The sequence below is a fragment of the Aquila chrysaetos genome, chromosome 12 (assembly GCF_900496995.4).
Source record: "Aquila chrysaetos chrysaetos chromosome 12, bAquChr1.4, whole genome shotgun sequence".
Lineage (NCBI taxonomy): Eukaryota > Metazoa > Chordata > Aves > Accipitriformes > Accipitridae > Aquila > Aquila chrysaetos.
In genome coordinates this window covers 5,172,998-5,451,963 of record NC_044015.1, presented here as the reverse complement: position 1 = coordinate 5,451,963, position 278,966 = coordinate 5,172,998, and the positions used below count along the sequence as shown (strand labels likewise).

The 278,966-nt window shown below is 54.1% G+C and overlaps 6 protein-coding genes across 39 annotated transcripts; all 6 read right to left on the bottom strand.

Annotated features, from left to right (window-relative positions):
* Positions 1 to 11,216: 11,216 nt before the first annotated feature.
* Positions 11,217 to 14,222, bottom strand: LOC121233700. Its single transcript, XM_041127823.1, has 4 exons — positions 14,153 to 14,222; positions 13,977 to 14,054; positions 12,044 to 12,568; positions 11,217 to 11,600 (listed from the first exon to the last, which is right to left on the bottom strand). Exons 1-4 carry the CDS (start codon positions 14,198 to 14,200, stop codon positions 11,217 to 11,219), a joined length of 1,035 nt encoding a protein of 344 aa, XP_040983757.1. The 5' UTR covers positions 14,201 to 14,222.
* Positions 14,223 to 50,967: 36,745 nt separating this feature from the next.
* LOC115349107 (unconventional myosin-Vb-like) lies at positions 50,968 to 67,368 on the bottom strand. The gene is made up of 36 exons (XM_041127822.1): positions 67,342 to 67,368; positions 64,591 to 64,701; positions 63,978 to 64,140; positions 63,721 to 63,865; positions 63,452 to 63,608; positions 63,110 to 63,250; positions 62,796 to 62,877; positions 62,485 to 62,592; positions 62,134 to 62,246; positions 61,755 to 62,020; positions 61,467 to 61,548; positions 61,026 to 61,166; positions 60,822 to 60,944; positions 60,328 to 60,411; positions 59,595 to 59,744; positions 59,346 to 59,443; positions 59,101 to 59,187; positions 58,907 to 59,018; positions 58,488 to 58,699; positions 58,155 to 58,311; positions 57,830 to 58,069; positions 56,762 to 57,043; positions 56,563 to 56,656; positions 56,276 to 56,421; positions 55,883 to 56,032; positions 55,494 to 55,727; positions 55,314 to 55,411; positions 54,489 to 54,675; positions 53,854 to 54,193; positions 53,531 to 53,682; positions 53,120 to 53,209; positions 52,759 to 52,909; positions 52,056 to 52,326; positions 51,800 to 51,974; positions 51,550 to 51,630; positions 50,968 to 51,449 (listed from the first exon to the last, which is right to left on the bottom strand). The coding sequence occupies exons 1-36, from the start codon at positions 67,366 to 67,368 to the stop codon at positions 51,291 to 51,293; spliced, it is 5,409 nt and encodes a 1,802-aa protein (XP_040983756.1). The 3' UTR covers positions 50,968 to 51,290.
* Positions 67,369 to 70,188: 2,820 nt separating this feature from the next.
* Positions 70,189 to 81,720, bottom strand: MEX3D (mex-3 RNA binding family member D). The gene is made up of 2 exons (XM_030033933.1): positions 81,063 to 81,720; positions 70,189 to 71,618 (listed from the first exon to the last, which is right to left on the bottom strand). The coding sequence occupies exons 1-2, from the start codon at positions 81,622 to 81,624 to the stop codon at positions 70,354 to 70,356; spliced, it is 1,827 nt and encodes a 608-aa protein (XP_029889793.1). The 5' UTR covers positions 81,625 to 81,720; the 3' UTR covers positions 70,189 to 70,353.
* An 8,637-nt stretch (positions 81,721 to 90,357) lies between these two features.
* Positions 90,358 to 108,455, bottom strand: MBD3 (methyl-CpG binding domain protein 3). 4 transcript variants are annotated; one of them, XM_041127859.1, is made up of 8 exons: positions 108,400 to 108,455; positions 103,454 to 103,510; positions 100,618 to 100,777; positions 98,725 to 98,862; positions 95,931 to 96,021; positions 95,262 to 95,439; positions 93,923 to 94,120; positions 90,358 to 92,269 (listed from the first exon to the last, which is right to left on the bottom strand). In XM_041127859.1, exons 1-7 carry the CDS (start codon positions 108,453 to 108,455, stop codon positions 93,928 to 93,930), a joined length of 873 nt encoding a protein of 290 aa, XP_040983793.1. In that variant the 3' UTR covers positions 90,358 to 92,269; positions 93,923 to 93,927. The 4 variants fall into 4 exon arrangements, with proteins under 4 accessions (XP_040983793.1, XP_029888760.1, XP_040983794.1 ...); XM_030032900.2 differs by lacking the exon at positions 108,400 to 108,455 and adding an exon at positions 107,840 to 107,886; XM_041127860.1 differs by lacking the exon at positions 108,400 to 108,455 and adding an exon at positions 103,184 to 103,248 and having other exon boundaries at positions 103,454 to 103,504.
* A 5,528-nt stretch (positions 108,456 to 113,983) lies between these two features.
* LOC115349652 (cytochrome b-c1 complex subunit 10) lies at positions 113,984 to 116,351 on the bottom strand. The gene is made up of 3 exons (XM_030034197.1): positions 116,232 to 116,351; positions 115,313 to 115,447; positions 113,984 to 114,252 (listed from the first exon to the last, which is right to left on the bottom strand). The coding sequence occupies exons 1-2, from the start codon at positions 116,321 to 116,323 to the stop codon at positions 115,327 to 115,329; spliced, it is 213 nt and encodes a 70-aa protein (XP_029890057.1). The 5' UTR covers positions 116,324 to 116,351; the 3' UTR covers positions 113,984 to 114,252; positions 115,313 to 115,326.
* A 3,704-nt stretch (positions 116,352 to 120,055) lies between these two features.
* TCF3 (transcription factor 3) lies at positions 120,056 to 202,223 on the bottom strand. Of its 31 annotated transcripts, none has more exons than XM_030032015.2 (20): positions 202,116 to 202,223; positions 199,109 to 199,210; positions 191,792 to 191,864; positions 160,063 to 160,136; positions 158,854 to 158,950; positions 150,223 to 150,290; positions 146,929 to 147,058; positions 145,238 to 145,287; positions 140,479 to 140,581; positions 140,110 to 140,249; positions 139,790 to 139,916; positions 138,824 to 138,885; positions 137,940 to 138,018; positions 136,946 to 137,019; positions 136,244 to 136,447; positions 134,768 to 134,891; positions 134,116 to 134,281; positions 132,826 to 133,064; positions 128,796 to 128,940; positions 120,056 to 127,904 (listed from the first exon to the last, which is right to left on the bottom strand). In XM_030032015.2, exons 2-19 carry the CDS (start codon positions 199,181 to 199,183, stop codon positions 128,798 to 128,800), a joined length of 2,028 nt encoding a protein of 675 aa, XP_029887875.1. In that variant the 5' UTR covers positions 199,184 to 199,210; positions 202,116 to 202,223; the 3' UTR covers positions 120,056 to 127,904; positions 128,796 to 128,797. The 31 variants fall into 31 exon arrangements, with proteins under 31 accessions (XP_029887875.1, XP_029887883.1, XP_029887880.1 ...); XM_030032023.2 differs by lacking the exon at positions 202,116 to 202,223 and adding an exon at positions 201,800 to 201,937 and having other exon boundaries at positions 134,116 to 134,278; positions 138,824 to 138,882; positions 158,854 to 158,947; XM_030032020.2 differs by lacking the exon at positions 202,116 to 202,223 and adding an exon at positions 201,800 to 201,936 and having other exon boundaries at positions 138,824 to 138,882.
* Between the last annotated feature and the right edge of the window lie 76,743 nt (positions 202,224 to 278,966).

The window sequence follows — 278,966 nt, the reverse complement described above, 5'->3', positions numbered from 1 at the left end:
AAACTCATGGGTTGAGATAAGAAGGGTTTAATAGAACAGAAAAGAAGAAACTAATGATGATAATGATAACACTAATAAAATGACACCAGTAATGATAAAATAAATGGAATGTCCAAATGATGTGCGGTGCAATTGCTCACTACCCGCCGATCGACACCCAGTTAGTCCCCGAGCGGCGATCCCCCCGCCCCCACTCCCCCCAGTTCCTATACTAGATGGGACGTCACACGGTATGGAATACCCCGCTGGCCAGTTTGGGTCAGCTGCCCTGGCTGTGTCCTGTGCCAACTTCTTGTGCCCCTCCAGCTTTCTCGCTGGCTGAGCTTGAGAAGCTGAAAAATCCTTGACTTTAGATGAAACACTACTTAGCAACAACTGAAAACATCAGTGTTGTCAACATTCTTTGCATACTGAACCCAAAACATAGCACTGTACCAGCTACTAGGAAGACAGTTAACTCTATCCCAGCTGAAACCAGGACAGTATCCACCCCTTATTCTATACCATTGATGTCATGCTTAGTTCCCGTACCTTCAGTTACATCCTGGTCAATCATCATCACCTTTTCCGTCCCTTTGAGACATATAAACAATGATGTGTGTATATATATATATATACGTATATATGTATGCACACACAGAGATATCATTCCTTTAGTTTATGGGTCGTGTTCATGAAATGTTCGTTGAGTTCACTTATTTCCTGACTCTGGGCTCCATTTGTCATACCAGTCTTTCTGGGTAGGAGGGATGGGGCAAAGTCCTCTCAGTCGGTAGAGCAGGATTGGGCTTCAGTGCGGTGTGACGAGCAGGTGACGTTGGACGCAGCAGGAGGATGGTGTGCGCCGTTGGATTGTTGCATGCTGGAGTCAGTTCTGGTTCCATCCCTACTGCGCTTCGCTCAGTTTTATCACAGTTCATTCTTGCTCGATCTAAGTGATTCTTGCTATAGTACTATGGATATAGCATATAACAATTATAGTGATGATAACTTACAGTAGCAGGGTTATATAGCAACTAATATCATACAGTTTAATTCTGGCTATTCTCACCTAAAATCAAATCCCCTTGAGGCACACATCGGACTTCCCCATCTTTTCGCATCCGCCGCCGAGTGCACCCAGGCCGTTGAGCAAAAGCAATCCCACGAATGGGTTTACCTTTGCCTGAGGCAGGAGTAACCCAGACTGTCTTCCCTAACATCTTTTTTGTGTGCACTGCAGGGACTTTATCCCCTTCTACAGCACATAAAAATTCTGACTGGGCAGGGCCACCCCGATCGGCAGATCCTCTGGTGTTGACTAACCAGGCGGCTTTTGCTAAATGTGTATCCCAAAGTTTGGAAGTTCCACCCCCCATCGCTCTCAATGTAGTCTTCAACAGTCCATTGTATCGCTCAATTTTCCCAGAGGCTGGTGCATGATAGGGGATGTGATACACCCACTCAATGCCATGCTCTTTGGCCCAGGTGTCTCTGAGGTTGTTTCGGAAGTGAGTCCCGTTGTCTGACTCAATTCTTTCTGCGGTGCCATGTCGCCACAAGACCTGCTTTTCAAGGCCCAGGATAGTGTTCCAGGCAGGGGCATGGGGTACGGAATATGTTTCCAGCCATCCGGTGGTTGCTTCCACCACTGTAAGCACATAGCGCTTGCCTTGGCAAGTTTGTGGGAGTGTGACATAGTCAATCTGCCAGGCTTCCCCATATTTATATTTCAGCCATCGCCCTCCCTACCACAGGGGCCTTAACCGCTTGGCTTGCTTAATTGCAGCACATGTTTCACATTCATGGATAACCTGTGTGATAGTGTCCATGGTCAAGTCCACCCCTCGGTCACAAGCCCGTCTATATGTTGCATCTCTTCCCTGATGGCCTGAAGTATCATGGGCCCACCGAGCCATAAATAGCTCACCCTTACATTGCCAGTCCAGGTCCACCTGAGCCACTTCAATCTTGGCAGCCTGATCCACCTGTTGGTTGTTTTGATGTTCTTCAGTGGCCCGACTCTTGGGTACGTGAGCATCTACATGACGTACTTTTACAACCAGATTCTCTAGCTGGGACGCAATATCTTGCCACAGTGCGGCAGCCCAAATGGGTTTACCTCTGCGCTGCCAGTTGCTCTGCTTCCATTGCTGTCACCACCCCCACAGGGCATTTGCCACCATCCACGAGTCAGTATAGAGATAGAGCGCTGGCCACTTTTCTCTTTCAGCAATGTCTAACGCTAGCTGAATGGCTTTCACCTCTGCAAACTGACTCGATTCACCTTCTCCTTCAGCAGTTTCTGCGACTTGTCGTGTAGGACTCCACACGGCAGTCTTCCACCTCCGATGCTTTCCCACAATGCAACAGGATCCGTCAGTGAACAGGGCATATTGCCTCTCATTTTCTGGCAGTTTATTATGCAGCGGGGCCTCTTCAGCACGTGTCACCTCCTCCTCGGGCGACATTCCAAAATCCTTGCCTTCTGGCCAGTCCGTGATCGATTCTAAAATTCCTGGGCGACTGGGGTTTCCTACGCGAGCCCGTTGTGTGATCGGTGCAATCCACTTACTCCACGTGGCATCAGTCGCGTGATGTGTAGAGACCCTCCCTTTGAACATCCAGCCCAGCACTGGCAGTCGGGGTGCTAAGAGGAGCTGTGCTTCAGTACCAACCACTTCTGAGGCAGCTCGAACTCCTTCATATGCTGCCAATATCTCTTTTTCAGTTGGAGTATAGCGAGCCTCGGATCCTCGATATCCTCGACTCCAAAACCCCAGGGGTCGGCCTCGGGTCTCCCCAGCTGCTTTCTGCCCGAGGCTCCGGGTAGGGCCATTCTCTCCGGCTGCAGTATAGAGCACATTTTTAACATCTTGTCCTGCCCGGACTGGTCCAAGGGCTACTGCATGAACAATCTCCCGTTTAATTTGTTCAAAGGCTTGTTGTTGCTCAGGGCCCCATTTAAAATCATTCTTCTTCCGGGTCACTTGATAGAGAGGGCTTACAATCAGACTGTAATTTGGAATATGCATTCTCCAAAAACGCACGACACCTAAGAAAGCCTGTGTTTCCTTTTTATTAGTCGGTGGAGACATAGCTGCTCTTTTGTTGATCACGTCCATTGGGATCTGATGACGTCCATCTTGCCATTTTATTCTCAAAAGCTGGATCTCCTGTGCAGGTCCCTTGACTTTACTTTCTTTTATGGCAAAACCGGCTTTCAGAAGGATTTGGATTATTTTCTTCCCTTTCTCAAAGACTTCTTCTGCCGTGTTGCCCCATACGATGATGTCATCAATGTACTGCAGGTGTTCCGGAGCTTCACCTTTTTCCAGTGCAGTCTGGATTAGTCCATGGCAAATGGTGGGCTGTGTTTCCACCCCTGGTGCAATCGATTCCAAGTGTACTGGACGCCCCTCCAAGTAAAGGCAAATTGTGGACGACACTCTGCTGCCAGAAGGATTGAGAAAAACGCATTAACAATGTCAATTGTGGCATACCACTTGGCTGCCTTTGACTCTAGTTCGTATTGAAGTTCTAGCATATCTGGAACGGCAGCGCTCAGCGGTGGCGTGACTTTATTCAGGCCACGATAGTCAACTGTTAGTCTCCACTCCCCATTAGACTTTTGCACTGGCCATACGGGACTATTAAAGGGTGAGCGAGTTTTGCTGATCGCTCCTTGGCTCTCCAGTTGGCAAATCAACTTGTGGATGGGAATCAGAGAGTCTCGGTTGGTGCGATACTGCCGCCGGTGCACCGTCGTGGTAGCAATTGGCACTTGTCGTTCTTCAACGTTCAGCAACCCCACAATCGAAGGGTCTTGAGAGAGACCAGGCAGGGTAGGCAGCTGTTCGGTGCCCTCTGTCTCCAAGGCAGCTATACCAAAAGCCCATCGATACCCCTTTGGCTCCTTAAAATACCCTCTCCTGAGATAGTCTATGCCAAGGATACACGGAGCCTCTGGACCAGTCACAATGGGGTGTTTCTGCCATTCATTCCCAGTTAGGCTTACTTCAGCTTCCAATACAGTTAACTCTTGGGATCCCCCTGTCACACCAGAAATACAAATGGGTTCTGCCCCTTTATAACTTGGTGGCATTCGAATGCACTGGGTGCCGGTGTCTACTAGAGCCTTGTACTCCTGTGGGTCTAACGTGCCCGGCCATCGAATCCACACAGTCCAATAGACCCGGTTATCCCTTTCCTCCACCTGGCTGGAGGCAGGGCCCCTCTAATTCTGGTCAGAGTAGCCAGTACTCACTTCTCGTAAAATTGGCTCAGAATTCCCTTCAAGAGGATCAGAAATAAGATCAGCCCTTCTGCTCTGTTTGGAAACCGGAGCGGCATTTTTCCTGGTAGAATCCCCTTTCGTGGTGGTTTTTCCTCGCAGCTCACGTAGCCGTGCATTTAGGACCGAGGTAGGTTTTCCATCCCACTTCCTCATGTCCTCTCCATGATCACATAGGTAAAACCACAGGGCACCTCACGGTGTGTACCTTCTATATTCTCTCTCTTGGGGAGAGGAGCGCTCACTCCTAATAGCTGAGACAGTGGTCCTTACAGGTGGGGAATAGGACATATCCTCTTTGAATTGCTGGAAATCCTCGGACAGCTTCTCCACAGCCGAAATGCAGGCTTGTAGGGAGGAGGAGAGATTTTCTTCGTATTGACGGAGTTGGCGAGCCACTTCATGCACTGTCGGTGCCTCTTCGTCTTTCCAGGTCATTATCGCCGGTGAGTTGGCATAGGACGATGGTGCGCTCTGTACAAACTCCCGCCACATGGGTCGTGTGTATTGGACTTCGTCTGGATCTTTGGGTAATTGTGGGTTGTCCGGGTCATAATGAATCATCTCTAGCACGTCTAATTCCCTCAGATATTGGAAACCTCTTTCCATGGTGGTCCACTTGCTTGATTGACATATTACATCTTCCTTAAAGGGGTACCTTTCCTTCACACTTGACAGGAGTCGCTTCCAGAGACTGATGGCTTGTGTCCCTTTTCCAATTGCCTTGTCAATGCCACCCTCCCTGGCAAGCGATCCCAGCTGCTTGGCTTCCTTACCTTCTAATTCCAAGCTATTAGCCCCATTGTCCCAGCATTGGAGGAGCCAGGTGATAATATGCTCACCTATATGGCGGCCGAAATCTTTTCGCATAACCTGCAGCTCACTCAAGGGTAGGGATTGGGTTATTACCTCTGGTTCTGCCTCTTCCTCCTGTTCCCGTGATGACCCTGGCTCATCTCCCTCCTTCGCTAAGCGAACTGATTTTTTTGTATATTTCTTCTTCTGTACGGGGGCAACTGATACTGGCGCAGGTTGGTCCGCTGGTTCCGTTGCAGTACCGCTCGCCGGGTTTTGGATAAGCGCAGTGTCTGTCGCCAAGGTCTGGGTGGCCGCAATGCTCGTCGCCGGGGCTGGAGGGGCCGTGGCACCCCTTGCCGAGGTTTGGGTGGCCGCAGTGCTCATCGTGTTGTTGTTAGGTCCAGAGACCTTCTCTTCCCCTTGAGGGTACTGCGTGGTGTTGAACAGGGCTCGATAGGCATGGGCCAGGCCCCAGCACGTTGCAGTGATTTGTATCTCTCTGGAGCTGCCGGGGTGACAGCATACCTTTTCCAAATATTTTACTAGTTCTTCCGGGTTCTGCACTTGTTCAGGGGTGAATTTCCAAAACATTGGAGGTGCCCACTTTTCTAGGTACTTGCCCATACTACCCCACACACCCTGCCACTCATAATTATCCAGCCTCGGGGCAGATCTCTGGGTGATCTTCTTAAATATAGTTGTTTAACCTTAAACAAGAGCCGAACCACATTCAGAAGCATGCTAATTCCTAGCAGTAGGTCTGGTCTACTGGTCTCAACATCCCAAGAGTATTCAAATTTTTCAAAATTCTCAAACACCATTGTAACTGGACTGAAGGAGAAAGGAGAGGGGAAGAAAGGTACCCCACCCATAGACTGGCTTTCCAAGGAGGAAAGGTAAATGGTGTAATTATTAATAGTTTCCCACAGATGGCTCCCGAAGTATGAAGGTGACAACGCTGAGTGTAAATACCAGATTAAGCCCACAGCTGATGACTTTATCATACCATAAACCAGTGTTATGCAATGCATCAAAGCGAAAACCTTAATCCAATTCCCACGGATGATAAGTAGCAGAAAAGGGACTCCATACAGCAAGCGAGGTGATACATAACACAACTTTCAAAACCAGAGCAACAACTCTAAGAAGACGTAAATCAACATAGTGACCAGTGACTGTTAGAGCAACATAATGAATGCTTATAACAGATTTGTTTTAACAAGCTCTGGTCAGGTTTGTCGTTATCTCAACCCTTTGTGCCCCACGTTGGGTGCCAAAACGGACTGTCGTGGTTTAAGCCCCAGCCAGCAACTAAGCACCACGCAGCCACTCACTCACTCCCCCCCGGCAGTGGGATGGGGGAGAAAATCGGGAAAAGAAGTAAAACTCATGGGTTAAGATAAGAAGGGTTTAATAGAACAGAAAAGAAGAAACTAATGATGATAATGATAACACTAATAAAATGACACCAGTAATGATAAAAGGACTGGAATGTCCAAATGATGCGCAGCGCAATTGCTCACCACCCGCCGATCGACACCCAGTTAGTCCCCGAGCGGCGATCCCCCCGCCCCCACTCCCCCCAGTTCCTATACTAGATGGGACGTCACACGGTATGGAATACCCCGCTGGCCAGTTTGGGTCAGCTGCCCTGGCTGTGTCCTGTGCCAACTTCTTGTGCCCCTCCAGCTTTCTCGCTGGCTGAGCTTGAGAAGCTGAAAAATCCTTGACTTTAGATGAAACACTACTTAGCAACAACTGAAAACATCAGTGTTATCAACATTCTTTGCATACTGAACTCAAAACATAGTACCAGCTTCTAGGAAGACAATTAACTCTATCCCAACTTAAAACTAAGACACAGTGTTTTGGACCAGCCGTGGAAACTGGTTTGCTTCTAGGGGACTGTAAAAGTGAGATTGGGTAAATAGTTGTTAGAAATCTTATCCTAAGGCTAGGATTTGAAACAATAGACAGAAGTATAGCCAAGCCATTAACTAGTCGAGGTAGTTACTCAGAAGTTTTGCAGTTCTTTGCTCTTATGACTAGATGTTCCCGTACGCTAGACGAGAACAATGTCGAAACCGACCACGTGTGATTGAAGCTGCGTTAAGCTTCAAGAGCAAAGAACAAGAACCAGAATCAAGACTTCAAGGACAGCCAACGAGAACTTCAAACGGGTCGGTGGTTGCCAAAGCAGCCCTTCGACTCAAATGGATCCTTCATTGCGCATGATCGGATGGGCGTAGGCAGTACGAAGATAATCAGTTGCAATCATTTTGATGTACATGCATACTAATCTGGTTCATATGCAATTCGTTATTCTAAATAGCCTGTTGGTGCTAAAGCTGTGGCATGCACGCTAGGTGGAACTATCCCCCGTGCATCCAGCGCTGCAGTAAAGAATGCCTGCTTTCTAAAACTCCAAAACGAGTCTTAGAGAGTTTCTTCGACCGGCTTTTCGGTATCACAAGGAGATCCCTCCCATTGAGTCACGAGGTTCCGAGCAGACGCCCTGGCTTTCTAGACTCCTCCTCAGAGAAGGGCTCAGGGGCGGCTGGATCCACTCTTAGTCTCAGACTTGGTCAAACGTTTATATCTTGAAAAGGATGAGGTGTCGGGATTGTGGAAAAGGAAAGAGAGAAGAAGACAGAGAGCGAGAAAGGAAGAGAGAAAGACTTCACCGGTCCTGGTCCAGCGTTGGTTCAGTCAGCGGAGGTGACCGGTCAGCTGCGGGTCGGGGACGCAGTAGTCGCAGGCCAAGAGATCGGCCCCCAAAACAGGGCTCGCAGCGCAGAAGCTCCTGGCAAAGCAGCAGGGACGCAGGTGTGAGCTGGTGGCCTTTGGGATGTGCAGCACTGCCCGGTCCCAGCCGCAACGGTCGGTGCAGATGGCGCAGTGTTGAGGAGCGGGGTTGCTCAGCTGCGCTCTGAAATGAAATCAAGTTTTATGTTTTCACGAGCGCGGTTGCCTTCACGCCCCCGGCATCGGTCCCTGCCACGAGTTACGCGGCAGACGGCCTTGCACAATCTGGCGGCCAGAGGTGCCTCGCGAACAGAGGGCAATCTCTTTCATTAACAGGATACAGGCCGGGAGAGAGCTTTGGCCTGGGGGTTCACGGCACTTGTCCCGACTCCCCCGGGCCACACACCGCTCCCACAGCGGGAGCGAGAGGCCTGCGTTCCTACCAAGGGTGTCCTTGGGAGCGCCAAATCCTCCGAGTACGAGGAGGGGATGCGCTAAGCCCATCCCTGCGGAGCACAAACAGCCCCAGCATCTCATCATCGGACGTTGTGCAGAATCCAGGCCTTTTCTGGGAGCACGCGGCGGCGGGTACCGTCTCCTCCCGGGTGTCACGCACCCAGGGCAAGCGCGGCCCCCTCCGAGGGGGATCCAGAGCTGCTGCTTTTCCGACCGGGCGACTAAAAGCCCTGACAGCACGACTTGAGCGAGGGCTGGGGGAAAGCACGCCACCGAGTGACACCGCGTGGCCTTCCTCGCGCCCTCAGAGTCCTTTCTCCTATTTCTGCGTCACTCCAGCCAACGCCGCGAACAGAAGCACGGCCAATAGTCACAAATGCGTTTGCCATCTGCCACACGGAGGCCGCGGCTTGGTCCCCTCTCGGCTCGGCCGAATCAACCTGTTCTTTTTCCCCCGCCGGAAAAATACTGTTGAAAGCCAAGAGTATTTGCACCCACAGCCCCCCTGTAGGCCCCGGGGCGCCCCAGCCTCCCTTAACCCTTTCCCTCCCCAGGAGGAGCTGGGGAGGCTCCTGGGGGTGGGGCGGAACACGGGGAGCCCCCGCATTCCTTCCTGGGAGACGCCAAAGAGTCCTTAGCAGCCAACAGCCAGAAGGGACCATGGCGCGGCCACCACGGCAGCTCCCACCGCGTGGGCCCTGGGGCCCCCCGGCGCCCCAGCGTTTTCAGGCTTTTGTGCTCCCCGAAACCTTCTACCCTCGAGGTAGGGACCGGCCCCAAGCCCCGCAGCCCAGGGACGCTCTCGGGGGCAAGAGCGGAGCTCACCGCCGGCCATCGCTCCTCTCTCTCTCTCTTAGGCTCAGCCAACCTGGGCCATCTGCCCGGGCAGGAGCAGCCCTTCCCCGCAGCCTGGGCACCCCTGCCAGGGGGGGCACCCCAAGCCCCCCAGGCACCACCAGCAGGTATGGCACCCCAGGCCGCTCTGGCACCTTCGGCATCCCCGTCACACCCGTCCCCCCGGCCCTTTTCGCCTGGGTGACGCGTGCCCACTCAAGGCGATCTGCAGAGCGCTTCCCCAAGAGCTGGGGCCACCTCTCCCGTTTCACCTCCCAGAAGGGAGGCTCCTCCCCGACGTGCAACCCCGTCCCACCGGCACAGCAGCTCCCCCCGTGAGGATCCCCCCGCACGCCAGCTCCCCACGCGCCTGGCGCACAGCTGGGGGATGTCGGCCGTGGGGGACGGCTCGGCGGGTGCCCCTGGAGAGCCCCCCCGGCCCAGCACGGCTCCCTCTCACCCACGCAGGTCTGCAGAGGGCTCCGTGCGGCTGCCTCTTCGACCCCCGGGTCTACCACATCCAGTGGACGGTCACCAACCTGCCTCCACCGGCCAGCGCCACGCTCGGCCAAGGCGCCGCTTCTCTGCCGGGGGCTGCCCTGTGGGGGCCCTGGGGCTGCGGGGCCCCCCTGGCCTGGGCAGCCCCGGGGACCCCCCAGGGCCAGCCGCAATACCTTGCCCCCTACGAATATCAGGCAAGAGCGGTGGCCCCAGCCCCTACGGGGCTGCCGATGTCCATCCCCGCCTACCAGCACATCGAGGGGCAGTTGCTGAAGATCGACACCCCCGGCACGGCCACCCCTGCGGGGGCACCCCCGGGCAGCGACGTCCTCCCCGGCCCCTCCGCTGCCCCCCCCCAGCCAAGCCCTGGGGGACACTGCAGGCGACCTCGAAGTGTCTGAGGAGATGCTTCTGCAGGAGGCCCTCAGACTCTTCGGGTGCTCCCTGGACGCGCTGGGGGACAGCCAGGGTGGCCCCAGCAGCAGCCCCGTGCCCGGCCACCCCGGTGGCACCAGCGGAGAGGGGACAGGGGTGGCCCCAGCCTGCCCAGTGCTGCCGACATCCATCCCCGGCTACCAGCACGTCGAGGGGCAGTGGGAGATCAACACCTCCGGCACGGCCACCCCCGGGGGCACCCCCGGGCAGCGACGTCCCCCCGGGCAGTGACGTCCCCCCCAGCCCCTCCGCTGCCCCCCACAACCAAGCCCTGGGGGACACTGCAGGTGACCTTGCCGTGTCCCAGGAGATGCTACTTGAGGAGGCCCTCAGACTCTTTGGGTGCTCCCTGGACACGGTGGGGGCCAGCCAGGGTGGTCCCAGCAGCAGCCCCGTGCCTGGCGACCCTGGGGACACCAGTGGAGGGGTGGCCCCAGCCCCCTACAGCGCTGCCGACATCCATCCCCGGCTACGAGGACATCGAGGGGCAGTCGGAGAAGATCAACACCTCCGGCACGGCCACCCCTGCAGGGGCACCCCTGGGCAGCGACATCCCACCGGGCAGCGATGTCCCCTCGGGCAGCGACGTCCCCCCCAGCCCCTGCGCTGCCCCTCACACCCAAGCCCTGGGGGACATTGCAGGTGACCTTGCAGTGCCTGACGCGGTGCTTCTTGAGGAGGCCCTCAGGCTCCTTGGGTGCTCCCTGGACACGGGGGGGGCCAGCCAGGATGGTCCCAGCAGCAGCCCCGTGGTGCCTGGGGACACCGGTGGCACCGGCGCAGCCACCCCCGACTGGGACTTCAGCCCCTCGTCGCTGCCGGAGGAGCTGCTCACCCTTGACTCCTGCATCCCCGAGCTCAGCGACACCACGCTGAGCCTGGAAATATTCCAGAGCGTCGGGATGGAGCCCCAGGAGCCACGGCAGGATGCGGGGATGGACCTGCCACCATCCCCGTCTGCCGTGGCAGACGCGCCGAGGAAGAGGCAGGCGCAGAGCCCCTTGCCAATGCCACCCAGCAAGCGCAGGGCTCTCGCAGACAACAAGGGGGTGTGAGGGGGGGTCCGACAGGGGTGAGATGGAGATGGGGGGAGTGGGGGGTGGGAGGGGAGGGGGAGTATTGTTTGGGGGGGAGGCGGGGGCAGGAGGGGGGCCGGGTGGGGGGTCGGGAGGGTTTAGAGCAGCTTTGGTGGGACCTTTTCTTTTGTCTTTTCGATTAAAAGCTCTTTCCCCAGAACCGCTCCGTGCCTGTGTGGGACGGGGAGGGAGCGCGGGGGGCACCGGGAAACAGCACCCAAGAGGTGCAAAAGCCCCGCTGAGCCCCACATCCGAGCCGGCGAGCCCCGAGGGGAACCCAGCCACCCCCAGGCCCGAGTCACCACCAGCGGGGCAGGCGATGGTGGGGGGGGACGGGAACGGGAACGGGAGCGACTGCCCTGTCCCCTTCCCCAGGGGAAGCAGCCCTTTGGTGGGGAAGCCAGGACAGACAGGTCCCTGCAGGACTCACGGACACGGCCCCACGCAGAAAGCAGCACGCAGCCCCTGGGACAAGGACAGACCTTGGGGGCCGCGGGGGACACGGACACACACGACAACAAGGGCCGCGAGGCCTTCGCCTTGAACCCGACCAGCGTCCCCTCCGGCGGGGACAGGGCTCGCTGCAAAGCCCTTCAAAGCCTCAAGACAATCACACCCTTCCTCGGCTCCCACCGCGCTCAGCCCCGCAGCCCAGCTTTGCCTCACCGACACAGCAAAATAACCCCAAATCGCCCCAAGAACGGCGAGGAGGGAGCTGCGGGCCAGGCAGGGGCCCCCTCCCCTTCTCTGGCTGCACCCGGGCAGCCGCAAGACCGGGAAGGGGGGGGAAAAAAATGACTATCTAAAATCTCAGCCCCGGCCAGAAAGTGCCTGGAAGCTCATCTCTCTTTATTGCCCATTTCCCACCCCAGCTCCACAGCCCGGGAGCAAGGCAGCCCACGGCACCTTCGAGAAGCAGCCTCACCTTTCCGGGTCTGCCTTGCAGAAGGTGCAGGGTGAGGTCCCCGTCGGGGGGTCCCCAGCACGGGGGGTCGGGGGGGGCTGAGCCCCTCCTTCGGGCAGTCCCAGGGGTGCCGCTGGGGCGGCGGGAGCCGCTCCGGACCCCGGGCGGGCGCAGTCCCGTCGGCGTCGGCACGGCGCAGCTCCCGGTGCCGCCGCCGCTCAGCATCTCGCCCCGCACGCTGACTCGCCCCAAGCACTGGCCTTGCCCCAAAACTGGCTCCCGGAGCCGCTGCACCGCCACCGCCCGCGGCTCTCGGGGGCCACCGAGAGTCCTTCTGCTCAAGAGGAGGAGGAAAAAGGAAAGGAAAGGAAAGGAAAAGCCCCAAACCCAAACGGAAAGGAGCCTCAGCGCCGGAGGACGAGCTCTCCTCTCCCAAAGCAGCCTGGGGGAACCACGGGCCGAAGAGCTGAACCCAGCCCTGGGCTTGCTTCGAGGCAACCGGCTGTTCACCGCTTCCCCAGCCACCCTCCCTGGCTGGAGAACTGCTGCAGCCCGTGGAAGGCAGAGAGCAGGGCCCAGCCCTGCACCACCAGCGCTTCGCTTTGCAGGGACACAGACAGCCTGAGCAGAGCCTGGACCTCCCCGTCCACCTCACCGCAGGCAGCCAGAGCACACCCAGACACCTGCCACGACCCAGACCGGACAGGCCAGGGAGTCGCGTTTAACGCGAAATTCCCTCGGGCTAAATTCGGGTGAAACGACACCAAACGACCAGTTGAAGATTGTAGTTATGACAGAAGCAAGCTGAACTGGGCAGGCGTGGTAGGAGGCGGCAGGCTTTCTCACAACAGGAATTGGCATAAGACTACTTCTGTAAACCCTGTAACCATAGACAGCAATGCAGGGCATAAGTGATAGCATATGTCCATACATTCTGTATGGTATGGCTAAATATTTTGATGGTTTTAGTGTTTTGGACCAGCCGCGGAAACTGGTTTGCTGCTAGGTGACTGTAAAAGTGAGATTGGGTAAATACGGTTAGAAATCTTATCCTAAGGCTAGGATCGAAACAATAGACAAAAGTATAGCCAAGCCATTAACTAGTCGAGGTAGTTACCCAGAAGTTTTGCAGTTCTTTGCTCTTATGACTAGATGTTCCCGTACGCTAGACGAGAACAATGTCGAAACCGACCACGTGTGATTGAAGCTGCGTTAAGCTTCAAGAGCAAAGAACAAGGACCAGAATCAAGACTTCAAGGACAGCCAACGAGAACTTCAAACGGGTCGGTGGTCGCCAAAGCAGCCCTTCGACTCAAATGGATCCTTCATTGCGCATGATCGGATGGGCGTAGGCAGTATGAAGATAATCAGTTGCAATCATTTTGATGTACATGCATACTAATCTGGTTCATATGCAATTCGTTATTCTAAATAGCCTGTTGGTGCTAAAGCTGTGGCGTGCACGCTAGGTGGAACTATCCCCCGTGCATCCAGCGCTGCAGTAAAGAATGCCTGCTTTCTAAAACTCCAAAACGAGTCTTAGAGAGTTTCTTCGACCGGCTTTTCGGTATCACAAGGAGATCCCTCCCGTTGAGTCACGAGGTTCCGAGCAGACGCCCTGGCTTTCTAGACTCCTCCTCAGAGAAGGGCTCAGGGGCGGCTGGATCCACTCTTAGTCTCAGACTTGGTCAAACGTTTATATCTTGAAAAGGATGAGGTGTCGGGATTGTGGAAAAGGAAAGAGAGAAGAAGACAGAGAGCGAGAAAGGAAGAGAGAAAGACTTCACCGGTCCTGGTCCAGCGTTGGTTCGGTCAGCGGAGGTGACCGGTCAGCTGCGGGTCGGGGACGCAGTAGTCGCAGGCCAAGAGATCGGCCCCCAAAACATGGCTCGCAGCGCAGAAGCTCCTGGCAAAGCAGCAGGGACGCAGGTGTGAGCTGGTGGCCTTTGGGATGTGCAGCACTGCCCGGTCCCAGCCGCAACGGTCGGTGCAGATGGCGCAGTGTTGAGGAGCGGGGTTGCTCAGCTGCGCTCTGAAATGAAATCAAGTTTTATGTTTTCACGAGCGCGGTTGCCTTCACGCCCCCGGCATCGGTCCCTGCCACGAGTTACGCGGCAGACGGCCTTGCACAATCTGGCGGCCAGAGGTGCCTCGCGAACAGAGGGCAATCTCTTTCATTAACAGGATACAGGCCGGGAGAGAGCTTTGGCCTGGGGGTTCACGGCACTTGTCCCGACTCCCCCGGGCCACACACCGCTCCCACAGCGGGAGCGAGAGGCCTGCGTTCCTACCAAGGGTGTCCTTGGGAGCGCCAAATCCTCCGAGTACGAGGAGGGGATGCGCTAAGCCCATCCCTGCGGAGCACAAACAGCCCCAGCATCTCATCATCGGACGTTGTGCAGAATCCAGGCCTTTTCTGGGAGCACGCGGCGGCGGGTACCGTCTCCTCCCGGGTGTCACGCACCCAGGGCAAGCGCGGCCCCCTCCGAGGGGGATCCAGAGCTGCTGCTTTTCCGACCGGGCGACTAAAAGCCCTGACAGCACTACTTGAGCGAGGGCTGGGGGAAAGCACGCCACCGAGTGACACCGCGTGGCCTTCCTTCGCGCCCTCAGAGTCCTTTCTCCTATTTCTGCGTCACTCCAGCCAACGCCGCGAACAGAAGCACGGCCAATAGTCACAAATGCGTTTGCCATCTGCCACACGGAGGCCGCGGCTTGGTCCCCTCTCGGCTCGGCCGAATCAACCTGTTCTTTTTCCCCCGCCGGAAAAATACTGTTGAAAGCCAAGAGTATTTGCACCCACAGCCCCCCTGTAGGCCCCGGGGGCGCCCCAGCCTCCCTTAACCCTTTCCCTCCCCAGGAGGAGCTGGGGAGGCTCCTGGGGGTGGGGCGGAACACGGGGAGCCCCCGCATTCCTTCCTGGGAGACGCCAAAGAGTCCTTAGCAGCCAACAGCCAGAAGGGACCATGGCGCGGCCACCACGGCAGCTCCCACCGCGTGGGCCCTGGGGCCCCCCGGCGCCCCAGCGTTTTCAGGCTTTTGTGCTCCCCGAAACCTTCTACCCTCGAGGTAGGGACCGGCCCCAAGCCCCGCAGCCCAGGGACGCTCTCGGGGGCAAGAGCGGAGCTCACCGCCGGCCATCGCTCTCTCTCTCTCTTAGGCTCAGCCAACCTGGGCCATCTGCCCGGGCAGGAGCAGCCCTTCCCCGCAGCCTGGGCACCCCTGCCAGGGGGGGCACCCCAAGCCCCCCAGGCACCACCAGCAGGTATGGCACCCCAGGCCGCTCTGGCACCTTCGGCATCCCCGTCACACCCGTCCCCCCGGCCCTTTTCGCCTGGGTGACGCGTGCCCACTCAAGGCGATCTGCAGAGCGCTTCCCCAAGAGCTGGGGCCACCTCTCCCGTTTCACCTCCCAGAAGGGAGGCTCCTCCCCGACGTGCAACCCCGTCCCACCGGCACAGCAGCTCCCCCCGTGAGGATCCCCCCGCACGCCAGCTCCCCACGCGCCTGGCGCACAGCTGGGGGATGTCGGCCGTGGGGGACGGCTCGGCGGGTGCCCCTGGAGACCCCCCCGGCCCAGCACGGCTCCCTCTCACCCACGCAGGTCTGCAGAGGGCTCCGTGCGGCTGCCTCTTCGACCCCCGGGTCTACCACATCCAGTGGACGGTCACCAACCTGCCTCCACCGGCCAGCGCCACGCTCGGCCAAGGCGCCGCTTCTCTGCCGGGGGCTGCCCTGTGGGGGCCCTGGGGCTGCGGGGCCCCCCTGGCCTGGGCAGCCCCGGGGACCCCCCAGGGCCAGCCGCAATACCTTGCCCCCTACGAATATCAGGCAAGAGCGGTGGCCCCAGCCCCTACGGGGCTGCCGATGTCCATCCCCGCCTACCAGCACATCGAGGGGCAGTTGCTGAAGATCGACACCCCCGGCACGGCCACCCCTGCGGGGGCACCCCCGGGCAGCGACGTCCTCCCCGGCCCCTCCGCTGCCCCCCCCAGCCAAGCCCTGGGGGACACTGCAGGCGACCTCGAAGTGTCTGAGGAGATGCTTCTGCAGGAGGCCCTCAGACTCTTCGGGTGCTCCCTGGACGCGCTGGGGGACAGCCAGGGTGGCCCCAGCAGCAGCCCGTGCCCGGCCACCCCGGTGGCACCAGCGGAGAGGGGACAGGGGTGGCCCCAGCCTGCCCAGTGCTGCCGACATCCATCCCCGGCTACCAGCACGTCGAGGGGCAGTGGGAGATCAACACCTCCGGCACGGCCACCCCTGCGGGGGCACCCCCGGGCAGCGACGTCCCCCCGGGCAGTGACGTCCCCCCCAGCCCCTCCGCTGCCCCCCACAACCAAGCCCTGGGGGACACTGCAGGTGACCTTGCCGTGTCCCAGGAGATGCTACTTGAGGAGGCCCTCAGACTCTTTGGGTGCTCCCTGGACACGGTGGGGGCCAGCCAGGGTGGTCCCAGCAGCAGCCCCGTGCCTGGCGACCCTGGGGACACCAGTGGAGAGGGGTGGCCCCAGCCCCCTACAGCGCTGCCGACATCCATCCCCGGCTACGAGGACATCGAGGGGCAGTCGGAGAAGATCAACACCTCCGGCACGGCCACCCCTGCAGGGGCACCCCTGGGCAGCGACATCCCAGGGCAGCGATGTCCCCTCGGGCAGCGACGTCCCCCCCAGCCCCTGCGCTGCCCCTCACACCCAAGCCCTGGGGGACATTGCAGGTGACCTTGCAGTGCCTGACGCGGTGCTTCTTGAGGAGGCCCTCAGGCTCCTTGGGTGCTCCCTGGACACGGGGGGGGCCAGCCAGGATGGTCCCAGCAGCAGCCCCGTGGTGCCTGGGGACACCGGTGGCACCGGCGCAGCCACCCCCGACTGGGACTTCAGCCCCTCGTCGCTGCCGGAGGAGCTGCTCACCCTTGACTCCTGCATCCCCGAGCTCAGCGACACCACGCTGAGCCTGGAAATATTCCAGAGCGTCGGGATGGAGCCCCAGGAGCCACGGCAGGATGCGGGGATGGACCTGCCACCATCCCCGTCTGCCGTGGCGGACGCGCCGAGGAAGAGGCAGGCGCAGAGCCCCTTGCCAATGCCACCCAGCAAGCGCAGGGCTCTCGCAGACAACAAGGGGGTGTGAGGGGGGGTCCGACAGGGGTGAGATGGAGATGGGGGGAGTGGGGGGGTGGGAGGGGAGGGGGAGTATTGTTTGGGGGGGAGGAGGGGGCAGGAGGGGGGCCGGGTGGGGGGTCGGGAGGGTTTAGAGCAGCTTTGGTGGGACCTTTTCTTTTGTCTTTTCGATTAAAAGCTCTTTCCCCAGAACCGCTCCGTGCCTGTGTGGGATGGGGAGGGAGCGCGGGGGGCACCGGGAAACAGCACCCAAGAGGTGCAAAAGCCCCGCTGAGCCCCACATCCGAGCCGGCGAGCCCCGAGGGGAACCCAGCCACCCCCAGGCCCGAGTCACCACCAGAGGGGCAGGCGATGGTGGGGGGGACGGGAACGGGAACGGGAAGGAGAACGACTCCCCTGTCCCCTTCCCCAGGGGAAGCAGCCCTTTGGTGGGGAAGCCAGGACAGACAGGTCCCTGCAGGACTCACGGACACGGCCCCACGCAGAAAGCAGCACGCAGCCCCTGGGACAAGGACAGACCTTGGGGGCCGCGGGGGACACGGACACACACGACAACAAGGGCCGCGAGGCCTTCGCCTTGAACCCGACCAGCGTCCCCTCCGGCGGGGACAGGGCTCGCTGCAAAGCCCTTCAAAGCCTCAAGACAATCACACCCTTCCTCGGCTCCCACCGCGCTCAGCCCCGCAGCCCAGCTTTGCCTCACCGACACAGCAAAATAACCCCAAATCGCCCCAAGAACGGCGAGGGAGGGAGCTGCGGGCCAGGCAGGGGCCCTCCTCCCCTTCTCTGGCTGCACCCCGGGCAGCCGCAAGACCGGGAAGGGGGGGGAAAAATGACTATCTAAAATCTCAGCCCCGGCCAGAAAGTGCCTGGAAAGCTCATCTCTCTTTATTGCCCATTTCCCACCCCAGCTCCACAGCCCGGGAGCAAGGCAGCCCACGGCACCTTCGAGAAGCAGCCTCACCTTTCCGGGTCTGCCTTGCAGAAGGTGCAGGGTGAGGTCCCCGTCGGGGCGGTCCCCCAGCACCGGGGGGTCGGGGGGGGCTGAGCCCCTTCCTTCGGGCAGTCCCAGGGGTGCCGCTGGGGCGGCGGGAGCCGCTCCGGACCCCGGGCGGGCGCAGTCCCGTCGGCGTCGGCACGGCGCAGCTCCCGGTGCCGCCGCCGCTCAGCATCTCGCCCCGCACGCTGACTCGCCCCAAGCACTGGCCTTGCCCCAAAACTGGCTCCCGGAGCCGCTGCACCGCCACCGCCCGCGGCTCTCGGGGGCCACCGAGAGTCCTTCTGCTCAAGAGGAGGAGGAAAAAGGAAAGGAAAGGAAAGGAAAAGCCCCAAACCCAAACGGAAAGGAGCCTCAGCGCCGGAGGACGAGCTCTCCTCTCCCAAAGCAGCCTGGGGGAACCACGGGCCGAAGAGCTGAACCCAGCCCTGGGCTTGCTTCGAGGCAACCGGCTGTTCACCGCTTCCCCAGCCACCCTCCCTGGCTGGAGAACTGCTGCAGCCCGTGGAAGGCAGAGAGCAGGGCCCAGCCCTGCACCACCAGCGCTTCGCTTTGCAGGGACACAGACAGCCTGAGCAGAGCCTGGACCTCCCCGTCCACCTCACCGCAGGCAGCCAGAGCACACCCAGACACCTGCCACGACCCAGACCGGACAGGCCAGGGAGTCGCCTTTAACGCGAAATTCCCTCGGGCTAAATTCGGGTGAAACGACACCAAACGACCAGTTGAAGATTGTAGTTATGACAGAAGCAAGCTGAACTGGGCAGGCGTGGTAGGAGGCGGCAGGCTTTCTCACAACAGGAATTGGCATAAGACTACTTCTGTAAACCCTGTAACCATAGACAGCAATGCAGGGCATAAGTGATAGCATATGTCCATACATTCTGTATGGTATGGCTAAATATTTTGATGGTTTTAGTGTTTTGGACCAGCCGTGGAAACTGGTTTGCTGCTAGGGGACTGTAAAAGTGAGATTGGGTAAATAACGGTTAGAAATCTTATCCTAAGGCTAGGATCGAAACAATAGACAAAAGTATAGCCAAGCCATTAACTAGTCGAGGTAGTTACCCAGAAGTTTTGCAGTTCTTTGCTCTTATGACTAGATGTTCCCGTACGCTAGACGAGAACAATGTCGAAACCGACCACGTGTGATTGAAGCTGCGTTAAGCTTCAAGAGCAAAGAACAAGGACCAGAATCAAGACTTCAAGGACAGCCAACGAGAACTTCAAACGGGTCGGTGGTCGCCAAAGCAGCCCTTCGACTCAAATGGATCCTTCATTGCGCATGATCGGATGGGCGTAGGCAGTAGGAAGATAATCAGTTGCAATCATTTTGATGTACATGCATACTAATCTGGTTCATATGCAATTCGTTATTCTAAATAGCCTGTTGGTGCTAAAGCTGTGGCGTGCACGCTAGGTGGAACTATCCCCCGTGCATCCAGCGCTGCAGTAAAGAATGCCTGCTTTCTAAAACTCCAAAACGAGTCTTAGAGAGTTTCTTCGACCGGCTTTTCGGTATCACAAGGAGATCCCTCCCGTTGAGTCACGAGGTTCCGAGCAGACGCCCTGGCTTTCTAGACTCCTCCTCAGAGAAGGGCTCAGGGGCGGCTGGATCCACTCTTAGTCTCAGACTTGGTCAAACGTTTATATCTTGAAAAGGATGAGGTGTCGGGATTGTGGAAAAGGAAAGAGAGAAGAAGACAGAGAGCGAGAAAGGAAGAGAGAAAGATTTCACCGGTCCTGGTCCAGCGTTGGTTCGGTCAGCCGAGGTGTCCGGTCAGCTGCGGGTCGGGGACGCAGTAGTCGCAGGCCAAGAGATCGGCCCCCAAAACATGGCTCGCAGCGCAGAAGCTCCTGGCAAAGCAGCAGGGACGCAGGTGTGAGCTGGTGGCCTTTGGGATGTGCAGCACTGCCCGGTCCCAGCCGCAACGGTCGGTGCAGATGGCGCAGTGTTGAGGAGCGGGGTTGCTCAGCTGCGCTCTGAAATGAAATCAAGTTTTATGTTTTCACGAGCGCGGTTGCCTTCACGCCCCCGGCATCGGTCCCTGCCACGAGTTACGCGGCAGACGGCCTTGCACAATCTGGCGGCCAGAGGTGCCTCGCGAACAGAGGGCAATCTCTTTCATTAACAGGATACAGGCCGGGAGAGAGCTTTGGCCTGGGGGTTCACGGCACTTGTCCCGACTCCCCCGGGCCACACACCGCTCCCACAGCGGGAGCGAGAGGCCTGCGTTCCTACCAAGGGTGTCCTTGGGAGCGCCAAATCCTCCGAGTACGAGGAGGGGATGCGCTAAGCCCATCCCTGCGGAGCACAAACAGCCCCAGCATCTCATCATCGGACGTTGTGCAGAATCCAGGCCTTTTCTGGGAGCACGCGGCGGCAGGTACCGTCTCCTCCCGGGTGTCACGCACCCAGGGCAAGCGCGGCCCCCTCCGAGGGGGATCCAGAGCTGCTGCTTTTCCGACCGGGCGACTAAAAGCCCTGACAGCACGACTTGAGCGAGGGCTGGGGGAAAGCACGCCACCGAGTGACACCGCGTGGCCTTCCTTCGCGCCCTCAGAGTCCTTTCTCCTATTTCTGCGTCACTCCAGCCAACGCCGCGAACAGAAGCACGGCCAATAGTCACAAATGCGTTTGCCATCTGCCACACGGAGGCCGCGGCTTGGTCCGCTCTCGGCTCGGCCGAATCAACCTGTTCTTTTTCCCCCGCCGGAAAAATACTGTTGAAAGCCAAGAGTATTTGCACCCACAGCCCCCCTGTAGGCCCCGGGGGCACCCCAGCCTCCCTTAACCCTTTCCCTCCCCAGGAGGAGCTGGGGAGGCTCCTGGGGGTGGGGCGGAACACGGGGAGCCCCCGCATTCCTTCCTGGGAGACGCCAAAGAGTCCTTAGCAGCCAACAGCCAGAAGGGACCATGGCGCGGCCACCACGGCAGCTCCCACCGCGTGGGCCCTGGGGCCCCCCGGCGCCCCAGCGTTTTCAGGCTTTTGTGCTCCCCGAAACCTTCTACCCTCGAGGTAGGGACCGGCCCCAAGCCCCGCAGCCCAGGGACGCTCTCGGGGGCAAGAGCGGAGCTCACCGCCGGCCATCGCTCCTCTCTCTCTCTCTTAGGCTCAGCCAACCTGGGCCATCTGCCCGGGCAGGAGCAGCCCTTCCCCGCAGCCTGGGCACCCCCGCCAGGGGGGCACCCCAAGCCCCCCAGGCACCACCAGCAGGTATGGCACCCCAGGCCGCTCTGGCACCTTCGGCATCCCCGTCACACCCGTCCCCCCGGCCCTTTTCGCCTGGGTGACGCGTGCCCACTCAAGGCGATCTGCAGAGCGCTTCCCCAAGAGCTGGGGCCACCTCTCCCGTTTCACCTCCCAGAAGGGAGGCTCCTCCCCGACGTGCAACCCCGTCCCACCGGCACAGCAGCTCCCCCCGTGAGGATCCCCCCGCACGCCAGCTCCCCACGCGCCTGGCGCACAGCTGGGGGATGTCGGCCGTGGGGGACGGCTCGGCGGGTGCCCCTGGAGAGCCCCCCCGGCCCAGCACGGCTCCCTCTCACCCACGCAGGTCTGCAGAGGGCTCCGTGCGGCTGCCTCTTCGACCCCCGGGTCTACCACATCCAGTGGACGGTCACCAACCTGCCTCCACCGGCCAGCGCCACGCTCGGCCAAGGCGCCGCTTCTCTGCCGGGGGCTGCCCTGTGGGGGCCCTGGGGCTGCGGGGCCCCCCTGGCCTGGGCAGCCCCGGGGACCCCCCAGGGCCAGCCCAATACCTTGCCCCCTACGAATATCAGGCAAGAGCGGTGGCCCCAGCCCCTACGGGGCTGCCGATGTCCATCCCCGCCTACCAGCACATCGAGGGGCAGTTGCTGAAGATCGACACCTCCGGCACGGCCACCGCTGCGGGGGCACCCCCGGGCAGCGACGTCCCCCCCAGCCCCTCCGCCCTCGCCCCCCCAGCCAAGCCCTGGGGGACACTGCAGGCGACCTCGAAGTGTCTGAGGAGATGCTTCTGCAGGAGGCCCTCAGACTCTTCGGGTGCTCCCTGGACGCGCTGGGGGACAGCCAGGGTGGCCCCAGCAGCAGCCCCGTGCCCGGCCACCCCGGTGGCACCAGCGGAGAGGGGACAGGGGTGGCCCCAGCCTGCCCAGTGCTGCCGACATCCATCCCCGGCTACCAGCACGTCGAGGGGCAGTGGGAGATCAACACCTCCGGCACGGCCACCCCTGCGGGGGCACCCCCGGGCAGCGACGTCCCCCCGGGCAGTGACGTCCCCCCCAGCCCCTCCGCTGCCCCCCACAACCAAGCCCTGGGGGACACTGCAGGTGACCTTGCCGTGTCCCAGGAGATGCTACTTGAGGAGGCCCTCAGACTCTTTGGGTGCTCCCTGGACACGGTGGGGGCCAGCCAGGGTGGTCCCAGCAGCAGCCCCGTGCCTGGCGACCCTGGGGACACCAGTGGAGAGGGGTGGCCCCAGCCCCCTACAGCGCTGCCGACATCCATCCCCGGCTACGAGGACATCGAGGGGCAGTCGGAGAAGATCAACACCTCCGGCACGGCCACCCCTGCAGGGGCACCCCTGGGCAGCGACATCCCACCGGGCAGCGATGTCCCCTCGGGCAGCGACGTCCCGCCCAGCCCCTGCGCTGCCCCTCACACCCAAGCCCTGGGGGACATTGCAGGTGACCTTGCAGTGCCTGACGCGGTGCTTCTTGAGGAGGCCCTCAGGCTCCTTGGGTGCTCCCTGGACACGGGGGGGGGCCAGCCAGGATGGTCCCAGCAGCAGCCCCGTGGTGCCTGGGGACACCGGTGGCACCGGCGCAGCCACCCCCGACTGGGACTTCAGCCCCTCGTCGCTGCCGGAGGAGCTGCTCACCCTTGACTCCTGCATCCCCGAGCTCAGCGACACCACGCTGAGCCTGGAAATATTCCAGAGCGTCGGGATGGAGCCCCAGGAGCCACGGCAGGATGCGGGGATGGACCTGCCACCATCCCCGTCTGCCGTGGCGGACGCGCCGAGGAAGAGGCAGGCGCAGAGCCCCTTGCCAATGCCACCCAGCAAGCGCAGGGCTCTCGCAGACAACAAGGGGGTGTGAGGGGGGGTCCGACAGGGGTGAGATGGAGATGGGGGGAGTGGGGGGTGGGAGGGGAGGGGGAGTATTGTTTGGGGGGGAGGGGGGGCAGGAGGGGGGCCGGGTGGGGGGTCGGGAGGGTTTAGAGCAGCTTTGGTGGGACCTTTTCTTTTGTCTTTTCGATTAAAAGCTCTTTCCCCAGAACCGCTCCGTGCCTGTGTGGGACGGGGAGGGAGCGCGGGGGGCACCGGGAAACAGCACCCAAGAGGTGCAAAAGCCCCGCTGAGCCCCACATCCGAGCCGGCGAGCCCCGAGGGGAACCCAGCCACCCCCAGGCCCGAGTCACCACCAGCGGGGCAGGCGATGGTGGGGGGGGACGGGAACGGGAGCGACTGCGCTGTCCCCTTCCCCAGGGGAAGCAGCCCTTTGGTGGGGAAGCCAGGACAGACAGGTCCCTGCGGGACTCACGGACACGGCCCCACGCAGAAAGCAGCACGCAGCCCCTGGGACAAGGACAGACCGTGGGGGCCGCGGGGGACACGGACACACACGACAACAAGGGCCGCGAGGCCTTCGCCTTGAACCCGACCAGCGTCCCCTCCGGCGGGGACAGGGCTCGCTGCAAAGCCCTTCAAAGCCTCAAGACAATCACACCCTTCCTCGGCTCCCACCGCGCTCAGCCCCGCAGCCCAGCTTTGCCTCACCGACACAGCAAAATAACCCCAAATCGCCCCAAGAACGGCGAGGGAGGGAGCTGCGGGCCAGGCAGGGGCCCTCCTCCCCTTCTCTGGCTGCACCCCGGGCAGCCGCAAGACCGGGAAGGGGGGGGGAAAAAAATGACTATCTAAAATCTCAGCCCCGGCCAGAAAGTGCCTGGAAAGCTCATCTCTCTTTATTGCCCATTTCCTATCCCAGCTCCACAACCTGGGAGCAATGCAGCCAACAGCACCTTCAAGAAGCAGCCTCAGCCTGCTGTAGCTGACCCTGCTTGAGTAGCTGAGGTGGGCTGCATGATCTCCAGAGGTGCCTTTCAGCATCGATTCTGTGCTGCTGTTATTCTGTCCCTTTACCCCCCTTCCTCCTGCCTCACAGCTCCCAGTCCATCGAAATATCTTTCCTATCTGCATTAAATTGCTGATGGCCAGTTAAGAAGAGGAAGAGAAATAAAAGAAGAGGACCAGGAACTTGAGGAACCAGAGAGGAACAGGAAAAGGAGGAGGAGAAAGAACAGGAGGAACAGGAGGAATTTTAACAAGAGTAATGGGTGGAGAAGGACAAGGAAATTTAAGATGAGGAGGAACAAGAGGAAAAGGTGGAGGAAGAGCAGGCAGCATAGGAGGAACAGGAGGAATAGGCAGAACAGCAAGAAAAGGAGGAGGAGGAAGAACAAGAAAACAGGAGGATTACGAGGAGAAGGGAAGGAGGAGAAGGAAGAAGAGGAAGAAAAGGCAAAGAAGGTTGAGAAAAAAGAGGTGGAAGAAGTGGACGAGGAAGAGTAGGAAAATGAGGAGGAAAATCAATGGGATGAGGAAGAACAGCAGAAGGAGGAAGATAAACAGAAAGAACAGGAAGAGGAGGAAAAGTAACAGGAGGATAAGGAGGAAGAAGAAGAGGAACATGAACCAAAGGAGGAAGACTAACAGGATGAAGAAAAAGAGGAGGTAGAGGTGGAGGAAGAGGGGGAAGAAGGGAGGAAGAAGACACTAGAAGAGGAGGAGGAGGAAGAGGAGGAGGAGGAAGAGCAGAAGAAGGATGCAGAGGAGGAACAGCAGGAAGAGAAGGAGAAAGAACAGGAGGAAGAGGAAGAAAAGGATGAGGAAAAAAGGAAGAAGAGTAACATGAGGAGGAGGAACAGGAGGACAAGAAGAACAGAAAGAGTAGAAGTTGGAGGAAAGGAAGGAGGAGGAAAAAGAATCATAGAATCATAGAATCATTTAGGTTGGAAAAGACCTTCAGGATCATCGAGTCCTACCATCATCCATGCCCACTAAACCATGCTATGGAGTACCCTGTCTACGTGCTTTTTGAATACCTCCAGGGATGGTGACTCAACCACTTCCCTGGGCAGCCTGTTCCAATGTCTGAAGAAGAGGAGGAGAAGTAGAAGGAAAAAGAAAATCAGGAGGAGGAATAGGAGATGGAGAAGGAGGAAGAACAAGAGGAGGAAGAGAAGGAAGAGGAGAAAGAAGAACAGGAGGAACACTAGTTGGAGGAGGAAGAGGAAAAAAAGGAAGAGGAACAATGAAAAGGAAGAGGAGGAAGAGGAGAAAGAACAAGAATAGGAGGAGGAAACAAAGAAAAAAACAGGAGTAGGAGGAGGCAGAACAGGAAGAATGAGGAGGAACAGGAGGAAGAGGAGACAAGTAATAACATCAGAAAGAACAGGAGGAGGAGGATAGGAAAGAGGAGAGGGAGGAGGAGGAGCAGCAGGGGGAATATTAGGGGGAGGAAGAATAGGAAGAACAGGAGGAGGACAGGAATATATAGCACTGAGAAGAACTAGGAGGAAGAATGGGAAGAACAGGAGGAAGAAGAACAGGAGGAGAAACAGTAGGAACAGGAAGAAACAGGAGGAGGAACTAGATGAACATGAGGAGGAGGAGTTGGAGGGAAATGAACAAAAGGAAAAAGAGGAAGATGAGGAGGAAAAGAAAAAAGAAAGAAGTGGAGGAGGAGTAATAACAGGAGGAGGAAGAGGAGGAACAGAAAGAAGGAACAGAGGAGGAGGAGAGTAGTAGTAAGAGGAGAAGGAGGAGGGGAGGACAAGGTTGAGGAGGAGGAGAAATGAAGAAGAAGAGGAAAAAGATGAAGAACTTGGAACAGGAGGAATAAGAAGAGGAAGAGGAGCAGGAGTAAGAACAGGAGGAGGAGAAAGAGGAGGAGGAGAAAGAAAAGGAGCAAAAAAAAGGAGAAGGGAGAGAAGAAGGAAGAGGGTGAGGAGGAGGACAAAGATGAGGGGGAAGAACAACAGGAGGAGGAATAACAGAAGAAGGAGGAAGAACTAGAGGAGGATGATAGGAAATAGAACAAGGAGGACTAACAAGAAAAGGAAGAGGACAAACATAATGAGGAAAATAATAAAAGGAAGAAACGCAGGCAAAGGGGGAAGATGAGGAGGAAGAGTAGAAAAAGGATCAAGAGGAACAGGAGGATTAGGAAGAGGCAGAACAAGAAAAGGATGAATAAATGAAAAGCAGCAGGAACTTGAGGAACCAGAGGAGAAAGAGGAAAAAGGAGGAGAAGGAACAAGAGGAGCAAGAGGAAGGTGAACACGAGGCATGAGAGGAACAGGAGGAGGAAGAAAGCAAGGAGGAACACGAGAAACAGGAGGAGCAGGCAGAACAGGAGGAAGAGGAGGATGGCTGTCCCTTCTTTCCTCTCTCTTACTCAGTATTTTTTCTTTCTCCATCTCTCCGTCCTGCTGCCCATCACAGTTGTTTTTTTCCTCCAGTGCTGTCCTGCTCCCTGTCCCTTTTTCTCTCTCTGTCACTCTGTCCTGCTCCCTGTGTCTATTCTTTAACTCCTCCCTCTTGGTTCTCCATCTCTGTCGTGGTTTCAGCCCAGCCGGTAACAAAGCACCACGCAGCCGCTCGCTCACCTCCCCTCCACCCCCGGCCACGGTGGGATGAGGAGAAAATACAAAGGCAGGCTCGTGGGTCGAGATAACGACTGGGAGGGATCACTCCCCACTCACGGTCACGGGCACAAGACAGGTGCAACTTGGGGAAGAAACAAAACCAATTTAATTGGCTACCAATCGAATCAAAATAAGGATAATGGGAAGTAAACCCAAACCCTCGAAGACCTTCCCCCCAGCCCTCCCTCCTTCCCGCCTCAGCCCCGCTCCCGGTTCTCTCCCGCTCCTCCCGCCGGCGGCGCAGGGGAGCGGGGGCCGGGGCTGGGGTCGGTTCCTCACACCTCGTCTCTGCCGCTCCTTCCTCTCAGGGGGAGGACTCCTCACTCGTCCCCTGCTCCGCCGTGGGGTCCCTCCCACGGGGGACAGTCCTTCACGAACGTCTCCAACGCGAGTCCTTTCGGCGGGCTGCAGTCCCTCACAGACTTCCCAGGCCTGCGTCCTTCCCGCGGGCCGATCTTCAGTCACGCGCCGCTCCAGCGCGGGCTTTCCCATGGAGTCGCGGCCATCTTGGGGGGCCTCCGCTCCCCTCCGTGGGCTGGGGGGGGGGACAGCCTGCCGCCTCACCGCGGGCTGCGGGGGCACCCATCCCCTCCTCCCCGCCTTCCTCACCGACCTCGGTATCCGCAGGTGCTCCTCTCACATTCCAATCCCCCGACTCACTGGGGGTTCCCCTTCTTAGCCGGGGGAGCTTCGAGCAGCTTCTCACAGGAGCAGGCCCCCTGTCCCGCTACCAACCCCCCCACACAAACCCAAAACACCCCTGTGGCTGGCTGGTCTCAGGTGGCCGGTGCGGTAGTGGTTCCTTTTGCTTTGTTGAGCTTCCAAATATGAGTGACGTTACCAAACTCCAGGATTCCAAGTGTGATTTTATTTGGCCAAAAACACAAGGGATAAATGTAGAGGAAAGCAAAGGAAGAAAGGACTCACCTCTTCAGGGTTCCAGCGTGGGGTTGGGCTGAGCTTTTGGTCTCTGCTTCTCTCTCACACCGTTTTCTACTGAGGGGCAGGGCTATGGCTCTGCAAGAGGAAAGATCCTGGTTCAGCCAAAAATAGAACAGTGTTTTCTGATACTGCAGCACTGTTAAAACACAATGTAGCACATAATGGCTGCTCCCACATTTTGAAACTAAGCACAAGTCTCATGTCAAGCAGATAAAGAAACTGAGAAGAAAAAACCCCAAACTTACAGCAGAAACAGTAGGACTTGTATTCTACTGTCCTGAGCTCTGTGCTGTAATATCCAAAATTACATGATGTTGGGAAATGCTATATCCTGCTTTGTCAACTTCCGAATCCACTGTGCTTGGGTGTCTGGGATTATGGCACAAAGCCCAGGCTTGCAGCCAGCCATGATACCGATCATTGGTCTCTGGCTTGCTTGCAGCTTGTGCAGAGCACCACATCGATGGTAAGGCCTAAATGTTGTTCACTGCTCCTTCTAGAACACTGAACACATGCGGCATCCACTTGAACTGAGATTTGGCTCAGGATCAAGAGGGAGGCTCTATCAGATGTGTGATATTAACGCAGAAGTGTCCTGCTAAAACAGGAGGCCACTTAGCCTTTACTGGAGTAACTTACCTCCGTTTTTCCAAATGCGAGTCAAACATCGGTTGTAAAATAAGGACATATAGCAACTAGACACCTAGTCACAAGGAATGGATGCTTATACTAGCTGTGCATCTTCAGTCTTTCACAGTGAAACAATGCAAAGAAAAAAATCTGCATAAACAGAAAAAAAGTTATCAAGGGGTAACAAAACTGGGCACAGAATTGCTGTGCTCAACAATTCACCTCCTCCACTACAAACACTCTTCTCTCCCTCGGCAGTAGGAAACGGACTCAGCAATGGTGTGAAGTGAGGTCCTGCATAGACACTGCACAAACAGGAAACCTAGCAAATCAATGTTTTTAAAAAAGGCTCAAATTAACTGCGTTCTCCTTGAATTTCTGGAGATTTATTTGTTCCTTATTAATCACTACCTTTTAAACACTGCCACTGGCATGCAATTAGTCTCATTAGAAAAAAAAGCAGACTGTCTGCCTAAAAGCACTTTTCAGCACTGTTGCTGAACACTGAACATGCAAAATCTCTGGAAAACCTTATCTCTGTATTTTGGAGTAAAAGTTGTTTGCTTAAGGTGCTAACAGCTTCCCTGAACAGTTATTGGGTTACCAGCTGTAAATCGGTGTTGAGGGTGGTTACAAGCTGATGAATACCATGCAGAGGAAGCAGGCGCTGAGACCCAAGCCTGCTCTGCCTGGTCAGTCTTCATGCTGTTCAGGCAGGTCCTCTGATCAGTTATCCCTAATGATTCAGGCATGGAACAGGATTTGTTTGGTTTTTTTTTTACTTTGCAGAAAAAAAGCTGTGGAAACTACTTCACTATGTAGGTGTTAAAAGATGTTTTACTTAAAAACAGTACGGGATATATTTATGACTGTGATTATTTGGTGTCATTGCCTGTGGTCTGTTCTAACCATACAGCCTATACTCCATATGTGCATGTGCTTAGGGACTATTCTAGATCAATCATCCTTCCAGAAGGGTCTTTTGGAAGTTTTCTTTTCAAGAACCCGTTTCTTAATTTAATTAACAGGTATCAAAAGCAATTTTATAAACAGATCACCTACCTAAGGAATGTTGTAACTTCTATTACATTGAGGCATAAAACACAGAATGGTTGCACATTTTGCTCACTCGTGTAACGGCTGATTTCTACCTTTCTTTTGCACAGCCAGCACACCAGCCTGTATATCAGTTGTCCTTTTTCATCATCTCTGGGAAATTCCTTTGGCATCACTGGCTACAGGAACATTCAAAGATGTACCAAGACAAATGAAAAAGATATGTTTCCACCATAAGACAAGGGCCAGGGGTAAGTGTGCTTGCTAGCTACTTTCCAACAAGACACACAGTTACCACAAAAGCTACCTGTAAGCTTTGATTAGTTTCAGTGAAATTTAGCAGCACCATGGCAATGCTGCAACCAGCAGACTGCTGGATGGCAGAGGAATATAGCCATCACTGGGAATTTTGGGGTTTAGCTCTGATTGCTCTTAAGAAATATTTCAATTATATCTTATGATTTGTTTAATATCAAAGGGGTTAACAGTGACATTGGACCAGCAGGTCCTGTGCTAAGAACAATGACACAGTATTTCAATGATATCCTTAACTATACTGAAATTGAGAAAACATTTACCCTAAGCTCTGCACTAGGTCTTGGTTCTTATATTAAGCGGTTCCTTGAAGTGGGCCTGATCTTTCTTTTTCAAAGGTAAGTCATTCAATACAAACTCCTCTGAAGAGGAAGATGAACCTTATTGCAGCTTCTTATCAATCCACATCGGGAACTGAAAGGTCTGAAATTTTCCAGACACATTAAAAGGAAAGAGAATGTTTCCGCCAGCTGTCAGGGCAGCTTGCCAACAAGTTTTTTATTGAAAAACTATTGCAAGTATCCTGACTGATTTCTTAATTTTGTTTGATCCCTGTCTTCTCTCTCTTTCCTGCTGGTTTGTCATGATCATGGCATAAAATCTCACTATAACAGAAACAAGCCAGTTGCAGTTAATGAAGATGGTGTAATTAGCCAAAGTTACAATGACTTTGTTGTTGAGGTTTTGAGTTTAACCATGAATTATGGGACCAATCCTACTTTTATGAACATCATTGGGAAATCAAGACCTGAAATTCTTCCTAAGGGATGTTTATACATGTTGGATGTATGCTCTGACTCAGTTTTCAGTTAAATCTTGTTCCAAGCATAACCCTAAGAGGATGATGCTTGTACTGATTTCGACATCACAGATTCATCATCTCAGTTGCTGGGATGGTCTCATCACAGCAGTTTATCAACTCTCTGGAAGACAGACAGAGAAAATCTGAGGACTAAACTGTACCACTCACCACGCTAGGTAAGGCAAGATGCAGTCAGTGAGGTGATGCTCATCTCAAGCCCACTTCTTCATCAGTGAGTTCTCTCACTTCACAGTTTACATGGGAAAGTTCACACTAGGGCATTTTATTCAGTAATCACCAAAGAACTGTCTTGTGCAAAATCGGCTGAAGTCAAAACTAAATGGATTAATTGTGAAGGGGCATAAACTGATACTCCACTACCTTGCAAGAGTGGGCTAAACTCCTTCTGTAGAGGCTTTCAGAGTCAGTGTGAGATGCAAGAAATAATTTAACTTTGGGGGGTTTTGGTGTGTGTGTGTGGGGTTTCCGCGAATGTTTTTGAATTTATAAGGGTGCCACTCTGCAAATATCTTCTAGTACTAAGAAATGCAGGACCACTGACAGCAGCAACCAGAACTTCTATTCTTTGCACCACACAATCTCTTCTAGCCTCATGCTTTCCTTCACCAGAGGGTTATCCCTGTGCTCCTGGAATAGTCTCTACCTTCTCTTGCTTACAGGAGAATGCTTTACATCAGTTGTTAAACTGACTGTTCCGTTTGATACAAGATCTCAACTCACTACAGTGCTACTGTCCACACTGAGTCAAGTCAGTTCCCAGTTTTTAATTAAATACTACAACCTGCCTAGAGGACCTAACAGGAAGCTGTTTTCAGATACTTGTGATTATTGACCAACAACAAAGTCTCTGTGCAAAATGAATTTCAGAAAGATATATTTCAAAATAAAGTACTTGAAAACGGTGTCCTCTTCTGTGCTTCCTCTGGTTCTGAGTTCAAGTATTTGTTCCCTGCAGATCAAAAGTTTTCCTTTCTTTTAATGCACAATGCATGGCTCACATACTGTTGCAACTTTCTTAAGAAAAGACCTAATCTTTCTGACTAAATCAGGAGTCTATTAAAAATAGCTCTGATTTAAGACATTAGATATGTTCCTTTATCACCCATCAAAACTTCCTGTCATGACTTCTCTGCGTCTTCCGCACTGCTATCACCATGGAAATTTCTGCATTACCTTCATTTGGGGAAAAAAAAAACCCAAACCAAACCAAACAATGTGAAATAAAATTATATTATTTTTCTTGTTAATAATGCTGATTATTATCCTGTTAATAATCCTGCAGCCCAGAAAGCCAATTGTATTCTGGGCTGCATCAAAAGAAGCACGGCCAGCAGGTCGAGGGAGGCGATTCCCCCGTCTACTCTGCTCTGGTGAGAACCCACCAGGAGTACTGCATCCAGCTCTGGGGCCCCCAGTACAAGACAGACATGGACCTGGTAGAGTGGGTCCAGGGGAGGCCACGGAAACGATCCAAGGACTGGAACACCTCTCCTATGGAGAAAGACTGAGAGGGTTGGGGTTGTTCAGCGTGGAGAAGAGAAGGCTCCAGGGAGACCTTATTGCAGCCTTTCAATATATAAAGGGGGCTTACAAGAAAGACTGAGAGAAACTTTTTATCAGGGCCTGCAGTGACAGGATAAGGGGCAGTGGTTTTGAACTGAAAGAAGGTACGTTTAGACTGGACATAAGGAAGAACTTTTTTACGATAAGGGTGGTGAGACACTGGAACAGGTTGCCCAGAGAAGTTGTAGATGCCCCATCCCTGAAAGTGTTCAAGGTCAGGCTGGATGGGGCTTTGAGCAACCTGGTCTAGTGGAAGGTGTCTGTGCTCACAGCAGAGGGGTTGGAACTAGATGGTCCCTTCCAACTCAAACCATTCTGTGATTCTATGATTTTCTTGCTTGTGACATTTTTTTAATAGGTGTACACAGACACAGCCCAAAGACAGAGTAGGAGACACACAACAGAAAGCAATTCCCTGCTTTCCTGCTCTAGGGAGACAAACGATGGTATTTCTCCAGCACTGTATGAGAGCACTGGCCTTGGGTAAATCAAACTGCTACAGCTTAGTAGAAATGTTCTGCAAACAGACTTTAGGGATAATAACCCCGTCTGTCCTCCTCCTAATATAGCCCAGGATGCAGTTTGTCTTACTTGGAATGAGAGTGTCTCCTAGCTGACACTGAACCCGGTGCCCTGAAAACCTTCATCTGTATGCAGTCTTCTCACAGATCAAACCCTCTTCTAGTGCAATTTGGGAACTATTTGGATTCAAATTCACTGACATTGGTTTTCAATTCCCAAACATCCAAAAATCACAGTCAAGTCCAAAATCAGACAATTATTGTATGTAAATTCTGTTTTTCAACTTTCTGCTTTACTATCCCTCAAAGCAGTTCAAATTTCCACATTTTCCTAACCATACAGGCAAGAAACACTTTGCAATAGAAGCTGTGATTCCTTCAGAATCATAAAACTCCAAGAATTTGATTTTTATGGAAAAGAGTCTCAAACTTTATAGGACTAGAAGAGAAGCTGACATCCCTGCTTGCAGGCATATGTCCAGGGAAAAGTTCTGCTAAGGTACAGAGGTCCTTAAAATCAGGCTCCAAATTATGGGTGCAGGACATATCTCCTACTCACAAGCACAATCTGGAAACATCAAAGGAAGGGGAGAGGTTCCCAGCTTCTGGATCCTCTCTTTTGTCAGGACACCATTACCTACCTCCCCCAGCACCTGCTTCAGTATTGTGGCAAAGACTAGGAGCACTGCAGCGATAACAAGCTTCCTGCTCTCCAGCACTGAACGCCCCATTTTCCCACCTTCCCCAGAGCAAACTGGCTCACTGAAGAGTTGCTTCACCGAAGTGTGAGCTGTTTCTTCTCCCCCAGGGCTGCACCCACAACCTCCTCAGCTCTCCCAGGCCCCACCCAGCTACTGCATGTCCTCTTCCCACAGCCACCACCTAATCCACAGAGTAACTGGTTGTTAAAAGGATGTCGCTGTCTCAGTTTTGCCCAGTTCAGCCAGCAGGTTCCAAGGAGAGGAAAACCTGTGCTCGAGGAAGCGGGGTCTTTCCCAGGTTTAATCTCCAAACCAAGAAGATGGAACCATTGGCCAGTCACGGTGGCTGATGTAGTTGCTGAATGAGGGATTGCAGAAAATCCTCTGGGCTTCTCCTGCCTCTTAGTATTTCCTGGAGTTCTGACACAGACAAATGACATGAACATACTACAGCATTTCTGAAATCCCAGAGCAGGCACCACCAGGAACACAGAGTGTATCGAGAGGAAGAAAAACACTTTGCGCCTGATGCACAGTTGCAAGTAATAGGTGAGGGTAGAATAAATTGCCAGAGGCCAAGCTAAAGCCACCAAAACCAAACTTGTACACTAGCTACACTCATTTTGACCCACAGACCAGATGTACAAAGCTACAAAATCAAGATCATCTACATGGAGAATGACAAACAACACACCCATCCTTTCAGTCTGCAATTCTCAAACTTTGTGCAAATTATTTGAAACAGGGCTAGTGCCACTGTACACACAAGGTAATGGAGCAACAGAGGACTTGATTCATACCTCCCATTCACTAGGGGAAGCTTTCTTCTCCAGGATGAACTGAGTGTGAAAGAGTAATGATTGAGAATGAGAAAATGTCATGCTGAAATAAATGACTACAGAGAGTTAGGACAAACAATAACACAGCTCAGGACACTGCCTTGTAATTGGCATAGGTAAGATAGAGGTATGATTATAGGTTTCCTAGACCTGTAAAATGGGCTTGTGATATTATCTTTTTTTAAGGGTGTGATGAGAAGCTTTTATTTAATGAAGTTTGTGAATCAAAACAGCTTTAAAATTAATGAGTAGGACCAGGCCTAGGGAAACTGTCCCAGCTGAGGCAGCTTTTGGATGGGAAGGAAAAAAGTCTTTTTACCTGGCCATCCGCATCTTAAAGCAGATGGAAAAGATATTTAGATTGACTAGGAGCTGTGTGGCAGGAGGAATGGGGATAAAGGGACAGAGTCACAGCAGCACAGAATCCATGCTGAAAGGGACCTCTGGAAATCATCCAGCCCACCTCGGCTGCTCAATCAGGGTTAGCTACAGCAGGCTGTGGAAGGCTGTGTCCAGATGGGTTTCGAGTATCTCCACAGATGGAGACTCCATTCCCCCTTCGGGGAACCTGTTCCAATGTTTGACCACCCTCACAGTAAAAAAAACCATTTTCTTACATTCAGATGGAGTATCACGTGTTTCCCTTTGTGCCCGTTGCCTCTTGTCCTGTCACTGGGCACCACTGAGAAGAGTTTGGCTCCTTCTTCCTGTTCATTTCTTGTACTGGGGAGCCTAGAACTGGACAGTTCTAGTCAATGCAGGACATGGGGGCTAATCTCCACCTTCACATTGCAAATATGTCCAAGTCACTGACTGACAGTGCCTGCCCAAAGGAGTACTGTATCCAGCCATGCCTTGCAGATCAGCGAGGAAGAAATGCGAGTCACTTGTGTTTTAATGGTTACCTACAGCACACTAACTATTGACTAAACTGCATAAAGCAACAGCAACAGCTCAGGGCGTTTATGAAACTCAATGAACCCTGCAGGATTTCTAGCTATGCCTTTGTCATAACCCCCAAATTTTCTGTGCTGAAGCATAATGTGGAAAACATTCAAATGGCTCTGGTCAGAAAGATCCTAGAGCCAGAGTAACTTCTTGTGCCGACCCTGAAAGACGATATTGCAGAGTCCGCAAAAAGCAGCAACAAAAGCAGGTTTGGTAGCAGAAGGAGAAGAGGAGGAGAAATTCTGGCAGCCCAGCACTGGAAGGGTCTGTAGCAGGCTTCAACCCAGAGGAAGCAGCTGCAAATGTCTCTACATGGCACTCCCAAGGAAGTGACACTCCTGAACCCTGAGCGGTGGTCAGTGACATGCACGCATTCGTGTGGCTATGTGGTGCTGAGTCTGAGGTCAGATGACTCAGCCTTATTTAATGCATCTTATTCAGGCTTATCTGTCAGGTGCAATACCCCAGATCCCCATTACCCAAGAGAAAGGAGGCTTAACTGTATTTGGATAGTCTAAACATGATTTCTGCTGCACACAACCCAGAAACAGCAAGTAATGTGCAACAGAACACAAACCAGCATGTTTGCCTTCTAAAACACAAGCACAAACCTCATCTAAGGCCTACCTGTTTTAAGTGTAGGAAGTCACGTTGCTTACAATTAGTCCTTAAGGGTAGGGTTTATGTTCTATATTCAACACACTTCTTTAGCCAGTGCACAGGGCTGGAAAGAAAGAGCTGGAAAATGTACCTCAGCAGACTTTATGACCTGGAGTTTCTGTGGACCTCTGCAGTTATACATTGGCACAGACAATAAAGCCAGTTTTTGGACCCAAACTCCCAGCATTATCCTTCAAAAAATCCAAACACTACTAAATAACTTACCTTTCAAAGGCACATCAAATGACGACCAAGATTAAAGCAAAAGGGATACTGAGCAGGAGATCCCGAGGCTGAGGGTAATGGACGTCTTCAGACTCTTGCATGTCCTGCCAGGTGATTCCTGGGGGCAGCCAGAACTCATGCTGCCACAGCCACTCATTCAGAGAGCGCGCCATTCTGGAAGGAAGAGAGACCAGAAGAACTGAGGACAGCCTCGTACACAGCAAACCTGTCAGCACAAGCCAGTGAAGCAGAGGAAGGATTACACCCTCACTGAGGTTGCATCTGGCTGTGAAAGCAGAAGAGGTGGGGAACGCATCAGTGCCCAAGGAACTGGTAATCTGCTCGCAGATTTTTATCAGGAGCTAGGTGACTGCTGCCTCCTGGCACAGAACCAAAAAAGGGCTAAAATGGAGATAAGTGCCTCAGAATTCAACAGAACATTAGTGTCATTCTCAGCAAGATGTATCGGAAAGTTTCAAGTTTAATACTGCAGCTTCTCAAGTTCATAGGTTCCTTTCTACACGACTGACAGCTTGGTATCACAAGGATGCAGCAAGTCTGCTCCAGGGCTGGCTGCCAGCTGTTCTTTTATATGTACCTATCCTTATTTTTTAGTCTTTGATCTTTGGTATTTATTTATTTCTATTTACACATTGCAATTCCACTGTATGCGTGTGTGCGTATGCATGCATTATAATTAGCATTATTCTGAGATTTCTCCTTTAAAAAAAAAAAAAAAAGATATATCTTCTGCTTTAAATGATTAAGGAAAGTACTTTCAGGTAAGAATTTTTGTGTTAAGTGGTAAGCTGGATTCTTAATGTAATTTTTAAAGACCATGCCTGAAGGTGGGATTTACATACATGATCAGAGAATTTAGTAGCATAAAAACCAGTGGAATGGGTGTAACGAAGCATTCAACACAAAAATACTGTTGCTAGATAATTCTACTTTACACACAAATATGAGCTGCACTGCCCCCCAATATAGGCTGCTCATTCTAGCTGGTAACAACAAATATCCCAAACACAGACTCTGAACAGAAGTCAAACAGACTCTGTGCAGGCACAGAATAAGGAAAGGGGAAGCGTGGGAATGAGATGCCCATTGAGATCATCTGAATAGCACACAGGAAACGCCATTTTACAAAACCAAAGGGAAAAGCATGTAATTCAAGCGTCTGACCTGAATGTCATAAAGCATCCCACCCAGTGGAGGCCCAAACGTGGCCCATTTTCTGCAAGAACTGCATAACAAATCAAAAAATAATCATACATTCGATTTTGAAGATATTTCTAATTCAGAAGTAGTTTCTTTGTTAGTTAAACTGAAGACCTGCCTTATTGCAGAATTTTGCAGTCTGAGGGATATCGTTCGAATCGTAACCTCTTGTTGTGGTTTAAGCGCAACCAGTGACAAAGCACCACCTTCCTGGCTCAACTCCACTCCCAATTTTCTCCACCTCCTCCCAGTGGCACAGGGGGATGGGGAACGGGGGTTGGGGTCAGTTCATCACAATTTATCTCTGCCGCTCCTTCCTCATCAGGGGGAGGACTCCTCGCTTGCCCTGCTCCAGCATGGGGTCCCTCCCATGGGAGTCAGTTCTCCATGAACTACTCTAAGGTTGTTACTGTGAAAAAGCCAGTTGAAGAACCTCTCTAAGACTCAATTTTGGAGTTTTAGAAAGCAGGCATTCTTTATTACAGCACTGGATGCATGCTAGGAGGAACTATATGCTAGGTCCTTGACAGGACCACCAGCCAGCACTGAGGGATTCTCAGGGAGAACCTCTAATCCCCAGACCAAAGAGCTCAAAGTAAGACACCTGGTAAGTGTAAGGGCATTCTATCTGTTGGTTTTTTGGTTGCCTGCATATAAGACACAGCCTAAGCTACGCAGGGTTGGGCTGGAAAGGTACCTATGGGATTTGTTCTGATAAACCCGGGCTCTGGTTTGGTAAAAGGGGTTAAAAGTCCCCAACTTGGCTAACTGTCTTGATTTGGTCTCTGAATTTTGGTTTGGTTATCAGAACTTGGCTATTGGAATTACAGATTTGCTTCTGTTTACTTGGATCATATAGTCATTTTGCTACTCATATTTAATATGGGTGGGGGATTGTCTAAGGGAGGCATCCTGAAAAAGTCACCTTTGGGTTGTGTCTTGAAACATTGGAAACAGATTGCTGGACCCCGGGTGGTGTCGCAACAAAAGAAAATTTGATTAAGTATTGCAATCAATGGTGGCCACTGTATAAATTGGATAATGGGGAAAAGTGGCCTATGAATGGTACGTTAAATTATAACACCTTATTACAATTAATTTTATTCTTGAGGAGAGAAGGAAAGTGGGATGAAGTGGTGTATGCAGATATGTTCTTTACTTTGAGGAGACATCCGGAGTGGCAAACAGCATGAGGTATAAATCTTGCACCTGGTGATCACCTCATTTTAGCTTTGGAAAAGGAGAAGGGTAAAACTTTGAAAAGGTGTCATTCTGCCTGTAGTATAGGGCAACGGTGTTTAAAAATTTCCAAGCAAAAGGAGGATGATATTGATTTAATAATAGCCCCTGAACAAAGGTTGGAATCCTCAAATACTGGGTATGATGTCCCAGGGGCAGAGAACAAAGTTGTGAAAAATGTCATCCTCAAGGGGATGAGTTGGTCCTGGGGGCTGAGGGTTTTAGCCCAATAGCCAGGCGAATGAGGGGCAAGCAAGGGGAAGTTATACAGGCATCCCTGTGACAACCTGTGGGAAATGACAGACTGGTGACTGTAAAAGTTCCATTTTCAATTACCAATCTTAATAATTGGAAATTGGCTGCTGGAAGTTATAGGGATGATCTGGATAGAGTAGCTAGTGCTTTTGAAATGATGATTAAAACTCAAGATCCTGATTGGAAAGATATTGAAGCAATCATGCAAATTTTGTTTGATAGCACAGAAAAAGAAATGGTTCATAAAACAGCTAAACCACAAGTGGAAGCACAAGTTGCTTCGGGAACTTTGCCAGGGACCGTTGAGGTCCATTTTCCTTCTGTAGATCCAAACTGGGATCCAAATATACCAAGATCGAGGCAGCTTCTGAATCGATATCAAAAGTGGATTTTGCTTGTTATTCAAAACACGATACCTAAAGCTATTAATTGGTCCAAATTATATGAAATTAAACAGGATCAGAAAGAATCTCCTACCAATTTTATGAACAAATTGAAAGAAGCTGCTCGTAAATATACAACTATAGACCTTGATTCGAAGGAAGGAAGGAACCAACTAGCTCCTTTATTTATACGGCAGTCATCGGATGACATAAGGAGAAAGTTGCAGAAGCTACAAGGAAATGACACTCGAGACCTAAGCAAATTGCTAGATGTAGCTTGGATTACGTATAGAAATAGGGAAAGGCAAAAGGAAATGACAGTGGGCTGATAGCAGTATTAGAGGGCGGTCAAAGAAGAGGATTGTACCCCAGAAGAGGCTGGGCAAGGGGAGGCTTTAAGCCATCACATAATCCCAGGCCCTGTCTGGGAGAAAATCAATGCATTTACTGTAAAAAGGAAGGACACTGGAAGAGTGATTGTCCCCTCTTGAAACAAAATACCTCTCTGACTCCTTTATTTACAATGGGAGAGGATTCATGGGGACCGGAGGAATCTCTCCCAGCAGAACCTCTGGTTAAAGCAAAGCTGGGAGATGAGGAAATAGAATTTTTAGGTGACACTAGGGTCTACATATTTGGTCTTAAATACACTAGAAGGAAATTTAAGTAACAAAAGCATAAATGTCACTGGTGCGACAGGGACTCGTGAGACCCGGACATTTTTCAAACCCCTGAAATTTAAACTTGGAAAATAATGGGTTACTCACCAGTTTTTATATTTGCCAAATTCTCCAAAAACTTTACTGGGTAGAGATTTACTTGAAAAGGTAGAAGCTGAAATCAGATTCAAGGATGGGGAACTTGAAATTTTAATCCCAGGATCTAAATATGTTGAAGCCACAGCCTTGTTGTTACAGGATATAAATTTCAAATGGATGGGATGATACCTTGAGAAATAGAAGATGCAGTGATTCTCATCATTTGGGCAGAAGTTCCAGGAAGGTCTAAGAGAGCAGAACCGGTAAGAATTGATCTGAAACCAGGATCATTACTGGTAAGAATTAAACAATACCCTTTAAAATTAGAAGCAAGAACTGGCTTGATACCAATGGTTCAAAAATTTTTGAAATATAAGTTGTTGGTAGAATGTGAGTCAAAATATAATACACCTATCTTACCAGTAAAAAAAAACTAACAGAAAAGATTATCATTTGGTTCAAGATCTTAGAGTGATCAATCAGATAGTACAAGATATATATCCAGTAGTTGCAAACCCATATACATTACTAACTACCCTCACCAGTGAACAAGGCTGGTTCACGGTTTTAGATCTGAAAGATGCCTTTTTCTGCATTCCTTTGGATTCTGAAAGTCAAGAGCTTTTTCTTTTGAGTGGGAAAATCCTGAAACAGGGCGAAAGACACAATATACCTGGACTCTTCTACCACAAGGTTTCAAGAACAGCCCAACCATTTTTGGAAGTCGGCTGGCAAAAGAATTGGAAATATGGAGGAAAGAAAATGGACAGGGGACTGTATTACAATATGTAGATGACATCTTAATTGCAGCAGAAACTCGAGAACGATGTTTTTCTTTGACCATAAGCCTCTTGAATTTGGGGGGACTTAGTGGATACCGAGTATCGAAGGAAAAGGCGCAAATGGTCCAGGAAACAGTCATTTATCTGGGCTTCGAAATTCTAAAAGGGCAGAGGCGAATGGGAACTGAATGGAAAGAAGCTATTTGCTGCCTCCCAGAGCCGAGAACTGCGAGCATCTCTAGGCACGACCGGGTGGTGTCGCCTGTGGATTGTAAATTATGGACTGTTGGTAAAACCTCTATATGAATTACTAAAAGACTCCCAAAAAGGGACTCTTGAATGGACAAATGACAGCAGACCTGCGTTTAAACAACTGAAACAAACTCTGGTGAAACCCCCTGCCCTGGGATTGCCAGACCTGACAAAATTTTTTTAACTTTTCACTTGTGAGCAAGGAGGAGTGACACTAGGGCTCCTGGCACAGTTTTTAGGAGGGCAACGGAAAGGCATAGCATATTTTTCCAAACAATTGAACAATGTGAGCCAGGGATGGCCCAGCTGCCTCAAAGCAGTAGCAGCCACAGTGTTATTAATTCAAGAGGCTCGTAAACTTACTTTAGGGCAAAAGATCACTGTGTATGTACCATATATGGTAGCCACAGTTTTAGAACAAAAAGGGGGGCATTGGTTGTCCCCCAGCCATATGCTGAAATACCAAGTAGTACTACTGGAACTGATGACATAGATCTCAAGACTATTTCAATTGTCAATCTTGCAGTGTTTCTCTCTACTGATCGAGTGGAGAGTCTACCAGAACATGATTGCTTACAAACAGTGGAAGAAACATATGCTAGCCGTCCAGATCTTAAAGATGTTCTGTTGGAAAATCCAGACTGGGATTTATATACTGACGGCAGTAGTTTTGTTCGTGATGGGAAGAGATTGTCAGGATACGCTGTGACGACCTTAGATGGCATAGTAGAGGCAGGAGCCTTATCTCCCAAAACATCAGCCCAAAAGGCAGAACTAATAGTCTTAACTCAAGCATTGGAACTGAGTGAAGGGAGAAAGGTTAATATCTGGACAGACTTTAAGTACACTTTTGGAGTTGTACACGCCCATGGAGCCATCTGGAAAGAGAGAGGACTACTATCAGCACAAGGAACTGAAATCAAGCATGCTGCACAAATACAAGAACTATTAGAGAGCATCCAAAAACCAACAGCGGTTGCAATAATGCATTGCAAAGCCCATCAAACAGGAAAGACCCCACCAGAAATAGGTAATCAATTGGCAGATAAAGCTGCCAAAGAGGCTGCAGAAACAGGCATCATGGCATTAGTACCAGAAAAAGGAATAACTTTACCAGAAACACCACCTAAATAGGATAATAAAGATGCCAAATTAATAAAGGCCTTACAGGCACAAGAACAAACAGAAGGGTGGGCTGTTACGCCCACAGAGCAAGTAGTAATCCCACCCTCATTAACGAGAGAAATTGCTGAGCGAGAACATAACAAAGTACATTGGGGAACTGAAAATTTAGTAAAACATCTTTGAAAAATAGTTATAAGCTGGGCAATGACAGAAATTATCCAATCCATTATGGGAAGATGTGAAATTTGTTGTAAAAATAACCCAAATACCAGCAATAAGTTAATTTTGGGGGTTACAAAAGGAGGAAATTCCCCAGGAGACTATTGGCAAATTGATTTTACGGAACTACCTAGAAAAGAGGGGATATAGATACATCCTTGTTCTAGTTGACACTTTTACTGGATGGCCAGAGGCTTTTCCCTGTCGCACCAACAGAGCTAGGGAAGTAGCTAAAATCTCGTTAACAGAAATTATCCTGAGGTTCGGTGTTCCTTTAGGAATGTCCTCAGACAGAGGACCACATCTTGTTGCTGAAATTATAAAACAATTGAGCAAAAACTTAGCCATAGCATGGGATGTCCATACCCCTTATAGGCCACAATCAAGCGAAAAAGTAGAAAGAATGAACTATACATTTAAATTGCAAATTGGAAAAGTATGTCAGGAAACATCAGTGACTTGGATACAAGCACTACCTTTAGCGCTGTTAAGAATTAGAATACAATCTCATGGTAAAAACAGCTTGAGCCCTTATAAGTTACTTTATGGAAGATCTTACCAGGCCCCACATATACCAGGGACAATCCACTTTAAAGGGGAAATTGATTTAAATAATTACTTAATTGCAACAGGAATTGCAAAAGTAGGTGACAACAAGCAGGACCTTGGAACTGGATACACCAGCCCATTCATTTCAACCTGGAGACTGGGTCTACATCAAGTCGTGGAATTCAGAGCTGCTAACTGAAAAGTGGAAAGGATCATTCCAAGTACTCTTGACAACTTACGCGGCTGTCAAGGTTCAAGGGAAAGGGCCATGGATCCATTACGCCAGAATTAAAAAGGCTCCCCCTTCATGGACAGTTGAACAAAAGTCTCCCCTCAAGCTGAAATTGAGAAAGTCATGATTGAATTTTATGGTTTGCTTGTAGCAATTATGGTAGCAATGAGCCAAGTTTGGCAAATATCAAACTGGAACCAAAACCTGCACCTAATTCTAGCACAAAATATCTCTTGGATACTGCATAAGAATGATTGCTGGGTTTGTACTCAAATGCCAGGACATTCAGAAAGTGGCATACCTTTAGTTGGTGTTCCCCTTCCTTCCCAGATTAATTGGACCAAACCTGGTATTTGGAAGAACACAACTTTGAGTAAGTATCCAACGGGTAAATTTCCAGAGTTAAATGTAACCACGTTAATAATACCCAATATGTCCTTCCCATGAGTACAAGATGAAAATAGAGGTTCTTTCATGGGAATATACCCAAAATGTAATGAAACCACTAGTCTTAATCTTACTTCAATAGTAAAAACCTTTACAGAAATTAATTACACTGGTTTACCAGTCCTAATGGGACAGGATGGTACTGGTTGTGCAGGAACTGAGCCTGGAAAGTGTTACCGTTAGCTTGGAGAGGAGCATGTACCTTGGTAGCTCTTGTCCCTAATATGACAGTAATTGACAAACTACGTAAACAAAGCGGATGGGTGAGAACCTCTCTCAAATGAACCAGGAGGGATCCCACTGCAGATCACCCTTCAGGATTCCATAGTTTTGTCAGATGGTTTCTCCCTTGGAGTTAGCAAATTGGAGAAAACAATTGCAAATATATCAGGTGCAGTGGAAGACATTGAAAACAGAACCATTGACGCTATACAGGCACTACAAATTCAAGTCTCTAGTTTATCCCAGGTAGTGTCGCAAAATCAAATAGCTCTTGACTTACTATTGGCTTCACATCCCTGTGGTTGCACAATTATTAATACAAGCAGCTGTATGCATGTGGATCAAAGCGGCAGAACTTCTACCGATTTAGCAGAAATTTGGAAACAAACAAGAGCCCTGCATCAAGTTACAAAGGACAATATATCCCGGGGATTCGAGGAGTTATGGCATAAACTTACCTCATAGCTACCAAGTTGGACTTGGTTGAAAAATCTGTTCATTATTGTAATAATTGTAATTTGTGTTTGCATCCTAGCCTGTATAATGATTCAATGCTGTAGTTGTTGTAGTCAATTGTACATGAAAGTTAAGTTTAAACATTGAGGCTTTGGATTTGTAGGTCCAAAGTCTCAATAAAAGGGGGGAGTTGATGCCTTGAATAAAGACTAAAGATGGAAGACTCCACTATATCTCTGTGGTGCTTCATTTATGCTTGCTTGAGTAACTTCAAAACTTTGGTGTGTACAAATAAGATAAGAAAACCTTGAGCTTTGTTAATAGTGTGCACAAATAGATAAGAAGCCTTAGGCCCTGCCAAGCTTTGTGATTAAAACCAGGAAGTACCAGTTTAGGACCAGGTAACTGGGAAGAAGAGATGAACCATCTGGGATGACTGGCACTGCGTATGCCTTAAGGGAAAGTTCAATTCGCAGACACCAAGAAAATGTCTTGAAGACCTCAAAAGACCACCGACCCATTTAATAGTGCATGCCCAAAACAGCAGACACTATGTAAATAATTTCTGGGAAATAATATGAATATGTACGACAATTCCGGGAAATGTAATGAATATGTATATATTAGAACAATATAAGCTTTGCTTGCTGTAGGTAGTGGTATGCATGCTAGGAGGAACTACACCCCGTGCATCCAGTGCTGCAATAAAGTACGCCTGCTTTCTAAAACTCCAAAACTGAGTCTCAGAGAGTTTCTTTGACCAGCTTTTTCTTGGTGAATCCTTCGCACGAGTTGCAGTCCTTCACGAACTTCTCTGGCATGGGTCCTTTCTGCGGGCTGCAGTCCTTCAGTCCCAGACTGCTCCAGCACGGGCTTTCCCATGGAGTCACGGCCACCTTGGGGGGCATCCCCCTGCTCCGGCGTGGGCTTCTCCACAGCCTGCAAGCGGGCATCTACCCCCCTGCTCCCCTCCACGGACTGTGGGGGGACAGCCTGCCGTCTCACCACGAGCTGCAGGGGCATCAACCTCCTCCAGTGCACCTCCTCCCCTCCTTCTTCACTGACCTCGGTATCCACAGAGGTGTTCCTCTCGCATTCCACTCCCCTCTCCACTGCAGGTTTCCCCTCTTAAATCTGTTCTCCCAGAGTCACTACCGCCGTTGCTGATGGGCTCGGCCTTGGCCAGCGGCAGGTCCGACTTGGAGTCGGGGAAGCTTCTAGCAGCTTCTCCCAGGAGCCACCCCTGCAGTCCCTTGCCCGCTACCAGAAATCCCACCACACAAACCCAAAACAGTGCTGAACGCTGCCTCTCACTCCCACTGTAGAGAGTGCTCCCTTGAAGCCGTAAAAGGTACCAGTCTTTTGGGGATGCGTACCTCAAGACATCCAAAGCGGTCTGAAACACAAAGATGGACACACAGTCTCTAAATATCAGGCTTCTTCAAATTGTTTCATGAAATTATTAGGATCTCAGGTACTTAATCACTTATCATTTTAGAACATAGCCTGCTCAACCTCTGATGGGTTAGTATTTATATTACAATATATTTATGAATAAGAAAAAGTTTTTTTAAAATGTAATCATTTATCCACCAGCTGCCCATTGTGAGTGGGACGATACTGTGTTGACATCTGAACAAGTCCTCGAGTTATAGTCTATGAAAGAGTCACCCTCTGAAATCCTGTTCGACAAGTCCAAATAAAGCTCTGACCGGGCCTGGTGCTCAGTTTGCCTGTGATGTCTCTGGTGCAGGGCTGAGTTACGATGTGCTCTCCTGGAGAACCTGAAGTGTGGCCTTTGCCAATGTGGACAGCACCCTCGTGTGGAAAACCAGGGTCCCTGCACACCCAGCCTGACTTCGTATAACCGAACTTTAAAGAGAAAGGAGTGCTGGTAAGCGTACAGCTGCTGGCTGTGCGCCAGGGTCGGTGATAGCGAGGGGAGTGCTCCTGCGTGAAGTGGCACACGGTGTTGGGCAGAGCTGTTGGGGACTGCAGCTTCACTAGTCCATCCTCCCACCAACAAATCTCACCTCGCTTATAGCGTGGAAAATAGTTGGATTCTGACATTCAAGTTCAAGTCACTCTGAGTCATGACACCTCATCCTACCACCTTCTTCATGCACGTCTCAATCCTAAGGATCCCAAAGCCATTGTAATTCAAGATGAGGATACAGCACATCCATGGGATTAGTTCATCTACTCCTGAAATATATCCTGTTTATGAAGAAAGGAGGCTGTCTTCAGTAGATATTGCAATTCCTCAGATCTTAAGAGAGGATGCTGTGAGACAGTGTCTGACTGGAACTGCATAAATAGTTCAGGGAAGAGCGTGCCATTATTTACACCTGCAATCTGACAAGGTGCTGTTGCTAACATGACTGTCCTTTTGAATTTGCCTTTCTGATTATCACTTTGTGTCTCTTTGTCAAAGCAGAGTAAGTTGGGAATTTGGAAGGAGTCATCAGTAGCAGACAAACCCAAAAATCTACTTTCCTGTAGATTATGTTTAGGCATGTGGTTATGGTCAGGCAATGAGGGTGACAGTGGATAGATACTATGGCTAACACTTCATTTTTGCTTCTCAAGAGGAGGCCCAGCCATTATTAACTGCACCAAACCTCCCTTTCTTCTAGAAATGCTCTTGTTCTAAATTGGTGACATTACTCATGCTAACACTCCTAACCCTAGCAGGCTAAGGAGTCTTAAATTCTTTATGTCATCAGCTAAACTAGGTCATTCAAAATAAATCCTCACATGTCTTCACAGAAAGCAGATAACTCTGTTCCAAGTGTGCTGGCCACCCCTGCTTTAGAGACTATGAATTCTAGCTCCACTTGGGCACCTCCACATCTGCCTGCTCGCTCCACCTGACTTGGCACAGTTTCAGCATTGGCCAGGGTCAATAGGGTAATGGGCATTTACATGATTGAGGCGTACCAGAAGGAGTCCGGCTCCATTTGCAGTTCGACAAAATATAATGCAATAATATAATGCACTGCATATGTGAACGTCTCCTGTCCTGTTCATCTGAAGGCCATCAGAGCCTGCACATTACAACAGCAAGCGCTTTGTTTTACTTACAGCAGCTTTACAAATGACAACACACAGGTCATTCTGACAGTGCAGTTGGTTTCACCAGCTACTGGATGTTCACCATACTGTCTTACACTGGAAGCACTAGCTTATATAAAGCATGTGTTATAGTTACATTGAAAAATCTTTGATTCAGCAACTTATACCTTGACTTATTTTTATATTCTCACAAAGTATGATAAGCAACATGAACGCACCAAGAAAAACCCTTTCATATACCCTCCTAGACATAATGCGCTCAGAGTGCTTTGAGCAGGTCTCTGCCATCTTACTTAGCCTGAAATGCAGAATAGCTAGTGGGATTTAAAGAATGTCTTGATTAGGAAGAGGTTATATACATTTGCAAACCTTCTAGGTCCCTTTCTCTCTTCATCCACCAATGGCTATTCTTGTAAAAGCAGTGTCTTCTATGAATTTCCTGGAATAACAGCTCCCTTTTGAGGGTCAACACCATCCCAAGAGATTCCAATCCTGTTGATCACACTATTCCCTAGGAAGATAACGTGCAACTCCCTGTTACCACCATTGTAGGGATATTTTTGTTAACCTGCTTTCCTTTTTCCCCACTCACGCCATCCTCAACTCTTGGTGCCATTCAATTTCTTCACTTGTTTCAAGCCTGATACAGAATTTTTTATGGGGGACATTGGGTCCCTCCCCCTTATGTGTCTCTCAGCAGCTATCTGCTACCTGGACTCTGCCCTAAATCCTGCAGGTGACAGATGATGGCCCATTGACACAGCTCCGCTTCCTCTCTTTCCCAGTGCCATCCCCACTCCAATCCTCTGACATAGGTGTCTGCCCTTACGGTGCCATTTGGTTTCTAAACTCTAATGTTTAGAATGACAGAGGGGCCCCAGACACACTGTGCAGAGACAGCGTGTCCCAGTGCTTACTGCAGTCCACTTACCCACTTCTGCTGCCAGCAGCCACTGCACTGCCTCACTTGCACGTTTTTCTTGCCATGTATCAGCCTGACTTGGTTGTCCTTGGGTATCCAGAGAAGGCAGCTTATTGCCTGGTGCCAAAGTTCAGTAGCTTGAGCCAAAGTTATGGCTTTGTGAATGTGATGATAGAAAAAAGAGAGATGCAGACACCATGAGCACTCTTGGATGCCGTGCACCCTCCTCCCCCCAATCCCAGGCTCTGTGGGGAGCCACATGGGAGCAGCTTTGTTCCTATTTTAAGTACAGACCAAAGTAGCCAAGAGCCATTTTGTTTCCCCTGTGCAGCCTGGGAGGATTTGCGTTACAGACCTCAAAGGACTGCTACTGAGTGTGCTGCTCCAGGGGATTACAGACAGGAAAGATGTCCCTGGATCTCTGTCCTTCTTGAAAGGACTCTGAAGTATACGACCTGTGGCTAATATTAGACACTGCAACTTCAGCAAGCAATCCAATGCCCTTTCTGTACTTCTTGGCTCTGCCCACTCCTGCTGCGATCTCAGCCTGCTGCACCATTTCCAGGGTGAATGTCAGGACCCCAGGACTCACGTCACTGGGCACTTGGTCGCTTGTTGAGGTCCCTGCTCCTTCAGCCTCCTGCTCCGCACACCTTGAAGAGGGAATTGTCCTGAGAAAGCCCAGAAGAGTGTCAGAGCACCCCCCCATCCCCTAGCACAGCCTGTGGAGCAAACCTCAGGGTGATATACTGAATAGGTGATTTTATTTTAAACAAAACTGATTTAATTCACTGGTTCTTTGATACTCACATACAAGTACTGTGATGGATACGTGCAAGTGGTTCGGCCAGGGTCACTTACAATAACACTGAGTATAGGCAACACATCTCCCAGGTTTTTTATGGCTATGTGCTGTATTTTGCATACACCTTTCATACCCTTGACAAGGCTCTTTCTCCAGAGAGCACTAGGGCTTTCAGTGGGCTTTGCCATGGCCCAGGTGGGACCCTGCTGTCCTCCAGAGAGCCCCTGGGCTTTTGCTGGGCTTTGCCAGGGCCTGGACAGTGCCCTGCTACCTCCCAGAGACCCTCGGGACTTCCACCAGGCTTTGCCAAAGCCCTGGCAGGGCCGTGCTGCCCTCCAGAGTACCCCAGGGCCTTTGCTGGGGATTGCCAGGGCTGTCAAAGGGCCATGCTGCCCTCCAGAGTGTTCCCAGGCGACGTTATAGAAAGATATCTAATTGGTTAAACAGGACTTTCCCTTTGTGAACCCAAGTTGACTGTGCCTGATGATGGCATTGTTCTTTAAATGCCTTTCAGTAGCACCCAGTATGATCTTCTCCCAGGAACTGAGGTTAAACTAACAGGGCTCTAGTTTCCCGGGTCCTCCCTCGTGCCCTTCTTGTAAATTAGAATAACATTGGATAGCTTCTGCTGGCCTAGCCCTCCAGCCCCTTTTTTTTTTTTACCCAGAGAAGAGTATATCTGCCCAAGCCATGAGCAGCCAGTGGGAAACTGTGTCAAAGGCTTGTGAGCATTCAGCTGATACAGCTGGTCCCTGACAACTTCAGTGTCTGTAAATAGAAAGTCACTGTTCTGCACTCATGGTCCTCCCACTCAGAGGACTGGGCAGCCCAATGGTCTATCAATATTATTAAAGACCAAGGCAAAAAAGCATTAAACACCTCCACTTTTTCTCCATCCCTATCAGTCAGGTGACTGTCTTCAACAAGTATCCCTCCAGTGTTTTTCCTTAGACCTCTTGCTATGAACATATTTAGAAAAGCCCTAGTTGGAATCTGACACAACAACTGGCCCATTTCAACTCTAATTGAGCTTTGACCTTTCATATCTTCTCCCTGCACATACAAACCACGGCTCTGTTATCTAGCCTGACCTCACTTCCAGAGATCATGCTTTTTCTTCTTGAGCTCTGCAAGGAGTTCCCTGTTCAGCCAAGCTGGTCTTCTGCCCCACTTGCTTGGCTTCTGACACAGGAGAGTTGCCTGCTCCTGTGCTTTTTAAAGACTGACCAGTACTCATGGACTCTTTATCCCTCAAAAGCAGATTCCCAGGGGACTCTAAGCACCTCCCTGAATAGCATAATGTTTGTTCTCTTGAAGTCTGGGGTAGCAACTCTGCTGTTGTTTTTTCTCCTTACACTGACAATTTTAAACTCAACCATTTTGTGATCACTGTGACAAGGACAGCCACCTACCATCACACATCCCACAAGTCCTTCTCCATTCACAACTAGCAAGTCTAGGAGGGCATCTTTCCTAGTTGGCTCCCTGAGTACTTGTGACAAGAAATTATCTCCCACAAACATCAAGAATTGCCCAGACCTGCTCATAGCAGCTGACGTCTGGGAAGTTGAAGTCTCCAATAAGGACAAGAGTTACTGATCCAGAGATTTTTCCTAACTGCCTGTAGAATAACTCATCAGTGCTTTGCCAGAGCCCATGCAGGACCCTGCTACCCTCCAAAGAGCCCCAGGGCCCTCTATGAGCCCAGCTGTCCTTCTGGGACAAACAGAGAGAATAGATTTAGATTGGACTTAAGGAAGAAATGTCGTACAATGAAGGCATTGAGACTCTGGAACGGGTTGCCCAGAGAATTTGTGGAACCCCATCATTGGAAGCATTCAAAGTCAGATTGGTGAGGCTTTGAACAGTATCTAGTGAAACATGTCCCTTCCCATTGCAGGGGGTTGGAACTAGATGATCTTTAAAGGTCCTCTCCAATGCAAACCATTCCATAATTCATGAAAAGCCCCAGTGATGGTCCTCAAGCTCCCTCACACCACCTGCCAAAGAGCACACCCACCCCAGACAGCCTCAGACTCCAAAGTTAGCTGCAAAGACTTTTATTAACTTCAAAGGATTAAAAAGTGACCAAAAGCCCCAGCACAGGACTGCCATGGGCCCTGGCTGTGCCACAAACAAGGCACCCGAGTTTCAATAAATAAACAACTTCCCAGAAGAACGGTACACATAAAAAGTGCTGTCCCCCCAGCCTTCGTGGCCTTCCCACACCTCAGGGGCTTCAGACACCCCTCGACAGGGCACTGGCAGTAACCCAGGGCCAGACCTGGACTCAGAGACGGACAAGGAAGGCCAGGTTGAGGGCATCAGGGATGCGGAGCTCATCCAGATGCAGGGGGGAGGTGGTGAAGGGCAGGTGCACAGGGAAGAGGTGGCTGGTATCCACCAGGAGCTGGCTGGGTCCCCCTCCATACTGGTCCTGCAGCTTTTTCTGTGGGGACACAGTGCTCACATCCAGGGCTGCCCCAGCGAGGGGAACCATGTGGGACAGCCCACCCCCCCCCCAGCACTGGACCCCAAGTCCCACTTACCTCAACGCTGCTGATAAAGCTGGGGCTGATGCGCTCCTCCAGCCCGACAGCTGGGGTGTAAGCCCGGAGGATCTTCACAACCTAGAGACAACGGTAGAGACCATGAACAGGGAAGGGCTGGGCACATCCAGACACTCCTGGGTATGGCATGGTCCCTACCCCAGTGCCAGAGCATCCCTGGTGCACCCAGGGAGGCCAAGGAGCCCCAGGACGAGTGCCCAGCAGGCAGCGAGCCCCAACCCCCCAGTACCTGCTGGGTCGACAGCACCGTGCACAGGCTGCAGAGAGCTCCAGCATCCTCCTCTGTCACCTTCTTCACCTGCAGCAGCTGGGCAGCTTGGACCAGGGGCTCCAACACCTCACAGGCCCCACTCTGCTGCAGCCCCTCTGCCCGCAGCCACTGCTCCAACTGGCTGATGTTGTACCTGCCAGGGAGACCAAGTCAGGGTGAGGCACGGGCCATGTCCCAGCTCCCCCAGCTACACCTCTCCTGGACGGGGACTGACCTGAGCTGGATGCCACAGCTCCAGGAGCACGTGTCCTTTCTCAGCAGCAGGTAGTTGAGGGTGGTGCCGCTGATGAGGAAGAAGAGCTGGCGCAGAACCTGGTGCCCCACGCTGGGGGCCAGCCCATGGAGGTCCAGCGCTGCACGGAAGGAGCCCAGCTGCTGCAGCAGCTCAGGCAGGGTGTGGGCAGGGGCTGCCGAGGACCGGCGGTGGCCAGGAGGGCAGGAGGAGGACAAGCCCTGAATGGGCTCGCTCTCCAGCATTGCAGCAACTAAAGGGTAGAAAAGGCTCATCATAATGAGGCAGAGACCCTGCGTTGTGCTTCAAGTGGCCAGTACACTGCTCCTTGGCTCTGTGTCCCAGCTGGGGATGCAGGGGTCGATGACACCTCCAGGATAGCTGGCCTAGGCTAGCCCAGGTGCTGGTCCTGCTCCACAAGACTGCAAAGTGGGGCATGGGGAAATAGAGCTCCCCAGGGATGCAGCCCAAGGTCCCCGGGGTGCTGAACCCACTTGACCTCTCCAGCAAGCCAGCATGCTTAAGGAGCAATTGGTCCCTCATAAAAGGGGGCCCCCAATTCAGAGCCTACCTTCCCCCTCTGGGTACAACCTCTGTAACAGAGCAGGCAGTTCACACGGCTGACCACAGCACTCCCTCCCTGAACCAGTATCCCACAGGTGAGCCCCCCAAGCCCAGGCCATACCAATCATGGGTTTGAGGCGCTTCTCAGCAGTGCGGATGAGCTGCTGGTAGAGCTGGACAGCCAGGGCACCCAGGCTGCAGCAGGAGCTCTGAGGGTCCACGTTCTGCAGGCGATGCTCATTCTGCCGCACCGTATTCCCCTGCCAGTAGGTCTGCGGACACAGGCTGGGTCAGAGCCAGCAGTACCAGGGGACACAGTTACAGGGTCCCCAAGCAAGTGTGAAGCAGTGCCAGCCCAGCACATCCCTGCCTACCTGAGTTGGGGGCAAAGAGGATGCAGCCCCAGGTGGGGACAAACCCTGTCCCCCCTAAGCTCCCACCCTTCCCCAGGAGGTGGCAGACCCCCTCCAGCCCAACCCTACCTCATCCTGGCTATACTGGCGCAGGCAGTTCAGGAGCCGGCAGGTGTTGGCGAGCCAGAGTGCCACCAGGTCAAAGTCATCGCTGTGCTTCTGCAGGAGGGAAACGGAGAGCACTGGGGTCAGCAGGGCTCTAGCAGTGACAGCAGCAAGCCCTCATGCCCCACAGCACCTCCGTAAGCCACGCGGCTAGCTGCAGCCTCCCAGGGCTGTGGGGGTGCAGAGCCGTCAGACCCTCTCGCAGGAGCCGTGCAGCACCCAGGGGCACCCCTCGCCCCAAGAGATGCTCAGGCTGGACGCCGCGGTCAGGCACACACTGGACCCTGGGGGCCAGGCTGCTGCCCCAGTGCCACCCCCACCTTGGCTGCTGAAGCTCTTGCTCCTCAGCCCAACCCACACCTCCAAGTCCAGCACCTTCATGACCCTTTTGATGGCGTTGATGGCCGCATCCAGGAGCGAGCGGGCCCGTGGCTCGTCACAGCAGTGGTCCGCGTGCCGGAAACAGAGGAAGAGAATGTAGGCTGGCAGGTCTGGGAGCGCTCCGGGGCTGCTCTGCGGTTTGTAGTCTGCAGGGGAAAGCAGGACAGTTGGGATCCAGGCAGCTATGGAAAGCTGGTCCTGAGCCAGGCAGGATGCTGCCCCAGCAACAGCGAAAGGATGAGCTCACACAGAGGTTGGCAAGAAACCCTAGCAGGGACCAAGCTGGGGTAAGGAGTCCCCATCTCTCCAAACCCTACCTGTAATGATGGCCTTGATAATGCGCCCTTCGTCCTCCATCCTCCACGCTAGCATGGCCTGGGACAGCCCAGCCAGGGATGGCATCACGGGGGACTGGGACACGACCACAGCAGATGCTGCCAACTTCTGCACTGGCCCAGTAGCCTCTCTCTTCACTGGGGGAGAGGAACGCAGGTCACATCCTGCTGTGTCCTGGGCTGTGGGACCCACATCAGGTCGCCCCAGCTCAGTCCAAGCAGATGGTCCCCAGCATCTCTGTTCAGGGGGGACTCCGCTCCCCACGTTGAGGCTAGTGACCCTCCCGCTAGCCCCACGCCTCCCTCCTGTGCAGGCACTTGCCTGTGAACTCCTGGATCTGCTTCGCGTAGGCTCTCAGCTGCTTCTGGAGCTTCAGCGTAGTCCTCTCCTGCTTCTCCAGCTTCTGGGCCAGCTCCTGGGCAGGGACAGCCCCAGTAGGGCTCAGCCAGCATCTCTCAGCTGGACACCCCCACCGGCACCCAGTGAGTGGAGCAGAGCTGGGGCGATGCAGCAGGGGCCCCCGCATTGCTCCCAAAGGGGCTGCTGCAGCTCACCACAGGGCAAGGGGATGGAAGCCAGCCCCAAGCCCAGTCCTGCCCGCCCACTCCCACCTTACCCAGTTCTCCTCCTTGAGCTGCAGGACATGACGCTGCAGCCCCTCCTGCCCCTGGTGCCGCTGCAGGTCCTGGATGAGGGCTGCCTGCTGCTGGCTCAGCTGCTTGAGCGAGCAGATATCGAGGTGCAGCCCTTCTACCTCCTCCTCGTGCTGCTGCTTCTCCTCCCGCAGCTGACTCGCCAGCAGCCTGCACACATGCACTCAGGGAAACTGAGGCACCAATCTCCTTCAGCTCCCACACCCCATCCCTTGAGGAGGCTGCTGAGGAGATATTTCTCCCCTGAAGCCTAAGAGCTGGTCCAGAGCACCATGGGGGCAGCACAGACCCAGCTGTGCTAACAGAGCATCTCCCCTCCGGCTGCACCGAGCCTTGAGCACACACGGCACAGCCCAGGAACAGGCTGCACCAGCCCTGCCCTCTTAGGAGGCTCCTGTTGAGCCCAGGGCGTCCAGTCTGCTCATGCAGTGGGTTTGCTTGTGCTCAGATCAAGGTGGGGATGGTCCAGCCCCCCAGGAAAACACAGCTGGGTACGCTGGAGAGAAGGGAAGGAGACCCAGGGGTACCCCACACCCATTTGGGCAGCAAGAGGCAGGCTGCCCTTGCTTTCCCTGTCCAGCTGGAGCTACGGTGCCCATAGCATGTGAGGGGATGGCTGGTTCAAAAAAGGATTTGCAGCTGCCCAGCACCACAGAGGCCAGGCAGCTGCAACCCAAGCCACAGCTGGCTAAAATACCAGGGAAAGCCTCACCAGCAGCATGGATCCAGCAGCCCATTATGGGGAAACCAGCCTCAGCTGGGGACCATCTCCCTGGGACCACACTCACCTGTTGGCAACCTGCACCGCATCATATGCATGCTTCAAGTCATCATCCACTACCACCTTCCCTGGGCTCCTGCCCAGCCCCAGCATCTCAGCTATGTTCTGCAGGTAGAGGAGAGCGGGGTGAGGCCAGCCCTGCCAGCCTGGATCTGGCCCTGCTTACAGCAGTGGAGCAAGGGCTCACCCTGCGCTTGAAGAAGTCCAACGGTTTCCTCTCCTCCAGCTCCACGGGGGCCTTGGACCTCCGCAGCTCCTCCCGGGTCCGGGCCAGCTCCTCGTTAACAGCATTGAACTGCCCCAGGAGGAGCAGATACGCCTTCTCGAAGGGATCCTGGCCCACGCTGCTCTTCAGCGGTGCCTCACCACTGGGCTGTGGCTGCAGCCCCTCTGGCACCGGCTGCCAGCCCTCCTCCAGCCCCTGGGTGCGGAGACAGGGTTTGGCACAGAAGACAGTGCTGGGCACCAGCACCAGAACACCCGCAGACACCCCTTCCCGATGGGACCAGCTCCCAGCCAGGAGCCCCAGGGCACAGCTATCCCCATAGCCAGGGGAAGGGACAGTCCACTTGTCACCCCCACCACACTGTCCCCACCAGTGTCACCACTAGCCTCAGTCTGCTGGTCGGAGCTGTCTCGTGAGGGAGCTGTAGACATGGAGGACAAGTAGCTGCTCTCGGAGCCCAAGAAGCTCTCCGTCGAAGGGGACCGTCTCAAGGTGCTTTGCTGAGTGGCAAGAGAAGGACAAGGTTGTTCCCCCGCACTCCAAGCACCTGCTGGTTCATCAGCTGGGGCAGAGCAGCGGTAGCCTCAGGAGGATACCTTGGCTTGGAGATCCCCCAGCACATGAGCTGGGGAGCCCACTTTTCCCAGAGAGGGTGTCCTGGACCAGCCAGCACTGCCTACTCCCCATAAGGAGCCGAGGGATGGGTTGCCCTGAGCCTCCCTGTGTCCCCGCCAGCCCCTCACCCTGTGGAAGGCCACTTCATCCCGCAGGTTCTCGTAGCCCTGCTCCAGGCGGGCGTACTCCTGCACCAGGCTCTGGTAGCGCGCCCGCTCCTCCTCCAGCTCCTGCAGCAGCCCCTGGCTCTCCCGCGCCGCACGCCGGTGCTGCTCTGTGGGGATGGACACAGCAGGGAGTGGGGACAGGGAAAGTCAGGACCCCTCTGTGAGGGGACACGCAGGAACAGACCAAGCCTAGAGGACCAATCTGTCTCCAGGGGAATGGGATGAGGGGATCAGAAGACCCCTTTTACCTTCCAGATCCTGCGACTGCTCCAACATGCGCTGGATCAGGGCATCCCTCTCTTCCCCCAGCTGCAGCTTCACGGCTTCCACCTCTGCCAAGCGCTGTGGGAAAGCAGAGGGGCAGGTACAGCCAGAGCCTTGCCTGGGGCCAGTTCTGGCTGCCAGGTCTCCTCCAGGGACCACCCCACAGCAGGAAGCAAAGCACACTGCCAGGTCCCTGGAGAGACCCCTGGAGCCCCAGCAGAGCAAGAGCATCCCTGGACAGACAGACAGACCGACCTGCTTGAGCTCCTCAACCTCCTGGCCCAGGCAGCTCTTCACACTGTGCTTCTCCAGCTCGGCCAGCCGTTCCTGCAGCTGCTGGACCTGGGCATCGCGGGCTGCATCCTCTCTCAGCTGCTGCATCTCGGCCCGCAGGCGCTGCACCTCCTCGGCATGGGCAGTGTTCAGCCCCGAGAGCTGTTCCGCCAGCCGCTGCTTCTCCTGGGCCTTGGGGCGATGGGCAGAGCACGTCAGGCAGGCGGCCAGAAACAAGGGCATATCCCCGCACGTCTCCCATCAGCGAGAGCCTATGCGTACTCAGGCTGCACTTCTGCAACAAACCTCGATATCCCATTTCCCACCCATCTGCTTGGAGCCCTGAGCCTCTGGTATCACCTCAAAGAGAGCTCAGGCCTGGGAGAGCAGCTCTCCATGACATGCCATCCCACATGGAGCCACGCATAAGCTTTGCCATGGCTTTACAGCCCATTACCCACCTCCTGGCCAGCCCTGGCAGCAGGATTTCCCAGCCCTGCTTCCCCCAACCACCAAAAACAGGATCACACCCCAGGAGCCCTCTCTCCCGGTCCACAGACACCCCAGAAACAGAGTGGTGACAGCTGAAGCAGAGACATTCACCCAGATGGCAACAGCAGATGCTGCCGGCAAGAATGTGATGGGAGAACGTGGTATGCCAGAACTGTTCCCAGCACATGACACTGTGCTGCAAGGCTGCACCCAACCAAGCACCCAGGAGGGTGCGCAGCCCATCCCCAGGGCCACCAGCCCCACGTCCATCGGGGAGCATTGAAAACCCAGGAATGAAACCCAGATGCACCACTCCTGCGTGTGGATACTTGTCAGGCAGGGTCAGCTCCCACCCCAGGGTCAGGAGAGGACTGAAGACAAGGGCAGGCATGGTTTCAGCTGCACAAGGACTGATAAGAAGTGGTCAGCAAAAAGCAGTTGCCCCCACACCCTGGGACCCACAAAGGGCTGAAAACCAGCACCCACCTGCTCATCCAGCCTGCACTGCAGCTGTATCACCTTGATCTCCATGCCCTTGTGCAGCTGCTTGTAGTGCTCGACCGAGCGTGCCTCGACACGCAGCCGCCGCAGCTCCCGGCATGCCCGCACCCGGCGGTAGCAGCACTGCAGGTAGATGACAGTCCTACGCAGGCGGGTGTAGCGGGTCCGGGCCAGCCAGCCCCTGACAGCAGCCTGTATCACCACAGCTTTCTGATGCCACACCAACTGCGGAGGGAGAGATGGGGCAGTGGCACCGCCAGCAGCACAGGCCCCCCCCCCAGGTGGGATCAGGGCACCCCCAGGCTCCTACCTGTTGGTAAAGACGCCGGGCAAACATGCCCCGGGCAAAGGCTTGGATGGTGATGACAGCCCGGCGCACGCGTAGGTAGGAGCGCCGGGCCAGAACCATCCTCAGGGTCTTCTGCAGCGTCACGGCAGCCCTGGTCCTTCGCAGCATCCTGGCAAACCTGCAGGGAGGGCATAGAGCTGGGCAGGGGGTGGCAAAGCCTGCAGCCCAGTCCATACCACAGGGCCACCCAGGTCAAAGCCCAGCCCAGAGCCAGTACAACCGCCAGGTCACCCCAAGGCTGAGCTCTGTCTCAGCTCATTGCAGTTCTCCCCCCCAGCCCCAGCCCCTACTCACCTCCGGGCCAACATGCCCCGCGCATGGCGCTGCAGGCAGACTGCCGCGGTGCGTGCCCGTCGAAAGCGCCTCCGTGCCAGCCAGCCCCGCAGGTGCCTCTGCAGCAGGACGCAGGCTGACCTCAGCCGGCGGTACCGCAGCTCTTCCAGGTAAGCTACTTGGCCGGCCCGGAAAAACACCTTGCTCTTCCCACACTGGTACTTGCTGGGGTCCTGCATGCAAGAGTGGAGTCAGTCCCAGGGACAACGCATACCCCAGCCAGGCTCCCCAAGCTCCTCATGCCACTGATCTCTCCATCCTACCTCCCTGGCTCCCAGCTCACCCATTTCTGTACCCCACTGGGCACCCACCCATGGGGAGAAGCGTCTGCAAGGAATATGCTGGTACCACAGCTGCACCCCCCCAGGCAGGACCCTTACTTGAAGCAGTCTCTCAAGGGCAAGGCTGCAGATCTGCTTCTCATCAGTGCCCACCAGCTCCTCTCTGCTCACCAGAGCCCTGTACCTCTCTAAGAACTCCTGATACGTCCACCTGTGGAGGACAGAGAGGGGTCAGAGGTGCTGTGGCTGGAGAGGGGGGGAGCACCCAGGGGAGTGCTGAAGCAGGGGGGTACCTGGAGGGGTAGCCTGAGGCACTGATCCGGATGGTCTCCAGGACCCCACAGGCTCGTAGCTGCTCCACTGCTCGCCTAGAGTCAAACCTGGGGCAAAGAGGGGCTCGTCTAGGATGCGTCCCAGCCAGCTTGGCACACTCCAAGCTATGCAGGGCCAGAGCAACAGGGACACAGACTGGTGGGACAGCAGTGCCCCCCAGTGACCCCAGCCCCAGCCCCTCCAGCCTCCCTGGCCAGGCACTCACACAAAGGGCTGCTTGGCATCGTTGGGTTTGATGCAGCGGATGTAGTGCGGTGTGGTGCTGCCCAGCATCTCCATCAGCCGGTTCAGGGAGGCTTTGAACTGCAGAGGACACGGCAAGCATGGTCAGGGCAAGCAGGAACATCCTGGGGCTCGTGGGGTTCCCCAGGCCAGGACACACACAGGTCCTCCTTGGGGCTGTCCTAGCACCGGTTGTCCGGGGCCAGCACACATTTTTCTCCCCACCCCATACCTGGCTGGAGATGGACTTCTTGCTCTTTTGGCTGCTGGGCAGCGATCTGCGGCTAGGGCGACCAGCCATCCTGGGCCCACTGGACCTGCGGGACTGCAGGGACGTGGGGCCATCCCCTTCTTCCAGGAAGAGCTCAGCAAGCAGGGCAGACTGCACAGAGCAGAGCTGTGAGAGCCAGGCAGACCTTGCGGCGAGCATCACCCCATACCCAGAGAGTCATCACCACCAGGAGACAGAGCCCCAGGAGACCACAGAGGCCAGCCCAGTGCACCGTCCTCTGCCCTGCTACAGCCCAGATGTGCCAGATCCAGCTGTGCCCCTGCCCACTGCTTCCTCCAGGAAAAACTAAGTGCAAGCCACAGGCACCTTCCCAGGTGTGTTCAAGAGTCCTCCAAGGTGTCCCTTACCTTCTGCCGGGGCCAAGCAGGGTGGAAGGAGAAGGGACAGTGTTACAGACCTGGAAGCAGCAGGACCCTCCAGCCCTCTCAGCAGGGACATGGCCAAGGTGTCCCCCAAGATGGGGAGTCCCAAGGCAGGGGAACAGGGTGGGCAGCACCCACATCTCAGGGCACCCTGACCATGACCAGCATGGGGCTGTGCCAGCAGACAGACAGGAATTTGTTCTGCACAGCTTATGCCTCCCATACCATCAGTCCTTCCCAGCCCCAGGCTCCCAAGGTCACAAGCCAGCCAGGCTCTGCCCTACACAGCCCCTGCCTAGGGTGGCTCTCACCTTGCTGGCTCGCAGCAGCCCCACCAGCTCCTCGGGCACAGCATCCCTGTTCTTCTCCACAAACCCATCACACTGGTATTCCACCTGGCAGGAGACAAGGCAAGCACAAGCATTAGCCTGCAGCTTCCCACACCAGTTTGGTGCAGGGCCCTGCTTGGACACACTCCAAGGCTTTTGGAAGAAGTCCTTGCAGGAGTCAGAGCTGGTGGTGGCCACACTGCCCAGCTCCTACCCTGCTGCAAGGTTACTGATGAGAACCATCACAGCCAGAGTTTCCATATTTTTACCCTCAGTTAAAGAGTTGCAGCCCAGCGCTTAGCAGCAGCAGAGCCAGCAGGATCCATTTCCCAGCCTGGGAGGGTGCAGACAGCTGCCACAGCACTCAGGACCACTAGCCACCACCAGCTCTAGACAGGGCAGGCTGGGTGCCCGTTAGTGCAGAGCCACCACCAAGCCCTCCCCACCCAGGGCTGCACTGCCGCAGCTTTCCCTACCTTGCCAGCGAAGTGGCAGACAACGAAAGCATCCGTGGGCGTCTTGGGCTTCTGGAAGTGGGAGCTGCTGAGATGGGTCCGATAAAGCTTCTGGGCCCAGCTCCCATCACTGCCTTGAGGCATCTGAAAGGCAAAGGGGTCAGAAGGGGCAGCAGGGGGGCTCTGGGTAGCCACGGCAGCCTGCTCCTGGCACCCCTCACCCACCTTGCACTCCTCATTCAACAGGTCCAGGATGCCAAGCTGGCCTTCGATGAGCTCAATGCATGGCTGGTTGTCACAGAAGTCGACAAAGACCCAAGGGATCTCCTCAGTCACATACTCCTCCTGCTCCAGCTTGAAGACGTGCTGGAGGGCAGGGAGAACAGAGCAGGACTTAGCCAGGAGGGGACAAAGGTGACCAGCCACCAGGCAGTGGCTTGGTTTCCATAAGACAGCTGAGCAGCCCTTCTCCTGGAGCAGGAGCACTTTGGGAGAAAGGAAGGGACCATGCCCAGCTCCAGCAGCCTCCCAGAGGTCCACGTTTGCAGAGACTGAGGCACCAGCCACATTCAAGGCAGAGAGCACCAAAAGCAACAGCGCAGCAAGGCTGTGCAGGGCCCACCCTCACTAACTCCCAGCAAGGAGACACATCTGGGTGATACCCACCAGGTTGAAGAGCTGCTGCAGCTTCTCATTGGCATAGTTGATGCAGAACTGCTCAAAGCTGTTGAGCTCAAACATCTCAAACCTGCGGGAAGCGGAGACCTGCTTGAGGCAGCTGCCAGGCAGAGCCAACCCAGCCAGGCACAGGCACCCAGCTGGCCCCACTGCAGGCACAGGTACTGCCCCATGTCCCAGCTGGAGCAGCTGGTGGCTACAGACCCGCAGCCACAGCTAATACAGGAGCAGGACCATGGTCTTCCAGGCAGCCCAGGAGAGGGGACCTGCTCTTACCCATAGATGTCCAAAATGCCAATGGAGGTACGGTGGCCCTCCGGTGACCGCAGGGCACGGTTGACCCTGCTCACCATCCACCTGAAGACCTGCCCATACATATGCTTGGCCAAGGCATCCCGGGAGTCGAGCGCCTGCTGCCTGGAGAGGGGCTTCAGGTAGGTCTCACCAGCAGTGACCAGCTTGCGGTGGCAGAGCCAGCGCATCACCTGCGATGCCTCCACGCCCAGCAGCATGCAGAACAGCCCTAGGGCCTTATCAGCAGGCTGAAAAGGGACAGACCCTGTCACCGCAGCATTGCCAAGATGTGGCTCCTGCAGCCAGCACAGCTCAGGGGCCAGTTTGGGATGCAGGGTACAGGCAGCAAGCTCTCACCCACCTCCACGAAGCAGCCATCCCCACGGCGGTCCCTCCCTCTGACCACAATGTTGCCTAGGTGCAGGATGGCAGCCAGGATGCTGAATAGCTCCAGCTGGTTGGCCTCAGGGACACCTGCGGGCACGACACAGGCATGAGGGACTCCCCAGGCTCCCCCCACCCCATGCTGGTCTGACCCCCCTGCATCACACAAAAAGGAGGGATGGGAACGGCCAGTAGATAGCCGGGCTCCCCAGCACTGGGATGTCTGGCACCAGCACTCCTACACCAGCACTGGTGTGAGGGCAGTGGGACAAGTAGCCCTGGGGGACCAGCCCTGCCTGCCCCCTCCCCACTCGCGCCGGACCGGTACCCAGGAGCGAGAAGGCATGCCGCGTGCTGTCCAAGTCAGCCACGTCGTTGGTGCTCTGGGCGGCAGTGCACTGGCCCTGGCAGGTGTAGTGGAAGGACTCTGCCCCACCTGCGGACGAGATGTGTCAGGCTGTGAACCAGCACAACCTGCCCCGCAGGGCTCCCAACCACCCTTATCCCACCCCGGGGGGGCCCCCATCAGCGGGGGAGTCTTCTCCAGCATCCAGCCGGGGAGGGCAGGAAGGCCTGGCACTGCCCAGCACGGCACAGGCTGGCAACGAGCCGTGCCACGGGGCTCGTGGGGGCACTCACGGAGACCCAGGCCCTGGAGCTCAGGCAGGGCGGCCGAGGCACAGAGCTGGTAGAAGATGTGGTAGTTCCTCTCTGCTTTCGCCTGTAGATGAGCGAGAAAAATCACTGAGAAGCCAGGTCATCTTGGGCCACCCTGCTCCCCTGCAGCAGTGCTGCAGCCCCAGATTTGGGGACAAGGGACACCTTCCCCTCTCCCAGCTCGACTCAGCAGCGCTGGGGTTGCTTCCCTGGGGGATACCCAAGAGGAGCACCCTCCCGCTCTGAGGATTGGGGGTCCCACTCAGCCCTGTCTCCATGCCACCCCAGAGACCCACATGGAAGGTGACACGGGACTTCTCCAGCAGGTAGGTTTTGATGGTGGCCCCTGTGACACGTGCTTGGCTGAAGCCGATTTCGATGTACTTCCCAAAGCGACTACTGTTGTCGTTCCTGGTTGTCCTTGCATTCCCAAAGGCCTGGAGGAGAAGGAAGGCAGGAGGTTTAACTGGCCCCAGATCTCCAGGTGCTCTGGAGAAGTTCAGTCTCTGCCACCAATTTTACAGGGGTGGACAGACACGGCAACACATCAGGGATACAGGCCATGAGGAGCACAGGCAGAACCTGCAGGGACACCCCAGCTCTCCCCATGCAGAGCCTGGGGACCCAGGGGGACCCACCTCCATGAGGGGACTGGAGGCCAGCACCTTCTCCTCCATGCTGGAGTCGCACAGGCAGCCCCCAACAGTGGTGAAGTATCTCATGGCATACTTGGCCGATGCAGTCTTCCCTGCACCTGACTCACCGCTGATGATGAGGGACTGGTTCTTCCCAAACCTGCCAGACGGGGACATGAGCTGGGGACGTGCCAACATGACCGCTCTCCATAGACCGACCACAGCCCAGTCCCCACTGCAACCCCAGGGATGCTCCCATGTGACACTCTCACCTCACCATCTGCTTGTACGCCTCCTCTGCCAAAGCAAAGATGTGGGGATCCATGTCCCCAATTTCGTGGCCACTGTAGGCGTAAATCACCTCCTCCTCATAGATGGGCAACGGCTTGTAGGGGTTGATAGCGACGAGGATGACACCTGGAGGAAGAGCGCTGTGCAAAGGGCAGGAGCCGGGGGGGGGGGGACCTGTCCCAGGGAGCTGCGGGGAAGGGGCATAGGATGGGGAGCAGAGGGGGTGCGCGGGGCTCACCGCAGTAGGTGTAGATGGCATTAGCCTCCACGAAGCGCCGGCGGAGCGAGTGCAGCACAGCTGGCTCATGCAGGTAGCTCAGGGCCACCAGGTCATCGGCGCCTGAGAGGCAGTCGGGGTTGCAGAGAGGTGGCAGCTGGGACTCGATGGGGTAGGCCAGTGCCTGCAGGGATGGAGACAGAGCAGGACAAGTGCTGAGCGGGGTCAGCCAGCCCCGCAAAGCCAGGGCGGGTCTGTGGGAAGGGGCACAGCAGGAGGGATGCTGTCTGCAGGCTGTGCTTGGGCTGTTAGTCACCAGGAATCACAGCCCAGCCAGCGCCGTGAGCTGAGCTGGAGGCCTTTTGGGAAGTCAGGCAGGAGCAGGCAGTGAGAACCAGCTCACCGGGCAGTCAGGGGACACAGGGCATGGTGTGCCAGACACAGCCAAAGACATCTGGGCTCCTGCTCAGACACCAGATGGGACACATCCAGGCAATGTTAGAACCTCTCCGCACCCTGCTGAGGAGCCCAGGCTGGTTTGGGGGTGCAGAGGTGAACTATCTCCCATCTGAGGATGCCCAACTCTGTGGCAAGCACAGGAGGGACCTGCTGGGCTGCACAGCTCCAGCCTTACCGAGCCATCTTCCAGGCGGAGATGGAGAACGGCATCTCCTTCCTTGTAGCTTCTGGTTACTTCTGCCACCCTCCAGACTTCGACACAGTCAGGGATCCACACCCGGGCACCCTGCAGGGACACAGGAGGGAGGGGATCCCTGCAGAAAGCCACGGCCAAGAGACAGGGAAAGCATCTGGCCACCAGCCTCCCCATGGTTCTCACTTAGGACAGCCCAATGCTCAGCATCACCGTAGTGGGGTGAACCGTGGGACCCAGCACCCTGCTAGGTGCCCCACGGCCCCTCGGCTCCTGCAGGCAGGGGTCCTACCCAGCTGCTCTCCAGATGTGCAGGAAGGTGCCTTTGCTGGAACCCCACTTCTCTCCAGCTCTGCTGCCCACCCCGGGAAGGTCAGCACCTCTCCTGCCCTTGGTACGGGGGGCTGCCTCTGCCCCACCCCAAGGATGTAATCACTCCTGCTGCTGCAGGAAAGGTTTCTGGAAACACAGAAGATGCCCAGCATGGGCATTTCTGAACACCCAGTGTGCTGGAGATGCAGCCGCGTGGTTTGGCTGGGCAGAGATAGCAGGCTTGAAAGCAGAGATTTGCGGTACAGATCCCTTGCTAACTACTGAGTGGATCCAGACACCGTCACCAGCTCTGCAGACCCAGCTACAAGCCAGAGCATAAGGACAGCGGTAAGGAAAAAAAAAAAAAAAAAAAAAAAATAATCAATCCATACTCTTTTCACCCCCCCAAATTTGCAGCCCCCTGGGGCCAGCCGCAGTGGGCAGCCTTGTGTGAGGGACCAGCTGGCACCCATGGGACCAGTGCTCCCTGCCTCCAGCACCCTGCCCGCTACAGGCAGCAGCCTCAGTTTCCCCTCTGCAGACAGCAGGTGCTGACGAAGTGGGAGTTCTGCAGCATGGTGAGCCCCGACTTCCCTCTGCACCCAGACCCGAGCGTTAACACCTTCCTCACACCTGGAAAAAGCCTCTTTGGAGCCACCCTTCAGGGAACAGGGGATCCCACGCTCAGCATGAGCAAAGCGGCACAACGTCACTGGGGTAGAGGGGTAAAAACTAAGCCAAAAAAACCTCAAAACCCTGCTGCGGGCAACCCATCAAGTGGCAAGAAGTTGAATACCCAACCCCAAACTGGCACGGGGTGACCTGTGCTCCTGGGCCAGGGAACCACAGCTCCTGCTTTCCCCGCAGCCCTGCTCTGAGCCGTCGGGCACCTTCCCAGCACCTTCTGCTGGACTGGGAAACAGGGACTTCTTCCAGGGGGTCAGGACCTCCTGCTGCTCTGAGCAGGCAGAGATGAGGCCATGCTGCAAGCTTAAAAAGGTGGGGAAGGGGAAGCAATCTCACTGTTGCAGCTTTGCTCTCAGGCTGAGATGGGAGCACACATCTCTTTCCACAAACTGAGAGCTACTGAGCACTAGACAGGGCTCTAACATCACAATCCCACCCCAGTGAGCTGGGGCCAGCCTCTTGCTAGAAACCAGGACCTGAAAAACCATCCTCGTTTCGCTGATTTTGCAAATCCAGGGAACTTGGCTCGCAGCAAACGTTTCCAGGTCTGCAGCGTGCAAAGCACATGTGTTAATGCATCATTAAAGTTGATCAAACAAGCACTGAACAGGCTGGAAGTCTGGGAAGGGGGAAGGAAGGGGCTGAACTTTGGGTTCACATCCAAGGAGTCATCAGAAGACTGAACGTCTGAATTTGCAGCTGACAAAGAGGCTCAGCAGAGGAGCGGTAACAAGAAGCCATTATCATTTATGAGCAATAGCCACTGGGGGGAGCGAAAATCGCACTATGTACAGCTTCCCGGCAAGGCAGTAACGGATTTTAGTCTGAAATCAGAGCTGGACAAAAGAGCATCCTTTGCCAGCGTGCCCAGCTCGTCCCTCGGCCGCTCCCCAAGGGAACACCAGGGAGCTGGCACAAGGTGCGAGAGCTGGCAGTTAACCTCAGGGCTCCACAGACACTTGGCTAAGTCAGTCACGCAGCCACTTCGGTCCCAGCCTGGCCGGTGATTTGGGACAAGGCAACCCACAATGCCTTAAGCATAGAAACCCTCCTTGCTTCGCCCAGGTTGGCACCTCAATCACACCACAATGATGGATGCTGCACTCTGACCTCTGCAGAAATACCAGTACCCTCCAGCCCCCCAGGCTAACGCACGTCCAGGGAGAAAGGACCGCGTTTAGGGTCTGCCCTACAGCTGTAGTAATCATTTTTGATATGCAGCAGCAAAAGCGAGAAGCAAGAGCCCGCCCTGCTGCCTGCTCGCAGCAGAAGCATCCTCGACAGGCAGAGCTGCTCCCAGGCAGAGGGAGGAGGATGTGGGCCAGGATCCAGGGCATGAAAGCAGCCAGGCCAGTTGGGCAAGAAGCAGGACAGATGGGTGCCCAGGCAGCACCAAACCCTTCTCACCCGTGACGAGCACCACTGCGAGGTGCTGCGCTTGCCAGGCCACGGGTCCCTGCGTGTCAGGGAGCCCTACGAACAGCCTAGCTGGGGTACAGCACCCACAGCTGATGCACCCCCAAGCACCCTGCGCCCCACGAGGTGCCACCGAGCCAGGCACCAGTGGGGGGGGGGTGACTCAGGGGGACACCCAAGCCACAGCACCTGCAGCCACCCGGGGTGCTGAGCCCCCGGGAGAGGGACAAGAACCCCCCCCCCCACAGGTCTGCAACAAGCACCCCAGACCCGCAGGCAGCAGCACCCTGGGGTGGGACCCCCCCCGGACCCTCTCACCTGCACATACAAGTCCCCCGCAGCCATGGCAGCCCCCTCACCGCTGCCAGCACTCCCACCCCCCTCACCCGCAGCCTCTTTATGGCCACTAATTGCCGCTAATTGGAGCGGGGGGGGGGGGGGGGCGTTATACGTGCCCGCCCGAGTCCGCCTCCCGTTCTGCCCCACAGCCCCTCCCCGGGCCAGAGGAACTTCTGAAGGGTGCTGGGACTGGTTCCCCCCCCCCGCTGTGACACCCCAAGGTCCCTCCCAGCTCGGGCACCCCAAGTGCCCCCTGTGCAGGGCACCTCAAGACCCCTCCTATTCAGAACAACCTGAGAATCCCCATAAGGGGCACCCCAAGACCCCACTTGGGACATCCTGAGAAGCCTTATGTGGGACCCCCCTGCCCACCCAGGACACCCCAAACTCCCCCCCTACCTGGGACACCCCAAGAGCCCATCAAGGGCACCCAAAGACCCCTCCTATCTAGGACACCCCAAAACTGCCTTCATCCAGGGCACCCTGGGCTCTGATCTTGTGCACCCCAAGTCGCCCATCCAGGGCACTCCAAGCACCCACAGACCACCACAGCCCCACGGCACGGGCCCCTGCCGCCCTCGTTACAGGGGAACTCCGCTAACGATGAAAACCTGCGGCCACAGCACTGGCCGCGTACTGACAGCTGTCTGTGGGTGCTGCTGCCTGTGGGTCCCCATAGCCCACGGGTGCCACTGTCTGTGGGTGCCACCGCTCCTGGGTGCCACTGTCTGTGGGTCCCCACTGCCTGTGGGCGCTGCTGCCCGCAGGTCCCCGCTGTCCCCGCACACCTGCGGTGGCCCAGCTGGCCCCGCAGAGCCAGGACGAAGCCCGGGCGACTGGCTACCGTGCGGAGGTGGGTGACGGTGGGGACAGAGTGACAAAGGGATGCCCAAGCAGGGCGAGAGGTGGGCGACGGTGACCAGCGCCGCCTTGCCGGGAGAGCAGGAGCACCCGTGGGGACAAGAAGGCCAGACCCCCAGCAGGGTCACGCAGCACAGACAGGGACAAATCCACCTGTCGGGAGGAGGCAGATGTCCCCGTCGGTTCCCGCTCCCTCCCCGAGCACCCAAGCCGGCACCCGCTTTTTTCCCAGCTGGCTTCACCAAGCCTCGGCAGCCCTGCCGTGCCGCTCCGGAGCTAGCACAGCTCCGGGGATGCTAAAGCCATCCCAAAGGGTGCCAGCTCCGGTAACCCAGCGCGCTCTAGATTAGCCCAACGTGGCAAGTGGGGCGATGAAAACGTTGCCCTTCCTCCCCCTCCTCAAAAAAGTGAGCGCATTCTGCAACAGAGAACGCACGAAGATATTTTCTGATGAAAAAAAGTAATGAATCCCTTATTGCCCGAGGGCTGTCAGCGGCATGTGGCTCATTAACAAATCACGTAGGCGGGTTCGCGCCATGTGCAGCCTGTAGACACGGACTGGAACTCCATTAATAGCTGAGCTTTCAGCCAGGGAGAAAACAGACGCCCAGGCAGCCTTTCGGTAGTTACCGCTCCCCGAAGGGGTCGATGGCACTTTCCGACAGCTGCCTCAAAAACCCCGGCGCGGCCGGGGAAATGCTGCGGCAGCGGGGCGTGCAGCAGCCCCGGCACAGCGAGACACGGCGGCAAACCGCGCCGCGGTGACCCGATGCCGGCCGATGGCACCCAGGGAAGCGGCGAGAGCAGCGGGTGCTCGAGGGGTGCGTTTTCCCCATCACCCCATCCCGCGTTGCGCCCCGGCTGCCCCAGGGAGTCACGGCTCGGCCGCAGGGTTTGCAGGAGGGTCCGTGCCGCCGGCACACAGGAACCAGAGGGTAAATCCTGCCGAAAAGCAAACCGCCGACAGACGTACGGACCGGCAGACGTACAACTCAAAACCAGAGCAGGGTGGCCAGTCCCGAGGACGCTGGAATGGGCGCCGAGCGGCTACAGGCAGTGAGACACCGTAGGTAGCACGTGAATTCATATATAGTAAAAAGTCTTTATTAAGAAGGCTTTGAAGTCAAAAAATAAAACTCTTGATACAATTTTCATAACCGTCAAGTCAGCTCAGCAAATATATAATCAGTACTTTAGCCATGTAAGGTTAAAGGTCCGTTATTTTCTTTTTAAAATAAAATATATTTTAGTTTTTAAAATTTATTCAATAAAGTACATATTTTCCTATAAATTCCCTACATATACATAAAGAGGTAAAAAATAAAAAAATAAAACTAAAAAAAAAACCAAAAAAACAAAACCAACCACAAAATAAAAAGGTGATAGAAATCTGTCTGGGTTTTGCGACATGGTGTGTTAACTGTGCCCCCTCCATCCCGTGAGCTCCCCTGCCCGGCCCAGCCCCTCCAGCCAGGACCCCCAACCTCTCGTCACACGTTTTTGGGCAGTTTTCACATTGGCAAAATAGAAGATAGACCTGCGTTACAAAAAAAAAATATATATATATATTTATAGAACCGTCAAGAATCATCCAAAAAAATAACTACATACAAAAAGAACAACAACAAAAAAATTATAATAATAATAATAGAATGATTTTAAAAAAATAAAAGACAACCCTTGTGTGTCCTAAAATAAAAAGTGCAACCGGACCTTTTCTTTCTGTTTATTTAACTTTGCAAACTGAATACTGTTATTTGGGAAGGACTGTTGAAGAACAGCTGGGCTTCCTCCTCCCAGCCGCCACAGCTGGGTGAAGAGTTAAAGCTATTCTGTAAACATTGGAGTTTCTTCCTCTCTGCAGTCTCACACCCCTCTTCCTCATTGTCTTCGTCAGCCCCTTCTTCCCCACCCCTCCCGACCCCCTGTATTTCGGCCACCCTCCCGCCCCGCCGTCCTGCCCTCTCCACCTCTCCAGCCAGCAAGCAGCAGCCTCTCCTTCCCCCCCCCACCCCGTGCGCCCATCGGATCCGTTATTAAATAAAAAGGTTGATTTAAACAGTTTAAAGTCCTTAAAAAGTTGTGTTGGGGTGGAGGGGAGGGCTGGCCGCCCTGGCGAGCCGGAGCCGGCTAGGAGAAGATGTGGATGGCTTGCGTGGCGGGAGTGTGGCAAGCGGGACACTCGGGCTCGGCTTTGCCGCAGATGCGCATGGCACACTCCATGCAGAAGAGGTTGTGGCCGCAGGGCACCAAGGCGGCGATCACCTCGCTCTCGAAACACACCATGCACTCGCGGGAGCTCTTGCGGTGCCCGTCGGAGCTGCTGGAGTCGGTGGGCGAGCCCGAGGCGGCGGAGATGCTGCCGGGCAGGGAGGAGGAGGAGGAGTAGCCGGTGCTGTTGGAGAAGGAGGACAGCGAGCCTTGGGTGGGCAGCCAGGACAAGGTGCTGACGGGGTCGCTCTGGATGCGGCGCGCTAAGGGGTGGTCCAGGGCCACGCCGCCGCTCTCGGGGAGGGTGGGCGAGTGGCGCGGCGTGGCCGCGCCGCTGTTGCGTCTCTGCGAGCTGTTGATGGAGGAGCAGCTGCTGAAGGCTTGCAAGGGGTTGCCCGAGCGCTCGAAGGGCGACCAGATGGTGGTGGGGGTCGTGAGGTCGAGGGCCAAGAAGTCGAAGCCGAAGTCGCACTCCTCCGAGCCCAGCGGGGCCGGGGGCTCGCTGAAGGTGAAGCCGCTGCTGGTGCTGTAGGGGCTGGTGGGGCTGGCGTCCGCCACCCGCCCGCTGTAGTAGGACTCGGTGGAGGTGCTGCCCAGGGAGCTGAGGCTGTCGTTGCGGAGGGCGGCCGAGGGGCGGCGGGCAGGGTGGGGGGCCTTGGCCCACAGGCTGGCCGTGCTGCCCTGCAGGTCGAGGCAGACGTCGGTGCCGTTGGAGTGGAAGTCGTTGTCGGCATTGACGTCGATGAAGGAGCCTGTCCGCATGGTGATGTGCGCCTCGATCTCCTCCCTAGCCCGGTCCACGTTCTCGGGCATGCCCGTCACCTCGAAGACGGGCTCCTTGTCCCGGCTGGGCGTCACGATGTAGGTGTGCGTCTGCTGCTGGATCCGCTTGATGGTGGCTCCCTTGGGGCCCACCACCAGCCCCACCACACGGTACGGGACCCTCACCTGGATGGTGGTCTGTCCCGGCAGGTTGGGGGGCCCCTGCATCGCTCCCGTCAGCCCGTTCACTTTGTTGCGCGTCGCTCGGATCATGGAGAAGTGCTCGGCGGCCGAGAGGATCTCCCTTTTCGCCATCTCCACGTCCTCCTTCCTCCCAGTCACGATGAAAACGGGCTCTTCGCCCCTGACCGGCGTCTTGATGTACGTGTTGGTCTTGGCGCGTAGGGCTTTGATTTTGCAGCCTACGAAGCGAGAAGGGGAAAAAAAAAAAATGACACGTCAAAGCTGAGACCTCGTGGAGAGCCCTTGCCCGCCCAGGATGGGGAGATGCAGGACCAGCAGGTCCCTTTGGTTCTGCACCTGCAGCACAGACACCCTCGGAGAGAGGGGTCCCTCCCGCCTCAAAGGCAGCCAAGGGCTCGCAGCTTGGTGCTGGGGGGCCGCGCCGGCTCGTCCGAGACACGCCAGGCTCCTGGCACCGGCCTGACCCTCTGCCACCACCTCCTCCGCGCCGCAGCGGGGATCGGGGACCCGTGGGACGCAGCCTACTGCTGCCCAGCTCCCGAAGGTTGGGACAACACGTGGGCAGAGAGGGGCTGGGGCAGGCAGCCGTGGGGGCACTTTCTGGGCTGTTGAGGGGATGGCGAGCCGGTTTTACGCGAAAGGTGTTTAAGGAGGTGCAAGGAAAAAAAAAAAAAAACCACACTGAAGATGGAAGGGAAGGAAAAGGCTTTTTTGGATCCTGCAGGTTTGTCGACACCTCTCAGCCAGCAGCTAAGCCCAAGAAACAGCCCCGGCCGCACCCCAGCGGCAGCAGCGATGGCCACGGAGGGATGGGGGAGCTGGGGCTCCCCACGGGTGGGCGGCACAGGCACCCCCGCCTCCCTCTCCCTGCCCTCAGGGAAGAAACCCCAGGGCAGAGAGGCTGTGCTCTCGCCGGCTGGGGCAAGGGTGCTCACGGGGCACCGGCTCTCCCCGTTCTGGAAAGACCTGCTTCCCCTGCACGAGGAACATGATTCAGCAGGCAGAGTCCAGGCTGGGACGAAGGAAATCGGGGTTTTGCTGCTAGCTCTGCCTTCGTCTCGCACAGCTCCGGGCAAGTCCCTGCCCCTTTACTCCCATGGGCGAGCTGGGCTGTGGCTGCGAGTCCCTGCCAGCGCCCGTCCAGCGAAAGGCTCCCGCTCTCCTTCGGGACCGGTCGTTGCTGCTCTCGCCGAGAAGCCGCCTCCGGCTGCAAGCGCAGCACCGCTCCCTGCAACCCCAGCCCTGCTAATTGCATCCGCTCTGCCTGCGCTCCAGTGCACGCACTTAATTAAATTCACATGAGCCAGGCACACCGCACCGGGGAGCTCAGCCTGGCTGGCCACCCTCTGCTCCCGGCACACGAGGGCGAGTGACCCCGTCTCCCACCTCCCACGCGCTCCCTGAGCTTTGCGGGGCACCCAAAGCAAAGCCAGGAGCCCGCGGGGATGGAAGCTGCCCGATCAGAGCCCCAAGATCGTCCCCGTCCACTGCAAACGCTGCTGCTGCAGATCCACATCGATAAATAGCCGCACACCGACGGGGACAGCTCGACTCCTCGCAGACACGGCCAAGGCAGCCGCAAGCGCCCAGCTGGCTCCTCCGCTCGGAGCACTCCTCCTCCTCTTCCCAGACGCTCCCTGAGGAAGGGCAGGGCTGCTCTTCCAGCTGCCAGGCTGGAGAAGGGAGAGCCCTGGAAGGTTGGACTCAGCCAGGGCTGGGGCGGCGCACGACGTTCGTGCAGGTCTGTCCCAACTAGGCAAATCAACCCGCGCTCGTTAGCAGCTGGAGAGCAGAGCCCTAACAGGGGTCATGCTATTCCCGGAGACCGGAGCACGGTGCATTTACCAGGGCATTAAGCATCATGAATAACAAGTAGTAAAAAACTGTCAAAATAAGTGAGTAGCAGCTGTCCTGGGTGTCACAGCCCGGCTTTTTGGCAGCACTAACCCCTCCGACAGCCACATTCAGGGAGGCGACGGGTGATGACACCGGCCTCTCCAGACACTTCTTCCAAAAAAACCTCGAAAGCAGCTTGCACCAGCCAGCACGGCCCCTGCCCAGCCCCGGGCTGCCCTGGGGTGCTGGCAGCTCTGTGTGTGCCCTACCTGCTGCCTGCAGAGGTCCCAGGATGGCGACAGGCAGGTTGGAGGGGAATCTGGGAGGGGAGCAGGCAGATAAGCAGCCAGATAGAACTGGGGAGGCAGGAGACCTGCTGAGATCTCCCTCCTAAGGGGGGAAACCCTCTGGATTTCATACAAGCCAGGCTGAAAGCATTTGAAGGCCACCTCCAAGCACTTGCTGCAATCAAACAAATGTTCCTCCCACCTTGCACTGCCCCAAGGATTCACTCCCAGCTTGGGGGGGGGGGGCAGCAGGACAAGCCCAAATTCAACCCTTCCTACGACCGGCCGGGCTCAGCCAGGCAGAGGCAGCGCCGGGAATGGCACAGAGCTGCCCCGTTCTCCGGAGCCGGGGAAGGCATTGAGCGGCTGCGAGGACACGCAGAGGGGGAATGTGGGTGGAGAAGGGTTTGACCAGGCTTTTCCTAATTTAGGACAACAACTGGAAGGTGTATTTCTGGCTGGGGGCATATGGTGGGGAAAGCAACGGCCCGGTCATTGGGGTAGGGCAGAACCAGCAACCATCAAAGGTGAAATTTTTTTAAGCACGTGCCAGCTCCTGCGAGGCTGTCCAGAGTGAGACAGTGTCCTGCAACTCCCACGTTTCCCTCCCTGATTTATTCTGGTACCCGCTATAAGCTCTCCCCCTGCTCCACTGCTTGGCAAAACCGGGACGAGCACAGTGGCAGCGGGCGAGGGCAGCCGGGCTAGGAGCCACCGCGGGGCTCTGCCGGCACCTCCCGGGGACACCAACCTCACACCCAAGATCCAAAATTCGTCCTTCACAGCAGGAAGCAGCAATTTCAAGATCCAAAGGTATCGGCAGCTGCCAGGAGCTGCGAACAGGAACTGCTTGAGAGCCATGTCCCACGGGGGCACGGCACAGCGAGGCTCCTCCTCGCCCTGCTCCACCGCGCCGGCTGCGCCGGTGGGACCGAACTGATGCTACGGCAGCACAAGATGGAGGAAGAGTTTATCCGGCTGCTCCTTGCGAGCCCTTCCTAGGGGCAAAGCCAGGAACCTGGATTAAAAATTAAAGGGGTGTCTGGCTTGGCCAGCTCCACCCTCCTCAAACAAGCAGGGCAGGAAAAACGCACGGGACCCGCGGCTGCCGGACGCTGCCGGGGCCACCGTGCCCACGCTGCGCTGGGGCTGCCTGCGGCACAGCAAAACGCACCACGGGTCAGAGCAGGTTTTTCCCATCCCGGCGTAAAAAGAGGACGGCGGCAGGTCTGGGGCAGCGGGGGTGCTGGCTTGCCTCCCTGCCGGCCCGCAGAGCCGCGTGGGAAAATATTGCAGAAAAGGAGGCATCGGCCAGGGAACCGCTTTTCTGAGGCCACGTGCTGGCATCTGCCCCGGGAACCGCGCTTGCACTGCTGAGCGCGAGGAGCCTCTGTCGTGTGACACACCGGTGAGTGCTCCCAGATGGGCGCATCGGGGACGTGGTGGGAGCAGAGCTGGGACGACACCGCGGCCCCATCCAGGGCCCAACGTGTCCTGCCGCTGCCCCCAAGTCCCAAACTCCACCTATGTCCCCCCCTCAGCCACGGGGAATCCCAGGGAGCAGGTCCTAAAAGCCCCAACCGGGAAGAATGGGCAGCCTCCCCGAGCTGGGATTCAGTAAAGCGTTTAAACCCACACGGCGGAGCGAGCTATGGGTCTGCAACACCAGGAACTGGTGAAGAGACACAACCTCGCAGCAGTACAACCCCTGTCCTCCATCACATCTGCGCCCCGGAGAGGTGGCTGAGCCGAGGCTGCTCCTGCCCATGCTCAGGGAGATGCTGACACCCTATGGCCAAGCCCCCCAAAAGCCCCCCGCCGAGAGCCAGACATACTCGAACCGCGCAACACAGGTGGTTTAACCAGCAACCTGCAACTGGGGCAATGAGTCACACCAGTATGAGATATTTCAGATGAGCCTCCACAAGCCCCCACCCCAGCACACTGTGAAAACACCATCCCGGACTGCTGCATCCCTCTGAAGTCGGTGCAGCACAACCCTACCGTAACGGGGCCGTGCCAGATGGGGCTCTGGAGAGGACCAGGGGCCACCGGGCATTGCCGGCGAGCCCAACCGCAGGCATGCCCTCGCCCTGGCATTGCCAGATCAAGCGCCTTACCTCAACCAAGTGGCAGCAGTTGGCATTCCCGTGTTTTACCTTGCCAAGGGCCGCTGCGCAGCATTAGCGACGAGAGACGAGGAAAACAAGGTGCCAGACTTTGCTACCAGTCTATAAATAAGGTGGCTTTAAAAGCAGCTTTCAGATCCAAAAGGAAACACCACCAAAACCTGGGAGGGGGAGCAAACCCAGGGGTGCTACAGCCCCAACAGATCCCTTCTCAAGACCAGAGCCTGGGAGTGGCTCAGTCACCACGTTACAGCTCTTGCTACAGAGCTCCGAGTCCCCATGGGCCCAAACTCATCATGACAACCCGTGGCCGTGCTCAACTGCAAGCAAACACCCTCGTTCCGGGGGTCTCAAGCACGTGCAGCCCCCAGCGAGTCACAGCCCTCGCACCACCGCCCAGCTCTGCCTGCAAAGACGGCACAAACGGAGGGGCGCGAGCTGGACGCTCCTCTCAAACCCTCCCATCTCCAAACTCCGCACCGCTTCTCTTCCTCCCACTGTCACCAGCTCCGAGCCGCTCTCTGCCCACCCGGCATGGCTCCCGGCACACTCCATTCTGCAAAGCTGCCCCGCGGCGCCCTGGCTGGACCCATCCCACCTGCCCTCGGGCTGAGAAATCGCTGGTTTTGGAAAAGAAACAGAATCTCAGGGAGCTCTTCCCAGGATGATGCGGTGATGGAGGCAGCACCCCAGGCAAGGCAGCTGCTCTCCCTAAATGTCCTCTCTTGGCACCACCAAAGAGGACTTTGCCCTCTGCCAGGAGCTCCAGTCAGATCAGGGCTGCGACTGTCACAAGACCCCATGAAAACCAGTACAGCGCAGGCTGGGAAGTGCCTCTCCATCCTCTGCGCTCCCACCGTTGCCCAGACAAGAGGTAAGAGACCTGACGCAGCTCATCCGCTCGCTGATCCCCAGCATGGCCCGGCCAGCACCTGCTTTGACACAAGGTGGCCTCCTCCACAGGAGGAGGACAAAGCCAGCCGATCCCCTTGGCCAGACCACACCTGCGTTTACCCAAGGAGCTTTGCACTTGCAGTGCCCAGCTCCAAGCTATGAAAACCCAAGAAAGAGCCAACAGCGCTTTTCTGGAGGAGCCTTTGATGGCATCGACCAGGAGGACCGTGTTCATCGCAGCCTCGGAGCCAGCCGATGCTGCCTTACACTCAGCCCTCTGGAACACGCTACCCACTGCAGAAAGAAGCTGCCCTTCCTCTTCCCCAGCTCTGCAGCATCTTCTGGCCTCAGATCCGGCATTACGGCACTCCCGGTCCCCTTTTTCCCCCGTTACGGGCAAATGGCACAGGATGTGCCAGGACTGGGGCCAGACGTGGAGGAGAACAGGTTGCACCTCCATTGCATCTCATCTCCCCTCTTGCTGAGCGTTTCTTCCCATTTCTCTGCAAACAGTAATTAATTCATCCTTGCAACCACGCTGCAGGAGGCAGGCACATCACACCTTTGTTTCTTCTCCAGACACCGGGAAAAGCGAGGCAGGGAGGCTGGGCTCCTCGCCTCGGGCCGAAGAGGAGGATGCCGGTGCCAGAGCCAAGACGCGCAGGCAGATACTTCAGCGATCAGATCAATCTGTGCGACCGACTTCAGGAGCGTCTGCCTCTGCTACGACCCAGAGACGTGGGAGGAGGCAGCCAGGCCAGCCTCAAAGGACACGGCATGATGGGCAGAGGACAGCAGAGAGCAGCAGCCCAGGGCTCAGAAATATGAGAGGATTCAGCACAGCCCCAGCAATCCACTCTGCAAGTTTACAGATGCTCGGGCTGGGCCAGAAACCAAGGCCTGTGGTCTCCCTGTGCAACCTCCAAGCACCAAAACGCCCGCTGTGCTCTGGCAGGGAGGAGAGGTGCCGTATTTCATCCTTCCCTGGATCTCACCTTCGAACATCCCAGCGCCTTCTATAAACGGCAGCTTTCCCAAATCCTTCGCAAAGCTGCGAACACTCCCTGCATGTTGCAGATGGGGAAGTGGAGCCCAGGAAAGGAGCCATGACTGGCTCCGTCCCACGAGAGGCACGTGGTGTAGAAGGGGAGAGTAGAGCCCGGGGCTCTCGGCTGCACCAGCCGCACATCACCCTCTCGGCCTCGTTGGGGCAGAAGCTGCTGGAAACGCACGTCCAAAGCCGGGACACCAGGGAGCAACGCTGCCATGGTGCCGGCATGCAAGAACCAGGGCAGCTCTAACACCCGGCCCGCCCCATGCTCCCCATCTCCCTTTTCCCCAGTGATTTCCGTTATCACCACCACTCTTTTTGCTGGTGAGCAAGGTCAGCTCATACCACTGCAATCAATGCCCACAGCACTTTTTGGAGACGGTCCCTCCCACGGTAGGAGTCATGAACGGGCTTGCACGCAAAGGCACGGCCACGTAATCCCGCCAGGCCATGCTGCCTTTTGGTAGCCGTGTGAGCAGGGAGGAGAAAACCGCAGATTCCGGCTGGCAGACACCACTCCGCACCATCACCGATGCCGATCCGGGCGAGGGGTTGTGGCAACCCCCTCTCCAGCTCAGTCAAGAAAATACAGATGATTTGCTCTACACAATGAAGATTTACCTGCTGAGCTGCTGCTGCTCCCTTCTGGAAAGGGTTAAATTAGTGGATCTGGAGGAGAGAAAATTGAAGAAAAAGGAGAAGTAGGAGAAATCGAGTCCGACAGCCTCTGTCCCACCTCAGCCCGCATAGGACAGCCGTGCATTGGTCTGATGGGCAAAGCCACGTCCCTACTCACCCTAATGGCAGCAAGGGGCTGCTGGGCTCTGGGGACAGCAGGACCGGTCCCAAAGCGCCCCAAGAGCTGCTCCTCAGCACATGGTGTATGGGGAGAGAAACCCAGCCTTGCCCCAACTCAAGACCCTTCCAGGGCACCCAGCATCCACGCCTTCATCCCTTCCTACGTTCCAAGTGCGGCAGCACCACAAGCGCCCGCTCCCCGGGTCACGGCCGGGCTGGGCAGTGCAGGAAAGACAAGAGCGATGGGGACACGGTCTGAGGGAGTCCGACCAAGCCCTGCAGTGTCACCAGTGGCACATCTTGCCACCGGAACGATGCCAGGCCTGACAAAGCACCCCAAGGTTCAGCTCCACGCTGCTGCATAGCCAGAGCCCCACTGCCGCAGGAGGTGGCCAAGGGAGACTCGCACGTGGGGACCTGGGGACCAGAAGGACCCAGGAGCCAGCACTGGTGCAGGAGGATGAGGCGAGCAAGAAGGGCTCTGCTCGTTTTCAAGCTTGATGTGAGACCTGGAGAGGCAGGCAACTGCGAACGACCTCGGTATCGCCCCTCCTCAGGCTGCACCGGCCTCACGCATCCCCGATTTAAAACAGCTGCTGGTGGTACCGAAGAGAAGCCAGAGCACAAAGACACTCCGCTGACGGCCCTGTCCCCTCAGATGCCGCCCAACCGCACCCCCCACCAGCGAGAACCAGGGCTGCCGAGTGCCGAGCCCCCTTCACGCCAAAAACCCAGCACAACAGGGCCACGGCATGGCGTCCGAACAGGCTGGGAGCTGTAGAAAAGCTGAGACCGGGAGAAGGGCAGGAAACACATGCGGGAAAACCCCTGGGAAGAGCCGTTCCTGCCCGCGGGCTAGGGCAGCAGCAGGTAGCTCTACACCACTGCCGGCCCCAGGTCCCCTCCGAGCCCACCGGTGGGACATGGTGTCCCCCCAGCACCCCTCCTCAAGCTGGTATAATCTTTTGGTTTTTAAAGCTCTTTTCCAGGAGCCCCACGAGCCTGTGCAGCTTAGCGAGCATCCAAGCTCTGCACGAGGTGTTTGGGGCAGATAGCCGGGTGCACATTTAACTCATCGGGGTGCCGGCGGCGCAGCACTGGGGTCTCACCGCAGCTGGAACACCCGACCCAGCTGCTGCGAGAAACGGTGCCAACCCGACAGCTCGCCGGGCCGAAAGCAGCCGTTCCTCCAACCTCCTTGAACTCACAGAGCCACCGCGTTTCCCCAACGGAGGCCGGATCCCATTACAGGTTTTCTTTCGAGTTGCCGGCCCCCGGGGGTTCTGCAGAGCCCGCCGACGAGGCCACCAAATCCAGGTCCCCATCCAGCCCAGGGAGAAGCAGGATCCTCCCGAGCAGGGCGCGGCACCGCGCTCCTCTCTTCTGGCAACGGAGCAGGCTTTGCCACGCCGCTCGGCTGCTCCGGCTGGGCTCGGCAGTCCGGTGGGACCCCGCGGCCGGGGCGGTGGGACCAGCGAGGGGTGCATGGAAAGTTGGGAGGCCGGGAAGCGGGGCCGGCTGGGAGGCAGCGCAGGCCAATGGGAAGCGCAGAGCATGATGTCACCGCGCTCATCACAGCATGGCTCTGGCTAACAAAGAGAACAATGAGGCTGCCCAGCTCCCCGCTTCCCCCCAGGAAAAAAATGCCCCCCCCGGCCCCCCGGCCCGCAGCCCCCTGGCCAGGGAGGGATGGGAACCGTGGGAGCGAGGGCAAGGCTGGGATGCCAGAGCCCTGCGTGGCAAAAACCCCCCGGAGGTCAGGCTCCCTGCGAGCTGAACTGCCCATCGCCGCCGGGATTCCTGCAGGCAGCAGTTCCCTTCTTTTTTTTTCTTTTTTTTTTTTTTTTTTTCTTAAATTCTCCTCCCTAGGGGTCTTGTTTTTTTTTTTTTTTTTTTTTTTTTTAAAGGTGAAACTTCGGTTAAGGGCTATTTCGGATTTCCTCAAGACAAAGCCCACGCCAGGCACACCCACCCAGGGAGAGGGCTGGGGCTGAGGCGTGCCCGGGTGTCCTTTTGTGACAGCTGAGCGGGAGCGGGGCTTCGCGCCCCTCCGCTGCCCGCAGAGCTTCGTTCACCTAATAAACGAGCGGATTCATTATCATTTATATACGAAGTCCAAGATATCGAGCATCGCTTACACACCGACTCCGAGATACCGAGCTGGAGCGGGGGGGGGGGGGGGACTGTAGAGGCACTCAACTACAATAAAATCAAAGCTTTCGCCTGCACTTCGTGTCCTGGCAGCTCCCACGGACTCGCGTGGCGCCCGGGAACTTTCCGTGTGCTCAAGGTGTTTATCCTTCCCCCCCCCCCCGTGCCGTTTTGCTGGCCTATATAGTTTTAATTAATATTTACAGACGGCGCGCTGGGGAAAGGCACAAAGAAGAGCAGCTCGCTCCCAAAACCCAGGGCGAAGGCGCGTCCGCGGGAGGAGTTCCAGGGCCGCGGGATTTGTCGCCGTTAAGTTTCCGCCTCCGCGCTACCGGGCACGGAGACAAAGCCCCAAAACTGACCCAAATAAAGCGGGGCCGGGCCGGGCCCGGTGCATCCCGCGGGAGGCGGCGCCGCAGCCCCGGGGCGCTCCGGGAACGGGGTGTAGGGAGGAGTGGGGGGGGGGGGGGGGGACAAAGAAGGGGGGGATCCCCCCCCACGCGGGGCGGGGGTTACCTTGCCGGCCCACGATCTCGGCGACGTGCTCGGAGCTGGGCACGGGCACGCACTCGGTCATGTTCACGCTCTTCTTCCTGCTCCCCAGCGCGCCCAGCGGCTCGGCCAGCAGCGCGGCGGGCGGCGCCAGGTGCGGGGCGAAGTTACCGAAGGCGGCCGGGGGGGAGGAGGAGGAGGAGGAGGCGGCGGCGGCGCCGGCGGCCGGTGGGGAACCGCCGCCACCACCGCCGCCGCCGCGCTCCCGCGCCTGCAGGCCGCCCGGCCCCGCGCCTCCCGCCGCCGCCTCCGGCTCCTCCGGCCCCGCGCCGCCCGCCTCCGCCGCCCGCAGCCCGCGCTCGCCCGCCTCCTCCAGCCCCAGCAGCGAGAGCTGGTCCAGGGCGAACCTCAGGGCGGCGGCTTCGTCCTGCGCCGCCGCCGGCGGCGGCCCCTCCCGCTCCCGCCCGGGCTCGGGCTCCGGCGGCGGCTCCTGCCCGGCGGGCGGCGGCGGGCTGAGGAGCGCCAGGCAGCGCGGCGGGCCGCGGGCGGGCTGTCCGCCCTCGGGCTGGTAGATAGAGCCGGGCATGGCGGCGGAGCGGCGGCTTGGCCGGGAGCGGAGCGGGCCGGGGCGGTGGCGGTGCCCGCCGCACGCCGCCTCTCTGCGCGAGCCCCCCCCCCCCCCCCCTCCCGCCGCGCCGCCTCCGCCCCGCCCCGACGTCAGCCCGCCCCGACAATGGGCCGCGCCCCGCCGCGCGCATGCGCCCGCCCCGCCGGGAGCCGGCCCCGCCCCGCCGCAGGAAGGGGGCGGGGCCGGCCCCGCCCCGCCCCGCCCGTGAGCCGGGCCCCGGCTCGGTGCCCCGGGAGCTGCTGGCGCCCGCCCCGCCCCCGCCGGGGCGAAGCGGGGCCGAACCCGGGCGGGAGGCACCGAGGGGTCGGGCGGGAGACCCGGCGGAGCCCGGCCGCACGTGGCGGTTGTACGGCAGAGCCCCAGCAACGCGCTCCCCTCCCTCTACGGCTCCAGCACCGCGTGTTCTCCGCGGTGAAGCCCCGCTCCGGCCCCTCCTTTGCGGAGATGCCTTAAAACCGATGCCCAAGGCGGGAGAGGCGGCAGGCTCGGGGCCGCCGGTCGCCGTTCCCCGGTAGTTTGGAACCGCAGCGCTCTCGAGCCAGCGGTCCCACCTCCCCAAACCCAAGTAACAGAGCAGGCGAGTCGGGTACGGCTTTGCACATCCCTTTTATTGACGGGGGAGTCGTGGTTCCCGGCAAAGAGCAAAACGGGAGCGGCGAAGCAAAGCGGCTGCTGGGGAGGAGGCGGCAGCTCCTCACGGCACCCGGGCGGGCTATTCCCATCCACCCGTTCCACGCACGGTTTATCAAGCACTCGAGGGGATGGAGCTACGGCACAGCTACTCTTTAGGTGCCGAAGGACATTTCCTTCTTCCCGAGTTGCAAAACTTAAGAAAACACAAAGCCTTTGTCCTTTCACCTTTTTCCCCTCGGTTCCTTAGTTCCCATTTTGCAAGGGTTAGTTGCCATTTATCACGCTCAGCAGCAAAGCAGACACCTGGTTTTGCTTCCGAAAGAGCCGCAACAACTTCAGCAGCTCGGATGCCCCCAGACCACGAGGATCTCGACCACCTTTCCCAAGCCTCCCCCACCAGAAAGCCACCACAGCAGGTCCCTGGTGGGACGGTTTCTCCCCCCACAAAGGCAGCTGGCTCACTGCAAAACAACTACCTCCAAATCATTTGTTCCACCCGGAGCCATCGCTTTACAGAGACCTTCCGCAGACCCTTCCCGGCAGTGATGGCACACCACACTAATTCACCTTAACAATAGCCAGACCAATTAGCAGCTCACCCACTACCTCAAGTGCCCAGGTGCTCAAATTCCACAGGTCCTATTCTCAAGCTTCATTTTCTCCATTTTCACATAACAGTCTTTCCCAACCGCTGTCTTTGGGACTAATTCAACTACTTGGCTTGGGATTGTTTTTAATTGCAAGAACCATCAGCATCTGGTCTAGAAACCCCCACTTCAAAATGCCCACTCCGTTGACATTGCACAGATCCTGGGAAACATTAACTCCTGCTGGTCAGTGGCCCAAACACACAAGCCACACTGTCTGTCCTTGTGCTTCTAAATTTTGCCCTTCAGCTGGTGACTCTCCTATGGATAAGGACTTTCACCTTCCAATACTCCGAACGGGTCACCTTCAACTTCCATGGAATCTTTCCAGCAACATAACAGTCACCAGGAACTGCCTCCTTCCCTCTTTCCATTTCTCCTACCTGCCAACTAAACCTAACATCCTCCAGCTACTAAAAAGTTTCACAACAACAGGCAACAAGCTTCCTCAACTCCTGTTTTACCTTCAGAGGTCTTGGCAGTGAGCTCCCACCGGCTCGCTCTTTCTGGACGGCTGCTGCAGAAGAAGACTGGAGCAACTTCTGCCTTCCCCCCCGAAGCGTTCACGGCTCAATTTCACGGAGATCCATGCGTATCCATCCAGACTCCTCGGTGCTTACACAGATGCATTGGCATGAGCGCAGCTCTGGGAATCCTCCCACTTCAGACTCGTCTTCCCCATGCCACAAGCTGTTCAGAGCTGGCAGGCTCCAGGCTTATTACAGAGAGCTCGCACCTACTGCAGACTGAAGCTTCTCCTCCAGGGACAGATGCGGCAAAACCAGCAGATTTGAGCCACGCAAACTGGCTGTGAGACATCTCCCCCTCTCACTTCCCAAAATATTTAACTTAATAAGTTGAAACACCCCACTGAACTACTAAAGATAGTGGGTTTTCCATTACTTGAGACAGAGCAGTACAACCCCTCCCTTCCGAGCTTCTCCGACTTCCAGTAAACACAGAAAACTCATTAATGACCAACACTACGTCTCTGCTAACTTCTCTGGGCACCCTGCACCACCACAGAAGACTACACCTGTATCGGAACATGTCTGCATGGCTCCTTGTGTCCTTGCTGCAATTCCGATACTGACTAACACACTCCTTGCCACCGCAGGCCACCACATCACCATCTCTCAAGCCCCATCAGAAGTGTTGTACGTAGGCTTTCAAACTCACCTCAGGAACTGCGATGCTGTCTCCAAACACTGCCATTTTTGCCTACTCTGTACTCTCCCTGTCCTTCTGGGAAACTACTACGTCAAGTCCAACAACACCTAGAGAAACTGCCAGTTGGTATTTTAAGTGCTTTTGGCAAACCTGGTTTGTAGATGTCATGCCTATGATCTGTTCCATTTTCAGCAGAACTAGCTCACGCTTTCTTCTTAGATTCTTAATTTCACTCATGACACCAAGTTGCCTTCGTTTTTTTTTTTTTAACATGAGTAATTAGCAGGTCTTTAAGAGACCTGTGTCTTCCACTAACAGAGAAAATGGATTATACAAATTAGAGAAGTTCCTTAGCACAACTCCGTTCCTTTACCAAAACACAGCCATACAGAAGATCCAACTTCCCTGAACACAAGAGAAGAGAGAAGACCTTTCCTTGCTGCTTCCAAGCCCATACCTCCAGGTGGTTTCCCCATTTCCTATCAGGGCTCACTCACAATTGCTTCTGCTGCCTCTTTGTGCTGCCTGTAATCATTTGGTCTCTGGCTATCCACAGAACAAAGATGTCCCCCAAAATGACCAATACAGGGAAATAAAGAACACTGTACTCAAGCAAGCAGAGGTGTTAACAACAGCCCGTTAAGCTGTTTCCTCTACGCGGAAACTGATATAACTACAGCAGAGTAATTAGTACCACGACAGCTATGCAAGCCTAACTCCCCCAAGTACAATTCTGCAACAGCCATTCTTATGTGGTCAAGTGTGCAGAGGCAGAAGTTACAACACCCTAGCTAGAATATTTATTCTGCTATAAAGACAATCCTTTTGCAGACCAACTCCTAAAGAGTGGATTACTGAACACATAAGGGGACATCCCCCTCCCCCAACAAACCAGAAAAACCCACAGTTATCCATTCGCCTAAGTCACAGCACATTAGCCAAATGCTATAAATGGGATCCAAGTTTAGGGAAAAAAAAAATACTTTTACAGAACTATTGTTGTTGCTCCTCTCACTCTTTAGGAGATCAAACTCTGCTTTCTGCACTGTTCTTCAAGCACATGCAAACATCATGCAAAAAATACAGGCTTTGAGCACAGCACAGAAGAGGTGGTACAGCTTAGAGAAGAATTATAAAAAAGTCCTTACTTGTGTGTGGGAAGGCTTAAGGGAATATTTCAGCACATCAGGAGCTGAATCACTGCATGTAGGTGGAGCCAGACAGATTGACAAGATCTGTAACTTGAAAAATGACCTAAGTCTGAGATCAATCATCTCACAGAGTAGCTGACTGAGGGAACAACATATGGAGACAGCTCAAGGTGATGAGGCTCAATGTCAACATGACATGCAAAAACTGTATTAGAGGCACATGCTACAGCTTACCAACTATTCTATAACTCAAAACATGGACAACTGTGATCCTCTCGGCACCAACAGGCCGAGCAGCCTTTTTTCTGTTACCTTAGTATCACCACCACAACTTTATCTTAACAGATTTCCCTACTACAGCAGCACATTAAAAAAGCACTTTGGGGAAGCCATTAGCAAACATCTCTTTTTCATGTATTAGATTAATGAAGAATCTAGCTTTCAGGTAGATTTTCTAAGAAGTTGTGGAGCAGCCACTTGATGGAAAACTAAGAATTACAGATCAGACAAAAGCATGAAAAATAAAGGATGGTACACCAAGATTTCAAGTTTTACAGCCCTTCAGATCACTAAACCCCATAAAATGTGCTTGATAGGCTAATCCAGGACATAGAACAGGACTCAAATTACAAACAAAACCAAGTAATAACTTTCTAGCATTCATCTTCTGAAAGCTCAAACTTGGGGGTCTATTTATCAGAAGACCTGTAATTTGTATATGCAAATGAAACCAGATTCCTACAGCTAAGCAGTTCCTCAACCTTGCCACCAGACACAAACCAGTTAAAAGGTCGTTCATTGCTTTACTATTCCAATTCTGCATGGCCTCAAACTATTTCCATTTGTGACTCTCTTAAGGTAAAACACTAAACTTTAAGAGATTTATTTAATGAATTAAATAAATATTAATTTACCATTCCCAGTAAATATTATATATTACCAGCAGTTAGTGTTATATCAGTACTCATCAATACTAAATTAGATTGCTAACCAATAACCCTGACAATTTCAAGTGCAATTTGGTGGGTCATTCTGAAGTTCAAAATGTTTTTTCTCCTCATTCTCATAAATGCTCTATCACTGTAAATATCATTTAGCAAATGCTGTTCTCTCATATACTCCAGCTAGTCATGTGGTCAAACTGAAGGGTAATGGTTTTCCCTCATTAGTTCAGGGGAACAGAGTTAATCCCTGCTAATCTGAGAACAAATCCAAGTTTTTAGCTCACTACGTCCCATGCAGGACATTATTTTCTGTGCTGCAAAATTAGTACACCACCTTCTCATGGCTATCTGTACACTTATTTAAAACAGGGAGCTAAAATATGCAACACTGGGAACCTCAACCAACCACAAAGGAAAAGTCTGTTATTAAGCAGTTCCGGTGTATGCAGAAATTTCTGTTCAGAGTGACAACAGCTAAGAATATGCATTTTATTTGATAGGGAATAGTATCATCCAAAGACTTGCACGGGCATCTGGACTCTTGGAGATTGTTCTTATGAACGTAATCCCAAATAAATAGGATTGTCTGACTGGAGAGTTAATCCTGAAAAACTTACTTTTTCTTCATTAAACAAACATTCTTCTGCCCCCTCCGCCTTTAAACATGTTATTCTACCTTCTTTTTGAGGACCAGGAGAATCAGTCTAGACAGAATGGGCTCTCTTTAAAGCAAGACAAAAAGGGACATGACTCAGAAGTGCTGAAAGACTAGTTATGCTTTCAGATGTTCTGCTTTATCTACCTCCTGCAAAGTAGTAAAGAGTAGGAGTGGGGGAAAAAAAAAAAAAAACCAAAGCCAAACCACCCAAGCAACCAGGTGTAGAGTCAGAAGGAAGAGCTGAGTGTGTAGGTAGGTTATCAGACCCCAGGAACAGATCCAAACAGAAGATAGTGAGAAATCTGGGTGCAGACGGACACGGCCACGCTTCCTTTAAAGTGCAAGCCTTTGCATTTGAGGTCCCAGGGCCTCTTGCCATTTGCAATGGCTGCTCCGAACCCGTAAGTGCTGCTGGTCAGCCTGGAAGGAGCCACCGGGTTGGGCATGCTGTTCTCTTTCATCAGAAAGACCTACCAGGGGGGTAAGTTGCTAAAATAATTCCCACATACAGAAGTGTGACAGTTGCCACAGAGGTAAAATTTGATAGCGAATGGGAGGGAAGAAAGGCAAGGATATATTTCATAATGATTTTAAAAGAACAATTGGAAGTTGATAAGCAGGAGCCAAGACAAAGTTAGACAGGGGTGAATAAGTATTAGGTCAGGAAATTTAAGGACAGAAGATTAGAAATAATACCCAACATCAGAAATAAGCCTGGAAAGAAAGCTTCAGGTGAACACCTTGTGTGTTCTGAAGGATAACGTCTTAAACCAGGGAGACTGCTACTGTACAGCTACACAACACATACTACAGAGACAGAATGACCCTGCTGCTCTACAGAAGGTACAGCAGCATCAGTGGATTTAAAGTCTTTCAAAAATATGTGGATGTAGCCTTGAGCTGTGCAACTGGGTGCCTTTCACATGACTAGCACAAATACTAATTTGACACAATGAAACTTTTAACTAACAGGACAGCTTGCTGCCACTTCCCTCTATTCCTCAATTTACCACAGCCAGCTTGTACAAGGTTAGTTTTCAGCAAGACAGCTGCAAAATGTAATTTATTTTTTTTTTAAACCCTCACTTATACTCGCATTCAACATTTTCTTCCTTTATCAAGAAGAGCATTAGGGCAATCTCTTAGGGCTATAAAGAAGCAAAATTACCTCGACCAGTAGCTGATAAACTAGCACTGATCAAAAGCTTCCATTGAGCAGAGTCTGCCTGGTACACAGTGCATGCTTTCAGTACCCACAGTAACTAAGATTTGTTTTACTGATGAAAACACCGTTTCTGATTTGGAAAATTCATTTCAGCTAGCCTCCTTTCACATGGGAAGTAGAACAAGAGCGTACACTTATCCATGAATTCTAACTTCAAAAATATTTTTTACATAATATTATCACTAGAGAACAACTCACAGCCATGACACCAAAGCCTCCACAGGCAGGGTTTAACATGCCTACATTCCCGGAGTCCAGCCATGTCATTCATTACTGTTTTCCTTTCCTGATGTGCTCAGTTTACAAGAAAGAAAACTCCTCCCTTTTCTTGCTCAAAAGCCAGTTCAGCAAGCTCAATTTCAGACGTGAATGAAGCTAACTTTTCCTGGTCAGAACCACCTACAAAAGTTCTGCAGGCCAAATCCAGACCGTACCAATATCCATGCAAATTTGTTATTTTTACTGATTGCACAAAATTTCATCCAACTAGAATTCAGTAAAAATAACACTGGTAATACAAACAGGGAGATAACTACATTCCCTTTGTTAGTTTTGCAAAACAAAGCAGAGGAAAAAAAAAAAATTGAGCCATCTTAATGGAACAGCTCCAACACACTTTGCACAAGATAAAATCAGAAGTTCTAAATAACTTTGTAAAAAGAGACTCCTTGTTACCTTTGCAGAGTAAAACGGCATTTCGAGGATTTTCATCATATCTACCAACATCTATGAAACCAGTCCATCCCCCAGTCTCCTCCAACCAGTGCCCTCTAGAATTAGGCTGGCTGCTGTTTCCAGATAAAACGAGAAAAACCTGACTGAGCATGACACAGCATAAGAAATGTAGCTTATGTGAACTCAGGTGGTACGTACCCAAAATTACACTGTCTAGAGAAAAAGATGCAAAACCTTAGCTGTACTGGACAAGATCCTACCTCTTAGTGAAGCTGCATAAGGACCGTTAGAATATGCTTATATATTATCTCCGAAGAGGATTAAACTATATCGATATAACTATCCATCCACAGAGCTTGGTACTATTGTTTTAGTAGAAAATAATCAAAATAGCTTACCAGTGCAAGCAGTGTGCAGGACAAACCCAAGGCTACTTCACATTGCAGCTCCGTATTACATATATACATAATATTTGAGGGCGACAGGAAGCTGCCGTAACCACTGACGGAAAGAATTACCAGTTTCGAAAGCATCCCCTCACTAGTACTTCTCCAAGCAGATGAACTTGGATCTCAGACGCCACTGTTAATATGTTCTCATGTAACAACCGCTGTATATTAATAACAGGTAAGTTTTGCCCCCAATTCCACTCAATTATTTTTCTTAAGTATGTTCTTTACTAATCATCTGCTTAACAAGATATACCTCAAGTAACAACTGCTTTCTCCATCTTGGGGATATATTAAATGATGGCAGACCACTATATGCCCATAAGTCACATCCATGGCAGTAGGCTGTGATAAGACAAACTAATCCAGTTATTATTGCAGCAACATGAGAAAGACATCAGGCTCATTTAAAAGGAATATTTTCTTTACTTACCTGTCTCAATAAGCAGGTAAAGTTATTTTAGCTTCTTTGGATGCGACAGGAGTCCTGGGCCCCTTTTTGGTACTTTGAACAGTCAACTCCTCCATACGAATGAAAACATTAATGAACTTTTTAAAGGACTGAAGGAAAGAAAGAGAGCTGGACAGGGAAAGTAGCGTGGTGAAAACAAAAGAGTTGGCACACAAGCTGGCAGCAATTTAAACTTGATATTCAACGTATCAAAATGTTAGTATCAACATCTCAATCATCTAAGTTCTGGTGCTACATGTGTTTATAATATACATGTGTTTATAATATACTTAGATTCAAATAAAAGTAAATAAAGACATTGCTAGATACTAAACAAGTTTTACAAAAGAAATAGTGTCAGAACAAGATTGCCATGGTCAAAGGAACACCTCTAATATGGGTTATAAACTGCTAGAGCTGAGATTCAAAGGACCATATCAGCAATTTGCCCGTTAGACAGGAGACCCTGGCAGCCTCTTACATGGTGAGGACACAGCAGGACTCTGCAGCAAGAACTGGCTTTCCACAAGTTTCACTCTGTAATCCCCTCTGCTGGGTCCCAAATAGCAAGATCCAAATCTCAGAATGGAGCCCACAACAAAAAAGCAAGAGTGTCTCCACAGAAATGACTGGAAGGGGCATAGCACAAAAACTCCAGGTGGGGCTTGACGCAGACTAGAAGAATCTCTACTTTGTGAGAAACATTTAATTCAACACAATGAATTACAAGAGGACAGATTTACAGAATAATAACCATAACAGACTGTTCAAAAAGGAAAATAATTTTCACTGGCTGCAGTACCAGGTAAGGTTCCCCAAAGCAATACCTGGTAGAGCAGCAGCAAAGTACAATTCAGTCTTCTTGCAGTACTCCAAATGAGCAATACCAAAGAATTTTGTATTTTCAAATCTTTCAAGAAAAGAGTTAATATAGTATCAATCACTTTGGCATGGGATATTTTTCAAGGAGCTTAAAACCTATTCAGATCACTAAGCTGCACTACTCCCAAAGGCTATTACTTTCCAGGCAATTCCCCTGGTCCCTTGCTGTCACTGCTAATCATTCTTACATGATAAAGGCTCTGGGAGCTACTTTCTTCCCCAAGTTTTGGGGTACCAACAACTTGTACAATTGGTTAGTGGCGCAATATTTAATCCACCACTTTATACTGTACTCTCAGCTGAGACATCCACGCATGAATTATGCAATGGATACCCTAAGACTAAAATAATTTTGCAACCTAGTCAACACATTCTCCAAGCTATAAACTCTCATCTTCCTCCCCTCTCCCTATCCTCCCTCCCCAGATAAATCCATTTTTAGCCACAAGTTACCCCAATATGCTCACAGACGTACTAGAAGAGACTGAGGAATCAATCAAGGTACCCATGGTGAAGCCAAATACTTATAAACACATTAAGGCAGGTTTCACATCATTTCATTTTTGGACACAAAATGCTGGTCACTTCACTGCACATGCAAATAAGAAAGATTTAATACTTAATAAAAAGCTTTAGATTCATTTTTAGATATCAATTATAGAAAAATCAACCTTTTTCCTTTCTTGTTTTAAAAGAGGTCAGAACATTACTGCACACAAAAGCAGATGTGTAGACACACCTATTGGAATGGATCCCCTTCCCTCTGCACACACAGAAACAGAGGTCAGGGTTCTTGGCACCAGAAGAGAAAGGAGGAAGGTTTCCTCATTGTCAGTCAGAAATGAGTCATCCTTCCATTCCGAGTTGAGAAGGTCCTTCTGACCTGACTTAAACCAAAGCAAAATATACCACAGAGTGGGTATATTTATCTTCAAAACTCTGTTTGGCTATGCTCAGACATACACACAACTCCGTATCAAAAACGTGCACGGCAGTGCATTCAGTGTGGTGCTGGAACTAACTAAAAAACCAATTGCCATTGATGTAAGACCAATTCCTCAAGTGTAACTTCCTCTACTAATCAAAACCTCAGGTGGAAGAGGCACTGGCAGTTCATCTCTGAGACTACACTTCCAAGACCAATGTGGTCCTTCGAGGAAAAGGAAATTCAGCGACCCGAATTGACACATGGAATGACAATCCACAGCATAAAATGACCTCCTGACAGTCTGGTACAAACAGGTAGCCTACAGCAGAGTAGCCAAGAAGTGAAACAGCATCTCTCTCACTTGTGTTAGAGAGAAAATTGTTTCTATGGGTCATTGTTAAAGGTACTTTAATAGAAAAGCTTAAAAACGTATCACCTATCAGTGACCCACAACGAAGAAAAAAAAAAAAAAAGGACAGGAAATTTGGTTCCTAGTATTTTCCCTCCCACCATTTTATATTCCTTTATTCCCTCCCACTTTTGCATTCCCGATTACCCTACCCCTTTAGAAAAAGGAAGGGGAGTAGAGTTTAGTCAAGTTCCATCTTCAAAACTACCCAGCAATTAATGAACCATCAGCTTCTCGACATTTCCTGAAGTGTACATCAAAACGCTCATAGGTACAGTTGGATTGTTGGTGCAATTTACTTGGCAGACACTCTTGGCTTTGTAAATAGTTGTGCTGACCCTGCTGATAGGGTTTATACTGGGAATTCTTAGATGGAACTCCCTAGAAAAAAGAGAAAAGAAGACCTTGTAAGTCAGTAAGAACTTTTTATATCTTTATAGCAAGTGAGCCCTTAAAAGAATAAAGCACCATTGCCATAACATATCCATTTCTTTATCTCCTGTTTTTCACCTTCAGCAGACAGTTTATTCTGGTTCTTTGCTGTTGCCAGACCTTTGTAGTAGAAAGGAATGCAAGATATTCACTGTCCAAATAAAGCTACTGTTAGTGATGTGGTAAAACAGGAAAATAGAAGAGAGCCCAGATATAAGATGGTGTCTCCCAAAGGCCAAACAGATTTCACATTATAATCAACCTTCCAGCCTGAAGGATTGCTTAACATATATCACTCTTCCTTCTACCTGAAATACAGCTGCCACTCCCTCCAAAGGGGCTCTTCTTTTCTTCTGCTGTTCATCCTAAAAATTCCCTTTTTCCCCCTCCACGTTCTTGATTCTTGCCTCACAGGCTCTGGAGTGTACATAATGAAGCACCCAGGGTATTGGCTATCCTATTTCAGCAGCAGAACACTAATTGCTTTTCTTAGGCTAAAACTTAAAACGACCAAAAATTAAAATCAGTGAGTTCTGTTTTCATCTCACTGCATGAGCTCCAGTGACGATACATACAGTGCTCCTGGCTAGGGTCACATCAAGGAACAACACAGCAAGAAAAAACTCTGCTTCGTAGCACAGTGCACTGTCACTATCTAGTGCAACATACAACATTTAAGGGAATTCCTGTTGGTGTATCTTGACTTGGCCTTATGTACATGCTTTTTTCTGCACTGCTACACAGTAATGATTCATTATTCAGAGCTATTTTGGTTTACAAGACAAGAAAAAAAAAATTCTGAGTGCACCTTTGAAAAGTTCCACCGCACAAGTGAAAGTCAGAGGTATACTTGAAAACAAGCAGCAAGCCCTTTGTGATACTTTTAAGGGATGCACAATGTAAAGGCACATTTCTGTGAATCTGGTAGTTACTACTGTTACGCTATCTTAAATTTTTCAAATGTTTCCAGATTTTGAATATATACGTTCTTCTGTAACTTTCAGTTTATAAATTCCCACCACATATAAAGTTTTTTAGCAACCTTCCTCTTTTGATGGTCAGGTTGCCTTTTTCTAACAGTCTGCAAATATTATTTTAAAAATTCCACAAACATGCCCTCCTCTGATGTAAACTGCAAGAAAACATGTACTAAAAATGCAAAAGTGAGAGAGGCAGGGGGAGAAGCTGAGTCCCTAAGGTGGCAGTTGTCCTTTCTGCCCACAGTGTCCTCTTGCCTATCATAGGAAGTAATAAATAAATAAATAGGGGGAAAAAATTGACATCGCAAGACAAATACATTTTTAAGAACTGATCCACTTTCAAGACAGAATCCTTCAAGCACTTACATACACATTCTGGTTACACATTTAGACCACCTGACACAGGCATAAGGCCCAGAACACTCCATGACAATGCAAGCACTCACCATACATCACACACATCAAAATATTTGATTTTTTTTTCCCAAAAGCATGGCGACTACAGCTTTGAAAGTACATGTTAAAATGCAAAGATTTGTCAATATATACTAAGATTCCTTCTGAAACATTTCTGCATTCAATGAAGTACAGTTTAAGGTGAGAAAGGATGCTATCACATTACCTGGACTATACATTCTCCATCTCCTGGTCATGGTCCTGCTCCTCCTCCTCCTCTTCCTCTTCTCCTTCTTCCTCGCCTCCTTCTTTCTCTGAAGGTGCTTCCCCATCTCTTGCTATTTCCTCTACATGGGCAAGCATGTCAGCCATCAGAGCTTCCTCCAGCCTCTTTCGCACCTGCTGCACCAGTTCCTCTTGCTTCCTGCCCCAAATCAACGAACACCGACATCAATCCTCAAAGCTGCCTCTTTCAAGAGAAAGGAATCTTAAATTCCTCATACATGAGGCTGGGCAGACAAGCATGGCTTTGAAAGAGCCCTCTGTAAGAACTGCATTGTAAAAAAATTGCCTGGCATTATACTGTAAGTGAAGATGAAAGAAACACTTTAAAAAGTTGTCCAGTATTGCCTATTACAAGTCCTTAGCATTGATTGCACCATTTTTAATTCTGCCTGAAATTTGCCTAATCTAGCAGCTGACTCAAGACTTTTTTTTTTTTTTTTTAAATTCCTAGCACTAATATTAATTCAAATAAGAAAAAGTCAGGCTACCCTGCTCAGATTTCCAGAAATGAGATTGGAGGAAATTAAGTTTCTGACCATTTCAATCTTTTTGCTCATTCTCCTTTTGAGTCACAACCTTAAATTCTACAGCTCCTTTTCTGTCAGTCATAGTAAACAAGTGATCAACAATCAGCAGCTCATGGGACTCCTATTTCATCTCAGCCACGGGAAATCACAAAGTTATAAACAGACCATTTTTCCTGGTCATTCATATATAAATCAAGCACAAAAAAAGTTATCCTGTAATTCAAAAAGATTTATCAGTCGAACAGTCAAAACAAGTACTACCTTTAAACGCTGTTAATGAATGCAAAGTAGCATGCTTTCAGATTAGTGTCTTTCGTATATTCAGTTCTCTATCAAGTGCTTAAAGCTGAATTTGACCAGTCTTGATTTAGCAATATAATTAATTACTGAAAGCAAGCTATACCTAAATAAATTGCATCCTTGTTCACTGCCACCGCAGCAGTTAGTGATTTTATTTGGTCCTTTGCTGACACACAGTAAGGTGAAGAGAATCGAAACGCACTGTTCAGGATTTCTCCAATCCCTTCTTTGCTCAGAAGCGCCTTAATCGAGGTTACTCAAATTCAGACACCTTTTTCAATAAAAGCAGACATACTCTGACATGAAAAACAAATACGAACCTGAAACCTCAGAGTAACCATGGTCAAAATAAAAAATAATGGCCTTTAAGTACATGCCTGTATGAGAACAGCTTTGTGTAACAATTTTTTTCTACCTTGTTCCAAGACAGTAAGTGATATTTCTAGTTAATACCTAATATCTTCATCTGTCACCATAAATGCTTTGCAAAGTGGCTGTGAGGTGTTTAGCCAAACTCCAGGATTCTTCTCTACAGCCGCGGACAGCTGTCCAGTGATAGGCATAGTGCTAGTGTGCAGAGCACTAGCTATAGCAGAGAGAAGGGTTTCATCAGTGCAACCAGGTCCAACCCCTGCAAGTGGGAGGAAAAGCGATAATCAACATTGCACAAGACAAAGAACAGCAAATCAGGATAACAGGCATTATTTAAATTTTAATTGCAAAGCATATACTGTCATTTAGAAAGGTAACACAACATAAATCTCAGTCCTAAACACTTCTAACAGCACCTGTACAACTCTCTCCAGGGTTATTTAAACCTAGATCAATTCCTCATTCTGTTACACAAGAAAAACCTAATTGGGAATAGAAGCTGTTTCCATTCTGCTTCTGGAAAATGAACACACACACACACAAAAAAGTCAAGAAGCTTTGCTTCAGTATCTCCTCAGGACAAAGGGCACCGAGACTTCCAGTCACAGTACTAACAGTTCCTGCTGAAGCAGGAATGGTCCACAGCACTGACGAGCACTGGAGAACAAGGAGGTCAAACACAATACCTTCAGATCACCGCTGATTGGTATCAAAATGCCACCCCTGGAGTTAAGGGCAGACTCTGATTACCTTGTAAACCTTTTGGAAGGTCCATTGTTTTCACCAGCTCCTCTGCAATGTCAAAAGCATTCAGTCCACTTAATTTCTTCTCCCAGAAGAGCTGACATCAAAGAAAGTGTTTATTGGCACAAAACAGAAATGGAATTGACAACTACACAAAGCACCTGCTTACTATCTGAAGGGGGAAGAACACTGCTGCAGACAATTTTATATTGGATTTACTACAGAAGGGGTCTGCCATATCTGACAGTAAGGAACAATCCTCATTACCAATCAGTCCCACAACAACTCTGTCCCGATTTGCTGCCTTGACAGAGATCTTTTCTTCCAGGGACTGGTACTTTCACTGCTTCTAAACTGGAACAGCAAGGCGAGGCTTGCTGGCTTTCATCTAAGTGCACAGAGTGTGGGACAGCCTTTTTTACACTCCTATTACTCTCCTGCTGTGTCACACATACCACAGAAGTTAAAGAATGCAAGAATTGTATCCAAGCTCTTCCCAAGGTAAAGCATTATTTTATTCCTCTCTAGCAGTTTCTCATGAGAACAACCACATCTATCTAGTCCTTTACTGCATTTTGAATCACAGGTTCTCCTCAAGCTTAAGAACACGTGCATGCACGGTTTGGTGGGAAGTCAGATACTTTACCTAGATACACCTTCAACTCTCCATCTACATATATAAGGATGATCAATGAATAGCTGGAGTACCAGCTGTCTGGCAAGAAAGCAATTTTATCTAGGTTTTGAGAAACTAAGAATTTACCCCAAACAGTCCACACATGTCCCCTTTTCATGCCTGTCAAAATCTGAGTGCAACTGAACCCACATTACTTTTCCAATTACCAGCTCGCAACATGGGGAATAAGAACAGTCACAGCCAAAATACACAGGCTGGATATTCTCTAGCCTATGACTTTCAAATAGGTGAATTTTAAGCCAGCGCATGATGGGACTTAGCACTGCTTTCAAATTTTGAAGAAACATCTGGAGTCTGCTGACCAGAGGTTAATATAAACTGCAGTCCGGTAAAATACTTTAAAGCTGTAATTTAACAGACTCTTAGATGTATATTGCAGAGAAAGACACAAGAAAGAGCAAGTTTGCCCTATTCTATGATACATAACAGAAAATGAAATATATAAACCAATACGTGTACATATATTATATATACAGTATATTTATTTTTTTAATATATACACACCTATATACATAAAAACCTCTAAAGGACCTTCTCAGAAAACAGACTCCAATGTTGTCATAAAAAAGAAAAAGGATTACATAAGGAAAGCACAAGCAGACTCTAGGAAGCTGCATTACAACAAGTAGTAACATGAGCAGCAAAACTACACAGGTCAGATTACAACATCTTTGTGTACTGGGGCTGATCTCTGCTGTCTAATAGATTGCATTTACACATCAATCTGCACTCACATATCAATCTCTTCCACAAGAGGGATACATATCTTTATCCAGCTCAGAGTTTTGCATATCAATGTCATATCTTTAGTGTCCTCTTTTATTGTCTTAATTAGCCAAGGGGTTTAGAAGAACTGCAACAACATTATGAACACACATGCTCTACTTCTTTAGAAAACCACGCTAAAACCCTAGCAACCTGTTTAAAAAAAAAAAACAAACAACACCCCCCCCCACAACAAACCAACTACCAAAACAAACTACCCAACTCCATTTCAAATAGAACCTCTCTCACACTTCAGAAAGGTAGTTTTTAAGTTTGCAGAAAAGGTTTTCATTGTAAAAGATGGGTAGTTTATAGGGTATTTTTAAACTTTATTGAAATCACTTTGTGTCTTGGAATGATGTATTTTAATTCCACCAGACTTGCAAGAGTTTAAAATGTACTGATAATTGATACTGATGACAGCATCTGAACAGACTAATGAAGCTGAACATCTAGTTTCCAAAAGTTATAAAGATGGACTCACTACAGGAAAGGATTCACAGAATCCCTGGTGTGAGCTCTGCAGAGGAAACAGGCTGTCAGCTCTAGGTAATATTAATGAAATGAGAATGCCTTCCAAAGGCTGCTTTGAACAGGTACATCTTATTCTACCAGTGCCCGACTTCAAAGCCACACTTGTCCTAAGCATACTTTTTGCATCCTTTCACTAGATGAAATTAAACTGAAAGATTTCCTTTAATTTTGGTGTATTCTCTTGTTTGCAAATACACAGTATGATAAGAAAATCAGTTTGATTTTGTAGTAATAATGACATTCCAAGTGAATTTATGACCTTATTCATACAGGTAGAGTTAACTACTACTGACACGCATCTGAAAAAAAGGCCCATGCAGGGGGTACAATCCTTTGCACTACATCACAAACACCACATTGTATGTGGTCTGTACAGGAACAGGGATTTCTTGAAACACAGAATTCTGATACAATTGGAACACTTGACAGTGATTCTAATCACAATGCAAATGTCCCCTGAAGTGGTTACCATGTCTGTCTAAATTTGTAGATAATACTTAATTTCAGCATTAAGGAAATGAAGGCTTAACTACAGCAGAATTGTAATCTAAACAAAGGTTGGAGTTTAGTTATAAAACACAGTGCAGACAGCATATTAACTGTATATTGGAAATGGGTTTTGTTCTGATTTTTAAAGCTGGCAGCACCGTAAGTTATTGTTTCTGAAATATCAGAGACTTCAAATTACCATGGACTATTTGTTCAGCATCGCAAAGTTAAAGTGGTTTATTTTGGGACACTCCCAGCAGCAAAACCAGGATTTTCTTAGTTCTGGAGAAGCAGCTACTAAGCTGCAAGCCTTACCTGCCGGGGCTGGTCCACAGCTTTCTGAGGATCACTCTTCACCTTATTGCTGGGATGGTTTGTGATTTTTGTGACAGGTTGTTTGAATATGGAGGCTGTCTGTCTGACAGGCAGTGCTGTGTTCAAATCAGGCTTGCCCTAAAAATTTCAAACAAAAGGAGGGGAAAAGCCCACAAAAATATTTTCAATTTGCTAAAATGCTAGTACAGCCATGAAGATGTACAGCGGGGAAAAGAAGAGTTCATGGACTTGAAAACTTGTCTGATCTCAAGCTATATGAGTTAGACTGCTAAAAATGCGTCACTACCTTCAAATCTTGCCTTAGACCTATCAAAATTAAACAAAGTTTTCCACTCTTTCACATTCTACTTAACATACTAGCCTCCTCTCATTCTAGTTTATACACATTGGTTTTATCCCAATTTTGACAGAATTTAGGAGTCGGAATACTGAGTTTGCACTTTGAAAAGTCATTTGTAGATCACTAAAACAGAAGACTGACACAACATTTGTAATAATTAGAAAAATTATGAAGTGGGATTTATAGACCATTTTGTGAATCCAGAAACCATTCTAAACCTTTCTGTTTCAATTCAGTTGTGGACACCAATAAACAAATCAATACAGCTGGAACCTTGATCACTTTTTTTACTTTCAGTTCTTAACAAAACTTAGTTTTTAAATGGAGCTCATAACAAACAAGTTTTCACTACATGACTGCATTTTATGTTAGTGGAAACACAGGAAGACCATTCCTCATTCCCGAGGTCTAACATGCAAGTCTTGAAATGGCTGTAGGACATACTTTGTTCTTGAGGATGCAGACACTCCATCTGCTTAACATATTTATTCATGAGATGTAGAAAAGATGTATTCAGGACAAATATCATTCTGAACCATCTGTATGCTAATCCATTTATAAGCCCATGATAACTACCTGTACATTTATTGAAAGGTTTGGGCAGAATTTTTAGCCTATGAGATGTGTGTTAGCTGCTGGTCTCTGCAGCAAGGCATGTTTCTTTTAAAATATCACCATAGCACCTAGCACTGTAAGTAAATGTTCCAATCACTCTGATGATGGTGATTCTTGAGTGGTTGACATATTTAGAAAACAAGCATTATGCTATTTTCCACATTTAATGTTTTAGGTGCATAGACATAAGCTTCTGGGTTCTGCAAAAGGTTTTAGCATCTGATAAAGACACTTAGAATGACATGAGCCAATCTATCCAGACAGGCAGTATACCAATGTCACTGTAATCATGACTAAACCTTAACAATCAAAATTACCAGGTGCCAAACACAGACTCTTTTATTTTGTTCTACAAATAGGCCTTGCCATCCTCTTGCCTCTTCAGCTTTTTGCCCGAAATGCATCCCCTCCTTAGATCAAATCCAAAGCCGAGATACCAGCACGGCCTATGGATAGCTCCATGGAGCTGCTCGCTCGCAGGAGGCTGCGTTACCTCGTCCCTGCTGCCCCAGGCCACTCTTCCCTCCTCTCCCAAACCAAATGCCAGAGCAGAGCAGAGCTGCTGCAGTCACAGGAGTCAGCTGGAGAGTCAGGGGTCTGGAGGAGATTGCACTGGAGAAGGCAATCTCACACGCCAGGGAGGGGAAGAGAAAAAGATGCCAGCCCTCCCTCCAGCCCTTCTGGGGTTAGCAGTACCGCAATGTTCTTCCATGGTATCAGCACCCTGGAAGAATCAGTGAATTGCAGTATTTGTCCAACACCCCATAACAGAGATGTTATCGTCTACAACTCCAGTTTCACACATTAATTACAGAATGCTTAATTTTCACGCTATCACAGATACTGTTCTGAGAGGCGGTCTGGCCAGTACAATAGCAGACAGAAAGGGGAAAGCTGCCACTGCATCTTAGTCTTACTTTGGCTTGGTTGGAACAGTCATAGCGCATCCTCTGTCTGTTCTTGTTCATTTTATTCATCAACATTTTTCCTGTGCGGAAGTCAAAAGTGCTCAGGTCCATCGAGCTCCCCAGGTAGCGTGCCAGCTGGGGCTTGCTTCGGAACTTTTTACCACTTGGGCTGAAAAAACACAGAAAAGAAACAAGGAGGGAAATTAAAACCCTCTGGACTTCAATACCAGTGCTCGCTGCAGCTCAGGAGAGGCTATTTTTATTTCCTTCATGAAAAACACCACGTGCTGAACTTCCAAGAATGAAGCTCATATTAAACTCTAAATGGATATTATTGCTTTCATATTAACTCCTTCTTATGATTACTGTGGAAGAGACATGAAGTGCAAACCATGTTTTTACATTTTTATACGTAAAAAGGAACATTCAGACCAGGCATAAATGAACATAGCATAATTCACCCAATAACCAACATGGAAGATATCAGCACAGATGTACTTATCACTCAGTGGTCTCAAATAATAAATGCCCATTTTCAAGCATAATTTCTCCTCCCAGGAGTGTTACATTTGACTAGCACCACAAACATCTCCTTGGACTCCTTTCCGCCCGCCCCCCGGAATAGCACGTTCTGGTTTGATTACAAGTCTTTGGTAGCATTCCAAACACTTAACTTCAGGATTACGTAGTAGCAAGGAGAAAGAACAGAAGTTAAGGGCTGACAAGCTGCAAAGCAAAGGTTTACAAAGCTTTACTGATGCAAAGATAAAGGTCAAAACCTTGGAAAACTTTCCATTAATGGCAAAACAGAAGAGAGATTCTTTTTAAACACCTGGTTTCACATGAAAGACTACAACCTGGCAAGCAGGCACAACTTACTCCAACTCCTTGTTGGCATTTTTCTTTTTTTTTTAATACTATAGCATAACCTTTTGCACTACTACAAAAAGCAATGCTAGGCAAGCTCTTTTATTTTTTATGCATAAAGCAAAAATAAGTCAATGTGTTATGACTGCAATGTAGAACTATACAGACAATAACCACAAAGTATTCTTCACGTTCTCATTTAGCGTCATAACACCACCTCTATTCCCTTCATTTCTCTTATTTCTGGTTTTCTGCAACTTGCATATTCAATCTTCCACATACATCTATCATACTAAACACACGTTAGTTGGGTGAAAGGCATTTTAAGACCAAAAATGCCAGTTACCACCCCACCCCTATTTATCTATTTTCTTCTTTTAAAGAGCAGTTAGCAGTGTTAGAACATTTTTTTCAGCCATAGTGCATGGAAGCAGGGTGATCTCCTCCCTAGCCTACAAATACCCTCTGCTCTCGATGTACCAAGGATCTCATTTAGTAGATGTACGGTCACATCCAGCGAGACCTCACTAACCGGTTGCCCATTGTACACGGTGGTGGCACCCTTGAGTTCAACAACCCAGTCCAGAGCAACCTCACAATATCGAAGCGTTGAACTTCAGATGACTAGAAGCAGTACCTACATATTAGAGTCCCTATTTTTTCTACTGAGGAGAGAAATGGTAGCAATGCAACTTATACCTGCTGGAGACAAATCAACACCAATGATGTTCAAATGCTTTCTGAGGACAGTTGGAGCTCTGTGATTAAGGTTTTCTTCTGTTATTCTTTAAGCCAGAAATGCAGGCTACTTGTTGCAAGGTTTCTACTTGAAGGCCAAGAATAACTTGAAATAATAAAGTTGTCACAGGATGAGAGGAAAGAAGTACTACTAACTATTTCAGCAGCATAGACCCCACTACCACAGTGGTGGTGGTCACAGTGGTACGATACTAACAACCTCTCTAGAGTCTTCTCAAAGGAAAAAAGCTCAAAGGAAAAAGCCTCTTTTCAACACATTATCTGCTTCCCTGAAGCCTTTATTAGGGGAAGGGTCTGAAAAAACAGCATTAAGGGTAGAATTTCTAGTATGGGATAGTGGCAAACCAATTAGTCCAAGTCAGACTCTGTATACAAAAAAAAAGATTAAAAAACCAGAAAGAGCCAAAGTATTAAAAGCTCTCCAAAAAACTGAGAGACAAGGTTAATATGAATTATACTAAACTGAAATCTAAAAAAGGCTCTCAAAGGACTTATGACCGAAAGGTTGTGGTCATCCCCCACACAGCATCTGCTTAGCAAGCTCCTGGCCCCAATTGCTCCCAAGCTGCTTATCTTGACCCGTATCTACTCCCTGCCACCACCACTGCTCAAGCATGAAAGCGTTCATGCAAATGCACAGTTAACCAGATGGGAAAAATAATCCATCTTTAGAGGGCAGGGAGAAGAGGAGGAAACACTTTATCACTGATTATTCCTCAGCTGGAGCAGTTCACTACGGAGCTGCACAAACACTCGGGTCAGAAGATGACACAGGGAGTAGGAACAAGCAGATAGGAACAGAGACTGGGTCCAGACTCAAATTTGAAACCACTTTTTAAAAATATAAAAGGGAGTTATATGCCTCAATCCAGAAAGAATAACCAAGTCCAGCAGCTTTTAGGCCAGAGCCATCGCTGCCATCAGCAAAGCCAAGGAGAGAAACTCTTACTATATGAAGAATACGACACTGCTTCCTCTTCCAAGATCCGCAGCTCCAATTTACAGTTTGGTGTCCTAGTAATTTTAAAAATAATACATTACAGTGAATTGTGCACTTAGAAGTGCAGCATAACTTCCAGAACAACAGAGCCCAATATACTCAGAGACAGTATTTTAAATGAACATAGCCCTTCAGCTTTTTTGTTTAGTATGTGTTCTAGTAATTTTGCAATGGATCTGAAAAGCTGCTCAAAGTCCACATATGTCTAAAAAAACCCACCTGAAATGACTCAGAGTCCTGTCTCTTCCTGGGGAAGCTTGGCCCAAAGGAAAAGCACTGAAATGTTCAGAAGAAAAACTTTTATTCTGATTATGTCTTGAAAAAGGCAATACCATACCAAGCTTCTCCGAACAATGGCAGACCGGGAAACAAAGCTACAACTCAAAGCTGACAGTAAACTTGCTCAGTAAACACAAACAGAAAGGAGGTGGCTGGTGTGTTCTGGAGCTCCTGGGGTCCCTCTGGCAGGAGCATGCTTGGCAGGACGCAGCCATTGAGGGCACCTACAGACACCTGAGAGGATCAAAAGAGGGGGGGGGAAGCAGCCAAAAAAACCACAAAACTTGAGCAGCAGGATTGCTTGCTGCACATCACAAGGCACAGAAACAGTAAACCAGCATTTATGAATTCTGAACATCGTTAAAATGCTTGGGTGCCCTTTAAATGTCACAACATACGAAATTTACCTCCTTCCACTCCAGAGCAAAAGCTTTGCTCTGCACTTCTGTTTTTGATAGACAAAGATTTTGAAGAGACCCAGAAGAGAGACATCTTGGTACAAAGCTGCAAAACCCAACCTCTTCTAAACACTGCAGGCACCAATACTGTGAGCGCGCCGTACTTGGTTCCTGAATTAAGGTCTTTCACACTTCACCACGTTACGAAAAGCAAGGCAACTGCAAAGTTGCAAACGATTTTACATGCTCGTCCATCAAAAGCTCCAACACATTATCTGCTTGTGCAGCCTGCCTCGGCACTAACAAAACGGACCCGAAGAGGACCGAGGGGTGGTATGCCCAAATCCAAGCCACCCTCATTTGTTATTCACAGACTTTTTGGGTGCGGATTAAGCTGAATGCTGGCAGGCTATTGAAGGGCCAGGCGCTGCCAGGTGCCCGCTGGTCTCCATGTGCAGCTCACCCTTTGTTTCCTGTCTTATATTCTTAAGGAGAGACCGACTGCAAGCCCAGGCCCTCTCCCCTCCTCCTTCATTACACAAGTCTCCTCCCCTCCGCTCTCCCCATTTAGCCTACGCAGGATCTGCACAACTTGGAAAGCAAGGGACAAAAGACAAAAAAACCCTGAACAAACCCAGACGTCGCCTGCCTTTCAAAGAAATGGAGACAGGAATAACCTACGTAAAAAGGGTGATCAATAGCATATGCCCAAAGCCTCATTTCCTCGGTGGAGGGGTGACGGGTATAATGTAAAATGTTTTTCCTTCTCTGTTTCAATCATGCTTCCTCCTGCACGGAGCTGGGGAGTCACAGCCCACCCCAGCCTCCTTCCGCTGCACTTTTCTCCCTAGCTCTGCTCAAGACAAAGCCGGGTGCTGGGGCCCTTCGAGTGCCGTATGCCCCCCGACACTGCTTCCTAGGGAGAGATGCGTACCTGGGACACCTCACACACTGCCACCGTTCGTCCCCCTCTCTCGCAGCATCTTCACATTATCACTGGCTGCAGCATCTGCATCAACTCCTGCCTCGGTGGTCCCACACTCCAACAACTTGGTTAACCCAGGACAGGCTAGCATAGACATACCCGCAGCTTTCACCAGCGCACATAAAATAGCACTGGCGTGAACAAGCAAAACCGGGTGACTCCTCCAGCTGCCATAACCCACCCCACGTCTTCACACATCCACGCAGCGACATCTCCCCATCCCTCCGTAAACGGGTGCCCTCAGCTCTGCACGGAGCAGCCCTGGGGAATCGAGCTGTCCCTTGCAGTATTTACAGGCACACGGAGGCTGGCAGCAGTGCAAGGGATGCTCCCTGCCCTGCAGGGCAACGGGGTTGTCTTTCTTCAGTAACTTGGGCTCTGACCACACAAAAAAAAACCCAACCCCAAAACAAAGAACTTTGATACACGCAAAATCTCTCTTAATTTCCAGAAGCACCCCATGCCTAAACAAGAACCCAAGTAGCAGTCCCATAACACAGGAATGACCCCAAATATAACCAGCCATTTTTATAAGGCTTATCTCAAACATCATGAGAGCTTCCCTGGGGGAACTGCGGATAAAAATGAACAACTAAGAAAGAGCAAAGTACAGTGTCAGTAAAAGCACTGTCCTCCACCACCTTTTTGGGGAAAAAAAAAAAAAAAAAGTATACAGACCAAAATATACTTGGGTGGGTGTTAAAAATCTTTTCTTCAGCTTTTTACATAGGTAAGAAATTCACAACAAAATAAGCTTCACCCAAGAGTTCTGTTAAGTTTTCCAGAGCAGCAATGTCAACAACTCCTCGAAGCAGAGATGAGCAGTGATCCCAAACTTCTCAGACACTTGGTCATCAAACCTTCAGCAGAAAAATACTATGAAGAAAAGCCACATAAAGCAGCACTAAATTCTCCTTCCCCTAGGTGAGAACACCGAGTTTGAAGAGAACCTTTGTAGCCAAAACTCTCTCAAAGACAACCCACCACTTTCACAAAATCCCCGACACGAATCCCCTTCCTGAAATCTTGCACCTTTCCTGCTCGCTCCGAATTTGGCCCACAAGCCCCACTACATCAGCTAGACACCCTCTTGGGTTTCCCAACTCTTAAGCCACAGGCAGATGAGAGAACACACTCCAGTTAAAAAAGTTCTGCACAATCAACAGCTGGTAAGCGACTGAGGTTATAGGACTGTTCCTAAAAATCTGCCCAGGGACTTACACCTCAAGGAGGGTTTAATTTCCAGCCAGCAACCAGCTCGCACAGACTCACATCTCACGGGCTGAACATACTCCACACAACCCATTTGTCTTGTTGCCCAAAGCAGAACTCGTATTCAGCAGAAACCTTCATGCAGAAAGCTTGTGCTGCCAGTGCCTAGGGTTACAAAAGGAAACCTCCAATAGAAAGCACAGTAGCCCTAAACAACGGTTCGCAAAAGCAGTAACTGCCACCCCACCACTGATCACCTTGGCTCAGCATTAATTCTCAAGGCTGGTTATTGCACATGAAAGTGCTCGTTTCCAAACCACGCATGCAATTTTCCACAAACACTTACTGCATCTGTACATTCAGGGTAGCCGGACAAAAAAAAGTCATCCAGGTAAACAACAGGCAGAAATAGCAGAGGTATTAATAAATTGCCACACACGTATTTTCCATTCTGAGGTAATGCAAAATGCAACAGCAACCAAAAATTAGTGCAGCAGGGCCCTATTATACCTTTGATCTCTGTCCAAATTGATATAAAGGGAAAATCCATTATAACTTGGGAATAAAAATAGGATACTTATCCTCTCTCCCCCTCTACTTTAAGTTCAGCTCTAAGACTGCAACTTTACAAATAAAATAAGTTATTGGAAAAACAAGGATCTTTTAAGCTTTCAGCTGCACCTCCTCTAGCTGCTGCCCATGGTCTTTTCTTCTCCCCACAGACTCCAAGCTGCAGCAGTGGAGCTGGCACTTCCAGCTTCATGCTCTCAAGGATGGTATTTGCTGGTTCACCTAAAACCTAGCACAGCATGCTTTTTTCACAGCCATAATCTGATTTAAGAAACAAAACCTAACACATGCAGAAATTGATCGCATACATTTTACGGACTAGAAAGGCCAGATAAGGACACCTGGATAACTTCTACTACGCTCTTCCAGCTCCCGATGGACCTAAGTTTCACACATCCGCTTGCCGGTGCACTCAGGCTGCCTCTTATGGGTGCAGGAAGGATCCATATGGCCCACCTACAGCCATATGAGACATACATTGATATTAATAGAAATCCTCCAGGCAGAGCAAGCATCTCCCCGGCCATATGCTTCCCCCAGCAGCAATACTCACAGGTAACACATCCTGAGCCCTGCCCCTGGACTCTCATCTATCGCAGCAGCCATCACCGCAGGCTGGCCAAAGCTTCTTTCTTCACCCTACCCCAAATTCCTTAATGTACAGAAAAAGCAGCAGATACGAGCCCTAAGGCGGCAGGCAACCACTCCCACCAACACCCTGGCTACTTCGCAAACACCTTATTTATTTGACATTAAAGAAAAGTAACTGTATTTCCTAGGCATCAGCCACTCTGAACAGACGGGCGGGGGGTCCCAAAAGGCCACTGCCCCCTTCCACGGTGCTCATCACCTCACGGCAGGTATCTGATAGCAAGGCGGGGTGCTGGCAGAAACACCCCCCCCCGAGACCCAACGCAAGCCCCTACGGTACCTATCGGTACAGGTGCCCGGACCACCCGCTACCTACAGCCCTGCCGGCCCCCACGGCACGTCCACCCGTAGCGACAGACGGGGCCGGCGCCTTCCCCGGTGCCCCGGCCTCCCACCGGGCGGCCGTCTCCTCCCGGCCCCCCACCGGGCCCGAGACACCCCCCCCCCCCTCTCCAACCCCGCACCCCGGGCCCGAGCCAGAGGCGCCGCGGCCCGGCTGAGCGCTCCCACCTCTTCCGCTCCATGGCGGCCCGGCCCGGCCCGCGGCCGCTCCCTCCTGCCTCCGGCCGCCGCCGCCTCCCGCCGGCTCTTCCCGGCCGCCGCGCTCTCCTCCCGCCGGCGGCTGCTCCGCGCTCCGGACGCTCCCGCCGCCTCCTCTCCCCCCCCCCCCCCCCAACCCAACCCCAACCCACCCCCCGCCCCGGGAGGCGGCGACTGCGGCCGCGGCTCGTCCCGCTCCCGCCCGCCGCCCTCCCCCGAGCGCGGCCTCGCCGCCGCCGCGGGCGCCCGCCGGGCCCTGGCGCCGTTCCGCGCTCCGCCGCGCCGCGGCCCTCCCGCCTCCTCCACGCCGAAGGCGGCCGCTCCGCTCCGCCCGCCCCCGCGGTTCCGCTCCCGCCCCTTCCACCGCTCCCGCCTCCCGCCGCGGCTGGATCCCTCCGCCCGCGCACGCCGCGGGGATATAGTCCCTCCCCGCCTCCCTGCTCGGCGGGAAGCCGGCTCCGCCGTCCTCCTCCCGGCCCCCACGCACCGCCCACCCCCCCCCCCCGCCCCCCCCCCCGGCCCGGCCTTACCCCAGCGCCGGGCGCCGCGGCCCCCCCCGGTGTCCCGGCAGCGCTGCTTTGGGCATCTTCCCCCGCGCCCGCCCCGGCCGGACTGGCGGCTCGGTCCCGCGCCCCCCGCCCCTCGACCCCCGCCCCGTCCGCCCGCTCGCGCCCCCTGCAGCCCCGGACCCGCGCGGCAGCCCCGAGCGCCGCCCGCCGGCGCCCCCTGCCCTGCCCCGGCCCTCCCCCCCCCCCCCCCCGCGCACCGAGGGGAGGGGAGGGGGACACACGGACGACGTGGGACCCCCGGACCCGCCCACCCGGGACGCGGGGCTGGAGACGGACCCGCCAGGACGTGGGGCTCGGGCCGGCCACCCGGGGCTGCCGGGCACACGGCCCCACCGGCGGCAGAGGCAGTCCGCGTCCCGGCGTTACCACCCGAGACCCTGCGTGGAAGAATCGGCCTGCTCTGCCAGACGGCCCCCCTCAGAGGGGCTTTTTTCTGAGACGGCTTCTCTGGGTTCACCACGCACATTTCAGCAGCAGCGCCCCGTGTAGCGCCCGTACCCCTTCTCCTGGGGCAACGTCCAAAAAGAGATCCGTACAAAAAAACCCACCAAACCCAACAAGGAGAAACATCTGCTCTGGAGGAGACGGTGTGAAGGCAAAGCAATGAAAAGTTTTTCAGGAAAAAGCGTAAACCACAACCTATTACAGGTGGCCAAGTCGCCTACTGCGGCACCCCCGGGAGAGGGGTGCCTGCCTCCCGCTGCCGGTTAGCATCTACCTGGAAAACCCAGGTTGGATAACGTGCCACCGAGCACCTGTGTTTTGGCAGCGGCGCGTTCCTCACCATTACAGCATCCATGTGCTGAAAAACACCGAGCGCCACAAGGCAGCCTTGCCTTCCAAAGCGAGTCAGAATAATTAGTTTTCCTTTAACAAGCGAGTGACATACTAGGGTTTTGTTCAGAATCCTGCACGGACCAGCAGTCCTGAAGCGATCACCATCGGACTTCAGAACAGCAGCGTCCGTGGGAGCGCACCCAGATCCTGCGGCGGTCGGCAGGGCTCGCCGCTCTCCTGGCCACGTACGCGAGCGCAGCTCCAGCCACCGCTCGGTTCTTCTGACGCCAAACTTAGTCTATTTGAGCTTCCAGCGCTTCCTCCAGCCCACATCTGTGCAACAAGCTGTGGGTAGTTTTACTTATTTTTTTTTAAAAACAGGGCTCCCTCATTTGTTTCAAACTCCCTTATTTGGAAAGCAGCAGGGAGCGCAAGGAAGGATGCGAGACGCGCGTCGCGGGCGAGAGGAAACCCAGAGTCCCCCACGCACGGGATGCGAGTTGTCCAGACTCGGGGTAGGAATTGAAAACTACTTCAAAGATCCGGGTGCGCCTGTAGGTGCTAGGTTGCATTTGCTTTGTACAGGAAGATTTTTATATTTAAGATACGTGACGATGGGGATTTTGTCTTTAATTTAATCAATACGGAGCTTTCTGTTGCCCTGAAGGCACTCCATCTCTCTAGGGATTGGGTTTGGTTTTGTTGGTTTGTGTTTAACATTGTCTCCTTCTGGGCTCGCACTTATCAAATATGTTGCCCTGCTATCGCTGTTATTTCCTGCAATGTTGAACACACATCAGAAAAGTTCTAATCGCCAGTATTGATCAAAACCACATTATTTTTCATAAACGCACTTCCCCTTTTTTTTGTAAAAGAAAAAAAAAAACCAACCTCACAACCCAGCCAAACTCACATTATTCTAACCAAAAACTTGTACTGAAATACAGCTTCTTGATTAAAAATGAAGTAAGTGTATAAAGGGAAACTGAGGCACAGAGTGATGCAGTTTGCTCTCGTTTAGCACAGCAAATAGGGAAACTGGGAGCAGAACTCAGTAAGGGTAAGACTGCAGTGCTGCACACCTGAAAGCGGAGCCCTAACCCCCCCGCACGCCGCGAGGTAACCTACTCCATCCCGCTGCTGACTACACCTAGGAGCAAAAGCAGGTGTAGAGTCCTGCCCGCATCTCCTCCCTCTGCTCCAAACCACCAGTTTGGAGTGACCCTCAGCACCAGGGGTGGCAACCTGGTAGCTCTCTCTTTCACGCTAACCACTTGATTGTTTCCTCTTTCACTGATTAAAATCAAAGCCACAAAACAGAGTGAACCTTTCACTGAGAAATGAGATCGTGCAAGACACGCCGTCCATATTTGGGTGCTGCGTTTTGAGAAAGACATGGAGTGACTGGAAGCAAGCCAAGAGGAGAGCAATGAAAATCATCAGCTGTCTACAAAATGACCTGTGAGGGAAGAGGAAAGAACCAGGGTTGTTTAGTCTGGAGAAAACAGCTGAGATCTCATAATAGCCTTCAAATATGTAAAAGAGAAAGAATTACCGGGCTTGTATTGCAGGAGGGGAGAGAATTTCTTTTTGCCAAACATGTAAACGGAGAAGTTAAGCACAGAAGCAGACCACGCAGAGGACTGTGAAATCTCCCTTAATGGCATTTTTTAAGAATAAACTGCAAAAGCTGGGGAGTGGATCCTTTTGCGGGGTGGGGATGGACAAGGTGACCTCTTAAACATCCACTCAACCTCAAGCTCAGGGTAACAGTAGTTAGAAAATCAGTTTTCACTGACAGCTGGCGCAGCAACAGCTTGCAAAAGGGAAGACATTTACTCTCCTAGGACTGCATGAAATGTTTGGGTAGAGACTATCTCTTGAGCCCAAGGGAAAATATTCCAGTGTTCCTTTGAGAATGCTGCCAAGGTACAGAGGATAAGGTCTTTGCAGATATTGCCACCAGCTGAAAGTGTATTCAGTTGCCTGAGAGTCCATGTTGTTCCAGGTCTAGCAGATAATCCAAAAATCACCAAAATCAGTTGTTGTCAGCCATGGAAGCAAGCAACAGGATATCCTGACAGAAAAAACCTCTTCCATTTAGCCCTGCAGATAACTCTAGTTGAAAGCTTTCTGCTCTGCAGCCAAATATTCCAGACCCAACAGAGGAGCTTATTTCAGAGCAGAATTTGCCAGGGAGCACCCAATCTACCAGCCCCTTGCAGAGGGGCAGAATCCGAGGCTGCTCCACGAGACGACCGCAAGAGAAGAGACCAACAAGGGCTGAATGTAGCAGACTGACAGTGCTGGGGTGGTTGCAGTAATGACTCCCTGTCCCATCTCCACATACACCTTTCATGATGAAAGTGAAGTGGAGGTGCCAGCATGGACACTCAGAAGAGGCAGGCAGGAGTGCAAGCTTTCCTCTTCTGAGAGGCGGTTTTGAAGTTGCATCATTAACCCAGAGCTGAAGCTGCTTTTTGATTTCTGTAGAGCCAAAGTGCCATGAGCTTGGCTGCCACTGTGCCCTCTGGTGGAACCCTCCAGGTTCTGACGGGGAAGCTTTTCCTCCTCTGTCAGGTCGTTGCCTTTTAACTAATTTGTTCACATAGTTAGTGTATGTGACATTTGGTTAGTTCATTCTGAAAAATAATTAACTGTTAGAAAAGAGGCAATGCTAGGATATTAAAAATTACAAAGATCACTTGTGACACTTGAACAGTAATTATTTGAATTTTAACAGAAATTTGCCCAAGAATGCAGAAGATATTTCTAGTAGAGTATTTCTGAAGAGTGCTTGCTCTTGTGGAAGGAGGACTACTACAAGTTAAATCAGTTATACGCTAATCCTAGGGTTAATTAGAGACAAAGCCATCATTTGAAATGCTGCAGAAAACAAGCAGCTAAACAATCGCCAAAGGGCAAACAAATCCAAAGTCCGTATATTTCTTGCAGGACCTGCCTGTGCAGGCAGTTGGTATTTTGAATATGTTTTTCTCCTTTAAATATCTTCCAGTCTCATCTGCTGGGCACAATGCTGTCACTGGGGCTTTGCTAAAGTTAACTCACTAATGAGAGCTGCAGACTGACAACTTGGGGAGACCAGGGTCCTTAGACGAATGGGCAACACAGACCCTCAGTTCAAGACCTTCTGAAGAACAGTCCCAGCCGTGGGAGCAGAGGCTCACCCGCCCACAGGAACAAGACAAAACTAGGTCATTTCTGAAGTCAGCAGTAGCATATTATGCCTGTCCTGTCTAGACATGTTAAACAGGTAAGTAAGAGCATAGAATCTTAACTGTTCAAGTCTGAACTTACAATCCTGGTGATGTGCAAGTACAGGCTAATATAATGTCCACTTTCAAGGCATACTTTGGATGAAAATGGATCAATATCAATATCCCTGTATACAGCATAGGGCTGTTGTGGTCAAACCTATTCTCAGCATTTCACGGCACAGTGGCTTTGGCCTTTTGGGAGTCAGCCAGGAGTTCAGGAGCACTGCTGGAGCAGGGGACTGGGACAGACTGAGGAAATACCACAGTTATCCCATTACACCATAAGCTTCTGTACCATCCTATTGGACGTAGCAGGGCAGCAAAGTGAGTTTTGCATGCAAAAATTATACCCCTCGCCCCACCAATTAATTATCAATGATGCTGCTGAAGCAATGCTAAAGCAATTATTCTGTTAAATAAACAGTTCAAGCATCCTGCACAGTGCCCCCGTTTAGGCAGGTCTTCAACAGTTTTCCGTAGAAACATCACTCAGAAGCCTTCTGCCCTGAAGGTGATACCCAAGCAGCACAGCTAATACAACTGAGATTTTTCCCTCAAGAGATTAGAACCTTTCATTACAGCCAAAAATTATGATGAGGTGAAATTTGGCACTAAACAGAGAGAAAACAGTGATCCTGTTCTTACACAAGAGATATGTTTGTTTGCAAATTCTGGTCTTTGTGGAAAGAGATGAACTTTGCCCCCTAAGTCTGAATCGTCTGCTGTGGCTTAGTGGCAGAGACCAGATCAAGAATAATCCTTGTACCTCCCTCTTCTAACAGCTAAAAACTTTTTCATCTGAAGGGCTCTGGTAGTGGGTTGTTTCATCACCAAATTATGTTGACAATTATACCTATGAAGTCCAGATACATATTATTTTCCTACTCAAAACCCACGTAAGAAAGTAACTGAGCAGTTCTCTAAACCACTGGTTTTCACCTTGGTACACTGAAAGCTTCCCAGGGTTTGTGGACTGCCTTCCTTGAGCCCCAAGATTAAGCCAGGAAAGCTAGCCTGTTTTCAGACAGCACACACAGCTTTAAAATGGTGTGTGCCCAATCAGACAGTTTAAGGGGTCCACAAATTGATGTTAAAAAGAAAGAAAACCTTGCTTTAAACTAAATGCCAGGAATCTGTGTTACCATGAAACTCTGCAATATTGGCTATGAAAAGTTAATTGCATGCAAGAGTCCACAGTTGCTACTGATCTAGGAACAATTAGCTTAAAATCAACACATCACTAAGAATAGTTCAAGAACTACAGCAGTACTAGGAGTGATGAGCAACAACTGCCCAGGGACAAACAAAAGGCTCATCAAACACAGCATCCCAGCAGCCACTGGCTGATGCCCGAGGAACCAGCATGAGAAGAGGCAAACACATGGCAGGCCTTCCTTAGAACACACACTCAAACAAGCTGAAGACGTAACCCAAACCAGGAGTCTAGTCTAAAGAATGTAGACTAAGAAGATAACACAAAAAACCAAAAATATCATTCACTTGGTTTATTTTGTACATCAGGTTTATAAATTACTCCCATTAGGACAAGATCTGCCATGAAAGTGATCAGAGGAAGAGTACTAGGCAGGCTGGTCAGTGAAGTCAAATTTGTTCACAACCCAGCAGTCACAACTGTTCATGGGAGAGAGAGGGACACCACGACCTGTTGCAGAATCTGTATTGGGCATTTCAAGTTCACCTCAAAGCAGGGTCTCAGCGGACGGATGGCTCCAAAACACTCTATCCAGCAATAAATTTCCTACAATAAACACAAAGCAGTCATTAAGCAGTGCTTCCTGCAAAGTGCTACAGCAGCCAACACTACAGACAGATTTCAAAAGCCTCCAGCATCCAGGCCAGAAGTTTCTGTTACAGAAGCTGATACAGGCACCCCAGAACGCAGGCATGCAGGTCTACAGTCTCTTTGGAATGAATGACAGGCCACCATAGAAACATCCTCTTTCTCTATTCCTGTAGAGGAATATGCTCTTTCCAGATGATTTATGCACAATGATGCATCAAAGCTCTTGTTTCAAAACAGAGAACATACACTGTGGTCTCAGGAATGTATCCATGTTCCTACTACTTGGCTAAGACAATTTTTAAGTAAAGAAAGCCCTTACTAAGTATTTAATTGCCTCTATGTAACTTGAGAGCTTTTCCACTGACTTGTCTGTAAACATCTACGGTCACCCAAGATGCTACAAGTGCAGCTGACTTCCATGAGAAGTTTCTCTCATCCTTTGGTTACATGAAGGATCCGTATGATACATATTTTGAAAATGGGGAAGACACAGTAAGTTGTTTAAACTGCAACAAATATCTCTGGAAAAAGAGACTTACCAAAGTACTAACGATTTCCTCTGTGACTTCCAGACTCACTGATTTCCCTATAAAATACCCTGTAGCTTGAAGGCAAGTATCTTACTTTCATTTATCAACATTTAAATGTAACCATTATTCTGACTAGAAAAAACAAGTATTGAGACGTCTATAGTTTCCTCTGGACCTTTTCTTGTCAGCATCCTTTAACGCAAGGCAAAAATCTTCCTAACTCCCTTAAAGAACCACATTACATTGTGAAACATCCACTGCTTGCAAAATAATCACTTGGAAAACATATTCTTATCAATACTCCTTCTGGCACTCTGTGAAGCCCCATTTATTACAAAAAAAAAAAAAAAATTCCTGAACAATCAAATTGAGCAGCTCTGTTTTGGACCAACAATACGATTGTGCCCTGGACAAAGAGGACACATCAACTGTCGCATCAACACAGTGCTACTACTTAAGCTAAGAGATGCACAAACAAAACTTACCATTAGAGGGAAGCTTAGTCTTCAGTTTTAAACTTGCCACCGATGTAGGGAACATACTGAAGGACCAGCTTCCAGTCTGTGAACCATATTAAACCAGTACCAGCTACACCACCCCATGTAACGAGGGTGGGAGTCCTAAAGAAGAGACACACACACGTGCAGGTAAACAACATTAATTCTCCACTGTGAAAGGTCTGGCAAATGCTCATTGCCAAGGTACTTGGGAAAGTCATGACAATCAAGAAAAAAGCTTGGCAGAAACCTTGAAAGAATCTCCTATCCACCTAAAAGTAATAGTCCCCAGGGTGGACAAGATATTTTACAGGAAAGGTTGATACGCTTTTACTTAAAGAGAGCATTAGCAAGTTAAGAAACGACACACTTATTTCTTTAACTATTCTCCTGCATTGGCTCGTGTCCCCTTTATTCTGGCCCGCAAGCTGCTTCATTCTCCCTCACCAACCCTGCAAAGCAGCACCCTCTGGCACTGCGACAAACATTTATAGCTCTGAGACACTTTGAAGGCAGCCAGAGCAATCCGGAGGCCAAATCCAACTCTGCTAAACCACCGCCAGGCAGACCGCCCGCTCCCCGCCCCCCCCAATCCGCCCCTCTCAGCCCTTCAAACCCAGCCCTGGCGCTGCTCCGCACCCGCGGGGCCGACCCCAGCGGAACTCGTACGGAACAGAGAGCGGCGGAACAAAGCGCAGGGGAACGGAGAGAGCTCGGGAAGCCCCTCAGGCTCCTTAGGTGCGCGGTGGGTGCCGCGGCCGGTCCCGGCGTCCACGGTGAGGGACGCGCGGCCTGCTCCGCACCTCTCACCGTAGACCCCGGGACCGGCCGCGGCCCACCCCACGCCCCCAAGACCCACCGTGAAGGAACCCCGGGGTCGAGCGGGCAACCCCGGGCCGGGCCTCACCAGTTCTGAAGGAGCTGGACGTAGCGCGGCCCCACCAACTTGCTCAACATTCCGCCGCCTTCGCCGCCTTCAAAGTCACCCCCACCGCGCATGCGCGGCCGCGCCGCCGCACCACAAAGGTCCCCGTGTCTTGCGCATGCGCATTGAACGGGAATGCCCGCGGCGCTGCCTGAGTCAAGCGGCGTTGTCATGGCAACGCCCGCCCCCCCCAGTCGTTGTCTCTCATGGCCCCCATGGCGCCGTGCCAGCTACACAGCCCCGTCCCCGGTCACGGAGAGGGGACACGAGCCCTGAGGGGATGGGTTGTCCCCACACTGAGCTGGGACTGCTTCTCATCCCCCGTGGTGGAGGAAAGCAGCCCCTTTCCAGGGCAGTTTCCCCAGTGCCCATCAGCGCCTCTGCCCAGTCCCCTCGTCGCTGCCGCTCAGCCTCTCCCAACAGGAGAGGGAGTTTTAAGCCCGATTTTTTTCAGCAGTGGGTCCTAAATCCACCATCAATTCCATAACGTTCCCCAGGCTCTGCTCCAAGCCAGCTGAGCGGCTTGCATACCTACAGAAAGTCCTGGGGGACATTGGAGCCCGAAGCACTCAACTGCCCGAGACCTGCGGCCGGCCCGCCGAAGCGTCAGGGCTGCAAACGCTTTCCACGCTCCCCTGCGCAAACCTGTAGTAAAGGTGTCGGGCAGCGACGCCAGCAGCCGTCGTCTTCCCTCACACCCTGCGCTGGCTGCCAAGAGCCGAGATTCACAGAGCGGAACCTGTTGCAAAAATCCAGCCCCTGTCTTTTGTCACCAGGACACAGAACAACTATTTTATCAGCCCTTTTGCGTGCTGGACTCAACATCGCATTTCATACTGACGGCTCAAGTGTTTCTCTGCCTTGGTGCCAGCAGGGCGACGCGGGTTACTGAACCATGCAGACTTTTGGGTTCATTTCTGCGAGCTGTTTCCCCGCTGCCCACGCACCAGCTGGTGCATGAGGAAGTCGGGCGGCAGCTCCGTGGCGTGTGTTCCTGCGGGAAACCGGTGCCTCTGCCACAGCCACCGCGTTACCACGGGTACGGTGCGGGGAGAGAGCCTGGCGAACGGGCTCCGCACAGGTTTTGCTTTTTTAATGTCTCTGTTTAGCTCTGTGGAGTCATGCACACACGGGAGAGTCTTAGCTTTCGCTTTGCATTGAAAGTTTCCTAGATGCCAAAAAAACCACATTGGTAACAAAGGCAGAATAACTCAAAAGGCAATGAAAAACAGCTCAACGTTTATCTTCAGAAAAGCGTTGGGGTTTTGAAGGCAGTTGGCGGGGGGGGGGGGGCAGGTAGTGTATCCTACTGCTTTACTCCAGTCAAGGCAGACAGGAAAAGATCCAGTAATACTACAAATTTCCTGGTTAAAAGAAAACAATGGCAATATTAGCAACTCTTCCTTTCAGTATATTTTGCTGTCATCCACAGTTCAAGCAGTGTGCAAAGGCATTTGCAGTCTGCTCTGGACACCACGCTGCAACACCATGCTTGCTCCTTCCCTGCAGAAACTCCTTTTAGCTGTTGGGAGAATGTTCACACCGCAGCAGGGACAGCTACACCGCCAAAGCCTGAAGGTGAGCTGCTAACGAAAGTGAGGGCCACTTTCTTCTCTTGGTGACTTCTGTGGCACAGGTGTCATTTTAGATTTGGAAGCAGAAAAGAAAGGGCAGTGAGCCTGGCTGTCCAGAGCTGCCTTAGGGACACCACAGCAAAGCACAAAGCTGTGTTCAACCATTAGAACAAGCAATCTGCATCTCTCAGGCCACCAGACCGAGTGAGGATGTCTCTGTTGATGCCTTGCATCAACAAAAATCACTCCCCGTTTAAAGCAATGAGGTGGAGTTTTCTTCTCCAAGAGAGGAGATGGCTCTGTGATAGCTTGTCCTTGCTTTAAGGACAGTTCATGGCCATGTCTGGCTGTGCCACCATGACATGACGTTTGCCCACAGAATCTGATAGTCTCATCCCATCTCTTGACTCATCTCCAGGGAGAAAATGCTTCTGAGCATTCACTCAGGAACCTCCAGCTTCATATCAGTTGGTGGCCACTGCTTGGATCTTGGACAAACAATTTGCTCTCAGCCACTCGGCAGCAACTCCTGTGTGTTGCTCCTTGGTCCTGCCCTCACCTGATCTCCCAGCCCAAGCCTGCTCTTGCCACCGGGGCTTGCCAGCTTTACCTTCAGCCTCGTGCATCTCTGAGCATCCATCTTCCAAGCTGCAGCCTTGCTCCCAAGCACACATTTCTCCCTTCTGCCTTGTCTGGATCTGGTACAACCTTGGTTTCTTGGTCCTCCACCCTTCCTTGTCCAGATAGGGGTGGGTGGCTCCACCTGGGTGGCTGATAGCACACGGGAAACAACCCCTGTGAGGAGGAAGCTAAGGCAAAGAGGATGAGGTGACGCACATCAGCCCAGACAAGGAGACACGGTATTGAAAAGACTATCATTTGATGCACCCGGTGCAGCTCAGGAAGGACAGTGCACTACCTCAGAGCTTGCTCGCTGCTGAGAGAAGGGCAGCCAGGGCTCAATGAAATTTAAAGAAATTTACTGCAATAGCCACTCCCACCGTTCAGTTAATTTGGACTGTTTTTCCTGCTTGGCCCTACGTAGACAAGCCCCAGGCTGGAGCAGCACAGTAGAAACACAGGCAGCAAACCTGAGAAAGGAGGGCTGCTTTCAGGCAGCATCTCCTCTTTGGAACCAGGGTCTTCGAGAGGGTCTGCGAGGGCTCAGTGCTCCTGGATGTAGCTGCTGCAACTCCGTTTTCCCCAAAAGGTAGTCACTGGTGGTGGAGGGCTAACCCAACCATTGAAACGGCAACAGTTGAGGCTATGACGATTTGGGGAAATACCGGCTGATTGGAGGGGCAACACATCAGGGACCTGCCTGGAGAAGCCTGGAGGATGAGGGCAGGGAGAGCCCGGCTGGGCAGCACAGTGCAGCAGTGGGTTTGAAAATGCTGGGGCTGGGGCTGGGCCCTTGGCAGAGGGTGACGGAGAGAGAGACCGTATGATTCAGCCCAGCCAGGGCATAGCCTCACCCCACGGACGAGGCTGGGAGGGTGAGAACCTACAAGGCTGGGCTGTCTCCCCGTGCTGGATCCAGCCCATTCTTGCAGGGTTTAAGCCCTCTTAAACACTCTGCCATGTTGTCTCCCTCATTACCACTCTATGCTGGGCTCCTGGTATGGGCTGGGTGCGTTTGACCTCATTTCCAACTTGCATCCTGCCAGTACAGCCCTCACTGGGTGCTCCCCAGGGCAGGGCAGAGGCAAAGAAGCAACAGCCGTGCCCTGACATCCCCTCCTTCTAGCCAGGCAGGGGCTGCATTCCCAACACAAATATTTCCAGCAATAGAAATGAAGATGAGATCCCTGCCACGTGTAACCTGGGATGAAACACACGCTGCCCCACGAGAACAGCACCCTGGAAAGGTGGCAGGGGACCCCACCGACCACAGCAGAGCCACAGGAGAAGCTGTGCTGCAACAGGGAGACCCCAACACCTACATGTCTGCCCAGGCATTTCCGATGGCTGCTGGGGAATGTGCCCAGATCCCACGGTGATGGGCAGTGCTGGAAACCTTCATTGGAGGCTGCATACAGGCTGCACCACAGTGCTGATTTGGGTGGGTAGGACCTGTGCCCAGAGCACAGAACAGAGTGAGTGGACAGTGTCTGAAAACCTATCTTGTCTTTTCTTTCTTCTTTTTTTTTTTTTTAGTACAAGGTAAAACCTTTATTACAACTTTTTGTTCATAGGTATACAACATCTGAAAGATATGGGGAAAAAAGGTAATATTGTTATAAAATGTCACATTTATTGCTACATTACTGTTATATACAGGACAGTTCTCAAAATCTACTTTAAAAAAGTTAGGATTATTTAAAAATTCCAAATAATCCAGCCAGCTGTTTTGACACTTGTATAAAATTATTTAAAAAAATGAAAACAATTCATATCTTGAGGCACTCAGAAACACAATTTTATCCCCCAATTGTGATTCATTTCAAAGAACAATGCATTTCCCCACCCCCAAATACTTTATTTTTTTTTTTTTTTGCTGGGTTAGGCATATATATATATATATTTACTATATATATAGTTCAAAACTATAATGTGTATCTGATTTAAGAACAAGGATTTCAGCCACTTAAGTACATCTGGATTTACAGGTAGGCAGCATAAACATCAAAAGCAAGGACCATTTTTTTAAAGGCCAAAAACCAAAACCAAAAACCCAAAACTTTCTACGGGGTTAAAAATAAACAACTTCCGCAGGCATCTCCCATCTGCTCTCCCACCCCCCATCCTACAAAAATATATAGAAAAGAGCAACCCAGTAACGCTTCGTTTCCCCAACGAGCTGGAGCCCTCCATAGAAAATGGGTCATTTCCTGCAGACCATGAGGTCCAAGCGTGTGGTTGGGGTCACCCCTGCTCCGCTTCACCAGGTGCGTCTTTCTCATCTCCGGGCAAATTAACCACCGCTGGCAGGAGGGCGCACAGCTTCCTACGGCTCCTTCCCTCCCCGAGAGGCCCCATGTTACAAGGTTTGCTCAAAAGCTGGTGGGTTTCAAGTGATTTGGGAAGACGTGGCACCGGCAAGGGGGGACCGCGGTGTCCCCAGCTCGCTGCTGCAGGAGCTGCTGCGGGGAGCTCCACGGCTCCCCAGGCACAGCCCAGGGATGCAGGGCACAGGGATGCTCTTCAGCAAAAGGCCTCGGTACCCGGGACACCCCATTTTGAAGCAAAAACCCCTTTGCTCTCCTGTACTGGTGCCCACAGCTGCACTGCACCAAGACATAACACGGCGTGAGTTTTATTCCCTCTCCTTCCAACGCGGTGGGTGCTTGGCTGGACCAGGGTGGGTACTGCAAGACCTGAGGAGCAAGAGGCATACAAAAGCAGAGGAACAGAAATACCGCCATGGAGACCCATGGTAGGGCTGCCTCTTGCCCCCGAGGGCGGGATGCAAGATGGACACAGAAGTTTTGGCAGAAAGGACACCTGCAGCTTGCACCGCCCTCCTAACCGAAGACCACCTCCATGCTCGTCTCACGCGGGAGTCCCACAGGCAAAGGCACTGCGGCTGCCAGCTCTCCAGAAGGGGTGAATTGCCCTGATGATCAAAATGCTCTGCACAGAGCACCAGGTCCCCCCCCCACCTGCCTCAAGGGCAGCGGGGCAGGGAGAGGCAGCCATGCCGCAGGACTGACCTGCAGCATCCACCTCCCGGATCCTCCCGCCTCCGCCCCAGAGGACGGGCAGCTAGTGGCATGGTTCTGCCCCACTGCAAAGAAATCCACGGTGGCCGTGCACGAAGGGAAATAGCTCGGAGGTGCCGGCTGGAGAGACTGGGGAGCGCAGGAGGGAGGAAAACACAACTTCAGGCTTGAGGCAGTTGAAGATCAGCCAAGCCAAGCCAGGCATTAATAGAGCAGTCCGTAGAGCCAGGCAGCAGCAAGGTGGGACGCAGCTTCTCCATTCAGCGGTACTGGGGGATATGGTGCAAGATGAAGGATGCTGGTAGTGAGCCACCAAGCATTGAGCAGAAGGCACAGGAGGGTGAAGGGTGCACAGAGGAGCCCTGGGACCAGGCCTTGCCCCCTCCAATTCAGTGCTCGGCTCCTGCAGCGTGAGTTGGAAGGGGTGTTCCTGCAGTCTCACCCCTCATTTACACCTCCCACCCTCCCTAGCTTCAGGGCACAGGTCTTGAAATGCTTTTGGAGCTGCTAGAAATGAAGCCGGACCTTGAGAGCAGGAGGGAGCGGGAACTCAGCAGTAATGGACCAGAGCAGAAAGAATGGGCTGGGATGGGACCTGGAGAGCCCTGGGGGAGAGGAGAAGGGGTTGCATAGGATTTAACAGAGCAAAGACCTTGTGCAAGCTTGTGGTATGGAAAACAGGTCTTGCTATTGCTGGTGTCGAGCAGGAACAGGGGAATCTAGTGGCCACGGCTTGCTCCAGGTTAGCCAGCACTGCACCTCTGGGGCTGATGGCTTGTCCTGGCCCAACTCCAGTACTAGCTTTGCTTCACCTCCCCATTCTCAGCTCCTTTCTAAAACCCCAGGCCAGGGGCTTGCTGAAAGTAGAGCTAGCCCAGAGTCACAAGCACAGCACACAGCCGGGCCTGCAAGAGGACCATGGGCTCCACTGGCACTGAAGATGGCAGCCTCCTCATGGGAGCAAAGCTCAGGGATGCAGGGGATTGGGGGGTTTCAAAAGCCTCCTGTTTCTCAAGGCCACCCTCGCCTGCCGAGGGGGAGGATGCGCTGAATCGCCCAGCAAGGGCCCAGGGCCCAAAGGCTCTGCTGGCTTCAGCAGGTACACGCGTGAGACGCAAAGGACCTTTCAGAGTGGTTTCTGCACTGAACCTGAAATTGCAGACTCCTGGGGAAATCCCAGCCTGATTCTGTCCTTCCTGTTCAATCACTACTGAGCAGCAAGTGCAAAACCTCTAGGAAACCGGCTCATCACTGACACAGGGGCTAGGGGAAAAAGCCATTCACTGAAGTCACAGCTGGGGAGGTTTCACATCACACTTCTGCATTTGTCTGCTGGAGAGGGCAAAAACCCCAATTGCAAAGCAGCCGGACCCTTAGCCCTGGAGTGATGGCACGCAGGGAAGGGGCAGCAAGTTGACCCCACCACATGGAGCTGGCATGGACCTGCTCCCAACAGCCAGATGCGGGATCTTGGGGTGCCCAGCTAACTCAGCTGCCTCGATACCTGCAAACCATCTGCCCAGGCACTGCTGATCCCCTTGCTCCCCGGCTGGAGCTCAGTGCAGACAGGAGGGGCACAGACTGGGATTCAGATGTCCCAGGTCCTGTCCCTCCTGCCAACACACCTCTGTAGGATACCAGTGCAAGCTTTAAAAGCAGGGGAGCAGAGAGCCCGAGGAAATGTTGGCAAAGAGCTGGAGCTGAACTCAAGCCAGGCAGTTGCTTGGCTGTGAGTAGGTCTGACTGGCAGGTCACAGGCAGGGGAGTGACTGCCAAACCAGGGGTTAGCTGGAATTTTGCTCCCCGGGGTGTGCTGGCAGCGGCTGCGGGGTTGCGAGCAGGAGCAGGCAGACTGCCACCGCCTCCCGTTGATGCCGAGCGCCGTCGGTACGAGACCATAAAGGTGCAGTCTCTGGGAAGCTGCAGCTGTTTTGCTCTGGGGCGAAAGCAGGTGAAGAGGGAGAAAGAACAAAAATCTGCAATTTTTACTGTTAATAAACTGGATTCCAGACACTCCCTAGCACCTGGTGGCATGCACAGCTCTCAGGCAGGATGTGCAGGTAGGCAGGGGGCTGCTTGAGGGGGAGGAAAGAGGAGATCCCTTGGGCTAGGGACCCATGGACTGCACCCCAGCAGCTGGCCCTGCCACACAAGAAGTGTCCCATTGCAGCTGTATGCCTGAGACCCCAGTTCTCCTGTCTGACCGTGATACAGCTCAGCTACTGCAGCCTGGCAGAAGAGAAACTAGAAAATGCACACGGGGGAAGGCAGCCTCTCCCGATTCCCTATCTGACAAAGGAAGCTTTGGGGGGGCTATGTGGCCCCCAACGATGAGGTGCACGCAGCCCAGGAGAACCCATGCATGCAAGGCTGAGAGAGGAAGCAGAAAACTGAATGCCGCCCTGCAGCATGTCACCCATCCGTGACACCCCTCTTCGCAGGACCACTGGCGCGAGGGACGTGCAGACAGGCAGAGAAGCATGTTTGAGGAGAAAAGTGATCTGTAAGATCGCACAGTTGAATGCCAGCAGAGCTGTGGGCTGGGAAGGGTGCAGACCCTGGCCCTCTTTGACCATGACACCTTAAGACGAGACTTTCATTGCAACATGCTGCTATTTCAGGGCTAGCCTGGTGGTATTTTGGGCACAGCACTTGACAGTGCTCATTTTTAGAAAAGCCACTTTCCCTGGCAGGTTACAGGCACCACGTTCACACTGAGCCAAATACACTGGCAAGCCAAAGTAATTTTTCCTTGCTGCACTCCACAATTGCTCCCTATGCACCTGGAAAGCAGAGATGCCACTGAGGCTGCACTGGGCTGATGCAGGCAGCAAGCGCGACGGCACACAAAGCACCCTGTGCCATCCAGGCAGCTCCCAGGCACAGCACTACCAGCCCCTGACACTGCGCTTTCCTGCTGGAGGAACCAAGATCTCCTCCAAACCCCGGCACCAGGGGTTTATGCTCGACGACCTTCATCCAAGCCTTGCCAAGGAAGTTAGCTGGTTTTGCTGTCAAGAAAACAGCATCTAAACCACCTCAACGCAGGTGAAAAGCTCCACCTCTGTTGCAATGCCTGGTAGTTTGGGGATGATGGGAAAGGCTCGGTCTCATCAGGAGTCCCCGCTGGCCTGCAGAGCATCAGTCAGGACTTGGAGGGGATGAAGGAGTTCAGCAAAATTTTGAACAAATCACAAATCTTCTCAAATTTCCAATTTTGTTGAGTTTCTGGATTTTTCTTGACTACAGTCTCTTTTCTTTAAATCCAGTTGTACATGACTGCCACCTCAAATTCTTGTTGCAAAATCAAAGTGTTGGGGAAGCACTTTTTAATTTTTTTGTACTGTTTCAAGCTTACCAGGGCTGGGACATTGCTCCATCCCTCCCCGGTCCTGGGGCAGTGGCACTGAGCCAGCAAAAAAACCCCGAGCAGCGAGTGCCCTGCCAGCCCCAGCACCGTCCTGCTGATGAGGCAGAAACCCTTGTGGGTTGAAGCAGCCTCTTACAGGCCACAGAAAGCAGCCGATGAGTCCCCAATTCCTACCCCAGAGCACGAATCGGGGTTGTCTGAGCATTTGGACCCGGCTGGGGGGTTACGGAGGGGCACTGCCCCCTCCCTGCATGTTTTACCATCCCCAAACTGAACTTGCTCCAGCATCTGAAGCACAACCCAACTTGGCAGGATGCTTTAGGAAGACACGGCTTTTGCTGCAAGGGAGCTGCTCCACAGGGGCAAGGCTGTCACACATGGAGGAAAACCTCATCTGTCTCACGCTGCCCAGTGCTTAAGCAGGCAGAAGAACCCAAGGGAGGGAAGACTGTTGTAACCTGACGAGCTAATTAGGCTGAAACACATCTGTTGACACAGGCCAGAAGAACGTGTATTCCTGGGCTGCAGGGACCGCAGCCGCTGGCCTTTCCTGGCCTTCCCGGGGACAGCGCTGGAGGCTGCTGTGGTCTCAGGTCTCACCACAGAGAAGCAATGGTGGAAGCAGCAGGCTGTGGGCAGGGAAAGCCAGGAGCACCCAAAACCCTCAGAGCTATGGTTAGACCTTGCAGAGTCCCAGGGCAGTACCAGTGCCAGGGGCAGCAGGGGAGGATGGTCCCATACTGCTCCGGCACTTTTAAGTGGCTCCTCTCTGAGATGCTACAGGGGCTGAGCCCATGGTATGTGGGTGTAGGTGAGAGAGAAGCAATGTCCTGAGCATTTCCAGCAGGCTTTGCTGGAGCACAAAGCATAGCTACGAGCGCAGAGGAGCACCAGGAGGTTATGCCAAAGCCTGGGTTTGCTAGGAAGTACCACAGGACCTAATCCTGTTCGCCAGTCCTTCCCTTTCCCTGTGCCAAAGCAATACATCTTCCCCAGGAGCACAGGCCAGAGAAGCAGAGGGGAGACATGGACCCTGCTGCCAGGGGTCCTACCGTACTCGCTGTCCCCATGTCCCCTCCAGGCCAGCACCCGTGCCCTGTGAACTAACCTGCCTGACTGGGCTCTGCCAGGCAGATCTGGGCAGCAGCTGGCCCCAGTCCGAGAGCATTACAGACACTGCTGAGATGGGATTTAACATCGCACTGGAGAACTGACCCCGTCTGCCTGCAGAGCTGGGAAGAACCGGGCACAAAATGTTTCAGAAGGGGAAGGAGAGGGAAGAAACAAGAATAAATTCCCAGTGGACGCTTTTCCATTGCCAGCTCCAGCCCAGCTGCTGCAGCTCAGCACTGCCGAGCAGCTCTTCATTTGCTCCCGCACCTCCGGGGCACCCTGCCACACGGTGGGGCTGCTGTGGGTCTTCCTCCTCCTGAGCACACCGGAGTGGTCTGGAGTGACACTGGGGAGCCCTCGGAGCGAAGGAATTGCTGGCCCAGCTTGGCTGCTGAAGCATCTCACGCAGAATGGGCGCTTGTTGCTCCCTTTCTTTCCAGCACAGAGAGAGGAGCCCACATGCAAGTGACAGAAGCCACTTTGCATCCCCATGGCAAGCTGGGCAGCATGCCGAGCTGAGTTTGCCTCCAAGGATGCTTTGGAGATATGACAGTGGGTGAAGGCAGGGTGTGAAACCACCCCTCTCCCCAAAGCCTGCAGTGTTTTGCACTTCCAACGCTGGTGGCTCCAGTGCGGGGAGAAGCTGCGTGGAGACGGGGATCTTGCTGCCGGTCGCAGCTTGCTGAGGGCTGGAGTGAGCGCACATGCCGGGTAAGGTGCCCCACTCCCTGCCACCTTGGGCTCCGCTGCCTGCCACCAGCGTCTGCAGGTCCATCTGCTGCAAGGTCACTGGGCACGGAGTCCCGGTGCTGCCTTTGCTCTGTCCACCTCTTCCCAGTCCTCCAGCTTTGTTCAGTTCGCCTTTGTTCAGCACTGCCCCTGGAAGCGCCTCTGACAGCGGGCGTTTGCTCAGACGCGTGGGCAAGAGGTGCTTTCGTCCACCCTGGGCTTTCCTCTTGCATCCGTGTCGCTTCTTTGCTTACCTTGAAAGCGCCCTAGTCCCTTGTTTCTCTTCCACCCCCCAAAACCTGCTCTCTCCTGGCAGCTCGTCCTCCCCATCACAACGCTCCGGGACAGCCGTGGGGCACCTCCTCTCCCAGACAGGACTGCAGCCTCCGGGATCCTCCAGGAGTAAAGCAAATCTTGCAGAGACCCTCGATGGACCTCGGTCAGCTCCCGGGAGGAGCGGGAGCACCGCTGAGGGATACTGCTGCAACTTGCTTTGCTGTTTAACTTCCTTCTCCCAAATCAGAAGTGGCCAAAGCAAAGAGATGGTGAATTCAGCACATGAGTTTGTTTGTTTTTTTATAATGGAAGGTACAAGCCAGGCAAGGAAGAACATCCCCTCGCTGTGGCTACATTCGCTTTTAGTGGCTTTCAGAGCCGAATCTGAGAATTCCTCTCTTTATATCCAGTCTCTCTTAATACAATTTTAATATTCTGGTTGATCCTAAAGATGCAACGTTAACTATAGAAACAGCAGCAGAAAAGCGTGGGGTACAAGACATTTTTTTTTATACAAAAAAAAATTCTTTTCGTTGCTTACAAAACATATGCAAAAGAAGCTAAAAAAACCAAAAGGCATTGCTATTTGTTCTACATAAAAAATCTCATAACTAATGTTCTTTTTTTTTAAAAAAGAAATATCAAGCTTAGGCACAATTTTGCTGCTGGCTGCTTGTGAACAAGCCAAGAGAACACGCCACCCCCTCCTAACTGAGTGATATGTATTGACTGTTCTGCACTTTATACTTAAGGCAATTTTTTTGTTTTCGTTTTGTTTTTGACAAAGTGTTTTTTCCACCCCTTACGTCATGCTAGGATCCGTCCACGTGTGTCAGTATTAGCAGTACTAAAGTTTATGGTTCGAGAAGGTTGCAGGTCACACCAAGGGTTTTCTTCCTACAGATCTCTGTATCCAGAGGAACAAAAAGATCTACAAATAAAAAAAACAAAAGCCTGAAGTGAGAGAAACCCAAATGAGAATAAAACGCTGCTCCTTGCGTGGGTGGGCCGCAAGCCCCCCTACCGCAGCCTCGTCTCCGCAGGAGAAGTCAGCCCCAAGGGCTCGATGTGGCTGCAGCGGAGCTGAGACATGAGCTCGCTATTCTGCCGAGACACCGGCTTTGCCTTTTTTTTTTTTTCATGGTGGCCCCAGGCACCCACCGGCGCAGGGGACGTCGGGGGACCACGGCCCCTCTGTGCGCCCTGGGGCACGCGGGTGCTATGGGCTGAGGCATTGCAGCCCTGCACAGGGGAGCCTCGCTGACGGGGTCAGCCTCCGACCCACCGCTCCGGGATCTGCTCAGTCCCCCACCGACATCCCTGCACCATTTGGCCAAACAGGCTCAGCTACTCCTGGCCAAGCACAGGGTTCCCTTAAAAATGGGGACTGCCCAGCAGAGCCTGCGCCTGCCGTGGTCTCACTGGGGAAATTTCACCTTCTGTGTCTTTCTTGGCATTTCTGGGACCTGCTCATTCCCTCCCATGGGGCCACTAGGCAAAGGAGTTGCTGGTTTCCAGTAGCCAACTGGGGCAGGGCTGGGAGGTGCAGAGCAGAGCTGAGCTGAGCTTGCTTGGGGTGGTGAGAGCACCGAAATCCTCCGTCCCGGCTATGGGGCTGCACCTCTCCGGCGGGGCAGAGGCTTTGGGTGTCCATAGAGGATCAAACAACATGCATGTGCAAGTCATTTACTTAGGGTAAAATTAAGAAGGACGTTGGCTGGTGCCGAACGCGTGGGGCTGAGCAGCCAAAGCAGAGCAGTGCGTGTCGGCCATGGATTGGACCCGCAGCGGGGTGCTGGGATCACGGGGCGGGGGACGATACCTTTACATGTGTCCGACAGGGTTGTGACCATCTCCTAGACCAGGATGTGAAGCTGAAAGTGTCATCTGGGGATCTCCTACTACTCCGGACACTTTCTCCTCTTCCCGACGCTTCAAGCAGGCTGCTTTAGGGTTCAGATTGCGCTCTATGCCAAAAACAGCAAGGGAAGGAGGGAAGCAACCTCAGTTTGGGCAAACAGCATCACGCACGGCAGCAGCATCCGAAAGAAAGAGCGAGGACAGAGTCCCAGGACAGACACGCGGGACCATGCGAGGAAACAACCTCAGTGCAAGCTGCTCTTTGCCTGCCGCTCCTTGCAGTGGCTGCAGTAACTTGGCCGGACCCCTGCTAGAGCAAAACCCCATGCCCAGCTGAAACACCATGCCAATTTAAACATGTGCTTGCTTACAGAAAACCCCAAGTGCTTCAGCCAGCTCTGAGAGTTGAGGACTGAGTTTTCCAAAGCTGCTTAATGGGATCCAGGTGCCAAATTCCCATTAAGCACGAGGGGAGATGGACAGAGTGGCCTCGAATCCACCCCGGGCCGGGGCTTTGGAAGTCTCAGCCTGCCGCGTGGTGCACCCGAGAGTGCTGCTGGCGATGCAAACACACAACCTCGCACCGAAAGCAGGAGTCACAACAGAGATGGACGCGCACGCAGAGACGTGGGGGGAGAGAAAGGCCCCGAAAGGCACCTGCCAGCTGTTACCATACCTCGTACTTGCTGCTCCAGGCCCAGAATGACCTGCACCGCTTGCTGTAGGATGATCAGTTTGGTCTGTGCTTTGTCCGTTTTTAAGTGCATCTGACACATGCGTCCCAGTTCTTTAAAGGCCTCGTTAATGTCCCGTACACGCACCCTTTCCCTGGCGTTATTGGCCATTCTCCTCTCCCGGTCCCTCAGATCTTTGTCCTCCAGTGACAAGGCCTCGTCTGTACTGCTGGGTTCATAGCACCACAGGGATTAGTCAGGGGGGTGGTACCAAGGGGGGGGGGCTATACGTTGCCGTGCTGGTAGTGCTTCTGGTGTCCACTGGAAACGGCTCAAACAGCCTCACTTTGCAAAGCCAATTCGTCTCGGGCGCTTCCTGGAGCTGCCCGGGCTATTTGGGCTGCACGTTGCCTCTGCGAGCCACGGGAAGGTGCTGCCAGCACGGGGCTGGGCTCCCACGGGGCTGGAGGGTGCTGCCGGGGGCGAGGGCGGGCAGTGGATGCAGTATCGACAGCGACACCTTCTCCCCTCTGCAAAATTTTGCCCTCCTGTTCGTTTTCGGCTGAAAACTAGAAGTTCAAGGGGGGGGGGTCTCAGCCAAAAGCATCTGGTTCATCCCTCAAGGAAAGACTTTTTGGCAGAAAGCAAATCCCTCTTTGTAAGTTTTCCTTCAAAAATTCCATCTGCAGCAAAATCCTACCAGTGAAGGCGTTTTGGGCAGCCGTGTCGCAGCAGCGCGATGCAGCCTGGCCCGGCACCCTCTTACGGGTGGGGGACAGCACCGGGGGCAGGAGCCGAGTGCCCCGGCTGCTGCTGAGGGTCGGTCTTGGATGCAGACACTGAATCCAGGTCTTTCAACACAGCCAAAATCTCTCTGGAAGGGGGTGATTTTCTTTTCCAGGCACGGTCAGGAGCTTTGGGAGAGCCTCCACTGCTGGCAGCACCCCAGGGGTGCCCAAAACAGGCAGGGACAGGGGGGAAGGCAGAGTCGTGCTGGCAGCATCTTAAACTGTGGCCTCGCCCGCAGCCCGTCCCCTCCAAACCCCCAATTTACTGTACAGACGACCTTCTCCCCCAGAGCAAAAATTCTTGCAGGAAAGACACCTATCTGAAGAGGGTCCTTGGGTGAGACCTGGCACTGGAAGGACTGTGGCCTTCGGCTCCAGGGGAGCCACGCGGGGATAAGCCTTCACCAAAGAGGGGCCGCAGAGTCAGAGCCTTCCTGGGTGCGCTGCGGGGTCTGGAGAGCCTCCAGACGTGCCCGACCGCGTGGAGGGGGAGCAACGGCTCCGCAGGCAAGCGTTTGCCTGTGTGGGACAGAGGGTTGCCCACTGTCCCTGCCTGCATCCTCTCCTTGCTGCCTTGTCCCTGCCCGTGTCCCCTCCTCACTGCCTCGGTGCCCCAGCTGACGCTGCCACCTTCTCTCCAGCACGCCCAGGATGGCCGGGGGGAGTGGAGCCACCAGCTACCCCAGCACCCAAGCCCACCCGTGGCAGGAACCCAGCTTGTTCCTCCAAGCGCACACCGGCAGCCGTCGTTCCTGGCTGTTGGCTCTCCCCAGTAGGAAAACAGCTCCAGCAGCGCCTTGCACGCCACAGCCGGGCAGGACGGAGCCGTCTCCCCGCCGCCGGCGAGTGCTGCTGGCAGTTCGCACCACTCTGCGGGGTCCTCCGGGTTATAAGGACGTGCGGTGCCTTGGCTGCCTTGTGCTCCGCTCAAAGGGGGCACTGACCTCCCTGCCTGGCCCCCCGCAACGCCCCCCAATCTTCTCCTTTCCCTTCCTGCCTCGTTAGCTGCTGATGGCAGCAGGAGGATCGTGGCAGCCCTGGCTGGGCATGCGGGGACCCGACGGCCCCGCTCCCACGGCAGCCCTGCAGGAGGGGACGTGGAGGTCGGCTTCTCTTTTGCAACGCAGCCCGAAGGCCAAACCCACCAGAGAAGGGACATCCTAGCTGCCTGCGCTAACGCCTGCTGACGGCAGCACGCGGGGCTCGGCTCGCTTCCCCGGCTGCGTTGAAGAAGGGTTTAAAAAGGGACAAGCGTGGGAGACCAAAGTGAACACGGTGCCAACTCTGTCTAGCCCCTGCCCCCCACCGCCCCTCGGCTCCTGCCTCGATCCGCAAGCAGCAAGTACAAGGTAGAGAGTGGGACCACCGAGAGGTCACGGCTGGGGACTGTCTGTAGGAGATCAGAAAGAACAGAACCAAAAAATAGGAACTCGAAATAAAAAAATAAAAAGGAAGGGGAAATTAAAAAAGAGACAGGAAAAAATATACATGTTATGAAAGGCAAAAAATTACAAACTGAAGAGAGGCACAAAGGACTCCAACATCAATGCAACAGCAGAGGCCAGCAGAGAGGAGCACAGCCAGGCACAAACCACCGATGCGTGTTACAACAGCCTCTGCAGAGAGAAAGGGGGTTAACCTGCCACGGCACCCTGCGCATCGGGGCCGGGGAACGGGAGCATGCACTGCGGGATGCAGGAACAAAGCAGCAAAGTCCTCCGGAGCGGGAAGCCAAGCCCTCCGCTTCCCCTCCCACCGGGACACGGCACCCGGGGCAAGCACGGGTGGCCGAGATGGGCGCACACGCACGTGGGAAGGGAGGGAAGGGAGCGAACGGAGTGAGTGTGCCCTGACAAGGGCGAGAGCCTGCAGCTCCAGACTCTGCTAGGGATGCGCAGTGCTCCCAGCTTGTGTCAGAGACCAGTTTGTACAGGCAGCGAGGGCTGCTCGACCCTGGGCTCAGCATCTCCATCCCACTGCTCCTCGCACGGCTCCAGTGATCTCCAGGGGTTTGCTGGGTGCCCGCAATCCCAGGGGTGCAGCGGTGGGGACAGGAGCACAGAGCCCCGTGCCAGGCGGGCAGGGAGGACAGGGCATCGCTCATTGCTGCTGCGGCTGCAGGCAGAGATGGGCTCTGTGCTTGGAGCAGCCCTTGGAGAGACGTCAGATCTGGGCCACCTCTGGGAGATTTGCTGGTTTTTTTGTTTTTTTTTCATTTTGCTGGCCAAGCAGCTGAGCAAAACACCTGGCTGCGGGAAAGCAAGGACGGCGCAGGTGCCCCCTCAGGGACCAGCATGCAGCACACGCAGTGGCAGTGGGGAACAAAGGAGAGAACAGCAGGGATGCAAAAAAGGGGGGGAAAAAAAAAAGAAAAAAAAAAAAAAAGGACATCAACAGCCTTGGGAACCCAAGGCTGCAAGGGAGAGAGACAGTGCGAGGCACCACAGCACATGTCACAGGAGACAGACAGACAGACAGCCCCGTGCCGATCAGATACGTAAAATATCACCACTCCGGGACCCTCACTGACCTCTAACTTGTTGCTCCAGGTTCAGTATGACTGATACGGCCTGGTGTAGGATTAGCAGTTTGGTCTGCGGTTTTTCGCTGTTTAGGTGGAGTTGGCACATGCGTCCGAGCTCTTTAAAGGCCTCGTTGATGTCACGGACCCGCAGGCGCTCACGGGCATTATTGGCGACCCTCCTTTCTCTCTCTCTCTCGGCTTTTTGCTCTGGGGGAAGAAGATCGTCCTCCTCATCCTCATCTTGACTAATGGTTTAAAATAAGAACGAGACAGGGACATTCCTCGTGTGCACTCTCAGCACTGGTCAACTCACAGAAAAGAAACACACGTCGAGGCACCGAGACGCCAAGCCCCACGCGTGGCCCCATGAGCTGGAGCGCTGCGCCCCGCGTGCCCCCGCCGGGACGTGCCGGCCCAGTGCCCTGCGCTCAGACACAGGGACACACAGTGACTTTGGAGAGAAGCAATTAGGGGTCGTCTTCTGCCTCTTTTGTTTGTTTGTTTTGTTTTTAAACAACAAAGAAAGAAACCACAACAATGCGATTAAGGCCTGAGCTTGTTGCCGGGAGGTGCAGGGTGGCCTGGAGAAGGTGTGGGGGTCAACACTGGTGTCCCAAGCTGGCTTTTTGGGAAGACACAGCCCTCTGCCTCCAGGGCAGGAGGTGGCTGCAGTCTGGCAGGAGCGGGGCTGGCACTGCCCCTCCCGGCAGCATCACCCTGGCGAGGTCTCCAAGCCGATGGTGAGGTTGCAGACAAGCCAGCACGTTGGAAGGACTCTACCTGATCCGCTGCCACGTATCTGGCTGGATGTGACAGAGGATAGAGGAGCCCAAAGCAGACAGCGGAGACAACCCGAAGCAGGGAGGAGGTCAAAACCTTCCCCACCCCTGGCCGAGGGGAGCCGAGCGCTCGGTCCTTTCTGCGCACGGCCACAAGCAACGCCCCGAGCGACCACGCAGGCGGGTGCAGCTTGTGTGGATAAGGCGCAAGCCCTCTGCTTTATGAGCATGAGGAAGCCCTAAGGCCACGGGGACAGGAGCCAGCAGGAGAGGGTGGCAGGGATCCTTCCCCGGCACGGCCCAAAGCGGCCAGCCACGGGGAAGCAGCGGGAGCCCAGGCTGTGCCGCTTCTGTGTGAAGACACGTGAGGCTCCCGCGGTGGACAGGGGCTGGCGGGTCTGCACCGCAGGACGACCCCCGGCCTCACCAGGCTGAGCCCAGCGGCCGGTGGGTCACCGCGGCCGTACCCCAGCCCAAATGCCCCCAGCCTGGTTACAGAGTAAGTGAAGGGAGAGACCTGTTCAAAGAGCACCTTGTTCTGTTCCGGGAGGGTTTCAGCTCCTTCTTCTCCTCTTCTGAGTTATCTGCCACCGACGTGTTCTCTTCATCCTCCTTCTCTTCCCTCTTTATTTCGCTGGTTCCCGAGGAGACGCTGCTTCGCCCCAGCCCCCCTGACAAGCCTGCTGAGGAAGCAGAGCCACGCATGGAGGTTGGAGGGGCCTGACCCACAACAGAGGGCTGGGGGGGTCCCCAGGCCCTGCTCCTGCTGCGCTGCATCGCCAGCGTGCGGCATCCCGGACTCATCCTGCGTTGCCGGTTCGCAGCAAGAGGAGCTGGAGGGGTGCCAACTCTGCCCTGCCACCACTCCCCCGTTCTTCTCTCCCCACCTCCCAGCCCCTCCAGAATCAGAGCCCAACCTCCCCCAGTAGAGCAGGGCCCAGGGGCTCTATGCACCCACAGCTGGCAGGAGGGACAGGAACGTGTAGGTCAAACCTCTGGAAAAGGCTCAAGTAGAAACTGCCCTGCGGCTGCTGCAAGGAAGCACTGGCCTTGCAAGAGCACCCGTCTTCCCCAAGGCTGCTGCTGCACAGGGCTGGACCTAACGGGTGACCCCAATCACCCCCACGGCAGGCGAGCCTCAAGCGTGCACGCGTGCAGAGCTGCCTTACCGCTGTACGTGTCTTGCTGCCTGTTGAGGTCAGGGAGTGAGCTGGGCTGTGACGGAAGTGTGACATGGTTGTGGAGCATGCTGGGGTTGCTGGACAACCCATCTTCGGGGTGACCTCCTCCCACCTACAGCAGAATAAGCAGAGCAAGCCTTGAGGGTGGGGAAGTGTCACGGCCAGCGGGCATGGGCACAGTCACCCCGAGCACAGCCGTGGGGCTCCGCAGACCAGGCTGAGGCGCAGCCGCGTGCCCTCCTCGCGCGGTCCCACCACCCAGAGCGCGGGCATGCAGGAGGGAAGAGCCAACCTGCTCCGGCACCAGCTCTCCTCCAGGGACCGTGGCGGGGGCACTGCAGAAAGCAGCTCCGTGCCCTGCACATCAGCTGGACCAAGCAGAAAGCCCCCATCACTGCTGTCTCCCCCCGCTGTGGAAAAGCCTCTCTCTGCCTGGATGCGAGGCTGGCACACTGGAGAGGACACCCTGCCTGGGCTGCACGTGTCCTGTCTCCATCAAGCACCAACATCTCTGCCACCTCCTCAGCGCCACCAGAGCAAGGGACATCCCAGCAGCACAAACTTCGCTCTGAAGGGCCTGGACGCAAAGGGTCAGAGTCAGGCAGCCTTTCTGAGCCTGCACTATGCTGGCCAGGGACCGGCAGGACAGAGCCAGCCCTGCTGCAAACACTCTTGTTTCTGCAGCTGGCAGCAGTTTGCAACAGAGGACACACATGTGATTCATCGCTTAGTAGTAGAGTCTGGGGACCTTGGAAGGGAAGCCCATCCAGTTCTCTAGAGAGACTGGAGACATGTTACTGTTTGCTGCAGCAGGCAACCAGCTCTGCTAAAAACGTGTTCCCGTGGTCACCAGCCTCTGGACAAGGGGGGACTCTGGTGACCCAGCAGGGGACCCCAGCATCCACATGCTCAGGGCACCCAGGATCTGTTGTGCTCCCTGGAGCCTGAATGAGCCATCACACATCAGCACTGCCCACGTGCACGGAAGGACACGGTACCTGCCTGAACAATTTGGAGCAGAGAAGTCCTGGTGATATATATACCTGCTCTCTATACCCGCAGTCCTGCCCTGCACCAGATCCCTCTTGTCCTTCTCCCTGCATCCCCCAGGGACAGCTTGAAGCTGTTTTGAGGGATTTCCATGCATGTTGCAGGGGAAGAAGAAGAACTTTCACCACCTCTGCCTGCCTCGAGAAGGGACATGAGCGAACTGCATGTGGGGCTTGTGCCTGAGAGCTACCACTGTGCTGAGCACGGATTCAACACCCCCTGCATGAACAGAGCAAGCCACTGCCCTTCTGTGCACGTCACCCGTTCAAAGCTGTCAACAGCTGACCCAAGCTGGACCACACTGAGCTATTCTCACACCAAAGGCAATGTCAATGTCCCTCCGGATGGCAGGGGACCCCGTGACGTGGGTCGCCGGCATGTCCCCGCCAGCTGCGACGATGCTTCCACACTTACCAGACTTGGGTGCCTGTTCCCCAGGGACATGACCGAGGCAGGGAAGGCCTGGCCCAGGCTGCCCACGGTGGCACTGTGGGCCGGCGCCGAGCCCAGGAGCCCGTGCATGTCCCCGTGGTTGCTCGGCATGGCAGCTGTCTGGCCCACGGCGTGATTCCTCAGCACATGGATGGCTTCATCCAACCTGTCTTCCATTTTGTTTTGCTTGAAGAACAGGACAGAGAAATATGTCCGTGTTAATGTGTGCGAAGCCAGCAGCCCACTGCAGCTCTCTATGCTAAAGAACGGCTGGCGGCAATCGTGCACTCAGCTACTGCAAGGCAGGTATGGGGAGAAATAACCCCCTGATCCAGTCAGTGCCGTCTCCTAAAGGCACAAGGGGTCACACAAGTGGAACTGCTCAGGAAAGGGAGGCAGAAACCAGCCAGAAATCTGTTCGGCTGGGCCAGACCCACAGGGATGTACGTGGGCCATATACAGGGCGAGGGTGCAAAGCTGCGCCTCTGCCCGCAAGGCTCTGGGCTCAGGGAAGCAGTGCCCAACTGTGCTCAGCTGTTTCCAACCAAAATGTCCATCTACCGACTAACCATCTTCCTTCAGGCCCCAGATGTTTAGGGGACAGGACTTTACCCAAAAGTCCTTTACCGTTAGGCGCACAAGGGATGGAAGAGAAAAGAAGGCAGATCTTTCGGCGAGACTTACTAAAGTGTGGAGGCTCCCTTCGTAGCTGGGAGATAAGGCACCCTGTCCGCTCGCTCGAGACCACTGGGATGTGCCTGCAAACAAACGGGGAAAGCTTGGGACCGGGCATGGCTGCCACTAGATGGGGCTGGAAGCTGGGCCACCACGCTGTGCATGGGCCACCACGGCACCGCACGGCACTGTGGGCTCGCCTCTGCTCTGCCTCAGCAGGAAACCGAGCTCAGGCCTTCAGACCTCGAGAGGTTTTTAAATTTATATCGTCTCAGTGAGCTGGCAGCCAGCACACACGCTGTGCTCGCTCCGAGCCCACGGCAGCGGCAGGCTGGTGGGTGTACGTTGCTCCGCACCCCGGGCACCGAGGAGCCTCGGCGGCAGCTCTGCTGGGCAGAAGCGAGACCTCTCTTGCCGGCCCGGAGCAAAGACGGGCTTTCATCGGGCGCTGAAAAGGGTTTTTAACTAGTTGGCTGCTTCCCAGTTCCCACTGCGCTCCTCCCACGGGAGACAAAACCAGGGACAAACTCTCCCAGCCTCTCCGAGATGGGAGGCTCAGACACAGGGTCTGTCTGAAGGGCAGGACGGACACTTTAACTCAAGCACGTGGCAGTGCTACCATGTGGGCCTGGCTCACACCTCCGGCAAAGCCGCCTGCTAAAACTCCTATGCAGAGGCAAAGCCAAGCACAGGCAGAGTCATCGTCCTCACACATGTGGCGTTCGCCGCACCCGGGCGCTGCTTGGCTCCAAATGGGGGAAAAGCTACAACCAATTAAAGCAGACAGACATGCAACTTCACAGGAGACATTGAGGAAGTATCTTCAAGTTTGCTTGTCCTTCCTCTTCACTCTCCTGCTTTTAAAAATAAATGGGATTTGATGAGATTGCCAAAAGTGTCTTTAATGAGGGTTTGGGGCTGATCTGGGAAGTACACTGCCTTGGACCTCCTGAAAGCAAACCTGACATTCCCTTTTACACAGAGAGCAACATTTTTCACCTACCTGCAAGCCCCTGAGGGGAGCCGACCGGTGTAGAGGGGTTTGATGAGAAGTTATTGCTAGAGTGATCGGGGGAATAAATCTGGAGCGAGAGAAGCAGAGCACGGTCAGCAGCACCCACCCCTGCGACAGCTCTCCCCCTCCCCAGCAGCGCCGCCAAGCCCAGTTGCAGGGAGGACCTCCCGATGGAATCACCTGATGGCACCTCCCTTCCCATACCCATACCAGCTCCCAGCCTGCTAGTCCCCCCGCCGCTCCCCCATTAACGCCGGGGTCTCTGTCCCCACTGCCGCCGCCCCTGCAGCTACAGCCTCCGTTATTCAGGTCCCACCTCGGAAGGAAGCGAGAGCCCCAAGAAATTATTGCAGGGTGCAGTGCTGGCACCCCTCTGCCACCATGCAGAAGCAAAGGTCCTTGCACTGAATGGGACAGAGGCAACCCCGAGCTCTGATAGCCCAGTGGGCCAGTGCCCTCCAGTTGGAACCAGCACACACACGGCCAGGACTACTGGGACCTGCAATTCCTGCTATGAGGGCTGCATAGGGTCATCTTGCCAGACCAGTACCAGGCTGTGCGATGTACCATGTGCCAGACCAGCTGGCTGCAGAGCCAGCTCATGGGCACGGGTCCCCAGGGCCACCATAACGTCCAGTGCCTCAGCTTCCCCATCTGCCAAAACGTGCTTTTGCACAGTGCCAGGACTCAGGATGGCACACACAGAGGGCGGAAAACCCTCCCCTCAGAGGCTGCCACGTTTTTGGGGTGCATTCACCCAAAGTTCTCAACATGTGCATCTTCCCTGCTGCCTAGGGGGTCCCTGTTATAGAGGGGAGGTCCAACGCTGCAACAGGATAGGGACCGGGTCAAGGATCTGCAGAAATTCTTACTGAAGCTAGTGCCTTCCCGAGCGCGTCTCCTGAGCTCCCAGCTGTGGTTCCTCTGTTACCTGCTGAGAGAGGACACAGACATCACTGCCAGGGCACTAGAAATGCAGCAGGACAAGGCACCTGTACAAGACCTTCTCTGGGGTCACCTGCTCTGAGATTGAAACTTCTTGCTCTTACTGCTTTGCTTGAAAATTATATGGATGCCGAGCTCAGAGCAGCCCAGACAAGGGCACACACACCCCGGCAGCTTTCGTGGGGCTGCAGGAACATCTTTATAAGATGCTGGGTCGAAGGTGTCATGCCATCGCGATCAAATGTCTCTGCTGCAGCACGGCCTATTTTCGCAGGGCATCTTAAGCCCCTACAATCCCAAACTTGCTTCCCTTCCTCTCAACAAGGTTTTTTCTACAAATCAAGGTCAGGCTCTTCATTTCCTGGGGAACACGAGTTCATTTCAGTAACAGGTTTTGTAACAGGTTCAACAGGGTTAGAGATTAAAGCACTCGGGGGTTTAACGTGGTATCCAAATGCAGCACAAACATTCCTATTCCAGATTTAGATGAACAGCTTCACACATACCCCCGCCTTCCCGCAACGCAGGTGCAAATCCTTCCCGCAACTCATTTAAGCCATGGCACCTCCAAGAGATAATGTCACAGATCCTGGTCTCCTCCCAGATCCACCAAGCGAGGTGTAAACCCCCAAGCCAGCACCCTGTTTCCCTGCTACAGCCTGCCCGGGTATCCAGCACCAATAACCTCGCTGCGCCTCTTCCTCACGCAGTAACTCCATGCCCAGGTGACACACAAGGGATAAAAAGCGCCTGGGTACACTGGACACGTATATCACAGCCTCGAGCGTCAGAGGTTTGCACAAGACTTTTGATTTTCCAGTTAAGCCTCTGCGTGGCAGTGGAGCAAGAGGGGTCATGCTGGAGACCACCGTGCGCCCGAGGACCGTACGTACCCATCATGCTGTCTGTCCCGCTGATCGGGGGGGTGTGACTGGAGACACCGTACGGCGTGGAGGCAGAGGAAAAGCCAGACACAGAGGGGAGTCCGCCGTTAACCTCTCCTGAATGAAGCTGGTAGTTCTGGCAGAGAGGGGGAGAGGGGTGAGAGATGCCCTTGAAAGGCTGCCGGGCTTCGGCGTCCGGGCCAGGACCCAGGTCCTGCCTGTCGGCAGCCGCCCCAAGCCGACAGCGACGGGACGAGGTGACGCGCTGCCGCTGGCCGGCCGAGCGGAGCCCCCCAGCCCGCCCGCGGGGCAGCGCGGGGACGCGTTACCATGCGTTCGTGCTGATGTAAACTGTTGAAGCCACTGGACTGCGGGAGTGGGGAGGAGGAGCTGCCCAGCATGGCACCGTAACTCGACTGGCTCATGGCACCCGGTGAACTCCACAGGTCTGGCGAGTTATGGAGCCCGTCTGGAAGGAAAACCAGGGCTGAGCGGGGCAGAGACGCTGCCCACATGGCGGCAAGTCAGCCCGGGCTGAGGGGCTGCGTCCGTCCCCATTGCGTCCTGCCTACGCTGAGCATCACCTGCTGAGCAAATCGGAGCCATTTCAGGGCTGCTTCGTGTCTCATGCACTCCTGCCCCGAGCTCCCTCCATCTCACATGCTGTGCAACTCCTGCCGGGGTTGTTAATAACTCACCTGCCATATAAAAGGCTCCGGGATACACAGTGCTGGGAGGTTTTGAGGGAGTATATCCAGCTGGATCCCTGCTGTAGTCATCACCTGAGTTGGATGGATACACCTGCGGGGCAGAAAAGGGGTTAAAGAGAAGTGCTTGGCCACTCCATGGCCCCGCATCCTCCCCACGGGTCACCCCACCCCATGCAGCTTCACTTTTATTCATCGAAGCAGAGGACAGTCAGTCCCACAGCAAAGCCAGGGGGAACCGAAGCAGCTCAGCCAAAGTCACGGCTCTGCCAGGGAGCGGCACCGGGTACGGGGCCGTCACACAGACACGTCCCATCTGCCTTCCCGTAACATCGCGGACCCCTGCAGCCCCCTCCTACAGAAGATGCCGGCGCCAGCAGAAGTTTCAACTCTCTGCTCTAGTTCCTTTTTCTGCGGTTATAACTTTTTATGGGTAACCGCAAAAGCTGTCATTTCTGTGTGCTAACCCCGCACCCAAGGGCGCGGGCTGGGAGGAGGCAAGAGGGACGGACGAGGCTTCGGGACCTGCGCGCCCCTGCGCCGACCCTGCCGTGTGCTGGGCTGCGGCACCGTGACGGCAGCAGCCGCTCCTGAGCACAGCCTCTGCTCAAACCCTTCACAGAGATCAGCCCATCCTGCTCGAGGGGAAACTGAGGCATGGGGGAAGCTGAGGGCTGAGCAGTCCCTCAAAAGGGATATCACACGGGAGGGGATGGCTCTCGGACAGCTTTTGGCCAGATTTCTGCAGCACCGTTCAGCTACGTTATTTAACAGCATATTAAGCAAAAGAAAAGGCTTTTTTTTTTTTTCTTCTAAATTAACCAAACCCATCCTAGAAAGCCCTTACCAAAAATCATCTTGTGCCCGTGCAAAAACATCCTTTTTTTTTTAAAGCAGAAATTCAACACGCAAAGAAACTGAAATGCCACTTAAAATTACGTGAGAACTTTTGTTACAACTTATTTTCATCCCCATTGATTCATTCTGAAACCACTAATAATTTTTTTTTTAAATACACACGAAAGCAGAGGCGGGTGCAGGAGGCTGGCTGGGTACGCTCAGCCAGCTCTGCCTGGAAGACACAGCTCTCTTTGGAAAGGAAACCTGCCCTGAGTTTCTCTTTCCCCACACCCAGCCAACTCCCTGTGACCCCTTGTCTCACCCAGCAAGAAGGGGCAAAATCATTCTCTATTTCTGTAAGTGCCCAGAACGCCAAAAATTTCTTCTTTTATTGTGGGAGGGTAATAGAAAATAGGGGTCTTTTTGTTAAAAAAAAAAAAAAAAAAAAAAAAAAAAAAAGAGCTCTGTAAAGCACCAGTGATTGCACTTAAATATATCGCTTCGTTTTCCCCTAGCAGCCCCAGTTCCTGCTTCTCGGAGCAGCTTCCCTCAAAGCTGGGGGGGTTCAGAGCCCCGGGGGCAGCCCCAGCCCCTCGCCACCCATCGGCTCTTGGGCAGCGGGTAGTTGGACACCGCAGGGCAATGGGGAGCTGAAAGCAACTTGCGGGCATTGGTGCTACAGATCGAGACTGGGGAACTTGTAAAATAAAGAAAAAAAAGAAATAAAAATAAAGAGAGGGGGAAGGGAAAAACCTGACAGACGCTGGCAGCTGCCCTTCGTCCCTCGTTCAAAAAAGAAAATTCACGGCACTTCGCCTTTGCGTGGCATCGCAGGACAGCGTCGGGGTGAAGCGGGCGCACGGAGCCGCGCGTGGGCAGCGCGTGCGGCCGGGGAGAGCAGGGGAATGGAGGAGGCTGCAGAGAACAAGAATCCAGTAAATTGACTTTTCCTATAATTTGATTAAATAGCGGGAGCTGGGACAGGGAATCGAATGAAGCACGTCTAATAGCCCCGCGCCATCTGCCAGGGGCTGGCACCTGGCCAGCGCGCGAGGCAGCTGTGCGGCAGCGGAGCGAGCGCGGGGGGGCCGCGGCGAGCTGCAACATCCATTTAATAAATCCAGAGCGAAAATAAGAAGAATGAAATAGCAGGGATGAGCGCACCAGGGTCGCAAAGCAGAGGGGGAGTTCGCCTTGCTGCATATCCGCCCCGCTCCGCCATTCCCGACCCCCCTCCCCATCTCCTGTCGGATCCCGAGGGGGCTGGGTTTCACCCCAGGAATGACCCTGGCCCCTCCAAATCCTTCATTTCCCTGCTCAACGCACGGGAGGCTGCGAAAACCCAACCCCGCTCTTCCCCGCACCGGCCGAACGAAGAGCATCCCAGCCCCGCTGCGTGCGGGGGAGACGGCCGAGCCGGCGGCCACCGGCCAAGCGCCGCAGGAAACGGTAAATCAGCGCCAGGTCCCCGCTCCCCACCCCACGGCCCCAGCCCTCGAGCCGGCGGCGGCCTCGGGGACCTCCAGGTGAGGTCATTTCCTCCGGCTAAAATTGCCAGCGCGGCGAGAGAGCCGCTTGAAAAGCCCCAACGCTGGGATTCGAAGGGCTTTGTGGTGTTGGGTTGTTTTTTTTTTCCCCCCTCCCTGTTTTTCTTGCTTAAATGCACGAACTGGGGTGGGACTTCAGGCAGACTAAAGCTAAACAGAGCAGTGACCAGACTGTGAATTCGCAGGCTGAAACGGCTCCCGGCCACCGCACTCGCTGCGGCAACAAAATCCCGCAGGAACCGTCTTGCACAAAATCCCTCCTTGGCTTCCTCTGGCAAAGCCAGCCGATGTGCAGCCGGGGCTCGGGAGCCTCATCCAGCCCCGGGTCCTGTGCCCGGACACACCAGCCTGCGGAGGAGCACGACCGCGAGCGCTAACTCTGCTTTCCAGCTGCATGTCGCAGGAACGCTCGAAGGGTCTCCGTGCCCAGGGGGCAGCCCCGGCACATGCCACTGCCCCAGCCCGGCACCTATTTCACAAGAACTAACCCCAAAGGGCCGTGGGTTACAAGCGCAGGTCCCTCCGCGCCCCTCCGCAGTCAGAGCCGCTCGGACCCGGCATCCCGTTTCGCATCCCTCTTCAACCATCTCATGCCACCAATGTCTCTTGGTGCCTTTGGCAGAATCACTCCCCTTTCAGCCACCCTCAACTATTCCAGCCGCTGACCTCTCTGAATTTTCAAAGCAGCTAGGGAATTACAGATTAAAGCACTTTATTTTAATAAGATGCTGATTAACCTATTTATTTTGCACGGGGTCCAGCGATAACACGGGGCGGGCTCCTGCGCAGAAGAGTCAGACAAGAAAGAGCCTTTGATCCGCTGCCTTTGAGCCCGGCAACTCCTTCTGCTCCACACCTCTCTCGCCACCTCGGTGCCCATTTCTGTCCCCGGGTGTAGGAAGTCCAAAAACAAACCAAGAAGCCACAGGTCACAGCAACGAGAGGGCAGCAGGAAGAGGCAGCATCAGTCCGTACACCAAAAACTGGAGCTTTGCGGTCAAGGGGCAGCCAAGGCGAGAGCCAGTGCTTTCTGGGCTGCAAAAGCCGGTGTGCCGGAGTCGGCTCAGACACAGGGAAGGGGCCTGAGTTTTGGCAAATGCCGAGCGGCTCTTCCTGTGGGAATCAGGGCCCTTTAGGGCACTGCCAGCACGATGGGCAGCAAGACCCATCACCTTTGAAATCTGAGGCCAATAAAGGGCCATTTGTTGGGAGCGATGTTTTCCCCCACATGTCGACCGGAGTTTAAGAGCTCCGAATTTCACACAGAAACTCAACGCAGCGATATGGATTCTGCTTTGAGCACGTTTTCCCTGTTAAAACATAGACTCTTGGAGCAACTCGGCACGGCTGACTGGAGCTGGTTTCTGCATGATGTGGGTCCACATGGAACCTCCAATACCCTCCAGTCTGTAAGCCCAATCCGGCAAGCTCTCAGTGCCTTCCTCTCCCTCCGTCCTCCCAACATCGGCATCTCAGGGTCCATTTCCGAAGGCAGACCCCATAGTGGAGGTTACAGACCAAGCGAGGGAACGCCACAGCACGAGATTTCCCCCACGGGTGGACACACAAGGGTGTTCCCCGGGGAACGGGCGCCTGCTTCCCATCACATCAGCATCAGCTTTGGGAGCGAGCGGCACGACACGCTCGGGCAAGGGCACGTCTCCAGCGCAGCCCCAGCCTGGGCTCCAGCTCGCCCGCAGAACAGAGCCCGCCCGTCCCCCTGCAAGCACGCAAACGCTCCAGCGAGGAATGCAGCCTCGGCTGCCGCACAGCCAGACAGCTCCCATATTCCTGCAGGAACCCTCCAGCCTGCTCCAATTAGCTTTCCTGGAGATCCCATTACTTCTAGCCACAAAGACATTGTTCAGTTTATTCCCCTGTAACAGCCGCGGGAGCATGGCTAACATATTCCTACAGGCTGCTCGGCTTTCTTATAAAACAGCCCAGGCAGCGCGCACACCTGGAGCAGCCCCAGCTGCCTGCCCGCATTACAACTGGTTTGGTTTCCCTTCTGGAGTGAAATCCGATCACACCAAATATTACATTTCACTCGGGCACTCGCGACATAACGTCAAACAGACGAGAGCCAGCGAGGGCAGGAGGCGGTGGGTCCCGGAGCATTGCGGCTCCTTCTCTCCCATCAGTGCCCCAGCAACACAGTCTCACAGTGCTTCCTCATTCCTCCTACATAGGAAGCTGTAGCTGAGAAAACCCTTGCCCATCCTGCTAAAATCCAAGCCCTCGATGTTTGGGGTGGCTGGACCCACAGGGCCGGCAGCTCTTGTGGCAAAGGCAGCAGGGATGCCCAGGGGATGGAGGAACGGGGAGGGGATACCTGCAGGGAAAACGCTCCTGCCACTTACCGAGGAGGGGAGTCCAGGAGGCACCTTCCGAACCTTTTTGGGCTGTCCATCTGGTTTAAGGAAAAGAAGAGAGGATCTAATTTTTGAAGGGGATTAGCAGGAGGGAAAACAACAAGCTACAGCTAAAAGTCTCCAAGGGTGGAAGATGCAGGTACAAATAGGGCTCAGATCCCAAATGCCCCATAGCCAAGGAATTCATCAATAGTGAAAATGTCTGAGGATGAACCTCTCCTCCTCGTCTCGTCTGCACCCTTTGAGGGCAGGTTTCACCCATAAACAAAGTTCACAGGGCAGTCTCTCCCAAAACACTGCAATAAGAGGTGCTCACCATGCAGAGAAGGGCTGCACTTGCTCTTTGGAAGAGACTGAGCCCATAAATAACCCCTTGTTGGGGTTTTTTTTGGAAACAATTTAACTTGAAATGGGTTTGTGGAGAGAGGATGCAGAAAGAGAACAAATGCAGGGATGGGGTGGTGTTTGCATTTGCTCCTTATACAGTAATATACTTGGGAAAGCTTCACTGCTGCAGGAAGGCAGGTCCAGCTCCAAGCAGGGAGGACACAGTGTCCTGGGGGAAGGGAGACAAATGGCTCAGGGAGGCGGTGGGGGAAACATCCCAAGGAGTGGCGCAAGGGGAAGCACTGGTTAAAAATTTGGGGTTTTTTTTAGTTCATAATTAAGGAAAGCCCCAGCTGGGGGGGGGTGCAGGATGCTAACGCAGCAAGTCTGCCAAGCCAGGGACTCTGCCGGGTTGTAGCTCAGGAGGAGAAATTCATCACACAGAATGACCTGATGCAAAAGAATCATTTTCCAGGCTGACAACATAAACCAGCAACGTTTTGAAGTGGTAATATCAAAGTGGATGCCTTTTTCTGAAAAGCACTGGAAAAAATACATGTAACACTGGGTCGCTTCTAGTTTCGTTTGCTGGGGAAAGCCCAAAATAGCAGCAAGAAAGTGACTTTGGAGGGTGCAGGGAGGAACTATGACAAGAAACACAAGTTCTGGAGAACTAGGGCTTGTCTTCACTCAAAAGTTAAATTCACACCCAACCTTAGCCTTTGTTAAAAGCAAAGAAAAATGGCTTATTCCCAGGTAGATCCAGATGTGGGCAACTTCTGCTCTGGAACATCGAAGCAGGCAGTTAGGCAGGGAGAGGTCCTGGAGCAAACACCGCCTGTGTCCCAGGGCACAGCTCCCATACCCCGGCAGAGCGCCTGGACCTCACGCTGCTTCTTCACAACTTGTTCCTGGCAGTCCCGTTTGCTTGCAGCAGGACAGGGACTCCAAGGACGGCCATCAGCCATAAAAACAGCCTCGAAGGCGGCCCAGGGTTTTCCAGGAACGACTACTGATGTGCAGTCTGGCTGGAGGCATTTTTAGAAGAACCTCAAGCCATTAGCTGCTTTCACCTAACTGATATTTTCAAGAAAGAAGGAAATTCTACATGATTCTGAGCTCGCCCACCCCCTTTTTTTTTTTATTTTATATATATATACACTACCCCCCTCCCAAAAAAAAAGCAAATGCCAAATTCACGCCTACGTGCCCACATGGCAACATCAGTGCTTTCATTCCCAAAGGCAGACCAGACATGGGTGCCCACCCAGTCAACAGCCCCTGCGGTTGCTTGACCAAGCTGCAGGACAAACCAGAGCAACGGCACCTGAGGGTGACATGAAGCGACTTACCTATGTTGCTCTCAGCACCTCTCCTGCGAGGATTGTTGGGGTAAGAAAAATACTGAGACCCCCCTTTCACCCCAGTGGGGGAAAGCGTGCTCGGACTCGCAATTCCCATTTCGCTGGGCAGGAAACCAGTCTGTAAACAAGGAGACAGAAAAGCCCTTCCATGTAATTACACTGGAAAACCACTGTGCTTGCTGGGAGAGAACAGAGCTGCCTTGAGCCACCTTCACACAAATTCAGCTGAGGGGGAAAGGAAAAAAAAAAAAAAAAAAAAGGACAAGCCAAAGGGCCAAAAGGAAAAACAAATATGTAAATATGGGGATAGTGGTGGGGGAACATATGTGCAATTAGAAAAGGGTCTTTCAAGCTGTGTTTCCTTGCTGGACCCCAGCAAGGAACCTCTCTACAAACCAAGGATGCAAACTAGCAGGTGCCATCGTGGGGAGCGTTGCGGTCTCACGCTCACCTCGCTGCCCACCCTGCCGACCGTGTTATCAGCCCAGCCCGCTGAAGGCAAAGAGGAGGTGACCGTCAGGCTGAGGGGCTCCTTACGCAGCGCTCCCCACCTGCCTCACGGACTTACTTGGGACAAAACTCTTCCCTCACCACCTCCGAGGTTTTACAGCAAGGGATTACAGTTTCTGATGTGATCGGCGCAGGTCAGACCTGATGGGCACAACGTGTCCACCCATCCTTGAAAGGCACATCCCACCGAATGGCCCCGTGCTGCCCCTCGCCCCCGCGATGCCATCGGGGACCCGGCCACGGCAGAGGACAGATACAGCGCTCACCCACCGGCAAATCCAGGAGCCCCCAGCTTGTCACATCTCTCGAGTGTCACATCTCAGCAGCCCACCTGACTGTGCCTCTCCCAGTCCCCCCAGCCCAAGGTGCCAGCACTGACGGTTTCTCTCCCATCCCCAGTGCCGCGCAGCCGGACCCATCGCGGACGATGCAACGGAGCTGCAATGCCTCTGCTGGGGGTGGTTCTCTCTTGCATTTTATCAGGGAAAAGTCAAATCCCTCTTTCTAAAAAGAGGAAACTCCTCCCTCGTGTTTATGCCAGCTGACCTTGGGCACTCTGGGAAGCAGCGCGGAGCCAGCAGAAGTTGGAGCCCGGGGTGCTCGCTGGCTCCCGGGATGGAGCAAGCATGCCTTTGCTTTGGGAGCACACCCACCGGCATTGCCCCTTTCACCTCAGGAGAAAGTTAAATGTATTTACGTGGAATTTAAGAGGGCTGGCAAAGGGCCTTTAAGTAACAAAAGCTTAGCTTTGACCCATCTTCTCAGGGCAACACATTGAAATAAAGGAGGATTTCAGGCTTTTGAGAAACTGGAAAGAAAAACCCACTACTTTAAAACTCCATCTCCTCCAGAAAGGGTCGGGGAGGGAAAGAGGAGCTCGTGTATTCACAGCTGGTGAAATTCCTGCAATCTGTTCCACCGGTCATATTACCTTTGCACTGAAACCGCTACGCGCCACGGAGCAGCACGGCCAAGAAAAGCAAGCGGCACAGCACCCTGGAGGAGATCCCGGAGGGCTGGGCTGCTGCTGCCCACCTCCTCCAGTGGGTACCTCCAGAAAGGCACTGAGATTTTAGCCATTTCCCAGAGAAAGGGATTTTCTTCCCCTTCCCTCTCCCTGGGGATGCCTCTGGATATGGTTAAGGGTTAAACGAGGGGGGAGCCACAGTTCTGCCCCGGAGGAGGGTGTTTTGGGGAGTAACGTGCTCCCCATCCAGGGCATCTGTCACCGGACAATTTTCCAGCGCTTTTCAAAAAGAAAAAAAAAAAACCAGGTCAACCCCCCCAAAACTGGAGCCAGAAGCAACAACTGTTCTGGGGGCCACAGCGAGTGCGCAGACAGCCCCGCTCGCCTCCCACCGCCCTGCACAAGAGGGGTTTTGTCTCCCCTCCACATCAAACGGGCTCCGTCTCCCGCTCTGCCACCCGATCCGGACCCGTGCGCCCGCGCCAGGGCCTCTCCCGGCCCGCGGCACCATTTGCCTAGCCCATTTCTGTTACCTTATATCTCCCCCTCCTCCATGAAACCCCAGCAAAACCGTAACATTAAAAAGCAAGGCTTGGCATCTGTCCCATTTTTATTTTAGCAGCTTCAGTGGTAAATTAAATCCACTCTGGCACAGACAGCCAGCACAGCTGTTTCAGCAAAGGAAACATCCTCAGTTCAGAGAAGAGGAAATTATGACAAATTTGTGTAAAATTAAAACATGTAATATGTGTGTGTGTACATGTATAAAATAAAAAGCTGTCCAGCCAAAAGCTGCTCCCTTGAATAAAATGGTGGGACTGTTTCCCCGGGGCCATGCTCAGGCACTGACGGGGCAGTTGCAGCAACACATCAAAGCAGAGGTACTCGCTCCTTCCCGAAAAACTATTTCTGGATGCTGGTGGTAGCAGGCTAGATTATCTCAGGGCTGGTCGACTGCGTTCCCGGGCTCTGATTTACGCCTGTGGTATTCCCCACAGGAAGCAAGTTTTTCCCCATGGCACAGCCCTGGTCCTTCCGCCGGGGTTCACACGGGGTGACCCAACAGGGCAGGGTTATTGCTGCAAGAAGCAGCTCTCCCATGCCATGTCCCTCCCTGACTGTGGAGAGGAGCATCTGCTGCAGGTCCTGCCTCAACAGCACCACCGTAAAACCAAAACGCTGCCCGATATCCACCGAAATGATGCTACAACAGCACAGAAACCATCTTGGGGACTCTCCCTCCCCGCAACTGGCGAGTGGGGGGACATGGGGATGCTGGCCGGGGTACAGAGGGATGCTAGCCGGGGAGGGAGAGCATGCAGCACCAGGCATGGTGCTCGGAGGCAAAGTGAGAACCCCGAGGCAGGCAGCTGGAGGGAGAAGGTGCCTCCCGGAGCACTCGTCTGCCCACAGCCACCCTGACACAAGGAAAGGCGTTGCTTGGATCCGACTTACTGAAACTCCCTCCGAGGGCAGTGTTGGCTAGGTCATATCTGATTAAATACAAATCAGCTAGAAACAGGATTAACAATAATAAAATAAGTGAGTCTGAAGAGGTTTTGAAAAGAACTGAGAAGCTGCTACAGCCCCATTTCTAAACTCTGACAACTTTTCTGAGCCAGCAACACAGACCCGTATAAGCCCCCGACACTCAACAGATGTCTCTGAGCAGAGCAGAGGCTTTCCAGGACCTTGTGCAGAGAGACGAGATGCAAACCACCAGGTTCCTTTTCATTCCCAGGCTCTCACTCCTAGCAGCTTAGCCAGTAAATGAAGCAAAAAATCTCAATGCATTTTATCGTTACCTGGTTTAGTCCTGGCATCCCTGTGTCTCTTCCGAACGTGGAGTACGAGGCTCTTTCGCTGCTCTTCCCTACAGTGGAGGAAAGAAAAGACAAGGTTTTGTGTAAGAGGGAAGGGGAGGTTTTGCGTGCACCCCCCAACCCGTCCTCCCGAGGTGCGAAGCCCGCTCTCGTAACACAGCTTCCTCCTGCCTGTCTGCAGAGGTGACTGCCTCCCATAATAGCTTGTTGCTAAAACAGGAGCTCTTTTAATTTCACGGACAGCAGGGCTCGGCTGGTCCATAAACAGCAAAACCCCAAAACTGCAGCAATGCAGGGAAGTGCTTGTGGCCATGCAAACTGGCAGTGTCAGACCAGAGCAAAAAAATCCCTCCAGACATATTAAAAAAAGCCAGCCAAATTTGGCAGAGGCAGTGACAGGGCAAACTGAAAGCCAGGCATGAGTGACCAGACTCTGCGGGTGCTTTCCATACAATAGGAAATACAATTTCAGCGCACACTGAGCAGCAGTGTGTGGAGCTGAGCTCCTGCTCCTTATAGCGCAGGAATTACCTTCTTCCCCTTTCCTGGTGGAGATTCAACTTTCCAAAAACCCATCCAGATCTAAAGAGCAGGCCATTCAATAGAAAAGCCTTTCCTTCCTTTCCAAGCCCCCTCCGTTAGGTCCCACCAGCCAGGCTCCTCCGGGACCTCGGGGCTCATCGCAGCCAGAGCATCCCTGCTGACCGGGATGCTGTGCAGGAGCAGCCCCGTGCGAGCCGAACCCACGTGCCCCAGCACTGCCGAGTGAACTTTAGCACCCAGCAACGGCTTTTATCAAACATGCTCAACCTCACCCTGCCCACGTGCTGCTGAAAATAGTGTTTTCAAGGAGGGGGGGGGGGGGAGCGAAAAAAAAAAAAAAAAAAAAAAAAAGAAACCCAGCACACATGGTGAAATGTTTCCATTTTGAAATGTCCTTGCAGTCTCTTCCCTGGTGGTCACCGCCCCAGAGCACACCGCAGCCTGTGCAAGCACCACCCGTGGGTGCCAGGGCAGCGGGACAGCCCCAGGGAAGGACCCCAGACCAGGGAGAAAGGGAATAGTTCTACACAGTGCCCAGGGCAGCCAGAAGCACAACAGTCTGCTTTGGGGTTCCCCCCGGCCTCCCCAGAGCAAAATTAGACACTTTTCTAGTGGGGAACAGGCACTTTTTCATTAAAAAAAAAAAAAAAAAAAAAAGCAGAATTTTTCCCTGCTGCTAATTACAGCTTATTAACAGTGCCACCAGGGAAAAGGAAGAGGGAAACGGGAGATGATGATCAAAAAGGCTTTGAACCTAGGGCAGGACGGCCCTGCCGGCAGCTGCCCCATGCCAGCGCAGGGGACTCTGCCCATGATGTGGCCGGGAGGTGCTGGGCTCTGCCAGCCGCCGCCACCGCCACCACCCCCCGGGGAAAAGTCCTTCCCCGAAAAGGGGCAATCGCATCCTGCCTCCGGTCTGGCTTAGTAAGCAAAATTGGGAGGGGGAGGATTTTGCCAATCTGCTTAACCTAAAGCCATCACCGAAGCCTGCTACGATGCAGGTTAATGCACTGGGGCGACGTTTGGGCTGGCAGGCAGCTCCCCACGCAGTTAAGAAATTTTGGGGAGCAGATGAAGGGGGGCGGGGGAGCAAATTTCCCCAAACCAGCCCCCCTGATGCACAGGTCAGAGAGATGGGAAGAGAAAGGAGACTGCTCGGTTTTGCAACCTTAGCATGGGGGCCTTGAACTCAACCCAAAATTTCAGAGTGGGCTCCCCGACTACAACCCCCAAACCCGAGACACCCCCCAGCTTCCCGACGGTGCCGGGGGTCGCAGCGCGGCACGCCAGCATCCCACCGCCCCTCGCTTCCAGTGACAGCTGGACACACCGCGCGCCGCTGCCGTTTCGTTTCAGAGGCTTAAACGTTAAGTAAACAAAGGTCAAAATGTCAGAGGACGGATCTCCTAAATGACCTAATTTTTAAAAGAGCTTAGCAGCTCTATTTGCTGCAGCGCTGGCAACGTTACACAAATAACTCAACAGGTTGTGGCATCGGGCGGATTGCGATTACTCCTAAACCAGAGGAAAAACAGGGTAATGCCACACTAGTTTATCTGGTCAGCAACAGCCAGGCCTCCCATCTGATAATATATTGCTGCTTCCACACACGGCTCGAGCGGCGAAGCACCGAGCCGAACGCCTCTGCTGTCACCAGATAACCTCGGAGGCTGAACCACAGGGCTCTTGGCACGTGCGCAGAAAGACGAAGGGCTGCAACCCAGTGCCAGCTCTGCACCGTATTGCTCCGAAACCCGCTACCTTCACCTGAGGGTCTTCCATGCCTCGCTCGGTTCACGTGGGACAGCAAGCGTGCTTGGTACCAACAATCCGCTGCACGCTTGGATCGGCGGGTGTCTTGATGGATAGGGGAAATTGGGAAAAGGAGGGCAGCCCCCTGGCCAGCCCCAGCCCCTTCGTCATCGCATAAAAAGGGGAAAAAGCAGCAAAAACCTCAGCAGTAGAAATTTTGCATTTAGTTGTCTAGGAAAACAAGGCAGAAGGAAGAAAGGCAAACTCTTCTGGATTGGAATGTATCTAGCTTATTGAAATAAAAAAAGTCCACAAGTTGGACAGGCAAAAGCTGAACTTGCCAGCAGAAGGTGCTGTTTCTGCTGCCAGGGAGATGCCAGCTGGCACAGGAGGCAAACCGGACTTGCCCAAGTCGCTCCTTCACAGGCCCAGCCCAGGAGCACCGACCAGAAAAGGTGGCGAAACCCCAGGACCACAGCAAGGACCAGGAGAGAGGCAGGTCTCCGCAGAAAACGCCAGAAATCCCTCCAAATGCCATCTCGCTCCCGACAGAATTACTGAAATGCTGCAGATGGGTGTTAAGGGATCTGGGGGGGGGGGGGGGGGGGGGGGGGCGGGAAATAATCACAAGATACTGGGAATAAATCCCTTGAATGGGAAAGGGGTTTCCTTTGGAAATCCTATCTGTTGGATTTACCTCTGCAAATTTTAGCACGCAAAGGTGAAGCACGGCAGAGGGCACCTTGAACAAGGCATATCCAGAAACTGGCTGGGAGCATTTAGTATTTCCAGCTCTTTATGGCATTGCTTCGCTGCGAGTCCTGGCATCCCCCTCCTGCCTTTTCCACCCCCACCAGCTCCTTCCCCTGCCCGCGCTGCCTTCAACCCTGCTTAATAAGCGATTTCCCAACCTCTCTCCTCTCACCAGCATGTTCTCTCTTGCAGGATCCGGCTGTGCCAGGCTCAGACGAAGCCTCCCCCAGGCCTGCCTTCACCCAGGGCTTTTGCAGAGAAACCCCTGCGCACCATTTGCGCTCTCTCCTCCCAAAGGCAGATTTGCTCCCGGGCTTGGAGACAACGTGGCAGAATAAAAACTCCTCTTTCCTGGGGTTGCCGACAGCTCTGGCAGCGGCAGGGTTTGGCCTCGGTGCCTGGGACCATGGCAGCATCTCACCTCCACCAAAGCAAACCACGCTTTTAAGTAAACTTGTGGTTTTGCCATTTCTCTCCCCAAGACAATCCCCACTCACAGATGTGTACAAGTAAGCCAAGAAAAGGCGATTCCATGCTGCCTATGGGTTTTGCCAGAGCCTGCCAGAAGGAAGGCAGGTGCTTTGCCGAGGAGCAGTGCCCCACACTCCTTGCCAGCCCGTGGGGACTTCACACCAGTGTCCCCGCATCACCTCGTCCGCACATGCCGAAACGGAGCCCCGGTGCAGCCCCCGGCACCCACCGCCCCGGCCATGGCACAGCCACCCACCACGAGCCACCCCCCATCCCCGTGCCGGTAATTCCATTAGAGTTATGGCCTGGGGAAAAAGGGGAGGAAAAAAACAGCTGGGGATTAAAAGGGGTGAGAAAAAAAAATGTTAAAAAACCAGGAGCAGTGACAAACCCCATCCGTGGGCAGATTAAAACCATTGTCCAGGAAGAACCCAATCCACAACAGCTCACAATACACACAAGATTAGAAACACTCCTCTGAAAAGAAGCTAATTACTAGAAATAATTACTAGAAAGAAATCTGTTATGGCTTATCAGTTGTCCCGCTGTTTAAGCAATCCCCCCCCCCTGCCTGCCCCGCTGAAGATGAATGGTGAAAGAGTGGCAGATTTTGAAGATTGGCGATTTAAAACAAAAAGAAAAGCCCTCCTCACCCTCTGGGACGAGCTGGTTCGTCACTGCACTGTGTCCTGGCACTACCCCAGGCAGCCAGGTATGGTCCCCGTCACCTCTCCCCTCCTGAGGCTGGGATGCTCAGACCTCACCAGGCCGTCACTCGTCCTCCGGGGAGCAGCACCAAGGGCTCAAAGCTTGAAAACTTGGAGGAGGGAGTGATGCATTGCTACTGCACCCCGCTCATCGGGTTCAGCGACCCCCCGTCTGGCAGCCTGTGGTGATTTTTATTCGGAGCACTGACAGGATCTCCATTCAGGGACTGATTTTTTTTTTTTAAATTTAGGTTATCCCATCCAGTGCAACACAGGCCAGAGCTCCCCACCCGGTCAGTCTTGCAGACAGCTGTGGTTTTCCCCATCACTTTGCGGAGCTGAAGCTGTGGCAGAGATGGAACCTGGGCTTTGGAAAGCATCCGATTGCAGATTGCCCTTGCGCTGTCCCCTTCAAAAAATGTATGAGCGGCGTCACCCACAGCTCTCGGGGAGCTCGGAGGGCAGGGGAAGGCCAGCGCTGGGAGCAGTACCCGCAGGTCCCGCCGTCAGTGCGACCCCTCTCCTGCTGAAGGTGCCTCCCAAAGCCAAGCTCCCATCGTGCCAGATGCTGTATGTTCATCTAAAGAACGTCCATAACCCCCAAATACCACATCCGTGTGGCCCAGCTGCATAGAAATCAGTACTTTTCCTTTCAAAGCGTGCTACGTGAATTCAAACCGGTTTTGGACTAGGCGTGCACCCCGTGATAATCCCGAGTGGGTTGGACTGGGGCTGCCCGTGGATGAGCAGGCAGGCAACCGTGCCGCCAGCACTGGTACCTCCCGCTGCCAGGACTGCTGCCTGCTTGCAGGAAACGACAGGCTGTCCTTCTGGGATTAAATCTGTCCGGCGCTTTGCACCAGAGCTTTGTGCTCCCCCAGCTCCTCCCCAGGAGCTGAGCAGCCCCCTCCACACCGCACTTGGGAGGGGGGACCCTGGGCAGGGGACGAAGGGACAGGCTGGGGTGATGGCACAAGGGACCTGCCTGGACAGGCAAGCAGGAACAAGAGGCAGGGATGCAGTCTCGCAGGGGTTTCGGGGATGTGCTGGCAGTGCCCTGCTCCCCTCAAACTCAGACCCACTTTCCTTCTCTCCTGGGCCGTGCAAATCCCTCCAGCCCTGCCCTCCTCATGGATTTTGCTGCCCTGGCACTGCTTGCAATTTTCCACGCCCCTAGCTAAATACACCTAAAACCAATGCTCTGAGCTGCTTCCGTGCACGATCACCGCTGCTCACAAGCCAGACCCACCTGCAGCCAGAGCTTCCCTGGCCGGCCCTGCAAACCCAGCTCCCGGCACAGGGACATGCCAGGAAGAAATTTGGATGAACAAGCTTGTACATTCCACTGCTTCTTTATCCAAACAGCCACTACACCCTGCAGTTCCCAAATTTCTCTCCTCGCACCCCTGCTCATGTCAGATCAGTTTGTGAGTGGCAAAATGGCTCACGCGGGTAGGCGAGCACCCAGCTGCACCCCTGCTCCTCCTCCTGCACACCACGGCCCCAAAACACCATCAGCCTTCAGGGGCCGGTGAAATCTCCACCCTCAAAAGGACACGACCACTGCTTCAAAGCTCGGGCTGGCAGGAGTTCCCCAGCCCACCAAAGGCTGGTGAGAGCGGAGCCTCCTTTCCATTTGCCAGATGCATGTGGAAAATAGAGCCAAAAAAAATCACAGTTTAGCTCCATTTCTCCAAGCGCTGCCTGGCCAGCAGTGTCCCTTCGCTGCAGGAAGGGTGCTCGTTGTCCCTAATGAACATCGTTAGAGGATGGCTGGCTGCAGCCTGCCTCTGGGACACTGCACTGACTCATGAAACACAAAAGCGGGAGGGCATGGGTTCCCGGAGGATTCCAGCACCCCAACCGAGCGGCAGCTGGCAGAGACCAGTGCTCAGAGTCCACCCCAACAGGGGAAAGCAATGTGCACATTTTCTTTGTGAAAGCTCAGCCTCCCTCTCTAGCTGGCCATGCCCATCATTTCCAACACAGATCATTTTCCCCCTGAAACGTTTCTTCCAGCAGTTTCTGATCTTCCTTGAAGAAATAGAGGTGAAGTGGGAAAGAGATACAAATCCTGATTTTGGAGAAGGGCTTAGATGATAGTCTCACACACCTTTTGTCCACCCAGTACCACCGGACATGTCCATCCTAATCTGCTCCTTACATCTCCTTACATTTCAAATGTCACCGGTTCCACTCAGTTGCCCCATTAGCATGAGCTTGCCCAGCCTGCTGCCCCCCAGGGGGGACCTTGCTGGAAATCAGGGACTGGCAACTGAAGTGACACATTTCCAAAACTCACCTTTCCCTCCCACTTTGCCACTGCTTTTACATTATCGTCTGCAAAACCATTTTTTTTTTTCTTTTCTCCGTTCTCTCCCCTTCCACTTATCATTTTGCCACTTGAAACGTTTTCAGAAGCAGCTCGGTAAAAAGGAAGAGAAAATCCCACTTGTGGTCTTCCTCTGGGTCCATCCTTCTCAGCACCCGAGCACAGAAGCAAAGCAAAACTTATTTATATATTTTGGAACCTGCTCCAGGAATTGATGTTTTCTACTTTAACCACATTCAATTTTGGGAACAAAAGCAACTTTGAAATGTGAGGAGTGCCCTGCCCCTCCTGGCTGCTCTCTCCCAGCCTCCCCAGCTCCTGTTTCGGTGGTGGAGCTCCTGGTGCTGCACTCGACCGCCCAGGCCAGCGGCTGAGACCTTGAGCCAGCGCGGGGAGATGCAGCCCCGGCAGGTACTCGAGCCTTGGGCACGGTGCGCGCCCGCCGTCCTGCCGGCCACGAGGCTGCAGCTCGCCCTCCGCTGCGGAGACAGCCAGTGGAAATCACCCGCCGGGGCAGCACAAGCTCCGGCTCCACGTGCTGGGGACCGGTTGGGCTCGCAGCCTTGCTGGGGAGTGCCGCGGCGCTTGCCAAAGACTGGGAGCCCTGTCTTTGAGAGGAAGCCAAACGCGTCTTCCCTGCACACATCAAAGGGGAAACCTCTGTGTTCCTCCCCGGGCAGCTCCTTCTTGGCTGGAAACTCTCAAGGCTGCCTTGGCCCCAGGTGTGGGACGGGTTGGGATGGGTCCCCCCCACGCACACCCCCAAGAAACCCTGCTGAACTGCATCAAGGCTGCCCCGTCTTATTAAGAAACATCTCTTCTGCTTTGCTTACATCCTCCTGGGGCAGAAAATGAGAAGGAATAATCGCCCTTGCATAGGGACAGGAGGGAGCTGCTCGGAAACGCTCTTCCACGCCTGCGCAGGACCCCCAAGGGGCAATTAAACATCATCCCCCCCAACAGCAAGAGGCGTGAAAGGGGGGAGCAGAGCTGAGAGTGAGCCCCCCCCACCCCAGACACGAGCCAGGAGGAGCAAACGTGTGGTTGCTCACTTCCCAGCATGACCTCGCTCCTCTCTTCCCCTTTCCGACCAGCTCCGCAGGAGGAACCTCCTATCATGGTGGGGATTTTCTGTTTCAAACACAATTCCCTCTTCTAACCTCACCCTTCAAACCACGAGCAAACACAGCTAGCTGCGGGGCCCTGCCCTGACACCGCTCCTTCCACACTCGCTGCAGGGTTTTAACCACCACCGCGTGGGCAAAGGTGGGGAGGACTAACCCCAATTCCTGACCTAATGTCATTAGAGCTCTCTAAGCCCTTCAGGATGGATATTTTCTGCTCTTAATCTCTCCTCCCACCCCTGAGCTGGCAGAGGTAACTAGGTAAATTGTCACAAGCATCCGGTCACGCACGATCACCGTCTCCGGCACAGCAGGTGGGGCCAGGGCGGCACGGCACTCGCCAGTCCCCGCAAGCTCCTCATGCTGCCCAGTTGCAGCAGGGAACGACGGAGGAGCCGGACAGGGCTGCCGGAGCTTTGCAGGACACAAGAGGAGGCCCTCCAAGCCCCACCGCAGCGAGGGGGAGCACCTCCAGCTCTCTGCAGAGATTGCACCGCCCTGGGGCTGCGAGGCTGGAAAGCAAAGCAGCCACGAGCCTGTTGCAAGACCTTAACGATGAGCTGCGTCTTTTCTCCCCCTCTCTCCTGGTGCTTTTCCACCCTTGATTACCAGCTCCCAAGAGCAAACTCAGCCCATCCCGTGCCAGCACGGCAGGCATCAATCTCCGCTTTTGCCTCTAGGTGCTACTGTAAAGCAGGGAGAAATAATCACGTGCATAAAATACGCCGGCTGTCACGCATGTCAGGCACTGATGAGACCCTCTGGACGGCAGCTCCTTTAACCACATCTTTGAGAACGCCTTCTGGAGCGGGTCCAACATGGGGAACAGCAACACCGGCCAGTGCAAACACTCCCACCACCACACGCCATTCTGCGTTAAGATTTCCCCTGCTTTGACCACACACCCGCCAGGCAGCTGAAAGGCACCTACCCACTAGTCCAGCTCCCAGGAATGGTGATGAAGATATGCTGTTGTGAGACGGCAGGTCCCTGTGCTCGCCGTAGTGGGGGCCTTCGCCATAGCTCTGCTGAAGCAACACAGGAGAGTTACCGTCGGGCGCGTGGGGATGACGAGCCAAATGCCAAAAACACAAGGCTGTCGGAGCTCAGTCTCTCCCATCGCAGAAAGGGTCAAAGTCAAAGGCTTGTCGTAAAAAGGGCGCAGAAATGATCTTATCCTCACACCAAGGGAGAGCAGGGCAGTGCAGCCGCAAGGCTGTGGCGTTGGGAGGGGATATGGCACCAAAGCAGGGACATATGGGGGGTTTGCCTCATGCTGGCAGCTCTCAGGCAGTTTCTGCCTTCGCCCAGCAGCTCAGCACCCACCAGGTGAGAGCCAGGCAGCCCCCTCCCCGAGCCGGGGGGGTGAAGGGGCGAGGAGAAGGCCTATAAAAATGAGAAATGATACCACAGCGCCTGCTCCGCCACTGACCTAAGGGAAGGGAAAGGTGCCATTGCAAAAATGAATCACACAAACCCATTAAAACATGAGCATCTGTCAAAATAACACCATTTCAATTAAGTTAATGTCTTTTCTCTCTTCCCCTCCTCAGGCCCGAGTTACATGCTGTTGCAGCCTCTACTCCTTCCCTGCGAAACTCTTCCCATGCTCTCCATCCCCACCAAGGGTGCCTCAGTCGGCCAACGTGGTAAATTCCCCCCAAAGCGAGCCCCAGTCGGCCCCTCGGGCTCCCAAAGCTGTGTGTGGTGGGCGCCCATCAAGCTTTGCCGAAGGCACAGCCCATCAGGTGAGAACCCTCCACCCGCTTGGCTGCGACCCCATTTGGGGACCTCTCCCACCCCGCGGCCAGAAGCCCCCCTTGTCCCCCCGCCAAAGCCGAGTGCAGGGAGGGGAGAGGCGTGAGCAGCCGTGGGGAGCCCACACGGGGTGCAGGAGTTTTTTGGAGGAGAAACCTTCTCCAGAGGGACCTCAGGGCAGCAAAGTCTGGGGAGATGGGGACAGGGAGGCCCGTTTCCCTGCTGCTGCCCTCACAGGGTTAACAGAACCAATGTCCAAAACGGGGCAAGAAAAGCTGTTCCAGGGTTAGACCTAACCTGGGCACAAACACAGGCGCTGAGAAGCCATGGTAAAAACCCCGTTTATTTTGGTTGGAGTTCAGTGTTTGTGCTTCATCCTTACCCTTCCTTGGTCAAATGTGGAGCTGTTTTGATCTCCCGTTCCCCAGGAACCTGATCCCGGTCTTTCATCCAAACCTACCGAAAAACAGGAAGAACAAAGGTTACTCTTGCTTTATCAGCAAAGCCTCAAAGGTGTTCTCGCAAAATTAACTCTTCCTTCTACAAACAAAACAATATTTTCATTAATAAACCACTTCCACTTGGCGTGACTGATCCTCCCCTCTCCCTCTTCACCTTCCCACTCCAGCTGGGAGTTTATTCCACAAACTTCAAAGCAAATCCCACCACAGCCTGGAAACGCTTCAAAACACGGGACAGTGGGAAGAGGAGAAACAAGTATTTTAACTCGCTTTATTCCAGAGAGCAATCGTGAACCTCTTCTTCCCAGACACCGATGGTGAAGAGGACTATGAATTAAAAACTCATTGCCCCCATCCCAATGCTCCAGTGGGACCCGATTTTTGCCCATGGTGCTGCCAGATCACGGACCAAACTCTGTTCTTCATTGCACCCGAGCAGATTAAGAGTGCCCACACCTGAAATTGCCTCGGATAGGAATTGCTGGGGGTAAAACATTACCTGTGGCTTGGTTACACTTGTTCAAGGGCATTTGTTATTTAAGCCCCTTCATGCTCCCGCAGAGGAGGGTGCGCTGTCAACACAGGGCCGATCAGAGCACGCTCCCATCCATCTCATTTGTAGCCCTCGCAAGCGTATCCTTGGCAAAGGGGATCTGACCCAAAACGGCAAGGGACCAAACAGGAGGGTTTTGCAACGTGCCCGCACACAGACTGCGGTAGGAAATCACCTCCTTTCATCGTCTGCCAGGTCCACCCAGGCTGCGCCTCTTGGGCTACTAGCACACGAGGCACCTAGGGAAGATGGCAAACGTGCACCAGGACAAAAAAAAAGCCCCGGCAGTCACATCAGCAAAGCTCTCGCAGTTCAAACTGGCACCAGACCGCACGGAAGAAACCTCTTCGGGCAGCCGAGCCTTGACTCGACTCGGCAGCAGGATTTCTAACTGTGCTGGTCCATCTCCTCTGCTCCGGTGGGTGACCGGGGGTCGGCGAGTGGCAGTCGGTTTCTCCCCGATCAAAGGCTCACGGGGGTAAAGCCGGGGATTTGAGAGGGGGCCGGGTGGGGTGAGGACACCGTCCTGCCTTGCGGCCAGGCTTTGGAGATGCTATGCAGATACTGCGAGCTCAGCCAGGGCGGACAGGCAGAAATCCCAGCTCTGCGGGAGGCTGAGCAGCGCGGATGGCGCTGGCCAGAGCCATCCTTCTGCCTCGTCCCATGGAAACCCCAACCCCACTGCGGGGGACATATGGCCACACATGCCACAGGGAGGCACGAGAAACCTCCTGCAGCGGCTCCCGGCAGCATCCAGCATCACCCTGTGCCACCCCCAGCGCCAGGGGCCCTGGGGGCTCCCTGGGGACCCCCTCCACGCTGGCTCTTCCAACGACAGCGAAGCGCCAACAGCCGAGGTGCCGGCAGGGCCTTACGGGAGATTTTCTTTTATGAGCAGAGACCCGCTCACAGCAGTGGTAACAGCGGAGGCACAGGACGGTGGCAGGGACAGGGGTGCGTGCGGGAGCAAGGACATGGAGGGGGGCAGGGTTGCAGGGCGCACTCCAATTTCGTTTTAGCAAAGCTGATTATTATGGCAAACACGCCGTGTATTTGTCTCCTCCGCTCCCCTTACTGTTCATTTAACCAGAAACTTCTTTCAAATTACATCCTTCTATTTCTGTGCCTTTGTGTTAATCATTTCCCCAGAGAATTGGTGTTTAATTGCTGTCTAATTTGCATAATTATGCATATTAATCTCTACACCTAATGAATATTCATAATTCTCATTTAGATTTTGTTTTCTAATCAAAAATTTCCAATGTGATTACTGTGCAGAGCAGGGATAAGCCTCTAATAATACCTTGGATACTAGGGAGAATTACTGCCAATTCTCCCACCTCCTACTTCCTAGAATAAACTTTTGCTTTGCTAATGTGTTTTTCTAAAGCAATTCATCTGCATACCCTGCAAACACCAACGGAGATCAGGAGGCAGAAATGCTCCTTCTATTCATTTTGCTTTCATGGGTATTTTTAAAGCTCCCCAACGGTCAGGGCAAAGACATGAGCAGGAACCGCAGCCTCAGACATCCTTGGCAAACTTGGCCCTTTGCGCTGGAAGGATGAGCACTGCGGCACCGACCAGGCTTTGGCTGCGGCCCGCGTCCCCACAAGGTGCCTCAGGAGCCCCGGAGCCCGAGGGGAAGCCGAGGCACGGGGGTCCTGATCCCCACGCCCACCCCTGCACTGCACAGGGTGAGCGTTTGCGGGTCCTGGATCACCCTGTCCTCCCGCAGGGCCACCCGGTCCTGTCTCTATCCCACCCGATGGCAGAGGAGCATCCCCAGGCCAGGATGCGCTGGGAGAGGATGCTCAGTGGGGCACGCTGCGGGGTGGGGGTGGGTCTGGAAGGAGTTCGGGTGCCTGGAAGCCCAGGATGAATTTTTTGCCAAAATTTCGGAAAAAAAACCCAAAGAATCACTGCCAACCCTTCCCAAGGAAGGAGGGAAGAGGAGACAGCGGGTGGTACAGGTGACAAAAGCTGAGGCCAAAAGGCTCACATGTTCCCTAGACACGGAGCATTGCACAAGCTACTTCCATGCTGCCGTGCCACCGGCGTGCCCCAAAGAGGGGTCAAAACCACACCGGGTGCTCCGATGGCGCTCATGCACCACGGCGGGTTGCGGAGGATAAGCCGCTCTCCCAGAGCGCGTGTAAGTCCTGGGCACCCCTCTTTCCCCCTCGCTGCTCTCGGGGAGATGCGGAGCTGGGGGCAAGCAGCCCCCCACCACCCCGCCTGCAGCAGCCGAGTGGGAACCAGGAGGGAAACCCTGACCTCCTCCCATCAGCTCTGCAACACGCAACCAAGCTGCACGCACAGCGGTGGCCAGATCCTGCAACAGCAAATCAACCTCCGGGGAAACCCAAAAAGCCTTTTTTTCCCTTCAGGCGCTGGTGTTCACATGGTTGTGCGGCTGCCAAGGTGAAGCGAGGTTATCGCCCTCCCACCCGCGCGGCAAAGAGAGCGGTCCATGGCTCTGGAAGCGGCCCCAAAGGCTCAGCCGCCTCCGAACGTGCCCGTGCCAGCACACTGCTGCGGGGCCAGCCCGCTGTCCAATGCCTGCTGGAAAAAAAGGTCTCACGCCTTCCCCGAGCTGCAGCCACAGGCATGAAAGGTGCCGGCAAAAATCTCCCATTTTCAACCCGCAGGTGTTTTAAGAATTCAGGGATTTCTGGGACGAAGCCAGGAAAAAACAGACTGCCCGCTCTGGACTTCTGGCATCTGTCCTACATTCAATGCCAACCTGCTCTTCCCTCCCTTCGTATCCAAGTAAGGATCTAAAATTTGGCAGCAAACCCCCTCTGCCAACCCTGCGAAAACCCAAAGTTTGGCCAAAGGTGGGCGCTTCTGGAAAAGCCCCCATCAGCAGGGTTTTGCTCCACTCACACCATAAAATCCCCGAAGACGGTGCCCCCACCAAACGCGGTCCCACTTTCCCCAGCCTGCGGCACTCACCGGCGGTGCCCTCGAGCCCAACCTGCCCGCGGGCACTGCCTGGCACCGAGCAGCCGGACTCGACCCAAATGGAGGGAGAGGAAGGAGCAGAAGACGGGGAAGCCTGGGGCGAGAAGGACACGGCTCAGGCAGCCCCACACCGGCATCCCCGGGGCTCTCCCCGAGTGCTCGCCCAAGGGCACCCAAGCATCCCACCCGGACCCTTTTGTCCCAGCAGCTCACGTACTGCCGGGCTCCCCCGGGTGGGACAGAGATCCCGCAGGCATCTCCCTCGCCCCCCAACTCTGCCTCACCCCTGGGAGCAGATTTCCAGCATTAAAGCACGCACAGTCCTGGGCAAAAAATAAAATCATAAATCCAAGTCACCGACAGAGATCGTGTCAAAATTCACATGGCACGGAGCTGAATTACATTTGCACAAGCAAGCTTAATTCTGGCATATCCCAGCTTTTGAGTGCTTGGCTTTGCAACATTTACAACGCTCCTCCAGCGCAGGGCGTGTGTGCAGTTTTAGAGACGCCCACGTGTGCACGCAGCTGCCGGGAGCCAACTTTACTTTAATATAAACCCATTTTCCAACTAACCAAGTTAAGGCACACTTTCCAATTCAGAAAAGACAAAAATAGGAACTACCTCCTCTCTCCATTAATACAGTTATTAAAAAGCATACAGATTAATTGTGCATTTTAATAACCCTGGTCATGAATATTCATAACACATTTCTTGCTCATGTTCTAATTAAAACATACTAATAGAATAAGATGTAGCTGTCAGACAGTAATTTTTTTTTTCCCCTTACGATTTTTGTGCTGCAGCTAAGAAGAGTTGATAGACAAGAACCATCCTAAGCTCTCAGCATGGATAAAAATAATTTGTCCGCACTTAGTCTCAGCAAAAAAGCCCTTCGCCAAGTAACGAGCCATAGTAAAAGGCTACGCACAAGTGACCGGTGACACAGGGCAGCGGGAGCCGTTCCCCACCCAGGAGGAATGAAACCACTTTAAACACACAACTCTTAAACAAGCAAAGGTGCTAAGGAGGGTGTAGGGTTTTCTGCCCCATCCCCACATCGCAGCAGCCACTTACGGTCCCTTCTGCTCAGTTCCCGGTCTGTGGCTTCCAGCCCCCATCCACAGGGTCCCCGGAGCCGAAAATGCCGCACCGAGAGATGCTGCTCTGGTTTCAATAACCTGAGCCCCGAAAGCTACCTGGGCATACGTGCTGGCCCTCAAGCCAGCCGTGAGCCCCGAGGTGTTCTGTAGCTCCAAAAGCCCCGATCGGAGCACAGCGCTGGGACGCGGCTTGGGAGGGAGCGTGGCTTCGGTGCCAGCCCCTGCTCTGCCCACCGGGAGACAGCCAAGAAGGACTCCCCGACATATGGCCTTTGCACTCGGGCCAAGGTCTTTCAAAACAACCTCAATCCCTAATGATTCCTTTGCGAGCAAAGCTCAAGGGGCGGGCAGCCATCCCTCGGGACCCGAAGGACACGCAGGGATGCAAAGAAGGACGTTTTGCTCCCAAGACATTTTGCTCGGACACCGTTTGTGCAGCAAGATCCAGAGTTTTTGCTCTTAAACCCTGCACCAAGGGATACCTGGAGGAGAACACACACTGCTGCAAAGCTACGGTCCGGCAGGCTCAAACGACTTGAAGGCGCCTAGTTTTCAGCATCAGGAGGAGGGTGCAGCAAGGGGACTGTCACAACAGCTCCACGGGTGACACTGGGGGACACTGCTGGGAACACTGCGCTGCTCGAGCTGTGGCTGAGCGCTTCCCTCCCCCAGGCCACCCCTGCCTCTGCAATCTGCCAGCATCAAAGCACCCTCCCTAATCTGATTCCCATCAAAATGACTAGGCTAGGCTTTTTTTTTTTTTTTTTTTTTTTTTAAATCTATTAAAAATATTTAGGCCAAGCCCTTCATGTGGCTGGACAAGGTTCAGGAGCAGCCGCAGCTGCCGTGAAGACGGCAGCTTCCATCTTCAAGGGTCTACCGACCACAAGGCGCCCGCAGCAAGGCTTTGAAAGCCGGGCAGCAAACTCAGATCTGCAGCCACGGCACTGCCCACGGGCCAGAGCAGGACAGAGACGTGGTGGCAGCTGGGAAAAAAAAAAAACCCGCAGCCAGCAGCCCACCATGCTTATGTTATGAATACACTTAACCTCTGCTAGCCCCAAGCCACCCCAGGAGAAGTGCGAGGGACACCCGCTCCCCGCCTGCCTCCGTCGGAGGTGGGACGGTGTGAGCCGCCACGGATAGAGACACCGGTGCCACCGTAATTTGATTTGAAACAGAGGTGACAGAAGGCTGCTTGATAAACACTTCCAAATTAAGCGGCTTTGTGTCCTAATCGCTCTGGTGATCAGCCTCACAGCAAAATCTCTGCTAAAAGGGATTTGAAATCAATAAAATTAGTCGACTAGTAATTAGCTGTAGTCCCAGTCAAACTAGCAAAGTTGTTTTTCCCGGCGAGAGTTGGCTCTCTGGACCGCACACCACCGGCATCTCAGAACCCAGGCATCCCCCTGGAAAGGCTCCTGGGTGCAGGCAGAGCCCCTGCAAGGGGAAAAGCAGGCACTGGGAGCGGCCGCCGGGTTTGCCTGTTTATTTACCAGCCCCGTCCACCCCCGGAATAGGAAAAAACAGCTGTGAATGGAAGGCAGCCGGTAGCTGTTTACAGGACGTCGATTGTGGATGGGACTATACAATTTGTTCACTTCCTTTTCCCGGCGCACGACAAAACAATTTAAAAAAAAAAAAAAAAAAAGGCAAAAAAATCCCCCAAAAGCAAGCGGTGCCGAACACCTGGAGGGCAGCACAGGGTCCCCAGCAATGCACCCTGGAGGCTCCTGCTCATGGGGCGTATCGGGAGTCCTCGTCCCAGGTACCGGAGCTCCATTTCATCCCCTCCACTGCCTTGAAATTTGAGGTTGGACCAAAGCTGGCTGGCCGAGATGGCAAGGCTCAGCTTTTCTGCTGCCTGGGGAGAAAGAAAGTATTTTGGTGGATCTTGCTTGAGAGTGGGCGGTTTCGTGCCTTGACCTCGCAGCCCGTGCTGCATTGCTGGTAGCCGTAGCCCGGCCGGTCCTGGGGGAGGGATGCAGCGTGGCCGGACGCAGGATGGGACGGCTCGAGCGAAGACAGCCGCTTGCCGGGATGTGCTCCCCCAAGCCCATGATTTGAGGGGCACCAGGGTGACCCCTGAGGGTCAGCACCGCTGGGTAACCGCCCCGCAGACGGCGAGATGCCAGCCCTGACCCGAGGGACCCAAAGCTACCACGTCACGCCCCAAGAAGGGGATGGAGGATGCTGCCTGAGAAGCTCACAGCTCCCCAGGACCCAGCTCGGTCCTGTCCCCTGCCCCTCCGTGCTGCCGCTTCCCAACCCATCCAGGAGGAGCAAGTGGGCCAGGCGGCACAAGCAGATGCTCTGGACCACGACAGCGTGGTGAAGCGGAGGACAGCGATGCCGAAGGGGAGACGCATACAACCGCACCGACACATTAAACAAACAGGTCACCTCGGAGCCCACTAACACAGATCCCTACAAGATTTATGGGGCAGACTCTGCCCATTTATCTTTGTGATGATGAATGTACTGAGAATTCAAAGCCAAGACACGCACATCCACCCCACATGGGCTCCCGTGCCCCTGTCCCCAGGGAAGCGCCCGCTGCTGCCTCCCCCCTCCCCAAATGCGCACTCAGGGATAATTTTTGACTTAAAAAAAGCTGATGCCACCACTTCGGTGATCATTAATTCCTCCGCTTAGCATCTGCTCTGGCATCTCCTGCACCGTATTCTGGTTCAGCAGTTTCTGCACAGTCCACAGTTGGAGCTGGGTTTTAGGAAATGTTTGGGGCTGGGGAAAGATGGGAGTGGTACGAGGCAGAGTGGGGAAAAATGATCCATTCTCCATTGGCTTTGGATGAGGGATGAGTATGGAGTGAAATTAAATCTACAGCCAACACCAAAAAAAAAAAGCCAGTAAGAGAGGAAAAAGAGCCAAGTAAATACTTTAGTTACTCTCGCTCTTTTGGAAGATGATGCACATGGCATTTCAAAACGAAGCTGCATTCACAGCTTCTGCTGTGGGTCAGGACACTGCTTCACTTGAATGTCACAGCCCACGGGCGGGCGGCTGCAACTGCTCTGAAAGGACGGGACAGGCTCCAAGGCAGCCCCCCCTGGGCTGGTTTTGGGGGTGCTGGGGTGACATCCCACAAATGCCCCAGAAGAGAAACATAAGTGTACAAAACAGTGCCCAGTACAGGGGTGAGGAAGGTTTGCGGGGAAAAAAACAAAACAAAACAAAAACAACAAGCAAACCCAACAAACAAATTCAAACACCTTTCACTTTAGAAACAAGTGTTATTTGCAGACCCTACAGGAAGGTCCCCACTGCGTTTCAGAAGGAGGCTTTTTGGTAACCAAAATGAGAGTTTGCCTGCTTAAAGTCATAATTAAGGAAATAAATTACCTGGACCAGCCCAAACCTCATCAAGGCCTTGCAAAACAACTGCACACAGTGCCGGTGGTGGCACAACGCTGCACCATGGCACAGCCACCACCACCGGTGTCCACAGTGCAGCCGAGGACTGGACCAGAGTGCCATGGTTCATGTCAGTGGCAAATTGCTGGGCTACCCTCTTCCTGGAGAATCGGCCAAACTGGACAGGATTTATTAAACTAACAAAAAGACAGTGAGACCAAGCAAAGTCAGCAAGGCCATCGGGCCTCCCAAGCGCCGGGAAGAAGCCCGCTCCCTCCAGCAGAAAGGCACAGAGAACAGAGACTGTCCTACCTCCCAGCCCCTAGGAAAGCCAGCAAGATGCCACAGGGAGAAAGAAAACAAATCTGTGACGACAACCAGAGGGAAGAAAATAAACTTTAAAGCTCAAAACACTTCCCCCAGCTGTAAAAACAAAGACACAGCAATGACCAAACAAGAGCACAAAGGAGCAGCATGAAAAGGGGACGGAGGATAACACAGGGCTCGACCAGTCAGTGCTTTCAAAAGGTCAGCAGCCTGCGGGGCGAACCCACCGTGTCCCTTGTCCCCAGCCTCTCCGGGATGAACCTACCCATGTCCCTCGTCCCCAGCCTCCATCCAAGCCCAACAGCCCATCCACGCTCTGCAAGAAGCAGGATATCAAGGAGAGTCTAAGGGACAAAGGTGCAGGGAAACGGACCAAGAATAACATTGGTTTGAGTCAGACCGACAACAGGTGTCAGAGAATTCGCTTTTTCTTTGCTAGCACCTCGGATCAACGCGTATTTCGGAGGAGCAGCTCTGCTACCCTCCTTGCAGGTGGAAACAGAGACCCAGTGTGAGGCAACAGCGGGAACCCCATTGCCACCGGCCAGATAGCCCCGTGGTCCCACTGCACGGTGACATGGCAAAGCAGGGCTGCAGGGACTGCGGAGGGTGGGAGAAACACGAGGGGCTGCCCGGAGCCCTGGGGTGAGCCCACGCCTGGAGATAAGCCACTCGCAGCTGCTGGTAGCAGCTTGTGATAAAACCAACCCTGCAGAACAGCAAGGAGCTATCTCAGACCTATCCCCATGGGACACCCCTTCCCAGGAGTGTGCCATGAAACACCTCAGCCCTCTCCAAACTGCTTTTCACCAGGAGGCTGGGGAACACACTCACGCATCGCAAGCGGGCTCTGACTCACGGCTGCTAAATCTCAGCGCAGAGAAACGCAGCGCTGGACACCAGTAGTGCCACTCTGTCACCTCTCCAGCAGTCCTTCAACCCAAGCTTACTGCACGCTCCCAACACGCCGCTCCTCGCTATTTGCAGGCATGCAATTTGAAAATGTTTAATTCTATTAACTAAATATTAAAACCCTTGGAGCTACGAGAAGTTACATCCTTGACCCGAACACCAGACTCATGGCACTCAGGAGCCCCCGGCTTGAAGCCCATACGTGTGTCTATTAGGACCTCTGAGGGCTCCTGGGAACTGCAATCCTGCAAGCAAACTGAAACGCGAAGACAGTCCTGTAAAGAACTTTTACTCATGTTCTGCATCACATGCATTCAACAACATCAACTTGTTTGCTACCACAAAACAATTTAAATTCAGTAGATACAGGCTTATTCACAAAGCAAGGGGTTATATTCCATTAAACAGAAAGCTTTGGGGAGAAGAGCGAGAGTAAATCCACATCCTGTTTTTTCCAGCTCATTTATTTTACCACAAAGTTGCACACTCATGAAAGATGCAGACACTCGACACTAACGCACGTATTGTTGTCGAAAGAAAGAATTCATTTTGCTGAGCGTGCACAGCAGCCCAATGCCAGCGCGGAATGAAATACGACGGCTGCAGGTCCCCCGAGACGCTACGTATTGACCTTTCGTATTTCGCAGGCAATTGTGTATTTTGCACATACACACAGATGCACAGAATAGGCACATACACCCCCACTACTTTACTTAGAAGCATATACCTCTTGTTTCCGCTCTGATTTGCATCTTTCCAAGTATTGTTTAATTTGCAATGTAAAATATAATTACAGTATCAGAGATGCAACCAGAATACTGTCCTTTTGCTGGGGAATAGAAATCTTTTCCCCCTTGGTTTCCATTACTCACCAAGCAAGAAAACAGGGGACAAAAGCCTGTTTGCTTATACCTGACCAAAAAAAAACCCCAAAAGTTTGCAAGAGAGACATTTCAGATCAAACAAAAAGGCTTTCCTTGGCGGCTTCCCTGGGTCACATCCAGAGAGTGGTGCCAGCTGTGCGTACGTGAGCCCTCCCAGCCCACCACCGCTGCCACGCTCCAAAGCCAGCAGGTAAGGAGGCCAAAGGCAGTTAAAAATTAGACAAATTAAAGACCGTTTCCAAATAATGTGGAAATTACGGGGGGAAATGGCCAAATACACGCACACACAATCACAGTGGCCTTGGTAGTCTATTTGTAAGTCTTCTCTTATGGGGAGAGGGATGGTGGTTAATGACTTGTATGCTCTATTGCTAACGACCCAGCACTTACCCTGCAAACTTCCTTGGAGCAAGAGGAAAAAACAGATCCCAAAGGGGAGAGGAAGGCTAAAGCAAACGCACATCCAGGAGTGTTTATTCTAACCCAAAACGCAGGGGCTGCAATCCTGCCGGGTGCTGGCCAGCCCAGTGACCTCCGGCTCTGCCAGTAGAGAAGGATACCCCGGACCGCACAGGATGCGGCCACGGGGCTGGCTAGGATAGCTAACGTGTTCGCCGAGACGATGATTCAGCCCACAGGAAGGATCATCTAAGAAGAATTGTTCGACACAATGAGAAAAACTTTCCCAAACAAAGTGTTCTCAACACCACCTGCCTGCCTCCCTCCGCGGGGCTGGGGCAAGCCCTCAGCTCCAGCTTTTGTTTGCAAATAACTTCGAGACTATGGTCACCACAACAAAGGTTCGTCTTTTTGCCTTCTCCTTTCCCGAGGCGAGCATCGCCGAGCGCGCAGCAGGCTCACGGCCGCCATCCTGTCCCCCGAGAGGAAGCTGGTGGGCAACACAGAAGCCACCAACACCTGCCTGATGCCGAAACCCCCAGCAAGGCCCAGTTACAGCGCTGCAACTGGAGGACTGCAAACTTCAGTAGCTGAATATGCCCCGAATATACAAGCCAGGCTTACTAAGGCATCCCTTAAGCAAAACCAGTAGTATACAAGGTGCAGAGTTTTGGGGATAACTGCATGTACAGCCAAGGAGTTTTCCCTCCCAGGCACCAGTTCTTACAGAATTTGATCAACACGACACAGCATGGTGAGATATTTACCTTAAGAACAGTTTAAGGACAGATGTGACCTATTTAGAGCTCTGCCAAATATTTCTGTAATTGAATATACCATCGATTATTTAAATTGCATTAAAAAGGGCTGTATTCGATCTACTTGCTACTAAGCAGCACCATTTCCAAGAACCACGACTCTTTTTTTTTCCTCTTTAAATATAAACACTTCAAGATGTTCACTTGTCCCTTCCCCTGCGAAGAATCCACATCTTTGCACAACCATACTCCATGCCCCAAATTTCCCTTGTATCCCTAAAGCCAAAAGGACAAGTCACAGGAAGAGCTTACCTGAAAAAAAAAAATATAAAATCGTCAGCTTTGTTTTAAGGTCTACAGAGGCTTATGGTGTAGATGGCGTAGAGTCCATCAGGCAAGCTCTCAACCAGCCTCTTGACCTCAGTAGAAATCAATGATGCATTGCACCGTGAGTTTAGGCTGTCGGTCAGCCTCTGAGGCTGTTTCTAATCATACATCGGCGAGGGAGCACCGAAAAGTTGCTCCAGCCCCTTGTGTCCTGGTTCCCTTTGTCCATAAAACCAGATCCCAACACTCATCTCCAAGCAGCGCATCAGCCCAAACGCTGGCGAAGAGATTAAGGGACCGAGCTGGTGGTGGTGGGTTGGTTTTTAAAAAAATCTAGATCTGTCACCTGGTCTGGTTCAGTATGTAGACAAGTATCTGGGGCCAGCTCAAGGGAGGGGACAGGAACAGAGGGTGGCACGGCTTCTGCCAACAGCAGCAGGGATGCATCCCACATTAAATCAGTCATGGAGGTACAGTATGAAGCATCCAGCTCAGGCTGGGATGTGTCAACCTCAGCAGATACCTACTTCTGGGCTCCTCCTGCACTAGGTGGGACTACAACTTGCTTGGACAACGAGGACATCGCTGAACGAGCGGAGGGGAAGCCCACCCGTACCATCCCTTCGTCAACAGGCTGGGCACACCAAGCTCTCCCTCCATAAGCCCCACAGCGGGTCCCGTGCTGCTGACCTCCACGACAGCTCTCCCTCTCCCCAGGCAAACGTGTCAATACCGTGGATGAGGTGCCAGTAGATGGCACTCAACATGTAGCGCGGCTCCTCTGTTTTCTAGGACTAACCAACACTTCTTCCTATGTGCACGTTTCGAACCATTTCCTGGGTGCAACTTCAGCATCACTTCACGACGGCCGGCAGGAGCTGGTCCTCCTTGGTCTGATCTCTCATGCTGAACAATAAAAAAAGCCCTGAGGAAAACCCACCGCACGGTTCCTAGGAAGGCCCGCGAAGATCTCATGAAAGCAGGTTTTATACTTCTGACTATTACAACACTAAGGAGCAACATTTCACCTAATTTACATCTTTCACATTACCCTGGGCATGCACCAACCCATCGTTCAGGTTGCAGATCGGTGATGCAGTGCTGCCGGGAAGGGTGGGAGTCAGTTTTCTCCCCCTGCTCTGCAGCCGACATGGCAAACCTATGCAAACATCCAGTCTGGCTTCATGCACCACATCCGAGCCCTTTAAACGCTCTTCACATCAGTGCTGTGCGCTATTCAGAGGAGCAAGTTGGAGACAAAAAGAGAGCTATTAGATTATCTTGTCTGTGTCTCCTCTACATGATGTTTCGTTCTCTAGTGCTTTTGTCTAGACAAGCAGTAACACTTCTTATCAGGAATGTCAATATAACTGTCTAGTAAAATTGACCATTAAGAAGTTTCTCTGATATTTTGCTTAAGGTTTGCTTTCTCTTAACTACAAGAAGCTCAAAGGAATTTTTCCCTCCACAAACAAAAAAGAGCTGCATCAGTGCCCAACCAGCAAGCTCAAAAGCTCTGGTTGTCTGCAGGGGGTTAAAAACCTGGAGCTCTGCAGTTTGTTGGGATGGTGAGAGCTGAGCCACATGGCTCCCAGCAGGCCTGGGTGAAACGCTGCGTGTGCTCAGGATGAGAAGCTGCCGCCCTGCAGAAAAGTGGCTGCATTTTCAAATGCAACTTTGGAGAGAATATATAGGTATAAAAAGGGAGGGGGGGGGGCGGGGGGAAAGCCACTCCTAGCCTCACTGCTGCAAGGAAAAAGTAAAGGACCAAAGTCATCAGTGAACAACCGGACTGCCTCCAGCACGTGAGCTCTGCCGGCAGCTCCCACCTCTGCTCCTGGGGAGACCCTGGGCCACCCTGGAGCAGACCAAGCTCCCTCCGGTTCCTCGCTGCACTGGGTTCCTGAGGTGGTTCAAAGCATTGCAGCACTCGCTGCTCTGGAAGGAAAGGGCCCTTCTTGCCTCACATTTATCCTCAGCAAGTTCTGGGGCTCACCGGACTTTCCAGGGGCTGCTGAACATGTAAGACAGCAGGAAACCCAGTGAGAAATCAGTTCCCCATTTGGAGCACGACGTGTCCCAGAAGCCCCCAAGATGGGGTAGGCCAGGACAGATGGGAAGAGGAAGACCTCAGCCAGCAGCGAGCGACCGTCAGCTCAGCTGTTTGCAAAACCGCAGCTCCACACCTCTTGCCTTTCAGGCAATGCAAGAGCCCCGTTTGCTTCTGCCACCGCAGCAGAGGGAGCAGGTCAGAGGCTGGAGGGGACAACCACCTCCGTGCAAGCTGCCTCAGCTGCTCCACTGGGCCCCCTCAACCCCCAGCAGAATCGAGGGGGAAACAAGGCAGTTGTAAACCTCTCCGGTGCCCAGGATCCACTGCACTCGAGGGTTTGGCTGTCCAGCTCCTGCCCACGCTGCTCTGATCAGGACAAGGAGCACACACCTACCTCCGGTGACCTCAGGCACAGAGATTTAACTCTCGCATAGGAAGCTAATTCTGGGCTTGCACAGTTTTGTCCATCCTGCACACTCCCCCTTATCTCAGCAGCATCCTAAAGCCTCAGTTGCTCCCTGGCATCCCAGGGGGAACAGTGTCCACTATAAAGCACGCAGCATACTGCCTCGCTTAAACACAAACCTGCGTTTGTTTAAAACTAAGATGTGTAAGTTTCCCAGACAGAGCAAGAGCCCCTGTAGCCCACCTCATTTCAAAGCAGGCACCATTTGTAGTGATTCAGATAAACTGGTTTCTCTCAAGTCACAACTGGATATGCACAAGCCACTCGTATTAAAGCAAGACCACCTCCACAGAGCTGGGCATCAGTTTGATTCATTTCCAAAACCGGTTCAAATGAAAACCATCCCACAAGCCCCTTGTAGGGCAAGGAAACTCCACATCCAGGTCATGTTACCCACCCAGCTACAGCAGTTAACCATGCCAGCTACTGGCTCACAGCACAGGGACCACAGGTCACCACCTCACCCAAGAAACCCTCGGCTAGCAATTAACTTCATTGTGTGCTGGAGCCAGCCTCCAGCTACGTACCCTTCTCCTCTTCTTGCCGTGCCGCTCGCCACAGCTTGCTTTAATAGGTTTTGAGGGACTTACGTATACGTTATAGGGGAAGGCAGGGAAGCAGCAGAAAAAGTTGAGCTATTCTTGCAGAGCCACACGTCTTGCTCCCAAAACAGGATCATGTGTCCTTAAGCAGCATTAACGCTCTCTGCTCCTGCCCAAAAGCGAAACGGGACTGAAAGGCAGGTACTCAGAGCATGGGGAGGAGGAGAGAAGGATCCCTAAAGACTTCCAGCCTGGCACTCCAGTCCACCTGCCTCCAAATCCCTTGAGAGCAGAATTCCCATCTGATCCGCTAAAAATTATTCCTTCGCACTCCATCCTCCCACCTTCTGCCAAAAAAATCCCAGCGTCGCCAGTTGTCTGGCAGGAAGACCTACCCCACAACAGCTTGTTCTGGGATGCCATGTCCATCGAGTAGCTGGCAGCCAAGGAGCCCAGCACCCCTGTGCCGAGCGGTCCGAGCCCCAGCACGCTCCTCCCAGCCACCCGGCAGCGCTGGGGAGGAGCGCAGCTCCCGGTTCCTCCGACCCTGCCCACTCCTGCCTGCCTTTGTTTGGGAGACTATAAAGGAGTTCACTCTAAGGACAGGCAAAGGCAGTTAAAAGAAAGTTAACGAGGTTTATGGAGTGGATTAAGTTTACCGGGGGATTTTATGATGCACTGCCCGGAGAGCAAAGAGCAACTTGGCAGCATCTCTTCCAGACCAGGTTCGCTCCCAGGGAACCCTGGGACAGCCGGAGAGCACCCCAGGCAATGTGAAGCGCAGGGAAAAACTCACCTAGTGCCTCAGTTGTGCTCTTATCCACAGGCGTTACCTCCTTAACACAAGCCCTTTTAAAGGCCAGGGTCGGGGCTTAGCTGCACCCCTCCTGCTAGCAGGGCTCCCAACCCAGTCTGCAGCAGTGGCTTCTGGAGCAGTTGTTTGCCCTCTAACAAAAGCCATCTCCACCCAATCCTGCATGGTTCTGTTGTGGTGATACAGGGTATTTCTTTGGCACAGCCCTGGTCACTGTTTATTGTCTTGCTCTCCTTTATCTGCAGATCTCAAAGCATTTTATAAATGTTAAACCTCAAAGCCTCTCTAGGGAACAAAACTGTTTCTAGCTATTGTACATATGGAGAGACTTGCCCAAAAATTAGGGCAGAGCTGGAAATGCAGCAGCAGAGACCAGAGCTGAGACAGCCTCTCTTGGCACAATATAAAGCGACACAGATTATCCCTTAAATACCTGCATGGACAAACACATCTCCAGCTATTAACCCACATGTTGTCGAGCCACCTCTTGGAGCAAGCACTTGCGCTCACCAGGTCTGAAAGCCTTGCATGCTGGAGCGCGCAAAAATCTTTACAACTGGCAATCCAAACCACAAGGTCTCATTAATCTTTCAGTTTTATTCTTTGGGTAAAAAAGCACCAGTCCTACAGTTTCAACTTTTTAGAAAATTATTTAAAGAAAACAGAACAAAAAACCACAGTGCTTTTAAAAATACAAAGCAAGCTGGGGGAGAAGTGCTGTTCTCTATTTTTGAGCTGACCCAGAAGGGCTGGAAGAGGCAGCTTGCTGTAGGAGATGCTCATGCCTGGCTCTCCTTACCATGTGGCACATGTCCTGCTGTCAGAGGTCCTAAACTGCAGTGGCTTCACAGTGGGGAGCATAAGTCGCAGCTCCCCATCTTTTTACTCTGCTTCATTTTCCATGCACTTCAGTTGAAAGGAACCTGAGGAGCGGCAGGAAGCGGGGAATTCAGTGCCATCCAGGCTTGGCTTTTCCCACCACTCCAGGGAAATGCTGCGGTGAGCCGGACAGTACGGGAATCGTACCAGCACTTTACTCGGGCGATCACTGCCTGTAGACTCCAGCTAGGGGAGAAAACCAAAATAACCGAGCGTCTGGGATAGGAAGGAGCCAGCACAAGGGTGCCCTAGCTGGGGGAACAGCAGCTTGAAAACCTCACAGGAACGAGAACAAGCAGCAGCGGGAGGCAGCCTAGAAGCCGGCACAAGCATCCTCTTGGATGCAGGAGCTCCTGTGTGACCTGAAACCGCTCCACTTGGGCTGTAAAGCCTTTGGGACTGGCTCTTATAAGAAGCCAGTTAAGTGCCTGGCCCAAAAGCCCTCCAATTTTGACTGCAACAAGCAACCTAGAGAGGACCCCAGAAGTTTGCTGTGAGCTCATGGCTCTGGACATCAGTTCCCTGAGATGCCCAGGCCCTTCCCAGAGCATCATCTCTCCCCCAAGCCCAGGATCTCATGCAACACTCCGCCAGTTTCTGACCCATACCTAGTGCTCTGCACCACAAGAAACCTGGAAAAGCAAAACCGGCCAGGCAGAGTATGTGAAAACCCTACAGGACAGAATTCAGGACTTGTTTTCCACTCTGAGCTGCTCACATCCAAGTGGCATTTCCAGCGCGGCAGAGCTCCATTTGGATCAACTTCATGCTTCCCTGCGGAGCCGGGCAGTTCCTGGAAAGTCAGCACAGCGAGAGCAACACCTCTGTGCCGCTAGCCCTGAAAAGGGAGAGAACCGGAGACAGGCCAGGCAACCGCCAGCCCCTTCCACTGCTTCCCTGCAGCCCTGCTCGGGAAGGGTCCAGAGCCAGAGGGGCTACGAGGCAGCTTTTGCCGACGGGGAGAGGACAAGCAAGGGCTCGCAGGCACCTCGGCTAGAAACTGCAGCTTAAAAATAAACGAGCGCTAGGTTTTGAGTTCTGAACTAATAGAAACCGAGAGGACTTCTGCAGGATCTCTGCTGACCACAAGGCAGCAAAGACTTCTTCCTCTTCAGCTGTTTTGCCCTCGGGACGCTTTTGCAGGTCGTGGCTGCAGCCGCTCTAACCTCAGAGGCTGCTCGTTACATCACGGGCGAGAAGCAGCTAATGAAGGAAATGCAGCCGGGTTGGGCACCACCTCAGAGCATCCCACTCGGCCAGAAGAATTTGACCAAGCCAAGCCCAAAGCAGGAGTCTTATGCCCCAATTTCAAGCAAGAAAATCCAAAGTAGACCTGTGCTGTTTGGGCAAGGAGGAGCTGCGGACAGCAGCCGTCGGGGCCCTGGGTGGTGCTCCCCAAGGAAGCTCAACCTGGTCCCTCCCAAAGGTTTAGATCGGCCGAGTTCACCAAACCACCCACCTTGTCCCTTCTCTCCATTTTGCACACCTTTACTACCCACTGATTTCCAGGAAAAGGCTTAATTAAAACCATGTGGACTGCTGGGTCTTGCAATATCAACAATGAATTAACTGCAGGCAGATGGACAAAGAGGAGGAGGACAAGAACCAGGAGAGCTCCAGGATTTAGGGCGAACACTGCCCAGACGGGACCACTGCCACCGGGCGAGCGGCCGCACGTGCCAGGACAGCAGCTCAGGACCCGCTTCTTCCATGCCCACCACTGCCACATCCCCAGGGCTGGATACGCTGCTTCTGCCAGCATGGAAATGGCTTTCGCCCCGTGCAGCCCCAGGCTCAGGTGAGACCTTTGGATTGCCCCAATTAACACCCTCAGAGGGGCAGCGACAAAAAGGCTGAACCGGAGCGCAAATGTGCAATCCTGTGATGGTGGCCTGGACCAGACTAATCCTGCACCTGGGTTGCACAGCATCCTAAGGAGTCCACGGCACAAGGTAACTCCTGCAAGTGCACAGGCACTCGCCCTCCCATTTACGGCACTGCCAGAGCCTCGTGTCTTGGTCCTCAGCACCTGCGAGGCTGGCTCCATGCCTGGTGAGAGCAGCTCGTGCCATTCAAAGGCGACCTGGACCTCCCAGGGCACAGACCCTGGCTTTTCCTGGGAGAGTTTTTAAGAGTTAAAGCAACACCGGTAGTGGGATTGTCAGCAGCACAAATGCACAATCAGGAGGGGAAGATGTGGGGGGAAAGCATCCAACTGGCGAATATAATACTTGGAAGGAAAAGCAGATTTTAAAAAAAATAAAAAATGAGGGGGTGGTAAAAAAAAATCTCAGGAAGTCATCTAGTCATTCCTGCTCTTTGCTGAAACAATAGACTCGGGATGCTGGCTAAGTTATAAATAATCCTGCTGGCTACACAACACAAATACAAGGCAGGAGCAGGGTAACTATCGGCTCGATGGAAAGTGACTCACTACCTTCTTACAGCATACCCAAAGAAGGGCAAACGCCGCAGCCCCGCTCCCACTCGACGGGGCTGTGCCGGTGCGGGGGCTCCGCTGGCCGGTACCTCTGTCCCGGCTGGGGAGGAGCAGCTCGGTGCTTCGGGAAGCTAAAGCCCGCACGGCTCCAAGACACGGGCGCCCTGCGCCACGGTGTGCTTTTGCAGCGGCGAGGCTCTCTCCAAACCAAAGCAGACCGCACAGCCTGACGCTAGGGGACCGATGGCAAGAAAGCGCTCAAATTGGGGAAAATAATGGGAAGCCACTAACTCCGCAACATCCTTCTCTTTTTAGAAAGGAAGTTACCATTGCGAGACGGTTTGGCTGAGCTGTTTTCCAGATTGCTCCTCTGAAATCTGAGAGTGAGCACAGAGATGAACAAAGCCAATGCACCTCGAGATGCTGGTGAAATTGCCCCAGGGAAGGGCATGCATGCAAGGGTCTCTCCCCTGAACACAGCACTGAGGGATGTACATGGCTGCTTTGGCCTGGCTGCTTTCATGAAGAAGACCCATCTTTTTGGGCACCCAGGACAACCTCGCGGTTGCTTCGGGTCCGTGGCCAACCACGGCATGGAGCACGAAGCTCAGCAGCCCTTACATCAGGAGTAGGATGCCACACGCATGGCCATAGTAGCAAGGAGCCCTTGTGCCAAGAGTAACTGAGAAAGGGAAAGATCTTCCTAACTGGAGACTTGGATAATTTGGAAGTGACATAAATTCTCCCTTTTTTTTTTTTTTTAAAAAAAAAAAAGGAAAAAAAAAAAGAGCTTCCTGACTTGTTATTCCATTACCCAAATCTGGAAATGTAATCATATTAGTTCAGCTGCATTAACACAACAAAAAAACCCAACAAAAACTGTCTTAAAGATTGAACTGATCTCCAAGGGGCCGAGAGAAAAGAGAACAAAAGTCAGAAACCTGTGGCAACCAGCTCCCGCTACAAGCACCACAACCAGCCTGGCACCCAAGCGATCCTCCGAAGACAGATTCGCAGAGGCAGAGGATGTGAAATAATCAGGATATGAAGTGATTTTTAAGGGCTTTTTTTGCCAGGTAGGTGAGGTAAAAGGTCACTAAGAGCTGCGTGAGCACACCCAGCTTGGCAACATAATGCTGAGCTTGTTACAGAGCTTAACTAAGTTTAAACGTACCTCAGATGAGGAGAAAAATCCAGCCTCCAGCAAGCAGAAAATCTAGGCAGCTCTAAGAGACTGTGGGGATGCGCTGCCCTGGACCCAGCCACCACACGGCTCCTAAAACAGCTCTTCTTCCAGCAGTCCGAGCAGCAGCGAGATGCCACCACTCCTGTTTTATGGTGGCTGGGGAACGCTGCCGGAGAAGCAACGGCCACGGAGAAACCATGGCCCCGTCTGGAAAGGGGCTTGGAGCTGCCACCACTTCAACAAACTAAAAATAAAAAGCCCAAAAGCTTCAGCCCCCAGCTAGGAAGCTGTGGCTGGTGCACTTTTGGCAAAGTCCTGCATGCCAGGAGACAAGCTGAGGCATATATGGATGAACCCCAGCCGATGGCAGGCTGGGAAAAACAGAGTGAATAACCCTCACCACGCTCCTGCCGCGGAGGCAAAGGCGACTCGAAGCCTGCACGGCCGGGCCGTTGACTTGCCTTTTGAAAGAAAAGGCGCCTGTTGATACCGATGTTTTTTTTTAAGTCAGCAAAGGAGATTACAATCCTACGAGGACAGAGCAGCCGCGGCTGAAACCCAGAGGCGTGGAGGGGCTCGGCAGCAGGCTCATCTCCTCGGCCATGAGCGGAGCTGCCACTGAAAACGTGTTGCTTAAGAGTAAATCTAATCCCTCTCCTTCGGGGGACTGGAGCCTCTGTACTTTGGAGGACACAGGAATGACCACCCAACCAGACAAGTTCACTTAAGGTTTTAGAGGAAAGGTGTGAACAGTCTGAACCATGGTACAAGAAATAAAGGAACCTTGCTTTAAAATTTTTTCTTTAAAAAGGAAAAAAAAAAACCAACCCAACCACATGCGAGAGGGAGGCACATCCACCTTCCCACAGCCTCTCGGGCCATTCATCATTTGGATAAAATCCAGTTTCACATTGAAATTCAGCTGGACTTTCAAATGCAAATACGAGGAGAAGAGCAACATATGGTAGAGGTTAGTACGTATTTTTCCTAATTAAATGGCATACTGCTGTTTTGTATAACAATGTTAACGGGGCATTAAGAAGCCTTTGGAAAAGAGACCACCTCACTTTAAAGGAGGGGGGGAAAAAAAAGAAAAAAAAGTTCCCAGAAAGCAGAAGGGGCCCAGGACCTCCCCGCTCTCCAAGCAGTGGTCACACACTCACCACCACAAGGACGGGTCTCGTCACTTGTCACAGCCAAGCCACCTGTCCCCCCGGTTGTGCAGGACAAGGCAGAAAGGTAAGAGAGGTGATGGGCAACACCAGTGTCCTCCAAGGCTTGTCCTGCAGGAGTTTGGCTGGGTCTTCTTCCAGGTCAAGACCACGACGGGTTGTCCCCTGGGGCACTCCTGGATGCCACCACATCTGCGACCAAAGAGCACCATGACGGAGACCCAGGAGGGCTTTTGGAGGAGGAAGAACCTCACCAATTCCTCATCCCCAGGGGTCAGGGATGAAGGATGGGCAGAAGCAGCTTCAAAATTCTTTGAGAAAGAGAGAAACAGCTCTGCCTCGAGTGGTGGCCAGTGAGCTCCAGGCAGTCACCACCAAACCTGCTGCCCACTGGTTCCCAGGAGAGATGAGTGCTGCTGCCAAAGGAGACCCCATGGCTTGCTGGCAGTCCCCAGCACTCTGCAGACAGGACATGAGGAGCGTTACCCACTTTCCTGGAAGGGTCTTCCCATTTAGGATGGGCCAAGGTTTTGTAGATGACTGTCCTTTGCCCCGCTCGGTATGAAAAAACCCACCCCCACACACATACCGGGGTGCTGGAGGCTGCCCTTCCTCCCAGCCTCATCCCCACATGCTCTGAAACGAAGCCCATTTATTTATTTTCGGTCCCTGTCTAACCATGAAAACTCCCCTGCTAGAAAAAGCTTATGTCACATTACTTCACCTCCCTCTTGCTGATGACTCAATCTCCAGCTAAATTTAGAGGGAGACAGTGCCTTAGGTCACTTTGGAGGTAGGGATGTGCTTCTCAGGGTTAACAGGCAGATGGACAGTATTTTTAAATTTTTTCTCCCTGCTGGCTTTGGAGCTGGGCTACCTGGAGAGTTAACTGAAATATTCAAGATAAAAAAAAAAAGGGGGCAGATGTCCTGGACTGCCTCTTTCCCTCCTTTAGTGGGGGAGTAAGGCGCTGTGAAGACATCCTCCCTCCAGAAACATTAATCACGGCAGCAAGAAGAGCATCAAAACATCCGCTACAAAAATTCTCAAAAGCTGAATCAAGGAATCTTCACTCACAGTTCAGCTTTTTCCTGTTCTGATGTTTCTTCATATGTATTTCCATCCTGCAAGGCCACCCGGGACAGACAAACACAGAATCTCTGTAATCAGACAGCAAAACTCCCCATCCTACCCGAAACCCAGGTCGAACTCATTTCAAGATGGCAAAGACACAAAGGCCACAGCGGCTGCTCCTGCTGCATCCAGGAGAGGACAGACCCCGGGAAGCCGCAAGCGTGAATCTTGTCCGTCTGTCCGGCTCCAGGGTTTGGATCCTCTGGCAAAAAACAGTGACAACCCTCGAGCATGACAGCGTCTTCAGACACCTCTTCCACTTTGGGTGGGGAGGTTGACCCGGTCCTAACTACCCCGGGGAGCGCTGCTGGGGCACGCATCCCCCCGAATCGGCTCGCTGCTGCCGGCTGAAAGCCTGGCTGCACCGCCGCTGCCAGATGCACACGTTTCGGTGCCACGAGAGCTCTGTGCCCCGGCTTGCCTCAGGTGATCTCCTATCCTCAGTGCTCGCTGTGCTCCCAGTCCCCCGTACAATTACAGATTCAGCACCACAATATATTTCACACTGTATTTCATGCCTCATTTGACAAGAAAATTAATTAAACTTTAAGTCAACACTGAAGGAGCGCAGTACCTTTCTTCCCTCCGTGGCACATATAACTCAATTTGTTTAAGCTAATGCACTAATCAAGACTTGCAAAGTATTTGGGAACCTTTTGGCAGAAGGGCCTCTAAAGCGTGCAGCGAGACGCTCTCTGCGCCGGCTTGATTCCACCCAGAGGTCCAGCAGAGGCACAGGCATCAACTGACTGACGACAGGCTGTCTGCAACCACCCTCTGGAAAAGCCCCACTTTCTTAAAATGCAATCCCTTCCCCAACAGCACCAGTCACCAACAGGTGCCTGCATTCAGGCCAGCACATCCTCATAGGGTTTTTTGCACCCTCCAAACTGCCCAGCTAGCTGGAAAGCATGACACCAAGCGGGTCACTGCCCATCCTCACCTCCCAAGTTGATCAGGTTCAGGCAACTGCACGTATCCAGCTGGGCTGGTGGCCTGGGGATGTGCCAGGGAAACCCCGGCACCCAGTCCCGATGCTGCCCAGGTCCCTCGTCCTTGCCACGCAGGGACAGGCGGGCGAGCCGGTGCTCCTCCTCGGAGCCCGCGGGCTGCCACCCCCTTGCCGTGCTCCCAGGATTTCTCAGCTATTTGGAGGCGCTGGGAGAGGGCAGGATAATCCCAACCCACGCGGCTGGGAATCCGAGAGGCAGATGTGGGCAAACTTTTTGGCATAACTGAGACAGCTGCATCGGCCACACATCCACCACTGGCCCACCGCTCGGCAGCCCTTCACGCGACGGAGCGGGCGCTGGGCAGCCGCCAGCACGTGGGCAGACGAACCCCTCCGCTCCTGCGCCCGGAGCAGGTAAAACAGGCTGAGCAGAAGCAGCAAGGAGCCTTGCCGGGGAGCGAACGCCAAGACAAAAGAGAAACAACAGCCAGTAATCAGCGACCTGGGGTTTTACCTGCACCGCGATCCCTGCACTGCGGGGAAGAGGTACCAAACCCGCTCCCAGGAGTGCAGTGTGTTTTTCAGGCACAGTCTGGCTCACGCTGCTCCCGGGGCAGGTTTCCAGCTGATGCAGGCAGATCACCTCCACTCCCGCAGGTAGCTAATCGTGCCGCGTTGCTGCCAAGAGGCAGATCAGCCCAGTTGAGACAATCATCTCACATCAGCCTTGTCTATGAGGGGACGTGGTGGTTCCGGAGGGCTTCACCTGCCCCTAGTCGATGGTCATGGACTCCATGCTCTTGGGTCCGTTGCTTAAAGCGTTCAAGAAACAGAGATACTCACGACTTCACTCTGGTGACCACAGGGAGGCTTGTGTTAACATTTCCTTCTTCCAGCTAAAGTGGTAGATCACCATCATCTTCCTACTTGTAAAAATGTCACTTGTGAATAACATCATTACCCGGTTGGGTTTAGAGTCCGCTCTTGTGTTAGAAAAGCATCGAAATATCACCTTTACCAGTGGTTTTGGGCACTAGTGAGCAAAGAAGATGCATTTATAGCATCCTTCAGCCATGTTAACACTGGAGAATGTAGTGCCAGATTAGAGACAAGGCCATGCAGAGTAACAAAATAGCACTATGCATTAAATCCAGCCCCTTAAGACACCCACTTGCTGTCTCAAACTAAAAAAAAAAAAAAAAAAAATTAAAAAAAAATTTCCAATTTGAGTTTCACTGCACATAAACATTAACAATGGAGATGCAATAGGCAGAGTAACTGGTCACACGTGGGACACGTGCTGGAGTAGGGCACCCTACAGAGCATGCAGAATTTGAAATTAGCGGCAGCGAGGTCCAGCAGAAACGCTTGCCAGACCTGCTGGGCCCCTTCCAAAGCCATCTCTCCCCTTTGGAAAGGGCACAAGAAGCGTGCAAGGCCTCGAGCTGGGATGCTGAGCCAAAGGCTCAGCCCCGCACCAACACGTGCCGCTCGGGCAGTCCTGTGTGAGCAAGATTTGAGGTGGGCTGAGGCAGAGCCACTGCATCCCAGCGCCAAACCCCAAGCATGCTGCCCTCCAGAAGATCATTTGTAATGAGACCCTGGCCCTTGCGATTAAGAAGACAGCAGTAGGAACAAGGCAATGACATTAGGCATGCAATTAATATGCAACCAGCTCCTCTTATTAAAAGAAAAGTAGGTGCTTGAGCTTGTACATGTTCTTTTGAAACACAGAAGGTTCACTCACAGCCCAGCTTCACATCAGCCTTAATCCAGGCAAGGCACGTGATTTTTACATAAGATACACTCATCTCGTCATAACCCCTCGAGCAGGCACAGTTACACTAGTACTGAATTGCCTCATCTAGGGAAGAAAAAAGCTCTGCCGGCAGGAGATAGCTGTACTGCTTTAGCTCTTCTGGCAAAGTTAAAACTGTGTGCTTAAACAAGGTCTGTGTCAAATTTGCAGTTTCTAAACAAAAGCTGTCACTTATCTCAGTACAGCTTCGGCTCTCTGGCACCCCTGACATTCTCTGTGTTCTTTCCTAGTTCAAAATTTCAAATCCAGCTAGGAGGACTCCTCCCCAGGGTGGGAGAAGAAAAAAAATAACAAAAAATACCCTCCCCTGAAAGTGTGCACCATTTCACCCCCTTAAGGTAAACACACACCAATACAGGCACTGGGTTATATTTGCCTCTCCCCAACTGCTGAAGCAGCACTGAGCTGCTGTCAGAGCATCCCCACTGCCCCAACAGCATGGCCACCCTTTTCCTGCTCTTCCCAGGCTCACCCCTTGCGCGTGCGTCTGTTAGAAACCGGCTGTGCCTTTGGCAGGACACCCTCGCTCTCAGCCTTGCCTGAAAATTTGAGGAAAAAAAAAAAATTTGAAGGGGCAGGAGGGGGGAGAGAAAGAGAGGGGAAGGCCTTCCTGTATCAACCTCACTGCAAAGAAAGACGCAGAAGAAACAGCTGCCCAGGTGGGGAAGCCCTGGGAGCAGGAACACACACCCCAGGACACGAGGATCAGAGATGCAACTGGGGTGTGACGCAGGATTAAGGGAGACAGGCGTGAAGATCTTCCCCTGCCATTTGTTCCCCCACGCTTGCTATTTCCTGCGGACCCTCGCTCCCTGCCCCCAGCTCTCGGGCCCTCCAAGCCTTTTCTTCCAAATCCTGCTTTCTGTATCCTGGTTAACGGAACCCACCCCACAGGAAAAACAGGGAGCAGAAAGGGGAGAAGAAGGAGAACTGGAGCTTCCCAAAGGCAGAGACAAAAACAAAGCAGAAAGCTGTTTAACGCACCTGACTAGCACGTGGGAGACGAACTTCACTGAAAGTCCTCCAGGCTTTGTTACTGGAAAGGTTGGGACTGCAGTACCCTGGGTGTTTCCCTGCAATACCCTCAGCACGCCGGCAGCATCCTCCTACACCCCGGGAGCAGGCTCTGCCGGCAGCAGGAATGGAAATGCTCCAGGGGTGCGGAGAGCAGCGGAGGGCTGCAGGGATTGTCTCTTTCCAGGCTAACAAGACTTCACAGCTTTGCAAGCTTGACTTGTCCATGGCAAGGCTTTTTTCTCCCCTTTGATAACGGCTAAAAAGTAGTTTTTACTTTGAAAGAAACAGTCACGCCAATAGGCAGGCAAGTAAATTTTCCTGCTTTGACTTTTTTGTTGTGGTGGCTTTGTGTTTAGTGACAGTTTTGCAAGCCTGCTGTATGGGCACACACACAACCGCAACATAAACAAGCAGCCTGAAGTACGTACTTTAATGGAAAGTGCCAGTTTTAAATATCAAGTCACATATTGCGCACCTCATGTCTGCCTTTCATCATCTATCAAAATAGCAAGCAAAGCCCATCACTCCCACTTCAGCATAAGCAAAACATGTGGGAACTAGAGGCAGTTAGTAGGAAAACGTGATACATCCTTACTAATAAAAGCTCCTGCTTTCCTCACTATGGTAAATAGTTGCAAATGCGTTTCTGCAGCCTGAAACTCAATTGCTGACAGCACGGCAACAGAAACGCCGCGCTTCGCTCTTCGCAACTCTCTAACTTAGGTGTTTTTACTGCACACTACCCAGCCGGCCGCTCCGCAAGCGAAGCGGGGCCCAGCACCGCTCCTGCGTTTGCAGAGCTGCCGGGGCAGGCACTGCGCTCCCAGCCGGTGCGCCAGACCCTACCCTCCCCACCTCGGAGCTTCCTAATACAGGGCTGCGTGCACACACAAAATAATTAAATCTTCAAACAGCTCACCCATAGCACCAATTAAAGAGACAACCTCATCTTTCATAGAATTTATTACTTTCAGTGCTGTTGCCACAGGTATCCAAGTTTGAACGTTGTTTAAAGCAGGCTTTCAAAGGGGATACAGACTCACCTACCTCCAGGGAGAATGCATTTACTTTGTTCAGTAGACTATAACTTAAAATTTGTTGCATGCACCAGCTTGTAACTCTTTGAAAAACTCCCCGGTTAGCCAGCTTCAAATGTATTTTATGAACTTGCCCCGATCAAAGCAATTCCCTCAACAATGAGCCTCATCTCACCATCTCACTAGCAAAAAAGCACCGAACAAATTTTGGGGGTGGAAATCACAGCACAGACCAGGAGGGGACTCTCCCTTCCAAACACACCTAAGAGAACCCAAGCAAAGGAGCTCCCTTCAGCACAAAGCAAGAAGGAAAAGACATTTAATGGTGAATTTACTTACTCAAAAGGGACAGGGGAAAAAAAAAAAAAAAAAAAAAAGCTGTTTTTTTAGCAGAGCTTTTATTTGTTGTGAGCAGAATCATCTGTCAGCAGGAGACCGCCTGGGCTCCTGTTTCAATAGGACACAAACCTGGCATCGCACACCATTTCTGACGTGAAGGGGAGATGGCTGCACACTCTCCGTATTAACCACGCATGCAAAGCGCTGCTCATGAGCTGCTCCGGGAGATGCGTTACCTTGCACAACCATTTGCTCAGTTTTATTTCCCTGCTCCACAGAGCCGCAACTCATTTGCTGAAGCAAAGGCGCAGCTGGCACGCACTGACCCTGCCGAAAACCCAGTAGCCACGAGGCAACAGCCCCGGCGCGGCCCCATGCTGCGGCGGCAACACCACGGCCCGGGCTGGGAAGAGACAATGAAACTTCTTTGCCTCCCGCCACTCCTGTCTTAATGTCAATTAAAAATGGTTATTTCCATGTGAAATTTAGCACGAGTGGTTTCCTGCTAGAGGCACAGTTTAATTAAGCGCACTGGGAGGGAGCTCGTTTCTGATCAGATTAGTCATTTATGAACTATGACATGGGGGGGGGGGACAGAGGACACGGTTTTAAATGTTTTGCTATTGCAAAGAATAAACAAACAGTTTGGCAAGAGGACGATGAAACCACAGCCTTCTAGGGCCAGGACAATAGGCATACACTGAGCGTCCCGGCTAAAATAAAATACCAGCAGCAAATGACACGGCTTACGCTGGAAAACACTAGTTGCAGCTCAAAGCCCCAGGAAGACCAACTTCCCCGCGGTGACCTATATGTGCTATAAATGCTGCAGACACAGTCTGCATGACGTAAGCTCCATCCTAGTGGCAATTGTTGGGTTTCGCCTTGCCAAGAAAATGCAAAGCGGAGGTGCTGAATTGTCCATGCGGCAGGGTAGCTAAACCAGTTCCTCCCTGGTGCATTTAAGGACAGAAATGAGGGAAACAGTGGCAGAGCTTAAAATAAAACCAGGAGACAAATATAAAAGCAAAGGGATCTCAAAGCTGGAGGGCTTGCAATAACACTTTGAATTTTCCTGGCCTGAGAGAGGGAAATGGGTTTGCCCTCAAGAAGGGGCCACCTGCACGAGCGCCAGCAGCTTGGCCGGGGCAATTATTAATTGGGATTTGGAAAGGATTTGAATTTGGGGCAATGTTATCACTGTGATTTCTAGTAGCACTGTTTCAAATGAATGCACTACCTCATTTACCAGCTGGACTTTGGAAGCAAGTAGGGCATTTTGGCCAGGAGTCATCAGTCACTGCCTTGCTCCCCTCACTCCTAACTTCCTCTGGGGAGGAAAGAGCCTTGAGTTAATAGCTCCTCCAAGGGGAAAAAAATAAAAGCCACATATTGCCCCAGGATTTCCCCAAGGAGGAGAGAGATGAAAAGTGGGAGGCCATAAATTCACATGTCCAAGGGTGGGCAGAAGCATGAAACACCAATTTTTCTGGCACATAAGACAGCATCAGTTTATTATCTTGCGGTTACTACAATAACCCCATACAATGAGATACTGGCACTATGGTGCACACTGGCAAGCTAAGACTTAAGCGAATCAGCGTTTGCTTCTCCCTTCCAGGCAGAGGGACAGCAGCGGAGGGGAAATGCTGCGCTATCTTTATCAAGGGTACGGGATACTGATTAAACGGGAGTGTTTGAAAAACACAAGGCACATTAAAGATGAAGCCTAGGTCTTCCTACAAGGCAAGAAGATTTAGGGAGCTAATCTTCAGGTCCAGATTACAACGTGGCTGCAAGGCGCTCTGCTCCCTCAGCAAGTCCAGGTCCCTAAATCCAAGGACCATCTGCTCTTCACCTTCTGACCACATCAGGTTTGGTGATGATTCCACTTCAAATCAAATTTTGAGCCGGATGGCTGGCTATGCCTTTGGGGATGAACTAGTATCTGATTGTACCTTGCTGTCAATTAGTGAATTAAGCTAAACCAACATCAACAAACTACGAAAACAACCACTCGCCACTATCTAGGACCTAGTTGAGACACCTTGGATTCTTCCAATAGACGCAGTGCACCCCTCTGCATGGCACATCTCCGTAATGTCTTACTGCAGTTATTCACCCCACCAGCAAAAATCAATCGTCAAACATTCAGGACCACACCAAAGTCACAAAGCCGACGCGCAAATGAAACGTCCCCTGCTCTCCAAAGGTGAGGCCAAGGATGACTGGCCAAGGGACAACTCTGCTGCCGGAGCAAAAGGCTTCCCCTAAACCAAGCCCCGAGCTGCATTTCAAACCCAGGATGCCCAGGGCAGGACAAAAGAGCTGCCACAGAGCCCTGAGACAGGGACAGCAGCGATTGTGCAACTGCCTTCAGTGCAGTTGTATAACACCAGTCCTCTGTTTTTATGAACTGCTCACAGCCAGACACAAAAAGCAGCAGCCCAGAGGAAGGGTGGTGTCACCATTACCTTTCACTCACCCGAAAGAAAAGAAGGGGGGGGGGGGAATAAAAGATTTTGTGTCGTTTCGGCTGCTGCACAGCCAAGCGGAGGGGGGTCCAGTTGCTGCGCCGGCTGTACCGCAGAGCCCTGCTCGCAGCCTCTCCTCGCTGGCCAGCACTATAAACCCAGCAGCCAAGCCAGCCTCCGAGCAGGAAACGAATTAATGCGAGCTGCTCCATTACTATTCTCTCACTAGCGTGTAGCGCGTCTTTTGTGGATTATTTTAACAGCAGAAGTCACACACACGAACACTCACTGGAGAGATCAGCTTCCATCTGGGTTAACCCGAGAGTTTTCTCCCCTCGAATTTCCTCCAGCACCCACTCAACAGCTTCCCTCCCTGTAAAAATGTTTGCTCAAAACCATCTTGACATGCAGCTAAACAGCCCGATCTGAAAGCATCAAATTTCCCTGCCCAAGCAGGGCAGGGCAGAGTACACCCCTCCCGTCCCGCTTCTGCAGGTTTCCCCAAGAGCTGCCCCACAGCACGCTGTGGCATCAAAGCTGCTATCCAGAAATCCCACCCCGTTCTCCAGGATGCCTCCTGGTGTCGGGGTACAGCCATTCCACGTGGCCAGGAGTTTCCCTGGACAGCTCGAGTCGGCCCAGGGTACAGAAGGTCAAATTTTAACCATCCACAAAGCGTCAGCGTGTTTCAGCAAGAAGGGCAAATTAACCGAACTTCCTGCGTGCCAGGGGCCGCAGCGAGCCCTGCACAGAGCGGCTTCCCCAGGCATCAAAAGCCTGGCACGGCACCGCGCCGTCCGCCCGGACGAGAAATTCTCCACTTCAGCCTCAAATTAACCAGCGCCATGTTTCCCAATCAGACATCTAAAGCTACGCACCCTTCAGAGAGTCTCCTATCGCAGACGGATCGCCAGCCCGCTCCTCCCCGCAGACGCCCTGCTCCCAAAGCCCTTTGATGTTGGCACCCCTGGCCTCTCCTTGGCATCCCGGCCGGCAGAGATGCAGCCGCTCAGCACTTCTGGGGAGCGAAGCCAGCTGCTGGCTTCGGGGGCACCGCGGCAAGGTAGGACAGGCGAGGCTCTGCTTGACAGCACCCCAAAACCGCAGCGGGGTCCAGCTCGGAGGCTGGTGAAACGGCTCCAGCCACCCTTGCTGCCCACCTCCCCGGGGCGGCCGTGCTGCCTGGAGGCATCAGGCCAGGAGGGTTTTGCAAAGGTCCCTTTGGGAATGCTGAGATCCCACCCAACAGCAGGGAGCTGCCGGAGAGGCTGAATGGAGCAGACGCCCACGCTGCACCAGAGTCTCCCTTTGGGCAGCTGAGCCCCAGGAATTAACCACCACCACCGTGTCTTCTCGGTGACGTACAGCAAAAGTCTTCCAAGGTGTACGTTTGCAGACACGCGTTTGTCTAAGCAGCTTAAGCGAAGAGCATTGACTGTCTGCTCTCGGGCTGCTTCAATAGGAGTGGCGAGACAACAACCTTCAGCTCAGGTAGTGACTTCTTAATTGGACACAGATCGGCAAGAGCAGCTTTGCCTACCCGGAGACACGTGGAGCAACAAGAAAATCATCCGGAGAAACAGTAGCAGACCACCACCAGAAAAATATATAACACAAAACTACAGAAACCCCTCCTTTTGGGTCTCTGGAAGCAAACACAAATTTATTGCAAGAAACATTACGGTGTTAAGAAAAAAAAAAATTTAAGATGACAGTACCTGATCCTCCAAACTGAGTGCTCGCTAGGGTCGTGGGTCTGTTTTTTCCATTAGCCACTGGCAGGGGAAACATCTAGAAAAACAAGAAGATGAGAGAGGAGGGAAGAGAAAAGAGATTTCAGTATGTTAGTTTTACTGTGCTGCTGCAAAGGGGGTCAGATTGGGCAGGCGGGGGGGGAGCAGAGGGGGAAGAGAAGCACTTTATTGATGTAAAAAACTTTCCTCTCCTTGTGTCCCTGCTACATAGATCAGCTGCACGAGGGACAGGAGAGCAGCGCAGCTGTGTGCTAATATACACACACATTCCTACGTGCATAAACTTCTCCTGTGTACACAGCGTGTCTGGTTCCTTAGGTGCAACTGAAAACCATCCAAGAAGCATCACTGCTGTGGTCAAAACCAACTGTTTCTTCCCTAACTTATTCACCAGGCTAGAGGGTGCCCATGGGGCCATGGAGAAAGGCCGACTCCATTCATAAAAAGCTACTAGGAAAACAACAGCACCCGGCAAACCTCATTTTATCCCTCAACACCCCAGCACCCACAGTGGTCCAGGTCTCATCCAGCATCTCCCGCGCTCCCAGGCCTGTCTCCGGCAATGTGCAGTGCCTGGGGAGGACGCGGGCTGCCCGCGGGCTCCAGCTGGCACGGGCAGAGATGACTAAGCCACACGCTCCGGCGATGCTCGACCTCGACGCAGGAAGCCTCACGCCAGCTCTCCGAGGGAAGAACCCTCCAGCCTCGAGGAGCAGCTCCCACCCCTGGTGCTTAGGGGGCTCCAGCGGCACTGTGACCTAACAAGGCCCTGGGGTCCGGTGGGAGAAGCTGCGCCAAGGGCAAAGGTATTTAACTTACAATTAGGAAGATTAACGTATTTTACAGTATCAGTCCTTCTGGCTACTCGTTTGCTATGCTGCTGCAGCTTCAGTGTCACAACTAATCTTCTCCTGCCAGGGAGCTTCCTCAAAAATACTGCATACCTCGTCAGCTAACCTGTATAAATATTTTTAATATAAGTTGGGAGGGTTTCAGAAGCTGTTATTTAAAAATTTATATGCACCTGCGTGCAGCAGAAAAGAAAACTAATTCTTCTCCACACAAATGGAGCTCCAGCCAATAAAACAACTGGTGGGAAAACGCTTAGTGAATTAACATTTTAATATCCTTTTACTACTCAAGATACTTTCACCACCAAGTCATTTGAATTTTTATTATTTTTAGCCTTGCAATGTCTGAGTAACTCAAAAGTTTAATGCTTTGAAGATTAAACAATGTAATGGCACAAGAGCCTCCAGAAATGCAGCATTTCATGCCCTGACATAGCTGATGTCTGGCTGTGGTCAGAAACATTCCTTTGTACAAAACCGTCTGCCCAGCTTTGTTTTCACAAATGCTGGGGAGAAAAAAAAAAAAAAAAAACAGTTAAATGTGGTAGAGATGCAAAGAGAGCAGTTAAGAAACCAACTGCCATTCAAAAAAAGAACACAAATTTGGGATCATATATATGTATGCACACACACACACACATCATGTATATGTTATATATATGTATTTAAATAAAGGTGTAAACAGTGTTTAAATACGCAGCCCGCGTGTGGACAACCACTCCCGCCAGCAGCCAGCCTGCAGACACCTGCCTTCCTACGGCTTTGCCCCCGGCCGTAAGCCCACTCTCCCTTCACCCTCCTACATGCAGCCTTGCAGTGAGAGCCGCTGGACGTGCACCGCTGGGGGGGCCCCTGCTGCAACCCCCCAGGATGCTGCTGCCCACCCCGAGTGGGCTCCAGAGTCACTTGGGGTGGGCCGGCAGCCCGGCCATCGAATACGCCTTGTTTCCTCAGGAAGTCAGGCTAGAAAATAAAAACAAACCCTGACGACACCAAAGAGTCGCAGCCTACCTTCCTCTGCAAGGCTACAGGTTTTTCCTGCCCCCCTCCCCCCCCCCGCCTTTGCAGGGCACTGTTGTTTTCTGCAAAGATCTCCAAAATTACTAAAAATGCAATTTATATGGCTGATCCCACCCGGCCTGTGCTCACTCCCTCCTCTTAAGGTAGGGAAGAAGATTAAGTGAAGTGGTTAGAAACCCCCTTTCCAAGTGGCAAGAGGCAGTTCTGCATGTGCGAGCAGGGGGGGATGGGAAACATGAACATAATGGTACCCAGCAGCAAAAAGCAACAAACAAACAAACCAACCCCCCCCCCCCCCCCAAAAAAAAAGCACTGCTGGCTCTTTTTCACAAGCATTTCTGCCTAATACTTGCTGATGCTGAAAAACCCAAGGTTTGAGCAGCAAATACAAGCGGAGAAAATGAACAGCTTTGTTCCATTGTGCAACGAGCGCTTTCTATTTCTGCAAAAGAGGTGGTCCCCCCCCCTCACCGCCACGCTTGGCAATCCCCAGCACACCCCCACACCCGGCCCCGCCGGGGGATGCCCTCCCCACCTCTCCCCTTTACCCGGCTCTGCCTGCTTCGAGAGAGATATCTCGAGACTGATGCAACACCTTCCTGCTCGCCCTCCCCAAGGGATGAAGGACTCGCAGACCCCTTTGCACACCAAGGCGAGCAGAGATGCTAAAGCAGGGTGATGCCGGACGAGGGGGAACCCCGGGTTACCCCTCACCTCAATACAGGCTCCAAACACACTTATCACTTGCCAACTCCAGGAAGCATTTTGGTTTTGGTTTTTTTTTTTCTTGCTGCCAGCTTGTTTTTCCACTGTGGTGTGGGCTGAAGCCGACCCGGTACGCTGCCTCGAGGAGCCTGGCGCAAGTCATACGTGAAGTGCCGGCTGCCTTCGCTGGCGTATGTCACTCACAGGCAAAGTTCACCCACCCACTGCGAATTTCCTTTCTGCTTTTAAATGCTGCTTTAAAAATAAACGAGGGGGAGGGAGGAGACGAACCGGAGCTGGCACGTACCAGAGGGACCCAGGCATCAAGAAGGGACCCAGGCATGAGCGTCTGAGGAACTGTAATTGGGTCATTACTTGGCCTTTGTTGGATTTGAATAATGTAGATTTAAACGGTTATGTAAAATCCCCCATCTTAAGTCGCTGTATTTGGTTTCTCATGCCCGATTCCAGCCTCCCTGACAGCTGACACCAACTTCTGCGTACCCTCGCAGCTCAATTTCCACCCCTCCCAAAGAATTTATCCTCCCTCCAGTTCTCCCAGGTTAAAAGATGCAAATCCAGTGCACGGGAAGATCCAAACACCCGCACCTGCCACCAGGCAGGTTATAGCTAAGAGGCCCCACACTTGCAACAGCGAACTTCGTAAGCAAGAAAGGGAATTTGCCAGACACAAGTACCAATATCAAGCAGCATTTCATTTACTGTGTACTTCTACCAGTGCATCAGTGTTTTCAAATTAAATAGCTGTTTTCACTTCCTCCGCTCTTCCACCTTATGAACTCCAGGCTGAACCAACCTCAGGCCTGAACTCAAAACCTGAAATCTATTTTGCAGCGTGGAAAGTATCCAGCTGTTAATTTGGGGAGAAAAGGGAATTTGACTCAATAAACATTGCCAGCAGGATATTTTATACGTGTTCATTTAAGACAGACCTTCCTGACTACAGCCCCAAACGTCCACTGTGGCGTAAAGTCAAACTTTACAACTGCTTCACTCTAAACAAAAGCGAGAGTTTTATCATGGAAACACAGGCGCTGCGCCTTGGCCGGAGCAGGGCGCAGGGCACGGCTTCAGCATCCTCCAGCACGTCAGAAGCAGCAGCGGCGAGGGCAGAAGGAGCTTGCGTGAGCCCTGCTTGCCGGTAACAGTTTGGCTTTCACCCCCAGTTCGACGGCTGGAGCCACGAGGGCTGGCACGCCACGAGAGCAGTTGCTCGCGGAGAAATCAGACGGCAGGTCCTATGTGACTGCTCAAGCCCCTGCCCACCCTGCAACGTCTCATCGAGCTAGAAACCCACCCTGACAACTAGCATCCCCGCAGCATATGGTTAATACTCTGCTAATAATCATGGCTGTTAACAGCATTTCACTTCTGCCAGAGACCTAGGCTGGCACGCAGCCGCCTGCCTCTATCTAGCTTGGCAGGCACGCTCTGCGGTATGGACAGGCCCCCAACCTCGTCTGCGTGCCTGCCCGGGCTGTTCCATCCCGGCTTTCCCCGTGCCATGGGGTGTCCCTGCCCTCCAAGCACCCCAGCCGAGCCGGGATACCTGCCCGCACCTTCCCACAACACACCAACACCGGCAGCGTGACACAGCTGAGATGCCGCCCGGGATAACCACGGCGAGTCCTCGTGGCCGAGCATCTCCCGACGGCGCAGACCGAGGGCAGCTCCTGCCGTATGCAGCCTGTGCCCGTCAGGCCAAGCTGCAAAGCCTGGCAACCACGGGCCAAAGGATAACGCACCAAAACCGAAGCCTAATAAATAGGTTAAGCCGGCAACTCGAATCTATAGGCAGGATGCTTTCTCGAAAGCTCTCCTCCAGATTTGCAAGCCCGTCCTGGACTACTGCCAGGCAGCGGTGGTGAAAGAAAGCTTACAAATTACCTGTACTTTGGGGCAATTATAAAAGGCAATTTGTTCAGAGGTAGAGGTAAGCACGCTGCCGTGCACACCCCAAAGCAGCGATCAGACTACATAGCTGGGTGTTTGGCTCTGGCTCACTTACATGCATGTTACAGATTCCTTTGATTTTCACCCTTATTGGCAAACTACATTGGCACAAAGCTTTGGGCAAGCGCTTTGCAGCTCAATAACTACCCAATGTACCTATTTATTCAAGAAGGCACGAGTCTTTCTTTTCAGAACTGTAAGCCCAATTTATAGCATCTCACACAACCCTGCCACTTACTGACCCCACGAACTCACGTCTGACTATGCAACACCGTTAGGGCCGGACCTGAAAATCCACTCACTGCGCAGCAAAACACGGCGCAGAGCTGGACCACAGACTACTGGGGTTGAAGATATTTTCCCTAGGAAAAAGGAACCGAAATACTGATGTGAAGCAAATGCTTCCAAGCTGCTCTGAATCTCTCTCTCTAGTCTTCCCTCCCATCTACTCTCCTGGAGAGGATTAGCAAACCAATGCTCTACTCCTGCTTATTCAAAGAAAAATACAAATATACTTGAAAGAGCAAGCTTTGTGGTCAAAAAGCCTGCATCCCAACAACACAGGGAGAGCAACCCACGGAGCAGCGTCTTTGACGGACCCACACTGTACCCAACAAGCTTGCGATGCCAGGGTGAAGACCGTCTACTAGCTAGGAAGCTTGCCATTTTAGCTACTCATCCTTCAGGAGAGATGTTAATATTCCCTTTATGCAAACTCAGGAGAAGGGTGTGCGTGTGCAGAGATGAGGGTTTGTGAAACAGATCTGGCTCAAATCCAGACTGCGTCGGAGCCCATCGGCCAACTTATCCTGGAGGGAACGTCTTCGAATCATTTGCTGGCAAATGACATTTGCAGGCCCTGATCCTGCAAGCAGCCACCCCCGGTTCCACTGCTGAACGCATGAGTCTTACACGAACACAGAACAAGTTCTGGTCGTTCCCAGGTTTACGCCAGCGTAAGAGCATTGGAATTGAACCCAAAATCAGCCGTTAGGTGTAGATTAATCTCCAAGGACAGAAACATTCGTGTACAGAGGGAACAGGTCAGGACCCCTCCAGGGAATACAGCTCTGAGCATGCAAATGAGGATGGTTCGTTAAATTTGAAAATAAGGTCTTAGGGTTTTTTTAAAGCTCTAAATGGTGAGTGGGATTTGATTTTTTTCTAAGGGGGAGAAAAAGCAAAGCGGGAGCCACTGCAGCCCTGGCCAGGGAGCAGTTCAAAACCTGGCACTCTCCAGTGCAGGAGATGGAAAGCTCCAGGGCTCCTGCCAACCCGCAGGACCTCTGAGATGAGAGAGGGACAAACAACCACGCACCGCTCCCCAGCAAGCCCTGAGCATATTCCTGTTTTTAAACGCATACCATCGCTGCAGTCCCCCTACCAACTGGAAAACATACTACTGTAAAAATACATCGCTGGTAATTTCACGGAACCAGCCTCCCAACACAAGCATGAAACTGGGAGAACTGAGCCCCTCCTTCTGCAGCAGGACTGCTCTTCGGCGGACCGAGAGACCCCACCACCGACACCCCCCCCCAAGCACAGAGCCCTGCCGGGACAGGTACAAGTCCCAGCTGTACAAAAAGGTTTATTTCCCATTGCTATACCCTCGGTGCTCAGGTGCAGAAAAGCAGCCCAGCCTCAGCACCTCTCACAGGCGTTAAGAGGTACCAGGACAGCAGGTACCCCTAGTTCTGCCGCCACTTTTCCCCCCCTTTACTCCCTTGTTCTCCAAGGGGCAGGAAAATCAGCGGGACCGTGGGCTGGGTGACCCAGGACAGCCCAGAGCCACAGCAGCAACACTCGTGGTTATTCCTCTTATGGGGCTGTTTTTTCTATCTTCGCAGCACGTTTGCTTATCTAAAAAGCAAGACGCACGCTCCAAATGCCATGAGGGTGCAGCACACAACAGAGGAACCCAACAGAAAGTTATTTTCTTTTGAACACAAGCTCTCCCCTCCACAAGTCACCTGCCAATGACAGCCAGCACCTGTGCAGCAAGCGCACAGCGTACGCTGTGTGGCAGATTGCCGACCCTGGACGGCAGCACAGACGGACGTGCCGGTGACTAACCCTCACTCTGCTACAACTAGAGGGGACTTCTCCTCCCTCCGAGCTGTGCACACCCTTCTGGGGGAACTCTTAGGTCCTGTTTCTTTGAAAATAAACAGCTCCCAAATGCAGGTTTCCAGGATACAAAAGAGCAGAGCGTGGGGAACACAAGTGTCCAACTCCTGCAAAAATAATGCACTGGAGAGCTTGGACACATTTCAAACTGTGACAAAATAACCTGTGGGAGCAAAAGTTTAATAGTCTGGATCTGGGGAGAGGAAAAAAGCCTGATTATTCAGCTACTGAAGTTACATCTTTGCATGGCTTCAGAAACAGTCACCCAGCCCATTTCGCGGTGAGCGTTTAAACAGAGAACACACAACTCCGTTACGTTTCCCCAAAATTTCCCATCCAAAAAAACCCCAACCCACCTCTCTGTGCTCCCTGCAAGGAAACAATATACGTTTGAGGGGAAGAGGGGAGAGGAGGGGCAGAGGCTTTGCTTTAACTTGAAAATAAACAAGTTGCAGCACATGTGCATGCACACAAACACGGCACATCTGAAACCCATCATGTCCAATTTACAGGCTCACATTTCCTCCCTTCTGCAGCTCCAAAACACTGCACACAAGCAAAGCCCCGGGGCCTTTAAAGCCCCCCGGCCGCGCTCGCTTACCATACTGAAGTCCAGCAGGTCACTGAGCTCTTTGTCTGTCCCAACTGCAGCCATTCTCTGCTGCTGCTGATTCATACTCCCACAGACTCAACAGTGGCAGTCCTAGAGAAAGCGAGGGGGAGGGGAAAGAGATATTTTAATGACTAGAGCAAACTACCCACCCCATTGATGAATATTTTAAAAAGACAGACCGAGAGAGAAAGGGGTGAGAAAAGAAAAATCCTTTGCGTGTCTCCAGCATCCAAGTCCTCCGCTGAGAGCACAGTCGGAGTCCTCACATAGCACCCAGAGGCAGGAACAAGCGCTCTATTGACCAGACACACTTGTATGTTAGTTTTTTGCTGCCAATTCCACTAGTTCAGGCCAATTCTGTTCCTGGCGTGTGGCGAATGAAGGGGGAAAAAAAAAAAGAAAAAAAAAAAAAAAAGAGTCAACTCATTTATCAAAGGGTTCAGGCAAGTTATCACTCAGGCGCTTGTCTGGCTCGGCTCGCCCCCTCTCCTTCCCCCACACTCGCTCCCCGCAGGAGGCTCTCTTGTCCTTGCCTAGTTTTGTTTAAAAAAAGAAAAAAAAAAAAAAAAAGAAAAAAAAGAGGTCTGATCTTACGCCCCTTTCCTTCGGGTTGCCGAGCACCTGCAGCTGCTTTTTCAGGGGCTGAATTTGGGGATGCCCAGCCAGGCCATACCCGGTGAGAACTGAACCTCTCCGCTCCCAAAAGGGACTGGAAAAAGAATTTTTGTTTTCGGAGGGTTTTGCAAAAATAAAGCCCTCCAGGCAACCTTGCAAGATAGGTAAATATTATTCTTCCTAATTTTACAGATTATTTGTTTAAAGGGAGATTGATCTTTTTGGCTAGCTCACTATGATAGAAAAATATTTCTTTGGGAGGGAGGCAGAGAGGCCTGGGATGAGATAAAAGATTCCATTTTGGGGGCTTTTTTTTTTTAGGAACTCATTCATGGTTACAAGGGGCAGCTGGCCAATAAATTTAACTCATTAATCATAAGGTTAAAAAAAAAAAAAAAGAAGAAAACTCCATGTGATCCAAGGCGTTTGTAGGCTGTGCCGGCTCAGCCACCACATTTCAATGAAGTTTTACAAAAAACGCTGAAATCAGCCCAGCACGTAAAAACCCTTCGCCACTATAAAAAAACAGCCAGGGGATTTTTTTTTTTTTTTTCCTTTTTCTTGTCTTTAAAAAGCCTTTTCTTTAAGTGTCATCAATGCATCTGGTCAGTATTTTTAAAGCAACTTTACCAACCTACTGCCCCACTGCCTTGCCCGCCCCGGCGGGCTCAGGGAGACGATCTCGTCCCCGTTAGACCCCAGAGAAACCCCCGCGACCCCGGTCGCTGCTGGGGAAAAGTGGCGGTGGTGGGGGGGGAGATGCATCCCTTCAGCAGCTCCCCCCCCCCCCCCCCCCAAAACCCCACATCCCCCAAGGCGACCTGCAGCCTTCGCCAAGATCACGGACAACTTGAACAATACGCACTCACCACCCCAAATTCATTCCGGGCTATTATTTTTATTCTTCCCCCCCCACACACACACCTTCCTATTTTTAACTCCAGCCCCCGGGAAGCCAGCGCCCTGCCCCGGCCCGGGAAGGCCTTTATCCGCCCCGGCAGCACAAAGGCCGAGTAAAAACTTGACCCGGCAGGAACAAGGGCCGGACGGGGGGCGCGGGGGCCCCGCCGATGCCGGGCTAACGCGCAGCAGATGTCCGCCTCTCTCCCACCACCACCGCCCCCCCCCCGCCTTTTCCCCGTCCCGCTCGGGTTTCCTCCGGCGGTGCCGGCACCTTTCTCCCCTCGGACAAAAGGCTCCGGCTCCCTCAAGCCCCGGCGCGGCCTGTGCAGCCCGGCTGCTCCGGGACAGGCGCGGGCCGGGCCTCGCTCAGCCCCCGCCAGGCCCGGGCTCCCGCTGGGAGGAGGAGGAGGAGGTGGGGGGGGGGGAAGCGGGACACCCCCCCCCGCCCCAACACACACACAGTGCAGGGAGGGGGGTGAAGTGGGTCACTGCCCCCACACACGCACACACACCCGTGTCCCCCGTGCTGTGGGGAGGGGGGGGGGGCGTCACTGCAGGCCGCCCCCGCCCGGAGCGGAGGGAGGAGGCCGGAGCGGGCCCCCACGGGTCCCCTCCCTGCCGCGGGTGGAAGCGGGCTGCCCCCCCCCCAACCCCCACGCCACGGGGGTGGGAAGCCGAAGCGATTCCTACACACACACACACACACACTTCGGGTCCCCCAACTTTTGCAGGGCCCCGAGCCGGAGCCGTGCGCCCCCACCCGGGAAGGGGGACAGGGAACCCCCCGGGGGGGGGGGGGGGGCGAAGGGGGAAGGCTGGTGGGGGGGGAGGTCGTGCCCGGCTGAAGTTCGCAGCAGGACCGGGGACCACCCCCCCCCCCCCCCTCCTCCTATCCCTCGGCCCCGGCAAACTTTGCCGGCAGCACCGGGGACAATAGAGCCGAGCCCCGTCCCGTCCCGCCGCTGCCGGCCCGGGGCAGCCCCCGGCGGAGGGGAAGGGAAGGGAAGCGGGGGGGGGGGGGGGGGGGGGGGTCCGGCGCCCCGAGTCCCGCAGCAGCTCCGCTCACGGAGCGCTACACCGGGACCTCCAGCAACCGGGTGAGCGCGTCTGATATTTTATTATATTTCGGTTTATTAAAATAATTTTTATTTTTTTTTTTACCTGTTCCGGGGCAGGCGCGCACCCCCCGTGCGTGCGCGGGGGAGAGGGGGGGAAGCGCATGAAGGTCCCGCGGGTGCGGAGAGCGGCGGGCGAGGCGGGCGGCGGCCGCGGCGCCCAGGGGCCGGCGGGCGGGCGGGCGGGCGGGCGGGGCGGCGGCGGCGCCTATTGTTCTCGCGCCGCCGGCGGATACAATGTAGCGAAGCGGCGCGATCGCCCCGCACCGGGCGGCGCGTGCGCCCCGGCCCGCCCCGCGCCCCCGCCCCCCCCCCCCCACACACAACCCCCCACCCCCCCCCCCCACCACCCCCCCCCCCACCTTCACGGCCCGGAGCCCCCTAACGCTGCTGCTGCTGCTGCTGCTGCTGCTGCCGCCGCCGCGGCCGCTCCGCCTCCCGCTGCTGTTGCTGCGCCCGCCGGCCCCGCTGTCTCCGCATGGTCCCCCCGCGGCGGCGGCGGCGGCGGGGCGAGACGCGGCGGCCCTCACCGCCCCCCCCCCCCTCCCCTGCCCCAGCACACACCCCCCGCACACACCCCCCGCCTCCCGTCCTCAAGCTCCGCCCCCCCGCCCAGCGCGGCGGGACGCCACCGCCCCCCCTTCCCTCCCCTCTCCGGGTATCCTTCCGCCTCCCGCACAGGCAGCAGGTGATGGGGAAAGTGCTGCTACCGGGGGGTTAGGGGGGGGAGTGGGGCGGCACCTGTTACGGCGGGACGGGCCCCGGCGGCGGCGCGGGGGGGGGGGGGGGCGGGGCGGAGGCCCCCCCCCCCCCGAATGGGGAACTATGTTTCCTGGCGGAGGGGGACGGGAGGACGCAGCGCCGAGGGGCGGGGCGGGAGGGCCGTGACGACGCGGGAGCTCCGGGAGATGGACTGATAAGGCCGCGGGGCGCTGTCCAACGGGAGGGCCCCGCCGCTCCGAGTGGCAGGCGGCGAGGCCAACCAGGGTGCGCCTGGTCCCCGTCCCCGCCCACCGAGCGCAAGGGGCGGGGCGCGGCGGAGGCCGGGGGCGGCCGCTGGTTCACGTCGCCGCCCGCAGCCCTCCCCCCCTCCCTTCGCCGACGGGGCCCCCGCCGGGGTCGGGCGGGCAGGGCCGTGGGCCCCCCCCCGGCGTGGGGGTCCCGCCGCGGGGCCGGCGACACCCCGGCAGCCCCCGCCCGGCAGCAGCCGCCGCCTCGCAGCCGGACGCCGTCCTCGGTGCCCCGCCGTGGGGTAGCTTCACCCGGGGCAGCCCCACGCGTGGGGCTGGAGGGGGCCGCGGCCTGACCCCACCGCTCCGTCGGGGAGCCGCGGGCACCCCAGCACGGGGGGCGTCGGGTCCCCCACCACAGGGCAGGCCCGAGCTGGGGGGGCCGGGGCAGCCCCAGCGCCCCCAGGCCGGGCCCAGCAGCATGGGGCGACCCGGGGAGCACTGCGAGGCCCGCGGCCGGCGACGCCTGCCCACGCTGCCCACACTCCTGCCCACCAGCAGCCTCGGCCGGTCCCCGGCAGCGCAGCGGGTGTTGTGATGTAAAGTCCATAGTTTATATCCAGATCTTTACATCTTTCCGACCGTTTACTCTCCCGGTTTAACTTTGCAGCTGGGTGACGGCACTTAGAAGCCGCTCGGCGGGAGCTTTGTATCAAAGGTGCCGACCGGCCAGCCCCGGCACCTTGTGTAACGTGTCCGTGTGTCTGCCTGGTTCACCGGGGGCGAGGGAGGCTGCCGGCCGGCGGGATCTTTCCCTGGTGTCCCGGGGAGCTGCTTGCCCCACGAGGGCCGCTCGTTTGTTCGGTGGCTTTTGAAAATGCCAGCTGGGGAGAAAGGAGCCGGGTTTGGGGGAGCCGGGGTTCTCCACAACCCGACACCGCTTCCCCGTTCCGGGTCACGCCGCGGTGGAGAGCGGGCGCTTTGCCCCCAGTTCAACTGATTCAGGCAGGTGCAGAAGCATGCGGCTGCTGTGGGTGCAGGCAGGGGCTTATTTCATCTCATCGAGTCCCCACCGGCATCCGACGGACGGATCGAGGAGGAGCTGGGCTGCTGCCTGCCCTGGAGCGGGCGCTCTCCCTGGCAAAGGCCTGCTGCTCCTGCCCTGCCTGGTCGGCTTTAAAACTGTTGGTCAGGCAGGCTGCTTTCGTTTTCACTTTGCCTGACCCCCTCCTGCAGCGGGGTCCTGGGCCAGCTGTCACCTGGACCTTCGGGCCATTTGCCTTTTATTGTTTTTTTTTTAAAGCAGAAAGAATTGCCTGCATTTAAACGGGGTCGGTGACCAAAGTCATCTCCTGTCATCGGGGATGGATGTCCCAGGGGTGAGAACGGCCCCCACCCCGATTCGGCAAGGATGGGGGGCTGGCAGCGCAGTGCCGGTTGTGGTGGCGGTCCGAGGCGTGCCAAGGGGGAACCGCCAGCCGCCACGCTTGCAGGCAGCCATCTGTGCCCCTCCGAGAGGATCCTACTCCCCTGGGAGGTGGGATTCGGCTGCCCTGGGCACATCCCGCACCGATCCTGTGTGCGGCGTGGGGGGCTGAGCATCGCCCCTGGCCCCTGCCGCTTCCCCGCAGGCAGCCAGCCCTGGGCAAAGAGCCCGGCCGGGGGAAATGCCTGGGCTCGGGGTGGAAAAGCGTGCAGGGCACGGGTGGGGCTGGCCATCGCATGCGGCTGCTTTTGGGAATCGGCGCGGGGCTGAGCGCTGGGCTAACGGGACGGCAGAGACGCAACTCCCCCTGCCCATGCTACGCGCTCCCCCTGCTCCCGAAGGATGGGGAGCGGTGCTTCGTGCGCTCCCACTCTGTAAAAGGAGGCCATTCGCCTTTTTCTCCTGCATTTTCTCCGTGCCCGATGGCCCCTCGGGCTGCTATCGCCCTACAGCACCCTGCGCCTGGCTGCTCTCCCCCACCGCGAGGCACAGGGCCAGCGCTTCCCGCCAGCATCACCCCTCTTCCTCCGCTGCCCTTCTGCCTTCTGCTCTTGGGGATGACAAGGAGAAGATGAAACATTTCCTTAACACAATTATATTCTAATTTTGCGTGTGTGGCCATAATTTCCCTGTCAACAATTGTAATTAAACCTCAGAGCCTAGCTATCCTGCCGCTGGTGGCTGTGCAAAGCCAAGTGATGGAGAGCCGTGGCGGGCAGGAGTCGGCGTGAGCCTCACCGGCTTTCCCCGGGCATCCGTGCCGGGACGGTGGGGGGTGAAAGTGGTGGGGAGATTTTCCTGCTCCGAGCTGTTTCGGTCACTGCGTGTCTTTGCATACGTTGAAAATAGAATTTGCCTTTGAAGGCTTCTCCTTCCTGGTGGCAGCATCGTGGCAAGAAGCGTGTCCCCAGGCCTGCCTGTGAGGAACTGGGGAGGCTTAAAACTCCTCCGGCATCATGTTTTTTTCTTGAAGCTGAGAAGTTCCCCCTTCCACTTTATGGCGCGGCCCCCTCTGTTTCCTACTTTGGGCTATTTTGGTGTAAGGCAGGAAGAAGCAGAAGGGATGGGGGGGGGGGGGAATACGCAAAGGGTACCGGGGGGATGCCGTGCAGACACCTCCACCCAGGATGCTGGAGGGGCTCCGGTGACATTCCTGCCTGGAGATGCGCTGGAGCCTGCAGGCTCAGGAGCAACCTCGACGTTCCCTGAGCCCCTTGTGATGTGAGGTACAGGCCAACCCCAGCCCCTTGGCCCTGCGTAATGGCATAAAACACAGCAGCGTTGTGTGGGCAACATCTCGAGTTCTCTTTGTTTCCATCCTCTGAACCTTTGGGATGGGGATAGCGGTTTTCATCGGCTTCACAACTGTTAGTGCTAATAACGTACAGCTAATAAATAAGTCAACAGAGCTGAGATTGCATCGTAGTCCTACGACACCCAAGATCTGTGGCTTAAATAAAACAGTTTCACAATGACTCTTGCAGTACTCAGAGTTGGTGATGCCAGGGGAAAACAACACCGTGTAGCAGAGGCTCCAGGCCAGCTACCGGCTGAAGGAGGGCACGGAGACCTTCCCCCACGGGCAGGTTATCCCCCGGGGCTCAGCTCCTGAGCCTTGCTGGAAGGGGAAGAGCCCATCCATCCAATGCTCCCTCTTTGGAGGAACAGCGGCCGTTGTTGCAAAAGCATTGCTAGCTTTGAGAAGGGCTTTGCAGCCCTGGAAGCCGGTGGTGAACCTGGCGGTGCTGGCAGGGCCAGAGCAGCCCAGCTGCTCTCCAGACATCCAGTGCGGACCCCCAGCAAAGAGCCTCCAGCTCTACCCGCGCTGGGTTTGCCGTTGTCCCGCCGACTCCTGTGTCCCTTGGTTGCTGCATATAACGCAGCCGACATCCCTCAGCTTTGCTTCCAGAGCTGCTCGCTGTCCCCTTCCCAGGGTCCCTTCCCATCCCCTGGCACCGAGCTCCAGCAGCTCCAGCCCCAGGTCCCTGCAGCACGGTACCTGCTGGCTGTTACACGAGGCAGAGCGCCGACAGCCCTGGAAGGTACGGGTGACTTAATAGCCCTGCAGGAATCAAACAAATCCCACTGGAGCCAAACCCAGGTTCATCAATCGCCTCCCCCCCAATGCAATGCCATGTTTGCAGCACCACATCGGAAGAAACAAAAAGCAGTAAAATATCAATAAGCAACAGTGCTGCCAGCAGCCGGAGGCGCTGGCGGAGTAGTGATGCCCTCACCAGCCTGCGCAGTGCCAGCTTTTCTGCTTCCCACTCCGGGGATTTCCCTGCATTAAAAATTTTGCAGAGAAGCACCATCCCTTTATAGCCCTTGACTGAGGTCCAGGGGCTCCGGCCAGCTCTTAAGCTCCGGCCGCAATGAGCTCCCTGCCCTGGGTGTTGCTCCCCGCTTGCAAAGCGGAGCCGTTGCGGCGGCCGGCCGCAGGCATGCAGCTCCTGGCGCGGCCGCCTCCTCCTCGCTGCTGAGGCCTGGGCAGGTTGTTACATGCAATAATGCAGAAGACAGCAGAGAGAGGCCACAAGCTCCGACAGCTGGCAGAGCCACCCATCATCTCCACAGGAAGACGAGCAGTTTCGCTGGTCGGGTCTTTCTGTTTACCTGTGGCCCTGGTCTCTGTGCCTCAGTTTCCCCTCCGTTTGATGCCAGCGGGGCCAAACTCTGTTCATGTGAAAAACTTGGAAAACTTTGTAGGTGCTGTTGGAGATATGGCAGTGGTGTGCCAGCCCACGCCAGCATCCACGGACAGGGGAGCCCTGAACAAGCCCTGTGTTGGAAACCTTGCGGCAGAAACCTGCCTGAGCTGGGGGGGCTGTTTTGTGTCCCGGCCTCGTTCCCAGAGCCAAAAACCAGCCGAGCCATTTAATTTCTCACCGAGGAGGTGCAGGATCCATCGCTGTCTGCAGAGAAAGGGCTGCTGGCGCAGAAGAAAAGGCTGAAACCTGAAGCAGGATGGATGGAGACTTGCCCAAAGGTGGCTTTCGGGGCAGGTTGTTCTGCCTCTGAGCCCCCACCCTGGCCAGTCACTGTCCCCATGTCACCTCCCAGGGGTTCAGGAGGGTCCAGGAAAGGCTCGCTGCGGTCCTTGGCCAGGAGAGCTTGGGAGTGCTGAGCTGGTCTAGCGTTAAGTATTGCGGCAATGTCTGGGGGAGGCTCCGGCCCCCGCAAGGGCTGCGGGACACCGGCCACCGGTGCTTCCCTTGGAGCTTCCCAGCCCCCTCTTACAAAACTGAAAATGAATGAAAGGTCAGGTCAGTGCTGGGCAGCAAAACAGGCTTAAAAAAAAAAAAAAAAAGGTACTGGAGCAAAATCCCCGTTTCCCTGGAATTTTCTTTGAGCAGGGCTGTTTTTCCAGGACGTGATGTGATTCCCTGTGTGCAGTGCTGCTTGGTGGGACCTGCCCCTCATTTGGGACCCAGACTCTTCCCCCATTTTTTAATGTCCAGGGACACCGCATGACAGCCACCCGTACCGCGAGGGACCTGACGTCTGGCGCAGAGGAGACCGATGGGCCGGGACCACCCAGCGAGGCCAGTGACTGCACAAAGTCCTATGTGTAAAGTCCCCCTGCCCCTAAAAATCAGGGCAGCCCAAGGAGGTCCCCTTGGCGTGGGGACAGCGAGGAGCAGGACCACTCGAGCATCTCCCGCCCAAAGCCGAGGTCTGGGAGTGCTGTTCTGCCCCCAGGCTCCCGCCTCGGTCCAGTTTCAGGGAGGTAAAACAAACGGGGAGGTGTGGAGCATCGCACGTCGCTGTCATCGTGGAGGATGCTCCCACGGATGCCCGTCCCCGGAGCCACTGAGACGTGGGCCACCGTGCAGCAGGGCTCGGGCCACCTCGCTGGGAGACCCAGGGCGAGGGGGCCGGTGGGAGCTCGGGGCTTCGCACTGGATCCCAGCGACTTTAAGGAGCAAGTTTGAGTTCATATTTGCATTTAGTCACAGTGTGAGTCAGACATTCCAGCCCCGGCTGCCGAAATGCCTCAGCTCTGACTTCTGATTTCCCACTGCAACCTCGGGGGTTTTTTTTCTTTTTTTTTTTTTTTCCCCCTTCTCTTTCCCTTTCTCCTCTTTTTCTTTCCTTTCTTGCCTGTCCTTTCTGGCAAGCCCTGTTTCAAAGGCAGGTTGGGGTCCCGTGGGAGCCGAGTCGGCACTGGGCACTGGGCACGGGGCAGCCGTGATGCTGCAGGAGGGGACGGGACAGAGGGACAGTCGTGGGCATCGCAGAGAGTTTATTTTTCCCTGTAGCAGTGGGGAGCTGAGGCAGGGTTAAATCCTGCCAGACAGTCCAGCCACGGAGGGGACTGAGCCAGTGAGCCCCCCATATCCCTCCAGCAACAGTGGGGGGGGGGACATGGGGGTGGCAGGAGACCCGCTGAAGCCAGGTTTTGGCTACTCCAGCCATGGCAGGGCTGGGCAAAACTGGGGGGGGAGAGGGGGAGGAAACAGGGGAACCTCTCAGGAAAAGCCCACCAGACCCTCCACTCCATTGCAGGGTATGTGCTAGGCTTGCGCAGGTTTATATGTCCTCAGCATAAGCACCGGTTCTTGATTTGTAACATTTTTAATTAAAAAAACCCTGGAGCTCAGCCGGCAGGGACCAGGGAGCTGCCCACCCCCAGCCACCCCTTGCTCTCCTCCTGCAGGCACCGGGCACCCAGAGCCGGGTCCCGCGGGAGCGTGGGGGATGCCCGGCCCAGACCTGGGGGCTGCTGGACCCCCGAGCCAGGGGCTGGGGGAAGGAGATATGCTGAGTATTTGGACAGAAAGGCAGTTTTGTTTTTGGTTTCCTGAATGATGCATTCCACATGGCGTTGCATCACGCACAGCTGTTACATCACTTTAGCCAGGAAATTTAAAACAAGTGGCCTCGGCTGGAAATGGTGGTTTAATTATTATTTATGGACAACAACAACAACAGGGAGAGAGAAAAAAAGGCCTCAAAACTCTTATTTTTCTTTTTTTTAAAACCCGCCCATCTCTCACATTACAGCTACTTTGTCCCCAGCTCCTTCCCAGCCTGCGTGATGGTGCAGCAGCCGAGCTGCCACGGGGATGGGCTCCCAGCGAGGGCAGGCTTTGGGCTTGGCTCACGCTCTCCAGGCAGCTCGGGCAGCGGTTCTGGACCTTTTGGCCACGCTGTCCCCCTTTCTTCTGAGGGTGCCCCCTCCTTCCTGGCCGCCCCTGCAGCACCCACAGCAGAGCGGGACACTCTCCGGCTCCTGGCTGCCGCTGCTCATCCCTGTGCACGGATTTTTCCTCTGCCAAAGGGTAAGCGCGTGCCACCGGCAGCTCCCTGAAAGCATCGTTAGCTTCGCTCACCGTCCTCCCTTCGGGTGCCGTTTGTTATTAGCGACGGCCCCCGGCAGCCCCCGCAACGTGCGCCACTGTTATAGTTCCATCAGCTGAGTTATGATAGTCAATACCTCCCGCGGGACAGTCTGGAGTCGCACGACAGATCTGAATTCATCCCTGCCTGCCGTGGCTGCCTGTCAGCGTGGCCTCCCTGCCTGCCCCACGGTGACCAGCCTTCGGCACAGCCGTGGGGGACATCGGTGGCAGTGACAGGTTTCCTTCTCCGACTTATTTTGCTCCTTTTCTTCCAGACGTGGGGACAGAAGTGATGCGGAAAGCGTGATCATCCTCCCTGCCTTCGCGTAGGGGCATCAGGGACCCTCTTCTTCCTCTCTTCCTTAACCCTCTCTTTTGGGCACAGCACGGACTAGGGACATCAGTGGCTCTGAGCCCCACCGCTACCACTCCAGGTGTCCCTGTCACCGGCGCTGCGGGGAGGACACCCCCCTCCATCAGGCTTGGGTCCTGGCTAAGTATGAGTGATGGCTGCCGTGGCCGGCCGGGGCGGGAGCTGCCCGGCTGCTCCTCCAGATCCCCCGCTCAGGGGTTTCGCACAGCCCCCAGCCCTGTTTGCAGGTGGGGAAACTGAGGCAAAGGATTGGGGTGGCCATCGAGCATCTCCACAGGCACCTGCCGCCAGGGCCACATCCCCACTGGAGCAGCAGCGGGATGGGGAAGGCAGCGATGCTGGGGGAAGGCACCAGGGGGAACGGGACACGGTCCAGCCCTCGCTGGGGACCTGCTGGAGAGCTGGGCGCTGGTGGAGCCGGCCGGATCCAGCCCTGCAGAGGAGCACGGCCGTGGCATCTGCCTCCGCTCACCTCCCAGGCCGGGCAGAGCTAGGATGGAAACTTCTCAACCGCGTGTTGAAAAGCTTCGGGGCAGCTCATTGGAAAATTCAGCGGGGAATTCTTCTGTGCGCAAAAACCCTCGCTTTGTGCAAATGTTGAAAAATGCAAAAATGCTCCATCAAAACGCTGCCCCGGTGCAGCGGCGATGTCAAATGCTCCGCCTGCCTCCCACCACCACCATGCCGCTTCTCTCCCTAATTACACCTGGAATCATGTTTCCCAGCCCATCGTCTGCAGACTACTGGGTGCCGATGGGACCCCTGGGAAACGCGAGGTCGTGCCACGGTGCAGCGCACCCCAGCCCCGTGGGCTCTCTTGGGGCTCAGGGGGAAGTGGTCCCCAAATTGTAATGTTTAGATGACTCAACTGTAAAGAAATCCCGCCCTGGGTGCCCCAGGTCAAGGGTGCTCTTTATCCCCGTGGCAGCAGGCTATGGTCCCCACAGCACAGCAAAGCCTGGGGATGCTTGTGTCTGCCTGGGGGGCTGCGATCCTGCCTGGGGGAGCTTGGAAAAGCTGCCTTAAAATCAACCAAAACCGAACCGGGGTCATGAGAGAGCCCTCGGCATGGTGTGCCGGAGGAGACAACACGGTGTCCCCAGCCCCAGGTGGAGTCGTCCCCCCCCCCGCGCCGCTGCAACCCGCGGCCCAGGATAGCATCCGCCTACGAACAGGAAACCCTCTGTACGTGTTTGCCGGGGCGGGGGGCCCGGGGAATCTCCTCTGAATGGAAAGAAAAGACACCCCCGCACCCAGAGACCATCTTAGCACCTCCTCTGAGGCGGGGGGGGATCTCCGGGGGTGCCCTTGCCGGGGTGCCCCGGGGGGGCCAATGGGGACCGTCTTCCCCCGCCAGGATGCAGGGGTGGAGGTTGCTGCTGGCTGAGAGAGTTCGTGGGTGGGAGAAGGTTAATTGGGGTGGGGGGGGGTGCAGATTCTGCTGGGAAAAGGCTGATGGGAGCCTGGTCCCTGGCTGTGCAGGCAGCTCTGGCGTGGACAGAGGGACAGGCAGGAGGCTCCGCGGAAGGGGAATGGGGACAGGGGGAAGGAGAGGAGGGAAGGAGTGAGACAGAAAGGAAGAGAGAGAGGGATGGAAGGAAATAGCTATCATGGGAGTTGGGTGCGGAGCAGGGGACAGGGACGGGAGCCTTGCCCATAGGTGCTATCCGGCATTGCCAAACGGGGCGTCCAGCACCTCGTCACGGGTGAAGACAGCAGGGTGTGAGGGCAGTTGTCAAACCTGAGGGTAAATATTCCCCATGGACAAGGACTGCCAATATAACCACTGCCAGCGGGAAAAGGCCCCTCCACCCACCCCAAAAGTGCCGCTGAGGAAGGGACAGGAGGAGATAGCAGGTTTTTGCCTGGCTGAGCTGGGGGTTTGAATGGCTCTTGGATGTAAACGTGTTGTTAACAGGGCACCTTTCCAGCTTCTTCAAGCTAAACAGCTAAATAAATACGTCCTCACGGTGAGTGAGGCTCAGAAAGTTTCAATTTGCAAACGTGCCCCGAAGTGGAGGTGCTCCGAGCGCCGGGACACGGGGAACGGCGGTGGCCTCTCTGCCTTTGCTGCAGGGGAAGGAGAGGACACGGGCAGTGCCTGTTTGGGACCGGCCAGGGGATTTCCCTTCCCTACACAGATTTCTTCCCTTAGCGGGTTTCGTGATATAATGTCAAGTTTCAGCATCATTTGAGGAGTAATAGAAACCTCCCCGGTGAGATGAGTCCCTGCTCCAGGCTCCTTCCCCCGCCATGGGGCACGGCCATGGGAGAGGATGGCCAGATCCCGGTGGCAGCTCTCACCACAGCAGGAGCTGGCTCAAGCCTCGTCTGCAGCAAAGCGAGGGTTTGCAGTGGGTCCTGTCTCAGCCCCATTTTCCACCCTCCCTCCTTGCAGTCTCAGCCCGGGGAGGGGTTTGGGCACCCCCTGCCCCCCAGCTGCCTCCCCGCTGCCAGATCCAGCCCCACCGACATGGGGAAGATCCAGTTTGGCTCCGTCCTCTTCTATACTGTTCCAGTTCTTGACATCTGTGTCTGCGCCGTGACCTCGTCCCACTGAGCGTGGCTCTGGCATGGGTGGAAGACGCTGAAAACTCCCCCAAAACTTGAGCTTGGGCACAGGAGCAAAGACCAACCTGGCTGTGAGCAGGCACCTAAAAACCGACTCGGTGCCCTGGAGAAACTTGGCCCTGAGTGACCTAAGGTTATAGATCAGCTCCCCAGCAAGGGGCTGAGATCTGGATGTGCTTCTCCTGGAAGGACACACTAGCCCAGATCGCCTTGTTCCAGAGGGTGCTGGGGGCCGGAGCCAAATGACACCCCCCAAATCCACCCTTCTCTCCCGGCAAGGGCCGAACACGGGGATGCCGTAGCTCTGCCGGCTCTTGCCCATCCTCTGCCACGGCTGCAGGTGCATCTCCACCGTGTCCTCCCACCCGGCCTGGCCCGTGGCACCGCTTCTCTTTCGCTTCCCTGGGCCGACGCGGCGCGTGGGTGGGGGAGCCAACCGCACTGACACGGTGGTATAATTAGATGCCGGCAACCCCAGGAGCTCACGTCACTTCTGCTGAGAGGAAGGAGAAGCAGAAACTCCTGGGAGGGCTGCTCTGCCAGTGGGGGGGGGGGGGACACATGGACTGGGGGGGGGGCTGCATTTCAGTGGCCTGGGGACACAGCAAAGGGCAGCTGCAGGGAGCAGAGCATCCTTCCCCACGCTGTGCCTTGTCCCCACCCGTATGGCAGGGACAGAGGCTGCTGCTGGGGGCAGGGGGGGTTGTCACAGGGCAATGTCCCTGGGCAGGGAGCAGCCAAAAATCCTGCAGCCCGGCTATGGGTGCCTGTTCTGCAGCTGAAGCTGTTGGGTCCCTCCCTGACGTTTTGCAGGGTGCTCCCCCTCCCCTAGATCCACAGCTTTGCAGGGTCTTTGGGGAACGGGGGCGTGCAGAGGGGAGATGGGACGAAATCCAAAGGCGGGTTAAGGGAGACCGGAGGAGGAGGAGGAGGAGGCTGAAGAGATACTCAGCCCTGGGCATGTGAAAGGACACTGCAGCAAAACCCATCTTCCCCCAGGGCTGTGGCCAGCAGGCTGCAGAGGGGTTTGCTCACGGCGGGGGGGGGGACGGGACACAAGAGGGGACATGGGCACCCCTGAGCTGGGTTTCGGGCCGTGCCCGAGTGGCAGGGGACATTTAGGACGGAGCAGGGTGCTGTGACTCTGGCTGTGGGCCGGTGGGTTCCCAGCAGCCCTGCCAAAGGCTGGGGACACCTGATGACCCCAGTTGCGCCATGGCCCCCTCCCTGTGTCCCCGCAGGGCCCTGTCACCCCCCGCCTCGGCAATGGGGAGCTTGGGTGCAGCCCTGAGCTGTGGGGAGGTGGGCTGGGGTGGGGGGGAGGGCGCAGGAAGCCAGATTAACGGCAGCCAGTCGTGAAATCTAGGGCAGACCCATCTGTCAGGCGTCTCCCATTTGAATCCGGCTGTGATGCGTCCCCCCGCATTGCCCCCACCTCCTGCATCCCCTCCCCACCCCGCTCCCTGCAAACCCGCATCCGGGGGGGGCTGCGGGGAGCATCCTCAGTGGGGGAGAGGAAGCCTTGGGGTGGCGAAGGGGCTTTTTACCCTTATTAAACCCTGGATGTGTCTTCTGTCCCCCCAGGCAGCCCCTGGCCTGGGCTCCCGGACCTCCTCCAACTCAGTTTTTGGACACCCAGGGACTTTCTCCTCTTTTGAGGAAAGCTCCAGGTCAGGGAGTCTGGGGGTTTCATGATAGTTTGCTTTAAAATCAGGAGCTTAAGGGAGAAAAAAAAAAAAGCACATTTGGAGAGGGGAGAGGAAAGGGCAGAAAGGTGACCCCCGGCTCTGAACCGCCCACGCGTGCGGCCAAGTCCTGGCTCTGCGATGCCTGGACAGCCCGACTTTTGAAGCTGCTTTCAAAGTTTTCGGTGACTGGCAGTGTTGGAGCCTCCCCGGGAGCCGCCGGGGAGGGGGTGCAGGGTGCCGGCTCTGCCAGCCCCAGGAGGTGCCAGGGGTGCTGCCGGCAGGACCACGGGGCTGGAGCACGGAGGAACTGGGGCAGCGAGAGGAGGCTGGGAGTTGGCAGGATCGTGCCCTGACAGCCGAGCCCCACGCTGGCCCCACACGTTCACACCGGGAGGGGAAGCCCCTGACACCTTGCTCAAACTGTGAAATAGAAAAAAACCTGGTTTTCCATGAAGCTGCCCCTCTCCCACAGAGCATCTTGCTCAGATTTTGAGCAAAACTAGGCAAAAACTGGCTTGGAAACCCCCTGCCATCAGCTCTGCTCGATGCTTGGTGCTGTGGGAAATGGTGCTTTTTTTATCAAACTGGGCAGGAGAGCCAGGTGGAAGGACACGGACCTGCCTGAAATGAAAATATACATCTGGATGTGTGTGTATGTAACCTGGGGCTGCGGGGGCATGTTCACCCGCCTGGGTTTGCAGTGACCTCAGTTTAACTTGGCAGCCGTCAGACGCCTTATCTTATCTCTGCATCGAGCTGTGCTCACAGCTAAACAAGTGCCAAGCGCCTTGGCTTCCCCTGCTCCTGCCTGCTAGGGCACCCACATCATGCAGGCACAGCACCCGTGTGCCCATCGTCGGGGGGGGGGGGGGGGGCAGCTGCTCCGTGCACGGTGCTCAGAGCTGGCACTACAGCTTCCCCCCAGATTAATTCAAGGGAACAGGGAGTGCTCCCATCCCTGCGTCCCTCCTCCATCCCCCAGCATCCCGGGAAGGGGAGGTTGAGCTGCCAGGTATCATCCTTGTCTCTATTTTCATGAGCGGTGAAGCTAAAACCAGCTGCGCTTGAGGTGCCCAGGGCACGCGGGTGCTGTGGTGTGGGCAGCCAGGATGCTCAGGGTTGGGTGATGGGCTGCAGGGCAGAGCCTGGTGTTTATCTCTATTCCTGCCTCCGCATGCACGCTCCCAAAATAAAGCACCAAAGCAGAAAGCTTCACCTGCTCCAACCTGCTGCTCGGCAGGGAGGATGTCACCCTGATTTATAGCTTGCTGTTTTCCTTTCCTGGTAGCTTATAAAACCAAATATTGGCAGTTTTTTTCGCCCAGAATAGGGGAAGGAGACAGGGATGGGGAGCTCAGGAAAGGAACCTGTGAGCTCCTTGCCCTGTGATGTGCCCCCCCCCACAAGCTGTGCAAGGAGGTTGGGGGGGGGGTCATTGGACTTGACTCATCTTTGGTGTAGCTAGTTGCCATTTTTTGGGTGCAGCCAGAGCTGGACAGGGGGATGTGCCCCCCCTAGCCTTGCTTCTGCTGCCTCTGCGGTTTCCCTACCTGCTCCAGGGGCCCCCCAGGCCGGGGTGACAGCGAGACGCAGAAAGCAGGATGTCACCTCAAACCTCAAGAGGAGCTGCCACCGAGGGGGAGGGTGGCCGGGATGCCGAGGCAGGGCTGAGGGGGGGAGGATTTGCAAGTCACCGTATGTAAACATGGGTGCTCCTCTCCCAACCGTCCTCTTCCGCAGCCCCAGCTGCGCAGCTCTCGTGTCCCCGCGGGAACAGGGAATGGCCTCGGTACACCGTGAGCTCCCCGGGGGAGTGGGGACACGATCCTTTGCTGGGGTGTATTGGGACCCTGCCGTGACGATGACTGAAGAAAATGCCCTGATGCCCTCAGGGGTCCTTCTTGGGGTGGTGGCACAAGGGTGTCCCCTTCTCCCGGGGTCAGCATAGCACCCCGACCCCTTGTCCCCCTGCCATCCGCCGTGAGATGGATATGGTAGCTTTGGGGCAATGGTTGGGGACCCTGTGATCCCCTAAGCTCATCGGTGGGGGGGGGGGAGGTCTGTCCTCAGGGCTGGGGGGGTAAATCTGGGACTCTGCCCTCAGCCTGCTCTGTTTCTGGGCTCCTCAAGAGCCAGTTTGATTTCAGTTTGTCAGCCATCCCCACCGCAAATCCCTTTTGCTCACCCATCATCCACGCAACCCTCCCGCAGCCCCCCCTGGGGCACGAGCCCCCTGAAAGCTGGGAAACCCGGGACCCCCGACCGTATTGGGCTCTGCATCCCCGGACGTGGGGCTGGAACACAGCAAGGAGGTAGCCCCACGTCATTCCTAAAACACTCCGTGCTCCACAGAGCCCTGCCGGCACCCACTGGCTTTAATGGGGCTCAGGGGGGCATCGGGGAGGGGGACACCCGGGTGTGACAGTGCCCGCTGCAGCTCCATAACTCCGACGCTGCTTGGTGGAGGGGTCACGGGGAGAGCACCCACCTGCGCACCCACCCACAGCACTTGCATGTGCAAGCACCCACGAGGTGCCCCACCTCCCCGGGGATGGGGCATGGGGGCTATGAGCCTCCCCTGGGAAAAGGCAGCGATTTCCCCACTGCCCGACGGCGAGAGGGTGAACACGGGGGGGGGGGGGGGGGGAAATGGAGGCAACCCTCTGCCTATGCCGCCCTCCCCGGCCCCCCCGCGCCCCGGCTCTGGGCTTTACCGGGGAGTTGAAGGTTTCCGGCTTCGCAGGTGCGCGGTGGGGCTGAGCGTGGTGGCGGGGGAGGCCGGGGGGCCACGGCAGGTGGGGGCCGCGGGGGACCGCTGGGTCGTGTCTGCCAGCTCAGCCTGGCTGCGAGGCACCCCGCGTGCCACCGCCGGGGCATGGGTAGGGGGCATCCCAGCCCTCAGCCGTGCTGAGGATGAGGATGGTCCTGTTGGGGATGGCGGGTCCATTTTCATCCGCCCCGTGTGCCCTGCCAGCCCCCAGCCCCACCGTGCCCTGGGCAGGGAGGACCTGGGCAAGCCAAAGGGATGCCCTGGGATGGGGACGAGCTCAGCTCCAGCTCCCCGGGCCCTCGGACGGCAAGCGCGGCTTCAGCCTCTGGCCACCAACTGTCTGGCCACCCTCACCACAGCGGCGTGAGGCAGGAGGGGCCGTGGGAGGGGGCTCCTGAGCCTGCGAGCAACAACTTTTGTGGCTTTGAAAGAAAGAAGAAAGCCCTGCATCTCCGGGGAGCAGCTGCTCCTGTTTGCCCGTCTCCTTTCCTGCGTTTTTTTTTTCTTTTTTTCTTGCCTTTTTTTTTTTTTTTTTTTAAAAAAAACCTTCTTCTTCTCTCGCCTCGACCACAGCAACGCTAAGATGGAGCTGGTTCCCTCCCATCTAACCCGTAACGGGCTCCCTCCGCCTCCCCCAACCTACCACCTCCACCTCAAGGATGACAATGACAGCTGCAGGGGTTGCGGGTGTCCCTTCCCCCTCTTCCGCACCCCTTTCTGTCCCCCTCCTTGTCCCCAGCCCCCCCCCACCCCCCGCCCCAGCAGCGAGCCCCCCAAGCCGGGCTGCCTGGCGGCCCTGCAGCCTTTCGCCTTGACATTTGAAAAATGCCAGGCTGAGCCGGGAGACGGCAGCTGCAGGGTGGCACCCGGCCAACTATTTCGTTTTGGGTGGGTTTCGGTTTGTTTTCTGTGGCGGACACCACTGACGGGAATGAAAGGGGAAGGCTGCGTCCCGGTTTTCGCCCTCCGGGTTTAGGGGCCGTGGCGGGGGCTGCCGGGGGGGGACGTGGCACCCGCGGGCAGCTCGGTGGCAGGGTTTGACCCGGCAGACGGGGACTGAGCCCGTGCCCAAGGACTGGTGGTCCTTTGGCTGGTGCATCACTTGAATAGCTCAGCGGTCCGGCTGCCCCCACCGCCCCAAACCCTCGGGGGACCCACGTGTCATCTCCCCAGTTTGGGGTCCCCACCACGGTGGTGTCCAAGGGTCCCTGCGCGCCACCAGTGCCCGCCTCGGTTGGGTCCTGGCTCCCGGTACACACACGGGGTGGGAAGAGATGGATGGACAAAGTGTTATTCAGCGTCCAGCTCTCCCGGGACGGAGACCAGGACAGGGGAATCCTGACAGGGTCAGACACTGGGTCCCTGTGGAGACACAGCCCTGGCCGGGCCAGGGTGCTGCTGGGGGAGCCCCCCACCACACGGGACCATGCGGGAAAGAGTCACCCCCTGGCTGGGGTGTCCCCGGTCCCTCTTTGGCCCCTGGGGAGATGGAGAGCCAGCACGGCCCCGGCACAGGTCTCAGTGCCAGTGGGTAACGCAGGGGATGGCACTGGGGGATGTGGCACAGAGGGAGGGGGAAGGGAGAGGCGATTTTTTCCCCCCATTGCAGGTACCCAAGTCCCCCGGCTGCCGCCTTGCCTTGGCGATGGGCAACGCCAGCCGGGCCGGCAAGAGGGATGGGGACGTTGTGCCCTGTGCCCTCCTCTGTCCGGGGCAGGGGACTGCAGCAGGCAGCAAGGGCAACGCTTTGATACTCATATTTTATATTCATGTAAGCAACATAAATCCGCCTGGCTGCTCTTTCCCTGACAATAGAATTCATTATGATGGAAATATCCTCCGGAGGACTGCAGCTTAATTACCTCCTGATTTGCATTTTTGCATATTAATGACTGCAGAGCTGCTAATTTTGCTGCATTATTTTAAAGGCAAAGCAACCCCACTCCTCTGTTGTCTCGCCTGCCATTTTCTTTTCCCCTCACTTTCTCCCCGTTAGGGCCGGAGGCGGCACAGCCTCGGGCTCAGCAAGTGCCTCTTCGGTCGTGACCCCAGCGCGATGGCCCAGCTCCGTCCCAGTGCCACCGTTAGAAATGTCAGGCCTTCCTCATTAGCAGGGTGCCCTTGGCAGTTGCTCGGGCCACCCAGCACCGCGGGATGTCCCTTGCATGGGATGCCCCAGGCCGGGTGCCCTTGCGGGGTGTCCTGGGGATGCGCCTGGCTCCTTGGCGAGCGTTGAGGGCAGCGTGGCCGCCTGCGTCCTCCGCGCTCCCGACTATTGTTCTGGTGGCGGCTTTTTGGGCAGCAGTGTCACCGCGTGTTACTTCCACTCCACAGCTCCAACCGCAACAGGCTGGGGAGGAGTAGGGGGGGGGCTCGCCTTCCCTCGCTGCCCTCCGGCCTCGGTCGCTCGCCAGCTCTGCGCATCCCTGCTCCCGCTGACACCCCGGGACGGGGCAGGGTGCCGGGCTGGGCATGGAGGTGCCACTTCCCGAAATAACTGATGGGAAGAGGAAGGATCCAGGGGAGGGATGGCTGAGCCCTCTCTTGCCTCTCTACAGGCCCTGCGGGCAGCGAGGCGCCGTGCAGCCCTGGGGTAACGGGCAGGACGGGCACTGTCCGACGGCTGCCCAGGTTGGAGATGCTTTGCCTCTGGTCCAGCTTCCCTGGTGGCAGTGAACACCACCCTGTGTGTCACTGTCCCATGTTGGTGTTTAGGGCTTCCCATCCTGGCTGCCAGGATCTAGCTGAACCCCAGGCATGACGCACTGCCCCGTCCCCAAATGTGCCCTCACCCCAGGCCTTGGGGCCGGCGTTGATTTCCGCTCCTTTTCCACGTCTCACCCCACGTCAGAGGGGCAGAAGCAGAACCGAGGGCTTCCCGTCCCAGCTGAAGCTCATGGTGTGGCTACATGTCCCTGATGGCAGTCTGGCCCAGGTGCCACCAACCCGGGGCTGCCCAGGGTGACTCAGCCTGCCAGATGCCACCAAGGGCCCAGTGCAGGGAGAGCCTGGGGGTGTCACACGCCTGTGGGATGCTGAGCATCAGCCCAGCATTAGGCAGTGGGGTGGGCAGGGCAGGGAGAGCGGCGGGGGGGGGGACAGGGTCAGGGCTAGGGCTGGGGACAGGGCTGGGGACAGGGCCGGGTACAGGGACAGGGTTGGGGACAGGGCTGGAGGCAGGAACAGGGAGACGATCAGGGCTGGGGACAGAACTGGGGCTGGGGGCACGGACAGGGACAGGGTCAGGGCTGGGGACAGGGACAGGGCGGGGGACGGGGCTGGGGACAGGGACAGGGCTGGAGGCAGGGACAGGGAGAGGATCAGGGCTGGGGACAGAGCTGGGGCTGGGGGCACGGACAGGGACAGGGTCAGGGCTGGGGACAGGGTTGGGGCTGGGGACAGGGACAGGGAGAGGATCAGGGCTGGGGACAGGGCTGTGGACAGGGAGAGGATCAGGGCTGGGGACAGAGTCGGGGCTGGGGACGGGGACGGGGACAGGGACGGGGTCGGGGCTGGGTCCGCACCGGTTCGAGCCGCGGCCCGGCCCGGGAGGGCTCGTGGCGCCACCTGGCGGCCGACGGGCGCGCTGCGGGGGCGCGGGGCCGGGGGGGGGGGCAGTGGGAGCCCGTGGGTGCCGGGGAGGGGACCCGGGGGGGGGGGGGGGGGGGCAGTGGGAGCCCCGGGTGGTGGGGAGGGGACTCAGGGAGGCGGGGCGGTGGGACCCGCTGGGTGCAGGGAAGGGCACCCCGGGGGGCGAGGGGGGCAGTGGGAACCCCGGTAGTGACCCGTGGGTGCGTGGGGCAGGACCCCAGTGGGTGCCCCCTGCGCACCCTGGCGCGGCTCCAGCGGGAGCGGGGCCGCCCGGGGGCTCCCCCCGAAGGCGGCTTGGATGACTTTAACCCCCAGGCCCCCTCCCGCAGCTCCCGCCCCCCCGCCCCGTTCCTTTCACCCCGGGGGACGTGTCCCCGACGTGTCCCCCCGGGGGGGGGGGGGTGGTGACAGCGGCCCCACGCGGGACCCAGCCCGCCCGGGCGCTGTGCCGGGATACCTGGGCCGCCCCCCCCCTCGCCCAGCTCCTCCCTTCGGGTGGCTGCGCCACGACACGCGGGTCCCCGTGTCCTGCTCCCAGCCCAAGCACCTCCCGGATTGCTCCCCCCCCCCCCCGCCCCCCCACGGGTGGCCGGGGGGCACGGGGACAGCGCGGTGCCCTCGGCGGGGCCGGGCCGGACCTGCCCGCTAGAGGGCAGCGGGAGCCCAGGAATTGGGGTCCCCGGGCGACACCCGCCCCCTGCACCCCTCCGTCCACCACCCTGCACCCCCCCCCCTTCATCCTACACCCCTCCATCCACTCCCCTGCACCCCCCACCCTTCATCCTGCACCCCTCCACCCTGTCCTGCACCCCCCACTCTCCACCCAAACCTGCAACCTCCACCCTACACCTCTTCCCCCTTCCACCCCACTCCACAACCCCGCTGCCCACCCCCCGCCCGCCCCCCGGCCTTTCTTCCCTCCCATCTGAGGCCAGCACTCCCGGGTTCCTTCTGCGCCGCACAGGCATCCCTCTGTGCCTCAGTTTCCCCAGGGAGCACGCCACACCAACCCTCACCGGTGACTTCTGGCACCCCCCTGTCAGGGACCTGCCCCTTGCGGTGCCACCCGGGGCCGGGAATTTAACCCTTGCCCTCCCCATGCCAGTAGCATCCCACTAACGCACCAGCCTTGACACGCTGACCTGTCCCGGCACCCCCCCTGCATCCCGGAGCCCCCCAGCCATCCCTAGGGACTGCTGGTGTCACCGTGGCAACCAGTGATGGTCAGCAGCCGGTGACCCAGGCGCCCTGGAGTAAGCCCTGGCCCTGGCCAGGGTCACCGGGGTCAATCAATCTCATTGCTATGCACAGAACCCTTCGTTACCACCAGCGCTGGTAACGAGTGCCAGGGCTGGCAAAGCACAGGAAAGGGAGAGAAAAAGGGACAAAACGGGGGAAAAAAATTCTATACAAGGGACTCAAAGAATTTTGTTTCAAAAGCTTGTCCCAGTCCCTCCCAGTCCTCATCCCATTAGGGGACCCCCGAGATGGGTCCCTCCAGAGCTCTACAGGGCCCTTGGGGCTGGGGGGGTCTTGGGGCCGGGCTGGGATGTGCCTGGGTGGGTCTCCCTGGGCAGGGTGGGGGGTCTGGGTGCCCAGGGTCGGGTCGAGGCAGCGGGGAGGCCGTGCTGCCCGGTACACCGGCGTCTGAGGGCTGTCGGTTCCCGAAACCCCCTGCCCACGCGGGTGAGCCCGCTCCCACCGGCGTTACCGCATCCTGCCGGAGAGCGTCAGCAGGCGGCTGCGGGAAGGGGCAGGGGAGAGGGGGGGGGGGGCTTTGCTGCACCTCACCAGCCTCCTCCTGCCCCATCCTGGAGGAGAGGGGGGGGGGGCAGGCAGCCAGGTGCCCCCCAGCAATGGGGACATCACTCTGGGGAGGGCTCAGGGGGTCCCCGCTCGGTGAATAGGCAAGCTGATGGCAGCCTTCCTCCACCCGCCCCGTTGCTCTGAGTCTTCGGTCCTGCTGTCCGCATCCAGTCCTGGGCTGGGAGCCGCGGCTGTGGGGTCTCCTGGCCTGGCTGAGGCCCAGCAGACTCATCTCCCCAGTGGGATCCCTGCCCACACCTCCTGCTTGCCCTGCCCCGGCACTCGGCTGGGTTCGATCAGCCGCTGCCGGCTGGCCCCCCCCCCCCGGCTCCGGGCTGTGCTGGGATGACTCTGGGCAGCAGACCCCCCCCTTCCCCAGGCAGGGGAATGGAATGGGGCACCAAAATCTTCCCCCAAATGGGGTCCTGCTCCTCGGGAGCACCCCAGCCTGGCAGGGCAGATGGGGGCATCCCTGGAGGCTGTTCGAGAGGCCAACTGGGTGGGAACCCCAACTTCTTGTGCAACGTCCCATGGTGAGATGCTCCGCGGTGCAGGGGGGCAGCCGCCCCCGGGGTGCAGCCGCCCCCGGACGAGGTCTCAGCCAAAAAAGCCACCAGGTCCCAGCAGAGGCTGCTCAGGGCAGCCGGGCCCTGAATTGCCACCTCTTGACCCCCAAACCGAACCCCCAAGGGACAGCCCAGATCTTGGCGGGGGGGGGGCTTTGGGGAGGGGGCAGCAGCCATCCCTGGAGCTCTGCCACTGCCCACTGTGCCCCCCCCCCAGCTCCCCCGCTGCTCCGGTCTGGGGCTGGAGCCTGCGGAGGACAGACACGGCGTCTCCAGCGCGCAACCACACTCACCTCGGAGAGGGGGGCTGCTGGGAAAAGGCTCCCCCCGCCTCTGCCGGGTCACCCGCAGGCAGGGGCATTGCCAGGATTTACCGGTACTGGGTTGACAGCACCGTCTCAGGGCCTTCCCAGTTCCTCCAGGGCCTCCCCAGGCAGGCAGGGGGTCCGAGCCCGTTGGGGGTCCCATGTCCTAGCTGCGGTGACATCCCAGCCACTCGATGCTCCTGGGGACCCCTCCATCCCTCTGCTGAGGCATGACGGACCAGCAGGGTGGGAGCTGGGTGACAGCAGTTGCTTTCCCCCCCCCCCCCTTGACATTGCCCCAAGTTCCCATTTTGGCTCCAGCCCCGACAGGGACACTGGGGATCCCCCCTGGGACCAGCAGTGCCGGGATGCTCCTGCGCCCGCTCCCCCCCACCCCCAGCATCCCGCCCGGAGCTGCACATGAATGGCAACGAAGGCAGATTGTAGCTGACGGCTGGAAGATGGATTTATTGCAATGATGCAAAAATTAGTTTATAGAATATATATAAATAAAGATTTCCTTCCTTGATGGGCGAACTCAGCACAGCAGCAGCTCTTCTGGCAGGATTTATTAATCACCCCGGCGTGCTGCTTGTGCAGTGGCAAGTATTTCCCTAGGCAAATAGGGCCGGTGGTGCCCCAGAGGGGGCAAACAATCCTCAATTTTAGCTCTCTCCTCAGCCCAGGACCACTTATTGCTGCTGTGAACAGGCCTGGCCACAAACCAGGGCAGCCTGGCAGAGCAGGGCCTCCCCTTAGCCCGAAACCAGCTGGAAGGGAGGCATCCTATAGTGAAATATGGGGAAACTGAGGCATGGATGCAGCGTGACTTGTCTGAAGCCAAAGAGAACCGAAGGAAGGATACGGGAGCCTGTGCTGGCTGGAATGTAAAAGGCGGATGTGCTTTCTCGTGGATTTGGGAGAAGAAGGCAGTTGTCCTGGTGGGGACCGTCCCCCGCCAGACCCCCTGCACCTGCCCTAGATGAAACGCCACCTCCCAGTCGCCCCGCTTTGTCAGAAAAGGAGGAAGCCCCCCCCGGGACACCCGCACCCCCGTTACCACCCAGCTCCCAACCAGCATCGCCCCATCCCGCGGGGGAACCGGGGCACGGGAGGGACGACGGCGGGGGTGACAGCGGGGGCCACCGGGTCCCTCGGTTGCCCCGTGGGGCGCCGGGCGCAGGCGGGGTGCTGGCTGCTGCTCTCTGTGTCTCCTTGTTGTGCGGTCGATCCCCAGACAGACTCCTCGCCTTGCTGCGTGTGCTCTTTCGAGCCCATTGATTTCCCTGAGTAAGTGAGTTTGTATGGATCATGCAGCATGCAGCCCGGGCTGCCCAGCGGTGCAGCAGCCGGCGGGGGGGAGGGCGTGCGAGGGAGGGGGAACCGGGGAGAGAGCAGAGCCGATCAATATGGACAGTGTGAAGTGAATTAATGGAAGACGTAGAGGCTGGCTGACAGTGCTGCCGAGGCCGGGCTGCCCTTCGGGGGCTGCTTGAAGGCAGCTGGCGATGCCGCGAGGGGTCCCCCGGGGACCCTGGCTCCAATCCTGCCCGGGGGCCGAGGGACGCCAGTGGGGCAGGGGACTGCCACGGGCTTTAGAGCTTCTCCCCGACAAGAAATTTGGGATTCTCTGGTTCCCGAGACAGCCCCGTGCGCCTGAGCCCCAGCTCTGCCAGCGGCTGCCAAGGCAGCACCGTGCCCGGGACACCGTAGGGTGCCCAGCTCTGCAAGAGCATCTGTAGCCATTTCCCCACAGCCAGGCATCTTGGCTTTAAAAAAATGATATTTTCTTGTGGCAAACACAAAGCTCTCAGGGAGGCTGTTTGGTCAGGATTTTCATGAAAACATTTGGTGGGGTGTGTTGAAAATAAAAGGACAGAAAAAAACCCAGCTTCTGATTAAAATCTGTTGTCTTTTCTTTCAAGAGGGCTTCCCATACGCAGAGAAGCCGAGTGGAACCGGGACCCTGCTTACAACCAGCCTGGAGCAAGCACGAAGGTTTCCGACATCTCCTTTGCCTTTGCAGAGTGTTTGGCGGTGAGCTCAAAAAAAAGCAAAGGCTCAAAAATCCCCCCAAAAAGCGCTTCCCACAGTGCTGAGGGGCCAGGAGCAGCATGGGGCAACCGCTAGCAGCAGCATTTCTCTTTTGCAGGTCATGGCCATTTGCTGCTCTGCCCTGGGTGCAGGTGGACGATTCCTAGTACTGGTAATGCAAGTTAAACTGAACCACCTGCCACACAATGATCAGTGTAGAAATCTCCCAAACTCTACTCAAGATAAGACAATTTGCAGTCCCTGCCACTTGCTGAGGTGCATCAGGGTCTTAGGGCATTTCTCTTCCCCTTTCTGGTATGTCTTTGCTGGGACTGAGATATAGGGGAAGCAAGCTTGGCTGGCATCATTAGGTTTCAGTGTTAACAAACTTAGGGAATGGAGGGATTCCTACCAAAATAGACTCACGTGGGGATTGTCTGACTTCTTTTGCTCGGGCTGCGCAATGAGGGGCTTGGGGAGGCACCATGGCCACCTGAGAAAGAATGTCCAGGTCCTGCCGCTTCTTTTTTGCTTTTATAATGGGAGAAAAGCAGGTGAGCTGGGCTCAGGGGAGCATCAGCAGAGCCTGTCTGTAAAGCTACTCCAGCCCCGACCACAGGTGCTCCAGGAAGGGAATACTGCCTTGAGGGCACGGCGTTGGGTCTGGTAATTCACGATGCAGGATGGGATTTGTTACGGTGATGCCCGTGTGTGCAGTCCTGTGCAAGGTTGCTCTCAGGAGGTTTTTCCCTGGCGGGGGGATTAAAGCCAGCGAGGGCTGTGGGGAGGCGATTGCCATTTCTGGGGCTTTTGGAGCTTTTTCCCCCTTGGTGTTTTAGGAAGAGGAAAAGCTATCGCTAGCGATGCTTCTGGAGCCGAGCTGGAAACGCGCCCTGGGGCTTTCTGTGGCACCTGGGGGTCCCAGGTGCTTTGGCAGAGGAGGGGCAGCTCCCCACGGATTTGCCTAAGGGCATGGGCTGGCAGGGTGCTGAGGTCCCCCATGCAATCCATGCCCGTCCCCAAGCCCACCGTGACGGGAGCAGGGAGCTGCTGGGCAGGGGCTGGAGTGGCTTCAGGTGCTGCCTGATCCTGTGCTCCAGTTGCAGCCCGGACACCATCAGCTCCCGGGAACTGGAGCGATGGCAAAGCCTTTTGAGCAGTTGGGTTGACGCTGCTTTTTGCACGCTTTGCCCGCTGCTAGAGCGAACGTGTGTGTGCGTGTGGGGAGGCTGCCCTTGGGGATGCTGTGGTCGTTGAGGAGGGGAAAGCCGTGTCAATGGTGGAGCTGCAGAGCAGGGAAGAAAAGATGCCGCCGAGCGGCGAAGGCAGACCCGTGCCCTGGAGATGGGCGCCCACGTGTCCATCCCAAGCTACGCAGCAGGGACATGGCACAAAGGGGATGCGATGGGTGAAGAAGGGTGTCACCACCAGCCCGGTGTCGTGTCCTGCCCGGCAATGCCTGGCACGCGAGACCTGAGGGCGAGCGGCTCCTCTGGACCCAGCGCTGGGTACCACGACGCAGATGGACCTGGGGAGGGGGAGGAAGAGGTGTGCTGGCCCTTTAAGAGAATAATTTCGGAGCTGGCCTACTGAGTTATTGATTGGCGCTATGGTAACGTATATTAGATTATGTATGGCTGGAAATGTGTTGTGGACTGGGAGGCTTGTTTGGGAAGCCAGCACTCTTCTTCTTGTAAACCGGCTCCCGCAGAGAGTTTGGGTTGTGAAGGGTCTGCAGCGCGTCAGCTCAACCGGAGCTGAGGACGGGCGGTGCTCGATGCACATGTGATACCATGGGATCTGGTGCTCTGGGGCATGGCTGGGGGCATCTTTGGGTCAAACGGATGGACGCTGAAGGGTTTGTGTTCAAAAGGGCATTATCAGATGGATGGGAATACCTGTGGAATCGGTCAAAAGTGGGAAAACCCCGCAGCCGGCCCCTTCCCTTCCAAACCAGGCACCGGTAACTCCCACCTCCCGTCTTCCTTGGAAAAGATGGAAGACCTAGGGAAGGACCCAGCCCCGTTGAAACAGTCCAGGTGAAATGTCTGGGTTCACCCCAGCCTCTCTAGCCCATCTGCTAGGGCTTTGCCTTTGGTTTATTTGTGTGAGCTGGCAAAACACCAGTTTTTTCTATTGCTACGGCACAGAGGGGGCAGGTGGGCTTCAAGGGAGGCAGATTTCCCAAAAAAACCTCCTTTGCTAGCCAACTGCGGCTTGCAATCCGGGTCACTCGGCGAGTCCGAGCCCTGCAGCTCTGCGTCTCGGATGCACTCTTGGCTTGCAGAGGAGGATCCTTCCCCATGAGTTTGCGCAGACGCATGGGGACACGATGAGGGGCTGAGGGTTCAACCCACACCTCTCCCCCTGGGAATGCCGAGAGGGAGCAGCTCCTATTTGGGTGAATAAAGCTCCCAAATCCCAGCAAAAGCTCTCCGTACTCATTCCCTCGTCGGCAAGTTGGTAGGACAGGACACGGCTCATCCTGCTCCTGCTGCACGGTCCTCTCCAGAAGGAGAGCCCGGAGGTGTGCAGACCCTGATGCGGAGCTCGGCCGGGAGATGAAGGCACCGTATTGATCCCGGCCTCTCGCCGTCACCTTTCGGCGCTGACCGCGGCCAGCCGCGGGGCAGCTTGGGGAGGCAACGGACCATGCCGCCGTGCTTAGAGCGCGGTTGGGGGTATTGTGCCGGAGTAATTGGGCTTAGAAAATGAGAGGCTTTGCAATCGTTTAAAAGCGGGGAGGGAGGGGAAGGCGATGGGGAGAGGCAGCTGCTGGAGGAGCAGAGGGAAGGAGGGGTCAGCCCAGGGGAGGGTCAGGGAGCTGTAGGGGGGGTGGGATGTACTTTGGGGTGCCCCCGTAACAGCCTTGGTGCTTGGGTGGCAACGGTGCCTGCTCCCCTCTTTTTCTACTCCCAACTGCCCTGAAGACACCCCTTTGCCCTGGGGTCACCCGGTGCTGCGGGACCCAGGGGAGCAGCTGCCCCACGAGGGACCCCGGCAGTGTGGGGGTCCCCAACCACCCCCACTGCGGTTCTGCGACCAACAGCCGCCGTGTCCGGGGTCAGGCCAGCAAACCCAGGCAAGGACAGGGATGCCCTGGGGACAGTGAGGAAAGGGAAGGGGACAGGACCCTTGGGGCAGGAGGTGGTGTCCGTGCATGGTGCTGGGGCAGCGGGAGACTGGCTGGGGATAGGACAAGGGAATTTGGGGGAGAAAACAAGGTTATTTCTTGCATCTTGCAGGGCTGCCTTTTGTGTCTGGCACCAGTGCTTGCAGCTGGCAATTCAGCAGCGAGATGGGGAATCTCTGGGTCCAGCAGCCACCAGGCATTGAGATGTTTCACTCCAGACAATTATCAGCAGCTGCTCCAGTGCTAAACACACAGTCTTCTCCTCCCTCACCTTCCTTTTTTTTTTTTTTTTTTCCTTCTTCCTCCCAATGTAACATAAAAACCTATCGATCACTCAGCTGGGTGCTCCGAGCATACATGCAATGGGAGGGGGACAGATCCAGGGGGCTGCCTGAAATGCCGGCGGCTGAAGCACATGCGCTCCCCTCCATCCCAGATGCCCAACAGCATCTCCCAGCTCTCTGCGGGACAGGCAGGGATGGGATTGCCGACTTGGGCTTGAGTCAGACCCATCGAGCCCAGAGCGCTGGCCCTGCAACTGCGGGGCTAGCCTGGGAGCCGCTCGTTTTCGGTGCACGGGCTGGAGCTCCAGGCTGGTGCTGAGGTCATGGGGAGTCTGAGCTGCTTTGGGAGCTGAAGTTGCTTGGAAAGGGATTGCCTATGGCAAGGTTGGGGTTTGGTTTTTAAAGCCTCAGGGCCTGAATTTTGGGAGGTTTTCAAGTGCATCTCTGGCTTTCCCATGCACAGGGAATTGCCCAAGTAATTGCTTGAGGGGCTGGAAACCCTCGGCAAGCCCCTGCACAGGTTTTGTGAGCTCAGAGCTGGGATGGGTCCTGGGTACCACAACCACAGCAGTGCTGGGGTGTGTGAAACCCCCAGTTCCCAGCTCCTGCTCCTGACTGGGCTGGTGGCTCCAGAGGCCCTGGGTGAGTCTCTCTGAACTCCCAACCCTTGTGCAAAGTGGTGATCCCTACTTGTGTCCCCCCCTTTTTTTTTTCTTTTCTTTTTTTTCTTGTGTTAATTCTTGTTCCTGCATCCTGTCTGGCTCCAAAGGCTGGAAGAGAATTAAAATAAAATAGAAAGTAACACAATGAGAAAAAAAACCCCATCCCTGTTCCCCTTGGATAAGCATATGCAAACATCGGTGGGTGCACACAGATGCTCTGCCCCAAATCCTCGCAGGTCCTGGGAAATGGTGTGTGGTTTGGGGTTTTTTTGGTTTTGTTGGACTTTTTTTTTCCTTCCAGCTGGCTTAAGCTGCTGCAGCGAAGGGCTCCTGGTGCCAGAGCCAAGAGCGGGCCTGGCAATGTCAGATCCCCTCTGTGGGCAGCAGGTATTGCTTGGGCCGGGGGAGAGGAGAGGACCGCGCCGGGGTGATGGATGGAGGAAGGCAATAGTGCTTGGCTCGCCAGCACATCTCCGATATGCAGCTTGAAGCACTTGCCAATCAATTAAGCCAACGCGCCTGGACTCCTTCAGATCTATTTAAAGAGTCTGGCTGCCTGGCCCTGAAAGGGAGAAGCTGCTAATAACCCCCCTCCCCTCTTCTCCTCCCCTGCCCCTCGCTCCCTCTCTCCCAGGAGGTACCAGCCAAGGAGGAAGGGAAGGATGCCCACCCCGGGTCAGCGTCCCTTCCCTCTGCCAGGGGGATGTGCCAGCCTTTCCCTGATGTCCCCAAGGGTGCAGCCCTGCTCAGTCCCTCCTGGGCCAGTAACAACTGCCATGTCGTCCTTTAGTTCCAGTCCCTGAACTGGGACAGGAGAGCGTCCCTGCTCGGGTGCCTCGTGGATCTGGAGGAGCTGCTGAAGGTTGGTCCAGCCCAAATGCCACACATTTGCCATGGTTGCAGTTCTGGGAGAGGGGAGGACCCGCTCCAGCTGATGGGACCCACCGGCAGGGACAAGAGGGGTCCTTCTAGTGACCCTCTCCATAGGAGAGGTGGCCAAGACCTGAGACGCCCTGGGGTTAATCCTGCCTGAGGGTCTTCTGGAAAGGAGAGGAGCCTGGGGGCAGCCAGCTCTGACTGCCAGGGGCACGGAGACACAGCCCCACCTGGCCATTGGTGCAATGAATGCACCAGGTCTCAGGGACGGTGGCGGCATGGAGCAGCTCTGGATCCAGCCCCGGCTGGGCAGGGGTGCAGGCAAATGAGGAGGCTCTGAAACCACCTGGCTTCAGGGATTTCTGGAGAAGATGCCTTTTTTTTTTTTTTTTTTTTTTTTCCCCTTGTTGAGAGGAGCTGGCAGCTCCAGACCCAGCGGGGCATCAGGGAAAACAAATGGGCCGGAGTGAAGAGGCAGAAGCCCGGCTCAGGCTGCGTTTGTCAAGATCCATATTGGCAGGTGGCCCATCCCTCAGCAGCCCATTAGACCTGGCAATAGAAACAGGTGAACACCGGCAGGGGGGGGGTGAGGAAGAGGAGGGGGAAGGAGAAGTAAGGGGTGCTCGGAGGCATCCCCTGTGGCATCGGTACAGGGCTGAGCTGCCTGCAGGGAGGGCAGGATCCGTCCCCCGTGGGAGTAGAGGCACGTGCCGAGGGGTTGCAAGGACACCCCCTCCCTCGCTAAATGTAGCTGTGCCTCCATCGATCCCACGTCAGAAAGGGCCACTGAGACACGAGGACCAACACGGGCCCTGGCCAGGGACCTTCTGGGCTGATGTGGTTTGAAGTGAGACCATTTCTGCAGTGATGGGGTGCAGGATGCGGCCCCAGTCTGGGAAGGCAGCACTCCCCCTCCGCTCCAGCACCCAGAGCTGGCGGCACTGGGACTGGGGATGCCCATGCTGGGAGGCAGCTGGGGAACCCGCAGCGGGTGCCAGCTGGGCTGTTCCCCTGGTGCCAAGACAGGAGGGAGGTTGACGGTGCTCCCAGCTCCCTGCGGCAGCGCATGGAGCGGTGCCAGGGCTGCCATCGAGCTGACCTTGGTGGCATAAATGGGGAGGGAACGGCAGGAGGGAGGTGAAGCGGCGGGGGTGCAGGGGTGCCCTGTTAGTGTTCGTATAGATTTTCAGCCTGGGAGCAGTTGGCGAGGAGGAGGAGGGTGGGACAGGAGGCAGGGTGATGCCTATTGACTGCGCTGAGCATCCGACCTTCCCCGGGAGCAGGATGCTCTGTCCTGGGGATCCTTTCTCACTTGCCCACCCTGGGGAGAGGGATACAAACCTTCCTGTGGGAGTGTAAAGTCCATCTTTGGCTTTAAATGCTCCATTTTGGCTACAGGGCAGAGGCATCCTGAGGGGTCACCCATGGCCCCGTGGGTTTGCTGTCCCCAGGGAGGGCAGGGACCTGCACCCATCAGCCTTCGGGGAGCCCCGTCCTCCCATCACGCTCCTTGGCACCGCGCTCCAGCTCTCTTCTCCTGATCCCCTCATTAGCTGCAACATGGAAACTGTTTTGAAACCTTTGCAGAGGGGTCTCTCTCTCTCCCCCCCCATACCCCCCCGGCCTTGGCCACTTTTCCCGTCACGCTCATTAGAGCCCTGAGTATCAATCAGGCGGAGATGAAAGCCAGCTGGGGATACATTACAACACCTTGGAAAGGGATGAAAGGGCCTCTTTAGTCCTAACAAACCTCTCGAAGCCGAAATGCATATGGATGCGAGCCTCGCGCACGCTGCCTTTCATCTCAATTTTTGCCTTTTGGGCTGTTTGGCTTTTGCCCCTGCGGCAGCAGGACACGGTCATCCCAGTGACACTGCGTGCGTGACCGGCACGGTGGCCTCGGGTCCCCAGGGATGGGTGGCACAGGGTGCTGGACACGCTGGAAAGATATTAGGAGATTTTATGGGGTTTACTTTGCCCATCTGTCCCCTCTGATATCTGAGGACCGAGAGGACGACCCAAAACATCACCGGCCAGAAGGAACCTCCATGGACACCTCTGGATGCAGCATCGGTCCAGTGCCAGCTTCCCGGGATGGCTCCCACTGAGGGAGGGTGGCAGGATCAGGCCTTCGCTGTGTTGCGCTGTGCAATGGATTTTAAATTTAGAAATTGTTCAGATTTGTACTTTGAAAAAAATCCATGGGGCATTAAATATTTACAGAAAATCAGCAGCTGTGTAAATAATAGAAAAATCCGATATTCTGCGAGTGGACCGGTTTTCAATAAATTTGAAAATTTTATGATATTGTTATTATTATTTATTGCCTATTTTATTTGTCAGTGTCTCTTTTCACAGGCCGCATGGATCTGGGTGTTTGACCACCTCGTGCCAACCCAGCGTCCAAACTTCCCCGGCCGAGAGCCGCCGGCTCTGCCCCAGGGGCGTCGCTGCCTGCTGAGACCTGGCCTGCTCGCTGCACTGATGGGCCGTGCCCAGGAGCGGGTGCCAGGGCGAAGTTTCCTCTGCCGTGCCCTGCCCCGCCGGTGGTGCCCATCCTGGCACGGCCCTGCAGCAGTGGGACGCGGTGGCTCGGGTGGTCCCGGCGGGACCGAGGGTGCAGCGGGAGCCCCGCAGGGGTGGAGGGCTGCGGAGGGTGATGGCGACGTAGCACCTACTCTAATGGGATCCTCTCCACAAGTAATTAAGCCTCGGCTAATGCTAACCGTAATGTGATGTATGTATGCCTTTAACTAATCATTTATTAGCCTCGTTGATGGTTTGTCAATATTAATTCATTTATTTAAACAACTCCGAGCTGTAATGAAGATGTTTGCTTTAAGGGGGGAAAAAAGAGATGGAGCTGCCAGGAGATTTTTTTGTTGACTCGATGGATGTCGCCCTGCCCTGGGTGATGGGACTGAGGTGGGATGAGGAGCTGCTGCCGCCGCTCGTCCCCAGCCCGGTGGCCTCTCCCACCGCCCCAGGGTGTGTGTGGAGCTGCCACGGCGAATGCGGGTGCAACCGGCGACCACGGGTACCGGAGGGGGCTCGGGGCTTCCCACACCACCCAGGGAAGCAGGATCAGGCCCTGCTCCCTGCCCCTGGAGTGATGGGAGCACCCCAGGGGGAATGCCAGCAGCAACTTTGTTTGGAAGAATTTCCTTCAGTTTGACCTTAAAATGTTTGAGCTGTGCCTCAAAGCCTGAAATCAAACTCAAACGTACTGCCTGACCCAGAACAATTGGTTTTTGCTTGACTTTCGATTTGCTAACGATTTCAAACCGGTTTTCATTTTGAATCAAATTACTTCTATTTAATTTTTTTGAGGCAGAGAATGGGAAATTGCCAATAAAATGAAAAAAAAAAAAAAAAGAAGTATTTTTGGTCCGGTTTGATAAGCCCAGGTTGGATTAGATTTGGTCCTTCTTCTGTACCTTTTGGGGGTTAAAGCAGGTGGGATGCACGAGAGGGGAATGGCCTCTGCCGGGGAGCAGCCCTGGGGCAGCCGGGTCCTGCCCTGAGGCCGAGCTGAGCAGATCCTGAAACGGGGCCTTTGGCCAGACATTAGATCAGCTGCTTCCAGCGCTCCTTGGCAGCTTCTTAATATCAACTAGATCACAGTATTAAAGTTAACTTTTTCTTAAACAGGCTTAATTAGCCTCCTTCAGACAAACATAAATTAATCCTGGGTTGCTCTGGAGGATGCGGAGTTTCCTCTTGATTGATTGCCAGCCCTGGCTCCAGATAAACTCCTCGGAAAGGCAGGTCTCGCTTTTGGTCATCCGTAACGTTGCACCCAGGAGCTGGTGAGCCGGTGGCATCCTCGTGTCCTTGGCGGTCAGCCCTGCTCCAGGTTGTGGGCACAGAGATGTGGCTCTGGATGTCACCACAGCCGTGTATGACCGTGTGTGACCATTCACCACCATGCAGGGCAATGTATGACCATGCATGACCACTCACCATCATCCATGACCACGCGTGACCATGTAAAACCATATAGTACTGTGCACAACTGTGGATGACCACACATGACCACTCACCACCATGCATGACCGTGCACAACCATGGATGACCGTGCGTGACTTTATATGACCACGTATGACTATGCATGGCTGTGAAATGACCACGCGCCACCACCACACATGGCAGCCACCCTGCCCCAGCTATTCCCTCGGCCTCCCAGTTGTAGGGATTCCCTTGCTGGGTGGGTGTCTTGGCTGTGCACAGTCGTGGACGGTTTGTCTCCCATGAATGTGCTTCTTGGCTCTGACCACCCTTGCAGTGCCTACAGCATCTTGCCATTGCAGGGTGACATATCAGCGGAGAAAGACATTCTCGTGCATGGTTTGATTCTGTTACCTGCTCTTTTCCTTTGATGCCCTTCATTCTATATGAGAAGGGCCAGAAAGCGGTCTTTTCCTCGTCTCCTTCTCCAGGGGAAAACAGGGAAAAAAAGGATGAAGATTTGGTAGGAGGTCAAAGGAACCTGGGGGTGAAAATCACTGTCTATCAGGAAGCTGCTGAAGGGCTTCCAGCACAGCAGGAACCTGCATGAATCCTCCAGGAAACGGGGATGGAAGAAACCAGGTTAATTCACCTTGAATTGGTGGTGGCATTTGCCCATTTTGGTAAAAGCAACACCCAGAACTGCTTGAGCCTCAGTCTTCAGTTGCCCCAGTGCAGAAACCTGTGGGAAAAGGAGGAGGAAGATGCTCCCTTTGCAGGCAGGGAAACTGAGGCACGGAGGATTTGATGGCCTTTTTGGGGTGCAGCACCCATCCTAGCCCCAAAGTCCTTGAGAAGGGGCTGAGAGTTTTGAAAGTCACCCAGATTGAAGCATAATTTCCCTTTGGGATTCACCCAGCACTGGGCACAGAGCAGCTCCGAGGCCGTATCCCGCTCGGCATCACCCGATGAAGCAGCAGGGGGGGGGAAGGTGACGGGGGGGGGGGACGACACTAAAGGGCCCATGGCCATGGGGGGACACGGTGCCCGGGTGCCCGTAGGGTGTCAGGCAGGCAGGGAGCGAGGGATCCCATCCCAGCTGCAGGCAGAGGGATGAACCAGAGAGCAGGCAGGAGGAAACGCGGGGCGGCCAGAGGCAGGGGGGGGCTGCCCAGCCTGACACCGGGTCACGGAGCCAGGAGCGTTGCGAGGTGCCGAAGGGATCAATAGCAATTCTAATATCATACGAGTCAATTTTGACCTGTCATGGGCAGCTCGGCAGGCTGACTCCAGAGCTGCAGGACCTGATAAATGGGCTCTCAAAACCATATTTATAGCAAGAAAAAGCTCATAAAATTGAAACAAGGGCAGAGCGCTGGGAGGAGGCTGCAGCCCGGCCGCAGCCTGGCCATTACGCTGACCGAGGGAAGGGGAAAGGCAGGATGCAAAGTGCAAAGTGGGGGGGGGGGAAGCTGCCCACCCTGGGGGGTTGTTTAAGGGTTGGGATTCGGTGCCGGAGGGGTTGCGGGGTGGAGACCCAGCCCACGGGGCATGGGAGCACCAAATGATGTCCCGGGTGGGGGGGCCAGGGGGGAGCATGGCAGGGACATGACTGTCTGTGTGGGGTTTTTGGGGTGATAACCCTAGCAAACTTCTGCCCCCCCCCCAGCCCTTTGCAAGCCCCCATCGGCCACATGCAGGGATGCGGGGCCAGAGAGTTCTGGGTCCAGCCTGAGCCCTGCAGTGGGTTCTTCACCTATTTCTGGGGGAGACACATGGAGAAGGTCCCTCTCCCCCCTTATTGACCCCAGGGCAAGCGGGACCTGCAGCAGCTCATCCCTGCTCCCCCCTCGGGGCGGCTGCTAGGAAGGAAGCTCCCCATCCTGTCCATCCTGCCTCCCCGTCCCCCAAGAGCAAATCCTGCCCAGCATTTCCAGGAGCTGCAGTTTTTCTCCAGGCCTTGATGTGAAGAGAAATTTATGAGAAGAATTGGGGAAAAAAAAGAGGGGGGAGATGGGTTTGTGCAGGGGCGAGGAGCAGAGGAAGCCCCTGCCCTGCCCACCAGTGCCCAGCTGGGTAAAGTGACATTGGCTCCTCCGTGCCCCAAAACCCTGTGTCCCCCCTCCTCTGTCTCAGCCAGGAGGACACCTTGGGGTGGCCTCTCTTGCGGGGACATGGCCAGGAGAGGCCTGAAGGGCCATTGTCCCCCTGCACTGATTTACTTCTTCATCCCTCTCCCCCTTCCGCATCCTCCTTCCCTCTGTTTCAAACCCCACATGGTGCCGGGCCACGTTTCCCTTCTCCACCTCTTTTGGCACTTTCCCTGCTGTAAATCCTCCCCCAAATATCGCTCCCAGTTAGCCGGGGAGATTTATCGCTCCCAAATAATCCTCCCAGGAGGCCTGAGAGCCGCTCAGCACCCCCGGGGGTGGGCAGGGTGAAGCGGGGGGGTGGAATGAGCACCCCTCCATCCTCACTGCGGCTCCCCGGTCCCTGCGGATGCCCGCTGGCACTCAAGGAAAACCAAACGGCCCTGGACACGGGGCATCCCGGTGATTTATTCCTGCTGCTCATGTGGCATTAACTGGTGTGCTGGCCAAGCCTGGTGGCTTCACTGGGTGTGGAGCCCACGATGCCCATGAGTTACAGGTGTGATGAGTTGGCTGGTCTCAGCTTGAGTCCTCTGGGGGGGGTTGTGGGGGAGGGTTTGAGAGGAGGAGGAGGAGGTGCTGAGGGAGGGTGTAAACATGAACAGGGCTTGAATTTGGGGCCCTAGATCCCCCCGGTAGCTGGGGCTGATGCGTCTCAGCTGTGCTCTTTTGCTCCAGGTCCTCCATGTGCCTTGCGGTTGGCATTTTTGGGATGCTCCAGGCTGGCACTGAGGTGAGTCTGCTGGGAAAGAGGGGAGGTCTGGTTTTTTGCCTCCCTCTAGAGCAGTAGAAGGGACAGGAAAGCACCCGCCTCCGGATTTCTCCCACTTCTTGCTATTTTCTTTCCCCCGCCCCAAGCTTTTCTCCCCCTTCCCTGTGCATACAATGTCCCGATACCAGCAGGATCCACGTAACCTGAGTCAATCACCCCAAGAGGGACCCTACTGGAAACCCGTGCCCTGTCCCCCACTGGTCCTCCCTCCTCTCCCTCCTCATCCTCCTCCCAGTGGCCTCACACTCCCCTCCTGATCTCTTCCACGGGGGTTGGCGGCAGCCTGGGGGGGGCTTTATGCCCCCTCACCAGCTCCGGTTTTGCAACAGAGCGGTGGACTCCCTGTGCTGCTGTTGCATGAACCGAGTCTGCCGGGTCTCAGCTCCAGCTGCTGTGTGCAGGGGGGGGGGCCGTGGAGCGGGGAGGGGTTGCAGCAGGGGAGCTGCTCTCCTGCTCTGTGCCTCGGTTTCCCTTATGGCCCAGGAGGGCAACGCACTTTTCTTCTTTATAGCCTGCACTGGGGGCAAGGTGGGACTCTGCTGTGCAGAGATAAAATCCTCCCAGGAGTATCCCCATGGGATTCCCGGGTCAGCGGCAACACAGGAATCGCTGTAAGCTAAGCGCGGTTCACCCGGGGCTGGCTGGGATGGCTGCAGTGAGGTCTGGACAGGTTTTACACATACCAGCAGCTGTCACCAAGCAGGTCAAGTCCAGAATGAATAAAATAACACAAAAATCAGAGGGATTTATGGGCGAGACAGTGGTCACCTTGCTGCTGCTGCCTCGCTAGCCTGCTCCTGGGCCTGCTCCTGTCCAGGAGGAGGGCTGAGAGCTCACGTGGGCAGTGGCGATCATGGAGAAGGAATCAACTGTTTGCTCAGGTTTTCTTCCAAAATGGGAAATTTTCCGCTTCAAATAGGAGAGAAGAAAGAAAAGATTGGTATTTTGGAACAGACAATTTCAGTCTTGCCTTCCTCCCTCCCTTCCTAGCAAATCCACTCTTTCTTTAAGAATTAGGCTCCCAAAGACCTTTGTGCATCTGGGGTTTTTTAAGTTAAACAATGTAACATTCCTCCCCAAAGGCTTTGTATATGGATATTTTTTTTTTTAAATAATTCTCTATGGAAAAAAGTGGCTTTGACACCTCATTTCTCACTATGTGAGTGAGTTTATCAAGCAGGTCATTTGGCAGGGATCTTGGTGGGGGTTTTTGCAAACCCCTTGCCCTGGCGCCGGTGCTGCCCAGGAAATGTGCGTGAGTCTGAGCACAGCCCAGGTCTGCAGGAACGGGTTTCAAACTGTGCACCAGGGAGGAGCTCACTCCACTGCCCACCTCCCTTGGAGAGGAATGGATGTCGGAGGGCTTTGGAGGTGGCTTGGATGCTGCTCTGATTGACCAGGGAAAGCTACAAAGAAGAAACAGGGCAAGGAGTGATGCTTTTCCTAAGCTCCCTGCTTGTAATTGCCAGGGAAAGGGGTTTCCAAAAGGCAGATGTGAGCTGGGCAGCCTTTTGGGATGAAACAGTGTAGAGAGCAGGTTGTAGGACTGGACGGGAGCATTTGATCTTGCTCAGGGTGTTTATTGCATTGCAAAAGCCCTCTCTGGTCCTGGCTGGGTGAGACCTGGATGCACAAGAGAAAACAAACGTCCCATGGGACTCAAATTCCACACTCCCTTTAGCAGTGGGAGCCCCGGAGCTCTGGTTTTCCCCTCTGGTGAGGATTTCAGGAAAGCATCTGAGCAAGGGTTGGGCCATCAGGACCTGCTTTCTGCTCCCCCCCCCCTTGGTGGGTCCCTTGAGGGCCTGAGAGAGGCTTCGTGGCTGGGTGGGCCATGTAAGATGGCCACCTCTTTGCCGTTGGGCATCAAGAGCCTCACACAGAAACCTGAGTCCCCCAAGAGCTGCCAATGTGCAGATACCAGCACCCTGCCTTGTCCTGCTGTCCTCCTCTCCATATTGCCACCGCAGACACAACCCAAAGGCTCTCAACAACCCCAGTCCCATCTTCATCATGCCCCATGTGCTTTCCTGATGTAAGGGAGGTTCTTTCTAGATGGGACAGAAAGAAGGCAGGAAATATCAGTTTGGAGCTGGTATCTGGAGAGCCACCACTATGGTGGGAGATGAACCAATGACCAGCATCTCCTGATCCTGAATGGAGCAGAACAGCTTCTGGGTGTCCCTTATTGCTGTGCTCATGGGGACTTTTGAGCATTCGCATGGTGGTGGTGGGCAGCTCCCTGTCACTGGTGACACTGTGTCCACCACCAGCTGCACCACCTCTTGCTTAAAGGGTCTTCACCCGCATCAGTCTGGTACCAACACCCCAAGGACTCAGCACCACAGCAGCAGCTCCTGTCCCCACGGATGGACACGAAAAGCCTAAGGCAGACAAAGGCCAGGAAGAAACAGTTTCCTGCAGCGGTGAGAAGTTGAGTCCAAGCTCCTGCGATGTGGTGCTCCCGCCACTAGGCCACGGCACGTTCCCTTGCGGGTGGAGACAGATATGTCCCAGAAGTTCTGCTCCATCCCTTCTGCTCCTTGGCCACCTGGAGAGCATCTCCTTTGGTACAGACACGAGCTCAAGCCTGGCCTGTTGGAGACAACCCAACCGCTGACATCCCAGGCCTACATCCTCCATGTAGGCCCATTCTCCTGCTCTCCATTGCCTCCATCGTTCATTACCCTTGGGACCCACTATGCCAACGTGCCTCTGGAGAAATGGGGGCAGTTGCGTGGAGAACCCAAGCATGGCAAACAACGATGAGCATTGGGAGAAGACAGGTCGGCATCTAGCCGCTCTGCCAGCCCTTATCTGGGGGAGGCACATCCGGAGGAAACAAGGAAGAGCTAAAGGGGACATCTGGCTGCTCGAACCCTTGGCCCCCATCTCCACGTACCAGGTGAAGATCCTGGCGTCCTCTTGACTGAAGCTAGGCAGAACGGCTGCATCTCCGGCCTTCCTATCTCCTTGCAAAGCGTGGCAGTTCCTGAATTGCCCGGCCGCAGCGGGCCCTAATGGCCCAGAGCTGATGTTTTATTGTCGGGTTTAAAAGTGTAATTAGTTCAAGTGTAAACAAAAAAACCTTGCTTAATTAAGAATTTTTAAACAGGGCAGAGAGAGATTCCGGAAACATTAATGAACCCCAGGCAAGCACCATAAAATTGATCGAGGGAAGAGAGACGGCGGGGGACGGGGGAGGGCTGGGATGGGGATGCGTGATGAGAGGGTATTACCGCAGAAATCGCCTTCAGTTTACTTTGGCCACTTAATGCCGGAGTGCATTTGGAAGCCTGTGTTTATGGCGATGGGTCTCCATAGAAATACCTAATGATTTTTTATGCATTAATGGGAACGATGGACAGCAGTAATATATAGTTTAAGGAGATGGAGAGGATCCTTTTAAGGCTGACATGTTATAGATCAAGAGTGACAGGACCAGCCCTTGGTTGAGGTTCCCCACGCCACGGCCTGTTGGGCCCCATGCCTTAACAAGGATCAAATGCCAGCCTGTACCTTTAAGAGTCCATAAAAAGAACAAATAAAATCAAAGTGCTGTTTTCCCACCACCCCATCCCTCCCTTCAATGCTCTTTTTGGCTGGTGCCAAGAGAAGCTAAATATATCTGCCTTTCCCGTCTGCAGGTGATCGGCTGTGTGGATGGGAACAGGGTCTGAGTGTTTCCCATCCAGACAGCTCCCAGGACCGAGCAGCAGATGTGTGTCTCCAGGTTGGTACATTCTCTGTATGTTGAACCCTCTGGAGCAGGGCAAGGTGTCTGGAAGGTCCTTCTTCTTCCCATTGACTAGGAAGCATCCAAAGGCTCCATTGGGCTCTGCTCAAGGCCAACTGGCCTCTCTCTGGCTGGCTGGGTTGTTCGGCATGAGGTGCTGGTGAAGGTCGGCAGAAGGAAGAGCCTTGAAGACTTCTGTGCGCACGTGTCCTCTTGAAGGTGATGGGCAGGAAAGCTCGAAGGGTTCAGAGTAAAATGAGAGAAAGAAAAGTCAACTTCTGGCTTAGGAAAGGTCATCTCTCTTATTCTACACACAGGGGCGAAGAGCCCTCTGCTCGAATCAGGAGTCCTGCTGTCTCTCTCTCTTGGGCTGAGATCCCAGCTCAGCTCAGAGTGAAAGGCAGCCCATGCTGTTGGCAGCTGAAGGACTTTGAAGATCAAGGCATGTTTTGGCTTTTTCCTTCCTGGCCCAGCAAAAGGCCCCAAACATGTCTTGCCCAGTCCTCTGGAGCAGCCAAGTGCTGGAGAAGTTCAGCAATTTTCTGTCCTTCTGGTCAAAGCTCCCTTTGCCAGACCTCCATACCACAGGCAGTGCCTCTGGGAGTTCTGCAGGAATATCCACCTTGACCTCTAGGTCAATCCCCCAATTCTCTGTAACAATCATGTTTGGTGCCACCACTGGCCACCAAAATCCTCAGAGAGAAATTGGCTCCTGCCTGGGAACCCACCTTCAACCTTGCATGGTTTCTCCTGTCCTCCCCTTAATAGAGACGGAGAAGAAACCAGCCAGTGTTCTGTCCTTACTAGGCTTGCTGCTAATATCTTCTCCCTTCTGGAGTACATGAACTCACTGTCTTCTACTCTTCCTCAAAGGCCACGTCTTCTGAACATCTTATTCTTGTTCCTTCCCTCCATGGCTCTTCAGGTTGTCTACATTTTCCTTGTAAATCTGGTGCCCAGCCCAGGTGAGCTGCTCCAGCAAGGGACCTCACTAAAGCTGAGTCAAACAAGAAGGTGACTGCCAGGTCTGGCACCTCGCCTGGCCCCTCTGCATACCCCAACCTGCTTGGGCCTTTTCCCCAAAAAGCAGGGCATTGCGGGCTCCCTTGAGCACTCAGGACTAGCTTCTCACCTTGAGGGATGGGAATGCAAAGGGCCACCAGGTGACACATCGGTCCTCAGTGAGACCCCACTCTGAGCTGTCAGCTCCACAGCAGGGCTTCGCTGGGCAAGGAGAGGACCTGGATGACCAACATGAGAGAAAACAAGTCCTCATTAGATAAGCCTCGCTCAAACTTACTCATTCTCCCAACAGCTCTGGGAGGCATTATCTAGAGGTAGGAAAACAGAGGACTTCAGACCATATCTACTGCTTAGGTAGATACACCACCAGACATGTGGGACAGGCTGTGCTGCTAAGGGAGGGGATGGCTCCTGCCAGCAGAAGGAGGTGGAGTTACACCACGAGGTGGTGGAAGAGAAGATCCAAGGTCAGCAGATTATTTCCTGCATGCCGTTTGGATCTTGCTGGGGTATTTTTGACAGCAGAGCTCTTGGCCACAGTGGACAAGGAGGGACAATCTAGCAGTGCTGGTCCAGGGCGTTCTGCTGTTGCTGGGATGCCGAGGGTGCCCACACACCTGCAGCAGTGACGGAACCCACACCTTGCATTCAAAAGAGGATTTAGGTATTCGCGTAGGCGCCAGGAGGTCCCTGCCACGCCGTCGCCTCTCCTGTCCCGTCAGACCTTGCGGCACGCGAGGCGTCCGGGGCTGCATGCCGGCACAGCACCTACCCGCAGAGCTCCCACGGGGCAAGCTGGGCTCTGCGGGGCTTTGTCCTCCTGCCTCCTCTTCCGTCCTCTCCTCTCTGCCTCTTCCTTCATTATTTCTCCGCTCCTCCCACCCTCTCCCTGCCTCTCCTCCCTTCCCCTGGCTTTTGTTCCTTCTCTCCTCTTCCCCTCCCTCCTCCCAGAAGCCTTCCCCCATCTCCAATCCCTGCTCCGGCTGCCCAGCCTGTGTCAATTAAGTATCGATCCCCTGTTCTCTATCAGTGGTCAGCTGAGCTAACCAGTCCTGCTAGGTGCTTTTCACAGTGATGAATAATAACAATAATAATAAAGGGGTAGGGGGGGAGGCAGCTGCACTTCGTGCCTACAGCCCTTCACCTCTCCCTACCCCGCACCCGCCCGCCCTCGCCCCCTCCACAGCTACAGGCAAAATCGATAGCGCGCGGAGTCAGGAATAGAATATTTTTATCCTCTAATTGGGAAATGTGCTTTGACAAAGCCCAAGGAGCAGGGAGGGGGCCGGGAGATACTGTACGGAGAGCCAGGGAAGGCATCGGAGCCCGGCCAAAGCGGGGACGCCGGGGATTTTCTGCTGCAGCTGGCGACAGCTGGGAGGAGGTGACGGCGGTGGGGACTTTGTCTGGGGCCAGAGCACAGCTCTGGAGGACTGGGACAGCGTTGGTCCCGTCGAGGAGCCAGTCTTGACCCAGGGGGTGTCAATGCAAGGATAAAAAGAGGACAAAAAAGCCCATACCCGCGCCTCAACTCCCTGCCACTGCTTTGCTATCACAGTTGCAAGGAAGAAAGTGTGTGCGTTACTCCTTGCTGGCATCCAGGGGCTCCACATCCCCTGGCATGATGTGCCACGTGTGCTTGCTCAGACCTGGTGGAGCTGAGCAACGTGGGACAGTTGTGCATGGAATGCCATAGTGAGGTGTCCCAGGAAGCCACCAGCCCTCCCTGGATTATCCTTGGGGAGATCCTTAACATGCAATGCTCAAGGCAGCTGGTACTGATGCGCCTGCAGAGGTGCAGGTTGGACTTGATGATCTTAAAGGTCTTTTCCAATCTAAATGATTCTATGACTCTAAATGATTCTATGATTCTAAATGGTTCTACGCCCACATAGGTGGCAATCCTGCAATGAGCCTCACGCTGCAGCTCCAAGTTTATCACGGCTAGAAACATATTCCTGTCTCCAACCGCGTGGGCCAGGTGAGTTGCACCGTCTTTAAAACATCCCCTTCCTCCAGTCAAACCAGCTACCGGTGGGTTCTCTGGCACCATTGGGTCTCCAGGCACCACCGGCTTTTCAGGCGCCCCGAGCCGCATCCTGGTCCAAGACACAAGGGTGCAAATCAGGCAAGCTCAGCGTAAGGGATGCCAGGGAAGGGCTACAGCCCCGTACAGAGGCGGGCAGCCGGGATCTATGGTTGAGCCCTGGGGAGATGGTTGGAGACCCTGAGGACCCTCGGCATGGCTAAGGGGACCAGACAAGACCACGGAGGGACACCAGGACACAACTCCCAATCCCAGGCCAGCCTTCCCCACCAGACCCGGGCGCTGGCCTCCCCCACCAATCCCGTGCTGCTGCTTGGCTCCAGCCCAATCCCGGTCCTGCTTCTGACCCGCGAGGCTCGCCTTCCCCACCAATCCTGTCCCACCACCCGCCTCAGCCCTGACCAATCCAGGCCCACCTTAGTGGGTATAGAAAGCCATCCCTGCCTCCCCCCCATTCTAGGGATGCTGTGGCTCCGGGGAGGGGGGAAGGAGGACGAACGCTTTCAGGGCTCTGCTGAGCCTATTTTGGGGTAAGTGAAAAACAATTCTTCCCTAGGAGCTGTGAAGTACCGGTGTTTCTTTAGGGCTGTAAAAAAAAAAAAAAGATTAATTCTGGTTCTAGGACCGTAAAAAAAGATGAATTCTGGTTCTAGTGCTTCTCCTTCCTTTTGAGACTCCTGCAGCCTGCCCCGGCCAGCCCAGGAGGTCTGCAGCCATCAGGGCTACGGGGCACCAGTGAAACCCAGTGCAGCGCAGAGCCCTTAAAATTCTCTTCCCACAAGAGGAAGGGCTCCCGGAGACGCTGCCAGCCAGAATATTGGGTCTGCACTAGGCAAATTCTGGAGATGAAGGAGATTTGAGTCCTGGCTCTGCAATACAACCCCACTTCCTTCCTCAGGCTGCAGAGTTTGGGGTGAATTAGTGTGTTGCCTCTGAATTAGGTTGTTGCCTCTGAGTTAGTCTCCAGTCCTCAAATTGGGAGCATGTGGCGTTCTGCTTGGCTCTTAATTAGAGCCTCGGTGCTTAGGCAATATCAGTGCCCGGTGTGACGGGCTGGGGAGAAATCCAGCTGGGGAAGTGTGCCAGGCACTCAGGACCTTGTGCTTTAAATAGCTGGTGAGGCAGGAGCCTGGCTGCTCGGTTTGAGGAAAGCTGATGTGAAAATCAAAGAAAAAATGAGCAGAAATGGCTCAGGAACCTGTGCAGCGACAACTCCTTCATCAGACAAATACCAGGAATGGTGTTGACTTCAGCTGAATGAAGTGTACAAGGGAAAGCTCCGGAAGGAAATGCCGTTTAAAAGCTGAAATTAAATACTTTGACCTGCCAACACAGGATGTTTCAAGTGATACTTAATTTCCACGTTTAAGGTGCATATAATGTTTCTGAGTAAATTAAGAAGTTACTAGATTTTAGTCTAATTGTATCTTCCCCAGTTTTATTTCATAGATGTTGACAAGTTGTAGTTTAGAGGAAAAAACCTAAGGCCAAAGATTATATTTCTCATTGCTCTGTGCCAGACCTGTGGAGGTTTGCTGCTCCCACCCAGCCCTGTTGTGCTGGGCTGGTGACCCTGGTCCTCAGCAGAAGGGTTGAACCTGGTTTGTCTGCTTCAAAGGATCCTAATGGAAGCAGAGTGTGACCCCAAAATATGGCCTTTCTGCAGACCTTGGGATGGATGTTAAAACTTATTGAAATTCTGTCTTTGGCAATAAGTGGCAGGTTGGGAAAAGCCAGCGGAGTCCTCGAGTGCAGGTGCTACTTTGCAGAGGCATTTCAGATGACCTCAAAAAGAAGGAGTTTGGGTAAAAGTCCGGGGTGATCCTAGTGAGGCACCCACAGCATGAAACCCACAAAGAGCACCAAAAAAATCTCCTTATCCAGTTCTGGGAAGGAGCTCATGAGCGAGGTCTGGGCTCCCCCAGGGTCTCAAGGAGATGGGGCTGGGCTGGCCAAGGACCCAAAGGGGTGTTGACTGCCCATGTACAAGGCAGGGTGGCTGGACAGACCAAATCTCACCCATCTCATTTACTTTAGTCTCAACCAACCATCTCCTTGAGGAGTCTGAAGTGATCTGGAGAAGCCTGGGATGTTTTTATACCATTGCAGTGGCTGTCTTTTTGATCTAGTTTTAGGTTTGCTTTCAAACCTTTTAAACATCTCATCTTCCTGCATCCAGCCCATGCCTTCACCATAAGAGCACTCTTTGTCTGCCTTTGGCTGGTTTATTTTTAGGCATCTCTGTCTTGTTGTGACTGTGTACACAAAGCCTTTGCAGGGGTGGAGGGGGAGACCTAGCACTGAAACCGCAACTCTGCTCCTTTCCACCCAGCTCCAAAACCTTGCAATCCCTAGATTTTACTCGCTTCTGGCTGCCCCTTGCCCTGCCAGTGGTGCCCAGGACTTGCTGCGCTACCTTCGGGTGAGATGCCAGTTTGCCCACCCAAGGAGAGACTGGCTCAGTGCATGCCTTGGGCTGGGGCTGAGCCAATCTTCTCGGAAATAAAGACAAATCAGCAGCTCTGCCTCCCACAGCAGGGCAGGGAGTGATTGCAGTTGCCATAGTAGTGGGCACAGTCCTCTCCCTCCAGCCTTCCCTGGCAGCCTGGTTTATTTTTGGCTATTATTTTCCAAGCTGTTTTGAGTGAAACCAAGAATGAGTTGGAGGGAGAAACCAAGCAAAACTGGATTCCCCTGCTTCTCCCCATGTCAAGGAGCACAAAGGGAGGTGTATGGCAAAGGTTACTGGGCAAGTTGGTGTGGTTGTGGGGTCTGCTGCACCCTTCAGGACACAGCGTGGCTGAAAGCCAAGGGGAGGTGATGCAGCATCTCTGTGACTTGGTCGGGAGTGGAGATGAAATGGGGTGCCTTCATTCATGGGATGGGTAGGGGTACAAATCCCAGTCCCTTCCTCTTTATATAGACCCTGTGAGAGCAATCAGGTCCCCCTTTGGGGAGAAGATGCCTGGATTAGGAAGGTATTTGCCTTCGTCTACAAAGCACAGGCTGACTGTCAGCCTGGCTGCTCCATCCTGCTCTTACAAAACTCCGAGCAGCAAGGAAGGGACAAAGACTTGTGCCGGGGAAGATAGGGTGGGTCACGGGTGAAAGGGCAGCTCTGAATCCCCTGCCCAAGGACAACCTGTCCCTGAGCACCTTTGCTGGGGTCGGTGCCCTATGCTGTTCCCTGGCTGACTCAATCGCAGGGATTGGGGCTGCATTGCCTCCGCATGCTCCTGGAGATCACCAGGATCAAGGGCCCTGCAGATATCCCAGGAGAAAATCCTGCTGCACAGGTTCCCAGGCCAGACATGCTCAAGTGTGATGCCAGCCCAGGGGATAGATGAACTGGACAGACATACTTCAGGATGGACACGCCCATGAAGGAGAGCAACAATGGCTTGAAGACAACATCTACATGGGCAGAAGCCTTGTGCCTGGGTGAAGGACCTTCCTCAACATTCCTGATTATCTTATGGGATCTGTTGCTGCTCACTTCCATGTTCTCCAAAATTACGCCCCCACTTCTTACGCAGTGTCCTGGGCCTGAAATAGCTTTGCTTCTCCTGGAGAACCTGAGACCAGGAACGTGGTCAGGCGGCACCTGGATGCCGTTCCTTCAGCCTGAGGCTGACCCTCATGGAGGACTTCCATGTGGGGTTCACAGGGATCAGTGCTGGGACCCACTTTGATCCACACAGTCTTAAATAATCGGGGAAAAAAGCAGAAAATAAAGTGATAAGGCTTGGTGGGGAAGCAGAAATTTTCAGGGTAGTTGACACAAAGAATGACTGAGAAAGTTTGCGGAAGAATCTAAGGACATGAGGAGACTGGGCAATAAAAGGGCAGATAAAATACAATGTTGATAAATGCAAAGTCATGCACATGAGGAAAACAACCTTAACTACCTATATACCACAATGGGCTCCAAATTAGCTATTACTGCTCAGGGAAGAGCTCTTGGAGTTAATGTGGGTAGTTCTCTGAAAATGTCAGCTCAATGTTCAGTTGCAGTCAAAAAGGCAAATCGGATGTTAGCAATGATTAAGAGAGGAACAGAGGAGAAATCAGAACACATCATTATAGTCCTGTGTCAATCCATATTCGATACTCTCGTCCCCTCTTGCTCTGAGAGCTGAGCAATGAGAGGCGTTAAGGGTGGGATTGGCTGGTACCCACATTAAGGGGCATATGAGGAGCCCTAAGGATTATGAGGAGCCCTAAGGATTGTGAGCAGCCTGGAGAAGGCGGCAAATGGTTATTTTCTTGTTTTCCTAACAGAAGAATGAGGCAAACCCCCAAATATCTCTGATAAGCAGGCTCAGAGCAAACCAAAAGGAATCCTCTTCCCTCTGTGTTTCCTTGTATTTAGGAACTTCCTCTCTTTGGGCTGCCGAGACCCAAAGCATAAATGTGTTTAGAGGAGCTGGAACAACCCCTTGAGGCTGGTTACATGGGATGGCCAGTGCAGCCTCAGCTAAATAAGTCATTAAGATGACAATAAGGAGAAGTGGTTCAGCATGAGAGTGTCACCTTATTTCTTACCAGCTTTCCCCTGGCATCTGTCCCTGGGGATAGGGATGGGCTGAGGGTCCCAAAGGTCTCCTGGGGTTCAAGGGAGGGAAGAGCAAATCTGCAGGGCCGGAGGAGGGTGGCAGGAGGAAAAATCTCTCTCCGTGATACAGACTCATGGAAGCCCATCGCTGCTCTGGGCTGATGTCGGTGCTGGGCTGGGAGCCAGGGCTGGGTTTGGTCTGTGCTGCCCCAAGTGAGCTCTGAACCCAGGAGATCTGGTCCTCCAATCCCCAGTACAGTTGCCCCCTTCCTGATGCTGAGCACACATTGGACTTGAAAACTAGGAAATCAGCTGTGAAAACCCCACATTTCTCTCCCATGCCTCCCTCCTCACCATGCAGGAGCAACAAGGTCCCACTTGCAGCCCAAACTGGAAAGCTTTAAAGCCCAAGGAACATCTGAGCAGGGGCCTGAGGGGCATCCCTCCTTTCCCAGCCATTTGGAGCATCGTTTAGCTTCTGTCTTCACCTCAGTTTAGCTGTTTGCGTGGCAAGGAAGACCACAGGATGGAGGGTAAAAGCCAGAGGAGAGACACTGCAGGCTCTTCAGGAGAAGTGGGCTTTAGGAAGGGGGTGTTTGTGCTACTGCTCCTGCTCTTAGCACTTCGGTTAATGCCTCCACACTACCTTGTCTTTCAGTGGCAAACAATAAAGCTCAAGGTGAGCATCACCTCTGCCCTATCTCTTAGATTCGCCTCTCTCCTGTCCATCCATCACACGCTTGCTCTCCTGCAGCCGATTGCAGCCGACCTGCATCAGCTATTGATTTATTGACAGAGGCCGGGTCTGGAAGATTCAGGGAAGCAGCTCCCCACAGAAACGCTTTTCAGAAGTAGAGATTTGATTTTTTATTTATTCTTCTCTTCAATGTATGGATTTAACAAGCTCTAGGCAACAAAGAACTTACTCCTCCAGCACGCAGGCTCTCACACTCCCTCCATCTCCTCCCCTTCTCCGGCAGTAAAGTCATCTTTAAGGGATTACTGTTTAAGGGCAAAACACAGCCCTGTGGATAGAAGCAGCCCACAGCATCCCCAGGGCTCGGATGCTACATAACCTCTGTGCTGACCTCTTTCAAAGGGGTAAATGTCTCCCTTGGCCTCCGTGTTTGTTATGTGTATGTGGTGGTGTCAGCGTGAGACCAAAATTCCCTTTTTTTCCCTCTATCGCGATGATGAACTACCAGCCCAAACAGGCACTATGGACCAGAGGCACCCATGGGTGCAGAGGTTTCCCAGGGCCACTGGCAAGGCAGGGCACAGCTGGCAACATCTGCATCTTCCCCTTTCCCATGACTGCAGGGTGGTTTGCCGCTTGGTTTGGTTTTTCTTTCCCCACTCCTTCCCAGAAGCTTGCTGGCCAGGGGTTTGGAGAGACCGAAACCAGGAGAAAAGGCCCTTTTCCCCTCTGTGCTTGCTTTTCCCAGCTCCAAAATGCCAGCCTGTCACCCAGGCTTCAAGCCCAAGCGATTCTCCTGCTGCACCAGCCGGGATGCCACTACGGGCTTTGCTTTTCCCAAAACATCACCCGTGTGTCCCCAGTCCCACGTGTCCCTTCCTCCACCTGTGCCTATGGGTGCAGTGGGGCTGCCCTGGAGCTCCAGGACAGGGTGATGGGTGACGAGGAGGAGGTGATGCTGCCTCGCTCGCGTGGTACTCATAGCCAGCCCTGAGGTGAGGGGGTGGCAGAATTTATGGGGCAGGGGAGATGCTGCTTTAACAAACTCTGAAAAGCAATTCACCAGGGACCCAGGAGGGCCAGATGCCTCTTGCAGGGTCTGGGACCCGGCCTCGCTGACACCTCATCCTTCCCAAACCAGTATTTTTTTGACCAGTATCTCTGGTTTTGCTCCAAATATACCAGCTGGCCATCCCCCTCCACGTGCTTTTCAGGCTGGTGAAACCCTCATGCTCAGAGCACGGCTCTTGGTGCTCCCAGGTGGCCCCCGTCCCCCTGTCCCCATCACCAGCTCATGGCCCTAAAGAGGTGACTCCAGCCCCTCCCTGGCTCCCCCTGCCCTCACTCTAGGGGGGATTTATTGGGACGATCCTTTACAGACCTCTTGGTTTGAATAGTTAATGATGGGTGATTTCATTTGCAGCTGCATTAACCATCTGATTACTCTCCTGTGGAAGACTAATTTGCAGACGATGGAGACAGATGCTTCCCAAACTATCAGCCAAAAGGCCTAATTCCTGCACAGCCAACTTTTTTAATTTACTTCCTGGCTGATTAAAAAAAAAAAAAAAGTTTTAAGCAATAGCAGGGGCCAAGCTGGTGCTAAGGCAAACCCTGCCAGAGACACTTCAAAGCCAGATCTGTGTGCAAGCTGCCAGCACCCGGGGCAGCTGCTTTGGCTAGCAGCTCTGGTGGCTCCAAGGGTGGGATTTGCCCTTGTGGAGGACAACTGCCCATTTTCAGGGGTGGGTAGGTGATGCTCAGGAGCTGCTCTCGAAGCTCTCGCCCTGTGTGTTTCCAGCCTGCCCCTCTTCAAACCAGCTCCTCCCTGCCCTTCTCCCACCACCCTGTGCCCCCTCCTTGCTGCAGGAGGGACATGACTGCTTTAAGTACGGCTTGGCCACAGTTGCCACGGCGAGCCCTTTGACTCCTCGCGAGGAAACCTGTCTCGCAGCGATCGCCCATCCCCAAATTCGGAGGAGGTCCAGAGCCAGTCGCGTGGTTCATGCCTCGCCAAGGTCAGCCGCTTTCTGCAAGGACATTTGCAGCAGTATCTCACTCGCTGTCTCCCCCAGCTCCACGCAAGCTGCATTGCTCGTAAGGGCTTAATGATTACCCTTAGATAACTTTATTGGCTGAGAAGTATTGGCTGGCTTTGCTGCAAAGACAGCCTCCTGCCTCTCTGCGCAGCCAGCCACAGGTGAAGCCCAGCGTGAACGGTGGGCGAGAAAACCCCAGGAGCCCATGGCCTGGGCAAGCCCCAAAGGGGTGATCTGGGGGCTTTGGTAGGATAGGTGGCCAAGGGTGTCTTTCCTTGTATGGAAACAAAGCAGGGGATGTCCATCCTTGGCTGGGCAACCTCTGGCTCCGTTAAGGTTTCTGACCACTTTTTGCAAGTGCTTTTCCTTTCCTGAGCACTTTAAAGACATGATCTAATTAATTCCTCCGAGCCGCCGGGGAAGGAGGCAGGTAGGGAGGTGGAGCTGGGGATCCTGCACGGGCACATGGGTAGTTGGGAGCTGTGATTTCAACTCTGGCCTGTCGGAAGGAGAAAAAACAGGATGAGGCTTTTCTGCACTGCTGGCCGTACCATGGTGACACCCTGTGTCACATCATGTGAGGGGCCTCATCCAGCCCGCGGGCAGAGCCGACCGGGTGGGGTTGACCCCCATTGCTGTGGCCATGAGGGTAGCTGGACCCCCATCATCCCTTGGTGGACAGCCTGGCGGGATGGTTGCCTTGCCTTGGGGTGCTGAGCAGGGTCCCCAGCATCACTGCAGAGGACAGGGTGGCGGGAGAGCAGCCCATCACCATGGAAACGGTACATCCTGTGGTGATGCGCATCGTGGCAGGGTTTTTTTTATTTTTTTCCCCTCCCTTCCTCTCCTTCTGCAAGACCTCGGCATTGATCCGGGAACGTGCTCTTCGCATGTATGATCCATGCAAACACCGTGTTCCTATTGATCAGGCTCCTTTGCTGCTTGGGGTCCGCGCTGGCAGCAGAAACAAAGGCTGGAGGAAGGAGGGGAGAAAATTACCCGGCACTGCACCGAGCAAATAGCATTGCCAGCGTCTACGGGGTCTCTCCGGAGCTGCCTCCTCATCCCTTCCTATTCCTGCCATCTGCCCTCAGTTTTCCCCTTGTTCATCCCTTCTGCATCTTCCCTTCTGCCATCCTTCTCTCACTCCTGCCCACTGAAAATGGCCAAAATCTAACCCCTTTGCTCCGATGGTGATTTATTTGGGGCTATTTCCAAGAACCAAGGAGCTAACTTGTCCCTGCGTGGCAGGGGGACCGGTGTCACTGCCATCACCCTCCCAGCCCTGTCCGGCACGGGGGGAACATGCTGGGGGGGGGGTCCCAAACCCACCTCCTTTGCCAGCCGAGCTCTGTGTGAGCCTTAATAATTACAGTGACGAGTCAATAACAATTAGGCCTAACAGCCACTCAGCAGAATTGACGCAAATTATTTTAATTTTATGTTTCTATCGATGAACTTTTCTAGGTTGGCACCTTCTCCCCCATTCCCGTGCCTCCAGGCTCCCTGCTCCCTGGGGACACAGCTCTGCCTGCACCCTGGCTCGGGCGATCGCTGCTGGGCGACAAGGTGGAGCTCTGCCAGCCTCTTCTCGCATCCTTGCTCCAAAAAGCCGAATCCAAAGCCGGAGCTGCCTGCAGGAGAAGGTGTTTGTGCACGGGCAATTTTCTCCACTTGGGAGGAAAAGCTCTGCTTTTCCCAAGAAGGTGGTTCCCAGTTGAAGTTGCTCATCAGGCACAGCCAGAGGGAAGAGGCTGGTTTCAGGTTTGGTTTTCTGGGGAATGGGTACCAGGCTTTGTTTCAGAGCTGAGTGCAACCTCCTATGACATGATTTTTGTAATGTTTTACATGCATATCTTCTTGTTCGTGATGGAGGTACATCGCATCAGGTTTTGCTGGTATTGGGTTGTGTTTATTTTTCATGCTATTCTATACAATTGACCCACTGAATATGTCTATATTACATAGAAATTATAATGAATCTAATCAAAACGATGCCTCAAAAGCAATCGTTTTCATGATCCCACATCTAAAGCTGTCTTAAATGGCCTCAGATGGGAAATACAGCCACGCTTCCACTACCCAGAGGTTGCAGCTCATCCCACAGGTTCAGGCTCTGCGGCTGGGGTTTGCAACACCTTCCAGTAGCCTAAGAAACCCCCCAGCATGGGATGTATACCCCCATGGGCAACCATTCGTGGAAAGCAGTAAAAAAACCCATAGATAAATATTTTTTTTATGCTGGCTGACGATCAGTGAATGATTCTTCGGATTTTTTTCCTTTCCTATTTATTACAGGACTGAGCAGCTAATGGCGTGACCTGCTCCACATCCCCTGAGATGGTGGGAGCTGCAGAGCTCCGCAGACCAAGGGGTTGACCCTCAAGCTGTGGTCATTTGAGTTTCCCACCCAACCCATGAGGGAACCCTGGGGAGACTTCTCAAGTTTCCTTTCCTATTTCTGCCTTTTTGGGTGTTTTTTTCCCACCCTTCTCAGAGCTGGGAGCTGGCACTGCAAAGCTGTAAATTGCCAGCATCCCATCACTGCTGACCTGCATCTTTTCTCCTCTCCTGTCATTAGGGCGATGCAGCCCATTCAGTGGGTGACAGGTGCTCAATTGCTCCTAAGTGGCTCCCAGATAATTGGGGAGGTCTTTAGCTACTTGTAACTTCCAATAACAAACAATAGAGAGGGGGAAAAATATCCACGCAGAGCACTTAACCGATGGTCTCCTTGTCAAAACTGCATTAGGGCTCTTCTCCTTCCTGCGGGCCAGCCCCAGGCCATCACTTGTATGACACTGTGCCTTCTTGACAAGAAAGAGCAACCTCCTTGCCATCACTTAGAGGTGGTGGAGGATGAAGGATGAGACCCCGGATTCGGCCCCACCATTGCTGGGTGTCGGGAGCTGGGGAGGCTGTGCAGGGTCTTGGGGGATGGACGTTTGTGAAGCCCTCCTCGATTTTTTGGGGGTGGAGGGGATGGAGGTCCAAATCTCAGATCCAGAAGCCAAGTTTTACATCTCAGGAAACATTGCTGAAGGAAAAGCTGATCTGAAATCCCCCATGTTCTGTGCGGTTTGCAGGTGGCTGAGCCCACTTTCAGATCTTTTCTTTAAATCTAAAACCAGGGTGTTGCTTCTGCCAGCTCTGCGCCATCCACTGTGGATCGCCCTGTGAGGACCCTCTGCTCTGAGGAAGGCTCTTCCCATCCCAAAAGGGGTGAGAAAGGGCCTTTTCCCAAAGCTCCTCTGTGGCTCTGCAAGGAGACCTGTCCATGAAGACTTCACCCAGCTGCTCTGGTGTTAGCCCAGAGAGCTGCTGGTGGGGGCCACATCCTTGGCGAGGGGAAAAGCAGAAAGGAAGGGTGAAACCCTTCAAAATTACTCAGCTCAGTGGGCAGCTGTGTTAAAACTGCAGTTCCCTCAAAAAGAAGCTCTCAGAAACACATCTCCAGCTCATGAGCTGGTGTAAGTTGGCCCTAGGAGTCAACAGAGGGCTGTGTATTTCCACTCCATCAGGATTTGGTCTCTGTGCTTACCCAGGCCAGGCAAAGAGGAGGCGTGGACCCACACGATGTGAACCCCACTCGGCAAAACCATCTCCTGCCCTTCAGAAAAACCCCTTTGCGAGAGCAGCAGGCTCACAGAGCTGCAGGGTTGGGATTTATCAGACACAGCAGATGCCAGAGCTGGAAAACACACCCTGCTTTCCCACACCTCCCCCTGCCCCCTTAGTGAGCCGAGATTGTGTCTGCATTTGTGTCACAGCTTCATTTTCTAATTAAGAGCCGACTCTTGGGAATCACGGAAAGAAATAACTTCATTCACTCTGGCTTGGGCTGGGAAGGGAAGGCCCCCCCACCTCATCTTCTCCTCCTCCAGTGACCAGGGCTGGGGATACCTGGGATGGGATGGGATGGGATGGGATGGGATGGGATGGGATGCAGGACTCATCACAGCATTAAGTACCCACATGGAGGCAGGAATGAGATTTCCCCTTGCCCCGCTCCAGGCTGAAGGAAGCACAAACAGACCTTGGTGCCAGTGGCAGAGCTGGGAAGAAGGTCCACATCTTCTCCTAGGAGTTTCCTTGGATTGCTCAGCAGTAACCTAAAGCACTGGAGTAGCTGCACCGTGTACGGAGCTTTCCCGGGAGCATTGCTCTGCTTTAAATTCCTCTAGAAGAGCTTCCTCACAAAGTTAAGCCCCTGCTTCAGGCTCACAACCCCAACTTCCTAACTAAGCCCCTGAGGACGTGAAGAGATAGCTCGGATAACTTTGGGCTCTGCCGGGCGACCTCTGAGCACATGTGTCCGTAAATGACCCCATGGGTCATGGGTGCTCCCTCCAGCTGTTCAGTGGTTGCTGGGGGGGTCTGAATTCATCCCTCCCACTATGGAGCATCCTCCCCTTCTGCTTCTGTGCCATCTCCAGGCAAAGCCAGGCTTGACTTTGGCCAACGAGGAGTGAAATCCTTGCGGCTGTGCCTGGGGTGAGGATCTCTGTGCCCTGAGGCCCAGGGAGAAGGTTGCGAATATTCCAGTTTTTGCAAATGCTGCTGTCCACACAGCAAATGGTCCCCCAATAATGGGGACCCTCTACCATAAATCGCCATTGATTCACCACGAGAAGAAAAGGGCAACAAATATTATTCCCGATGAATAATTCAAGCAGCTGTAAGCCATGCGTTGCGCGTTCATTACCCTCCACGAGGACCTGGGGGATACAGCTTGAAAGGCCCTATAAAAGGAACCAGGGGAAGATTTATTTTTAAGGTTGGGCAAATCCCGATAACCCACCGCGGGAGGGGTCGCGCCTTGCACCGGTGCGGGGTTTGCTCGGAGGCCATCATGCTGCTTAGCCCGCACTCCCGTCCTCCCGCCTTGCTGATGCTTTGTTAAAAAAAGAAAGCACTTACGATGCTGTTGGAGGATCAGTCCATTCGCCTTTCTTCCCCGCCAAAGCTTTCAGGGATGAAAGCACTCTAAAGTGCTGGCTTCAGTGTTTGGAGCTGAGTAGTGAATAATTCCCCTCCTTCATCCCTCTGCCTGCTTGGGAGGCAGCGGCAGGGTCACCGCACTCGCACCAGCCTTCGCGGCACAAGCCAGGAGTGAATCTTCACTCCTCGGCACGCTGGAGCCAGTGCGGGGTGTGGGTTGGTGTCTTAGGGAGTTATTGAGCCCACTGGGGTGGTGTGACTTACCCGGTGCCACCAGGAATTGGGTACCAAGATGGGGAACATGGTCAGAAATGAGCATCCTTCTGCCTACCCCATCTTGGGGCAGTGATTTCCATCACATCCCACCAGGGTGGGGGGACCAGGTGTGCTGCTGTGGGACACAGCTTCATGGTGCTGCCATCTCTGCACAACCCGTTTAATCAACCTTAACCCCCTCCCTGGGGAAGCCAGGACAGCTGGAAGTTTGATTTTTGGAGGGGGCTTCCTGAAGCCACATGGAAAGGGAAGCACTTTTCCTGGAAAAGTTGCCTTTTCCCTTGCAGGAAAGCTACGGGGGTTTGCTTTTTTATTTTAAGAAAAGTGGATAAAAAGGCAGGATCATACGGTTTTGATGCAAGTCTGAAGTTGCTGAGATTTGGAGTCAGGTGTCAGCTCTGCCACAGAGTCACTAACTGGCCACCGGCTCCGCAGCTCACCGGCAGTGGCCGTCTGTCCATACTGCTGAGCTCCTCGGAGCAAGTACTGACTCTCCCTGGGTATAACTCCCTGCCTCAGGATGCTCCTGTAACAGAAATAACAGCTGCGGGTGACTCCATTTACCTGCTCGTTCATATAAGCAGCACCGTTTCACTAGAGCTGGTCTTGCCGTGCCCGGATGGACTGGCTGGGCTGGGATGCTTTTGCTTCCCTGACTTGTACTTCCTGCTCTCCTCTCTGTTTTCTCTGCCAATAAAACCTGCTTCTGAGATTGAGCCCTTGATCAATGATGGCAGGCTCCATCTCCCATCACCTGAGTGGGATGAGAGCGAGGTGGCCACGGTGGCTGGATGGGGAAGACACGGCCTCCTCGAGAGGACAATTCATCCTGGCTATTGGACATCAGCCGTCAGAAGGGACAAATGGCTCTCTGAAGGTGGCGATCCTTCTCTGCCAGCATCAGTGTGGGTAACCAGTCTGGATTTAACACCTTACTTTTGGGCAGCCAAAGCCCAAGACTCAGCTGGGGAAAGCCACTGCCGACCTGACCTCATGGACGTCCCCTCCGCCACCGCTCCCATGATTCAAGGGGACAAGTGCCACCCAAGGGCTCAACTCATTGGGTTTTCAGTCCTGACAGTCCTTGACAAGGAGGAGGACTCTGCCACCTTCCTCCATGTCTAACCGATGCCTTTTATTTGTTTCACTAAGGCAGCAGATATCTTTGATTACTCACGTGTGGGTTGACCCACCATCTGTTGAAGCCAAGGGGTCATCCCCCATTGCTGCCCCGGCTCAGTGGTGTGAAGGCCACCAGGACCGTCACAAGGGACGCTGCATGTTCATCTCTCTCTCAAGCCATAATTTCTGTCTGAGCCAAGGCACACTCAGCAGGAAGGTGCCCAGTGGCGACTTAAGAGTCCAAGTGATGGAGAACCTATCTCTAGCACTAGATAACCACTGATGATTAATTACCCTGGCTATTAAGAGCATCCACCCTGTTCCCAGCTTGGATGCCAGTAGCACAAGTGTCTCATTAGGTCTTTGTCACAGAGACCCCGTGTCAGGATTTGCAGAACAAACCCATCTTTTAACCTTCTTGTGGCATGGATACCGGCTTTTGCCGAAAGATGGTCCCACGTTGTCAAACCCCGATCCCAGACACAAGCGAGCGGGTGCGGCATTGCAGGGGCCGTGGATCAGCAGGGAAGGGCATGGCAGGAGCGCGGCCACATGCCATACACATGCACGAGGGGGACTTCACTATGGCACAGAGCTGGAGGCTCAGCAGGGGGGACAGGAACACCCATCCCTCCCCTAATCAGGCTGCTGGTGCAAAAACTGACACCCACATTGTAAACCCGAGCTCCCGCTCCCTCCTGAATCCGAGCACCGCACTCCGTGGGATGCTCCTCAGGCCTGGCCTCCATCACCGGTCGCCCCCAAACAGCACGGCATGGACAGACCCATCAAGTGAAAGGTGGAAAAAGGTAATTAATCTACAGAGAAAAAAGTGTTAATACCTCTAAGACACCAGGGACACTGGCTGTCAGCTTCCACCAATTAGTCACCTAAAACCCTGCCTGTATGATCTCTGTGGTACAGCTGAGTTGATTACTCTAATTAATTTTGCATTGATCTGCATGGATCTGCAGCACCAGGGCCTATCACGGGCGAAGGAGGAGATGGATGCGTGAGCCCTGCTGAAGTGTGGAGGAGGGAGTGCATCCTGGGCATGCCGCTCCCGCTTCCGCAGCCCGGCTTTGACGGCTCATCCCGGTCCCCCCTGTCCCAGGGCTCCTACAGCCGCAGGTGACAAATCTGTCCTCAAAGGAGGACCAGGGCAGAAGGAGCAGAGACTCATTTTGGGAGCACCCTGCCAGGGGTGGGACATCGTGGCGGGTCTTGTCCCATCCTCTTGCATCCCCCGTGGCTGTCCTGACAGACATCCCCACACCCTTTGCTATTTTCCCCATTTCCTAAGTGGTACCTTGGCAGTTTTTTTGGAGCAAAGGTACCCTTTGCCATCTCACATGCAGCAAACACTGTGGGGCACAGATGCCCACCCATAATAGCCCCGGTGCTGGGGGCTGCTGCTTTCCCCTGCCTTGCTCGGGTGAATCCCAGCCCTCCCACCAACGGAGTCCAGCCGGTTCCCTTTTTGCATCGTGCCTAAATTCCAAGGTTTATTCCACCTTCAGGCAAGCTCAGCCTCCCCTTTTTAGGGACCTTTCTCCCCGTGTTTATTTTGGGGGATGTTTTGTGACAGTGGAAAGCTGAACATTTGGCATTTTCTATTTTATTTTTTTCTCTCACACATTTCTCCCTCCCTCCCTGGCTGAAATTTGACCCAAATTCACAAACCTGCTCTGAAAATCCCACAACCCCCAAACTCCTCTGCACCCTCCCTGCCAGGCAGCACTGGCAGGACCCACACAGGGCAGGATCCAGCACCACCCTGCTCAGCAGAGTCTCTTCTCCTATTTTGGGATTATCTTCTCCCCTTCCCAATCCTTTCTTAAAGCCTTGCAGTAGGAGGGATTGCTGACTGCAGTGTTGGAGGCTTCACAGCTTATTTTCCTATCTTTCAGGGCTCCGTGCATCCCATGCTCCGACTGGCCCTGGGGACCAGTGCTCACCCTCCGACCCTGCCCCTACGGCACGGCTGATGGGCTGCACGAATCCGGCATGGTTTGCTGGAGGAGCACATCCTGGAAGCCAGGACAAGCAGGTCCGTAGCTGTCTTGTCCCCGAGCGGCTCGCCACGTCCCAGGGACCTCTTGCTGCCTTTGATGTGTTTTTTGCCAGGGAGGCAGCAGCGGGTTTGCAGGAATGCCGCTGCTCTCAGCAGCTCTTTGATCTCCTCTTAACACTTCAGGTGCACCAAAGGCTGCGGCCATCTCCCCACCACATGTAGTTTGGCACAGAGACACACAACTCCCTGCTCTGCATCATCCCGGAGCCACAAACCAACAGCCGGCATGCAATCCCTCCTGGAGCAAACCCACCCTTGGGTAGAGGTCTTGCAAGACCCCCCAGCAGCCCCCTGAGCCCACTGCTCTCACCGCTCAGCCCCAACCATCTCCTTGGCAGTTCATCAAAGGCTCGGTGCTAACGAAAGCTCCTCGCTCAATGCTTTAACCAGTGCCACTTTCAACCTTGGATTTATTCATCTTGAAGAAGGAAAACTGAGGCACAGAGAGATTTAAACCACCCAAGGATAGGATGAGGCAAGCGAGTGGAGCATCCTCCTCGCATAGCCCTAGCATGCAAAGGGTTAGCCACTGCCTTCATAAACATAATTTCCTGGGATTAATATTAAAAATGTTTCTAATGGCTCCCACTTGTTTACTAAATAGCCAGCGCGGAGATAAGTTATCAACTGCGGCTATAATTCGCTATTAATCAAATATTCAAATCAGTACTGCAGTTGGCCGCAACGGGACACACACATAATTCTCCAGCTCTGGTAATAATTAATCTTTTTCCCCCCTTTTCTTCCCTTCACTTTGGACTCTTGCAAATATCTTTTGGTGTTAAGAGGTCCCTAGAGAGACCTGCCTCTAAATGAGGTGTAAAAATCTAAGCCGCACAAAAAATAGCATGCGGCTGGGATCGATATTCTCTTCACAGCTACATCGATTAACAACAATATTCTTCATTTATTAATTATGAAGGGGAATTTTCCATCCTTGCATCTCTTTCTCTGCTTGTTGCTTGGGTGGGTTAGCGGGGCCTCCGCGTGCCCTCCCGTCCTTCCCCGCGCATCCTCTGGGTACTGGCCAGGCGAAAGGGGAGATGGCAGCTGTCAGGGAGGTTGGGGATGGCCAGAGCTTGATGGGCGCAGGGGAGAGGGAGGAGAGTTTGTTTGCCTGGGAGGTCCCACCAGCAAGAGGCAGACCTGCTCGGTGGGCTGAGACCTTGCGTCACGAATTGATGCGCAGGAGCGGGGCTGGAGAGCGGCTCCGCGGATGCAGAAGGAGGAGGGGAGGATGAGGGAAGGGGCAAGCTCCAGAACAGCTCGTGTGCTCCGGGAAGGGGGGGTACGGCTCGGCCGAAAGCCCACTTGCTCTCTCAGCTCCGTGCAGCCCCGATCGGTGTTGCAGGGTGGGCATCCGACAAGTGCCCTCTCCCTGCCGCTCCCTGGGTGCTTTGCTCCTGCGGAGGCCATCTCCAGCAAAGCTTCCAGTTCCTGCAAGAGTTTTTGCAAAAATGTGCAGAGCCCCCAGTAGACCTCGACCGTTGCTGTGTGTTTTATTTGAGGACTGCAAGCTCCCTGGCCGGCCAGGGAGATCCTGGTTGGGTAGACGATGCTCCAAGCGAGACAATTCTCCCAGCCGATCCACTGGACAACCCTCCATGGAGCTCCCTGGCAGCTCCTGTGGGAAAACCCACTCTTCAGCAGAGGGCTTTGCCAGGGACGTGACACTGCAGAGCCAGTCCAGCTTCTCCAGGGTGCACAACGGTGACTCCTGGGTCACAGTTCGGGGTCAGGGAGATGGGAAATGGCAAGGACAGAGAGCAGGAGAGGGCAGGGGAGATGAGAGGAGGTAGGCAGCACGGTCAGAAGCCTCCGGGGCTGAGCCCCTTTCACCCTGCATCATTTTTTCTCAGGGTGCTCTGCCTGGGAGGTATCACATCGCACTCTGGGTTTCAGAGATTCTCCTTTAGCAAAGCCCCTCTGCAAGCAGTGATGGAGCTCGTGTCACCATCTCTGCTTAAGAGCTGCATCAGGCCTTGGCATCAGCACTTACAAATAAAAGGTTTGCTCCAAACCCCTCCTTCTAAATAGAAAAAGGACTGACACAATGGGTGCAAATAGGAATTACACTGGTGGAGCACCGAGCACTGTCACTTGGGTCCTGCCCTGAGTGAAGAGAGCAGCCAGGGACCACTCCTCGCCACTGGCGGGGGTACTCGTCCGGAGCCCAGGCACACCTTGTACTGCGAAGCGTGTAATCGTTATTTAAAGTGAAAATTACCACCAAGCTCTATTAGACTTTAAAATAAAAATTAGAGATTTTTAAAATAGATTTTCCCTAACGAGGAGCGTGACGGATGGGCATATTGGAGACCGCGCGAGCGGAGTGCTGCTAAGTGAAATGAAATGGCATTAGGTAGCATCCCTCGCCCTCCCCACTGCTCACCTCCCTCGAAAATCCATACCGGCACTGTCCTCCCAGAGTGGCATTGGGATGGGGGCCAGGACACATCCTTCCCTGCAGGTTAAAGTGAGCAAAGACATTTCCTTCCTCTCCAGATACAGACATTTCCCTTCTTCTAAATCAAAGGTGGCATCGGAGAGGCAAACGGTCCAGCCCTTCCCCTCTAAATGCATTTGCACCTCCCGGAGCAGCACATGTCTCCAGGCATGGGGAAGCAGCCCCAGATGGTCTCCCATCCCCTCCACCGTTCATTCCCAAACGCCCTCAATTTTGGAGCAGAATTCTGTTTAGGTGGCAAATTTCTATTAAAAATTCAGCAGGATTAAAATACAGTTTGTTTGTTTTTTCTAGGTGACCAAAATCTGAAAACTTGAGCTGTGTGAAAGCGATAAAGGTCAAACCTGGGGGTGCGGAACAACATTCATTTTTTGTTTGGTTTCTGTTGCTTTTCTTGCTTAAAGCACATTTTGCAAATCAACGTGTGGGGCTTTCATATCTGTTCCAACGCTGAAGCATTTTCATGGGGAACGTGGAAATGAGGTCTCTGCAATGCCAACAAAATACAATTGACGTTTTTCCCAGCTTCATTAAATGTGCTATTTTTACCTTGCAAGGTGTAATATCTATCCATGCCTCTGTAGCGAAGGGGTTGGGACATGTTTAAAGCAGCAGCTCTTAACATGAAGTTCTGTTTAATTTCTGTGTTATCTTTCCAAGCACCTTATCAGCCGCTCTGGGCTATCTGCCTTCCCAATCCCTCCCCTCGTGGACTGTCAGGGAGCTGGAGGATGCTAAACGCAAAGATCCTTTTCCATCAAAACCTCAGCGCAGGCAATGTCGAGCCAGCCCTTGGCCAGCCCTGCTGAGCCAGGAGAATATCCGATGGGTTTCTCCTGGGAGCTGCCGCCCAGGAACACTCAGCAAGGGCTGAGGACCTCCAGAGGTCCCTTCCAGCCGGATCTCCTGCAATGCCACTGAGCACGGGGTAGGTCCTTGCTCATCTTGCCCTTTCCATCCAAGCACTGCCGGGAAGGATGGACTGCTGGAGGGTTCCCCGCTCCCACCTTTGCTTTCGGTTAAGCCCCATGAGCTGCAAACAGTTGTCCTCAGCCATTCCCTTCCCACCATCACGATGACCTCAACTCATCCATCCCCATCCCTGGGAATCTCACAGCTCAGATGTACCTCTCTAGGAGTCTCTGAATCCCACGAGTTGTCCCAGAGCAAGGTGGTCCCTTGACTGCTGTATGAACCCACTGTGATGAAATGCCTCTGGGAGCTGCTAACTCTCCCCTCTCCCTCCAGCTGAAAGTGCCACCAGTGACTCGAGTCTGCAAGGTCTCTGCTTCCTCCTGGGAGCAGGCTGGGTGCCCCTGCCAGCCCAGAGGGGGTGGCCAGAACGTGTACTGGGAGGGGGCAGCACAGCTGGTGTCGGGGGTGACGGTGCTGGGGGAGAAGGGGGTAGCTCGGGGCTCCGGCATGAGGTTAGCACTGAATCCGCAAAAATCACCGTACCTTGAAAAGTGCTCAATACGCCTATTGATCAGTCCTTTCGCCTTGATCAGTTTGCTGGTGTGTGCTGCCGCAGTGCTGCTTTCGGGAAGGGAGGGAGAGGCAGAGGAGGGGGCAGGGAGACGAGAACACGCCTGCGCCAGAGATGCTCCAACTTCCCAAGGCCAACTTTGCGTTCTCCTGCTGGCCTCAGGGCCTCTCAGCCCTTCTGCGGGAGGCAGGCTGAGCTTCGGCCTCACACATTGGCTCAGGGGGTGTTTTCGAGGCAGGAGGGTGGAAGAGCAGTCCAAAAAGCCTCCGCTCTCCTGTCCAGCAGCCTTCTTGCCAAAGCCTCCTTAGATGCCTAAAACTGGGCATCCATCCAAAGCCAAGAGCAGAAGCCAAGAGCCAAAGAAGGGAGAGGTAGGTGTGGTTTCCATCCTGGCTTGGAGCCCACTGCGGGCACCCAAGTGAGTGTGGGGAGCTGTGGGGCATCTATTCCTGCTCCCCAGAGGACCCATGTCTCTCTATAGGACAGTCGCTGTGTAGGAGCAGATATGGGGTTGGGGTGTCCTATCCTGCCCAAGGACCTGTGCATGGCAGGATCAAGGGGCAGTGGGATACCCAGAGGCATCCAGAAAGGTGTGGTGGGATGGAGCAGAGCAGGGAAGGTGGGTTGGCATCAGAGAGACCCTTTGGGCTCGGGCGCAGGGGTGCGTGAACGCACACCCACGGGGTCAGGACAGCTTTGGATGTCCAAATAGCCTGGGCTGAGGTGCCTGCATCGTACACCGTCCCCATCATCTGAACACCCTCAGCAGCCTTACAGATGTCTGCTGGGAGCTTGTTCACAGGAGCAGCCCCATTTCTGCTGAGAGGTCTGGTAAAACACGTTGAGCTTGAAAGTGGAGGGAGGCAGGGAAGTAAAAACCCACCCCCAAAGGTCACGGAGTTAATTTCCAGCTCGTGTCCCCCTCTCACACCTCGCTGATTAATAATTGAAGAAAATGTATTTCTTTTTCGGCTTGGCATAAATCAAAAATAAACACAGCATCCATATTCTACCCCAGGGAGAGAGCAGGAGCGTGGGCTGGAAGATGCTGAGCCGGCTCTGCAGCGAGGTCCCCCCAGCCTCTCCAAGCTGCCTTGGAACAGGGGGACGATGGGATGGCAGTGGGGGCTCTTTGGAAGAGGTTGGCGTTGGCTTCAAGCTTCTCCCATTGAAATTGGCACTAAAAGGCTTCTTGAGATGAGACCTAAAAGAGGCCAGTGGAGCTGGGCTGTGAGCCCGCTGCTGCAGGGAAAGCCTGAGGTGTTCTTGGGCAATTCCCAGTGCCCAAGTCCTCCATCCCACCTGCTCCCAGGTCCTCCATCCCTCCAGCTTCCAGGTCCTCCTTTCTGCCCCCAGCCGTGGCTTACCTGAGCTACTGGCACCCTCTGGGGAGACATTTTTGGGTTGCTGGAATAGTTCTGGGGGAAGTCACCAGCTGGAGCTGGTGTGTCAGTGCCTGCCACCTGTACAGTCCAGGAAAACCTGGAAAGGAAGGAGCGGGAAGAGTAAGGACACTGCCCTGCCTCTACCAGGGCCACCTGCCTGAGCAGGTCTTGAGCACCAACCATCTCTCCTTGCCACTGGTTCCTTCTCCCACCTCTTAAGATTGTTGTCCAAGAGGGTTTTGGCTGGAGCATGCCTGTACTGAAGCATCTGCCCTCTCCATCCATGCTCCCAGGGGTGACCCCATCCCCAGCTGCTTCTCTCTGTATTTCTGTCCTCTGCCTGCACTGGCTCCCTGCTGCCCATCCCCTGGGCTTCCCACAGGAGCTGGCCCCCAACATTTTGGATTGCCATAACATTGATTTGCTATAAACCAGTTGAAGGACTCCCCCAGCCACGCACAGGCAGCCCAGCGGCCTCAGCCGTGTGCGCAGGGGCAGTGCTTTAAACATAAAAGGATGATTGCATCTTCTTTCATCTGAGCAACAGGGCTGCGGTCTAGGGAGGCTTAAAAATGCGATTGGGAGGGAGGGGTGCGAAGGATAAATCAGGATCGGTTATGGCCCAGCTGGACGGGGCCGCGCAGGTGCCAGGGCTGCCTGCTGCTGTGATGGATGCTCAAGGAACGCCCAAGGAAGATGCAGGCATCCTCAGCTGGATCCAGCTCCTCAATATTCATCTTCCAGTTGTCGTGGGTGTGTACGTGTTGTCTGTAACCTCACATCTGGGGGTGGGTGCTGGGTGGGTGTGCAGCGCTTCCACACGCGCACATAATTATGCAGATCCCCATTAAGGTGGAGCTTAATTTTGCCCTTCCGGCAGCAGTTGAAGCCCTTTGTTCGGAAGACGGAGTTGTGCATGTATAGCAAGGATGGGGTGGAGAGAGACCTCGAGGTGGAAGAGCTGCCGGAGAGCTGGGTGCTATCACCGATACCCGCAGCACCCTCCCATCGGGGCTGGGACCTGCAGGGCTGCGGGTGTATGGGAGCATCTGCATCCCCCAAAATACCCCTGGGAGCCTGTCCACTGCTCCCTGCAGCTGGGAGGGATCTGGAGGATACGGCTGTGCCCGGGCAGACCCTGGGGGCCAGGTTGCTCTGATTTCTGGCAGCCGCCTGCCGGCTCCCTCCCCTTTTGGTTAAATAAAGCTTTGGGCTGTGATGAAGCCCATTAAAGTCAGAGGCAAAGGTGTGGGATTGAAATGTAGGACAGCAGCCGCTGCAGAATGTGGTTGCATGGGATCGATGGGAAATCAATACCCGGCTCTGCTTCGTGGGTTCCCGCCAGGCCCTGCTGCCGCTGCGCTCCTTGGGTGCTCCCCAACTTCCCGCACCCTGCGGAACAGCCCCTGGCGAGACCCCCCGGCCGGGCAACCCCCGCGCTGCCCCTCAGAAGGGAGAAAGGAGAAGAAATTTTGGCATCACGGTGAGAAGCGCCGCCAAGCTGCTAGTGCGAGGCTAAGGACAAAGGTCTGTGTGGCAGCGGGGGGGCTTTGTGCTTTCGGGGGGGGGCTCGAATGGGGCTGAGCCGTAGCCTGACTCCCCGTCGGGACCAGGGGGACCGGACTCACACCTAAGCTGAGCCCCAGCCACTGCATTTCCCCAGCTGATTCGGAAGGGTGCTGAGGAAGCAGTCCTGACCTGCAAAGGGGGTCAGAGTTTGGAGTCGGTGCCAGCTCCGGCATGAGGTCCCTGCTCCGCGGGCGGGCGGAAAGCAAAGAGCTTCCAGCAGCTGGGAGAGCGGGGCTGCTCCCAATGCCGCAGCCACGAGCAGGGATCACCGAGCAGCACAACCACGAGATGCAGGAGAAACGCACCGGCAGTGCAGCCGTTTGCTTCCCTACCGCTCCCGTCTGCACCTCGGGATGAAACTACAGGTGGTCCCCAGGGCTCGTCCTCTCCGGGGCTCCGGAGCATGGCAGCCAGTCCACAAACCACGGGCCGTGAAGGAACATCCGCATCCCTCCGATGCACCGTGCTCCCGGCCAGCGTTGATCTGACTGTGGCAGGAGAAGGGAGCACCCTCCGAGCCATCGCCATCGCCCTCGGCCAGAACGGCCCGGTGGGGAGACGGAGACACAAAGGGATCTATCAGAAATGATAGTTTAATTGGAGGGAGGTGAGCACAGCACTATTTAACCACCGCTGCGCATTGATGGATTGATCCAAGTCTAGTTACACTGTGTTTGTGACATTCAGAGGGCTCCCAGCCAGCGTCTGCCGGCTCCGGTGATTTCGGCTGGACGGAGACCTCCGCAGCTGGGGGCCACTCCTGGGAGCGACGAGTTCGGCAAGGGGCTGCTGACTCCCCCCAGTGCCACCCAGTGGTGACACCCACCCGGTGGTGTCATCCTGATGCCCTCCATCATGGCAAGGGTGCCCAACCAGAGCACTGCTGTCACCCATCCTGTACACAAACACCCTGCGACTGCCTGCTCCCAGCAGAGCCAGTCCCCCCCCAAGGCCCCACTGTGCTGTCCCCCTCCCGAAATGGCTCCTTGGATCTCCTGAGGGGTCACTTCTGTCCCTCCTGCAGGAGAGGGGACAGCCCTGGGGAGTGCTGGGAATGGGAAGGGATCTGCCAAGGCACCATTAAACAGTCAGTTTTATCATCCCAACTCATGTGAACACGGCAAAACCATGACATGATCAATCAGGGCTGAACATTAATTATGATTACACCCTGGGATCTTGATTGCGATTGATTAATTGATTCCTGGGCCCCTTGCAGCAGCAGCCACTCCATAGGAATTGCACGGTGGTGAGACGGCTGGGCTGACCGTGGGCGAGATTTGGGGACGGGGGCTCAGAGGAAGCTTGAGAAGAGAGAAGGGACATTGCTTTAGAGAAAAGGAAAGAGGGAAAAGCCACAACGTCCCCTCTCCTGCCGTGCCCAAGTGCTAACACCGCGGCACCGGCTGCATAACGTCACCTCCTCTGTGCAGCCACTCGCCGCAGAGAGGGGACGCAGCCGCCGGGGACCCCCGCCACCTCGCAGCAGCTGGGGACACAGACGAGATCCTGAGAGCAGATCCCGGGATGGGATCCCACCGAGCCGCAGGCTGACGAAGCCTCTTTTGTTGCAGGGTCTGCGCAGCCCACCCGTGCCTCCCCGCTGCTGATTTCCATTGACCTGCTATCGAAATCAATGCTGGCCGTACCAAGCCCTGCTCCAGCGGGGAGGAGGGATGGGTTTGCAGCACCTAATAGGTATTTTTCCATCATTAGGCTCCTGAAGGAGATGCCTCCGGGCTGCACACGCTTGGTACATCCAGCAGTGCTTCCCAGCCCGGCTTGATTAGCAAGGCCAGGAGAACAAAGCCAGTATCGGTGCCCCGATGGAGTCTGCACTGGGGATGCTGGGATGTGGGACCCTGCTCCAGGCGTCGAGGAGACATGCCTTTGGGGCTGCGGTCCAGCATACTCCTCCTCGCCTCAGCTTTAGGGCCATCCTTCCAGCTTGGCATCTCATCAAACCACCCAAACCAGCAGTTTGTCAGCTCCAAGCTGCTTGTGGCTGGCACTTAGTAGGGCTCCAATCTGCTCCCGAAGCAGTATCGGCCCTGGATAAAGCATGGACATGGGCAGAAAGAGCAAAGCCATGAGCAAATGCTTGCTGAGCTCCCATGTGTGCTCCTCGACCCAGTCTATAGGCTGTTCCAGGCCCTGATCGTGGTCTCGGGCAGCGGGTGCCAGCTCACCCATCCATTCCAACAAACTGCTGCCAAATGATGCCCAGAGAGCTGCCAGCCACGGGGCTATGGTGTTGAGCTAAGCCGAACCGATCACTTCTGGGGGGCAGCCAGGCTGCCTGAGTAGTGGGAAAATAAATGATTTCAAATAAACTGGTATTAATAGGATATTGATAAACAGACCAGGGCAGCACTGAGGGGAAACAAGCGGGGAAAAATCTTCCTAGTGAATCTCCAGGGGAAATTTTTGCAAAGGTTAAAAAAAAAGGAAAAAAAAAACCAAACCAAAAACTGCTGGACAATTAATTTATTTTAACGGTAATTTTTCTGGCTGCCATTTAAGGCAGACACTGGGGAAGTGCTAGGGTTATCGACATACAGACCAAGGAGATGGCAGGACCCCCATCCCCCTGCCCCTCTGCAGCAGGCTGTAAGTGGAGGGCCTGTGATTTATTTAGTATCCATGAATACTGAGTGAAATCAGAATAATGGGGCACTTAGCCGTGTTACTGAGAAATCACTATTGTGATGCAATTTACTTCAATTAATTAAGCCTTTTTTGTTACCATTATTCCTTGTTTTACATTTTGTTTTAAATTTCAAACGATTGGGCGCATTGTGGTAGGAAGCTGATAGCTCTGGTTAGAGCCTTGCAGCAAGAGGCCATAAATACCCCCGCACTGTTTGCCCGATGTCCCGGTCCCACACAGCCCCTGGCCCTGCCGCCCTCTCCAAAACTCAGCAAATGCAAGTGAGATCCAACCTGCAGCTTCCTGAGCCATGCCCGGATTGGTGCTCTGGTGGATTTCACATGATGGCAATGCGGCCCCTGAGGCTTCTCTGAATTTGGCTTGCAAAGAAAAAGCCTGAACTTTGGGTGGCACAAGTGAAAAGGAGTTTTTTTTCTCCCAGTATGAACAGATAGATACTGGCTTGGCTCTGGCAGCGTGGAGGGAAGGATGTATCCCTCTCCTGTGGCTGCAGAAGTAGCTTTTGCCAGGGTGGGAAGGCAAGTTTCACCATATGTCCTTGGTGTTTCCACGCTGCTCCTCCCCAGGAGACCTTGGCCAAAGCCAGACCTCGGGGAGGAGAAGCCCACAGCAGAGCAGCCACCAACAGGGACCATGGAGTTGGGCTGGCCCTGGAGGGTCAACATCTCCCCATGCCGTTGCTGAAGGGCAAAAACCTGCGGCAGAGGAGCAAGGCGAGAGCTGGGACCACGCTGGTCTCCTCCTCCACCACCAGCCATGCGCAGAGCCCATCTTGGCTTGTGCTGGGAGAGGAGACCCACGTCCCGTGGGACACCAGGGGCTTCCCGCTCCTGCCGGCGGGCGATGAAGCAAAGCTGCAGCTGGTTTTGATGTGCAGATGAATTCCCGTGTTGTTGTTTTCCTCTCCTGGTATGTGTGGGACTGGGCCACAAGCCTGAGGACGTGGCTCTGGTGGGCAGGACGTGAGCACTGGGCATTTAGAGACTCCCCTGCTTGGCCATGCTGAGCCCTGGGTGCTGGTGGGGGCCCCTGTGGGTTCCTCCCCAGGGTGAACTCCTCAGGGTGAAGGGTTTAATGTTAAACTTGACCAGGAACTCCCCAGAACCCTGTATCCCACTGCCTGCAGCCTGGATCTCTGGTCAGGATGAGTCCCTTCTGCAGTTATCGATCCCCCGCAAAGGGAGTTGAGGCTCAGCTACGGGGCACCCAGCTCAGGTGAATCCCAGAACCATGGGGCCAGCAGATGTTTTGGTTCTCCCAGATCTCCAGCTCAGCAGCCCTGGGACCTGCTCAAATCCCAGCGCCTCTTCCCTGCGTCATCCCTGCTCCTCTCCCTGCATCGCCGGCCACCAGCATCACGCAGAGCCAAGTGATGCAGGAAGCCACTGGCAAATAAAAGAAGTCATTTGCTACAGTCGGGAGTTTTCCTTCCAGCCCTCTGGGTGATACCATTTAACTTCCCGTGATTTTTATCCTCCATGTCATCATAGCCACTGCTGCGGTGTAACTCCTGTGATGAACACGTGGGGGGCCTCTGCATCGGGCTAGTGCTATCTCTTTAACGGAGGGGAGAGAAAATATTGGTGCCTCGGACCCCCCCTGGGAATAAATTCATACTGCCATATCGATTCAATTTTTTTTCTCCTTTTGCCTGATTCCTACAGCCTCCTGGGTAACGAAGATTAAGCTTCAAGCCCTTCTGATATTACTTTGAAATGCAGAAACCTTCAGAAAAAGAGACTACATCTTCTCTCTTCTTGGAAAACAGCAAATATCTTTGGGGACGGGCCAGTGCTTGTCTGTTTTCTCCTTCTCCCGCCTCCAGAGTAATCGAAACACACATGCGCACACTCACACGCATGTGCACCCACACGCTCGTGCATCTGCACAAAGGTGCCCATCTCCCTTTTGCTCCCTCTCACACCATGGATCACGTTAAAGATTCAAGGACTCACTTGATTTAACTGGTGTTAAACTGCAGCAGGGAGCTCGGGTGAGCACGGAAGCCAGCCACCTTAATATCAGATCAATTAATTATCAGCCCTGTTATGACGAAGGCTGCTGAAATGTGGGTTGAGAGAACTCAGAGTGCAAGCAAAGAGCTCTCATTTCCCCAGTCCCCTAATCGCTGGAGGCAGACCTGGCCTGTGATCTCAGTTACACGGGCATAAATCTGGAGCAGCTCTAGTTATTTAATTGGTGTCGCTTGGGAATTGCCAGCGATGCAACCAAGAGCAGCATCCAGCCCTTTGGATGGGATCCTTGTCCTTTCTGCCGGTGATTTAACCGCACCAACCACAGTAATTATTCAGCTGGGTGATGGCGGTGGCTGGAGGCTTCACTGTGCATGGAGCTGGAGGTAGAAATTTAGGACATTTAGGAAATTGAGGAGAAAACGGGTAAAGCTGAGACATAGGGAGCAATAGCTGGAGGGTCCTGAGCCCGTGGGGCTCCTCGCTGCAGGGAGGTTGAAGGCTGGGGAAGGGAGAGGGGGTGGAGATGCTGCAGGAGGAGTCATGGGGATGGACCAGGGAGCAAAGCAGCCACACACACAGAGGGGTGGAGGGGGGACAGGGACAGGGACAGGGACAGTACAGCGGGTTTTGACATGGCCATGAGATGTTTGTTTTCCAGGCTCTTGGCCTGCAATAGGCTGGTCACTGCAGCCCCCGGGTAGAGGGCAGCTGGAAAACCCCAAGCAATGGAGGGTTTTGCACAAGCCTGACTCCAGCTGAGAGACTGGGACCCACCAAGTCAGGTCTTCATCAGTTGAGCTTATTTGGGCTCTTCCTTGGTCTCAGCCACACACTTCCCACAAAAGCAGGTCCTTCAAGCTTGGTTATGTCCCCCCAAATGCCACCCTGCGTCCTTTTCTTTGACATCAGAATCCTGGATCAGTCCGGACTCCTCCTTGTCTGGTTCAGCTCTCAGCCTTGGCTGCAGCAAACAAAGTTTCTCTCACGACCGAGGCCAAGTCTGCTCCCTTCCTCCTCCTGAGCATCCTGCAGCTCTGGACATGTCCTTCAGGCTCTGCAGCATTCAGATCCAGCTTTGCTGCCTGCCCTGGCATCTACAAAGGGGTTATTTCACTGCTCCCAGCCCCTTTCTGAAGGCTGGCCTGCGTTCCATTTCCCTGCAAGAAGGTTTAATCTCCCCTTTCCTCCCCTGGAGATCTGGAGGAGACTCATCAACTGAGTCCAAACTCCTGAATGTGCCCACCTCCATGTCTGCTACAAATGGGCATCTCTGGACACATGCACTCCCTCATGAGCCTGTCCCTGGCAAAACTCACTTTGAAGGACCTCGTCATTGAGTCTTGGACATGCCCAGGGAAGCCTCGGTAGGCTGGGAGCCACGTTCACCACGTGTGTCCATGGGTCACCACTCTGCAAAGCCAACCTGCATTTTTGAGGCAGGGACTTTTCCCCTCCAAACCCTCCCAGGCTGTGAACGAAGTGATATTCTGACTCTTTATTTTTCTATCAATAAAGTTTATTGTCCTTTTCTTGCAAACCCTTCAGCAATTAAAAAAAAAAAAAAAAAAAAAAAAGAAGAAGAAGAGGAAGAAGAAGACAAAGGGAGTTGATGTTTGACTGCTGGGCTATCACTTAAGTCCTTGTTCCTGTTTACTCAGGACTTATTAGAGCTCATTCAATGCCTATAGCATGGCTGGATCAATACCTGCTGGGAGCAAGAGAGATTCCGCTTGGCCACTGTAGCCCATGTTGCAGAATTGATCTGCTTGGCTGCTGCAATCTGAAAATCCATCTTTTTGCGCTCTCTGCCTCTCTCTCTGCAGCGGGTTGCTAAGCAACGGGGGCTCCTTTGGGCGGCCATTGGTCAGCGCGGCGGCCGGGCGCCGTGGTCCTCCCTGGTCACTTGGCCACTTTGGGCTGCGATTCCTCCTCCAAGGATGGCTCCGGGCCGCGGGGAGGTGGGGAAAGGGCAGGGAGGAGGGGAAGGGGCCGGGGAGGGGGGGTGGCGAGAGGAGGGACGGGGAGAAAAGGGAAATCGATATCACCTCACATTTAACCTTTCTTTAAAAAAAAAAAAAAAAAAAATCTTTGAGAAAACTATATTGACCCATTCCTTATCACTTTGCGCCACTGCAGCCTGCTCAAACGGGGGCTTCGCTGCCTGCACATGTACTTCACAAACGCTTCTCCCTCGCCTCTTTTTAGGGTAGATCAGGCTGCCGCCTTTCCTTCTCCCTCCCGCTCTCACCTTGGCTGGACACAAAGTTATGCCAGTTTAGCTAAAGGTGTGTTTTTAAACTGATTTCATTAAACTGGGGCAAAACCTTTGTGCGGATGTACTGAAATCAATGTAAACCCCATTTGCATCGATTTCGCTTCGCTTTGGTAAAGGAATCGAATTATACAAACCAATACCAACCTGCTTTAAAATGATTTAAGAGTGTCTACACAAGACCAATTTTGGCTTGCAATTTTGTGTGTAGACAAGGTCCATCCCTCCTCTCCAAAGAGCCATTCATTAGGCAAATCTCGCTGCCACAAAAGCCTCCAAGCTCTCACTCCGGTGGCCTCCCCAACAGCATCATCTCTGCAGCCTCCAACAGATCATCCTAAAAATGATGTCAGGCTTTGCTTCTCTTCCATCAGATGAAGATCGGGTGGCGGGGGGCTGTTTGCCAGGTGCTGTAGAGTATTTACCGTACAGATACTGACCCCACTCTCAAGCCATCCCACTGTAGATCCATGCATCTCGTGTGTTTGTGTGTGTGTGTGTGTGTCTTCTAACGATGCCTTTTACTATGGTCCCAAGACGATGTTGTATCTAGATACCAAAGTCTTTGTACAAGGGCTTTACAACCCTTATTTTGTGATTATCTTCACGCAGCCAAAGGACAGAGGGGTTAATACTAGAGCACAAGTGCTCATAAGTGGACGCTTTCCCTTGTGAGACACCTATGTGAAGTGGCCTCATTTCCACAAGTGCAGATCGGCTCCCTCAAAAGCCAGGAAAAGCCACATTTCTCCAGGGTCATCAAAGCCAACCACTTTTATTAACTACTACAAGAGGTAATTCACATGCAAAGATGCTTCCCAGATAGAAAACCTGAGACCGGTGCTTGCTCAACAAAGATGGACCTCAGATGCCAACCCTCAGCCCTCAGCACAGCCTGTTTGTCTCCAGTTAATCCCGGGGTCCCCCACACTGGTATGTCCATATTATTGCTGGGTCAAGTGTTCTCTGGGTCACCTCTTTCGCTTAATTTTTGGGTTCAACACATGACTCTCTGGCTTTCCATCAAAAGAGTTCAGGGTCAACCTGCAGTGGAGAAGCTCACTAACCCATTCCTGGTGGACAGGTGAGTCAACAAGTACCTGCATCGCATCTGGGTAGACTACAGCTCACCAATGGAGACAAGAAACCCAGCTAGACGGGTCTTTGAACTGACGCCCAGATACTGTGTGCAGGTTGATGGACCTTCATCTGACCTTGCATCATTCAGCCAAATGATGAAGCATCAGAGGACGTGTATTATTATCCTATTTTAAAGATATATTATTACCTTTAAAGATACATTATTATCTTAGTGTAAATTAAAAATCCCAGTAGTTTCATCTCAGCTAGAAGAGCTGAACATAACTCAGCCCAAGGCAGGTGCAGTTATGAGTTCTCTACTCAGACTTTACACGCAGGCGTCCAGGTAGGGCTGAATTTCAGCTGTGGGCCCCATCCTGCCACAGGGTGATGAAAGGAGCCAAGTCCTTTGCCACGAAGAGTCGTCCTAACTCTGCTGCTGCAATTTCCTCCTCCTCTACAACTGCCTTTTTGAATTTTCTTGTCCTACACTATTTTTTTCACCTGGAAGGAGGCAGTACACAAACCTTGGAGGAGAGGGACAACAGCTTGAAAGCCCTGTCAGTGTAGGGCTCCATTCCTGGGAGTATCAGAAGCCCTTCCCCATCAAGCAGAGATCAGGGATGTTCCAAAAGTTCTGAAAATCAGAAAAATGTCACTTCATCAAAACAAATCCTTTTCCCAAAGGAGCCAGCTGCTTCATTAAATCTCCCTTTTCAGACATTTCATTGGCCACATGAAAAGAGTGGGAGTCATTGGATTGTCCTGTTTCAGCATTTTCCAAAAGAATAATTTTCCTCTTCCAGCCCCATGTGATTTTATTTTTGTTTTAAAATCATGATTAATTTACACTAAAAGGAAATTTGAAAAACCGCCCAAGCTTAAATTTAGGTACAACTTTAAAGCTTGTCAAAACCACCTGCTTTGATTGACAGTATCTGCAATGGTTTTGATTTTTTTTTTTCAATTTCTTGCTTTTTTCCTAATTGAAGAAATTAAAATTCACATAAGTTCTTGCAGAAGGAGAAACCCATCTCCTGTCAGGTCCCAAAACTCTTCTCCAAATTCCCAGGACAGTTTAAGCATGTACTTACAGGCTCTGATGAATAGCACCACTTCCTCAAACTGGGGCAGTGCTTTTCCTCTTGCCACTGGGATTTTTCAGATATTTTGTTTTATTCACATGTTAATGGGTGCTGAATGATCACTTTACTAAGCAGCGCATCAACCCCTCGCAAATCGTCCGCCCCAGGTTCTGCAAGGAGTCCCCACGTCAAGAGGATGGCTTAGGAAGACCATTAACTGATTTTTGCTTTCACTTAGAGCTTGCAACATTGATGTGCCTGCTCAATATTTGACAAGCTCTCCACTGGCCCCGAGAGCTGAGCAGCGTCTTGGGAAAATATTCCTGGTCTTCACCGCCACAGAAACCTTCGGGCTGGATCCTGAGCCACAGCATCCTGGCAGGGTGGATGCTCCCCCGGTCTCCCGACCGCCGCTCCCCAGCTCACCGGGTCCGGCAGCCTCCAGACAGCTCTGCCTTCAAGTTCTGCTGGATGCCAGAGCGATGGGGAAGGGGTTTGATCCCCAGCTCGAGCCCCTCATGATGTCCCCACAGGGGACAGGACTGCTGCCATCCCTGTCCCAGCCTCCCCCGGTCTTCCAGGCACCACACTGGCTTCAAGGTCATTTCATAACCCGCTGAAGTTAAGCGTGTGCTGGAACAGGGATTCTTGCCGGTGTCTCTGCCGGCTGCTCGGGGACCCCTGAGGAAGGTCCCACAAAAAGTGTCCCAGCCGCTGTCTCCAGCCAGGCCAGGTTTCATGGGGAGATTGCGAGGGTCTCCCTCGGCTTGGGCACTTGCTGCTGGGTTTGAGCCTGGGGCAGGGATTTGGCAGGACGAGAGGGAGGTGGCATCTCAGGAGGGACTTACCCCAGTCCCCTCCAGCAAGACTGCTCAGGGGGTGCATCGTTTAACTAGCTGCTTGGCTTTAAGGTGGAGATTAAATGCAAACATAAGCTTCAGCGTCCCATGCACCCCGGCGCTTCGCCCTTGCAGGCATCTGGCTGAGTCTCGCCGGAGCATACGGGCCGAGTCCCCAAATCCTTTTGGCAATTACCCCATCTGTCCCCACAACGTCCTTCAGACTGCCCCGAGGTTGCGCAGGGACACCCTCCTGGGGAATTCAGGCCATGCGCTTTGATTTGCCTGAAGGCAGCACACCGGGTGTTGCACTGGCTGAAGAGCCAGGAGCCCGGCCAGCAGCCCGCTGGGAGGGTTCCCCTTCTCTGCAGAGATGGCATGGCTGGGAGATGAACCCTGAGAGGCTGTTAAAAAGCTCGAGTCTGGAATCGCTGAGGATTAACTGGCTTTTTTTATTCTCTGCTTGTTTTCCGTTGAACGTCTTCTGCAAACAAGGGCAGGGAGGAAGAGGAGGGGAGGTGAGCGGGAGGGAGGGGGAGGTGGGGAGGGGGACAGAGTCCATTGACAAAGTGAGGTTATTAATTTTTCAGAAAGAAAATGCATTCTACATTTTGAGGAGAAATATTGATACGTGGTTTAACACTCCTTTATTTCTTTCACTCTCTCTTCTTTCTCACTGTATTTTTTGTTCTGCAGGCCCTGTGTTTTCATAAGCCCCTGTGCCCTTGCAAGCCCCCAAACACCTGAAAGCATCTTTTCAAATTTGCTTTGAAGCTGCAGTTATTTGGGGGAGGAAACAGAAGCTTCCCCTTCCCAACACACTTAAATTTATTGTATAATTAACATAAGACAAGTGTTGAGTGCGGAGCTCACAGCAAGACATCTCCCCCACCCCAGAGACCTCAGAGCCAGCCTGGACAGGCGACAGATGCAAGAAGGGGATGATGATGTTGGGATTTGCTCCCCAGGTCATGGCCAAGCCACCCACGTAGGGACCAGGGGGACACTGGGCTCCAGCCAGCACCTGCTCTGGCAGCATCTCCTCCACGGCTGCATCTGCTCCCTGTGGGTCCACATTGCCAGGCTTCGCTGTGCTGGGGTTCTGCAGGGGCTTCAGGTCTCCACCAGAAGGTCTCCAGGCTGGTTGGAGCTGGCACTGGCCTCCCTTGCTTTCCCTGCTCAGGTCCCTGTGGACTTCGTAGCTGTTGCTCTGCGTCTGTGATGCTTTTCCAGCCTCTTTTTGCTCTTCACTGTCTTCTGTATCTTTTTTTTTTGCAGCCCTCTCCATCTGCTCCTCTCCTCTTTCCCTTTGCATCATTTAACTCACAACCCCTGGGGGGTTTTCACCCACCACCACCGGCTCCGCTGGCCCAAAGCCTCCCTGAAATGCCATGTCAAGGAGTCGAGTGCCCAGGGCAGAAGGAAGAGCTACGAAATAACCTCCACGGCCGGGTGACACTGGGTCTGTTTGTGCACCGGCTGGATAAATCAGCCAGAAGACTCAGTGTCCAGAGCACACGTTGTGTGCATTTAGCCCTTTATATGCTACATAAATGAAGGGCAGGAAACAAAACCTTCATCAATTAACATAATGACAGGTATTTCCCTGTTCTTAGGCCAGACCTAGTCGAGCAAAACACTTAAGTACATGATTAATTTGAAGTCTAAGAGACTTAAGCACATGCTTAAGTGTTCTGCAGCTCTGGACCTAACAACAGAGGTTTCTACAGAGCAATCCATGCTCACGACATGTTACAGTGGTGCTTAGATGTATGGATTAAGGGTGCCATAAACAGTTGAGATATTCTGTTTAAACAATCATTTGTTGACAAGACTATTCTAAGCCCATCGAATCCCTAAGTGATAGATGTATGTTGTCTTTCTGAGTCTCATGCTGTATCAGCCATTGATTTTTTTCAGCCTGGATGCTAAGGTAACCTTTACCTGAGAGCTTAAGCAGAAAGCGATGGGTGTATGCTCACCATACCAGCCACTGTTTGCATTGCTGGAGCCAGGACAAAGCGAAGGCTCAGCTTTGCATCCATCCCCACAGCACGAGGCTGCCCTGGACCGCTCCAAGGGCTGGGGATGAAGGAGCACGTCTGGCCAGTATCGCTCGGTGCTGCAGCACACAGGCTATGGGGCGACAGCTGGGGACATCGGCCGAGGGATGCTTCCCCCTTCCCCTGAGGCATGAGTCTTTGCCAGGGTCTTGCTCCAACCCAAATTATGTCTCAGGGTGGTTTCTCATCCCCAGTCCTCCACGGGCCACCCTGGGGAGCAGCAGCGTTGTCCTGCCATCCATCTCCCCACTCAGCACCCACTTCAGGAGACATTTGTCTCCTGAGACCTACGGGTGCCCTGATGGCTCTGTCCCTGTGTGGGTGCTGTGCTGGGACACCCTTCTTTGAGATCTGTTTTAATCACATTTATACAGTGTAACCAGGGGAAGGAATCTATTGACAGTCTGTCTTCACATTTCTGTCAATTATTCTGGAGACATCATTAAATCCAAGAGTGGATCTTAATTTAACGTGTTAGCTAACGGGTTATTTAATTAGTT

Coding starts and splice junctions, on each gene's coding strand:
- LOC121233700 (XM_041127823.1), bottom strand. CDS start 14,200: ATGAAAGAGATTGCCCTCTGTTCGCGAGGCACCTCTGGCCGCCAGATT. Junction 14,055..14,152: donor GCACCTCTGGCCGCCAGATT/GTGCAAGGCCGT, acceptor ATTTCATTTCAG/AGCGCAGCTGAGCAACCCCG. Junction 11,601..12,043: donor TGCAAGGCAGACCCGGAAAG/GTGAGGCTGCTT, acceptor GCGGCCCCCAAG/GTCTGTCCTTGTCCCAGGGG.
- MBD3 (XM_041127859.1), bottom strand. CDS start 108,455: ATGCCCAAAGCAGCGCTGCCGGGACACCGGGGGGGGCCGCGGCGCCCG. Junction 100,778..103,453: donor AGGACTCTGAGTCATTTCAG/GTGGGTTTTTTT, acceptor GTGTTTTTTCAG/CCCAAGTGGTAAAAAGTTCC. Junction 95,440..95,930: donor CCTTCCAAAAGGTTTACAAG/GTAATCAGAGTC, acceptor TCCCACTTGCAG/GGGTTGGACCTGGTTGCACT.
- TCF3 (XM_030032015.2), bottom strand. CDS start 199,183: ATGAATCAGCAGCAGCAGAGAATGGCTGCAGTTGGGACAGACAAAGAG. Junction 150,291..158,853: donor CCTGGGAGCTGGACTAGTGG/GTAGGTGCCTTT, acceptor CCTCCACTGTAG/GGAAGAGCAGCGAAAGAGCC. Junction 134,282..134,767: donor GCAGCAAGACACGTACAGCG/GTAAGGCAGCTC, acceptor CTGCTTCCTCAG/CAGGCTTGTCAGGGGGGCTG.
- MEX3D (XM_030033933.1), bottom strand. CDS start 81,624: ATGCCCGGCTCTATCTACCAGCCCGAGGGCGGACAGCCCGCCCGCGGC. Junction 71,619..81,062: donor CGAGATCGTGGGCCGGCAAG/GTAACCCCCGCC, acceptor CTCGCTTCGTAG/GCTGCAAAATCAAAGCCCTA.
- LOC115349652 (XM_030034197.1), bottom strand. CDS start 116,323: ATGCGCGGTGGGGGTGACTTTGAAGGCGGCGAAGGCGGCGGAATGTTG. Junction 115,448..116,231: donor GTCCAGCTCCTTCAGAACTG/GTGAGGCCCGGC, acceptor TCTCTTCTTTAG/GACTCCCACCCTCGTTACAT.
- LOC115349107 (XM_041127822.1), bottom strand. CDS start 67,368: ATGGCTGCGGGGGACTTGTATGTGCAG. Junction 62,247..62,484: donor GCATGCCTTCTCGCTCCTGG/GTACCGGTCCGG, acceptor TCGTGCCCGCAG/GTGTCCCTGAGGCCAACCAG. Junction 62,021..62,133: donor GGGATGGCTGCTTCGTGGAG/GTGGGTGAGAGC, acceptor GTCCCTTTTCAG/CCTGCTGATAAGGCCCTAGG.